This window comes from Mobula hypostoma, chromosome 12 (genome assembly GCF_963921235.1).
Source record: "Mobula hypostoma chromosome 12, sMobHyp1.1, whole genome shotgun sequence".
NCBI classification, from domain to species: Eukaryota; Metazoa; Chordata; class Chondrichthyes; order Myliobatiformes; family Myliobatidae; genus Mobula; species Mobula hypostoma.
Window position 1 is genome coordinate 13,257,423 of NC_086108.1, and position 288,018 is coordinate 13,545,440.

Below are 288,018 nucleotides of genomic sequence, written 5' to 3' on the forward strand. Positions count from 1 at the left end.
AAATCTCTACAAAGAACTGTGAGAACAGATGAGAGGATCATAGGAGTCTCCCTACCATCCATCAGGGACATTTATCAAGCACTGAGTGCACATGGCTCTTAGCATTATCAGGATCCCCCCCCCCCCCACCCATCCAGCATCCTCTTTGACATTCTACCATCATGCAGAAGATTCTGGTGCATAAAGACAAGAATGGTCAGGATGGGAAACAACCCCTTCCCCCAGGCTGTTAGGCTCCTGAACTCGCTGCCGCATCTCATTCGCAGAGTCACCGGATAATTCGTACTGTACCCTACCATATTTAATTTATGCACCTTACTTTGTTGATCTATGCACGATTCATTTGTAAATTTAATTTGTAAATTGTGCTTTACTCCCTGGTCTGGAGAAACGTTGCCTAGTTTAACAGTATACATGTATATAGGTAAGTGACAATACACTTGACCTGATTTGAAATAACATGCATGATAGACAAAAGAGATGTAATTCACTTAGATTTTCATAAGGCCTTTGACAAGATTGCGCACGAGGCTACTAAACAAGATGTTACAGGAAATATACTAACATGGATAGATTGGCTGATGGGCAGGAGGTAAAGAATGGGAATAAAGGGACCTTTGCTGGTTGACCACCAATGCTTGTACTCGCTAAGTTTAGAAGACTGATGGTTGACCCAATCAAAACCTATTAAATGGCGAAAGGACTCGATAGAGTGGATATGGAGAGGATGTTTCCTATGGTGGGATTCTCTAGAACCACAGGGTACAGCCTTAGAATAGAAGGACGTCCATTTAGACCAGATATAAGAGAAGTTTCTTTAGCCAGAAAGTGGTGAATCTGTGGAACTAATTGCCACAGATAGCTGAAGGAAACACTCTGAGTACAGATAAAGAGGAGATTGGTGGGTTATTGATTAATACGGGTGTCAAAGATTACAGATAAAAGGCAGGAGAATGGCTTTTGGAGGGACAAATCAATCAGCCTTGATGGGCCAAATGTCCTAATTCTGCTCTCATGTCTTTGTATTATGGTATAGAGGTGGGAGGGCGTAGAGCTGGGGAGGTAGTGCAAGTGCAGGTGCAGGTAAGAGCAGATGTTCGGGGAGGTGTGGGAGAAGCAGCCAGGCTGCTCTCAGCAGTACAGGTTAGGGTTAGGGTTGCAAGCACCTCCCTCCTTGCTTACAACCCGGAGCTCCGCCCTGGGACCCATGCCTTGCCGCACGGCCATTTGAAGGCACCTCATGCTCTCACTGTATTCTGCCCTGAGCTGGCTACGCACACACAGTGCCACTTCCCACCTGAGGCAGCCGTGCACTTGCCATGCTGCTGTACAATTCAATACAGAGACCAGAAGCTGCTCTGATGGATGAGGGCCTCTTCCTGAATCTTGTGTGGGTTCTCAGAGTTGCAGTGCAGGCCACGGACTGACAAAATGCATCAGATATGGCAATTGCTGGAATCTGCCAGAAGAGCTGAGTGGGTCAGCCAGTGCCAATGCCGCTTCTGCACTGCCAACTCCCTTTACGGACAGCGGCTGTGGAGAAGTTTTCCTTCTCTCTCTCTCTCTCTGGCAGGAGTTTTGTGAGACCCTTCTCGCTGTTCCCTCTGTCATTTCTGATTCAGATTTCTCTATCACATGTAGATTGAAACGTACAGTGAAATGCACTGTTTTGATGTCTGCTCCAATGACAAAAGGAAAGATTAGGAGCTCTACCAAGGACTGAATGCAGGCATTTGGTTACTCCAGTGTAGAAGTGACCATAGTGTGAGGACAAAGCAGTGAACTTGATTGGAAATCGTGTGGCTGAATCACTGCTTCATCTGGAAAGAATGTCCAGGCCCATGGACTGGAGTCAGAAAGAGGCAAGAGCCATAGAATACAGTATCAGGCCCTTTGGCCCATCCAGTCAATGCTGGCCAGTTTCTCTGCCAATACCCATTTACCCGCACCCAGACAATTGCCCTCCATACCCCACTCATGCAGGTACCTACCCAAACTTCTCTTAAATATTGCAATTGAAACCATATTCAACTCCACTGGCAGCTCTTTCCAAAAATCACACCACCCTCTGTGTGAAGATGCCTCTTAAACATTTCACCTTTCACTCTAAAACTATAACCTCCAGTTCTAGCCTTATCCAACCTCAAGGGAAAGAACTTGCATGTATTTATCCTATCTTTAAGATTTTTCCTCATTCTCCCACTGTTCGGGGAATAAAGTGCTAACCTATTCAACATCTTCCTATAATTCAGGTCCTCAAGTCCTGGCAAAATCTTCGTAAATTTTTTCTGCACACTTTCAAGCTTAGTAGTAACTTTCCTGCAGGTGGTTATCAGAAATACACACGATATTCCAAAGTCAGCCTTACTTATACAGTCTTATACAACCTCAATAACATTTCAACCCTAGACAGTAGACACTATCATCGTGGCTATCCCTCAAGGTCGAGGATGATGGTCTTCGTTCTGAAGAAGTGGCCCACAGAGTGAAGACACCTGTGCGTGTATTTGTTTAACATGAACTTGATGTTGCACTCCAAGATGCACACTATACTTCACAAATTAACCAACTAATTCCAATGGCATGGAAACCATGACGATTGGAGATGATGGATTTGTTGCAGCCTTCATCCCCCTTCACAGCCGTTGAGTTTGAAGTAACTTTGCATGCCTGTTCCACCATTGAGGTCTTGGTTGGATTGTTCTTTGTCAGGGACCTCACCCTCGACCTTACCGCCATGGGTGACCCTACCAGGAGCATAGCTCCAGATGGCATCGCTCTCGGGATCACAGGACCACACAAGCTTCTCCACCACGACAAGGTGACAATCCACAGAGAAGAGACACTAGAATACTACAGCACAGTACAGGCCCTTCGGCCCTCGATGTTGTGCCCACCCATATATTCCTTTAAAAAAAGTACTAAACGCACACTACCCCGTAACCCTCTTTCATTCATCCATGTGCCTGTCCAAGAGGCTCTTAAATACCCCTAATGTTTTAGCCTCCACCACCATCCCTGGCAAGTCATTCCAGGCACCCACAACCCTCTGTGTGAAAAACTTACCCCTAATGTCTCCCCTAAACTTCCCTCCCTTAACTTTGTACATATGCCCTCTGGTGTTTGCTATTCGTGCCCTGGGAAACAGGTAATGGTACTGGTTATCCACTAGTTATGCCTCTCATAATCTTGTAGACCTCTATCAGTCCCCTCTCATCCTTCTACACTCCAAAGAGGAAAGTCCCAGCTCTGCTAACCTTGCCTCATAAGACTTGTTTTCCAATCCAGGCAACATCCTGGTAAATCTCCTCTGCACCCTTTCCATAGCTTCCACATTCTTCCTATAACTATAATGAGGTGACCAGAAATGAACACAACACTCTAAGAGTGGTCTCACCAGAGATTTGTAGAGTTGCAACATGACCTCTCAACTCTTGAAACTCAATCCCCCTATTAATGAAGCCTAGCATCCCATAGGCCTTCTTAACTATCCTATCAACCAATGCAGCAACCTTGAGGGATGTATGGATTTGAACCCCAAGGTCCCTTTGTTTATCCACACTCTTAAGTAACCGACCATTAACCCCTGTACTTAGCCTTCTGGTTTGTCCTTCCAAAATGCATCACCTCACACTTATCTGGATTGAACTCCATCTACCACTTTTCTGCCCAACTCTGTATCCTGTCTATATCCTTTTGTAACCTTCAACAACCTACAGCTCCATCCACAACTCCTCCAATCTTCGTGGCATCCGCAAACTTACTCACCCATCTTTCCGCCTCTTCATCCAGGTCATTTATAAAAATCACAAAGAGCAGAGGTCCCAGGACAGATCCTTGCAGCACTCCACTAGTCACCGACCTCCAGGCAGAATACTTTCCTTCCACTACTACCCTCTGCTTTCTTCCTGTAAGCCAATTTTTTTATCCAAACAGCCAAGGTTCCACTGATCCCATGCCTCATGACCTTCTGGATGAGTCTCTTGCGGGGGACCTTGTCAAGTGCCTTGCTAAAATCCATGTAGACCACATCGACCACCCTACCCTCATCAATTTCTTTTGTTACCTCTTCAAAAAACTCAATTAGGCTCCTGTACTCAATGCTCTGATTTATGTAGGCTGTTGAAATTGTTTGTCTTTATGCTTTTAATTAGATTTTAGTTGAATTAGTGTTTTAGTAATTGCAGTTTGCTACCCTTTTTTAAATTCGTACATTTTCACAATGTGTGGTCTGTGTCTCCACCCACTGGCAGATGAAAGGTATAGCAGTTACATAACAATTTATCAATTTTTTCATTTGCTAATTATTAGCACAACACAGGTGCTGTGATTGTGTATCTTTTAATTGGTCCTTTATTTATCTCAGGAATCTGTCCTGAGTATAAAAATACCAGGCTCTGCATAATCGCCATCTTCTGTTTCTTTGTCTCCTCTTAGTTTCATATGCTCTGTATGTTTGGGGAGTGAACGTCGACTCAGACCATGAGAGGCCTGCGTCGGGCATTTTCATGTCTTACAAGGCACAGATTGCAAGTCTGTGTGAGGCGCCACTCCTCACACAAACACTGCAGCAATGTGTGGTTACGTGCCTTGCTCAAGGACACAAACATCCTGCCACAGCTGAGGCTCGAACTAGTGACCTTCAGATCACTAGTCAAACGCCTTAACCTCTTGGCCACGTGCCCAACATAATGTATGTTCGTTTGCTTTTAAATTTTAAAATAAACAATCATGAAGCAAAATATTTCCAGTCATTCTTGGACTACTAAAAGAATCTGGGGATTGGAATAATTACCAGACCCCACAATTTTGGTGTAGTCGGCAGGATGGTTATTAAAAAGACAGAATTCCTTGGACGAAGAAGGAAGTATTAGTGCACATTTAACAGGAGGAAAGAACTTCCTCAATTCCCGAATCGTCAGAGAAATCGTCAGATTCCCTTTCAGACAAACATCTAAAGGAAGTTTAGATTGAGAAGAAAACGATATTCTACTTTCACAAACATGAGAAAATCTGCAGATGCTGATCTGCACCAGAAAAATTCAGCAAGTCAGGCAGTATCTACGGAAAAGTCATTATGGGCCGAGACCCTTCTTCAGGACTGAAAAGGAAGGGGTAAGATGCCAGAATAAAACAGTAGGGGAGGGGCAAGAAGCTGGATGGAAGGTGATAAGTGATGCCAGGTGGGTGGGAAGGTTCAAGGGCTGGAGAAGAAAGAAACTGAGAGTAGACCATAGGAGACAGGGGAGGAGGAGGGGACCCAAGGCAATGTAATGGGCAGCTGAGATTTGAAAGGTCCTAGTGGGGAATAGAGGAGGGAGGGTGAGCTTGTTCACTGGAAGGAGAAATCGATTTTTATGCCATCAAGTTGGAAGATACCCAGATAGAATATACGGTGTTGCTCCTCCACCCTGAGGGTGGCCTCAGCTTGGCACAAGACGCCATGATCAACGTGTCAGCATGGGAATGGAAATCAGAAGTAAAATGTTTGGCCACTGGGAAGACCCATTTGTGACAGATGGTACGGATGTGTTCGACAAAACAGTCCTCTAATATTCAACGGGCCTCGTCAACATAGAAGATGCCACATTAGGAGCAACATACACCACAGACAGCCCCAGCAGATTCGCAGTTGAAGTATTGCCTCACCTGGTAGAACAGTTTGGTACCCTTAATGGAGGGGAGGGAAAAAGTGTATGTGCAGGTGGAGCATTTAGGCCCTTACAGGGAGAAACGCCTAATGGGAAGTTAGTGGGGAGGGCCAAATGGACAATGGAATCTCAGAGGGAGCAATCCCTGTGGAAAGTGGTGGTGGGGGGCACATATGTTTACTGTTAGGATCCCATTGGAGATGCCAGAAGCTGCAGTGTATAATGTATTGGTTACAGAGGCTGATGAAGTGGTAGGAAAAGACAAGAGGGAACCTATACTATTACGGCAGCGGGATGATGGAGTGAGCGTGGATGTATGGGAAATTGAGGAGATGCGGGTGAGAGCAGCATCAATAGCAGAGAGAGAAAAGCCCCATTCTTTAAAGGAGGAGGACATCTCTGATGTCCTGAAATGGAAATCTGCATTCTGGGAACAGACACGGTGGAGGCAAGGAAATTCTACTTCATTATGTGTGGAAGATCCATGGTAAATATTCTGGGTTGCAAGTCTGTGCTGGTCAGTAACCTGTATTTGGATTATAACTCCATAATAATATTGTCCAATAATTGTGAATGACATATAAAGCGAAGAGTACTCATTAAGTTCGAACTTAAAACAACGGCCAAAGTTGTGAAAAGATGGATGGAGTAAGATTCATAAAATGCTGTCAAGAAATAAAAAATTCTGTCTGTAACTTGTAAACATGCTTAGCTACAAGGCCAGGCAAAAGAATTTAGCTCTGAACATGCTGAATTAGAAAACCAGTGAAATAAAGCAAGCATAATTTAACTAATCATAAGGAAGAAATATGTAACATGCTGAAGGAACTGTATGATAGAAAAAGTAAAAACGTTAATGAACTAATCTATTTGTTAACTGAGCGTGTTGCCCTTAATGTATCCCATCGAGTTCCTTGATGACCGTCTCAAGTTAGAAGGCAGTCTGAAACAAACTTGTACTGAGCAGCAACAACCTTCAGTGGGCAGTTCTCTAACCCAGTAGGTGGCATTAACAGTGATGCCATTCATGTTGGAATGAAGCATGGACACTGACTAGTCCCCCACAAACAGCACCACCTAGAGAACTCCCACGGAACTGCAAAATGACTATAACACTGACCCAGGGACTTCTAGTGCTGTAGTGATGAGGTAACTTGTCTGGCAGCAATGACATAACTGGCCCTAATAAAATCTAAAGGAGTGGAACCACACAAGAATGAAAATTGAGATTATGAAAGGAGACAGAAGGTTTACCATCAACCACCACTCCCAAGAAAAATTGACAAACTGGACCATTTGTCCAAAGAAATTCCACATCCTTAAAAAGGAAGCTTAAAGACGTGGGTGGAACTTCAACAAATTGCATCCATATAATGGCATCCAAATCTTAACTACCATGCTGTCATCTCTCAGCAAATAAGACAGTTAACATGTTGAGCTGAAGATATTATAGCAGAGGATAAACAGATTGATGGAGGAAAGTGATTGACTGCAAACAAAAGGCTTCAAAGGATGTTTCTATTGGACAGATTGGATCAGCTACTCACGAGATAACAGAAGGTAACATAGAAGAATCAGCATATGGCCCCCCTCAAGTTGACCTTCATGAATGGCTTGAAACCAGATATTGCCAAAATGGTGAAGCTAATGAAGGAAATTTGAATTAAACTGCAGTTATTAACAGTTAGCTGCTGCAAACTGCCAAATCAGTGGAACGAGATATCAAAGTCCGAATACGATCAGTACATATGAACCAACTGGGGAGGAGGGAGGGAGGGATATATAGATTGAGGTTCAAGTGCTCCATGTTCTTGAGGCACCTCATTGCATCATTCAACGAGCAAATCCAGCTACAACGTTGCCAGTGGACACGGAAAGACTATGATGATCATGACTGTCCAAGAACAGTCATATGCCTAGAAGGTGCAAATCACCATAAAGAAGTGCCATTGTTGAACCCAGATCTGATTCTGTACAATGGGTAGCTCCTCAACCATCGAGGAAGGAATCTGAATGCCTGGTTGGGCTGCTGTCACAGAAAATGAAATGATAGCCTCAGGAAGCAGCTCCTGGTATCTCTGCACCACCAGGCAGAACTGAAAGCTTTGATTGAAGCCTGTAATCTGGCAGAAGGAAGATGAGCTAACATCTACACTGATTCTCCATATGCTTTTGGAGTCGTTCATGACTTTGGAAACTTAAAGGGACAGAGAATTTCTTACAATCAATAATCCCCAAATAGTAGGAGAACAGAAGTCATACAATGACCATCAAAAGGTGCTGTAAAGGTCACTCCAAAATGACCACAATGAAAAGGAATAAAGAAAATAGAATTAGAGAAAAACCTGATAACTGAAACTATGGAAATCAAATTAAACTCTGTATCACAGTGGAACAGACAAGATATTTGAGAAAAACAGAATCAATGCTCAGAACCAAGAAAAGTGGTCCTGGATGGAAAATGGTAGTTTATTAAACGACGATGGAGCATGGAGATACAGCACTGGTCATAGACTAGTGGCCCCAACTGATCTGCTTCCTTATCTGACATAGCAGATACACTTCCTAGGACACATCAGAGTGAAAAAGATTACAGTTTCTCAAAAATGGTGGTGGAATCCAAATTCATGTTGCAAGCATGACAAACAGTTCAGAGACATATGACATGCCAGAAAACAAACTCTGGATCAGTGGACAATCTACCTCAACTTAGTACTCCTGCCCCACCTGGTCCGTTTCAACATCTACAAGTGGACTACATTACTTCACCTAGGTGCCAAAGATATTCAGATGGCTTAGTAACAGTGGACACATTTTCAAGATGGGTGGAAGGCATCCTGGCAGGGAAAGCACAACCAAAACTCTGATTAAGGATTAAATTCCTCGATGGCGTTTGCCATGCCACATTGACTCTGACCAAGGAACACATTTCACTGGAAGTGTTTGTCAAGAATTATGTTCATTGATGCGCACTAAATCATCTTTTTATTACCCACATCATCCAGAGTCAGTAGTAAGATTGAATGGCATCATCAAACAACAGCTAATTAGCTATCACGAGGAAGGTGTACCATGGCCTACAGCTCTCCCTTTGGTTTTATGCAGCATCAGGGCAACCCCAAACAAGAAAACAAAATTGAGTCCATTTGAAATGGTGACGGGGTGACCTGGAGCTCTTGATCTCTGATTGTGCTGATTGAAATGACTCCCAATGTATACTTATGGGTACCACACAAATATGCTGTTAATGGTTCGAGTTGTTGGGTGTGTTAATACATTTCACATACCTTAAAGTGTTCACCATAAAGTTGTCCTGCAGTTCCAGAACAAGTATGTTCGTTTTCCATTAAACATCTCAGCGATGGTGATGTAGGAACTTTACCTGTGTCCATCATTCTGACAAGGGACAGGAGTACATAATGGTCATATCCCCACATATCGTCTTAAACCACGTGATTTATGTGAATACAGTACCACCAACATGTTTAAAGACACGACACATCTGACTCGATCCATATTATAGCCCAAGACATAACCATCTGTTCAAGACATAGCTATCCAATCTTATCATGAAAAGGTACCATTCCAGTAAGACACAGCTCATATAACCGTACCCTACATTACCCTAAATGCAGTAACAAAGCTGCATTTTTTAATTGAGAACCAGAAGAACAACACACTGTGATATAATCAGAAATGGTCCAAGTTCATGGAACAACATGTCTTTCCTGTGCAGTAGTGCTGACACATCACTCCCACGTAATTGGTTGGTACGCTTTCCTTGCCATGAGACAGACAGACACACATCTACCTGACTTGTACCTCCTGAGTCTAGATGTAAACGAGGCATTTCAGAAGAACTCTTTGCAGCTATCCTAATTTCCGTTCTAAGGTGTTGCAAGGAGTGAAGAAAGATTATAAAAATTTCCCAAACGTTAGAAAAAGTGAGCAATAGACAATAGGTGCAGGAGTAGGCCATTCGGCCCTTCTAGCCAGCACCGCCATTCACTGTGATCATGGCTGATCATCCACAATCAGTACCCCGTTCCTGCCTTCTCCCCGTGTCCCTTGACTCCGCAATCTTTAAGAGCTTTACCTAACTCTCTCTTGAAAGCATCCAGAGAATTAGCCTCCACTGCCTTCTGAGGTAGAGCATTCCACAGATCCACAACCCTCTGGGTGAAAAAGTTTTTCCTCAACTCCGTTCTAAATGGCCTACCCCTTATTCTTAAAACTGTGGCCTCTGGTTCTGGACTCATCCATCAGTGGGGACATGCTTCCTGCCTCCAGCGTGTCCAATCCCTTAATAACCTAAACAACAGGAATTCTGCAGATGCTGGAAATTCAAGCAACTTTGATGTGTGTTCCCTTAATAACCTTATATGTTTCAATCAGATCCCCTCTCATCTTCTAAATTCCAGTGTATACAAGCCCAGTCGCTCCAATCTTTTAACATACGACAGTCCCGCCATCCCGGGAATTAACCTTGTGAACCTATGCTGCACTCCCTCAATAGCAAGAACGTCCTTCCTCAAATTTGGAGATCAAAACTACACACAATACTCCAGGTGTGGTCTCACCAGGGCCCTGTACAGCTGCAGAAGGACCTCTTTTGATAAAGTTTCTCAGATTCCTGTAATCAATGACTTAAGTACTATGTCTGTGACTGCAGTGTGCTTGAATAATGTCACACAGCTGCCTTCTTTGGAGCAAGATGATTGAAGTTCGCCCAGATCCACATGGATGTCTCTGGGCTTTTCACACCTTTTAATTTTTAACAAAAAGCAGTACCTCATGGAAATTAGGCAGAACATTCCTTTCTTAATTAAAGCATAAATTTGATGGATGTTCTTATCTTTGTCATTAAGTTGTGGCTCCAGCAAACCAGGTAGGACATTCCCTTTTTGTTAGTCCATTGACTTGACTGGAATGGTTATCAAACTGATCGTTCTTTTGTATCGGTGGCCTTATAACTTCTGACAATTCTGACCTCGGGCAGTGAACTTGTAGAACCACCAGGAAGATGAGGAAGGGTCTCTCCCTGATGTCGGGTCCAAGTTCACTCGCCGGCTGAGCTCAAAGAAATAAACGGGGAAAAAGATAAGTAACGACCTTTTTGTGCTGTCGTTATTTGATCCAGCAAAGTTACGTTTACACATTGCTCCTATACTCAATTCCCCTTGTTATAAAGGCCAGCATGCCATTAGCTTTCTTCACTGCCTGCTTGCTTTCAGTGACTGATGTACAAGGACACCTAGATCTTGTTGTACTTCTCCTTTTCCTAACGTGACTCCATTTAGATAATAATCTGCCTTCTTGTTCTTACCAGATTGGATAACCTCACATTTATCCATATTAAACTGCATCTGCCATGCATCCGCCCACTCACCCAGCCTGTCCAAGTCACTCTGTATTCTCATAACATCCTCCTCACATTTCACACTGCCACCCAGCTTTGTGTCATCTGCAAATTTGCTTATGTTACTTTTAATCCCTTCATCTAAATCATTAATGTATATTGTAAACAGCTGCGGTCCCAGCACTGAACCCAGCAATGACCCAAGTTAACAACAGAAATGAATGCCATCTGCAAAAATGGCTCTTCTGTATCATATGGCATTAGATTGTCTCTTAGCAGTAAAAAAAAAGGTGGGGGGAACATCTACAGTTATAGGTAAGAATGTTACATATACATAGCTGACAACCTCGAATACATAATTACTCAATAAGACGTAATAGTCATATTAATATGCATGATCATAATCTGTATTTTTTGTGTTTGTTTTAAAGCAATTATCACGAGAATAATCCAAAGTCGTACAGGGAATTTTTAAAAGCACTATGTACACCCAAAAGCACGAAGATTAACACCACCCAAGACAGCAGGAGGAAGAGGAATAACTGACATAAAACATTTACACAGCAGTCAGATAAAACTTCACAGGATATACTTTCATCAATGAAAACAGTGTTCAGCACTTCACGTGAGCAAATGCAATTCTGAGAAGAAGCACACACCACTGAGCTTAAATGAAAGCACAACGCAGAAAAATGAAGAAATTATCACTATAGAATAAAAAGTTAATCAACGGAAGAGCATGATACTGCATGGAAAACATCCCCACAATCTGAGCAGATGTTGACAGGAAAGCATTGAATGCCTCTTCCCAGAAAACGTGGGATTCCTTCTGGAAATATAGGACCAGGTGGTTAACATAACAAAATATCAAACTTATATAAAAGACAATAAATGCAGAAAATGCCAAGAGAAACCTGAAACAATTAGACACATTATGGGATCCTGCAGCAGTTAACTCAATCTGATTATGTACACAGGCACAATCAAGTGGCAAAAATCATTCATCAAGATCTTGCTAAAAACACTAAAAACTCACTAAAGAAATCACTCCTTTTGATAACTGTAAAACTGGACTATGGGAAGGAACGGTTTCTTTAGTGAGGCCTCTCTGAGATCCCATGGTTCTGCTCCAACTATTGCTTCTCCATTCTGCTTTCAGACTTTAGAGGACAGTGGTCTATTCCGACAACCTTTTAGAAGCAGTAAAAATTATCCATAATGCTGAAATGAGCAGGGAATAAGGTGAGCTACCAATGTCATTCTTCCTCAGCCCAGAGATTCGAGGTATAAAGAACATAAGACATAAATGCAGTCAGCTCCTCTTCAGTCTGCAGAAGGTCATGCAGGAAACCTCTTCACCCAGAGCGGTGCCTGTTTGGAACAGCTGAGACAGAACTGTTGTGAAACAGGAACACTGGCAGGGACCAGCTAGGCAGAGTTGACTCCTTACTGTACACAAGGTATGTCTGACATTCACTGGGTACCTGGGACAGAGTTTAGAATACAACTGATTTATTTGTCACAGATCGAGAATAAACTCCAGTCCCATTAAAGGCAGAAGAAACTCCTCCCATACCCAGCAACCAGGGTGCACAACTGAGTGTGATGAGTAGCACAGATAATTACACATGTCGTCACCAACAGTCACGTTTGAACTTGCCTCTGCAATCAGCAACTATGATGGTAAAATATCCAGCATGTGGCTCATTTAAATTTTCTCCCCCAGTGTGAACTCACTGATGTACCTTCAGTGGAGATGACTGAGTGAACCCTATCCCACATTAAGAGCAGGTGAATGCCTTTACCCAGTGTGAACTCTCTGGTGTACCTTCAGTAGAGATGACTGAGTAAATCCTTTCCCACAGTCTGAACAGGTGAACGGCCTCTCCCCAGTGTGAACACGCTGGTGTGCCAGTAAGTGAGATGATGAAGTGAATCCCTTCCCACACACAGAACAGGTGAATGGCCTTTCTCCAGTGTGAACACGCTGGTGTTTCTGCAGGTTGGATGACTGATTAAATGCCTTACCACAGTCTGAACAGGTGAATGGCCTCTCCCCAGTGTGAACTCGCTGGTGTTTCTGCAGGTTGGATGACTGATTAAACCCCTTACCACAGTCTGAGCAGGTGAACGGCCTCTCCCCAGTGTGAACTCGTTGGTGTCTCTGTAGGCTGGATGAGTGAGTGAATGCCTTCCTGCAGTGAGAGCAGATGAATGGTCTCTCCCCGGTATGAACTGACTGGTGTGCCAACAGGTCAGATGAACGAGTGAATGCCTTCCTACAGTCTGAGCAGGTGAATGGCCTCTCCCCAGTGTGAACTCGCTGGTGTGCCAACAGGTCAGATGATCGAGTGAATCTCTTCCTACAGTCTGAGCAGGTGAATGGCCTCTCCCCAGTGTGAACTCGCTGGTGTGCCAACAGGTCAGATGATCGAGTGAACCCTTTACTACAGTCTGAACAGATGAATGGCCTCTCCCCAGTGTGAATTCGCTGATGTTCCTTCAGTTGAGATGACCGACTGAATCCCTTCCCACAGTCTGAACAGGTGAAAGGCATCTCCCCAGTGTGAACTCGCTGATGTACCTTCAGTTGAGATGACCGAATGAAATCCTTCCCACAGTCTGAGCAGGTGAAAGGCATCTTTGCAGTGTGAACTGACTGATGTACCTTCAGTTGAAGCGACCAAGTGAATTTGTTTACCCAGTCTGAGCAGATAAAGACCTTTCCCCAGTGTGAATTCGCTGATGTACCTACAGTGGAGATCCAAGTGAATTCTTTCCTACAGTCTGAGAAGGTAAACAGCCAGTGTGAACTAGCTGGTGTGCCAACAGGTCAAATGTTCGAGTGAATCCACAGTCTGTACAGGTGAAAGGCTTCTCCCCAGTGTGAAGTCGGTTGAGATAACCTTCCTAAAGTCTGAGCTCCCAAACGTCCTATAGATGGGCGGGGAAAGCGCTGGAACATTCACCCATGGTTGCCTCTGTACCCAGAAACACCCGCGAACGAGAGAGCTGTCTATTCATCGCGGTCCCAGCGAAGAGCATGCGCCACAAAAATGGCGTCAGCACCTTCGCTCATGAGCAAAAAACTTCCCGGGGCCTTGGTACAGATCATGGGGCTGAAAGAGAGGAAAAGGAGCGGGACTGCCCAGGGTTTGCGGGGCCTCAGTGTGTCCGGATCTCGGAGCAATTGGCCCTCAATCGGAGTGCTGATAAACACCTGCCCAAAACCCCGCTCCTACCTGCTACCGAACCTCCAAAGCCTTTTGTCTACTAGCGCATGCGCGGTATTCGGGACCAGCCAGAGCCCTGACGCCTGCGCACTTGATCGCTGGGTCACCGGCGGCAAATTCCGGAACGCGGAGGTTTCTGGGTAAGTGAATTTTCAATACTGTAAATTTTATTATCCAAGTATCTAAACGTGGCCAGCCTGGATTTATTTTCATGTGGGCACACTCAGCAAATCTATAGAATAATAACTGTAACAGTGAAAGATGAACCAGAGTGCAGAAAACAACAAACTATGCAAATAAAAATCTCAATAAATAATGAGACCACTGGATAATAAGAGAGAGTCAGTGAGATCATTGATTGTGGGAACATCTCAATGATGGGGCAAGTGAGTGCAGCTATTCCCTTTCATTCAAGAGCCTGATGGTTGAGGGGTAGTAACTTCCGGACCTGATGGCGTGAGTCCTGAAGCTCTGTACCTTCTACCTGATTGCAGCAGCGAGAAGAGAGCTTGACCTGGGTGGTGGAAGGGTCCCTGATGATGGATGCTGCTTTCCTATGACAGCATTTCATGTAGATGTGCTCAGTGGTTGGGAGGGTACTGTGAAGTACTGGGCCAAATTCACGACACTTTGTAGGATTTTCCGTTCAAAGGCATTCATGTTTCCATACCAGACCATGATGCAGCCTGACAATACGCTCTATGTTACACATCTGTACAAGTGTGTCAAAGTTTCAGATATCACGCCAAATCTCCGCAGACTCCTGAGGAAGTAGAGGCGCTGACATACCTCTTCACAAGTGCACTTCAATGCTGGGTCCAGGACAGGTCCTCTGAAATAGTAGCACCCAGGAATTTAAAGCTGCTGGGGGTAGCAATGAGGAGAGGGCATGCCCTGGGTGATGGGGGCCCTCAATGATGGATGTCGCCTTTTTGAAGCACCGCTCCTTGAAGATGTCCTGGATACTATGGAGACTAGTACCCATGATGGAGCTGACTAATTTTACCACTCTCTGCAGCTTACATTGATCCTGTGCAGTAGCACCCCTCCCCTCCCCACATACCAGATGGTGATGCAGCAGTCAGAATGCTCTCTACGGTACATCTGTAGAAATTTTCAAGTGTTTCAGGTGACATTCCAAATCTCCTCAAACTCCTAATGAAATATAATTTCTGTCTTGCCTTCTTTATAGCTGCATCGATATGCTAGGACCAGGCTAGATCCTCAGAGATATTGACGCCCAGGAACTTGAAATTGCTCACTCTGTCCACTTCTGCTCCCTCTATAAGGATCGGTGTGTGTCCCTCATCTTACCCTTTCCGAAGCCCACAATCAGTTCTTTGGTCTTACTGATACTGAGTGCAAGGTTGTCACTGCGACACCACTAACTAGCTGATATATCTCACTCTTGTAGGCCCTCTCAGCATTGTCTGAGATTCCACCAAAAAATGGTTGTATCATCAGCAAATTTATGGATGACATTTGGACTGTGTCTCGCCACACAGTCAATGATATAGAGAGAGTAGAGCAGTTGGCTAAGCACACATCCCTGAGGTGTGCCTATGTTGATTGTCAGCGAGGTGCAGATGTTATTTCCAAAATGCACAGAGCTGGACAGTCAAGGATCCAGGTACAGAGAGCGGTACAGAGGCCCAGTTAATGTAGCTTTTTAATCAGGACTGAATAATGCTGTTAACCGCTGAGCTATAGTCAATAAACAGCAATCATGGCATAGGTATTTGTATTGTCCAGGTGATCAAGGCCAAGGAGATTGTGTCTGCTGAGACCTATTGTAATAACAGGCATTTGCAGTGGATCCAGGTCCTTGCTGAGGCAGGCGTTGATTCTAACCATGACAAACCCCTCAAAGCACTTCATCACCGTAGATGTGTCTCACCCCCTCCCTACATCTTACATCTTTCCTGCTCCCTCTGCCCTTCCGCATCATCCCCTCTGCCTCATCCCCTCTTGATCTCCCTCTCTGCCTTGCATCCTCCACCATCTTTGTCTTTCTGTGCTCAACCCCGTTCCCCATTCCCCCTCTGTGCCCCACCCCATCCCCCATTCCCCCATCTGTGCCCCACCCCGTGCCCATTCCCCTCTATCTGCGCCCCAGCCCATCCTCCATTCCCCTCTATCAGTGCCCCACCCCGTCCCCCATTCCCCCTCTATCTGTGCCCCACCCCATCCCCCTCTGTTCCCCACCCCGTACCCCATTCCCCTCTATCTGGGCCCCACCCCGTCCCCCTTTCGTCTCTATCAGTGCCCCCCGTCCCCATTCCCCTCTATCTCTGCCCCACCCTGTCCCCATTCTCCCCTATCTGTGCCCCACCCCATCCCCTATTCCCCCTCTATCTGTGCCCCACCCCATCCCCATTCCCCTCTATCTCTGCCCCACCCCGTGCCCATTCCCCCTCTATCTATGCCTCGCCATCTTAGACCATAAGACCATGAGATATAGGAGCTGAAGTGGGCCATTTGGCTCATTGAGTCTGCTCCCCACATTCAATCATGGGCTGATCCAATTCTTCCAGTCATCCCCACTCTCCTGCTTTCACCCCATACCCTTTGATGTCCTGGCTAATCAAGAACATATGTATCTCTGCCTTAAATTCACCCAATGACTTTGCCTCCACAGCCACTCGTGGCAACAAATTCCACAGTTTTAAAACTCTCTGACTAAAATAATTTCTTTGCATCTCAGTTCTAAAAGGACGTCCTTCAATCCTGAAGTCGAGCCCTCTTGTCCTAGAATCCCTACCGTGGGAAATAACTTTGCCATATCTAATCTGTTCAGGCCTTAACTCCTTCTCCTGAACTCCAGGGAATACAGCCTAAGAGCTGCCAGACGTTCCTCATACAGTAACCCTTTCATTCCTGGAATTATTCTCATGAATCTTCTCTGAACCCTCTCCAATGTCAGTATATTGTTTCTAAAACAAGGAGCCCAAAGCTGCACACAATACTCCAAGTGTGATCTCATGAGTGCCTTATAGAGCCTCAACATCACATCCCTGCTCTTATATTCTATACCTCTAGAAATGAATGCCAACATTGTACTCACCTTCTTCACAACCGACTCTTGGACAGGACAATTTCCATACCAGGTTGTGATGCACCCTAGAAGAATGTTTTCTACGGTGCATCTATAAAAATTAGTGAGGGTTTTAGGGGACAGGCCAAATTTCTTAAGTTTTATCAGGAAGTAAAGGCGCTGGTGGGCCTTCTTGGCAGTGGACTCTGCTTGGTTGGACCAAGTCAGGTCATTTGTGATTTTGACCCCGAGGAACTTAATGCTTTTGACCTGTTCCACTTGCGCATCACTGATGTAAGTTGGGTCGTGCGGTCCGCTACTCCTTCTGAAGTCAACAACCAATTCCTTCGTATTGCTGACGTTGAGGGATAGGTTATTGTCTTCGCACCATGCCACCAGGTTCTTAATTTCCTCTCTGTACTCAAACTCATCATTATCCGAGATATGGCCTACAATTGTGTCATTAGCAAACTTATATATTGAGTTTGATGGAAACTTGGCTACACAATCATGGGTGTACAGTGAGTACAGCAGGGGCCTGAGTACACAGCCTTGTGGGGCACCGGTGCTCAGAGTGATTGTAGAGGAGAGCTTGTCCCCTATTTTTACAGCCTGGGTCCTGTCTGTGAGGAAGTTGAAGATCCAGCTGCAGACCTGAGTGCTAAGGCCCAGGTTCCGGAGCTTAGGAATCAGTTTATTTGGAATGATGGTATTAAAGGCAGAGCTGTAGTCAATGAATAGGAGCCTTACGTATGCGTCTTTATTCTCCAGGTATTCTAAGGAGGAATGTAGGGCCAGAGAGATGGCATCTGCCGTTGACCTGTTGTTCCAGTAGGCGAATTGCAAAGCGTCGAGGTTGACCGGTAGGCTGTGGTTGATGTGTGCCATAATCAATCGCTCGAAGCACTTCATAGCAATTGATGTCAGAGCCACAGGTCGATAGTCATTCAGGCATGCCACCTTGCTCTTCTTCGGCACTGGGATTATCGTTGCCTTCTTAAAACACAAGGGGAACTTAGACTGAAGCAAGAAGCAGTGGAAGATGTCAGCAAACACTCCAGCTAGCTCGCTTGCACAGGCCCGGAGAACCCATCCTGGGACGCCATCTGGGCCCATCGCCTTCCTTGGATTTAACGTCCTCCTCGGTGACGATGAATCTCGATGCCACCAGATCTGGTTCATCCGGAGGGAGCGGGACGCTCCTCTTCTGTTCGAATCTTGCGTAGAATACGTTAAGTTCATCAGGAAGAGAAGCACCACAGTTATTGATATTCCCAGCCTTCTCTTTGCACCCAGTGATCTCATTTAGACCCTGCCATAGTCTACTGGCATCCCTTTGGTTAGCCTGGGCTTCCAACTTGGCTCGATATTGCCTCTTGGCGCCCTTAATTGCTTTCTGGAGTTCACACCTGGATTCCATGTAGCGACTGGTATCCCCAGACCTAAAAGCCGCAGCACTAGCCTTTAAAAGGGACTTAACCTCATAATTCATCCAAGGTTTCTGGTTAGGGAATACCCGGATCGTCTTGCGAGACACACAGTCCTCCGTGCATTTCCAAATAAAGTCCGTGACAGCTGAGGCATACTCTTTGAGGTTAGCTGCTGAGTCCTTGAATACTAACCAGTCCACCGATTCAAAGCAGTCACGGAGGCTCTCATCCATTTCCTCCGTCCAACGCGACATTACTTTTGACACCGTGACCTCCCGCTTCAGTTTCTGTTTGTAAGTCGGGAGGAGGAGTATGGCCTGATGGTCCGATTTTCCGAAGTGAAGTCGTGGGACAGAACGGTAGGCATCCTTGACTGCTGTGTAGCAGTGGTCAAGTATATTCGGGCCTCTAGTGGGGCAGGAGACATGTTGGTATAACTTTGGCAGTGCCTTCCTGAGGTTGGCCTGGTTAAAGTCCCCAGCTGTAATGAGTAAAGCCTCCGGATACCTGGTCTCAAGTTCACTGATGTCGGCATACAGTATGTTCAGAGCACACTCCACGTCCACCTGGGGGGGGGAATGTAGACCGCTGTCAGTATGACCGAGGTGAATTCCCGTGGCAGATAGTAGGGACAACACTTCACCGACAGGTGTTCCAGGTCTGGGCTGCAAGAGCTTGTCAATGCCACTGTGTCCGAGCACCACCCAGTGTTGATCAGTAGGCAGACACCACCTCCCCTCGTCTTGCCCAGAGACACCGTGTGGTCCATCCTATGGATCAAAAATCCCTCCGGTCAGATGGCACAGTCGGGGGTGGCGGGGAGAGCCAGATCTCGGTGGAACAGAATACACAGCAGTTCTGCATCTCCCTGCAGTAGATGAGTCTCCCTCTAAGATCATCCACCTTGTTCTCCATGGCTTGCACATTAGCTAGTAGGATAGTGGGCATAGGGACCCTGAAGCCCCTCTGCTTCAATCTGACCAGCAGCCCAGCTCTTTTCCCACGCTATATCCTTGGACGTTAAGCTCCCAATGGCAACCATCCTTTAGCCAAGTTTCAGAGATGGCCACAACATCATACTTGCCAATCTGTAGATGAATTTCAAGATCGTCCATTTTATTCCACATGCTGTGTGCTTTCAAATACAACACCCTCAGTCCAGTATTTGTTGCTTTCTGTTTTAACTGCACCACGCCTCTATTGCCCTGTAACTCGTCCCACTAGCTGTGATTGTGCCTCATTTCCTACCTGTCATTTCTATCATCTCTGTTGCACACTATCTTTGATTCATTTCTGTTTCCCCCTTCCTCAGCCCTATCACTACAGTTCCTATCCCCCTGCTAAATTAGTTTAAACCCTCCCTAACTGTTCTATTAAATGTGCCCAATGGGATATTGGACCCCTTTGGGTTCAGGTGTAACCTGTCCTTTTTGTACAGGTTGTACCTCCCCCAGAAGAGGTCCCACTGATCCAGGAATCTGAATCCCTGTCCCCTACACCAGTCTCTCAGCCACACATTAATATGCCTGATCATGCTATTCTTGCACTCACTAGCACATGGCACAGGCAGCAATCCTGAAATTACTACCCAGAGGTCTTGCTTTTAAGATTCCTACCTAACTCCCTGAATTCTCTTTTCAGGACTTCCTCCCTTTTTCTACCTATGTCATTGGTACCAACGTGTACCAGGACTTCTGGCTGTTCACCCTCTCCCTTCAGGGTACTCCACACCCGATCCGAGACATCCTGTACCCTGGCACCTGGGAGGCAACACACCATGCGGGTGTCTCTATCAGGCTGACAGAATCTCCTGTCTGTCCCCCTCACTCTGGAATCCCCTATGACTACCGCATTCCTCATCTTCTTCTTTCCCATCTGCACCACTGAACCAGGCTGTGCCAGAGACCCGATCACCGTGGTTGTCCTTTGTCAGGTCACCCCCCCCCCCGCCCCAACCACATCCAAAACAAGATAACGATTACTGAGGGGGATGGCCACGGGGTGCTCTCTACTATCTGAGCTCTTTCCCTCGCTTCCCTGACACCTGTAGCTCCTCTCTATCTCCAGCTCACTCTCCCTAATAAGCTGTAGGTCATCGAGCCGCAGCTCCAGGTCCCTAACATGGTCCCTCAGGAGCTGCACCTGGTGCAGATGTGGCCATCTGGGAGACTGGAAGATTCCCAGGATTCCCACATCCGACACCCAGAACAAAATACTAACCCTACCGACATGCTCTCTATTTCTCAAAAAAAAATGCAAAGGAAAACCAAAAACGAATTCCACTTAGCCACTTATCTCGCCGAAGCCTGAACGAGCAAAAGCCTGGCATTTCTACTCTTGCCACTGGCCTACTCCCGACAATGGCCGCTCCGCTCATCCCTTCTCTACTTTTGTTTAGTTCATCGAGCTCAGTTGCCGCCGCTGATAGGCCCCGCACAATGGACTAACGCCTGCGAAGCTCTTGTTTTACGTCACTGACCCTGACCTGCGAGAAGCACTCCTTCTTCCCTGTCTGTCATGGCCACTTGCCACCCCTTTCTCCTTCTCCCCTGCCACAGCCCCTTGCCACCCCTTTCTCCTTCTCCCCTTCTGCCTCACCCCATCTCCCTCTCCCTCTCACCCATCTCCTCTCCTGTCCCTGCCTCACCCCTCTCCCTCTCTTTTGCTCTCACACTTCCTCTATGCCCCCTTTGCTCCCTCGACCTCTCCCTCTCCTTCCCTCCCCTCTTTAGCTGATTTAGTGCTCTGCAAAGCAGATTTTACTTCAGTTGGTGTTATTGGAAATGTGTGTCATCATATTCCGAGCTATAGGAAGAAGAGATCTCCATGATGTTACCAGGGTTAGAGAGCTTGAGTTATAAAGGAAGGCTTGATATACTGTAACCATTTTTCCTGGACCATAGGAGGCTGTGTAGCTGTATACAGTATAAGATCATTAGAGGTAGATGGCCAGTCTTTTTCACGGGGGTAGGGGATGCCAGTTGATATTTCAGGACGGGACCTTTCACCGTGTGCAGACTGTTTATTCCTCTGCTTAGGTGCAGCCTGACCCGCTGAGTTCTTTCAGCATTTTGTGTTTGTGGGTGGACTGGACTTTGACACACAGAATGCCTGTTGACAGTGTTTGTGGGAGCTGGCGGGCTTTCTACATTAAAACATTGACTGTTTTTTGAGGCCTGTAGTGTGGACCCAGAGCCGGCGGGCACCCTGCTTACCCAGAAACCTCCGCGTCTCAGTCCAAGGGGCACCGGCACTTCCGGAAGATCACGCATGCGCTCAGCGGAGAAAAAGTCTCTGGAGAATCGGCAGTAGGTATGAACGGGTTCCAGGCGCGGGAGTCGCCAATACCGGCGGCTGAGGAACAATTGCTGCGAGCTCCAGTCACATCCCGGTCCTTTCCCTCTCTCTCAGCCCCACGAGTCGTGTCCGTAGCCGGGGAGTTTTCCGCTGATGAGCCCAGGTGCTGGCGCATGCGCATCGTTGCTCGGTGCCCAGTTAAAAGCTGATGTGTTGAACCTGGTTTTGCAGTTTGATATCAGAGCTCACCAGAGAGACTAAAATTATCTCATTTGAAAGGTTGTCCTTCACCTATGTATGTTGTTTGTAAATCTTTTTACAGGTTAGAAACGGCAAAAAATGTGTAACGGGATCTCAAACACAACACACCAGTTTTGCTGTCTCTGTCCAGGTTTTTACGGGGCGACCAGATATTTCCTTTTAACACCAATATATCGTTTGTGGAACCCTGGAAATGAAGAAGTATCTCGTCGTAGTTGGAAATGTACCTTGTGTTTGAGATGAACCTTTCTATTGTAACTGCGTGTTGAGAACACACCAGTGTTTTTCGCTGGAGAACACGTCTTCAACTGCATTGATAGCACGAGGGATTCACTGCATCTAACATCTGCCTGACAATTGACAACAGGGAGGTATCATTCACCTTCTCTCTGTGGGAAGGAATTCTCTCTCTCAGCCAACCCACAGATACACCAGTGAGTTCACAGTGGGGAGAGGCCATTCACCTGCTCTGTATGTGGGATCTACTCAGTCATCCAGCCTGAAGATACATCAGCAATTTCACACCAGAGTAGGAGGGTTCACCTGTTTTGTCTGTGGGAAGTGATTCATTCTGCCATCCAAGCTGACGATAACATCAGAGAGTTCACGCTGATGAGTGGCCATTCACCAATTCTGTGTGTGGGAAGGGGTTCATTCGGTCATCCCACATACAAACACACCAGTCAGTTCACTCTGGGGAGATGTCGTTCACCTGCTTAGAATGTGGGAAGGGCTTCAGTCAGTCATCCCATCTGCTGACGCACCAGTCAGTTCACACTGGGGAGAGACCGTTCACCTGCTCAGATTGTGGGAAGGCGTTCACTCAGTCATCTCACCTACAGACACACCAGCGAGTTCACACTGGGGAGAAACCGTTTACATGCTCTAACTGTGGGAAGGGATTCACTCAGTCATCTCATCTACAGCGACACCAGTCAGTTCACACTGGAGTAATGCCGTTCACTTGCTTAGACTGTGGGAAGGGATTCACTCGATCATCTGACCTGTTGCAACACCAGTCAGTTCACACTGGGGAGAGGCCGTTCACCTGCTCAGATTGTGGGAAGGGATTTACTCAGTCATCTCAACTGAAGGTACATCAGCGAGTTCATACAGGGGAGAGGCCATTCACTTGCACTGAATGTGGGAGGGCATTCACTCAGTCATCCAACCTACAGAGACACCAGCGAGTTCACACTGGGGAGAGGCCATTCACCTGTTCTGTGTGTGGAAAGGGATTCACTCAATTATGCAACCTACAGACACACCAGTCAGTTCACACCGGGGAGAAACCATTCACCTGCTCAGAATGTGGGAAGGGATTCACTCAGTCATCTCACCTGCTGACACACCAGTCAGTTCACACAGGAGAGCGGTTGTTTATCTGCTTAGACTGTGGGAAGGGATTCACTCGGTCATCTCACCTACTGGCCCACCAGTCTGTTCACAGTGGGGAGATAAGGTTCTCCTGCTCAAATTGCGGGAAGGGATTTCCTCGGTCATTTCAACTGAAGCTACATCAGCGTGCTCATGCTGGGGAGAAGTTGTTTACGTGCACCGAATGTAGAAAGGGATTCACTCAGTTATCCAAACTTATGACGCACCAGCAAGCTCACGTTGAAGAAAACATTTAACCAGTATGGCTGCTGAATCCAGAGGAGAATTCAGAAGTTCACTTTTATATCAGAATGTGCACAGTAGCAACCCGAAATCTGTGCTCTGTGCAAACATCCACGAAACAGAGAGAAGAAAACCCCGAAGATAGAAACACACTAGAACCCCAGAGCTCCCTCTTCCCACTCGCACACACAATCAGCAGCAAAAACATCAGGCCCCCCCCCCCCACACCATGCAAGCAATAAATATATCTATCTCTCTGTCCCTCCCTGGTCCCCCCCCCATGCCAGTGCGGGAAGGGGGGCCAACAGCTCGCTGTTTGGATGTTACGATCTGTAGCGTCGCTTATTCGAGAACCCCTGACTCGGAGCCAACAGACTGTCACACACTCGAAAGGGAGAGATGGCTCGAGTGCAGAGGCTTTCGACAGCTGTCTCGATGTTTCGATCTGAGAAGCTTCAGTCGGTGAGGACTGCACCTTGAAGGCATATGTCCTCCTAACTGCTCCTGGAGATACTGGAGCGCAAGCCGCTTGACGAGCTGTGAAGAGCGAGAACCCACGCATGTGAAGAACGTAGTCTGAGTGCAGCTGTAGAGCATGGCCTTCGACAGGACCCCAGCCACCCTGAAAGGGAAAAAAAAAGGACACACGAGAACAGGAGATTTGAACTGTTTCACAGATGAACTGGAAGAAGTCACCCAAGTCCACAAAAACTCTTGTTGTGTTGAACTCTGCAATTATTGCTGCTGCTCATCAAACGCAGTTCTGCACCCAGGTCACAGGGCATGGGAGGAGTTCCTTCTGTTGTGGTTCTCCTGTCATGGCACTGTACTGAAGTGTAATATCTGTGACAAATAAATCAGTTCTATTTTTAAACTCTGTCTCGGGTACTCAGTGAATCTACAACACATCCAGTGCAGAGTAGGGGGTCAGCTGTGCCCTGCTGGTCCTTGCCAGTATTTCTGCTCCATGATGGTTCTGCTGTTCACCTCTCACTCTCCCCGTGATGTTGGGTTCCAAACAGTCACTGCTCTGGGTGAAGGGGTTTCCCTTGAATTTCCTGCACGTGGAAGACACTAACAGTATGCCAGAAGTTAGAGAATGTCAGGGGGCAGAAGCGGGTTCAATTGCTATTATGAAGCAGAAGGTGCTTGGGAAGCTGAAAGGTCTGAAGGTAAATAAGTCACTGGACCAGATAGACTACACCCCAGAGTTCTGAAGTAGGTGAATGAGGAGATTGTGGAGGTTTAGGTAATGATCTTTCAAGAATCACTAAATTCTGGTATGGTTTTGGAGGACTGGAAGATGGCAAATGTCACTCCACTCACAAGAAGGGAGGGAAGCAGAAGAAAGAGAATTATAGGCCAGTTAACCTGACCTCACTGTTTGGAGTCGATTGATAAGGATGTGGTTTCAGTACATGAAGCCACAGGATAAAATAGGCCATAGTCAGCATGGTTTCTTTAAGGGAAAATCTTGCCTTACAAACCTATTATAATCTTTTGAGGAAATAACAAGCAGGAGGGACAAAGGAGAGTCAGTGGATGTTGTGTACTTGGATTTTCAGAAGGCCTTTGACAAGGTATTGCACGTGAGGCTGTGTAGCCCATGAGCCCATGGCATTACAGGAAAAATACTTGCATGCATAGAGCATTGGCTGATTGGCAGGAGGCCAAGAGTGGGAATAAAGGGAGCCTTTTCTGATTGGCTGCCAGTGACGACAGGGGTAGGTGTTGAGACCACTACTTTTATGTTATGCTAATTATTTTGATGATGGAATAAACGGTTGTGTGGCCAGATAGGTAGAGGAGCAGGTAGTTTTGAGAAAGCAGAAAGACTTAGACAGATTAGGAGAATGGGCAAAGAACTGACAGATGGAATAGAGTGTTGGGAAGTATATCGTTATACAGTTTGGTAAAGGAATAAAAGTGTAGATTATTTTCTAAATGGGCAGAAAATTCAAAGGAGGAGGGGGAGACCAGGGAGGAGAGAGTGAGGGACAGAGAGGGGTACAGGCAGATGGATAGGAAGAGAGAGAGGGGGACAGCGAGAGACAGCAGGGAGAGAGGAGGAGTAGGGAGGCAGGGAAGTGGAGAGGAGGACAGGGAGAGACCAGGAGGGAGAGAGAGCAGCAGGGAGAAAGGGATGAAGGGGAGAGCGGTATGAAGTGGGAGACAAGGGAAGGGGATGGGAGACACAGGGTGATAGGGTAGGGGAGGGAGAGAGGGGTCCAGAGAGGAAGAAGGGGTGTGGGGGATAGAGGGATGGGCAGGGGTTTAGGAAACAGGGATGGAGAAAGGCAGATGGAGGGGAGTAGGGAGAGTGGCCCTACAGGGATGGGGAGGGAAGGGAAACTGTGGGGGATGGAAGGGGAGAGATGGGCAGAGGGAAGAGAAGATGGGGATTGTGGTGAGAGAGTGACGGACAGAGGGTCAGAACGGGATAAGGAAGGGGACAGAGAGACATAGTGAGAGAGGGACAGGGAGGGAGAAACATTAGTCACAAATGAGTAGTACCTGGAATGGTCCTTCAGACAAAGGTTGCAAACATATCTTCCTCTTAAATGTCTGGACAATCAAGTAATCTCCATAGCGTGATACTTAGTGTAGGTTGTCGGTTGTTATGCTTTCTTCACCTGTTCATGATACGTGATGATACCTTTTGTCAAGGATACACAATAGGCCAACATGCTTTCATCCAAATTATGTTTGTCCATTTGTTTGACTGCTAGTGGTGCAACAAATGGCAGGTGCAATAGCTGACCCATTACAATTTTTTGGGGGAACAATCCTGTAGACCTATTGGCCGTGGCCCTAATGGTCACAGGAACCAAAGGTAATACTTGTTTCCATCTTAATCTAGTTTCCTCACACATTTTGCCAAGCTTGTTTTAAATTGTTCCACTCAACCTTTCTACTAAGCCTGCCATCTGAGCCACAATAGAAACATTGATCAATCTGTAAACCTTATGTCCTTCTTTTATTATCTTCCCAGTAAAGGGGGAATGGTTATCCAAGGGGTAACAATTTCCAGGGGATCCCAAACCTCGGGATGATTTCCTTCAATAAGCGGGGGGGGGGGGGGCAGGCGCGAGCAATTATTGGAAGTTCAAGAAAGCAATGTTCATGCCATCAGGTGGGAGGCTACCCAGATGGAATATAAGGTGTTATTCCTTCAGGTTGAGTGTTTAATTGCCCCCCTTTCACTATTCCCCATTCCTGTTTCCCTCTCACATCTCTTCTTACATACCCATCACCTCCCTCTAGTGCTTCTCCTTCCCTTTCTTCCACGGTCTTCTGTCCTCTCCTATCAGATTCCCCCTTCTCCAGCCCTTTATTTCCTTCACCAATCAACTTCCCAGCTCTTTACTTCACCCCTCCCTCCCTCCCTCCCTCCCTCCCGGTTTCACCTATCACCAGCCACTTCTTCCTCCCCTTCTCCCACCTTCCTTTCCAGTCCCAATGAAGGGTTTTGGCCCAAGGTGTTGACTGTTTACTCTTTACCATAGATGAGCCTGGATTCCAGCATTTTGTTTGTGTTGCTTCATTTCACGATGTGTTTTAGGCCATGGTGCTTCGGTATAGTCTTTATCTGGGTTTTCATAAAACATCTAGTGTCCTGGGACAAAATACGCCCAAAGTACGAGGGGTGATTGGTAAGTTCGTGGCCTAAGGTAGGAGGAGTCAATTTCAGAAAACCTAGCACATTTATTTGTCAACATAGTCCCCTCCTACATTTACACACTTAGCGCAGTGGTTGTGGAGCATACGGATCTTGGACCTCCAGAAAGTGTCCACAGCAGGGGTGATTGATAAGTTTGTGGCCTAAGGTAGACGGAGGTGAGTTATACAGCTCTCGTTACATGCACATGCAGGTCAACTCTTTCAGTGATTATGCAGAAAGGTTGAAGTTAGTAACTCATCAGGGATGATTGATAAGTTTGTGGCGTACGGTAGAAGGAGATGAGTTATCAACTGCAAACTTTCTGCATAATCACTGAAAGAGTTGACCTGCATGTGCATGTAACGAGAGCTGTATAACTCACCTCCATCTACCTTAGGCCACAAACTTATCAATCATCCCTTCTGTGGACACTTTCTGGAGGTCCAAGATCCGTATGCTCCACGACCACTGCACTAAGTGTGTAAATGTAGGAAAAATAAATGTGCTAGGTTTTCTAAAGTTGACTCCTTCTAACTTAGGCCATGAATGTATCAATCACCCCTCGTATGTAACAAGTGACTGAACCCACAGCCATTCAAATTGCAAAGACAAGATTTTCTTTTAACTGCTTTCTCTGTTCATGTTTCATACACTAGGCTGCCATTTTCTTACCCAACATTCCCCTAACCACCAGAACAGGGAAAGTCCCAACAAAATGCATAGCCCAAATGAATAAAACTCAGCAGTCGGGACCAGAGGTGAGGGCTGGGCCAGTTCGGCTCACTGCTCCGTCATGTTTACTGGGCTCTGCCCTGCGCTGAGGCTGTGACCTGCTCCAGGCTTTGTGTCTGTGGACTCATGTTCGCTACTTGCTTACTGTTATTTTTTTGCACAAGGTGTTTTTTTTTGGGATGTTTGACAGTTCTGATTCTATGTAGTATCTGGTTGCAAACGACCTTATCTGGTATAGTTCCTGGTATGGACGTGTTTGGTAGTATTCATTTGACTGTGCAACTTATGCAGGACACGTTAGAGCCAATTGTATCACACGATTTCTATATTGGCTAAGTCAGTGTTTCAGAGCAAACAGCATATGATTGTGACTTTCTTTAATAATTCCACATAGTAATTAAATGCAAATAACTTTATACTGTATTTCATAGCATTATTTGATTGTACAACTTAAGCTTAAGAAGGTAGATACAAATTTATCACACAATTTCCGACTGACTAAATCAGCAAGCAGCATACAATGCCACTATCTGCAATAAAACCATGTTGTAACCTTATCTTATGTACAGCAGTTCCTGGTGTGGAAGTGTTTGGTGAAATTTATTTGTTCAGACACTTATACTTGAGAAGTTAGAGCCAGTGACTTGGTATATTAGTGTTTCAGTGCACATCATGCAATTGCTGCTTTCTATAATAAACCAAAGAAGTAACTAAACCAACCTTATTTTATGCATTTGGTGATGCCATAGAGTGTGGTAGCATGTATTTGATAGAACAACCTACGCTTGGGAAGGTATGTATCACAAAAGTTCCAGAATGGCAAAATCAGTTTCCCAGAGCAGATTTCATAAGATTGCCAATTGCTTAATAAAACCTCTTGGCACCCCGTTGAAAGCTGCCTTTGGTTGTTCCAGGTGCTGAATTGTCTAGTACTGTTCACTTAGTTATGTATCTTAAGTCTGTGAAGTTATATCCACATATCAGTGTTTCTAGAGCAAAATTTATATATTGCCAGTTTCTTCAAAAACACTGTGGTAATTCTTTTAAGCACCTATCTGTTATTTATCTCATGGTGTCAAGAGTGTCAAATGAGTTGTGCAACTGAAGTCTTGAGAAATTGGATCCACATGTATAGTAAAACATGTATAACATTATGCGGGCATCATGGCAATTGTAGTGGTTAGCATTCGCTATTGTGGGATGTGAGAGAAGTTTCTAGAGAGCTAAGCAGGAAGAGACTTCTAAAGGACAGCAGTCTGGCAGGGCACAACGGAAGATGCTGCTTGAAGGAGAGCCCCGTTGTAAGAAGTGCTTTGTGCAAATGAATGGCTCCAGGGAATACTAATGAAAGAGCCAGTTTGTTTGGCACGGTCTTCGAGGGAACTTCAGGTTATGGTGGCTGCTTTCATGCAGACTGTGGGTCCAGCGTGTGAGTAAGGTGATGCACCCCCGACTACTCCAGAAATGGGCCCTTTTGTTTTCCTTTTTTTCCCCCCTGAAACTACAAATTTGGGAAATATATTTCTTTATAATTTTATGCCAGTGTATGGTCTATTAATTTTCTAGCGAAGATAGCTCTGCATGGAGCAGTGTTCGCAAAGATCAGTGTTTCTCAATTGGAACATTAGGACCTTCCTGTTTGTTTGCATTTCAAATCATACCGCCCCTAGATGGGCATTGCTTATGAAAGGTGGCTATCTCATTGCTGAGTCACCTGGCTGTGATTTGTGGGGTGCTCGTCCTGGATTTCAGATGCTGTGTGAATGCTGTTTAAGGTTTGATTAAGTGGTTTATTTGTGTGTTTAAGCCATTGTTTAAACTGGTGTTTGGGAAAGTGAGGTGTGTTGTAATTAAGGTACTTTATTATGGATGCCGTGGCAATTAAGGCTTGGAGCAATTCGAAGAGGTAACGCTTCTGTTCTGAGCAGGGTAGATATTCGAATTTCCGATGAACTGCTACGTAAGAGTGCTGAGTTCTGTCAAGGTCTTGGAGAAAGTTACGCTGAATGAACAGTACTTTGACCAATCAGCTGGAAAGGATGTTATGATGGTCCAGGCTGCCAATGACAAGACTGAAGTCGCACTGCCCGATAAGAAAGGGGAACTTGGAGAGGCGGCAGAGCTTGGATTGAGAAGAGGAACATTTCCAAAAGCAGATTAGTTTTCGATGGGTTGTCTATTACATAAGTGCCAAAGTATACCTGCAGAGAGCCAAAGTCATTGTAGGTTGAGAATGTTCTCAGGAGTTGAGCTCACACCTGATGGGAAAGAATAATATGAGGTTTGTGCTGAGCAGAGGTCTCAGTTAATGGATGAATGGCAGTGCTCAGATAATATGGGAAAACAGAGACTGGTGGAGAGTTTAAAGGGTCCGGTGGCTGATATACTGAGGTCCCTCAAGGCAGAAACCTTTTTAGCCATGTCAGCTAATTACCTGCAAGTTCTGGAAGATGCTTTCAGCACTACTGAAAGTTCAGCCGATTTTATGATGAATTTTAGGCACACATTCCAGGTGGAAGGAGAGAAGTTGCCTACATTTTCAGGTTAGAGAAACCGCTGCACTGTTTGTGCAACAAAGAGGGCATTCAACTGTCTGAGAGAAATTGTTTGAGGGTGGAGCAAGTGATGAAGGTCACACTGTCGCATGACATGATTGCTCTACGCATTTGAATGACCCACAAGATGCAGCCTCCTCCATCTTTTACTGAGTTGCTCAGAGAAGTTGGAGAGAAGGAAAAGCAGAACATTGAGAATCAGAACATTTCCAAGTGCCTTTGGTGGTAGCCTCTGTTGCTAAAGTAACCCCTGATGCCACAGAGATGGAGCTTTTGAGGAATGAGGTGAAAACCCTTTGAGCTGAGCTGATTTGATGGACGTCTGCTAATGTTTCAGCTAAATGTGACACGTCTGTGTTTACTGTTGAAAGGGACACAGAATCTATAGAAATGAGGCAAAGCAGCAGTGAGATCATGGATCGTATGCACATTACAAAAGAGAAGTTTGCTGTCTTGAGGCCAATTGGGGTAAACAAATCCCCAGGGCCTGACAAGGTGCTCCCTTGGACCCTATGGGAAGCAAGTTCAGAAACTGTAGGGGTCCTACCAGGGAGAATTTAAATCATTCTCAGTGACAGGTGAGGTACCAGATGATGGGAGGATAGCTAATGTTGGTCCACTGCTTAAGAAAGGTTCTAACAATAAACCAGGAAAATATAGGCCGGTGAGCCTGAAATCACGAGTGGGAAAGTTATTGGAAGGTATTATAAAAGATTGGATATATAAGTATTTGGATAGACAAGGACTGATTAAGGATAGTCAGCGTGGCTTCGTATGTGGCAGGTCATGTCTAACCGATCTTGTACAGTTTTTCAAGGAAGTTACCAGGAAAGTTGATGAAGACAAGGCAGTGATGTTTTCTACATGGACCTTAGCAAGGCATTTGATGAGGTTTCACATGGGAATTTGGTCAAGAAGGTTCATTCAGATGAGATAGTAAATTGGATCAGACATGGGTTTAGTGGGAGATGCCAGAGTGTGGTAGTTGTCACTCTGACTGGAGGTCTGTGACCAGTGAGTTCTGTAGGGATTGGTGCTAGGTCTGTTGTTGTTTTTCATCTATGTCAACAATCTAGATGATACTGTGGTTAACTGCATTAGCAAATTTGCAGATGACACCAAAATTGGTGTAGTGGACAGTGAGGAAGCCTATCAGAGCTTGTAGCAGGATCTGGATGAGTTAGGTAAATGGGCTGAGTAGTGGCAGATGGAACTTAATGCTGGCATGTGTGATGTGTTGCACTTTGGTAGGACCAACCAAGATAGGTTTTGCACAGTGGACAGTAGGGCACTGAGGAGTATGATGGAACAAAGGGATCTGGGAATACAGGTCCATAATTCCTTGAAAGTGGTGTCATAGTAGGATAGGGTCATAAAGAAAGCTATTGACATATTGGCTTTCATAGACCAAAGTATTGAGTACAGTCGTTGAGATGTTGAAGTTGTACAAGACATCGGGGACGCCTGATTTGGAGTGTTGTGTGCAGTTTTGGTCGCATACCTACGGGAAAGATGTACATAAGTTTGAAAGAGTGCAGAGAAAACTTGCGAGGATATCGCTGGGACTGGAGGACCCGAGTTATAAGGAAAGATTGAATAGGTTAGAACTTTATTCACTGGAGCATAGAAGATTAGGGTAAAGATTGGGTAAATGCATGCAGGCTTTTTCCACTGAGGTTGGGTGAGATTATAACTAGAGGTCATGGGTTAAATGTGAAAGGTGAAATGTTTAAAGGGAACATGAGGGGAAACTTCTTCACTCAAAGGATAGTGAGAGTGTGGAATGAGCTGCCAGCACGAGGGGTGGATGTGATTTTGATTTTAGCATTAAAGAGGAGTTTGGATAGGTACGTGGTTGATAGGGATATGGAGGGCTATGGTCCCAGTACAGGATGATGGGACTATGCAGTTTAAATGGTTCGGCATTGACTAGATGAGCCAAAGGGCCTGTTTCTGTGATGCAGTTTTCTATTACTCTATGATTCTATGTACAACTTATGCTCGAGAGGTTAGATCCAATGGTATAACTAAACTACCACACAGTTGATTATCAGTGTTCCAGAGCAAAATACATAAATTGCCATTTTTTTTCAAAACCACTACACATTTCAGCAAAAGGAAGTTCATCATAATGTTTGCTTAGAAATACTAATTTATCCAATCTGAAAGCTTTGTGACACAATTTGGTCTAACACCTCAAGCTTAGGTTGCACTATAGAATAAATGTCACTTCAGCACCATGAGATATATAAGCTAAAGTTGGTTGCAATAAGCTTCTGCATTGTTTCATTATAGACAGTCGCAATTTTACCCTGTACATTCAGTAACACTGATTTGACCTTTCTGGAGATTTTTGGTACGTTGTACAACTTAAGATTGAGAAGTTTGATCCAATCAAATAGCTGCTACAAAAATCTTCAGCACCATGATGTACATAAAATAAAATTGTTTGCAACAAGCTACTACTGGTTTCTTTTATAGAAGGTGGGAATTGTGTGCTGCATGCTATATAACATAATTAACTAATTTGGATGTTTTGTGATAACATTTTCTCTAACTTCTCAAGCTTAAGTTCTGCAGTCAAAATTTCAGCAGCATGAAGTACATAAAATAAAATTCCTGCAACAATTTACTGCATGGTTTAATTATAGAAAGTGGTAATTGTATGCTGTTTGCTCAGAAACACTGATTTGGCCAATCTGGAAATGTTGTGATACCATTGCATCTAACTTCTCAAGTTTAAGTTGTACAATTAAATAGATGTAAGAAATCCGCCTGGAAGGACCTAATAAATCTACCCTACGTGACACTTTGCACTAATCAGTTTCCTGTCTATGTTGGGCATGTTGAAGTCACCAAGTGCATCAATTAAACCTTTCCATTATCTGCTTGCATATCTGTTTCTCAATGTTTCCTTGGCTGCTGGGGGTCTGTAGTATTAATCCCGTCAGACTGATTACACCTTTCTCAACCTTGTGTACCACCCATACACATTAAGTGGATGCAGACTTCCTCTGGGTGCAGCCGTGATATTGCCCCTAATTAATCGTGCAACCCCAATTCCTAAGTACATCAGATTCCAGCTCCAGTTCATAACGAGATAAGTCAGGAGTGTAGCTGGACCCACTGGCCTCCCACAGGCTGCAGAAGGAGCATGCCACTGCCTGACGTGCCATCCCAGCTACTCCAATCAGAATAGTAATTTTGACAAGAGCCATACCTGCTCTTAGCTGTTCTACTCAGCCATCTCACTGGATCTCCTTAAAGCAAAGTCTCTGCACTTACTCTCAGCACCTACAGTTTAAATATAGCCACTCTCCAAAACAGCCAGTGCAAAACTGCTACTCTGCTAGAAGCTGCTTCCCTTTAATATCTGGAAAAACAACATTCAAAATGCTGCTTGCTCCTTCTCTCTGCTGCTAAGTCTGCTGGGCCTGGGACATGTCATAATTTTCCATCTCTTAATTCCCACAAAGTCCATATTCTTCCTTATTCAGGAAGAATGAATTTGAAATTTACTTTGCAATTTGCTCCCAAAATGTCCTTTCACTGAAGGGCCAGTCCATGTCTAGATTCAAGTAACCATCTTGAATTAATTCTGTCCCATCTGAATCTTTTGCACTAAGGAAGTCCTAGACTGGGGGAGTTAAAGTCACCCACCACAACAGCTCTGTTACTCTTACATCTTTCCATAATGTGCTCACATAGCTCCCATTGGCTATTGATAGAGGCATCCCATCTTAGTAATTGTACCTATCATTCCTGAACTCTACTCACGTTGTCTCACTGGATGGGTCTTTTAGTATATCCTCTCTAAGTGCAAATGTGTCATTCTCTGTGCAATTTCTCCAACTCATTTATATGCCTCTCTATCATATCAAAATCCTGGGACATTAAGCATGTAGTCCTGTCCCTCCTGCAACAACTAATACCACAACTTTGTATTTCAATCTACTGATCTAGGCTCTAAGTTCACCTGCCTTACACATAACACTCTACATTAAATCAAAGGCACTTCAATCTATCAGTCTCACCATGTTCACTAACCTGGCCCTGCCAGCCCTTGCATTCAGACCTAATAGTCCCAACATGTTTCCAACCACTCCATTTGCAGAGCGTGGTTGAGGGATTAGATAGCTTCTTCTGGTCCCTAAATCCTATGTGCTTAAAATACCTTTTGAATACAGTTGATGGTAATTAAAATAGACTCTGTAAGATGAGAAGATCAAAATCCTCCTTTATCAACAAATGTTCTGCTCTCAGTGTAACAGTATTGCATTGAGTATAGGTGTTGAGGTATTATGTTGCATTTGGACAAGATGTTAGTGAGACCACATCTGAATGGCAACGTATAAAATCATGAGGGGTATCAACAGGGTTAATGAGCACTAACTTTTTTTTTGCAGGAAAAAGGAACCAACAAATGAAAGGCATGGGGTTAAAGTTAGAAGGGAAAGACTTAAAGGCGGCAACTTCTTTACATAGAGAGTGGTCTGTAAATGGAATGAGCAGCTATGGGAAATGGTTGAGGTGGGTACAAAGACAACATTTAAAACAGGGGTTCCCAACCTTTATTATACCATGGACCAATACCATGAAGCAATGGGTTCATGAACTCCAGGCTGGGAAACCTTGATTTAAGATATTTGGACAGGTTTATAGATTGAAGATGTTTAAAAGCAAAACACAGTCAAATTGAACTAATTTAGATGGACACCTTGTTCTGCATGGATGAGTTGGCCTGAAGGCCCTCTTTCTGTGAGGCGTTAAGACTATTACTCTAAAGCTTAAGGGCATCAGTTTGGTTTTAAGAAGGGTGAGGCTGAGTGGGCTCTTAAAGAAGAAATGTAGTTGGAAAGTGCAACGCAATACCTGAGTGGGTAGTGGAGAGGCAGGACTTCTCTACATTTAACAGGTAGTACAGATTCACCAAGGCAATGGACCAAGTACTGGGAAATAGGATTAGTTATGGCATGAACATGGTGTGCCAAAGGGTCTCATTCCTACTGATTGACTCCGTCTCAATGACTTTAGTAAGCATCTGTGACCCCTCAAAACAGCTGCTTTTTGTTCTATGCAATGTCTCAAAAGTCAAGCAATATCGATAAGGAGAATGTTGTTCACTTGTAACGTTATTCCTTGGTCTGGGATGAACCACAAGTATGAGATGTATAGGCAATAGACGTTCTGCAGAAATATTCAGGTGAACTGACAAATCATGGAAGACTTGCCACCACAACTAGTTCAGCACAACAAGAGGTAAGGGCTCAACATTAACAAATCTTTGCTCTCAGACCAGGGTTGCCCAGGTCATTAACAGGGGAGAATTGAACATCTGTTGAAGGAGCCTGAACTACAATGATTGGTTCTTTAATTAAATACCACATCTATGAAGCATTGAGGATTAAATCAAGCTATTAGAAAAGCAGGAACTGCCCACTTATGCACTAGATTCCTCCAAAATTATGAGGTCGGATCTTCATCTCAATAAATGGTATGGAAACTTCGTGACCCTTCCAGTGATACCAATTTATTCCCTGTAAAGTTAAAGTGGAACATTAGTAAGTACATCAAACAATTTCAGACAAGACATTGAAACATATCTACATATATTCACTGATAACTACCATCACCCAGTACCTCAACTCATAACCACTCATTAATCCAACTAAAAACCAAAGCAAGTGTGCCAATCATTTTGAATACCTGGTGAGCTCAAACAATCAGTCCCAACATTAAATAGAAAAATCACAGAGAGTCACAATCAGCCCAAACAACATTTGTCACCACATGACTGTTCCTTACCTGGCTGTGTCGGTTCTCTCCATATTTCCCATTCAGATTGGCACGGTGACAGTTTTTGTACCACCAGGCGCCTTTGTACGACAAGGCACAGTTTGTGATAGCGACATCATTGTCATGATCCTTTGTGGAGAATGGGCGGCCTTGGTGATAGGAGAGGGAATCGCCTGTGCAATCAAAATCAGAAGGTTTTCATTGGATAATTCAAGGAAAATGTGTGTAACTTGCTGTTAGCAGCAGTGACTGCCGGGGTAGTTCTAAAGTTAAACTGTGAACTACACTAAAGTTAAAGAGTAGCTCACAAGAGAAGTGCAGACAGCATCAACTGTCTGCACAGTACAGTACTGTGAATTGTTCCTTCAGGGAAAGCTGGAATTAAGTAAACTGCATTAAATGTAGTTCAGAGAGAAGTTCATGTGAGTAGATATCAAATTACAGTAAAGGGTTAGATCTATGTGAACTACAGTCATATGATTTATATCAATGATCTTCAGTAAATTCATATAATAATTTATGATTATAGTTGTGTGTGTCACATTATTCCCCATAACTTCTGGTTGTTCCAATATTGTGCTGTTCTGTCAACAAAGAACATGAAACAGTACACACAGTAAGAGGCCCCTTGGTCCATCATATTTGTGCTAACCATTATTCAGATTTAAACTAATCCCATCTCCCTGCATATTGACCCTCTATTCCTTGCCGGTTCCTGTTTTAACAAGTTAAGAGCCCATGGTATTAAAGGAAAGATACTAGCATGGATAAAGTATTAGTACTAACATGAGAGTATTCGGGCAGTGCGCAAATCAGCCCTCTTGTGGTTTTTGATCTCGTCACTTAAGATTCAATTTTACGCAACCCTGCCACTTTGACCTGGCCCACGCCTTCATTAACCAGCTCCAACACTTGCCTTTCTTGGATTTTGCCCCTCCTGACAAAGGTCATCGGGTTTGTGGGGGTGTGGCCAGGGTTAATCAGGATGTGCCTAGGGTTTGTGGGGCTGATTGGCAGGAGGCAAAGTGTGAGAATAAAGGGAGCTTTCTCTGCTTGGCTGGCAGCGACTGTTGGTGTTCCATAGGGGCCTATGTTGGAACTGATTCTTCTCACGTTATACGTTAATGATGTGGATGATAGAATTGATGGCTTTGTTGCAGAGTTTGTGGATGATAAAAACACTTGCAAAATGCACCACCTCATCAGACTCACCACTGCCCTTGGCAGCGCATTCCAGGCACCCACCACTGTCTGTGTAAACAAAAAAATACCCATGCATCTCCTTTCTACCCTGGGAAAAAGACTCTGACAATCTACCCTATATTTGCCTCTTATAATTTTATAAACTTCTGTCAGGTCATACCTCAACTTCTGAAGCTTCAGAGAAAACAATCCAAGTTTGTCCAGCTGTCTTTCACAAGGTCCCATATGGAAGTTTGGTCAGAAGGTTCAGTCCCTTAGCATTCAGGATGAGGTAGTACATTGGATTGGACATCGGCTTCACAGAAGAAGCCTGAGAGTGATGTAGATGATTGCCTCTCTGAAGGCCTGTGACTAGTGGTGTGCTGCAGGAATCAGAGTTGCGTCCATCGTTGTTTGTCATAAATATCAACAATCTGGATGATAATGTGCTGAACTGGATCAGCAAATTTGTAGATGACACCAGGATTGGGAGTGTAGTGGACAGCAACGAAGGCTATCAAAGCTTGCGGCGGGATCTGGATCCGCTGGAATAAATGTGCTGAAAAATGGCAGCTGGAACTTAATGCAGACAAATGTGAGGTGTTGCACTTTGAGAGGACAGACCAAGGTAGGACTTCCACAGTGAGCTGTAAGGCACTGAAAACAGAGAGATCCAGGAACGCTGATCCATAATTCCATAAGATGACAAGATGTAGGAGCAGAATTAGGCCATTTAGCCCATTAAGTCTGAAATCATCATGGCTGATCCATTTTCCCTCTCAGCTCCAATTTTCTGCCTTCCCCCTGTATCACTTCATGCCCTGACTAATCAAGAATGTATCAATCTCTGCCTTAAATATACATAAAGACTTTCCTCCACAGCTGCCCATGGCAATGAGTTCCAGATTCACCACTCTATGGTGAAGGAAATTCCTCCTCATCTCCATTCTAAAGACACGCTCCTCTATTCTGAGGCTGTATCTTCTGGTCTTAGACTCCTCACCACAGGAAACCTCATCTCCACATCCACTCTACTGAAGTCCATTCAATATTCTATAGCTTTCAATGAGGTCACCCCTCCACCTACCTTCGTATCATCCACAAACTCTGCAACAAAGTTATCAATTCTGTCATCCAAGTCATCAACATATAATGTAAAAATAAGCAGTCCCAACATAGATCCTTATGGAACACAACTAGTCACCGGCAGCCAAGCAGAAAGGGTTCCTTTAATTCCCACGCTTTGTATCTACTGATCAGCCAATGCTTTATCCATGCTAGTATCTTTTCATGGGCTCTTACTTGTGAAGCAGCCTCATGTGTGGAACCTTGTCAAAGGCCTTCTGAAAATCCACTGATTCCCTTTCGTTTATCCTGATTTTTATTTCTTCAAAGAATTCCAACAGATTTGTTGGGCAGAATTTTCCTATTTGGCCTATTTTATCATGCGCCTCCAACTATCCTAAGACCTCATCCTTAACTATCAACTCCAAATTTTTCCCAGCCACTGAGGTCAGACTAACTAGCCTATAATTTCCTTTCTTCTGCCCCTCTCCCTTCTTGAAGAGTGGAGTGACATTTGCAATTTTCCAGTCTTCCGGAACCATTACAGGACGTGCACCTGGGATAGATCCCACTAGACTTGGGGACATAAACCTGGGATAGATCGCACTAGGCTCCAGGGATGTACACCTGGGAAAGATCCCACTAGGCTTCAGGGATATGTACCTGGAATAGATCCCACTGGCTCCAGGGATGTACACCTGGGATAGATCCCACTAGGCTCTGGAGACATGTACCTGGGTTAGATCCCAACAGGCTCCGGGAACGTGTACCTTGGATAGATCCCACTAGGCTCCAGGGGCGTACACCTGGGATAGATCCCAATAGGTTCCGGGGACATGTACCTGGCATAGATCCCACTAGGCTCCGGAGACATGTAGCTGGGATAGATCCCACTAAGCTTCGGGGTCGTGTACCTGGAATAGATCTGACTAGGTTCCAGGGATGTACACCTGAGATAAATCCCACTAGGCTCTGGGGACATACACCTGGGATAGATCCCACTAGGCTCCGGGGATATGTACCTGGGATAGGTCCCACTAGGTTCCAGGGACGTGTACCTTGGATAGATCTCACTAGGCTCTGGGGATGTGTACCTGGGATAGATCCCACTAGGCTCTGGGGACGTACACCTGAGATAAATCCCACTAGGTTCCGGGGACGTACACCTGGGATAGATCCCACTAGGCTCTGGGGACATGTACCTGGGATAGGTCCCACTAGGCTCCAGGGACATGTACCTGGGATAGATCCCACTAGGCTCCGGGGACATACACCTGGGATAGATCCCACTAGGCTCTGGGGTCGTGTAACTGAGATAGATCCCTCGAGGCTCCAGGGACATACACCTGCCTGGGATAGATCCCACTAGGCTCCAGGAACGTACACCTGGGATAGATCCTACTAGATTCCAAGGATGTACGTCTGGGATAGATCTCACTCGGCTCCGGGAATGTACACCTGGGATAGATCCCACTAGGCTCTGGGGGAGGTATCCGCCTTAATATATTCAATTGATCCTCAACAAGTGAAGTATAAAGTATAACATCAGCATCTTTTCCTGGATATTAATATGCTCCACTCACTATTCCTCCATGTCCTCAATTTCATGATTTCATTAATAAGTGCTTATGGAATCCCCATTGGAGAGGTGTTGGTGTCCACCTGTGAACAGTGTAGCCTGTCCTCATAGCAGTCAGTGCTCTCTCACTTGGTTTCTCACCAGCACCTCTCCTCCTTTTTTGTGATCTCTGTCTTCATCTCAGGAGACATATTAGCCATTGATATCTTTGACTACACCTCCTCCCACCCTGTCACTTGCAAGGGTGCTATTCACTTTTCTGATTTTCTAACTTCTGGAAACCACTCCTACCTATTCCCCAGGCCACCCCTTTGTTACCCTTATCCCTCTGATGCCATTGCTCTTGTCTCCTAGAACTGCCTATAACCCACACCTTCCTCCTTCTCGTTCCCCACCTCCTTCCTTTTAATCTTCTCCTATTCCATTATCTTCAGTCCATTTCCTCTTCCACCTGTCATCTCCTAGCTTCTCAGCATTTCCACCCCCTCCTTTGCACTCTAACCTTGATTCAATGTCACCTGTCAGCAGAGAAGGGAAATGGGGAGAAGAAGAGTGCAGTGATGGTAGGGGATTCAATCCTTGGGGGAACAGACTGGAGATTTTGTGGACTTCAAAGAAGCACTTGGATGCTATGTTCCCTTCCAGGTGCCAGCGTCAGATTGAGTCTACAGCATTCTTCAGGCAGAGGGAGTGCAACCAGAAATCGTGGTACATATTGCTACCAATGAAATACCTATGAAAACGGATATGAGGTCCTGGTGTTCATAGAGTCATCTGAATGATTTGAAATACGTTTACTTTAATACAAGAACTACCAGGAACAATGCTGCTGAACTGAGAGCATGGATCAGTACTTGGAGCAACAATGTTGTGGTAATACAGAGACTTGGCTGTCTCATGGGCAGTAAAGGATGCTGGATGCTCAGGGAGCCATGAACTTGGATTAAGAAGCGACTGTTTGCATGCAGCTCCAATAGGAAACAACAAATATTCCCATTCAGGACTACTACAGTTAAAACCCACAGTCACAGCCATGGGTATTACAGTGAGCAACATCGTTTTAAGATGTTTTATAAAACTATTGATACTCAAGATCGACAGATCTTGGACTGCAGACTCAGGTTGTGAGTGGAATTCCCCTTTAAGAAAACAGAAGCATGGAAGCCGAGTCAGTCTATAGGTATGATCCAAAAGCTCCACTCCCACTATCCTGTCAGCCAACACAGTCCCTAGAAAATAAAATAGAAAATCTCAAAGCAAGATTGCAGTATTGCAGGGACAGTGGTGTACTTTGCTTCATGGAAACATGGCTATCACCCGCCATTTCAGATGCAGCACTACAGCTTGAAGGCTTCATCATTCTCCACAATGACAGGGCAGCTCCGTCTTTTAAAGGCAGTAAAGGTGGAGTATGCTTTACGATGAACTGATTGTGGTGCACCGATGTAGCGGTTCTGTCTCAGTTCTGCTCGCCCAACCTGGAACATCTAGCGGTCAAATGTCATCCATTTTATCTGCCAAGGGAACTTTCCACCATTATCTTTGTAGTGGTGTGTACATTCCAACTCAGGCCAACATCAGGTAGGCTTTGGAGCAGCTGTGCACGAAGCAGTGCACCCAGATGTCTTCCCTGTCACTGAGGGGCATTTCAACCAGTTCAACTTGAAGAACAACTACCACCAACATATCACCTATGGAACCCGAGGAGCCAGCACACTTGACCACTGTTATACCACCATCAAGGACGCTCACGGTGCCATCCCATGCCCACACTTTGAAAAGTCCAATCATGAGACTAAAGTTTGCAGCACCAGTGATAAGGACCAAGACAGTACGCTTAAGGGAGTCAGAGGAGTGCTTACAGGATTGCTTTTAGTCAGTGAACTGGACAATATTCTTTGTATCTGAATGAATTTGCCACAGTTGTCACTGACTTCATCAAGACCTGTGTGGATGAGTGTGTGCTTTCGAGAACATGCCGGACATACACAAACCAAAAGCTATGGATGAACCAGGAGATTCATAGTCTGCTGAGGGCTAGATCTATGACATTTAAGACCGGTGATCCAGAACTATGCAAGTTCAGATATGACCTACTGAAGGCTATTTTAAGAGCAAACAAACAATTCTGATTGAGTTTAGAGATGGAATCAGATGCATGTTCACTCTCAAACAAGAGAAAATCTGCAGATGCTGGAAATCAAAGCAACACACAAATTGCAGGCTAGGCAGCATCTATGGAAAAGAGTAAATAGTCAACATTCTGAGCCAAGGCACTTCATCAGGACACACCAACTTTAGTAGGGTTTGCAGGCCATTACTTCCTACAAAACTCAAAGTTTCAACGTACATTTATTATCAAAGAATGTATAAATTATACTACCTTGAGATTTGTTTGCTTACTGGCAGCTGCAAAGCAAAAAACCTGGAGGAACCCAATTAAAAAAAATAAAGACCAACACACGATGCACACAGAGAAACAATAGAAGGGAACAACAACAACAACAACAGCATCAGAACCAGAATGATTCCTTAGATCCTAATCCCTGGAGCTGCTTGGAGTAGGCCAAGGCTTCAGTATTCAGTTCATCATATTAGCAGCACAAATCGCCACAAAGTTTGCAGTCAGAAAGCATAGCACCCAGGGGCAGTCTCACAGCCTTACCGTCGCAGAGAGAGGAGCCCTCACTCTATCTGGGCTGGCGTTTAAATTGTCCGAACAGCGGACCGTGCCTCGTATTAGGACCCTGGCTCTGTTGGAGTAAATTGCTCCGGGCCTAGATGGTGCTGCCGAAGAAACCATTGTTGACCTCTCCAAATCGGCTTGGCACTGAGAGTGATCAGCCTCGCACTGGGGTTAGTTGGATGGGCATCAGAATGCCTAGGTTCCGTCTCCTCTCCTCCGAATCGTCCACTTCAACCAGCATGGCTCCATCTCCAAGTGCATCGATTTTGCAGCGCACCATCAGGGCACATCTCTCGAGCTTGCTTTGACTTTGCTCACCTCTTCATTGTATGTGGTGATTGTTTACTACAATTTACTTAAGAAAAGTGTTATTAGGAATGTTTTTAATCAACTCTGTTTGCTTTCAAACTACCTAAGCCTTCGGTAACACACATCAAAGTTGCTGGTCCTGACGAAGGGTCTCGGCATGAAACGTCGACTGTACCTCTTCCTAGAGAGGCTGCCTGGCCTGCTGCGTTCAGCAGCAACTTTGATGCGTGTTGCTTGAATTTCCAGCATCTGCAGAATTCCTCGTGTTTAAGCCTTCAGTAGCGCCATTTTAACGTCATGAATGGCAGTGATGTTTCACTTCCAGACGAGCTCAACGCCTTTTATGCACGCTTTGAAAGGGAGAATAAAACTTCACCTGTGCAAATCACTGCAGCATCTCGTGACCCTGTCATCTCTGTCTCAGGAGGGTGAACTCTTGCAAGATGTTAAGCCCTGATGGGGCTCTGAAAAGCTCTGCCAAGCGACTGGCAGGAGTGTTTAAGGTCATTTTTAATCTCTCACTGCTGCAGTCATACCAGTGCCCAAGAAGAGCAGGGTGACCTGCCTCAATAATTATCACCCAGCGGCACACATCTACTGTGATGAAGTGCTTTGAGAGGCTGCTTATGGCTAGAATCAACTCCTGCCTAAGCAGGGACCTGAACCCGCATCAGTTTGCCTATTTCCACAATAGGTCTACAATGGATGCAATCTCTCTGGCTTTCCACTTTGCCTTGGATCATCTAGACCAAGGTTTCCCAACCTTTTTTATGCCATTGACCCCCACCATTAACCAAGGGGTTCGTGGACCCCAGGTTGGGAATCCCGATCTGACAAAAGCGGTATCTAAATCAGGCTGTTGTTTATTGATTACAGCTCAATGTTCAACACAACCATACCCTCAGTTCTAATCAACAAGGTCCAAAACTGGGGCCTCTGTACGTCCCTCTGCAACTGAATCCTTGGCTTCCTCAGTAGGATACAATAGTCTGTGTAGATCAGAGATATCGTCTCTTCCTCAATCAACAATAATACACCTCAAGTATGCATGCTTAACCCATTGCTCTACTCTCTCTACACCCACAACTGTGTGGCTCGGCACAGCTGAAGCACCATCTCTTGCCTGTTCACAGTTAAATATCAATTAAATAAAAGCACACACATGGGAGATGGCTTTAACTGGTGTAACGGTGCCTGTTCTGGTGCATTTTGAACTTCGTGGCATACTGAACAGCTTTTGGCCAAGTCTTCAATCTGCTTATCTGTTTCCAGCCACCAAATGTAGTTTTGGGGGGAGACTGTTCATCTTGACTGTACTCAGGTGTCCTTCATGCAGATTTTCTAACACTCTGGTGCACAGTTTAGAGGGAGCCACAACACAAGATCCACATATCAGTGTTCTTTTATATACCAACAGTTGGACTTGTCTCATTGAGAACTCTGGAAACATAGTGTTACCATGAGCTGGCCATCCTTGAATGGTGACATCATAGACTTTTGACAATGTTGGGTCATTCCCTGTTTCCTTTTGTATTTCAGAATTTGTTACCAGCAACTGGACCACCAGTGTTGTGTGGAACACTTCCACTGGGTCACAGTATGAAGACTTTTCTTCTTCAGCTGCCAACAGTGAAAGATGTGACAAGCCATCAGCGTTGCTGTGTTGTTTGGTACCCTTGAGTTATATGTCATAAGAGTGGGCTCCTAGGAATAGTGCCCAACATCATAACCAGGTAGCAGTTATCACTGAAATTCCCTTCCTGGGATTGAAAACGGACACAGGGCTGGTGATCTGTCTCTAGCATAAACGTTTGTCTGTAGAGGAAGTGATGGAACTTCTTTATTCCCCATACTAGACTAGGGGCCTCTCGGTCAATTTGGGCGTAGTTGCGTTCTGCGCTCGTAAGTGATCTTGAAGCAAATGCAATCAGACATTCAGATGCACCTTTCATAATGGGTGACAAACAGCTCCAATGCCATAAAGGGACACATCACATGCCATTCTGATGGGCAGGGTTGGGTCACAATAGGTGAGCAGTTCATCGGATGTTATTCGTCTCTTTGTTTCCTTAAATGCTTTCTCACTTCTTTCTGACTATTCCCACTTTGCTCCTGACTGTAACAGTGTGTTCAATAGATGCAGCACTGTAGCAATGTTTGGGAGAAACTGGTGGTAGAAGTTTACAAGGCCCAAGTATGGCCTGAGTTATGACACATTTTCTGATTTGGGTGACTGTAGCATTGCTTCAGTCTTCTCTTGTGACTTATGTAAGCCATGCTTGTCACTAACATGTCACAATATGAGATTTCATTCTTCAAAACCTCATATTTCTCTCTCTTTGCACACAGACTATACTCACTCAGCCTGGTAAGCACTTTACCAAGGTTCTGGAGGTGCTCTTCATCATTCTTGTCAGTCACAATGATGTCATCAAGGTAACATTGTGCTCTAGGGATATCTTAGAGCACTTGGTCCCTTTTCGCCAAATTGCTGGAGCTGATGCGACGCCAAAGATGAGACGATTATACTGGAACAGTCCCTTGTGAGCAATGTTCCCTCTAATTTTAGTGATCAGTGTGAGCAAAAATCTTACGTTGTGCATTTTTCCTGTGACAAAAGTATGTGTGCACTGAATGCACACGTGGCACAGTTTATGTAGGTTTACAAAATATTTGACATAAAACTGCACAGAATAACAACAAAATAACATACATATTTAAGTCACTCAGTTATTTTTTCTCTCTCCTGTCTTTGGCATTTACCCATTCTTTGTAAACTCTATCTAGACTAATAGAACTTTCATCCAATTGATGGCTTTTGATTCTCATTAACATATCCAAATGACATTCACCTAAACAGTTTCTCAGCTTGTTTTTGAATTGATTCATTAGGCTAAAACCTCGCTCACAGACTTCACTAGCCACAAGAAAGGTTCCCCCAATGTCCATCAACTGCGCAAGGTCGCAAAACTGTTCATCTTGAAGTACAAATGCCACCATTTGAGGGAAGTTTGAAATCAGTTTGGATTTAATTTTTTCTTGCACGGAGAATTTGAAATCATTAAACTGTCTAACTATTACAGTATTTTCAGCTAGAAAATCATGATATTTTAGACATAAGGCATTAACCTGTGTACTCAACCGTAATATGCTTAGCAATCCTGTAACGGGTAATAACGGGTTCTGTTGCCTGAGCTTTTGTACACCGTCCAAATGCGATTTACTTGCCAAATGACACTTCAAAAAGTCAAGTTTCCAAATATCATCCCACTTCTTTCCACTAGCAAATTCTCCAGCAACTTTCGCATCACGACAATGCAAACAGATAACTCCATTTTCCAAATCATACATAAATATTTCTCGTAGCTGAACGTTCATGACCTCATGAGCTTTTGGTAAAGCAGTTTCTACTATTTTGTTAAGCCATTCAACTTTAAACAAATTTACATTTCTTTTGTGCTTCACATCCTTTGCTTCTTTTGAATTCGACATATCAATATTTTTTTCAATAAAAACTTAACAAGCTATTTACAGGATTTGAAACAGATCTTTGTAAACTTTACAATATGAACAATGTCCGCCAAAGATGGCTACCGTCGTGATGCAGCTGTACAAACCAGAACAGGAAAGGTGAGGTGACGTAAATTAGTGACGTGCATTATGGTATTTGAAAAACCTACTAACTAGTTAACAGAAACATTTAGCTAAAAGATTATTTTCAATAAGTATAGTTATTAATTACTATATTATTTTAGATAACTAACCTTTTGTGCGCACATTAGTTTCCTTTGTGCGCGGGTTGAAAAACGTGTGTGCGTGTGCACACTCACACAGCTTAGAGGGAACATAGCTTGTGAGTGTTGAATATGAGGAACTTCCTGCTTCACTCCTCAATCTCCATTTACAAATCGGCTTGTGACAAGTCAATCCTATAGAACCTCTAACTGCCAATGAAAGATGCAAATATGTCCTCTATGACCACACCTGGAGTATTGTGTGTAGTTTTGGTCCCCTAATCTGAGGAAAGACATCTTTGCCATAGAGGGAGTACAAAGAAGGTTCACCAGATTGATTCCTGGGATGGCAGGACTTTCATATGAAGAAAGACTGGATGAACTGGGCTTGTACTCGTTGGAATTTAGAAGATTGAGGGGGGATCTGATTGAAACGTATAAGATCCTAAAGGGATTGGACAGGCTAGATGCAGGAAGATTGTTCCCAATGTTGGGGAAGTCCAGAACGAGGGGTCACAGTTTGAGGATAGAGGGGAAGCCTTTTAGGACCGAGATTAGGAAAAACTTCTTCACACAGAGAGTGGTGAATCTGTGGAATTCTCTGCCACAGCAAACTGTTGGGGCCAGTTCATTGGCTATGTTTAAGAGGGAGTTAGATATGGCCCTTGTGGCTACAGGGGTCAGGGGGTATGGAGGGAAGGCTGGGGCGGGGTTCTGAGTTGGATGATCAGCCATGATCATAATAAATGGCGGTGCAGGCTCGAAGGGCCGAATGGCCTACTCCTGCACCTATTTTCTATGTTTCTATGTTTCTATTCGTGATGGGATACTGCACAATATGCAGCACTGGTTTGATGCTCACCTTGAAATCCACACATATGCCAATAGCTCCAGCCTTCCCTTTCTTGATCACTGGGACAATGGAGGTGGCCCAATTGCTCCACTCAACCTTGAAGGGAATTCCAAATGCCTCCAAGTTATGCAGGTCAGCATCCACCTTCAGCATCCATGGCACCTTCAGGCACTGGACATGTTTTACGGAATCTTGGTGTTGCTGTTTCATCCAGCAGAATTCTGGCCTTCATGCCTTTGAGCTTACCAATACCCTTCTCAAACACCTTCTCATTAGCATTAAGCAGTTGTGACAGTGTTCTGAGTTGGATGATCAGCCATGATCATAATAAATGGCGGTGCAGGCTCGAAGGGCCGAATGGCCTACTCCTGCACCTATTTTCTATGTTTCTATGTTTCTATGTCTCTGGTTAGTGCTACCATTTGGGCTGGTGCAGCCTGTTGATGTCACACTGAGAGCTTTGACTGAGTGCCCGTCAAGTTGGATTTCTCTCAACTATTCACGTCCGAAAAGTGCTGGCCCTCCACTTTTCAACACATAAAGCTCTAACTGTTGCGTTTGGCCTCCATATATCACATTCACTTTTAGTTTCCTTTGGGAGAGACATTTTTGTCTGTTTAAGTCTTTAGCATCACTGAGGTCTTCTCTAATTGTATTTTAGAAAAGAGTCTGTGTTATCAGCCTCTGACATTATGGACAAAGCTGACCCTGTATCCAGTGCCATTTTCAGTTTTACACCAGATACATCCACTGTGATCAAGATGATTTTGTGATCTGCTTCAGTTATACTATGCAGTTCTAGGCATGACATAGAAAATAGGTGCAGGAGTAGGCCATTCGGCCCTTCGAGCCTGCACCACCATTCAGTATGATCATGGCCGATCATCCAACTCAGAACCCTGTACCTACCTTCTCTCCATACTCCCTGATCCCTTTAGCCTCAGTTCACCTTTGTCAGACTCTGTGTTGTCTGATTCTGTAGTACATTCGGTAACTTTATGCATTTGCTTAGTTTTGTATTTCAGACTTTTCACTTGGTTGTACTTTTTGGATGACTTGAACATTCTCTCTATGTGACCTGTCCCTTAATGCATCAGAAAGTCCATCTCTAAAGTCACAGTACTGGGAATATTTGTGCAGATCTGCAATTATTCAGAAACACCTTCTTCTTTTGAATGATTCCTTTTGTAAAATCTAAATCTCTCAGCAGTTTGGGGCTTAAGTGATTTTGTAAAATTGTAACAATTTCATTGCTTGTTGGCTTTTCAGGGGTTACTAAGTTGCATAAGAGACTGTATGTCCTTACCCCCATTATGCTAAGAAGTGTAGGGGCTTTCTTTTGCTCCTCCACATTGTTCGCATTACAATACAGTTCCACTCTCTGATAAACAACCCCCAGTCTTCATTAGCACTATCAATTTGGTCAACTTTCTCGAATGACGCCATCAACACGTTACTTTCACTTTAAATTCAGCGCGTCTTTCACTGTTACTCATGCCTTCCTTTGTTAGTGTCCATGATGGCTTTCTCGTACTGCTTAACTCTCGCTGTTTTGTCCCATAACTGTCGGTGCAGTTCATAATATTTTCTGACATTCAGGTGCATACTCGTCGCCAATTTGTTGTGTCTGTGCATAACTATATATTGATTAAATAAAAGCATGCACACAGGAGATGGCTTTAACTGGTGTATAGAGAGTGAGAGAGACGGAGTCAGAGAACAATGTGCATGCATAGACAACAGATCATATGTAGTGGTCATTGTTCTAAAAGAAATAGATCCATACATCGCACCATCTATAAATAGTTGGGCCGATGACACTACTACTGGCAGAATTTCCAAATGGTGACGAGGAGACATACAGGGCAGAGATAGATTAGCTGGTTGAGAGATGTTGCAACAATCTTGCACTCAGTATTAGGAATTAATTGGGGACTTCGGGAAGGGGAAGTCAATGGATGCTGCTTTCCTGTGACAGCATTTCATGTAGATGTGGCCAATGGTTGGGAGGGCTTTACCTGTGATGCACGGGTCTGAATCCACTACCTTTGTATGATTTTGGTGTTTCCATATCAGGCCACGATGCAGCCAATCAGTGCACCCTCCACTAAACATTTATAGAAGTTTATCAAAGATTTAGGTGTTATGCCAAATCTCCGCAGACTCCAAAGGAAGTAGAGGCACTGCCATGCATTTTTTTGCAATTGCACTTACATGCTGGGTCCAGAACAGGTTCTCTGAAATAGTAACACTCAAGAATTTAAAATTACTAACCCTCTCCACCTCTCATCAGCACATCTACAGTGAGCATCATTTCAACATTTAGGTTGCTGGGCATCATTATTTCACACTTCTTCATGTGGGAGAACCATATCTCCTTCATTAACAAAAAGGCTCAGGAGAGGATGTACCTCTTGCAGCAGTTAGTAAAATTCCATCTTTCCCAGAACATCCTGGTGCAATCCTACGCTGCCATCATAGCGAGCATCCACACATCAGCCATGACTGTCTGGTTTGATGCAGCATCCTCCCACAATACACAAAAACTACAGTGAACTATCAGATCAGCAGTAAAGGTCATTGGCTACAGTCAACCATCACTACAGGACTTGTATGTGTCCTGGACAAAGAAGCAGATTCTAAAGACTCATTGTGGGCACCACACACACAAAAACATCCATCTTGAAAGCGATATAGAGTTATTAAAACAAAAACTTCACTCCGTCTTAAAATTTCTCCTCTGTGCAGTGAATCCGGTTAGCCATTCTAATTAGCCACCTCCCCACTACAAACCCCATTCTATCTACAACTTCAGTCACTGCACTGCACAGCAAACACTTTTTATAATGCTGTTTATTTTGTAAGTATATGCTGGTATTTATGCATTAAACACATTATTCCGTATCCATACTTTAACCCCTCATTTCTGTATCTTCTGTTACTGTGTCAAGAAAGAGGATGGAAGGAGAGAGATTTAATAAAGAACTGATGGACAATTTTTTTTTAACCAGAAGGTGGCTATGGGCCAAACCTGAGCAAATAAGTCTATCCTGGATAGGGTCATATTGCATGGAATTAAACCCTTTGGCCAAATGGGCCAAACAGCTTACTTCCAGGTGATACCACCCTACCACTTCACGTATACTTGTGGATCACCACTAGTCACAGACCTCCAACCAGAATAAGTCCTATTGACTATTATTCCATCTCCTATGGGCAAGTTAATCCTGAATCCAAACAGTCAAGTCACCATAGATACCATGCACCTTAATTTTCTGGATAAACCTCCCAAGTGGGACCTTGTCAAGCACCTTACTAAGATCCACATAGACAACATTCACAGCTCGGTCCTTTTCAACCATCAACATCACCTCTTTGAAAAAACTCAACGAATTTAGTAAGACACAGTAACATTAGAAAACATCTTCCATTTTCTTGTTAATGTTTGTGAGAGTGCTGAGGTTTCAAATTTTCTATACTACAAGAGGAACTACATTTCACAAGCTACATCATTGGAAGTAAAGTTGTCTGGAATGGTTGTGTTTGCAAATGGCGGACAATATGAATGTTACTCTTTATATTGCTTTGGGGGGGGCGTGGAAAGTGGGTGGGAGTTAGAAACTGTGACCGTTAGATTCTAGAGGTTAGACATTTACAGAGGGGAGAGCAGAGCTCATTCCCATATCAGGGAATAATGGTGTGGGAGTAAAGTGTAATCTGCTGATTGTTGCTTCAATGTCTGAGGTAAAGAAGGTCCTTAAAGCTCGGGTGCCCCATCTGAGTGCCTGTTTGCACTGAAGAAAAGCAGGGTCTCTCTGTAAGTGCGCCACATTCTTTTGATTACTTTATCCAACAATATAAAGGGAACCTCACCAGCAGTGCCGCTGTAATCTCCAATCCTTAGTCTGTAGAGACTCCGGGCATCACTGATGTAAAAGCGATCATAGACAGCATACACCGACTCACGACCATCACGCAAATCAATCCGCAGATCATACCTGGCTTGGGCAGAAATCTTATGGATGTTGTCCAGTCCTAAAATAACAACACAAGATTACCTGCAGGTTAAAGACAGTTGTATATCAGACCTAATCTGTCTAGAGACTCAAAATAAGACAGGGCTTGTAGGCATAGACCCCAACCTCACCCCTGGCCAGACACTGCATGCATTCTCACCAGACCACACACACATCACCTGCTGAACTCTTGCACCCAGATTTCACTGGTACACTTCGGGCCTTCCGCAGTGTCCACCCCAACACTCTCTACAAACTTTGCCAGCTGGCAGTGACTTGCCCTATCATGATTCAGGACACAGCTATTCTGTTTCCCAATCTCTTAGCAGGTCAGGTCATTTCCCTGGGCCACACCAACCTGTTTAGTCCTTACATGCCTATCAAGTTAATCTATGGTTCTTCAACCCCTCATCTACACACTGGGTTCAATTTACAGTGACAAATGGAACTACCAGCCCATGCATCTCAGGGATGTTTGATGAAGTCCACACAGTCATGAGGAGTAGGTGCAAACTCAACATGGACATTGGCTACATGGTGAGGTGAGCCACTTCTGTGCTGTACAATTCATTAAAAGCAGAATGTCAGGCAAACTAAAATGAAGGTGGGTTTCTTTATTTAATGTCAATGTTGTTAGTTTGAATGCTTCTGCTATCTGAGAAAGACACTGGGAAACAGGACAATTTGCCAATAGTATAGATTACCCTACTCTCCTTTTGACCCTCAGTGATGGCAGCATGAACAGCTTTTTTTAAAATTTCTTCTCTTCACTTGTGTTCAGACACCAGTGAAGCTGAAAATGAAGAACAGGCAGCATTTCTTACGAGAGCCTTCCCATCACAGATGTGAAGTAATCACCTATACAGTGAAGAAAAAGTTTCTGTGGCCAAAATATTTTGATGGTGAAGGTCTAAGATAGAGTAAATGGTTAAAGAATGGAAATAGGAAAGTTAACTATTATGATTGAGATGCAAGAACAGTTGATCTGAATACAACATTGAGTCTACACTCACAACAACATCTCACCTCTTTGCTGAACAATATTTAAAGACTGCTTCCACTGACCTTTGAGGAAAAGAGACCCAAAGATTCAAAACAGAGGGGAAAAAGTTACCTACTTATTGTCTTAAATAAGTGATCCATTTTTTTAAACACTGACCCACTAGATTCTCTAACAAGGGGAATATCCTCTTCACATTCACTGTAATGACCCCAATCAGTTTCAAACATCACTTCTCACTCTTTTAAACTCTAGCCACACTTGCTGAGCCTGTTTGATCTTTTCTCCTGCAAGAAGCTGTCCTTGATCCTTCTCTTGGCTAGTTTCATTGCATTAACATCCTTCCAGAATATTATCCACAATGTAGAAATATCAAAATGCTTTTAATGCAGGGGACCTTTTATATGCCATGGACACCTACCATCAACCAAGAGCACTGTGAACCCCAGGTGGGGAACCCCTGTTTTAATGTTAGTTGGGGAAGGAAGATGGATAGAGTTTAAAAATGAGATGATGGGCAAGTTAGATGATGTGAGAGAGTGTTAGGTGCCTGGAATATGATACCAGCAAGCAGTAAAAGTAGGCAGTTTAGTGCCGTTTACGAGGGGCATTTAGGTATACGCATCAATATGAAGGCAATGAGGGATACACTGTAGATGATACGGAGGAGGGGAACACAGTATAAACTGGTATTATGATTGACACAGCATTATGGGCCAGATAGCCTGTCCACTAATGTGCTGTTCCATGGTCCTTAAAATAAACCAGTATTCAATAGAGTTTTGTATGTGTTGTGTCTATGCACAACTACATATCAATTAAATAAAAGCACGCACGTGAGTGTGGCTTTAACTGGTGCATTCACATTGTTCTCTCTCTCTCTCTCTCGGTACAATGCGCATGCGCAGACAACAGATCAATACATAGTGCTGGGGGGGGGGTCATTGCTCTAAAAGAAATAAATCCATACATTATACTTCCTCCCCCTTTAAATTAATGCAACATAAAACTGTATATGTACAAAACATTCAATTTCCCTTTCATAAACACATATTCCAAATAAATCGGCTTTCATAATAACAGTCCCTAACTAACTTCACATTTCTAAAGGTTCAGTCTTTTGGGTGGTGCTCTATTTTTTTCAGGATAGTGCCTCGGGACCTGTGGGGTGGCTTTAGGTTTGGCAGGTGTTTTGTCAACAATAATGTTCTTGTCGCACCTTTGGACCCATAGAGTGGCACCAGGTTTGGCAGGTGTCTTGTCTAAGGCAACGTTCTCAGTTTCTTGTGTCACATTGCTGTCAGTGACTTCATCACTGAGAGGTAAGCCCGGTGACTGTAATATGTCCATCTTTTGGATGTAATCGACTCAGGTGTGTTCTTCGGTTGAGCATCCAGTATCTGGTCCACATGATGTCTCCATGTCTGATCTTTAACATCCACTGAGTACATCAGTGGTCCAGTTCTTGTAACTATCCTACCGGGTATCCACTTGTCTTTTCTGTAATCATGGGCTAGGACTTCCTGTCCAATCTTGAAGCTCCTTGCCACTTCAAATGTTTATTCTGTACTTCCCTCCAGAGGTCTGGTTTGAGAGGTTTATGTGAGATCTCAGACTCCTGTTCATGAACAGCATTTCAGGGGTATCTGATTTGTTGTCGCATGAACAGAGTTCTGATACGCAAAAAGGAGGTTGTCCACCTTGTGCTGTAGAGAAATGTCCTCCTTGTCCATTGCTTTAATGGACTTCTTGAAGGTTTGGATAAACCTTTCAGCTAACCCATTCATTGTAGGGTGGTGAGGAGCTGACTTGAAATGTCTGATGCCATTTTTCTTCATGAACAGTTGGTAGTCTTCTGACATATATTGTGGTCTGTTGTCACTCACAAATTGCTCAGGTAAGCTGTTTCTGGTTAAGGTAGTCCTCAGAGTAGCGACAGTCTTTGCTGAGATGGCTGACTTCATTGGTATAACCTCCGGACACTTCAAATGAGTATCCACAGAAACCTGAAACATGGAGTCCATGAATGGCCCGGCAAAGTCGATACGTACTCTTTGCCATGGTGATGACAGCTACTTCCACAGCTGTAATGGTGTCTGTGGGGGTATATTTTGAACCTTTTTGGAATCCTGAACAGCTTTTTGCCAAGTCTTCGATCTGTTTATCCATTCTCTTCTCATTAGCATGAAGCAGCTGTGCCAGTCTCTGGTTAGTGCTACCATTTGGTCTGCTTGTCGATGTCACACTGAGAGCTTTGATTGAGTGCCAGTCTAGTTGGATTTTTATCAACCATTCATGTCCAAAAATTGTTGGCCCCTCCACTTTTCAACACATAAAGCTCTAACTGTTGCGTTTGGCCTCCATATGTCACATTCACATTCAGTTTCCTTTGGGAGACACTTTTTCACCTTTAGCATCCCTGAGGTCTTCTTTAGTTGTATGTTAGAAAACAGTCTTTTGTAGTCGGCCTCTGAAATTATGGACAAAGCTGACTCTGTATCCAGCTCCATTTTCAGTTTTACACCGGACACATCCATTGTGATCCAGATGATTTTGTGATCTGTTTCAGTAATACTGCAGTTCTAGGCATGACAGCTCACCTTTGTCAGACTCTATGTTGTCTGATTCAGTTTTACATTTGGTAACTTTATGCATTTGCTTAATTTTGTGTTTGAAATTTTTCACTCAGTTGACATTCTCTCTTTGTGACCTTGTCTGTGACACTTTCTACAGATATTTTCTTTGAACCAATAGCTGATTGCTTCATGGGAGGATTTGCCACATTGATAACATCTTTGGCTCAACATTCAAGGACATATTGGGCATTTCACATTATAACCTCCTTTTCTGTAGTTCTGCTGCATCCTTTGCTGCAGTCTTTAACCATATTGCAATAGTCAATGCACATTCTAATTATAGGTCTCTTTCTGCCAGTAGCCTCATTTGAGTGCTTTGACTCTGCATGCCACATACAAGCCTGTCCCTTAATGCATCAGAAAGTCTATCTCTAAAGTCACAGTACCGGGAAAGTTTGCGCAGTTCTGCAATGTGTTCAGGAATGCTTTCATCCTTTGACTGGTTCCTTTTGTAAAATCTAAATCTCTCAGCTATTACCCAGCAGTTTAGGACTCAAGTGATTCTGTAAAATTGGAACACTCTCATCGAACTTCTTGCTTGCTGGCTTTTTAGGGGTTATTAAGTTGCATAAGAGACCGTACGTCCATGCACCCATTAAGCTAAGAAGCGTAGAGGCTTTGTTTTGCTCCTCCACATTGTTTGCGTTGCAATAAGTTCCACCCTCTCAATATATGACTCCCAGTTTTCATTAGCACTATCAAATTCATCAACTTTCCTGACTGAAGCCGTCACCATATTATTTTTACTTTAAATTCAGTGTCTTTCACTGTTTACTATGCACTATACTTGCACCTTGATTAGTGTCCATGATGACTTTCTCATGCTGTTTAACTCTCATTATTGCATTCCGTAACTGTCAGTGCAGTTCATGATATTTTCTGACATTCAGGTTTGTACTCGCCAACAATTTGTTGTGTCTGGGCACGACTACATATCAATTGCAGAGAGAGAGAGAGAGAGAGAGAATGAGAGAATGAGAATGAATTATGCTCTCCCCGTAATTGTGTGCATTTCCCCCGGGTGTTCCAATTTCCTCCCACATTCCAAATGTGTACTATTAGGGTCACTGAGTTGTGGGCATACCATTAGGGTCGCTGAGTTGTGGGTGTACCATTAGGGTTGCTGAGTTGTGGGCGTACTATCGTACCATTAGGGTTGCTGAGTTGTGGGCGTACTATTAGGGTCACTGAGTTGTGGGCATACCATTAGGGTCGCTGAGTTGTGGGTGTACCATTAGGGTTGCTGAGTTGTGGGCGTACTATCGTACCATTAGGGTTGCTGAGTTGGCATACTATTAGGGTCGCTGAGTTGTGGGCATACCATTAGGGTCGCTGAGTTGTGGGCGTACCATTAGGGTCGCGGAATTGTGGGCGTACCATTAGGGTTGCTGAGTTGTGGGCGCACCATTAGGGTCGCGGAATTGTGGGCGTACCATTAGGGTTGCTGAGTTGTGGGCGTACCATTAGGGTTGCGGAGTTGTGGGCGTACCATTAGGGTCGCGGAATTGTGGGCGTACCATTAGGGTTGCTGAGTTGTGGGCGCACCATTAGGGTCGCGGAATTGTGGGCGTACCATTAGGGTTGCTGAGTTGTGGGCGTACCATTAGGGTTGCGGAGTTGTGGGCATACCATTAGGGTCGCTGAGTTGTGGGCGTACCATTAGGGTCGCTGAGTTGTGGGCATACTATTAGGGTCACTGAGTTGTGGGCGTACCATTAGGGTCGCTGAGTTGTGGGCATACTATTAGGGTCACTGAGTTGTGGGCATACCATTAAGGTTGCTGCGTTGTGGGCATACTATTAGGGTCACTGAGTTGTGGGCGTACCATTAGGGTTGCGGAGTTGTGGGCGTACCATTAGGGTTGCTGAGTTGTGGGCGTACTATCGTACCATTAGGGTTGCTGAGTTGTGGGCGTACCATTAGGGTTGCTGAGTTGTGGGCGTACTATCGTACCATTAGGGTTGCTGAGTTGTGGGCGTACCATTAGGGTTGCGGAGTTGTGGGCGTACCATTAGGGTTGCTGAGTTGTGGGCGTACTATTAGGGTCGCTGAGTTGTGGGCGTACCATTAGGGTCGCTGAGTTGTGGGCGTACTATTAAGGTTGCTGAGTTGTGGGCGTACCATTAGGGTTGCTGAGTTGTGGGCGTACCATTAGGGTTGCTGAGTTGTGGGCGTACTATCGTACCATTAGGGTTGCTGAGTTGTGGGCGTACCATTAGGGTTGCGGAGTTGTGGGCGTACCATTAGGGTTGCTGAGTTGTGGGCGTACTATTAGGGTCGCTGAGTTGTGGGCGTACCATTAGGGTCGCTGAGTTGTGGGCGTACTATTAAGGTTGCTGAGTTGTGGGCGTACCATTAGGGTTGCGGAGTTGTGGGCGTACTATTAGGGTTGCTGAGTTGTGGGCGTACTATTAGGGTTGCGGAGTTGTGGGCGTACTATTAGGGTTGCTGAGTTGTGGGCATACCATTAGGGTTGCTGAGTTGTGGGCGTACTATCGTACCATTAGGGTTGCTGAGTTGTGGGCGTACTATTAGGGTCGCTGAGTTGTGGGCGTACCATTAGGGTTGCGGAGTTGTGGGCGTACTATTAGGGTTGCTGAGTTGTGGGCATACTATTAGGGTTGCTGAGTTGTGGGCGTACCATTAGGGTTGCGGAGTTGTGGGCGTACCATTAGGGTCACTGAGTTGTGGGCATACTATTAGGGTTGCTGAGTTGTGGGCGTACTATTAGGGTTGCGGAGTTGTGGGCGTACCATTAGGGTCACTGAGTTGTGGGCATACTATTAGGGTTGCTGAGTTGTGGGCGTACCATTAGGGTCGCTGAGTTGTGGGCGTACTATTAGGGTCGCGGAGTTGTGGGCGTACTATTAGGGTCGCGGAGTTGTGGGTGTACTATTAGGGTCGCTGAGTTGTGGGCGTACTATTAGGGTCGCTGAGTTGTGGGCGTACTATTAGGGTCGCTGAGTTGTGGGCATACCATTAGGGTCACTGAGTTTTGGGCGTACCATTAGGGTTGCTGAGTTGTGGGCGTACCATTAGGGTTGCTGAGTTGTGGGCGTACCATTAGGGTTGCGGAGTTGTGGGCGTACCATTAGGGTTGCTGAGTTGTGGGCGTACTATTAGGGTTGCTGAGTTGTGGGCGTACTATTAGGGTCGCTGAGTTGTGGGCGTACCATTAGGGTCGCTGAGTTGTGGGCGTACTATTAAGGTTGCTGAGTTGTGGGCGTACCATTAGGGTTGCGGAGTTGTGGGCGTACTATTAGGGTTGCTGAGTTGTGGGCGTACTATTAGGGTTGCGGAGTTGTGGGCGTACTATTAGGGTTGCTGAGTTGTGGGCATACCATTAGGGTTGCTGAGTTGTGGGCGTACTATCGTACCATTAGGGTTGCTGAGTTGTGGGCGTACTATTAGGGTCGCTGAGTTGTGGGCGTACCATTAGGGTTGCGGAGTTGTGGGCGTACTATTAGGGTTGCTGAGTTGTGGGCATACTATTAGGGTTGCTGAGTTGTGGGCGTACCATTAGGGTTGCGGAGTTGTGGGCGTACCATTAGGGTCACTGAGTTGTGGGCATACTATTAGGGTTGCTGAGTTGTGGGCGTACTATTAGGGTTTCGGAGTTGTGGGCGTACCATTAGGGTCACTGAGTTGTGGGCATACTATTAGGGTTGCTGAGTTGTGGGCGTACCATTAGGGTTGCTGAGTTGTGGGCGTACTATTAGGGTCGCGGAGTTGTGGGCGTACTATTAGGGTCGCGGAGTTGTGGGTGTACTATTAGGGTCGCGGAGTTGTGGGCGTACTATTAGGGTCGCTGAGTTGTGGGCGTACTATTAGGGTCGCTGAGTTGTGGGCATACCATTAGGGTCGCTGAGTTTTGGGCGTACCATTAGGGTTGCTGAGTTGTGGGCGTACCATTAGGGTTGCTGAGTTGTGGGCGTACCATTAGGGTTGCGGAGTTGTGGGCATACTATTAGGGTCACTGAGTTGTGGGCGTACCATTACGGTTGCTGAGTTGTGGGCGTACCATTAGGGTTGCGGAGTTGTGGGCGTACTATTAGGGTTGCTGAGTTGTGGGCGTACTATTAGGGTTGCGGAGTTGTGGGCGTACTATTAGGGTTGCTGAGTTGTGGGCGTACTATTAGGGTTGCGGAGTTGTGGACATACTATTAGGGTTGCTGAGTTGTGGGCGTACCATTAGGGTTGCTGAGTTGTGGGCGTACCATTACGGTTGCTGAGTTGTGGGCATACTATTTTGCTGGCACAAGTGTGGCGACACTTGAGGACTGCCCAGTAGAATCCTTGCTGATCTGATTTTTCAAAACAATGCCATATTTTCAATGTACATGTAACAAGTAAAGTTCATCTTTTTCATCTTTGGTCTCATCAATGATTCATATACCTCCACACCAGCATTTTGAGAGTGAAGCACTGAGACACCCAAATCTAAACCCTGAAACCTCAGACCACTGAGATTTTACCTTCACAGCCAAAATGGAAAATATCATAGCTTCCCACATTGTACTCCATTGGAGTACATAAGGTTTTTGCCTGCTAATTTAATCCATCAATATCTTTTAGAAACCTACTTCACTAAATCTCCAACTTTACAAAACACATTTTGTCCTCATGCACTCCCCTACATTCTGTGAAATGGATCTTAACTGTTCTGCTCAGTGATTCTCCAATGGATATGTACTTTCCCCACTGATAACAGCACATTTTTTTACAATTGCCCCTGTAAGGATGTAGAGGCCCCTTGATCAGATTTCAGTCAGTCCTGATCAGATTTCTGGTTGGTTAAACATTGACTCTTATTCTAGATTACTGCTACTGCACGTCTGTCAATGACCAAGCTTACTACTTGTTGCTTATTTTTATCAGTGATGTTGGTATCTCAGCCGCCTCAAGAAGTGGAGTTCTGTACAGTACTGTGACAAGAGACCTTGATGAGGATGGTTTGGATCCAAGTACTGGAGTATCGGAGGCTGGAATCGAGACACGGTATAAAGCTGGAACAAGAACAAAATGCTTAACGATATCTCTAGTTAGGCTTACAATTGAGCACCAAACCTCAATTCAGGTGCTCTTTCAATACTCCATTCCTGGCACCCAAAACATGATTGCCAATTAGCGGGGCCATCCTGAACCCTTAAAGGGGCCACACCAGCTATCCATACTCCGGAGAGTTAGAGCATCTAAACCCCGGGGAGTTAGAGCATTAGTGATAATTTTTCAAAACTCGTTAGATTCTGGACTAGTTCCTGAGGATTGGAGGGTGGCTAATGTAACCCCACTTTTTAAAAAAGGAGGGAGAGAGAAACCGGGGAATTGTAGACCGGTTAGCCTAACGTCGGTGGTGGGGAAACTGCTGGAGTCGGTTATCAAGGATGTGATAACAGCACATTTGGAAAGCGGTGAAATGATCGGACAAAGTCAGCATGGATTTGTGAAAGGAAAATCATGTCTGACGAATCTCATAGAATTTTTTGAGGATGTAACTAGTAGAGTGGATAGGGGAGAACCAGTGGATGTGGTATATTTGGATTTTCAAAAGGCTTTTGACAAGGTCCCACACAGGAGATTAGTGTGCAAACTTAAAGCACACGGTATTGGGGGTAAGGTATTGGTGTGGGTGGAGAATTGGTTAGCAGACAGGAAGCAAAGAGTGGGAATAAACGGGACCTTTTCAGAATGGCAGGCGGTGACTAGTGGGGTACCGCAAGGCTCAGTGCTGGGACCCCAGTTGGTTACAATATATATTAATGACTTGGATGAGGGAATTAAATGCAGCATCTCCAAGTTTGCGGATGACACGAAGCTGGGTGGCAGTGTTAGCAGTGAGGAGGATGCTAAGAGGATGCAGGGTGACTTGGATAGGTTGGGTGAGTGGGCAAATTCATGGCAGATGCAATTTAATGTGGATAAATGTGAAGTTATCCACTTTGGTGGCAAAAATAGGAAAACAGATTATTATCTGAATGGTGGCCGATTTGGAAAAGGGGAGGTGCAACGAGACCTGGGTGTCATTATACACCAGTCATTGAAAGTGGGCATGCAGGTACAGCAGGCGGTGAAAAAGGCGAATGGTATGCTGGCATTTATAGCGAGAGGATTCGAGTACAGGAGCAGGGAGGTACTACTGCAGTTGTACAAGGCCTTGGTGAGACCACACCTGGAGTATTGTGTGCAGTTTTGGTCCCCTAATCTGAGGAAAGACATCTTTGCCATAGAGAGAGTACAAAGAGGGTTCACAAAATTGATTCCTGGGATGGCAGGACTTTCATATGAAGAAAGACTGGATGAATTGGGCTTTTACTCGTTGGAATTTAGAAGATTGAGGGGGGATCTGATTGAAACGTATAAGATCCTAAAGGGATTGGACAGGCTAGATGCAGGAAGATTGTTCCCGATGTTGGGGAAGTCCAGAACGAGGGGCCACAGTTTGAGGATAGAGGGGAAGCCTTTTAGGACCGAGATTAGGAAAAACTTCTTCACACAGAGAGTGGTGAATCTGTGGAATTATCTGCCACAGGAAACAGTTGAGGCCAGTTCATTGGCTATATTTAAGAGGGAGTTAGATATGGCCCTTGTGGCTACGGGGGTCAGGGGGTATGGAGGGAAGGCTGGGGCGGGGTTCTGAGTTGGATGATCAGCCATGATCATAATAAATGGCGGTGCAGGCTCGAAGGGCCGAATGGCCTACTCCTGCACCTATTTTCTATGTTTCTATGTTTCTATGAAACTGGTGTGGTTGAGAGCGTGTCATAACAGGACCCTCTCCCCTACAGGTGACTCCTGATGGCCCTGGCTGCTCGGAGATGTGGTGATAATAGTTGTGGGTGAGCGATAGATCCAAGATGCCTCTTTCAGGGCACCCAGCACCTCTCCTCGGGCCTGAATCCTTCCCAGTTCATGAGGTACTGCTGAAGTCCTAAACAGTGCATGAGTCCAAGAGTCCTCATGAAGGCCTGTTCCCCATCGAAAAACCTGGGTGGTGGTGGGGGCTAAGGGGCTGGTGCTTAGTTTGGAGATGTGGAAAGTGGGATTGATCCTTGGGGAGCTGCAAGGTGTAAGCCACCAGGTTTACTTCTCTCAAGACTTTGAAGGATCCAGCGAACTTGGGTACCAAATTTCCAGACTCCACCTGGAGAGGCAAATCCTGAGTGGACAGCCAGCCCTATTGCCCAAGCTGCAAAGTGGGCTCATATTCTCCTATGTTTTGCCTTGGTCTCTGCATTCTGGGTAGAGGCCAGAAAAATCTCTCTTGCCTTGGTCCATTTCTGCTTGCAGCATTGGGTGAGATCTTCATAAGACCATAAGACAGAGGAGCAGAAGTAGGCCATTCAGCCAATCGAGTCTGCTCTGCCATTTTATCATGAGCTGATCCATTTTCTCCTATTTAGTCCCACTCCCCTGCCTTCTCACCATAACCTTTGATGCCCTGGCTACTCAGGTACCTATCAATCTCTGCCTTAAATACACCCAATGACTTGGCCTCCACTGCTGCCCGTGGCAACAAATTCCATAGATTCACCACCCTCTGGCTAAAAAAATTTCTTCGCATTTCTGTTCTGAATGGGCACCCTTCAATCCTTAAGTCATGCCCTCTTGTACTAGACTCCCCCATCATGGGAAACAACTTTGCCGCATCCACTCTGTCCATGCCTTTTAACATTTGAAATGTTTCTATGAGGTCTCCCCTCATTCTTCTAAACTCCAAGGAATACAGTCCAAGAGTGGACAAACGTTCCTCATATGTTAACCCTCTCATTCCTGGAATCATTCTAGTGAATCTTCTCTGTACCCTCTCCAACGTCAGCACATCCTTTCTTAAATAAGGAGACCAAAACTGCCCACAGTGCTCCAAGTGAGGTCTCACCAGTGCCTTATAGAGCCTCAACATCACATCCCTGCTCCTCTACTCTATTCCTCTAGAAATGAATGCCAACATTGCATTTGCCTTCTTCACTACTGACTCAACCTGGAGGTTAACTTTAAGGGTATCCTGTACGAGGACTCCCAAGTCCTGTTGCATCTCAGAACTTTGAATTCTTTCCCCATTTAAATAATAGTCTGCCCGTTTATTTTTTCTGCCAAAGTGCATAACCATACACTTTCCAACATTGTACTTCATCTTCAGCCGCAGGGAACCTAACCTCGGCCTCCTGCTCCAGGAAGAGTGGTGGAGGATAACCAAACTGGCACTCGAACGGTGTCGTCCTGTGCATCGAATGCTGTAAGGTGTTGTGGGCAATCTCTGCACACATCAAATGGTTACACAACTCATCAGGTCTTTCTAAAGCCAGGCATCTTAGGGTTCATTCCAAATCTTGGTTGGTTTGCTCTGATTGGCCATTGGAAAGACTCGCTGTTCCCCCAGTCAGCTTATAGGATACCCTCCAGAAACGTGATGTGAATTGTGGACCACGATCTGAGACAATGTCCATAAGAATCCGTGGATCCTGACGACCTGGTCCAGGACAATTTCGGCTATCTCCGCTGCACATGGTAGCTTCTCCAAGGTAATGAACTTGCGGGCTTTCAGAAACAGATCAACAGTTTCCATGATGACCGTCTTCCCCTTGGTTGGCAGGGCTCCTTGTTCCGGGCGCGCACCTCACATACCTGTACGTACTGACAAACCTCTCTCATCATTCTGGGCCACCAATACCTCTTCTTAATAAACTGGAGGGTCCTGGCAATCCCTGGGAGAGTGGCCATTCTCAATGAATGTCCCCATTGGAGGACCTGAGTCCGGACAGAACTTGGGATGAACAGCTGACCCAGAGGACCGTTTTTAGGGATCTCCACTTTTGCTCGGACCTTGCAAACAAGAGCGTCGATTTCCAAATGAATTGGCAGTATCACCTTGGCCTGGGGCAAAATGGTGGTGGGCTTCTCCTCTCATTCCAGTTCATCAAACTGATGGGACAGGCTTCTGGTTCTTAGACCCGGTTCGATAGGTCAGGATGAAATTAAACCAGTTAAAGAACAAAGACCACTTGGCCTCTCGGCCTCCTGAATATAAGCTAGGTTCTTGTGGTCTGTCCAAATGATGCAAGGGTTCTTGGCCCCCTTAACCACAAGAAGCTTCCCATTCCTGAAGTCATAGTTATTCTCTGCCAGGGATAGCTGCCTGGAGAAGAATGCACACGGGTGGAGTTCATCATCTGAAGGTGATCATTGAGACAACAATGCACCCACTCCGATGTCTGAGTAGTCCACCTGCATGGTGAAGGAAGGTCCGGGTTAGGAGAAACAAAGATGGGAGCTGATGTGAACCGTTGTTAAAGCCCTGTGAAAGCAGCCTCCGCTTCAGTAGTCCAGACAAAAGGGCCTGTGGATTTCTTAGTTAGCACCATCAGTGGAGCTGCTACTGAACTGAAGTTTCTGATGAACTTCCGTTTGAAGTTTGCAAACCCCAGGAATCATTGGACCTGTTTGACACTGGATGGTGGTGGCCAGTCTCTGACTGCCTGGGTCTTGGTAGGGACCATCTTGAGATTGCCATTGGAGATGATGAAACACAAAAATGAAATGGTCATTGCATGAAATTCAAACTTTTCCAGCAGGACATAGTGTATGGTCTAGAAATCTCTTTAAGACATTTCTGACCTGAGCGACGTGCTCCTCCATGGACTTTGAGAAGATTAGGCTATCATCCAAGTAAACAAAGGCAAACTTATGGAGAGTATCCCAGACCACGTCATTTATAAAGGACTGAAAGACTGCTGGAGCGTACACAAGACTGAAGGGTATAACCAAGTACTCATGGTTCCCCGTCAGTTTATTGAATGTAGTTTTCCACTCATCGCCCTCCTTTATACAGAAAGATTGAATGCACTCCATAGGTCTACCTTTTTGAACATCCTTGCTCCTTGGAGCATCTCGAAGGGTGTATTTATGAGTGGAAGGAGGTAATGATTCTTGGTCATTATGCAGCTTAACCCCCTAAAATCAATGCATGCCCACAAGCTCCCATCTTTCTTTTGTACGAAGATGAAGCCTGTGCTGGCAGGTGTGGTGGAGGGCCGAATAAAGCCCGTGGTAAGAGCTTCCTTTATATACTCTTTCCTTCTCTCTGGGCCTGACAGCATGTACAATAGACCCCGCGGGGGACAAGTACCGGACAGAAGAGGTGACTTGTACAAGAGGAATGGATGACTCCTGAAATGGAGCAAGTTTTGCTAATGCTGTTCGTGTGGTTTTAACCTAATCTTGCAGAGGATTCATTCCCCAAGTCTAACAATTAAGAAAATTGACGCAAATATAGACCTTTAAGCAAATTTAATAGGCAGACCAAGCTGGAACAGGACAAAAAGTAAGGATAAGTTAACCTGCATTAATTTTCATGCAAGAGGCCTGACAACTGAGGCAGAGGAACACAGTAAATGGAAATGCAGGGGCAGGATAGGTATATGGAACTGGAATATTAGAGCCATTACAAAAACATGGTTGACAGAGGGACGGGACTGAAGCTCAATGTTCTGGGGTGCAAATGCTACAGGTGAGATAGACTTGGAGGATTTTGCATTTCCAATTAGAAAGAACATCACAGTACTTCAAGAGGATATTACTGGGGTTCATCTAGAGAGGTATATGCATAGATTTTAAAGGTAGAAGGGGAAGATTCCTTTATTGGGATTGTATCATATGCCCCCCAACAATCCACAGGAATTAGAGTAAATACGTAGGGAATTCACTTATCAGTGTTGGTATAATAAGGTTGTAATAGCGGGTGATTTTAACTTTCCTCATACTGACTTGGGGTTATGATAATAATATGTTTGATGAAGTGAAATTTATAAATGGATCCATATATGTTTTCTCAAGAGAAGTTAAAAGGCAGTAAAGAGGACAGAAGGCATCAGGGTGGTAGATTTGTTTACAAGGTTACAAGTGGTTGGCAAGTTTGGAGGGTTAGATCACATGGGACCAAGGGAGAACCAGCAACCAGCCAATTGGATACTAAATAGGCCTGGAGGAAGGTGTCAGAGTGTAGTCGGGGGGGCGGGGGGCAAAGGGATGGTGTTGGGTCCAATATTATGGTCATCTATAACTCTAAAATGACATTGCTGTTAACATGGTTAACAAGGTTTCTGGTGACACTAAAATTAGGATGATAAAGAAGGTTAAGACCACAACAAGATCCAGATGAAATGCTGAATTGAGCCAAGGAATGGCAGACAGAATATAACTCAGACAGTCATCTGTAAATTACATTTTGTGCAGTTGTGCAGGATAAAAATAGGATGATGTGACTGAGGAATTGGTGCAGGGGATAGGGTTTCAGATTTCTAGATCATTGGGATCATTTCTGGGGAAGGAATGACCTGCACAAAAAGGATGGGTTATATTTAAACTTGAGGGGGACCAATATCCTTGTGGGGAGATTTTCTAGAACTGTCGGGGAGGCTTTAAGCTACTTAGGCAGGGGAATAGGAACCAGAGTGATAGGGCACAGGATGGGGCAGTTGGTATACAAGTAGATGCCGTGTGTGGTGAGACTGTGAGGAGGGACAGGTAGATGAAAGGGCAAAGTTACTGTCTGTAGAATGGGTTGAAGTGTGTCTTTAAACTAAATAGTAGGTTGCATAGTTTGGGAAAATGAGGATAAAATAAAAGGGAAGGAGAGCGTAGGGGAGGTTATGAACATAGTCTCCAGAAAGAACAAGATGACAAAAAATTTAGAACAGAATAAAAATTTAACTTCCGGTAACATGGAGGCAACATTGAAAAGGGTGATGAATACAAGACCAGAATTCAGTGTTATATTTTGAATAAACACAGTATAATTAGATGATCTTGTAGCACAATTAGAAATTAGCAGGTATTACACTGTGGGCATCACTGTGTCATGGCTGAAAGAACATGATAGTTGAGCCCTTCAGATCCAGGGATTAATTGTTTTGAAAGGACAGGCCGGTAGGTATAGGGTATGGGGTGACTCTGCTGGTGAAAAATTAAATCAAATCCTTAGAGAAAGGTGGCATGGGATCGGAAGATTTAGAATCATTGTGGGTAATTCATTATTCACTTCTTAATTTGGGCATAAAGTTCCAAAAGGTGTGGGCACCTTTTCTTGAATATTTTCATAATTCCCGTTTAGATTAAGGGTTCATCCCTCCTTTTTCTCTTTTGCATTTAAATCCCTTACTTCCAGCTTCTTTTGGTTAAGATTCACGGTTTTTTTTTTGATGTGTAAACATATTATAGCTCAGGTAGTAGGCAATATACCTTTTTATAAACACAGCTCTGTGGTGATAAAAGTTCTGATTAACTTTTCTATATATCGTAAAGTTGACTTGGAGTTGGGTAGTGGGAGGGTGGGGTGGTAACTAACTTTATACGATTCTACTATGGGTGCTTTTCCTTAACTGTTATGAACTGTACATTTGGTATGTTTGTTTCACACTGTATAAACCAATTTTTTTTTACTTTTTTTTGTTGTTGCATTGTAGAAACTTATGAAAAAATTAGTTAAAAAAAAAATCATTGTGGGTAGAGTTAAGAAACTGAAAGTTTAAAAAGACCCTGATGGGAGTTCTATCCAGGCCTTAAAACAGATGCCACAATGTGGCGTACAAATTACAATGGAAGATAGAAAAGGCACTGTTAGAATAGGGGGATTTCAATATGCAAGGGGATTGGGAAAATCAGGTTGGTGCTTGATCCCCAGGGAAGGAATTTGTAGAATGTCTAGGAGATGGCTTTTTAGTGCAGCTTGAGGTCGAGTCAAATCGGAAAAAGGTAATTCTGGATTGGGTGTTGTGTAATGAACCAGTTTTGATTAAGGATCTTGGGGTAAAGGAACCCTTTGGAAGTAATGATCATAATGACACTTTAAATGTCACTGGCAAATGACACTTAAAGGATTGACGGTGGATATGCAATGGCAAGCATTTAAAGGTTGCATGGATGAACTACAACAATTTTTCATCCCAGTTTGGCAAAAGAATAAATCAAGGAAGGTAGTGCACCCGTGGCTGACAAGAGAAATTAGGGATAGTATCAATTCCAAAGAAGAAGCATACAAATTAGCCAGAGAAAGTGGCTCACCTGAGGACTGGGAGAAATTCAGAGTTTAGCAGAGAAGGACAAAGGGCTTAATTAGGAAGGGGAAAAAAGATTATGAGAGAAAACTGGCAGGGAACATAAAAACGGACTGTAAAAGCTTTTATAGATATGTAAAAAGGAAAAGAATGGTAAAGACAAATGTAGGTCCCCTGCAGACAGAAACAGGTGAATTGATTATGGGGAGCAAGGACATGGCAGATCAATTGGATAATTACTTTGGTTCTGTCTTCACTAAGGAGGACATAAATAATCTCCCAGAAATAGTAAGGGACAGAGGGTCCAGTGAGATGGAGGAACTGAGCGAAATACATGTTAGTAGGGAAGTGGTGTTAGGTAAATTGAAGGGATTGAAGGCAGATAAATCCCCAGGGCCAGATGGTCTGCATCCTAGAGTGCTTAAGGAAGTAGCCCAAGAAATAGTGGATGCATTAGTGATAATTTTTCAAAACTCGTTAGATTCTGGACTAGTTCCTGAGGATCGGAGGGTGGCTAATGTAACCCCACTTTTTAAAAAGGGAGGGAGAGAGAAACCGGGGAATTATAGACCGGTTAGCCTAACGTCGGTGGTGGGGAAACTGCTGGAGTCAGTTATCAAGGATGTGATAACAGCACATTTGGAAAGTGGTGAAATGATCGGACAAAGTCAGCATGGATTTGTGAAAGGAAAATCATGTCTGACGAATCTCATAGAATTTTTTGAGGATGTAACTAGTAGAGTGGATAGGGGAGAACCAGTGGATGTGGTATATTTGGATTTTCAAAAGGCTTTTGACAAGGTCCCACACAGGAGATTAGTGTGCAAACTTAAAGCACACGGTATTGGGGGTAAGGTATTGGTGTGGGTGGAGAGTTGGTTAGCAGACAGGAAGCAAAGAGTGGGAATAAACGGGACCTTTTCAGAATGGCAGGCGGTGACTAGTGGGGTACCGCAAGGCTCAGTGCTGGGACCCCAGTTGTTTACAATATATATTAACGACTTGGATGAGGGAATTAAATGCAGCATCTCCAAGTTTGCGGATGACACGAAGCTGGGTGGCAGTGTTAGCAGTGAGGAGGATGCTAAGAGGATGCAGGGTGACTTGGATAGGTTGGGTGAGTGGGCAAATTCATGGCAGATGCAATTTAATGTGGATAAATGTGAAGTTATCCACTTTGGTGGCAAAAATAGGAGAACAGATTATTATCTGAATGGTGGCCGATTTGGAAAAGGGGAGGTGCAACGAGACCTGGGTGTCATTATACACCAGTCATTGAAAGTGGGCATGCAGGTACAGCAGGCGGTGAAAAAGGCGAATGGTATGCTGGCATTTATAGCGAGAGGATTCGAGTACAAGAGCAGGGAGGTACTACTGCAGTTGTACAAGGCCTTGGTGAGACCGCACCTGGAGTATTGTGTGCAGTTTTGGTCCCCTAATCTGAGGAAAGACATCTTTGCCATAGACGGAGTACAAAGAAGGTTCACCAGATTGATTCCTCGGATGGCAGGACTTTCATATGAAGAAAGACTGGATGAACTGGGCTTGTACTTGTTGGAATTTAGAAGATTGAGGGGGGATCTGATTGAAACGTATAAGATCCTAAAGGGATTGGACAGGCTAGATGCAGGAACATTGTTCCCGATGTTGGGGAAGTCCAGAACGAGGGGTCACAGTTTGAGGATAGAGGGGAAGCCTTTTAGGACCGAGATTAGGAAAAACTTCTTCACACAGAGAGTGGTGAATCTGTGGAATTATCTGCCACAGGAAACAGTTGAGGCCAGTTCATTGGCTATATTTAAGAGGGAGTTAGATATGGCCCTTGTGGCTACGGGGGTCAGGGGGTATGGAGGGAAGGCTGGGGCAGGGTTCTGAGTTGGATGATCAGCCATGATCATAATAAATGGCAGTGCAGGCTCGAAGGGCCGAATGGCCTACTCCTGCACCTATTTTCTATGTTTCTATGTTTCTATGTATGTAGGTAAGTCGCCTGGACCAGATAGACTACACACCAGGGTTCTGAAAGAGGAATCTGAAGAGATTCTGGAGGCATTAGTAATGATCTTTTGAGAATCACTAGATTCTGGAATGGTTCAAGAGGACTGGGAAATTGCAAATGTCTCTCCACTCTTTAAGAAGGGAGGAAGACAAAAGACAGGAAATTGCAGACTTGTTAGCCTGACTTCAGTGGTTGGTAAGATGTTGAAGTCATTATTAAGGATGAGGTTTCAGGTTACTTGGTGGCTGAAGTCAGCATTGCTTCCCTATGGGGATATCTTGCCTAAAGAACCTGTTAGAATTTCTTGGGGAAATAACAGGCAGGCAAAGTAATGCCAGAAATTCAATAGCTGTCAGTAGATGTTGTTTAATTTCAGAAGGCCTTTGACAAGGTGTTGCATATGCTTGGAAGCTGAAAGTTCTGGACCAGATGGACTACATCCCCGGGTTCTGAAAGGGGCTGCTAAACAAGATAAGAACCTATAGTATTACAGGAAAGATACAAGCATGGATAGAAGATTGGTTGACTGGCTGGAAGCAGTGGGAATGGTGGCTTCTGGTGACTAGTATTCTGCTGGGTTCAGTGTTTGGACTGTTTCTTTTCACATTATGTGCCAATGAATGATGGAATTGATAGCTTTGTGGCCAAGTTTGAGGATGATGCAAAGGTAAGAGGAAGTTTAGGTAATTTTGAGGAAACAGGAAGTCTTCAGAAGGACTTGGGCAGATAGGAGAATGGTCAAAGAAGTGGCAGATTCAAGTACAAGTTCAAGTTTATTGTCATCTGACTGTACGTATCTACAACCAAATGAAACAACGTTCTTCCGGACCACAGTGCACCCACAAAACATATCACACACAGCACTTAGACCAAAATATTACTATAAATAAGTTAATAAAATATAATTCAATATGCTTGCAGCACAGGTAAACAGTAAACAGCTCACTGTCCTAGTGACAAGGCCTCCATGACGGCAGGGTATTCATTAGTGTCACAGCCTGAGGGAAGAACCCAGTCTGGCAGTCCTAGTCCTGATGCTCCTGTTCCTCCTTCCTGATGGTAGTGGGTCAAAGGAATTGGGGAATGGGTGTGGAATCTTCTTCAGGGTTGCTTCGGGCCCTTTGTCTGCAACAGTCCCGGTAAATGTCATAGAGAAGGGGCAGGGAGACTCCGCTGATCCTCTTGGCAGTTTGTGTTCTGATCCCTTGCAGCTTCCACACCACACACGATGCAGCCAGACAGGACAGTCCTGATGGTGCTCCTGTAGAAAGTTGGAGGCAGGCAGCCTTGCATATCTTCAGTCTCTTCAGAAAGTGTAGATGCTGCTGGTGCTTCCTTGACTAGTGAGGAAGGTCCAGTTTAGATCCATCTGCTATGTGCACACAAGGAACTTTCTCTCCACAGCAGAGCCATTGATCTAGGATGGATATTGGCCAATCTATGCCTTCCAAAAGTCTACAATCATCCCGTTTGTCCTACCCACATAAAGACTCAGGTTGCTGTGCAGGGAAGTGTATGGTCGTCCATTTTGGCAGAAGAAATAAAAACTTAGACTATTTTCTAAATGCGGAACAAAATCAGAAATCACAGTTGTAAAGGGACTTGGGAATCCTCATACAGGATTCCGTAAAGGTTAATTTGCAGGCTGAGTTGGTGATAAGAAAGTCAAATGCAATGTTAGCATTCATTTTGGAAAGGACTAAAATTTAAAAGAAAGGATGCAATGCTGAGGCTTCTTAAGACATCCATCGAACCACATTTGGAGTATTGCAAGCAGTTCTGAGCTCCTTATCCAAGAAAGAATTTTCTGGCATTGGAGAGGATTTAAAGGAGGTTTAGAATCATAGAGAAATACAGCACAGAAACAGGCCCTTTGGCCCATCTACCCCATGCTGAGACTATTTAAACTGCCTACTCCCAACAACCTGCTCCAGGACCATAGCCCTCCATACCCCTACCATCCATGGACCTATCCAAACTTCTCTTAAACGTTGAAATCGAGCTCACATGGACCACTTTGTGCTGGCAGCTCATTCCATGCTCTCACCACCCTCTGAGTGAAGAAGTTTCCATTCATGCTCCCCTTAAACTTCTCACCTTTCACCCTTCAGCCATAACCTCTGGTCGGAGTCCCATCCAACCTCAGCAGAAAAAGCCTGCTTGCATTTACCCTATCTATACCCCTCATAATTTTGTATACTTCTATCAAATCTCCACTTATTCTTCTACATTCTAAAGAATGATTGAATTTTTTGAGGATGTGACTAAACACATGGATGAAGATAGAGCAGTAGATGTAGTGTATATGGATTTCAGCAAGGCATTTGATAAAGTACCTCATGCAAGGCTTATTGAGAAAGTAAGGAGAGTAGGATCCAAGGGAACATTGCTTTGTGGATCCAGAACTGACTTGCCCACAGAAGGCAAAGAGCGGTTGTAGACGGGTCATATTCTGCATGGAGGTCGGTGACCAGTGCTGTGCCTCAGGGATCGGTTCTGGGACCCCATCACCGTGATTTTTATAAATGACCTGGATGAGGAAGTGGAGGGATGGGTTCGTAAATTTGCTGATGACACAAAGGTTGGGGGTATTGTGGATATTGTGGAGGGCTGTCAGAGGTTACAGTGGGACATTGATAGGATGCAAAACTGGGCTGAGAAGTGGCAGATGGAGTTCAACCCAGATAAGTGTGAGGTGGTTCATTTTGATAGGTCAAATATGATGGCAGAATTTAGTATTAATGGTAAGAGTCTTGGCCGTGTGGAGGATCAGAGGGATCTTGGGGTCCGAGTCCATAGGGCACTCAAAGCTGCTGCGCAGGTTGACTCCGTGGTTAAGAAAGCATACGGTGCATTGGCCTTCATCAACCGTGGGATTGAGTTCAAGAGCCAAGAGGTAATGTTGCATCTTTATATGACCCTGGTCAGACCCCACTTGGAGTATTGTGCTCAATTCTGGTCACCTCACTACAGGAAGGGTGTGGAAACTATAGAAAGGGTGCAGAGGAGATCTACAAGGATGTTGCCTGGATTGGGGAGTATGCCTTATAAGAATAGGTTGAGTGAACTCGGCCTTTTCTCTTTGGAGCGACAGAGGATGAGAGGTGACCTGATAGAAGTGTATAAGATGATGAGAGGCATTGATCATGTGGATAGTCAGAGGCTTTTTCCCAGGGCTGAAATGGCTAACATGAGAGGGCACAGTTTTAAGGTGCTTGGAAGTAGGTACAGACGAGATGTCATTGGTAGGATTTTTATGCAGAGATTGGTGAGTGCATGAATAGGCTGCCGGTGACGGTGGTTGAGGCAGATATGAGAGGGTCCCAGTCCAATTAATAGCCAGGTATATGAATGTCATAGTCCAGTCCGTGAAGTCCGTATTCCGGTTCACGGTCGGGTCCATCACCTTGCTCCAGGTTTTCCTATCTACCCTGTTTCTGTTCTTGTTGAGCTAATTGAGGCAGCTGATGCTCGTTGGGGCTGGCTGCATAAATACCTTCAGAGACCCAGGCATAGCTGCTGGATTGTTCTTGTCCTTACTCCTTGTATCCCTTCCTCTGCCTTCTGTTTCCTCGCCTGAAGCCCTGCCTTGTCTTGCCAGTAATTCTCGCCTCCCCTGAAGTTCTCATCTTGCCTTGCTTTGCCAATAGCCTTGCCTTGTCTTGCTGTCTGGTCCTGGAGCCACCCTGTACCTAGCTCACTTCCTGTCCCTTGCCTCCGCCCAGGTAAGCCAGGCCTCTTGCCGTTACCTGGGGTTGGTTCTGTCTCTCCCTGTACCTTGCCTCTGTCGGGTGGTTACCCGTGCCTTGCCCTGGAGTACCGCGCCCTGCCCAGGAGGAGCCAAGCCTCGCCTCAAGTCTCAAGTCTCCTGCCAAGCCTCGCCTCAAGTCTCAAGCCTCAAGCCTCCAGCCTCCAGCCTCCTGCCAAGCCTCGCCTCGTTTCTTGCCTAGCCTCAAGCCTGAAGACTCCAGCCTCTAGCCTCTTGCCAAGCCAAGCCAAGTCTCTAGCCTCTATCTTCAAGCCTGCAGATTCCAGCCTCGTCCTGCCTGCCTGCCAAACCTTGTCCTTGCCTAGTTCTGGGGTCCGAGCCAGAGGCAAAACCCAGGTACTGGGTCCTTGTCCAGTCTCTGGCTCAGAGTCCAAGCCTGGGCTCTTAGCTCCCTTGTCCAGTCCTGTTCCAGGTTCCTAGTTTTCCTGTCCATGTCCTTGCCATCGCCCTGTATCCTAGTCCTGTCCCTCGTACTTCAGTGTCTGTGTCTTGCACTTGGGTCCGTTCCCAGCCACTGCCTTATGACAATGAGAATGATTTAGTGAATGAAGGGGTTAGCATCTGAGGAACTTTTGATGGCTCTGGGCCTATATTCACTGTAGTTGAGAAGAATGGGTGACACGGTAGTGTAGTAGTGAATGTCGTACCAGCATAGGCTCATTGAACCTGTTACCCTACTCTAACTCTCTACATAAATGTAAAATGAGACGGGATCTCAGTGAAACCTATTGCATATTGGTAGACCTAGATAGAGTGGAGAAGATGTTTCCTGTAGTGGGAGAATCTAGGACCAGAGGGCACAGCCTCAGAATAGAAGGACATCCATTTAGCAAGAGATGAATTCCTTTAACAAGAGAGTGATGAAACTATGGAGTTCATTACCATGTCATTTAAAGTGGAGGTTAATAGGTTCTTGATTAGTAAGTCAGAGGTTATAGAGAGAGGACAGGAGAATGGGGTTGAAAGAGAGAATTAATCAGCCATGATGGAATGGCAGGGCAGACCCAATGGGCTGAATGGCCTAATTCTGCTCCTATGCCTTATGGTTCTAATTGCAGGATGACAGAAATGAAAGATGTATGTGAGTAGTCAGTGAATGAGGGATCCTGAAGAGAGTTGTGGCACAGAGAACTAGATACATACTTCCCAAAAAATTGGAAACAGTTGGTGAAGAAGGCTGTGCTTAATTCTGAGTCATTGATGACAAGTATTGGGACTCAGGATGCATACATACAAGATACTGGACAGACTGCAATTGCAGTTCTGTCCAACTGTCCATTTGAGGAATGTTATTAAGACCAAGTGGAATGGGAAAATTCACAAGTACATTACCAGGACTGCAGGGCTTGAGTTATCAGGGAGAGCTGCAAAGATTGGGACTGGTTCTCTGAAGGTAAAGAGGTGGAAGGGTGACCTTATAAGGGATATAAAAATCACGAGGAACATGGTTAAGCTGAATATCGTCTCTTTCCCCAGAGAAAAATGGGAGGGAATAGGTTTAGGGTGAGAGTGGAAATATTTAAGAGGATCTGAGGGGTAGATTTTTCACACAGTTATGTGGAATGAGCTTCCAGAGGAAATGGTTGAAGTGGGTACAAAACCAATGTGAAAAACACTTGTGGAAAGAGGATATGGGCGCAATGCATTTAAACAGGAATAGTTCATGTCAGCACTTTAGCCAAAGGGCTTGTTTCCGTGTTGCTGTTTGACTCTATAATCATTTATTTAATTAGAGATACAGCATGGGCAGGTCCTTCCCGCACACTGGGCCGTGTCATTCGGAAACCCACCCATTTAGCCCTAGTCTAATCACAGAATAATTTAAATGACTAATTAATGTACTAAACAGCAGGTCTTTGGACTGTGGGAGTTAACCGGAACATCCAGGGGAAACCCAGACACACACAGGAAGAACGTACAAACTTTTTGCAGAGGACGTCGGAATTGAACTCTGAACTCTGACACCACAAGCTGTAATCGTGTTGTGCTAACAAATACACCTCAATGGTGCCCCAGTGATTTAACAATGTCACTGTAAGGAACTCTGTGTATGGAGAGTTACATCCAAATAGATTTGTAGGGACTGAGATCAGGTAAAAGTGTGTGGGGGATGAGACGGTAAGTACGGTTAGTGTAGGGAGTGAGACTGGGGTGTGTGTGGAGTGACAGTTGGGTTAATAATTTGAGGGGAGACCATGATTTTGTTTGCCCCATAGAGAGCTGTGTGGGTTCACAACTTCAGGAAAAGAAGAGGGAGTTAGCCAACATCGTCACATTGAAAAGCTGTTTGTATGCACTGCTTGCAGGCCATCACATCGTTCAAACAAGGGCTGTCTGGGTTGTCATATTACTGCCTTAAATAGCCCAACTCTCTAGTTGATACTTCAGCTGATTCTACTGAACTCTCTAGTATTTACACAAGCAGAACATAGGGTCAGGTCATACCACTTTTTTTGGTAATGGAGGAAATTTGCTTAGGAAATGAGTGAAGCATATGCAATGAAATGCTTGCATGAAAATCAGGACATAGTGATTGGAAGCATGCTTTTGTTTATTTACCTAGCCAGAATTCATCTTCCAGGTTTCCAAAGCCCACACGGTAATCTGCCCACTTGCGTGAGAAGTCCGTTAGCCCATTCTGTCGTCTCTGGAACACCTGCAAGGGCAGTGCACTGTTCACTCTAATGCAGCAAGGCATTCTCTGAAAGACACGTCAGTACTCCAACCCGAGAAGTTGGCAGGCCGTGGGAAATCAGCTTACTCCGCATTTTCTTATCCCAAGCTCCTGTACCTACCATGTTATAATGCAGCGATCCACACCAATCTGTTGTTCAAATGCCACTGCAGCAGCAGAGGAGAGATGCAGAGGCAGAAGATGCCCCTTAGCCAGCCTGTGCTGAACCAACCAGGGAGAGATGGCTGTCCTCCTGGTCAGTCATAGGGTCAGGGAGCTAGAGATAAAAGGATTGGGAGATTGGAGAGAGAAGGAGGGGGAGATAAAGAGGTGGGAGAGAGTGTGAGGGGGAGATACAGGGAGAGTAGGAAGGGAGGAAAAAGATTGAGGAAGGAGGGGAGGAGAGAAGGAGAGGAAAAGGCAAATGTGAGAGGGAGTAAGGGAGAGAGGTGAGGTGAGAATGGGAGGGAAGAGGGCACGGAAGGAGAGTGGGGAGGGGAAGAGGTATGTGGAGGTGTTGCACTTTGGAAAATTAAACATAAAATGTTACTGGCAGGATCTTTTACAGTGTTGATGTACAGGGGGATCTTGTGGTCCAAGTTCATTGCTCCCTGAAAGTTGTTGATAGAGTGATAAGGAAGGCATATGAAATGCTAACCTTTGTTAGTCTCATTGAATTGAAGAGTCAGGGAATTAAGTTGCAAATTCCAGTTAGGCTGCATATGGAGTATTGCATTCATTTCTAGTTGCCCTGTTATAGGAATGAGGTGGAGGCCTTGGAGAGGGTGCAGAAGAGGCTTACCAGGGTTCTGCTTGAATTGGAGACCATTTAGTATAATAAGAGGTTGAAGAAAGAAGGGTAGTGTTATTTGGAGCAAAAAGGCTGAGGGGAGACTGTTTATATGATTATAAGAGGCACAGGGGGAGGAGACAATTAGTATATTTTTCCTCAGAGTCCAAATAAATATTTAATACTAGGGGGCATGCAATTAAGGTGAGAGTGGCAAGTACAAAGGAACTTTGGGGTTAACTTATTTTATACACAGAGAGAGGAAGATGCCTGGCACGTGCTGTCAGGGGTGGTTGTGGAGGCAAAGATCAACAGAGGTGTTTAAGAGGCTCATATACAGGCACATGAATGTACAGAAAATGGGATATATACATTGTGTAAGTAGAAGGGGATGATTTAGTTAGGCATCTAATTAACAGTTTAATTATTTTGCAGCACACCATGGGGCATAGGGCCAATTCCTTCATTGTACAGTGTAGGAGCGAGAGCCAGAGCTTTAATATAATGAGGGGGAGAGTGGGGAGAGAGTCAGAGGGAGAGAATCAGAGGTGGGGGGAGAATTGGAGGGGGAAGAGTCATAAAGGGAAAGGTCAGAGGGAGAAGAATTAGAGAGTGGAGAGGGGGAGAAACGGGAGATGATGGGGAGACAGAGGGAGAGACAGTGCAGGAAAGAGACGGAAAGAGGAGACAAGGAGAGGCAGAGTGGATGATGGGTGAGAAAGAGAGGGGTGAAGAGTGGGGAGAAAGGGTGAGCGTGCAGGAGAGTGGAGGGGGAAGGGGATGAGGTGAAGAAAGGGGGAAGAGAGAAAAAGGGGTGGAGAGAGGTGAGAGGAGGGAGGAAAGTAGTGGAGAGAGAATGGGGTGAGCAAATGCATGAGAAATTGGGAGAGGGGGAGGTAGAGAGGGGATGGAGACATTGTAGTAGGGAGAGAGGTGAGGGAAATAGAGACAAGAGAGAGGATGGGGAGAGAAGATAGGGAGAGAAAGTAAGAGTAGGAAGGATACTGAAAGGACAGGCAAGAAGGCTGAGGGGGCAACATTGCTCTATTGGTAGAAAATGAAATCAAATTATTAGAAAGAGATGACATAGTGTCGGAATGTGTTGTCTTATTGTGGATAGAGCTAAGGAATTGCAAGGGTAAAAAGGCCCTGATGGGAGTTCAGTTGTAAGGAACAGTAAGGACGTGGTCTACAAATTACAATGGAAGATAGAAAATGCATGCCAAAAGGGCAATGTAATAATAGTCATGGGGAATTTCAATATGCAGGTAGATTGGGAAAATCAGGTTGGTGTGAAATTCCAAGAGGCGAAATTTCTAGAATGCCTTAGAGATGGCTTTTAAAGCAGCTCATGGTTGAGCCCACTAGGGGATCAGCTATTCTGGATTTGGTGTCCAATGAACCACAATAGATTAGAGAGCTTAAGGCAAAAGGACCCTTAGGGTAGTGATCATAATATGATCAAATTCATCCCAAAATTTGAGAAAGGATAGCTGAAGTCAGATACATCAATATTACAATAGAGTAAAGGGACTTACAGAAGCCTGAGAGAGGAGTTGACCTGAATTGATTGGAGGGGAACACTGGCAGGGATGACAGCATAACAGCTATGGCTGGAATTTCTGGAAGCAATTTGGAAGACATAGGATATATACATCCCAAAGAGGAAGAAGTATTCTAAAGTCAAGATGACACAACTGTTGCTAACAAGAGAAATCAAAACCAACATAAAAGCAAAAGAGAGGACATATAATAGCGCAAAATTAGTGGGAAGTTGGGTAGCTTTTGAAAACCAACAGAAGGCAACTAAAAAGGTCATTAAGAAGGTAAAGTCGGAACAGAAAAGTAAGCTAGCCAATAATATTAAAGAAATTTTCAAAAGTTTCTGCTGATACATAAAATGTAAAAGAGAGGTGAGAGTGGATATTGGACCACTAGGAAACTGCTGGAGAGAAAGTAATGGGGGACGAGAAAATGACAGATGAACTGAATAGGTATTTTGCATCAGTCTTCACTGTGGAAGACACTAGCAGTATGGTGGAAGGTCCAGGTGTCAGGGGTCATGAAGAGTGTGAAGTTACCATAACTAGAGAGAGGTTTCTTGGGAAACTGAAAGCTCTGGAGGTAGATAAGTCACCTGGGCCAGATGGTGTATACCCCAGGGTTCTGAAAGAGGTGGCTGAAGAAATTGTGGTGGCATTAATAATGATCTTTCAAGAACCATTAGGTTCTGAAATAATGGAAAATTGCAAATGTCACTCCACTATTCAAGAGGGGAGAGATCAGAAGAAAGGCTAATTAGTCATCATTTATTATTATATTGTAATTTGTCCTTTACTGTGCCTATTGTCTTCTTTATTAATTATTGTACTGTCTTGCACTATTTTGTGCACTTTATGTAGTCCCGTGTAGGTCTGAAGTCTAATGTAGCTTTGTGTTGTTTCACGTAGTCCAGTGTAGTTTTGTGTTGTTTCAGGTAGCACTATGGTCCTGGAGGAACGTTGTTTCATTTTTTACTGTGTACTGTACCAGCAGTTATGGTTGAAATGACAATAAAAGCGACTTGACTTGACTTGACTTGACTCAGTGGTTGGGAAAATGTTGAAGTCGATTATTAAAGATGTGGTCTCAGGGTACTTGAAGGCACAAGATAAGTTCGGCTGTCTTCATGGTTTCCTCAAGGAAAATCTTGCCTGACAAATCTTTTGAAATTCTTTGAAGAAGTAACAAGCAGGATAGACTAATGAGAATAGTTGATGTTTTGTACTTGGATTTTCAGAAGGCCTTTGACAAGGTGCCACACATGAGGCTGCTTAACAAGCTACGAGCCCATGGTATTATAGGAAAAATTCCAGCGGTGGCTGATTGGCAAGAGGCAAAGAGTGGAAATAAAGGGAGCCTTTTCTGGTTGGCTGTCAGTGACTAGAGTTGTTATACAGAGTCTGTATTGGGATTGATTGAAATTAATGGCTTTGTTGCAAAGTTTTCAAACAATATGAAGATAGGTGGAGGAACAGGTAGTTTTGAAGAAGCAGAGAGATGACAGAAGGACAGAAAGATTAGGAGAATGGACAAAGAAGTGGCAGATGGGATACAGTGTCAGGGAGTGTATGGTCATGCACTTTGGTAGAAGAAATCAAACGTTGACTGTTTTGTAAATGGAGAGAAAATACAAAATACTGAGGTGCAAAGGGACTTGAGAGCCCTTGTGCAGGATTCCCTAAAGGTTAATTTTCAGGCTGAGTCTGTGGTGAGGAAGGCAAATGCAATGCTGGCATTCATTTGAAGAGGACTAGCATATAAAAACCAGGATGTAATGTTGAGACTTTATAAAGCACTGGTGAAGCCTCACTTGGAATATTGAGAGCAGTTTTGGGTCCTTTATCTTAGAAAGCACATGTTGAAACTGGAGAGGGTTCAAAGGAGGTTTGTGAAAATGATTCCAGAATTGAATGGTTTGTCATTTGAAGAGCGTTTGATGGCTCTGGGCCTGTATTCACTGGAATTCACAAGAATGAGGCGTGACCTCATTGAAACCTATTGAATGGTGAAAGGCCTCGATAGGGTGAATGTTGTGAGTATATTTCTTTTGGTGGGCGAGTCCAAGACCAGAGGACACAGCCTCAAAATAGAAGGGTGTCCTTTTAGAATGGAGATGGGGAGGAACTGCTTTCGCCAGAGAGTGGTGAATCTATGGAATTTGTTGCCACAGGCAGCAACGGAGGCCTAGTCTTCATGTATATTTAAGGCAAAGTTTGATAGAATCTTAATTGGTCAAAGCATGAAGGGATACAGAGAGAAGGCAGGAGATTGGGGTTGAGAGGAAAATCAGATCAGCCATGATGAAATGGTGAAGCAGACTCAATGGACAAATGGCCTAATTCTGCTCCTGTATCTTGTTGTCTTATGGCTACTGAGTGAGAGGATGGTGAGTATGGGGGTGGTGAGTGACAGGACAGGGAGTGAGAAGACAGGGAGAGAGTGGGTGTGGAAGAAAATTCTAAATAAAGGATTAAAATATCTGCGTTGTTAACACCCTGCACCTTGCTTTAATTAGCAGTATGCTGAGTGCTGGCCTTAGTGCACAACACAGCTGCGTAAAGAAGATGAAAACAGTGAAGGCTATGAATTGTAGGAAGGACCTTGTGGGCTGATAATTAAAAAGTGTGTCTGGTTTCCCTTCACCTGTCAGGTACAAACATATGAAACAAATTATACCTTTGTACTTTAATGACTTACTGGATCTAAGGATTTAATGAACCTTCTATATAGCATAAATAAAGATTCACCATTCAGCCTAGGTTCTCAGCATGCTTGCATTAATCTGCCTTAATTTCAAGGGTGTTTAACAACCTATCTCTTTTTTCTTAACATTGACTAATGTAATTGACTTTCTGTGTGCATGTTTAAGAAGGCTATGACTATTTTTTTTTGGAAACTTGACATTCACCCTGTTAGTGAGTCATTCTTCCTTTATTCATGAATAAAGGTATTCTCGAGTCACTTCGAAGTCTGTGTCAAATTTACTTGTGATCAACTTTTATTGAACTTCATTAGCAAATAATTTCCCCTAATAATTTGTCGCTCAACATGAGGCTCCTTTCAAATGGGGCCCAACAAACCATTACACTGTGAGTTTAAGAAGTGAGATCAGTGAACAAGACCAGTAGACGAGGAAATCACGGGGAATGTTTGACTGTGAGCGACTGAGAGTCTCCGGAGGGGTGTGGGACAAGACCAGTAGGGTAAGACCATTGCAGGTGAGGGGCCCACCCGGCCAGTGTCATCCCTGAGCTCCGGGAGAGTAACAAGACAGTAGATGGAAGACAGGTCCAAGACCCACAGCCTACTGAGTAGTCAAATTAAGGACAACAGGTACTTCAAATACTGAGATAAATTCTGGCCATACAAGGGTAAGGGAATTGTAGTGTGATTGAAAACTAACTAAATTTGATTACAGATTGATGTTAAACAAACAAGTAAGAAATGGGTAGTAATGAAAGCAAACGTGCAATAGGCTCCACTACTATACCGAAGAGGAGAGACAAAAGCAAGGCCTGCTGATCCACCGATCAAGGCTCCGATGAATAAACATACTGAGAAAAAGGTAAAGCAGTATAAGAAGACGAAGCAACATCTAAGTATGGCTGGAAACTGGGGATAGCAGGTAGGTAATGAATTTTTCTAGTGATTTATACGCATGGAGCCAGAGAGACTGGCCCTATGGAAGAACTTCCAATTTAAAGAAAATTCCTTACTGGAAAGGTGAGACAAAAGGAGGGGATGTGGACCCAAACTGGGATTTAGAATACATGATGTTGTGTTTTAATACATGGGAAGAAGAGGCAAAAAGTTACCAGCCACCAAAACCTAAACCTAAGATGGAGGAAAAAGTACAAAAATACACCCTTCTCCTCTTTCCTCCCCCTTTGGGACTCTATCCTAAATCTGAGATGATGGGCTGCCAGAAAATCTTATTAGACCATAAGATATCGGAGCAGAATTAGGCCATTTGGCCCATCGAGTCTGCTCCACCATTTCATCATGGCTGAACCAATTTTCCTCTTAGCCCCAATCACCTGCCTTCTTCCCGTTTCCCTTCATGTCCTGACCAATCACGGCTACTTTCTAGTTTCCTGGTGCTGATGAAGGATACAAGAAAAAAAAAGCCAAGGCTCTTGACGGAGAGCATTATAAGATGTGCTTTAAAGGCCAAATATTTTCTTAGCCCTGAAGGGGGTAACTGCCGAAATACAGCCATACCCTCCTCAGATGAGCTACCTCCTGGAAGGAGACCACTCCAAACCCAGTGTATCCCTGGGAATAAAGCCCCCCCCCCGCCCACCTCTAAGCCTAAACATCTAGCTCCGACGGTGAAACGGTTAAAAGAGCAATTTCAAGGCACCCTTCTGACTGGCGTAACCTAATTTGGTCCCTACACTGGAGTGATAATAACAAATCCTCTTAAAATTCTTGCTTTTAGGATCCCTTGTAACCCCACCCACTTCTCCATAGTGTGACCTTCCCCCTGAAAGCAGTGGACCCGTCCTTGTGGGCATTGCACAAGGATCACACAGGTCCAGTTGCCTCTGCGGCGCCCCATCCCACCGAGCCACACTTAAAAACACATTATCAAGACTCTTGTACGGCCAGGAGTGCTACGCATGATGCAAAGCCTTGCAATACACCACATTGCCGATCCTTAAACCGGGCAAGCTGGACTAATGGCCGTTTGTGCAAGATTTATGGGCTAGCAACCAGACAGTATGGCCCATTTTCCAGGTTGTACAGGACACAACTGTTACTTCGGCTTCTGTACCATCGGAGTATCGATGGTATATGGTTACTGACCTCTGCGCTACCTTCTCAGTCCCACCGCATGAACACAGGCAGTACCTGTTCACCTTTACGTATAATAGACAACAATATACCTGGACAAGGTTGTCTCAGGGCTATACTGAAAGCCCAGCCGTATATGGAGAAGCGGTAGGAGACGATCTGAACACATTACTGTTGCCAGGCACTAGCATGATTTTGCACTATGCTGATCTGCAGCTGGCCTCCAAGTCATTGGCGGACTGCCAGGAAGATTCTGCAACGCTGTTAAACTACCTGACAGCCCATGGACAACGAGCCTCATTATCTAAGTTACAATTCTGCCTAACACCTGGCACCTATTTGGGCTATGTTCTGCAGCAAGGCACTAGCCACAAGGCACTGATGACACAACAATTGTCGGCCGTATCTCAGGTAATGATGAGTTTGAGTACAGAAAGGAAATTAAGAACCTGGTGGCATGGTGCGAAGACAATAACCTATCCCTCAACGTCAGCAAGACGAAGGAATTGGTTGTTGACTTCAGAAGGAGTAGCGGACCGCACGACCCAATTTACATCGGTGGTGCGCAAACGGAACAGGTCAAAAGCTTTAAGTTCCTTGGGGTCAATATCACAAATGACCTGACTTGGTCCAACCAAGCAGAGTTCACTGCCACGAAAGTCCAACAGCGCCTTTACTTCCTAAGAAAACTAAAGAAATTTGGCCTGTCCCCCAAAACTCTAATTTTTATAGATGCACCGTAGAAAGCATTCTTCTAGGGTGCATCACAACCTGGTATGGAAGTTGTCCTGTCCAAGACCGGAAGAAGCTGCAGGAGATCGTGAACACGGCACAGCACATCACACAAACCAATCTTCCATCCTTGGACTCACTTTATACCGCACGCTGTCGGAGCAGTGCTGCCAGGATAATCAAGGACACGACCCTCTCAGCCAACACATTTTTCGTCCCTCTTCCCTCCAGGAGAAGGCTCGGGAGCTTGAAGACTCATACGGCCGGATTTGGGAACAGCTTCTTTCCAACTGTGATAAGACTGCTGAACGGATCCCGACCCGGATCTGGGCTGTACCCTCCAAATATCCGGACCCAAATCTCGTTTTTTTTGCACTACCTTAATCTCCATTTTTCTAATTTTTCTATTTATGATTTATAATTTAAATTTTTAATATTTACTATCGATTTGTAATCCAGGGAGCAGGAAGCGCAGAATCAAATATCGCTATAATGATTGTACGTTCTAGTATCAATTGTTTAGCGACAATAAAGTGTAGGAGACTTGGCCCTGAATGCGTGTCTGCCACCTCCGAGACTAGAATTTTTTTTTTAAAAAAGGTACTTGCATTCTTTGTAATGACAGATTACTGTCGACACTGGGTTGCTGAAGACAGAACCCATGATGCTGTGCTATGGACAGCCATACTACAGGACGCACCGTCTCAAGTTAAGTGGAGCCCTGAAATGGAATCGCCATATGAGGCTCTGGAGAAGGAATGCTCCACACACCAGCCTTGGGCATTTCTGACTACTGTAGATCCTTCCAGTTATATACTAACGAAAAGGAGGGATTTGGACTCAGGAACACGGTGGTTTGACAAGGCCGGTGGCATATTACTCCACTCAATGGTGCGCGACCTGTCTGACTGCCGACGAGCTGTAGCGGCGACAGCACTGATGGTCGGAAAGGCAACGCCTATAATATTGCAGCATTCCTGCAGAGTATTGATTCCTCATTCAACGGCTACACAACACTTCACAGCAGCAAGGCAAACAGTACATATCTAATTCCTTCTATCGTGTAGACCTAATGATTTTGAGACACTGCCTGGATATGCTTCGAGCTGTTGTAAGGTTCCTTCCCTTCAGGGGCATCAGCGCAAGCAGCGGAGCCATTTGCACTCAATGGCGCTTGCATCTTGGCCGAGAGTAAAACTGAATACCTACACCGAATCAAGAAATGGGTTTGCGGTAGCACGTGATTTCGGTGACCCACGGCAACATTGGGGATTCATTACTTCCGCTGGTAAATGGCATGCCCAGTTTATTAGGAATTTGCCACAGGCTGTTTTATTGCCACAGCAGATTGCTGTAATTAAATGTGAAGCCCATACGCGTAGCTCTGACCCGTGGCACAAGGTAATCCTGCAGCCGCTATATTTGCCGTCCTTTCCAGCAGATATACTTACAGCATGTCTGACAATGAATTTACAGCGGTCTACACCTGGACTCCTACCATAGAGTCCTTACTGGCTGAGCAGCAGGTGGCCAGTGCAGAGGCACAGCCGCTTTGGAAAAATAAACGCTGGACCCGTGATGCTGGTGAATTATGGTCACACCCTGGTCACCGCAGACTTCTCTATGCTCTTGTTAGGCTAGGAAAAGGATGAGTGACACACCAAATTGGGCAGCAGTGCTTTGCACCAGGGCTAACAGTAGCAGCAGAACAGTTATTCAAACTTGAGAAAATCTGCAGATGCTGGAAATGGTGCAGGACCTCAGCGGGCCAGGCAGCATCTATGGAAGAGAGTAAAGAGTTGGCGTTTCGGGCCAAAAAGTTCTATTTTAACTTCATTAATCCACAGGACTTGCTTCCAAAATGCATCAGGCTTGTTTAGATATTCCTTTGAACCTTTTGAATAGAACTTTTTGGCCACAATGAGCAAAGGTATATTTGGAGAAAACAAGGTGCAGAATTTCATAAAAAGAACTCCTCTCCAACTGTTAAGCACAGGAGTGGATCGATCATGCTTTGGGCTTGTGTTGCAGCCAGTGGCACAGGGAATATTTCACTGGTAGAGGGAAGAATTAATTCAATTAAATGCCAGCAAATTCTGGAAGCAAACATCACACCGTCTGTAAAAAAGCTGAAGATGAAAAGAGGATGACTTCTACAACAAGATAATGAAAACACCTCAAAATCCACAAGCTGAGGTGCAAGCTGAAGATTTCGCCATGGCCCTCACAGTCCCCTGACCTAAACATCATCGAAAATCTGTGGATAGAACTCAGAAGAGCATTGCATGCAAGACAGACCAAGAATCTCACAGAACTAGAAGCCTTTTACAAGGAAAAATGGGGGAAAATCCCCCAAACAAGAATTGAAAGATTCTTAACTGGATACAAAAAGCGTTTACAAGCTGTGATAGTTGTCAAAAGGGGTGTTACTAAGTACTACCATGCAGGGTGCCCAAACTTTTGCTCCGGGCCCTTTTTCCTTTTTGTTATTTTGGAACTGTAAAAGATGGAAATAAAAAGTTTTCTTGCTTAAAATATTAAAGAAATGTGTCATCTTTAACTTTATGCCTTTTAGAAATCAGTTCATCTTTTACTCGCTTAGCTATTCACAGTAACAGAAATTGTGACCGGGGGTGCCCAAACTTTTGCATGCCACTGTATATTGGTCTGACACATCCAAATAATCAGTTCAGTGTAATTGAAATGCCATTAAAACTCATTTTGTAGAATGACTGAAACTCTTGTCAGTTAGCACACTGTAAATCTCAAGGCTACCCAATCCTGTGTCAATCTCATCATTATCCGATTTTTCATAAAGAGCATGTACATTAGTACTCTTTTTGAAACTGCAACTTGAAATTTTACCTTTTTCTGTTCGCTGTGATGTCCAGTTATTTTTATCTGCCGACATGCTCTTCGTATATATCCTAATATATTGCCTTTTCTGAATTGGTGTGGTGTATGTGAGCTACTATCACAATGGTAACACAACTTGTTGGCTAGGCCGGTTTCTACTTCGATATCACAATTTTCTTCACGCTCACTTTCATTCCTGACTGCAACTCAATGTGTCTCTGTCTCCCAGTTCCATTGATACAGCAATTTCAACTGCTCTTTTAAATGAGGGTTGGGCTTCAGTTAGGAGTCATTTTTGAATGCCTTCATGTATGATTCAACAAACCAAACGATCCCTCAGTGTATCATTAAGCCCATAACTGAACTGACGATGCTTAAACAATTTCTTCAGTTCAGCCACATAAGCTGAAATGGACTCACCTTCCTTCTGATTCCACTTATGAAACCTAAAGCATTCTGCAATCCACAATGGTTTCAGTTGCAAATGTTCCTGCAATACTTTCATGATATCAGCAAACTTCATTCTGATAAGTCCATAAGATATAGGAGCGGAATTAGGCCATTTAGCTGATCAAGACCGATCCATTTCCCATCTCAGCCCCAATGTCCTGCCCTGACTAATCAAGAATCTATCCACCTCTCAGCCTTAAATATACATAAAGACTTGGCCTCCACAGCTGCATGTGGCAAAGAATTCCATAGATTCACCACTCTATGGCTAAAGAAATTCCTCCTCATCTCCATTCTAAAAGGACATGCTTCTATTCTGAGGCTGTGTCCACTGATCCTATATTCTCCCACCATAGGAAACATCCTCTCTACATCTGTTCTATTGAGGCGTTTCAACATTCGATAGGTTTAAAATAGGTCCCCCATTATTCTTCTGAATTCCAGTGAATATGGGCCCAGAACCAACAAGCTCACTTCATATGACAAGCCATTCGATCCTGGAATCATTTTTATGAACCTCCTTTGAACCCTCTCCAGTGTCAGCATGTTTTCTAAGATAAGAGGCTTAAAACTGCTTACAATACTCCGTGAGGCCTCACCAGTGCTGTATAAAGCCTCAACAATACATCATTGCTTTTATATTCTAGTCCTCTTGAAATGAATGCTAACACCACATATGCCTTCCTCACCACTGACCAAACCTGCAAATTAACCTTTAGGGATTCCTGCATAAGAGCTCTCAAGTCCCTTTGCACCTCAGAATTTTGAACTTTCTTTCTAATCAGAAAATAATTTACCCTTTCATTTCTTCTACCAAAGTGCATGACCATTCACATCCCAACACTGTATTCCATCTGCCATTTCTTTTCCCATTCGCCTAATCTGTCTAAGTCCCTCTGTAGCCTCTCTACTTCCTCACGACCACCTGCCCCTTCATCTATCTTCATATCATCCCCAAGCGTTACAACAAAGCCATCCATTCCATCATCCAAGTCATTGACATTTACTGACCTGCAGCCAATCAGGAAAGGCTCCCTTTATTCCCACTCTTTGTCTCCACCCAATCAGCCACTGCTTTATCCATACTAGAATCTTTCCTCCAAAACCATGGGCTCTCAACTTGTAAACAGCCTCATGTGTGGCGCCTTGACAAAGGCCTTCTGAAAATCCAAATACAGAACATCAACCAATTCTCCTTTGTCTATCCTTCTTGTTATTTCTTCAAAGAATTTCAACAGATTTGTCAGGCAAGATTTTCCCTTGAGCAAAATATGCTATGAGCTAATTTATCATGTGCCTCCAAATACTTCAAAACCACATCCTTAACAGTCAACTCCAACATCTTCCCAGTCACTGAGGTCAGACTAACTAGCCTATAATTCCCTTTCTTCTGCCTCTCTCCCTTGAAGAGTGGAGTGATATTTGCAATTTTCCGATCTTCAGAACTATTCCAGAATCTAATGATTCTCAAAAGGTCATTACTAATGCCTCCACAATCTCTTCAGGCACCTCTAATCCCTGACACTCTGAAACTTCCGCATACAGCTAATGTTTTCCACAGTGAAGACTGATGCAAAATACATATTCAGTTCGTCCGCCATTTCCTTGTCCCCCATTACTACCACTCTGGCGGTCTGATATCTACTCTTGCCTCTCTTTTAACTTTGTATATCTGGAGAAACTTTGGCTAGCTTACTTTTATATTCCATCTTTTCCTTCTTAATGACTTTTTTATTTGCCTTCTGTTGGTTTTTAAAAGCTTCCCAATCCTCTAACTTTCCACTAATTTTTGCTGTATTGTATACCCTGTCCATTCCAAATTGCTTCCAGAAATTCCAGCCACTTCAGCTCTGCTGTCATCCCTGCCAGTGTTCTTTTCCAATCAATCAATTTTGGCCACCTCCTCTCTCATGCCCCTGTAATTCCCTTTGCTCCATTGTAAAATTCTGATAAATCTGACTTTAGTTTCTTATTCGCAAATTTCAGGGTGATTTATATCATATTGTGATGACTTTCCCCATAGTGTTCTTTTACCTTAAGTTCTCTAATCAATTCTGTTTTATTGCACAACACCCAGTCCAGAATGGCTGATCCCACAGTGGGCTCAACCATGAGCTGCTCTGTAAAGCCAATTCTTAGGCATCCTAGAAATGTTGCGCTCTTGCGCTCCAGCATCAACTTAATTTTTCCAATTTACCTGCATATTGAAATATTCCATGACTATCGTAATATCGCACTTTTGGCATGCATTTTCTACCTCCCATTATAATGTGCAGACCGCATCCTTACTACTGTTTGTGGGTCTGTATATAACTGGCCTGCTGAATTCCTCCAGCATTTTGTGTGTGTTGCTTTGATTTCCAGCATCTGCAGATTTTCTCTTGTTTGTAATGCCCATCAGGGTCTTTTTACCCTTGCAGTTCCTCAGCTCTACCCACAACGATTCTGCACCTTCCAATCCTATAACACCTCTTTCTAATGATTTGATTTCCTTTCTGACCAACAGAGCCACACCACCCCCTCAGCCTACCTATCCTTTTGATGCAATGTGCTCCCTTGGACGTTAAGCTCCCAACCCTGATCTTCCTTCAGCCATGAGTCAGTGATGCCTATAACATACTTGCCAGTCTGTAACTGTGCAACAAGTTCATCTACCTTATTCCATATACTGCCCGCCTTCAGATATAACACCTTCAGTCCTGTATTCAACCTTTTCAATTCTGTCCACCTTTTACATTGCAAGTCACCCTGTTGACTGGAATTTTGCCCTGTTATCAGTCTACACATTGCTTCTGTTTGTAAACCAACTACCTCATCCTAACATTATCACTCTGGTCCCCATTCCCATGCCAAATTAGTTTAAACCCTCCTGAAGAACTCTAGGTTGTTTGCACCCTCAGGACAGGTGTAACCCATCACTTTTGTACAGGTTGTACTGTGGCGGGGTCCTAAATTACTCCTATGAACTGTGCTCGATTACCCCATAAACTGTGCTTTTGAAAAGAGAGAGAGAGAGAGTTATTTAACACCGACATCTTGTTTTTAAGAGAGAGAGAGAGAGAGACGAAGGCTGCTTTGAGATGGTGTTATGAACCCCTAAGGTTCACATTTCCTGTGGACTGTCACTTTAAGGCACGAGGAGGAACTGAGACTAACTTTTGGATTTCTGCTGAGTTCGGAGAGAGAGGGCACCGAGCAGCACGTAAGTCGCTATGGTGACCAAGGGCAGCATTATTTGATGGACAATCGATGTTATGGTTTCTCTGGAGTGTGTTTATACTTCCCAAGGACATGGCCTGCTTGTACATTCCTACACAGACCAAGAAGGGAGGAGTTATTTGAGAGACAGTTGGTACTCTGTACGGTGAGATAAATAGGAGGTCAAATGATAGACCTGCAACACATGTCTTTGGACACTGAATGAGCTTTGTTGTGCCCACAGAAAAAGTGGGTTTTTGGAGGATCGATCAGTGGGTCTTGCAGTGAGAAAAGGGAGTGACCAGTGGGGAGTTGTCCATGCGTCCAACCTTTGCCTGGGTTGATGATTTCATCACAGAACGGTCCCCTTTGTTGAAGTCACAGTCGGTGACTTTTAAAGTATTTTGGAGGACAACAGGAAGATCGATGGCGTCAGCTCATCTGAAGACTCAAATCTCTCCCTCTCTCTCTCTCTCTCTCCATCACTACTCAACTCAATACCACGAACTGAACTGAACTTTACTCATTATCTTAAGACTATCTATTTACCCCTAGACTTGAAGAAGCTTGGTTGTCATATATATTCCACGCCTACTTATATATAATCATTGCTAACCTGTTTGATTCATCTGCATTTATATTACTGTATTGCGCAGTTACTAATAAATACCATTAGTTAACAGCAATACTGGACTCCAGAGTGTTTTCCATTTCTGCTGGTTCTTTAACCCATCAAGGGGTACGTGACAGTACCTTCCCCAGAAGTGGTCCCAATGATCCATAAATCTGAACCCCTGTCCCCTGCACCAGTTCCTCAGCCATATATTCATCTGCCAAATCATCTTATTCTTATTCTCACTGGCATGTGGCACAGGCAGCTATCCAGAGACTTTCTCAGCTTTCTACCTAGATCCCTAAAATATCTCTTCAGGACCTCCTCACTTTTTCTACTTATGTCATTGGCACCAATATGTACCAAGACTTCTGTTTGTTCATCCTCCCACTTTTAGAATGCCTTAGTCCCGATATGAGATATTGCTAACCTTGGCAAACCAGGAGGCAACATACCATCCACGTTTCTCTATTGCACCCACAGAACCTCGACTCTCTTCCTCTGATTAGGGAATCTCCTATCAACACTGCGCTGCTGTTCACCTCTCTGCTTTGCTGTGCCACAGCACCAAACTCGGTGCCAGAGACCCGGTCACTGTGGCTCCCCACTGGTAGGTTGTCCCCCTCAATAGCATCTAAAGTTGTTTGTTTATTATTGAGGGGAACAGCCACAGGTATACCCTGCACTGGCTGTCTATTTTCCCCTTCTTCTCCTGACAGTCACCCAGTTGCCTGTTTCCTGTAACCTAGGGGTGTCTATCTCCCTATAGCTCCTGTCTTTCACCTCCTCATTCTCCCATATGAGCTCGTTCTCTTCGGAGATGCAGCTCAGTGCACCTGGTGCAGATGTGTTTATCCAGGAGAATGGAGGTCTCCCAGACTTCCCACATCTCACACAGAGTACAAAACACTGCTCTGGAACCATCCTCAGCACACTACTGTGTCCTTACGGAAGAGGAATGAACAATTACTAACAAGGAGAGAAACTTATCAGATACTTAACCTCACCCAAGCCTGACCTTACCTAAACCTGATGAGCTAAAGCCACTCTAAACAATGGCACACTCAAAAGAAAGGCTGACCCGCTTGCACTTGCATTATTTTTATTCGTCGTTTCTAATAAGTCCCGCTTGGAGACTGGTTGCAGTCCAACTCCAAGAATCTGCTGCGAAGCTCTGGCCCTTAAATATTGATTGCAGACCTGATTGAAACTGTTGCTCTCCGTGCGTACTCCCGCTCGGTGATTGGTTGCAGTCCAGCTTCTGGTTGGTTTGGTTGGAACAGTCAAACTTCTAAACAAACTGTTTGCTTTCCCACCTATTGCAGTCTGTAATACTAGCATTTGCTTCTCATTGGCTATTTCATTTGTTTCAAAATACTGCTCAATCCATTCTGTATAAATCACCCAGTTATCTTTTGTGCAATTGAACGTGACTATTGTCTGGTTGCCTGGAAATTTGCGAATGTCACCCCATTCTTTAAGAAGGACAGAAGAAAGGAAATTATATATGGCCTCGGTAGTCTGACTTGAGTGGCTGGGAAGATGTTGGAATCTATTATTAATGATGAAGTTTTGGGGTACTTGTAGGCACATAATAAAATAGGCCAAAGTCAGCATGGTTTAGAAAAAGGATCTAGTGCTTTCCTGGTGTAAATGATGAATAAACTCTTTTTGGGCTGTAAGCCAGGTACAGGTATCAATTATAACTGATGTTTTGATGACAAATTCTGCCATTTTCTTCAGAGATGATGCCTGGATATGTCTAGGCCATTGATATTTATACCCCCGTAGTCCGTCCCTCCTGATTGGTTAGTCCTCATCCAATCAGGTTTCTGCTCTCCCGTCTTGTTTACAATCGAATCAGTTCTTATTTAGAGTGAGACCTTCATCTTTGTTAAAATTGTTTTCCTCTAGTTTTATTTCAATAGCTTCCTTTACCAGGCAGTTCCAAAAGTTATTGGTGCGGAACAGTAGTTTTGTGCCGTCAAAGTCAATCCTGTGGCCATTGTGAATGCAGTGTTCTGCTACCGCTGATTTCTCTGAGAAACCCAAGCAGATACACCTCCTGTGCTCCTTGATGCAGATTTCTACTGTGCCTCCTGTCTGTCTGATGTACGCTGCTGCAGGGAATCCTGTAAATGGCTCTTGGACTACCAGATAAAGATGGGAGTGTTTGTCATCGAAATGTCAGTTATAATCGATACCTGTACTCGGCCTGAAGCCTGAGAATAGTTTATTCGTCAGTACGGTTTCCTTCAGGGGAAATCTTGCCTGACAAATCTGTTGGAATTCTTTAAGGAAATAGCAAGCAGGATAGACAAAGAAGAGTTAGAGGATGTTACTTACTTGGGTTTTCATAAGGCCTTTGACAAGTACATGAGGTTGCAAAATAAGATAAGAGCCTATTGTATTGCAGTAAAGATACTAGTATGGATAGAAGATTAGCTGACTGGCATGAGGCAAAGAAATGGAAAAAGAGAGCCCTTTCTGGTGGGCTGCTGGGGGTGTTCTGGAGTTATGGTTGTCATGTGTGACGCCAAGCAGAGCTACAGGACGGATGATGCTAATGAGAGAGATAACGAAAGACAATGGAGAAACATTCAAGATGCTAATAAGAGAGAAGAGAGGGATTAACGGGAAAGAAACACAATTCAGATATTGACAGACCGATTGCTTTGAACCTGAACTGTTTGAAGTTTGGTGGACAGGTGATACCCCAGCAGGGGGATAAAAGGAGCAGGTTTGCTAAGGCACAAAACACACCATGAGACCCTGGAAAGAGCAGTGTGCCCCCCCACAAGTGGTGGGAGTTTGGAGGACTGGTTCACGGGAACCGATCAGAGGCTCACAGGGTGTAAAGGTACGATCGGTGGGAACCCGGGGTGTGTATCCGCCCTTGCCTGGGTGCCGGGTTCACCGCGGAAGAACAATCGTATCCGGAATGGAGGGGTCACAGTCGGTGACCACAGCAGGATTATAAGACATCAAAAGGTCTGCCCGAAACCAACAGCGAAGACATCAAAAGGTCTGCCCGAAACCAACTGCGAAGACGTCAAAAGGTCTGCCTGAAACCAATTGCATCTCCCACTCTCTCTCTCTCCAACGGTACAACAACAGTGACTACTTCGAACTGCACTAAACTGAACTGAACTCTGCTTCACTTAAGTCTGAACATTTTACCCCTAGACTGCGATAGAGCTTGGTTGATTCCTATTATCCTATTTCTGTGTATATGTGTGTATTATCATTGCTAACCTGTTACATTTATATCCTTACAATTAGTGTACTGTACTATTTATTTCTTTAATAAAACTTTATTAGTTCCTAGTAATCACAGACTCCAATGAGCGTTCCATTTCTGCTGGTTTGGCAACCCAGTTACAGGGTACGTAACATGGTATACAGCAAGAATAATCCCAACAGCAACCAGTCTTTAGACTTGAATGTGGATTGTAGATTGAGCTTAAAATGCAGCCCAGAACAATGGTCTTCCTGAAGCTGCAGACTGGTGTTGATTGCAAACCAGGAAACATCCATTCACCTGCACGAATGCAGCTGCAGAGTCAGTGGGGATTAACGTTCATTTTGGGTGTCTGGAGTGTGGGTGCGAAGAAGGTGTTTGAAAACTATATCCAATTCAAAGGAAGCATTGTAGATATATTGTAACTATAGAATTGTCCTGTGGTTACCTTTGATCCTTAGCCTATAAAAAGTGTCGTGTACTATTGGGTCAGGTAGGCCTCTTCATCCAAGAGCACCTCGAGTTGACTGCTCCTCTTGCAGCGTGTCGGAAAACAAGGGGACCTCCAGTGTCCCTGATGGCTACAAGTGCGTTCAGCTGCAGCTTCTAACAATCTGCGTGAAGGAGTTGAAGCTGGAACTGGGTGAGCTTCAGATCCTATGGGAGGCTGAGGGGGTGATAGATAGGACATACAGAGAGGTAGTTACACCCAAGGTGCAGGACACAGGAGACTGAGTGACAGTCAGGAAGGGGAAAGGGGTTAAGGAGCCAGTGCAGAGTACCCCTGTGGCCATCCCCTCAACAACAGGGATATCAGTTTAGATATTGTCTGGTGGGGTGTGGGGGGGAGATGACCCAACAAAGGAAAGTCACCGTGGCCGGATCTCTGGCACAGTCTGCCTCTATGACTCAGAAGGGAAAGGGATAGAAGAGGCACACTGTGGTGATAGAGAATTCATTAGTTAAGAAAACGGTCAGGAAATTCTGTGGGACAGAATGAAATTCCCGGACAGTATGTTGCCTCATGGGTGCCAATTCCCAACATATCCTGGATCAAGTCCTCAGCATTCTTAAGTGGGAGGATGAACAGCCAGAAGTCATGGTACCAATGATATGGGTAAGATGAGAGACAGGGTTTTGCATAGGGAGTTCGAGGAGTTAGGTGCTAAGTTAAAGGGCAGAATCTCCAGGATCATGATCTCAAGATTGCTACCCATGCCACATGCAAGGGAGGCCTGAATTAGGAGGATTATACAGCTTAATATGTGGCTAAGGAGTTGGCGCAGGAGGGAGGGCATAAGATTTTTGGATCATTGGGCTCTCTTCCAGGGAAGGTGGGACTTGTACAGAAGGGACAGTTTGCACCTGAACCGGAGAAGGACTAATATCCCAGCGGGAAGGTTTGTTAATGCTGCACAGTGGGGTTTAAACTAGAGTTGCAGGGGGATGGGAACCAGAGTGCCAGTACAGTTAGTGGAGGTTTTGTGGAGGCAGACTTTGGTAAGACATCTCAACCATAACTATAGAGAAGGGTCATGGGAAGCTGCAAGGTCTGAAGATGGATAAGTCACCTGGACCAGATGGTGAACACCCCAGCAGTCCGAAAGCGGTGGCTGAAGAGACTGTGGAGGCTTTAGTAATGATCTTTCAAGAATCACTAGATTCTGGAATGTTTCTGGAAGACTGGAAAATTGCAAATGCCACTCTATTCTTCAAGAAGGGAGAGAGGCAGAAGAAAGGAAAATATAGGCCAGTTAATCTGACGTCAGAGGTTGGGAAGATGTCGGAGTCAATTATTAAAGATGAGCACTTGGGGTACTTGGAGGTACATGATTAAGTAGGCTGTAGTCTGTCTGTTTTTCTCAAGGGAAAATCTTGCCTGACAAATCTGTTGGAATTCTGTGAAGAAATAACAAGCAGGATAAACAAAGGAGAATTTGTTGATGATGTAAACTTGGATTTTAAGAATGCCTTTGACAAGGTGTCACACATGAGGTTACAAGCCCATGGTATTACAGGAAAGGTTCTAGCATGGATAAAGCAGGAGGCAAAGAGTGGAAATAAAGCGAGCCTTTTGTGGTTGGCTGCCAGTGACTAGTGGTGTTGACAGGGGTCTGTGTTGGGACCAATTCTTTTTATATTATATGTTAATGATTTGCATGATGGAATTGATGACTTTGTTGCAAAGTTTGTAGATGATATGAAGATAGGTGGAGGGGTAGGTAGTTTTAAGGAAGTAGAGAGGCTACAGAAGGACTTAGACAAATTTGGAGAATGGGCGAAGAAATGGCAGATGGAATACAGTGTCGGGAAGTGTATGGTCATGCACTCTGGTAGAAAAAATGAAAGTGCTGACTATTTTCTAAATGCAGAGAAAATACAAAAATCTGAGGAGGAAAGGGACTTGGGAGTCCTTGTGCAGGTTTTCCTAAATGTCAGTTTGCCAGTTGAATCTGTGATGAGGAAGGTAAATGCAATATTAGCGTTCATTTCAAAAGGACTAGGAAAAAAAGCAAGGATGTAATGTTGAGGCTTTATAAAGCACAATACCTGGAGTATTGTGAACAGTTTTGGGCCCCTTATCTTAGAAAGGATATGTTGACACTGGAGAAGTTTCAAAGAAGGTTCACGAAAATGATTCCAGGGTTGAATGGCTTGTCATATGAAGAGCGTTTGATTGCTCTGGGCCTGTATTCACTAGAATTCAGAAGAATGAGGGGTGATCTCATTGAAACTTATCAAATGGTGAAAGGTCTTGATAGAGTGGATGTGGAGAGGATGTTTCCTGTGGTGGGAGAGTCTAAGACCAGAGGACACAGCCTCAGAATAGAGGGGCGTCCTTTTAGAAAAAAATGAGGAGGAATTTCTTTAGCCAGAGAATGGTGGATCTGTGGAATTCTTTGTCACAAGCAGCTGTGGAGGCCAAGACTCTATGTATATTTAAGGCAGAGGTTGATAGGTTCTTGATTGGTGAAGGGATATGGGGGTAAGGCAGGAGATTGGTGCTGAAAGGAAAATGGATCAGCCATGATGAAATAGCATAGCAAACAGAATCGATGGGCCAAATGGCCTAATCCTGCTCCTATATCTTATTGTCTTATGGAGGATGATATCTGCTGCTTGCTTTGCAGAATAAGGACTTCTATATCCACCAGCTATATCCGGAGACCTCGTTCACGGTCACAACAGTTGCCAGTGAATTGTGGTGTTCAGCGGGGCAGCTTCAACCCCTTCTTTCCCCATTACATTCAATGATTTGGATGATGGAATTGATGGATTTGTGGTCAGGTTTGTGGATGATATGAAGATAGATGAAGCAACAGTTGGCGCTGAGGAAGCATGGAGTTTTTAGAAAGATTTAGACAAATTGTGAGAAAGGGCATAGATGTGGGAGATGGAATGCAGCATAGTGGATTGTATGGTCATGCACTTTGGTAGAAGGGAAGTTTCTATGTCTGTAGGCTATTTTCTAATTGGGGAGAAAATTTTAAAATCAGAGATGCAAAGTGAGTACTTGTGTAGTATTCCCTAAAGGCTAACTTGCCTGCTGAGTCGGTGATAAGGCAGGCAAATGCAATGTTAGCATTCGTTTCAAGAGGACTGGAATATAAAAGCAAGGATGTAATGCTGAGGCTTTATATTGTACTGGTCAGACCACAGCCAGAGTACTGTAAGCTGTTTTTGGCCCTTTATCTAAGAAAAGATGTGCTGGCATTGGAACGGATGCAGAGGAGGTTCGCAAAAATGATCTGGAAATGAAAGGGTTAATGTATGAAGATAACCTTTCAGCATTTAGAAGAATGAGGAAGGAATGTCTCATTGAAATCTATCGAATATTGACAAGACTAGATAGAGTGAATATACATAAGTTTTTTTCCTATAGCGGGGGTGTCTTGGACCAGGGGACATAGCTTCAGAATAGAGGGACATCCATTTAGGGCAGAGATGAGGGAGGATTTCTTTACCCATAGGATAGTGAATCTGTGAAATTTGTTGTCACAAATGATTGTGGAGGCCAAGTCATGGAGTATATTTAAAGTAAAGGTTGATCAGTTTTTGATTAGTCAGGGGTCAAAGGTTATGTGGAGAATCCAGGAGAGTGGAGTTGAGATGAGTAATAAATCAGCCATGGTGGAATGGTAGAGTAGACTCAATGTGTCGAATCGCCTGATTCGCAGGATTCAACATTCAAGATGTCACTTCCTATACACAAGTGTAATGGAGAACAATACAACTGTTACTCCAGATCCAATGCAATACAAATAAATCACAAAAGATAAAGAACATAGTTATAATTAAGAAACACGATAACTATAAGTACTGAGGATTCCAGTTATCTGGACTATTGGTTAATTAGGACAGCTGCTAACTTGAGACAAATCTTAAAGAACAAAAATTAATCATGAAAATTGCCGGGAATCCCTTATTTTACTTGGGACACCATGCCACTTAGTCGGGACAGGCAACTGTAGCCAAACAGGTTCTATTCTGCCTACTCCCAACAACCAGGACCATAGCCCTCCAGATTCCTGCTGTCCATGTACCTATTCAAACTGCTATTAAACGTTTAAATCGAGCTCGCATGGATCAGTTGTGCTCACACTCACACTCGACACTCACATGACCCTCTAAGTAAAAGTTTCCCTTCATGTTCCCCTTAAACTTCTCATCTTTCACCCTTAAGCATGACCTCTGGTTGTAGTCCCACCCAACCTCACCCAATCTTCTGTTCTCAATGATATCGTATCTGTTAAACAGGAGCTGTGGACAATTCTGATTTGATGGAGACAGATGTGAAAGCACAGAGGAACATCTGGAAAAATTTCTGAAACACAGGTTCGCTGCTGCTGTTACTGGGAGATCGAGAATCTCCGGAGGGAAGGCCCCAAAACCCCTGGCTTTGCCTGCTGTTGGCAACCGAGATTGAGGTCGAATTGTTCAGATAGAGATGGTGCTCGGTACTCCGTGTTGGAGAGCTGATCGGAGGCTTGAAGTTTTCGGATGACTCAGAGTCGGACTGTGGTCGGGCATGGCAGGGAGAGTTTTTCTTCCTTCTCCCGTCTGCATGAGATGTGGGACATTTGAGAAACTTTGAACTTTTTACTGTGCCATGGACTGTTCTTCATCAAGTTATGGTATTGTTGCACTGTTGTAACTATATGTTATAATTATGTGGTTTTGTTAGTTTTTTCAGTCTTGGTCTGTCCTGTGTTTTGTGATATCACACCGGAGGAAATATTGTATCAGTTCTTAATGCATGCATTACTAAATGACAATAAAAGAGGACTGCGTGTCTTCATAATCTAATCTCAAAATATGTTGATTTATGAATGCCAATGTGTCAATAGCTTTCTTTAGAACCCTATCTACCAGTGATACAACTTTCAATGAATTATGGTCCTGTATTCCCAGATCCCTTTGTTCTCCCACACTCCTCAGTGCCCTGCTGCTCACTGTGCAAGACCTAGTAGGTCCTACTGAAGTGTCCTTTTTCAATCCACAAAAAATTGTTCCACTAACAGCAGCAGCGTAAATGCAGAAGGAAGTTCTGTTTCCGGGAGGGCACAATTACAAAAGTGAATTCAAGAGGACAACTGCTTATGGGAATGCCGATGGATTGTCCCATTTTCCCTTGGAAAGGGAATACCTGAAACATTTACAAAAGGGGACACTCCTCTTGATCTATCCTCTCTAATGTAAATCAAAGGGCTCCCTTTTATGGCAGAGATGATCCAAAGGGAAACCTGAAAAGACCGCACACTGTATCAGGTCTACCTGGTAACCCAGAATGGCTGGAATGTGCAGCAGAATCTCCCGTTCCACCGTTTTTAGCTGTGCCCGAGTGAACTTGCCCTTGACTGGGGTTGCCTTATGTGGGGGTTGAGAGCTGTTGTACCATCCAAGCTGAGAGCTGAAGTGTTGGAGGAGCCTCATAGATCAGCAGATCAAGCAACTTGCCCTGTTCGGGGTGCCAACACATCAAAATAAAGGTATTCAGAGCTGTCAGAACCAAATCCTGCAGTCCAAGAGTCCACTCCTACAAACAACACAGAGCAGACCCCAGAAACTGACAATGTTTCACGTCCACAAGTCTCACCTGCCAAGCAGAGTGGCCTCTCTAGTCAGGAAAGATGTTATCCCACAAGAGTAAGAAATCCTCCACAGCCTTTAGGCCTGAACGGGATAATTTAAAATTTATTATACTGTGGATGTCCTGAAAGTATAGTGTATATAGTTGAGATGCATTCTATATTGAATTGGATTTTATAGCTAAGCAGGGCGGAGTGTTGTATATTTAATATTTCAGCAATATTTGAGTGATATTGTAAATTTATTGTTTAAGCATTCTTTGTTCTTTACATAATTCATTATGGGTTATATGTAAAAGTATGTGAATGGCATACATCATTATACCACCATGTCAAAAGTGTGCACTTTATTAAAGAAAAACTAAACATACAGGAATTAGCCCTATCCCTGGCTTAATGTGTTTTTCAAAGTACATTTATTATCAAAGAATGCATAAATTTCCATTAGTTTCAAAACATAACAGGGATCCTTAACAATTCGGAAAGCGGGGTGAGGACTCCCATTGAAAATTGATGAATTTTAGAAAATAAAACCAGCATATGACATACTCTAAGACCAGTTTTCCTCTCAGCCCCAATCTCCTGCCTCCTTTCCATATGCCTTCATGCCCTGACCAATCAAGAATCTATCAACTTTTGTCTTAGATATACATAAAGACAGCCTCCACAGCTGCCTGTAGCAAAGAGTTCCACAGATTCACCACTTTCTGGCTAAAGAAATTCAACCTCATCTCCATTCTAAAAGGACACCCCTCTATTCTGAGGCTGTGTCCTCTGGTCTTAGACTCTCCCACCATAGGAAACATCCTCTCCACATCCACTCTATCAAGGCCTTTCACCATTCGATAAGGTTCAATGAGGTCACCCCTCGTTCTGCTGAATTCCATCGAATACAGGCTCAGCGCCATGAAATGCTCTTCATAAGCCATTCAATCCTGGAATCATTTTTGTGACCCTCCTTTGAACCCTCTCCAGTTTCAGCACATCCTTTCTAAGATAAGGGGCCCAAAACTGCTCACAATACACCAAGTGAGGCCTCACCAGTGCTTCGTAAAGTCTTAACATTACATCCTTGCTGTGAATGGTATACTATGAATAGAACAGAAGGACCAAGGAGCACAAGTGCATAATTAGTCGAAGGCAGCATCATACATAGACAGGGCAATGAATAAGGCGTTTAGTCGCTGGTCTCCGTCAGTCAGGGCACACAGAGTTTTACAAGTCGTAGGTAAGGCCTATAGCTTTAAAACTTGGATCAGAGTTCAGTTTTGGTCAATGTGTTATTGGAAATACAGTATGTAGTTAACCTGCAAATAGTGTAGAAAATATTTACAAGGATATTGCTAGAATTAATGGCCTGAATTATAGAGGCTAGGCTAGTTGGCCTAGCCAGGGCTTTATTTCTTAGAGCACTGAAGACTGAGTGGTGATCTTGTAGAGGTGTATAAAATGGAAATAACTCAGAAAACGTGTAGCTTCTGGAATTGTCTAAGATCCATGAACATCAAATGTTTGTGGAGCAGCATGACCAACTCTCTCTCGTTTCTACCCATGAAGATCGAGAGGGGCACAAATTTCCTATAAGAGTGGTTTTCTGTGAACAATTCTGCAAACAGACATGTAGTCCTCGATCCTGTTTATGAGCCAATATGGGCAAAATTCCAGATCACAATGCACAGCCAATCAGCGACGAGACCCCCCTTCCTACGTCACAATTGGGTTTCCATAATCAGCTGATTGATGTCTATAAAGGCCAAGCATTCGGAGGACACACTACAAATGAACAGCATGCTCATGATGTCTCCTTGTATGGTGACAAAATGTTTGCAAATAGATTGCCAAGATCGGAGAACGACTCAACCCAACCAGGTGAATAAAATCATGAGGAGTATAAATATGCTGAGTGTACTCTGTCTTTTTACCCAGGTTTGGAAAATCAAGATTTAAGATAAGAAGAGATTTGGGAAGACAGCTTCTTTTCCCAAACACTGTTGAATATATAGAAAGAGCTGACTGAGGCAACTACAAGACCAACACTTAACAGAACTTCATATAGGTACATAGATAGGAAAGGTCGAGGTGAGGTTGGGTTAAACATGGGCAAATAATATTACTTTAGGTGGGTATCTATGAGCATGGAGTTGGGCTGAATTGCCAGTTTCCATGATGTATGGCTCTGAGGGGATTGTCATTGAAAAGATTGTTCAACTAGATTGTTTTACAGAGGGCCAGTTTAGGATCTATGAGTTGAGGGGTCTCTGGTGCAATAATGAATCCATGCCTCCAACTCATGTGTTCGGTCAGGTGGGACTGTCACTGATAGTGACATTGTGGCTTGTTTCTTTTGTTTCCTGGTTGCACAGTGAGATGAAATATCATGAACTTTGTACCTTTGATGACTTGCCATCTGTTCCTTCCCTAGTTTTGCTACAATTGATGCTACTGCTCATGTGACATTGTTTGCTGTTCCAAGTACAGTCAACTTCTGCCTTTGATAACGTGTGTTGGCCACCATTTTGACTTGTTCCTCAATAGGATGACTTGCTTTCTTTGTAAGATGGCTGGTTCAGTTCCACCAGTAGAATGACTTTTGCACTCCAGCAGATGACTTGGTTCCCCCAGTAAGACTTGTTTCCACTTTACTCTTCTTGGGCTGAGAAAGCAGGGAAACTTCTTGTCCACTGGCCCAGTAGGACAGCTTGAATCACAGGGTGATGGAATGATAAGGAAGATGTGTGTCATGCTCGCCTTCATTAGTCAAGTCGTTGATTTCAAGAGTCAGGAAATTATGTTGAAACTTTATTAAACTCAGCTTAGACTGCATCTGGTATATAGCATGCAGTTCTGGTCACCCCATTATAAGAAGGATGTGGAAATTCTGAAGAGGGTGCAAAAGAGGTTTAGCTGGATGTTGCTTGGATTAAAGGACAAATACTATAAAGAAAGATTGGACAAACTTGGGTTGTTTTCTCTGGAGTTGCAGAGACTGAGGGGAGACCTGATGGAAGTACGTATGTCAGATTATGAGAGGATGGAGCAGTGAGCGAGTATCATTTTCCAGGGTTGAAATGATGAATACAAGAGGTCATGCTTTAAAGGTGAAGGACGAAGTTCAAAGGATACAGTATATGCAGGGCAAGTTTTTTTTAAACACGGAGTGGTGGGTCATTGGGATATGCAGTCAGGTGTGGTGGAGGTAGATAAAAATGGTGGCTTTAAAGAGACTTTTCAAAGGGCACAGGAGTGTGCAGAGAATGGAGGGATAAAGAAATTACATTGGCAGAAAAGAATAGTTTCTTATGTTGTACTGTTGTACCATATTCTATGACTTTAGGAAGAGCCAAACACTGGAACCAACAAGAACAAAAACACTTAATTCAACGATTCATTACATGCAGATCAGGATCTCATCACAGAGATAATGTTGTGTTGACATCACCTATCTCAACATCATTGCGCAATTAACAGAGAGAGAGAGTGAAGCATTACTCACTGTCCATCCCCCATTATCAGTCACCATGTCGCAGAAGACCTGAAGGTTTTGCTGTGGCTTTCCATTGATATAGATATCATAAATGCCACTGATTGTGTCTCCATTGAGTAGGTGCTGAGTACAGTCCCAGGGGTAAGGATAGAGACGGCTTGCTGAAATACAAAAGAATGGTTCATAACATCCAGGATGTCAGGCTACAGTAAGCTCAGCTGTTAAATTTTCAGCAACACCAGAGATGATTTACCAAGCAACCTATCCCCCTATTTGTATTTATATTTTTGATTTCATTCCTCTCAAGGGTGAGATTCAGCCCACAATGTATACACCATGATAACAAATTAATCTAATCCCAACTCCTGCAAATGATCCATATCCTTCCATTCCCTCCATCTGTCTATCCAACAGCATGTCAAGGCAGCCCAATAGTGTAGCGATTAGCACAATGCTATTTCAGCACCAGTGACCCAGATTCAATTCTCCTGCTGCCTGAAGGTAAAGACGCTGGTTCTTTCTTCCCGAGACTGCATCAGTTTCCTCCAGGTCCTCCCACTTCCTCCCATGTTCCAAAGGCGTGCAGGTTGGTAGGTTCTTTGGTGAAATTGGGAAGTGCAGACTCATTTGGGTTGGAAAGGCCAATTGCTGTGCTATATCACCAAATAAAACACAATTCTGTTGTATCTTCTCCCACCAGCACCCTGTTCTAAGTACCCACCACTCTGTGAGAAAAATAATTTGCTTTGCACATCTCCTTTAAACTTTTCCCCCTCTCATCTAAACTTATTGAAGCCTTGTGGAAAAACCTTATGTATGCCTCATACAATTTTCACTGAGGGGTCCCACTGAACACCCAAAAAGACCACCTGAACTACTTCAGGGTAAGCATATCTTGAGAAGCTTCACAGTGGAGCAGCCAATAAACACTCGATATTCTGCAGAAGCTGGAAATCTCCAACAACAAACACAAAATGCTGGAAGAACTCAGCAATGTATCAAATTTGATTCGGCTACATTTGAAGCATTATGTTCTGTGTTAGTCACCCCATTACAGGAAGAAAAGAGTGCAGAAGAGATTTACTAGGCTGTTACTTGAATTAGCTATATGCATAGGTTAGGGTTAGGGTTGGGTTGTTTTTTCTGGAGCATTGGAGACTGAGGGGAGATCAAAAGGAAATTTGTGATATTATGGGAGACATAGGGTTAATAGGAGCTTCTTCACAGGATGAAAATATCAAGTCAAGAGGGCATGAGTTTACGAGACAACATGTAGATAGTCCTAGTTGAGAAGGGACTACACACGACCTAATCTTGGGAAATCATGGTGGAATTTCAGTGGGGGGAGCATTTTAGTAATAATGATCATAATTCTCTAAGTTTCAACATAGTTATGGGGAGGGATGAGAATGAACCAAAACTTAAGCTTCTATATTAATAGGAGGCTGATCAATGTACAATGAAGAGGACATGGTGAAAGTCAACTGAGAGCAATGCACATCTGTTGGGAGTCTTATACACAGGAGACAGTCGAGGTCGGGGCCAACATGGTCCAGTAAGTGTGAAAGGTAAGGATAGCAAGGTTAGGGAATGCTGGATATAAAGGGGGCTCCATAATGTTATAATGAATGGGATCAAAAGCACATGAGACTGATAAAGAAAGGACAATTACTAAAAGTAGAGAGAGGGGAAACTATTTCTATTGTTTGCAGGAATGAAATTAGGTATGTTTATCAGACTCTTGAATTTGATGTTGCTATGGGAGTTCTTTAGAATGTAGGGATGTCCATAACCTGGCAACAGCTTGTACCCTGAAGTACTTATTTTCCAACCACAGTCATGCGGTATCAATATTTTTGAAATTACATGATTAAATTTCAGGTTTCAGTAGCCATAGTATTCGGTATCTCAATATTGGGTAGATAACAGTGTTTTCGTATTCTCCTACCTGTGGTAAAAATAATTTCTTCTGGTAAACTCCGTAGAGCATCATATGCAGACTGAAGCCTCAGTGTATACTCAGTGGCTTCCAACAAGCCCTCCAGTTGTATCCAAGTATCCTCTGCTTCCAAAATCAGTTCCTATAAGAGTGCATTGGAAAGTTGGAGTAATTTGCATCTGTAATGCTCAGCTATATTAGCTGGTATTTATCTAGCCCACCTTGTCTCCCAGTTACGTTGGTTGCTGTACAAATGCCACCTGATTCGGCTTCAAACATCAATCATCAGCCAGCACACAATGTATGTTTTACCAATTACACTTTATAGATATTACTAAGTTTATGAGATTAATAGAAGTTCAATACAAAAAAGGAATGGAAAAGGCGCCAGACTTATCAAAGTTCAATTTCTTCGTGCGCACGTTGGAGCTTGGGACCTCTTCAGGACCACCCGGACCCCTTCGACTCGCAGCTCAGGACCACCCGGAGTGATCAAGCTGAGCGTTCCCCGCACGTCCGTTGTCCTCACGGTCTCTCCTCCTACTCCCTCCAAAACCCCCTGGTTCCCAGTCATATGAGACAGCATATCACCCCAAGAAAGAATAACATGGACATGCATTGGTTCATTCACTCTGTTACCTATATTATAACCCAAGCAAACTGCTAGCTAGAGACTTTATCAGCATTTAACATAACAAAGAAGCCATTTTAATTAACCTACACAGTAACATAAAAGATTAACATAACAAAGAAGCCATTTTGATTAACATACGCAGTGACATAAAAGAAGAAACCCCTTACATATACTATCACATCCATCCCCAACCTAACACAGTCCTACTTCTGCATCATTCAACTTCATAAGTGCCTCACTTGAGAGCCATGTACTGAAAGTAATATCATGAAAGCAAAGCCATTCAGAAGTGGTGAGTAGAGACATTTTTTTTCCATAGGGTGGAGGAAGTGGACATGTTCTGTAACATGAGCACTCTCACCAATATATAAAATTACCATGGTTGCACAAGGAGTTTTATATAGACCTTCTTCTGGACTTAATGAAGAGCAAGATGAATTTTTTAACTCAAGCTTTGACTGCCCAGTTCCCTGCACATGTGCTGCCTGGAACCGAAGTTGGTTTAGTAACGGGAGACAATGAGTGTTACCTTTGTGACTGGAAGCCTGTGATGAGTGATATTTTGGTATGACGACCCTGAAAGTTTATTATGTACAATAACCATATGGATGTGAATTGTGAGGAAGGGGAAGCAGTGGGAGGAGTGTGTGGCTAATGGGCCAGAGAGAGTGGGAGAGTTGAGGAAAGGGACAGGGTGATGGGGCTGGTGTGTGTGTGGAAAGAACTTGGTAGATGGGGATGGAGGGGGGACTTGAAGCTGGAGAATTCAATGTTCATGCCATTTGGTTCTACACTACCAGGCAGAACATGAGGTGTTTTCCTTCTAACTTGTGTTTCACCTCACCCTGGCAGTGGAAAAGTCCAAGGAGAGATAGGTCAGGTTAGTGTGGGAATGGAGATGGGAATTAAAATATCTGGCACCCAGGAGTTCTCGGCCGCCACAGCGAATGGACCAAGGGTGCTCAGCAAAAACTTCACCCAGTTGGTGACCGGTCTCATTAATGTAGATTAGACCACATCAAAAGCACTGTATGTGATGAACAGGGCCAGAGGATTCACATGTCAATTGCTGCTTCACCTGGAAGAACTGTTTAGGGTATGAGACGCTGGTGGGGGAGAAGGTGTAGGTAAAGTTCTGATAGATACAGGGGAATATGCCTGGGAAGGGGAAAGATGGGGAAGGATCATAGAGAGGGTGATCCCTGTCGAAGATAGAAAGGAATGGGAAGGGAAGGAAGTGCCTGGTCCAGGTGGAATGTTGCTTTAATTAAATCAAGATTATTTGAGTTGAGGATAGGGTATGGTACAGCTTCAAAACATCGGTCAGGTCACAGTTGGAAAGCAGTGTGCAATTCTGGTCACCACACTGTGGGATATGATTGCACAGGAGAGCGTGCAGAGGGGATTTAGCAAGACAAAGTGTCAGGAATGAGGCAAGACTGGAGAGGTTGGAGCTCCATAAGACCAGTTTGTTCCATGGAACTCAGTCCGAGAGGTCAGTGTGGGGCCTGTCTGTGACTGAATCAGAATCTGAGTTTGTTTTGTTATCACTGACACGCAGGTCTGTCATAATATTTGTTGTTTCATGGCAGCAGTAGAATGCAATACATAAAATTACTATCAGTTACAATAAGAAATATTAAAAATGCATAAGTAAGCAAATTTAAAAAGAAAGCTAAATAGTGAGGGTTTAAATAGTCCATGGGTTTATTGTCCATTCTGAAATCTGATGGTGGAGGTGAAGAAGCTATTCCTGACATAATGAGTGTGTGTCTTCAGCCTCCTGTCCCTCTTCCCTGTTGGTAGCAATGAGCATGTCTTGGGTAGTGGGGATCTTTAAACACAGATGCTACTCTTTTTGGGGCATTACCCGTGAAGTTAGTGTCAGGTCAGTCTGTGGAGGTCAGTGTAGGGTCAGTCAACATCTGAGAGGTCAGCATGGGATTGTGGGGCAATCCACATGTGTCTTGGTGTGAGTATAGGCATTGGATTCTGTTGAACAAGGGAAGTGATTTTTCCTGGATGGTTGGATATTGAGGGAATGTTCCCACTCTTCCCATTACACTTGGTCTCCTGCTCTGTAAAACTTTGGCAGGGTCTCTCTGCCAATGCGATGCTCCTTTTGATTTACCTCACACCGAGATGTAGAAGCTCAGTGGTGGAAGGAGAGAGAGCGCGTGCGCAGCCCTCCGGTGAAAAATGATATTGTATCTGTTAAATAGGGACCGTGGACAATTCTGATTTGATGGAGAATGGACGTGAAAGCACAGAGGAATACCTGGAGAAATTTCTGAAACGCTCGTTCGCGCTGTCATTACTGCGTGGTTGGGAATCTTTCAGAGGGTAGGCCTCAAAATCCCCGGCCTTGCCTGCTGTTGGCGACCAAGGTTGACGTCGAATTGTTCGGACAGAGACGGCGCTCAGTACTCGGTGTCGGAGAGCTGATCAGAGCTCGAAGTTTTCGGATGACTTAGAGTCGGATTGTGGTCGGGCAAGGCAGGGAGAGTTCTTCCTTCTCCCGTCTGCGTGAGTTGTGGGACATTTGAGAGACTATGAACTTTTACTGTGCTCATGGACTTCTTCATTAAGTTATGGTATTGTTGCACTGTTGTAACTATACGTTATAATTATGTGGTTTTGTCAGTTTTTTCAGTCTTGGTCTGTCCTGTGTTTTGTCATATCACACCGGAGGAAATATTGTATCATTTCTTAATGCATGCATTACTAAATGACAATAAAAGAGGACTACGTGTCTTCATAATCTAATATAGATGGAGGTTACAGAACCATTGCCCCATTGTTGATCCGTTTCTAAGTTTGTGTTGTGGAGTACATGCTGCCCAGGCCTACCTTCCGTTGCCCACTGCTGTCCTCATATACCAGGACATACTTCTCAATCTGAGCCTCAGGAGCCTGCCAGGAAATTCTTGCACTCCTCTGGCTCACATCACTGGCCGTCAGGTTCTTTGGGGAATCTAGAGCTACAATAGAGAAAGTCTTAGTCAGCAATTGTCTCCTCAGACCAGCTAACAGGGACGGGAAGCCAAACCTCTCACTAGATAGGTGCTGACTGTTTCACAATGGTTATCAAACGCTGTTGTTGTTGTTACGTGTCCTCCAAGCTCCTCTTCACTGGTGTGCTGCCAACGATTAAGTTCACTCCATGTTAATTCCTCTCTGTATCCAGCTGCACTTCTTCCTATCTGAATAGAATTCCTGAAATACCTGTTAAGTTTTTTAACTCCAAAAACGAATTGAAAGAAAAACGCAGAGCTGGGGATAACTTGTGTATGTTTGGTTTTTACTTAGCGAGGTGCGCACTTATGATGTGGTAGTGAAATGGCGTATGCCATTCACACATTCACATACTTTTACATATAACCCATAAAGAATTATGTAAACAACAAGGAATGCTGAATCAAACAATATATTTACAATATTATTCAAATATTACTAAAATATTACATACACAATACTCCTCTGTGCCTAGCTATAAACTAACTCAATATGGAATGCATCTCAACTCAAATACGCAACATATTGCTCTCTAGTCATCTATGTATCATATTTATTTATTTATTTTTGAAATAAATATATATATGTGTGTGTGTGTGTATATATATATACATACACACACATATTATATGCTATAATACTACCACTATATAGACATCCACAGCATGGTAAATTTTAAATTGTTCTACTCAGGCCTAAAGATTTATTTGCTTTGGAGGATTTCTTACTCTTGTGGATTAATGGCTTTCCTGACCAGGAAGCTGAGGCTTGTGGTTGTGAAAGAATATTAGGTTCTGAGTCCTCATGCTGGTTGTAGGAGTTAACTCTGGGACTACAGGAAGAGTGTCTGACAGCCCTGGACACCTTTCTTCCCGAACAGTGCATGGCAAACTGCTCAAACTGCTGATCTGTCAAGGCTACCAGACAAAGCTGTGAGCCAACGCTTTCATTTTGACCACGCCTAGATGACTGGCACCTACAGTAGCTCCTCCAACACTTCAGTTCTCAGCTTGGATGGTACAACAACTCTCAATCCCCACATAAGGCAACCCCAAAATGGGGAAACTGGAGTTTCTAATGCACATTTCAGCCATTTTGAGTTGTCGTGTAGACCTGATACAGTGTGGAACCTTTTCTGGTTTCCTTTGAATCATCTCGGCCGTAATAGGGAGACTTTCAATTTGCAGTGGAGAGAATACATCAAAGGGAGTGCCTTGTTTGTAATTTTTTCAGGTAGTTCCTTTTCTAAGGGTAAACAGGACAATCTATTAGCATTTCCATGATTAGTTGTCCTCTTGAATTCAATGTTGTAATTGTGTCCTCTAAGAAACAGGCCCCATCTCTGCATTCGTGCTGCTGCTGTTAGTGGAACAGCCTTCTGTGGTTTGAAAATGGATACTGGTGGTTGATGATCAGTAATGAGGGTAAAGTCTCTCCCATACAAGTACTGGTTGAAATGATTTGCACCTCAAACCATACTCAAGGCCTCTCTGTCAATCTTTGCGTAATCTTTCTTTGCAGTGCTAATGCAATTCAAAGGCTGTGGTCCTTTCACTTCCGTCACTCACAACATGTGACATGACTGCACCTATCCCACAAAGATAACTATCAGAGGCAAGCTTCACTAGACAACGCTGATCATAATGATTGAGTACAGTGTCTAATGTCACTATTTCCTTCACCTTTTGGAAAGACTCTTCACACTGCTCCTTACTCACATTGTCCACTGGCATTTATTCCCAATCTGTAACAATGAGTTCAAGGGACGGAGCACAATAGCCAGGTTTGTCAAGAATCTGTTATAGTAATTGAGAAATCCAAAAAAGGACCACAACGCTGACACGTCCTTTGGCCTTGGGCATCCACCACTGATAGTATTTTCTCAGCACACTTGTGTAATCCTTGTGCATCAATGGTGTGACCACAGTAAGAATGCTTTGTTTAAAGAATTCACATTTGTTGCATTGTGCTCTGAGCTCATAATCTTCTAATCTTTTTAACATTGTCTTGAGATTTTGGAGATGTTCCCTGTCTTCCTCATCAGTAACAATAATGTCATCCAGGTAACACTGAGTGTCTGGACAGCCAACTGCATCTGGTCCATAGCTTTCTGCCAGAGTGCAGGTGCAGAAGCTACTCCTAAAATAAGCGAATTATAGTGATAAAGCCCTTTGTGAGTGTTTATGGTGAGAAACACTTTGGACTCTTCTTCCATCTCCATCTGTAGGTAGCCCTCCGCTAAGTCCACTTTGCTGAAGTATTTCCCTCCAGAAAGGTTTGCGAAGATATCTTATATCCTGGGCAGAGAGTCTCGATCTACTTTCAGTACTGGGTTAATGGTGACCTTAAAATCACAACAGATCCTGACAGCCCCATTCTTCTTGGCTACTGGGACATCTGGTGTTGCCCTTGGGCTCTAATCAACCTTGGAAAGAATTCCTTCAGACCTCCATTCGATCTTATTCACTGGCTGCTTTACCATGGATTGTATAAGGAACCAGACAGGGCTTGAAAAACTTGGGTGTGGCATTTTCATTTAAGACAATTTTATCCTCGATTTGTTTGAGTTTTCCAATGACATCATCCAGCACCTTTCTCAACTGGCTCTGAGTTGACCGGGTTGACTGGATGTGATATGCAAATGGTGGATGGATCTCCAATCAAGCTGTAGCTGTTTCAGCCAATCACAGTCCCACAATACTAGCCCTCCTGTTTTTACTACATACACACCCAACATAGGTTGTTGTTTGTTGTATTTCACTGTTACGAATGTCATTCCCACACAAATTACTTTTTCAAATCAAAGGATGTATAAATTACTGACCTTGAGATTTGGCAGCCGCAGGTATTTTTTGGATATCTGCATGCTTCAGTTCAGTATTTAAATACCATTCAGACTCATTTTGTTCAATGACTGAAACAGCTGAGCTAGTGTCCAATTCAATTAATTTGCCATTTGCTTCTGGTGCAAGCTATATTGCTTGTCTCCTGTTAGTTTTCACATTGTAAATCTTGAGACCACTTAGTCCTGTGTCACTCTCATCATTATCAGATTTTTCATCAACAACATGCAGAACAGTGCTCTTTCTGAAACTGCAACTTGACTTCTTATCTTTCTCCATTGTACTATTGTCCATAGATGCTCCTTGGCCTGCTGAATTCCTCTAGCATTTTGTCTGTGTTGCTTGGATTACCAGCATCTTCAGATTTTCTCCTGTTTGTTTCTTTTTTTTTTTACAGAGGTTGGGTGAGACTAGAATTAGAGTTCAAAGGTTAAGTGTGAAAAATGAAACATTTAAGGGGAACCTGATGAGAAACTTCTTGACTTAAAATGTATTGCAAATGTGGATCGAGCCACCAGTGGGAGTGGTGTGTACAGGTTTAACGCAACAGTTAGAAGAAGTTTGGATAAGTACATGGATGGGAGAGGTATGGATGGCCATGTTCCAGGTGTGGGTCAACGGAATTAGGCACAGTACGCATCAGCGTAGACTTAATGGGATGAAAGGCCTGTTTCTGTGCTGTGGTGATCTGTGACTCTATGACACCATGGCTGTAAATTTGTAAAGTCAGGAAATGCAAGTGTTGAAACCTCAACAAGGTTCCACCAAGGCACTGTTTCCTTTCAGCTGTGTGGGTGCACAGTGGCACAGTAACTAAAATGCTCCCGCGCACATAGCCTTTGTTGCCGCACAGCTGGAGTTTTCTTTTATATAATGTTAATATAAAATGCCATGCAGTTTTCAGGTTGTGTAAAATCTTCATGTTCAGAGCAACGCTTGGTCGTCACAGCTTTTAAAAAAAAAGATGGAACATTGCACAGAGGCCATTCTCTGAACATCCACCTTTTGGTTGCTTCGCTGTCCGTAACGTGAGACAGATGGTGTCTGTACAGTCACCATGACAATTACAGGAACAAACTTGCTGTAAAAGTACCAGGACTGCCAGTGAAGTATTAACCAAAAAGTGACAGTCGCAACACGAGCCACCAACACTCAGCAAACTGAGACTAGCAAATCAGTCTCAGGAGTATTTGAAGATCAAGTCCTCAGACCTGGAACAGAACTTGTCATGCTACAGGCAGTAATGCCTGCCTTCCTCTATGTGACAGAGACCCAGATTTCCTACGGCAGGGATCTGAGGGCAGTGGGCAACCACCAACACTGCCTCTGCAAAATGTTGCACCTTCCCAGGAAGGAATATCAGAACTCTCTCCCAGCCCAAAATCTCTATTAATAGTGTCCCAGTTACATTCAGTCCTTGAAGAAATTCAATCTTCCGAGTGACTCCTGGGGACTTCTGGCCTAGCACTGTTTAGAGAGAAGGAACACTCAGGATGGTATTGAAAACCTTGAGGCTATGCATTAGGAGAGTAAGTGGTAGAAAAAATTGCTAGACTCAAAGACCACTCGATTGGGTGATCCTGCTTGAAAGAAAAGGAATAAATATCAAGTGAAAGAGTTTTAAGAGTGTGATATCAAGTTCCAGGAGCAGCATGTTCCTGTTAGGAACCCTGATTAACAAGAGACAGTAGGGAAAAAAATAGCAAGTATGCATTGGATTTAGGAGATTGAAGATGAATGAATGACTATAAAATGATTAAGAATGCACAAGAGGAAAATCAGGAGAGCAAAGAAAGGTATGAAATGGATAAGGTTAAGGGAAATCCCATGAGGTTCTGAAGCTGTATTAAGAGTAGGAGGATGGCTTTGGAGAGAGTAGGTCTCCTTAGAGATCAGCAGGGCCATCTATGTCTCGAGCTTCAGAACATGGGTGGGTTTTTTAATGAATATTTCTCTTCAAATCTTACTAAAAAGAAAACCATAGTTGCTCAAGCGATAAGGGAAACAAGTGGATATCTTTTGGAGAAAGTGCATGTTACCTGGGAAAAGATATCTACACTTTACAGCGCAGTAAATGGATAAGTCCCCAGTGCATGACTGAGTGCATCCTCAGACTCTGTGGGAAGCTAGGCAGGAATTCGTAGAGGCCCTTGCAGATACTTGCTTCATCATTAGACACTGGTGAAGTTCCCAAACACTGGGAGGTGGCTAATATTCTGTTGTTTATGAAAGTTTGGAAGGGCAAGCCAGAGAACTGAAGGCCAATCAGCCTTACGTCGATGATGGGAATTCTGAGGGACAGCACCTACCAGCACTTTGATAAACAATGTCTGATTAGGAAGAGTCATCACAACTTTGTGTGTGGAAAATCATGATTGATGAATCTTTTAGAGATATTTCTGAAAGGTAACCTAAAGGGTACATGAGGGTAAACAATGGATATTGGCTATATAGACTTTAGCAAGGTCTTTGACAAGGTCCCATATGGTAGGTTAGTCCAGAGGATTAGGTCCCAAGGAATCCAAAGGTGGATTCAAAATCGATTCAGTGGTAGGAAGCAGAGGGTTGTAAGTGAAAGTTGTTTCTTAGAATGAAGGCCGGTGATTTGTGCTGTGTAGTGTTAAGATTCCTATTAGCTGTTATTTAATTAAATGATCTGGGAGCAAAAGCACAAGAGTTAATCAATAAAGTTTCAGATTATATGAAATTAAGAGACGTTGATAGTGAAGAAGATTATTATAGATTACAGGGGATTGTGATAATGGATCTCAATACAGATTAGTGTGAAGTAATGCATCCTGGAAAGTCAAATCAGTGTAGGCTTTGTATTATTAATGGCAGGGCCCTAAGGAGTGTAATGGAATGGTGGTACCTAGGAGTTCAAATGCATCGCTCAATGAAAGCAGCATCACAGGTAGATAAGGTTGTAAGAAAGACACTTTGCACCATGGCCTTCATTAGTCAGCACATTGAGGATATGAGTTCAGACATTATGGTGCTTTGAATATTATGCACAAGTCATTGGTGGGACATCTTTGGAGAAATCAAGGTATTGTGTTCAAAAATCAACAGGTTATGTTGCAACTTTATAAAACCCTGGTTAGGCCACGTCTGGAGTATTGCATACAGTTCTGGTCACCCCACTATAAGAAGGATGTTGAGAATTTGGAGGGGGCGCAGAAGAGGTTTGCCAGGATGCTGCCTGGTTTAGAGAGCATGTGCTATCATGAGAGGCTGGATAAACTTAGGTTGTTCTCTGTTTAGCAACGGAAGGTGACGGGAGATCTGACAGAGGTTTATAAGATTATGAGAGGCGTCAGTGGAATAGACAAGGAGTATCTTTCCCCCAGGGTGGAAATGTTTAATACAAGAGGGCATGAGCTGGAGTAGGTTCAAGGAGGATGTGAGGGGTAAGTATTTTACTCAGAGAGTGGTAGATACCTGGAATGAGCTGCCTAATATGGTGGTAGAGGCAAATTCATCAGTAGATTTTAAGAGATATTTAAATAGGCACTTGAATATGAGGAAGATGGAGGGAAATGGACATTGTGTAGGTCGGAGAGATTATTTTTTGTTTTTTTTAATATACTTTTTATCTGGTTTGGCACAACATTGTTGGCTGAAAGGCCTGTTTCTGGGGTGTACTGTTCTATGTTCGATGTAAATATGTAGAGTTTTTGTTTCCCTGTTATAGAAAGGATGTGGTTAAACTTGGAAAGAGCACAGCAGAAAAAAAAATGAGAAAATTGCCAGGACTAAAAGACCTGAGATACAAAGAGAAGTTGGCTCTTTATTTCTTAGACTATAGGAGAATGAGGGGTGACCTTATAGAATCATCTAAAATTATAAGAAACATAGATGTAAGGGGTTTCTTCTTTTATGTTATTGCTAAGGCTAATAAAATGGCTTCTTTGTTATGATAAAAATAAAATGGCTTCCTCTGTGATGTTAACTGCTGAGACAGTGGTTCTCTCTATAGCTGCTTGTTTGGGTTATAATTACTGATAACAAGAATTGTATTCATTTGCTAACCAATTGGGATAGATGTTATTCTTTCTTGTGTGTCTGTAAGCTATTGTTTTCGCGGGCTTTGGGCAGAAGGCGGATGGGGACAGAGCAGACATGATGCTGTCAGCTGGGCGACGGAATGGACCCCGCGCGGGAGTCCGAGGCCCAGGGTCTTTGGCGAGGAGAGGAGACACAGACAGACTCAAGTAGAGCATTTGGTCGATCACCGAGGGTGGTCCCATTTGTGGGTCCGCAGAGTTTGGAGGACATCGACTGGAGGAAGGGGGACCCGGTTCTCTAAGAGCTCCAATAATGTGTGCACGAACTGGTTAATAATAATGGCACCTTTTTCTTTTTTTAAAAACCTTTCTTATTTTGTTCCTTTACTATCTACATAGTCAAAGTATGAGTTATAAGGTGTAATCATTGAATTGTATATGGTGTACTGTCTGTTATTTGGCGGGGTGGGGTACATCACACAGCATCCACACAAACTTGATTACCCAGTTTGGCGGGGCTGAAGGCTGCTCCCCCTAGACAAAAGCGAGCTGAGCAAGCCTGAGGCTTACCGGGGGCTACATAGCTGAGGTGAATGATAACAGTCTTTTTCCAAAGCTAGGAGGCACAGGTTTAGGGTGAGGGAGAACAATGTAAAAGGCTACTTTTTCACAGAGAAGCTGGTAAACGTATGCAACGAGTTACCAGAGGAAATGGTTGAGGCAGTACAGAAGTATTATTTAAGAAGCAATTGCATAGATGTATGAAGTAGTGTGCCTTGGATGCATGCAGACCAAATACAGGAAATTGGAATTAGGTGGGTAGGCACAGTGGTCAGCATGGAGTCTCTGGGCTAAAGTGCCTGTACCAGTGCTGACTCTGTAGCCAATCCAAACAGCAACATCTGAAGCTCCAGTAACACGGCTCGCTCATGGCTGGCCAGCAATGGAGCATGCGTTATCAATAGTTTCACCGCCTGTGCTAATCCATCTTTCTCACCCTATGCTGTACTATACTGGCCAACATAACCAAACCCAACTCAGTCATGAAATTATCCTTCCACATATATCTCTTCCTTATTAACTGTACCACTACAGATGTTAAACCAGCATCTCACACTGAATGTTGAGGAACTCAGCAAATCAGGCAGCACCTATGGAGGGAAGTAAACAGTGACATTTTGTGCCAGGATCCTTCATCAGGACCAGCTTCTGTGCTCTTCCATTCATTAAATCCTCCCCCCAGCACCACACATCTCAAGTGGAGAACTCAGGTGACCAGCACCACAACGACAATATTTTGCTTCTTGTACATTCTTGTATTGGTATTGAGTGTCGAGCCGGTTTTGCACCTTTTGCCCGTGACTGCTTCCAGCATTCCCTCTATTTTTTTTCACAGCTGCATGGACCAACTATTGCTCTGAGCAGAAAGTTTTTACACAGCTCGAAAGCTGCACGGCACTTTATATTAACATTACATAAAAGAAAATTCAAGCTGCATGGCAACAAAGGCTGCGTGCGTGGGGGCATTTCAGTTACTGTGCAGCTGCGCACCCACACAGCTTCAAGAGAACAGTGGCTGTCTATCTCCTGATTTTAACACTGCACTCCCCAACTCTCACTAACCTCTTACTGATTGAGGGAACTTTTGCTAATAAAATTTCCTCGGCCAACATGTTACTGAGCAGGCTTCTGATTGTAATTCAACCCTGTCAAATTGTCAAGCCATTTCCAGTATTATCAAGCCACCCCGATGTTTCATCAGCCCCTGTGATTGTACATAACACAGTATTTCTTACAGCTCCTTAATGCAGTCACTAAGTGAAGAGTGATAATTTGAAGCATATCCCTGATGGTGTTAATCTGTTTCAATCATGTGGTGGTCCCTGCATGTTGTCACTGGGTGGCCAGTCTCTGTGGTACTGTGTGACTGAATGCATCCTGGCAGGTCTTATATCAACTCTCTGCAATTGCTTGGCAGCCTTGTTCCAGAAACCTGTGTTATTATTCTATGTCCTTTCAGCTGTCAAAGATATTCCTGCAGATTTCACTCAGTAAAAAGGGCCCAGGGTCACCTTCTGACTTTATCACCCTTGTCCCAACCTTCCTCTAATGATCCACAGTTAACACTGACACTTACAGTTACACAGAGAGAGCTGTCATTAATAAATAAGTACATACGTGTAAGAAAGTGAAGGGAGACAGGAGAACTGGTCATGGACCCTCTTGTTGCATAGATGGCAATGGAGTAGTTGGTGAACGGTTGGAGATGGGTCAGCTGATGCTGTGTCAGAGCCCCGTCAACAAGAATCCTCTTTACAGCAGCTGCAGAAGAATGAGAGAATCTGTTTGCACTCAGGAATCAGGAACAGAAAACACAATGAGCGTATTGCCTCTGTATGACAGGCGTTTGGTAAAATGCACTGGGAGGTCACAATCCACAGTTAACATGGTCAGTGTGGTAAAAAGTAGTACTCCATTCAGAATCATAGAACTAATTATTGAGGTCATTTGGTCCATCAGCACAGGTACACACTGGGTATAACATCCCTCATGTCCCACTTGTTTGCTCTTTTCCAAGAACCCTGCAAACTCTCTCTCAGGAGGCTATTGGGAATCAACATCCCTCAGCTTCTGTTCTCCCTGCATCTGCTTAAGGATCCCAAGACCCCACATACTTGACAAACTTCTCTTTCAATTTGCCTTGTTACTTTCAAGGATTTACGAACTTCCATGTTCTTCTGATCTTGCTAATCACTCTACACCCTTCCCTTACTCTTTCTGCTGAGGTGAATTACTTCTTACTTGCCTGTATTCACTTCAATCATCCACTTTCCTCTCCACTTTACCACGGTTTCATGCCATTTATCACTATATGTGCTCAAAATATGGTGTCACAGTAATGTGAGGGGTATTGCCCACATACCTAGGAAGCAAACTGTCCAACATTCTTAGAAATAATATCTGACCCCTTCATACATGGTTTCAATTCGTTACAATGGAAAGGAATTCCACAAAGTCACCACTCCCTGAGAGAAGAGCTACCTTCTCCTTTTCCATTCTAAATGGCTTACCCCTTACCCTGAGATGGTGACTGCTGATCCTGGACTCACCCACAATAAGGAACATCAATCTGATCAGTCCTGCAAGTAAATTGAGAACTAACATTTTGAGAACAGTAGCTCGATTGACCCTATCTTCCTCCATCACCAAAAAACAGATAGGATTGGACAAAGTCAACATGGATTTGTTAAAGAGGAGATAATAGCCGAATAATACAGAAACAGAAGCTTTGGCCCACCATGTAATAACGGCGTGCCATTCTACACTAATATATTTGCCTGCACTAGGTCTGTGTCTTTAAATGCCATGCCTAAATGCCAGCAACTTTGATGTGCTTCCTAGAGATGCTGCCTGGCCTGCTGCATTCACCAGCAACTTTGATGTGGAAAGCAGGATTTCCCAGTAGCCAGACATTTTAATTCCACACCCCATTCCCATTCTGACATGTTTATCCACGGCCTCCTCTACTGTAAAGATGAAGCCACACTCAGGTTGGAGGAACAACACCTTATATTCCATCTGGGTAGCCTCCAACCTGATGGCATGAACATTGAATGCTCTAACTTCCGCTAATGCCCCACCTCCCCCTTGTACCCCATCCGTTATTTATTTTTATACACACCTTCTTTCTCTCTCTCCTTTTTCTCCCTCTGTCCCTCTGACTATACCCCTTGCCCATCCTCTGGGCTCCCCCCACCTTCCTTCTCCCTGGGCCTCCTGTCCCATGATCCTCTCATATCCCCTTTGCCGATCACCTGTCCAGCTCTTGGCTCCATCCCTCCCCCTCCTGTCTTTTCCTATCATTTTGGATCTCCCCCTCCCCCTCCCACTTTCAAATCTCTTACTAACTCTTCCTTCAGTTAGTCCTGACGAAGGGTCTCAGTCTGAAACGTCGACTGCACCTCTTACTAGAGATGCTGTCTGGCCTGCTGCGTTCACCAGCAACTTTGATGTGTGTTGCCTTTCAGACATACTGATTGTATCTAATGTCACCACCTCCTCTAACAGTGAAGTTCTTTCTGTGTAAAACAGATCACCTTTAAAGCTGCTTCCTCTCACAAATCTATGATACTTTGTTTTTAATACCCCTTCCACAGTAAAAACATTCTAACTTTCTACCTTATCTGTGCCATTTGTAATTTTGTTTGTCTCTGTCAGGTCATTTATCAACCTCTTTCACTCTGGAGAAAACCAGCCCATCCTGTTAATCTTTCCCAATACCTGCATTCCTCCAATCCAGGCAACATGTTGGTGGACCTCCTCTGCATTTTGTCAACCTCAATCAACTCCTTCTTGTAGTATGGTGACTAGAACTGCACACAACATTCTAAGTGCAGTCTAACTGGTATTTTGTAAAATTGCAACATAATGTTCCAACTTTCATATTTTGTGCCCTGAGCTATGATGGAAAGCATGTCATGTTTTCTTCACCATATCCAACTCTATCGCTACATTCAGAGATCTATGGACTTGGACCTCCAGATCCTTCTGTTCATCAGTGTTCCTTAGTTCCCTACCATTTCCTGTAGATGCCCTAACTTCAAGTGGTTTCTCTAAGATGCATTGCTTTGCACTTTTCAGGATTAAATTCCATCTGCTAATGCTCCAGCTGACTTTCCAACTCATCTACATTCTGCTGTCGATCTGGACAGCCTTATTCACCATTCACAAAACTCTCTGCAGACTTACCAATCATTCCTTGTGCAGTTATCATGCATTCACATGTATCGTAAGTAACAAATGCTTCATCTACTGACCCATGTGTTACACTGCTGGCCATGTTTTTGACACATCTACCGGAATGTTAGGAGGGTGTAACTAGCAGAATAGATGGGAAGAACCAGTGGATGTGATGTACTTGGACTTTGACCATGGTTTCAATAATGTCCCACTTAAGAAATTAGTACATACAATTATAGCACATTGGATTGGTGAATAAGGTGCTGATATATGGTCTGGTAGAGAACTGGTTGGCCAACAAGAAATGAAGAATTGGAATTGGCCCTAAATCCTCACTTTTTCTCCTTTGTAATCTTCCCATTGTGCAAGACCTTCCTGCGAGGTTTTGCTGCCAGTCTCCCTCTTCCAGAACCTCCCTTATGATAATGAAAGTGTCCTCCACCCCATTTAAGACCACTATTCCCGGCCTGATCATAACCACTATCTCCAAAATGCTCCCCGCTTGACACTGCCTCCACCTGACTGACTACGTTCCACAAGATAAGATTCAGTAATGCTCACTTCCTCTTTGGTCTATCTACAAGAGATGGGGGAGATTTTAAATGGATTTTTTTCATCAGTATTTACATGGGAGATGAACACACAATCAACGTCAATGAAGCAAAACAGCAGTGAGGTCATGGACCATATGCAGATTACAGAGGAGGAGGTGATTGTTGTTAGAGCAAATTAGGGTGGATAAATACCCAGGGACTCTCAAATTTTTCCTTTGAACCTGTGGGAGGATAGTGCAGAAACTGCTGGGGCTCTAGCTAAGCTATTTAAAACATCCTTAGTCACAGGTGAGGTGCCAGAGGATAGCTAATGTAGTTTCAGAAAGACTCTAAGAATAAAGTGGGAAATTTTAGGCTGGTGAGCCAGGTTACATTATTGGAAGGTATTCTAAGAGATTTGGATAGACAGGCCTTAATTAGGGATAGTCCACGCATCATTGTGTGTGGTAGGTCATGTCTGATCATTCTTATAGAGTTTTTTTGAGTAGGGCAGTTGATGAAGAAAAGGTGTGGATGTTGTCTACATGCAAGGTTCCCACATGGGACACTGGTCAGGAAGGTTCAGTCACTTGGCATTCAGGATGACACTGGCTTTGTCGGAGAAGGCTGTGGGTGTTAGTAGACGGTTGCCTCTCTGACTGGAGGCCTGTGACTAGTGGTGTGGCGCAGGGATCGGTGCTGGGTCATAGGAACATAGAAACATAGAAAATAGGTGCAGGAGTAGGCCATTCGGCCCTTCGAGCCTGCACCACCATTCAGTACGATCATGGCTGATCATCCAACTCAGAACCCTGTACCTGCCTTCTCTCCATACCCCCGATCCCTTTAGCCACAAGGGCCATATCTAACTCCCTCTTAAATATAGCCAATGAACTGGTCTCAACTGTTTCCCATGGCAGAGAATTCCACAGATTCACCACTCTCTGTGTGAAGAAGTTTTTCCTAATCTCAGTCCTAAAAGGCTTCCCCTTTATCCTCGGTCCTTAGTTGTTTGGCACCTATATTAATAATCTGTATGATAAGGTGGTTAACTGGATCAGCAGATTTGTGCATGATACCAAGATTTTGGCTGTAGTGGACAGTAAGAAGTGCTATTAAAGTTTGCATTGGGTTCTGGACCAGCTGGATAAATGGGCAGTAAAATGGCAGATGAAATTTAACGCAGACAAATGTGACATGTACTTCAGGAGGGCAAAGGAGGATAGAACTTCCACAGTAAAAGATAGGGCGCTGAGGAATGAGGTAGAACAGAATAATAACAACAATGATAATAATTATATAACTAAGGGATAAATATCGAGAACATAAGATGAAGAGTCCCTGAAGGTGAGTCCATAGGTTGTGAGAACAGTTCAGTGATAGGGCAAGTGAAGTTGAGTGAAGTTATTCCCTTTGGTTCAAAAGCATGATGGCTGAGGGATAAAACCTATTTTTGAAACTTGTAATGTGTGTCCAGAGGCTCCTGAACCTTCTTCCTGATGGCAGCAGTGAGAAGAGAGCATGACCTGGGTGGTGGGGTCCCTGATAATGGATGCTCCTTTCGTACGACAACGCTCTGGGTAGATGTACTCAATGGTGGAGAGGGCTTTACCCTTAGTGGACTGTGCCGTTTCCACTACTTTTAGTAGGATTTTCCATTGGTCGTGATGCACCCAGTCAATATACTCTCCACCACACATCCATCGATGTTTGTCAAAGTTTTAGATGTGACAATTAGATAGGATTGTAAAGGGAGCTTTTAGTACTTTGGCCTTTATAAGTCAAAATGCTTAATTTGGATTATTGAGTGCAGTTCTGCTCACCTACCTACAGGAAAGATATCAAAAAGTTTGAAAGAGTACAGGGAAAACTTACAAGGATGTTGCAGGGACTTGAGCACCTGCGTTACAGGGAAAGGTTGAATAGGTTAGGAATTTATTCGATGGAGTATAAGAGAATAGGGGAGAGACCTGATAGAAGTATACAAAATTATGAGGTGTATAGATTGGCTAAATGCAAGCAGGCTTTTTCCAATGAGGTTGGGTGAGATGAGAACGAGTTCATTGGTTAAAGGTGAAAGCTGAAATATTGAAGGGGAACCTGAGGGCATGCCTCTCCACTCAGAGGGTGGGGAGAGGTGGAACAAGCTGCGAAGAGAGGTGGTGGACGCTGACTTCAATATGTAAATAAAATTTGGTTAAGTATGGACTAAGTATGGAGGGCTATGATTCAAGTGCAAGTCGATCAGACTAGACAGAATAATAGTTTGGTACTGTCTAGATGAGCCAAAGTGCCTGTTTTACTGCTGTATTTCTTTGTGATTCTGTGAGTCTAAAAGGATGAAGGGAGAATGGGGAGACTGTGTGAACAGAAATCTGAAGAGGATGATTGGCACAGATGGCATCGAATGGGGGAGAATGTTATTTTATGCTAATTTATGTTTGCCACGTTTGCAATGGACAGTGTTGTTGCTGTACAAAGAACTAATTTTCATGTCATTTACACCCTGGTCATGTACGTGTACCCATGACAACAATATTTTGAACTTGATCTCCTTGGAGTGACAGAGGATGGGAGATGACTTGATAGAGGTATACAAGATGATGAGAGGCATTGATCGTGTGGATAGCCAGAGGCTTTTTCACAGGGCTGAAGTAGCTAACAATGATGGGGCAGAGTTTTAAGGTGATTGGAAGTAGGTACAAAGGGGATGTCAAGGGTAAGTTTTTCACACAAAGAGCGGTGGGTGCATGGAATGCACTGCTGGCGATGGTGGATAGGGTTTTTTAAGAGACTCTTAGATAGATACATGGAGCTTAGAAAAATTGAATTGAATTGACTTTATTTCTTACATCCTTCACATACATGAGGATTAAAAATCTGTATGTTACGTCTCCATCTAAATGTGCAATGTGCAATCATAGTAATTTACAATAAATAGAACAGTCAGTGTAGTATAGAGTATACTCAAGTCAGCGTGAGTTCATCAGTCTGATGGCTTGATGAAAGAAGTTGTTCCGGAACCTGTTGGTCCTGGCTTTTATACTGCGGTACTGTGTCCCGGATGGTAGCAGCTGGAATAGATTGTGGTTGGGATGGCTTGAGTCCCCAGTGATCCTCCGGGCCCTTTTTACACATCGGTCCTTGTAAATGTCCTGAATCGTGGGAAGTTCACAGCCGCAGATGTGCTGGGCTGTCCACACCACTCTCTGCAGAGTCCTGCGATTAAGGGAGGTACAGTTCCCATACCAGGCAGTGATGCAGCCAGTCAGGATGCTCTCAACTGCGCCACTGTAGAAAGTTCTTAGTATTTAGGGGCCCGTACCAAACTTCCTCAGCCATCTGAGGTGAAAGAGGCGCTATGCAGTAGGGAAATTCTAGGTAGTTTCTAGAGTAGGCTTCATGGTTGGCACAACATTGTGGGCCAAAGGGCTTGTAATGTGCTGTAGATTTCTGTGATCTGTGATTAGACGTAAATGGCTTCCTCCAGTTCCAGATTTCTACCTAGGTTCATATGTTATGCAAACAGTCCCTTGGGCCCAACTGGTCCATTCTAATCAAGATTCCTATCCAAGCTAGTCACATTTGCCTGCTTTTGGCCCATTTCCTCTTCATCTTTCTTGTCCGTGTTGCTGTCCAAATGTCTTTTGAATATTGTTAATGTATCTACCTTCAACCACCTCCTCTGTCAGCTCATTCCATATACAGACCATCCTCTTGTGTGAAAAACTTGTTCCTTGGGTTGCTATTAAATCCTTCCCTTCTCTTCTTAAGCCTGTGCCCTCTAGTTTTGATTTCCTAACCCGGGGAAAACGACTGTGCACATTGAGCCCCCTGTGGTTCTACACACCTCTATAAATCACCTCTCATTTTCTTACAACCCAGCCTACTCTACCTCCTTCCAAAACACAGTCCCTCATTTGCCAAAGCATCCTCGTGAATCTCATCTGCATTCTTTCCAGCTTAATTGCTTCTTTCCTAATGCAGAGTGACCAAAGGTGAACACAATATTCCAAAAGTGGCCTCATTAATAACACGTACAAATGAAACATAATATTCCAATTTCTCTAATCAATTCCCTTGGCTGTGATTCTATTTCTAGGGACCATGTATTCATACTCCAAGGTTCCTCTGTTCTACAACACTCCCCAGGACTCTGTCCTTTACTGAGAAAGTCCAAACCTGGCTTGTCTATCTATCCCACACTTACAGAGAGAAGATGGATATTATGCGAATACATTCTGAATGCAAATACAATTGAGGGGGAGAAGACTGGGGCTCAAGGAGAGGAGGAGGAGGATGAGAACAGAATAGGATTGGGGCAATTGAACTGTGCACTACACTGAGCCTATCCTAGAGGCTGGGGCAGTCGAAGAAGAGAGAGCTGGGTTATCACCGGAATCTCATGAAGCAGACAAGGCCCAGGAAACACTTACCTTGGCTATGTGACACGATCACCAAATAGTTGTGCACCACAGCCTGAGGTGGAGCCCACATCAGCCGAGCCTCTGTTGGAGAAACGTTAACAACCTGCACATCTTGCAGGCTGTCCATTGCTGCAATGAGACAGAGAAGAATAGGTCAAGTCATCACTACACTCCTCACCAAAATCAGCATTCCATTCTAAGTTAACAAATTTCCCGACACATGCCGGTGATAATAAACCTGATTCTGATCCTGTTTATCTGCACTTAAAACGTCAGTGTGGTGGCTGCATACAGCACACAATCTCAATCCCTCCACCGAGAGATGTTCGGATCTTTTCCAACCGTAGCTGAAGTGCTACATGACTGGCTGGCATTTAGCATGGATAGCTTTCTATCCTCACCTTAGTCATTAGGTTAGTGGTCGTAAAGTTATTGGAAAAGGCTTCCGAGGGACAGGATTAACCCAGGAAAGTTAGGAGATGATCAAATGCATGGATTTGCATTTGTCTGAACAACTTGATTGAGTTTTGCTTTGACAAAGAAGCATATCTAATGATGAGGTGAGTGCATTTGATGTGGTTCATATAATCTCAGCAAGGCCGTATTCAAGGTCCCAGGTACTGACAGATGGTGCGGGTATCAGTTCTGCTTATTTATATATAAATAGAAGTTTTAATTACTGAGATAGCAGATGACATAAAGATGGTATTATTGATAGGGCTAATCTCAGGGCAATAAAAGAAAGTAATCAACTGGTCTATTCAAGATTCTAGATTCAAGTACATTTATTATCAAAGAATGTATAAATTATACAACCTTGATTTCTTTGCTCACAGGTACCACAAAGCAAGAAACCCAAAAGAACCCAGTTAAAGAAAAAAAAACATAAGAAAGACCAACACTAAATGTGCAAGAGGAAGAAAAAAATACAAATCATGCAAACAATTGAAGCGAACAAAAACATTTCGAACCAAAATTCAGTCCTCAGATCCAAACTCCGAAGCATTCTGTAATAGGCCCAAGGCCTCGCTTATCAGTTCATCATATTAGCAGGCATGAAGCACAGCAGCAGCTGACAGTCTTCATAGTCTCAGCTCATGGAGATAACCATCGCGGGGATGAATGAAATTATAGAGCATTACAGCAGAGGCTCCATGACAGCCTGGTCTTCTACCTGGTCCCTTCTACCTGTACCTAGACCACAGCTCACCATACTCCTCTCATCTGTGTACCTGTTGAAACTTCTATTAAATGTTATGATTGTACCTGAATCTACTACTTTATTCATGCTAGTATCTTTCCTGTAATACCATGGGCTCTTAACTTGTTAAGTAGCCGTATATGTGGCACCTTGTCAAAGACTTTCTGAAAATTCAAGTACACAACATCTACAATTCTTCTTCGTCCATTCTGGTTGTTATTTCTTCAAAGAATTCCAACAGATTTGTCAGGCAAAATTTTCCCTTAAGGAAGCCATGCTGACTATAGCCTATTTTATCATGTGCCTCCAAGTATCCCGAAACCACACCCTTAACAATCGACTCCAACATCTTCCCAACCTCTGAGGTCAGATTAACTGGCCTATAATTTCCTTTCTTCTGTCTCTCTCCCTTCCTAAAGAGTGGAGTGACATTTGCAATTTTTCACTCCTCCAGGATCATTCCAAAATCAATTGATTTTTGAAAGATCATTACTGCTGCTTCCACTATCTCATCAGTCACCTCTTTCAAAACCCTGGTTTGCAGACCATCTGGTCCAGGTTGCTGTGTTTGTTCCTGAGGGATTGTGCAGAGCACACCAGGATGCCAGTATGCAGAATACTCAACTGAACTTTATTGACAACTCTGCTTCTACCGTACGTGAACTACTCCCAGGTGGGAATGGCTGAGAGGGATAGTAAGAACATATTAACTACCACAGCATCTCCCCTTCTTGAAAAAAAGATAGGCATCACCATAGAACTTCATTGAAATTATAGTCACTGAAATCGCACGATTCAGTTCACTTCACCCATAGAGCGTAACTTATGCTCCTTATGTAAACATAACAAGAGATTGCCAACATTATATTAACAACAGTCTCGTTTTGTGAAATGATTTCAACATTAGAACTCTTTTTAAAAAAAACACTAAATCTAATGGGGGTTAGGGTAAACAATCTGACACTCCAACAAAGGTTTATTCTGCCTCTTTAGTCATTTGCCCAAATCTATTATCAGAATCAGATTTATTATCACCAGCATGTGAGGTGAAATTTGTTAACTTAGCAGCAGCAGTTCAATGTAATACATAATATAGAAAAAAAACAAAGGAAATAAAAATGATAATAATTAATAAATAAATAAATAAATCACAGTACACATATATTGAATAGGTTTTAAAAAAAGAAATACTGTATATTAAAAAAGCGAGGTAGTGTCGAGGGTTCAATGTCGTAGGTTGTTCCATATTCTGAACTCCTGCCAGCTGGTCTGAATCTGGTTGCACTCCCTCTAAGGATAGTTGGTGGCCCAAGAATTTCACCTCCAACTCTACAAAGTCCTGTTTCTTTTTGTTCAGGGTGAATCCAGCCTGTTTCAGTTCCTCCAAGGTAGTTTCCTCTCTTTTTTTATGTTCCTCACCTGAGCCTCCGAAGATGAGTATATCATCCATGTGGCAGACTACTCCTTCTATAACCATATAAATTTTGTCCCTCCAAAATTTGGTTCATCCTCATCTGAAAGAGTTCATGGGCTGATAGATGCCAAAAGGGAGACTCTTGAAGGCATAGCATCCATATGGTGTGATAAATGTTGTGAGCTACTGTGACTCAGGAAATAAATTGATCTGCCAGAACTCTGAGTTTGCATCTAGTTTGGTGAAGAACTTTGCTCCACCTAGCATACCCAATGTGTGCTTAACAGAGGGCAGAATAAATTTCTCTTGCCTCACTGCATTATTCAACTTTGTCAGATCTACTCAGATACTCACTGTGCCATCTGGCTGGGGAACGGGAACAATGCCCTCATACCAGTCAGTAGGTTCATTCACTCTAGTTATGATGTCAAGTGCTTCCATTCTCTCAAGTTCAGCTTTGATTTTGTTCATCAATGGTAGATGCCTCACTGTGGTCAGAGAGTAGGGTGTCACTCCTGATCTCAGTTGAGTAAGGTACTCTTCTTTCAGCACCCCCAGGCCTGTGAACAACTCTGGGTACTTCTCGTGCTCCTGAACATTGTTTAGTGAATCCACCTTTGAAATGTGGTCCAGCTTCTTGATGGCAAGTTGCCCCATAGTGGTGAGAAGAGATTCTCAACAACATAGACATCCTCTTTTAAATGTTTCTCATTTTTATGGATGGAAGCAGTAAACATTCTATCACACTGAGCTAATGTTCCCCTGGCCTCATGAGAACTTTCTTTGTTGGGTTCAGCATAACGTCTGCTTCCTTCACCAGTTTTGTGAACAGACGTTCGGGAATGGCTGTGACAACTGCCCCAGTGTCCATTTTGATCATCACTGCCTTGTTTAGCAACTGAACCACAGTACATCAGTCTTGTTGATCTGAATCTAGAGACCCAAGGAGAGCTCACTCTTCGTCTGAATCATGGTCTTCATTGATCTCCTGAAGAACTGTTGTTTGAGTGACACTGGCTTTTACAACGGCCAACTCTATTGCACTGGTGGTATTTCACATCTTTTGCTAGACAGGGCTCTGTCGTGTGGAAAAGAGACTTGCTGCATCTCCTGCAGTTGGACAATTTACCTGCTTTTTGATTCGCTTGCTTGTTTTGTTTGAGATGAGCCCTTTCTGTAGTCTTTGACTGCACCTTGTTTGTCCCCTTCTTTTTGTACAGCTTCTAGTTTCACCTCTGCAACATTTTTGTGCCTGAGTTCTGCCTGTTGCTGATGAACATTCTCACTCTGCCTGACCTTAGTAATAGTTTTTTCTAGTGTGAGATCTGCCTACAACTGAAGTCTCTCTGACAATTTGGTGTCTAGTAGTCTGACAACAATGTTGTCTCTAATGAAATCATCTCTCAGATTTCCATATGCTCAGTTGTCTGACAGGGTATACAATACCAAGGTAACATGTTTGAACGACTGGCGTCCTGTCGCTCTCGCCTCAATAATAAGCAAATGCTTTGATAGGCTGGTCAAGGACTACATCTGCAACACACTACCACCCACACTGAATCCCCTACAATCCATCTACCAACACAACCGATCAACAGATGACACAATAGACACAGCTCTACACACTGTCCTTACAGATCTGGAAAGGAAGGATAATTATGTGAGAATACTGTTCTCTGACTAGAGTTCAGTATTCAACACCATAATTCCCTCCAGGCTCGACAAGAAGCTCAGAGGTCTTGGCCTTCACCCTGCCTTGTGCAGTTGGATCCTGGACTTCCTGTCAGATTGCCGGCAGGTGGTAAGGGTGGGCTCCCTCACCTCTGACCCTCAACACAGGTGCCCCTCATAGCTGTGTCCTAAGACCTCTCCTTTACTCTCTGTATACCCACGACTGTGTCACCATCCACAGCTCCAATCTGCTGATTAAATTTGCTGAGGATACTACATTGATTGGCCTAATCCCAAATAATAATGAGGCAGCCAACAGAGAAGAAGTCATCACCCTGACACAGTGGTGTTAAGAAAACAACCTCTCCCTCAATGTCACAAAAACAAAGGAGCTGGTTGTGGATTACAGGAGGAATGGAGACAGGCTAACCCCTATTGACATCAATGGATCTGGGGTTGAGAGGGTGAACAGCTTTGAGTTCCTCGGCATACACATAACCGAGGGTCTCACATGGTCTGTATATACCGGCTGTAATGGTGTAAAAAGCACAACAGTGCATCTTTCACCTCAGAAGTCTGAAGAAGTTTAGTATGGGCCCCCAAATCCTAAGAACTTTCTACAGGGGCACTATTGAGAGCATCCTGACTGGCTGCATCACTGCCTGGTATGGAAACTGTACCTCCCTTAATTGCAGGGTTCTGCGGACAGCCCAGTGCATCTGTAGATGTGAACTTCCCACTATTCAGGACATTGACAGAGACAGGTGCATAAAAAGGGCCCAAAGGATCATTGGGGACCTGAGTCACCCCAACCACAAACTGTTCCAGCTGCTACCATCCAGGAAACCGCAGCATAAAAGCCAGGACCAACAGGCTCCGGGACAGCTTCTTCCACCAGGCCATCAGACTGATGAACTCATATTGATACAATTGTATTTCTGTGTTATATTGACTGTCCTGTTGTACATACCATTTATTACAAATTACTATAAATTGCACATAGCACATTTAGATGGAGACATAACAAAGATTTTTACTCCTCGTGCATATGAAGGATGTGTAATAAAGTCAATTCAATTCACTTCTTGAAAAGGCCTGCTGGAGTAGTGGAGAAGTGGAGTCAGGGATAAGTCGGAGGAGTATTGACCATAGATCAGCTCTTCCAGTGTTATTACAATCACAGAAATGTGGCTGAGGGAAGGACAGGGCTGGCAGCTCCACGGTATGAAAGTTCAGGAGTGACCGAGGGGAATGGAAAAAGGAAGGAGGTCACGCTGCTGATTAGCAAAAATATAATGTCAGTACCAACAGTCTGGAGGGAATGACCAAAGAAACAATTGTCAGCAGGAATTAGATGAACAGTTATACAATTATTGAGCAAGGAAGAGGCATGAGTGAGAGAAGGCAAAGAAGCTGTAGGTAGATTTTTCCCCCAGTTTATTTGTTCTTTCCTTCTTTATGCTTGCATGATGAGAGAAGGCAGAGTGACCTCCCGTGTCCCTGACAATCTCACCTGCAAGAAGTGAATCCAGCTGCAGCTTCTAACACTCTGCGCTAAGGAGTTGGAGTTGGAACTGGATGGGCTCCGGATCATTCCAGAGGCTGAGAGGATGATAGGTAGGATACGTAGAAAGGCAGTTACAGGTGAAGGATGCAGGAGAATGGGTGACAGTGAAAACAGTGAAACAGCCAGTGCAGAGCCCCCGTGTGGCCATCCCCCTTAACAGCAGGTATACCACCTTGGATACTGTTGGGGTGGTGGGGGGGATGATCGAGTAGAGGGGGGTCATAATGGTCAGGTCTCTGGCACTGAATCTGACTCTGTGACTCTGAAAAGAAGGAGGGAGAAGAAGTGAGCTGTGGTGACAGGGGAATTAGGGGAACAGAAAGGAGATTCTGTGGACAAGAACAAGATTCCTGGATACGAGTCACCGAGCAGGAGTACGTGAAGAGAGCTATCTTATCAATCAGGTCTGAGGATTAAAAAGGCAGAACTTCATGACACCTTTTCGGACTTGGGCTGTGACCAATCACTGAGTGGGATACATTGGAAAGGACAAATGGAAACAATGCCTGTGCAAGCAGGGCAGCCATTGTTGTGAGTGGGTCAGTGTTTACAGTGGTTTTGGCTCATCAGTCCTGGTTGAGGTAATGTATCCGGTAAGTTTCTCTTTTTGTTCTTAGTTCTTCATCCTGTTAGGGCATCGTAGTGCAGTGATAACGACTCCGGGGCAGTGTTATGTACTGTGTGTGAGATGTGGGAATTCTGGAAGACCTCCAGTCTCCATGATAACCACATCTGCACCGAGGAGCAGCTCCTCAGAGAATGTGTTAACAAACTGGAGCTGCAGCTCGATGACCTTCAGCTCCTACAGGAGAATGAGGAAGTGATAGACAGGAGCCACAGGAAGGTAGTCACCTCTAGGTTACAGGAGACAGGTGACTGGGTGACTGTCAGGAGAAGGAGGGGAAATACACAAACTGTGCAGAGTATACCTGTGGCTGCTCCCCTCAATAATAAATATACTGCCTATAGAAAGTATTCACCCACCTTGGAAGTTTTCATGTTTTATTGTTTTACAATATTGAATCACAGTGGGTTTAATCTGGCTTTTATTGACACTGATCAACAGACTCTATCGTATCAAAGTGAAAACAGATCTCTACAAAATTATCTAAATTAATTACAAATATAAAACACAAAATAATGATTACCTAAGTATTCACCCCCTTTAATATGACACACCAAATCATCACTGGTGCAGCCATTTGGTTTTAGAAATCACATAATTAGTTAAATGGAGATCACCATGTGCAGTCAAGGTATTCCAATTGATTGTAGTAAAAATACGCTTGTATCGGGAAGGTCCTGCTGGTGAGTCAGTATCCTGGCAAAAACTACACCAAGAAGACAAAAGAACACTCCAAACAGCTCTGTGAAAAGGTTATTGAAAAGCACAAGTCAGGAGATGGATACAAGAAAATTTCCAAGTCACTGAATATTCCTTGGAGTACAGTTAAGTCAATCATCAAGAAATGGAAATAATATGGCTCAGCTGTAAATCTGCCTAGAACAGGCTGCCCTCAAAAACTGAGTAACCTTGCAAGAAGAGGACTAGTGAGGGAGGCCACCAAGATACCTATGACAACCCTGGAGGGGTTACAAGCTTCAGTGGCTGAGATGGGAGAGACTGTGCATACAACATGTGACGAGAATACACATAAAATTAAGATGTTTGCTGGCCTGGGTTAGCATCAGTGACATCAGCAAGTGGTTTGCCACCTGCCCTCAGGGGAAGGAGAGATAAGGAACAATGGAGCAGCGTCTGGAGATGAGTAATGAAGGGACGGGAGAGAGAGCTGTCTGGAGCGGCTCCCCCCTTTGAACCTTGAACTGTTTGAAGTGATGGACAGGCGATACCCCAGCAGGGGGATAAAAAGGGACCGGTTCGCTAAGGCAACACACACACCACCCGAGGTAACGAGACCCTGGAAGCGGTACGCTTCTCACGAGTCGGTGGGAAGTATCAGACAACGGCCAGGGTGGAAAGGTACGATCAGCGGGAACCCGGTGTGTGTCCGCCCTTGCCTGGGTGCCAGGTTCACTGCAGAGGATCGACCGCATCTGGAGGAGGGGTCACAGTCGGTGACCTCAGGTGACATCACCAAGGACCTGCCCAAAAGCTGCTTGTGAGCCATATCGTCGGTCTGTGAGTGAAGCCGTGTCTGAATGATCAGTTGTTCCTGTTCTCTCTCTCTCTTCCCCCACGTTGTCCATCGCCATGGCAACGATTACTGCAAACTGAACTACTAAACTGGACTGAACTTTGAGTCACTTTGAAATTTGGTCATTTACCCCTAGACAACGATAGAGCTTGATTGATGCTGTTATCTTAATTCTGTGCACATGTGTGTTTGTAATCGTTGAACTGTTGCATTTATTATCCTTTCGATTACTGTGTTGCTTGTTTCTTTAATAAAACTTTCTTAGTTCTTGTACTCCAGACTCCAACTGAGTGATCCATTTCTGCTGGTTTGGCAACCCAGTTACGGGGTACGTAACAAACAACTGTTGCCTGGGTGCTTCACTAATGGCAGCTTTATGAGAGAGTGGCAAAGAGAGTCTCAGTTGAAAAAAAACACTCACATGAAATCTCAGCTAGAGTTTGCCAGAAGGCATAAGGGAGACTCTGAAGTTGGCTGGAAGAAGGTTCAATGGTCTGATGAAACAAAAATTGAGCTTTTTGGCCATCAGACCAAATGCTATGTTAGGCATAAGCCAAACACCACACATCATCAAAAACACACCATCCCTACCGTGAAACATGGTGGTGGCTGCATCATGCTGTGGGGATACTTCACTGCAGCAGGCCCTGGAAGGCCTGTGAAGGTAGAGGGTAAAATGAATACAACAAAATACAGGGAAATCCTGGAGGAAACCCTAATGCAGTCTGCAACATAATGGCGACTTGGGAGAAGATCTGTTTTCCAGCAAGACAATGACCCAAAGCCAAAGCTACACAGGAATGGCTTAAAAACAACAAAGTTAATGTCCTGGAGTGGCTAAGTCAGAGTCCAGACCTCAATCCAATTGAGAATTTGTGGCTGAGTTTGAAAGGGCTGTTCACTCACAATCCTCATGCAATCTGACAGAGCTTAAGCAGTTTTGTAAAGAACAAATTTTCTTGTATCCATCTCCTGACTTGTGCTTTTCAATAACTTTTTCACAGAGTTGTTTGGAGTGTTCTTTTGTCTCTACAAAGATTGTAGAGTCCAGATATGCAAAGCTGATAGAGACCTATCCACACAGATTCAGGGCTATAATTGCTGCCAAAGATGTATTTACTAAATAATGACTTGAAGGAGGTGAGTAATTATGCAGTCAATTATTTTGTATTTAATAATTGTAATAAATTTAGACCAGTTTGTAGAAATTGACTCACCAGCAATTGGACCTGTATTTTTACAACAGTCAAATGAAACACCATGACTGCACACAGGTGATCGCCATTTAACTAATCATGTGACTTGTAAAACAAATTGGCTGCACCAGTGATGATTTGGTACAGGGTTTTTTTTATAGAATATGACGAATAAACAGGAATAGGATACTAGGATGGTCAAAGATGGGAGGGTGAAGAGTAGGTTTGTATATATATATATATATATATAAGTGTGTGTGTGTGAGATTGGGTGAAGGGATTTAGAATGTATGTCCAGTGCACATTCTGGAGCAGAGGGTGGCGGTAATGCACCATTAAGCTGGATGCCAACCGCCGTAAAACAAGATACAGACAGACAGTGATGATTTGGTGTGCCATATTAAAGGGGGTGAATACTTATGCAATCATTACTTTGTGCTTTATATTTGTAATTAATTTAGATCATTTTGTAGAGATCTGTTTTCACTTCAATATGAAAGTCTTTTCTGTTAATCAGTGTCAAAAAAGCCAAATTAAATCCACTGTGATTCAGTGTTGTAAAATGATAAAACACGAAAACTTCCAAGAGGAGTGAATACTCTTTATAGGCACTGTATATCACTTTAGATATTATAGAGTGGGACACCCTACCATGGGGGAGCTGCGGTAACCAGATCTCTAGCACTGAGTCTGGTGCTGTGGCTCAGAAGACAGAAGATGTGAAGAGGACTGCAGTGGTGATAGGAGATTTCACAGAGGAACAGGGATGTGAATCTGTGGGTGTGATAGGGAAACCCAGATGATATGTTGCCTCCCAGGCACCAGGTTCAGGGATATCTCAGATGGGGACCATGGCATTCAAAAGGGGGTAGGTGAGCAACCAAAAGTTTTGATAAATATTGGTACCAATGACATGAGTAGAAAAGGTGAAGGGGTCCTGAAGAGAGATGTTAGAGAACAAGGTAGAAATATGAAAAAGAGGACCTTCGAGGTAGTCATCTCTGGATTGCTGCCTGTGCCACGTGCCAGTGAGGAGAAGAATAAGATGACTTGGCAAGTGAATATATGGCTGAGGAACTGGTGCAGGGTGCAGGGGTTCAGATCTATGGATCATAAAGATCTTCTCTGAGGAAGGTATGATCTGTACGAAAGGGATGGGTCACCTGAACCCGAGCGGGACTGATATCCTTGTGGGCAGGTTGGCTACAGTTATTCGGGAGGGTTTAAACTAATTTGGCAGCGGGGTGGGAACCGGGGTGATAATGCTGAGGATGTGTCAGCTGGTTTACAAACAGAGGCAATGTGTAGTGAGACTCCTGGCAAGAAGAGGCTGATGATAGGGCAAAATTGCAGTTAACAGGGTGAGTTGCAATGTAAAAGATGGACAAAAGGGTTAATACAGGGCTGAAGGTGCTATATTTGAAAGCATGCTAGATATGGAAAAAGGTAAGTGAACCTGTAGCACAGTTACAGATTGGCATGTATGACGTTGTAGGCATCACTGAATCATGGCTGAAAGACGATTATAGCTGGGAGTTTAAATCCAATGATACACATTGTATCAAAAGGACAGGCAGGCAGGCTCTTTTGGTAGAAAATGAAATCAAATCATTAGAAAGAGTTGACATAGGGTCATAAGGTGTTGAATCATTGTGGGTAGATCTTAGGAACTGCAAGGGTGAAAAGACCCTCATGCGAGGTATGGTAAGACCCCAAATATTAATAAAGATATGGTCTACAAATTACAATGGGAGATAGAAAATGCATGCTAAAAGGGCAATGTTACAATAGTCATGGGAGATTTCAGTCTGCAGGTAGATTGGCAAAATCAGATAGGTACTGGATTCCAAGAGAGAAATTTGTAGAATACCTACAAGATGGCTTTTTAGAGTAGCTTGTTGTTGAGCACACGAGGGGATCAGTTATTCTGGTCTGCATGTTGTGCAATGAACTGGAATTGATTAGAAAGCATAAGGTAAAAGAACCCTTAGGGACAAGTGGTCATAATATGATTGAATTCACCCTGCAATTTGAGGAGAAGCTAAAGTCAGATGTATCAGTGTTACAGTGGAGTAGAGGGAATTACAGAGGCACGAGAGAGGAGCTGGCCAAAACTGATTGGAAAACAACACTGGCAGGGATAATGGCAGAGCAGTAATGGCTGGAATTTCTGGAAGCAATTCAGGACTCACAGAATATATACATCCCAAAAAGAAAGAAGTATTCTAAAGGAAAGATGACATAACCATGGCTGATAAGAGAAGTCAAAGCCAACATAAAAGCCGAAGAGAGGGCATATAATGGAGCACAAATTAGTGTGAAGTTAGAGAATTTAAAAGCTTTTTTAAAGACAACAGAGGGCAACTTAAAAAGTCATTAAGAAGAAAAAGATGGAATACAAAAGAAAGCTAGCCAATAGCATTAAAGAGGATACCAAAGCTTTCTTCAGATACATAAAGTGAAGAAGAGGTGAGAGTGGATATCAGACCACTGGAAAATGATGCTGTTGCAGTAGTAATGGGGCAAAAAGGAAATGGATGAATTGAATAAGTATTTTTCTTCAGACTTCACTGTGGAAGACACGAGCAGTATGCTGGAAATTCGAGAGTTTCAGGTGTCAGAAGTGTTTGATGTTGCCATTACTAGAGAGAATGTTCTTGGGGAAACTGAAAGGTCTGAAGGTAAATTCCTCATATGGACCAAATGGTGTACACCCCAGGGTTCTGAAAGAGTTGGTTGAAGAGATTGTGGAGGCATTAGTAATGATCTTTCAAGAATCACTAGATTCTGGCATGGTTCCAGAGACTGGATAATTGCAAATGTCACTCCACTCTTGGAGAGGGGAGAGAGGTAGAAGAAAGGAAACTATAGGCCAGTTAGTCTGACCTCAGTCATTGGGAAGATGTTGGAGTCGATTGTTAAGGATGTGGTTTCAGGGTACTTGGAGGTACAAGATAAACAACAAATTTTGCCTAACAAATTTGTTGGGATTCTTTGAAGAAATGATGAGCAGGATAGACAAAGGAGAATTAATTGATGTTGTGAACCTGGATTCCTGGATTTTCAGGCCTTTGACAAGGAGCCACACATGAGGATGCTTAACAAGTTAAGAGCCTATGGTATGTCAGGAAAATATACTAGCATGGATAAAGCAATAGCTGATTGGCAGGAGGCAAAGAGTGGGGATAAAGGGATCCTTTACTGTTTGGTTGATGCTGACAGTAGTGTTCCACAAAGGCAGATACTTTTTACATTATATGTCAATTACTTGCATGAAGGAATTGATGGCTTTGTGGCAAAGTTTGCAGATGATACAAAGATAGGTGGAGGGGCAGGTAGTTTTAATAAAGTAGTGAGGCTAGAGAAGGATATAGACAGATTAAGAGAATGGGCAAGAAAGTGGCAGATGGAATACAGGGTTGGGAAGAGATTGGTGGAAGAAATGAAAGCATAGACTATTTTCTAAATGGAGAGAAAATTCAAAGATCTGATATGCAAAGGGGCATGGGAGTCCCTGTGCATGATTCTCTAAAGGTTAACTTGCCAGTTGAATCTGTGGTGAGGAAGGCAAATGCAATATTAGCATTCATTTCAAGAGGACTAGAATATACCTTTGCCTGGTCAGGGAGAGCGAGGAGGTGATAGAGAGGAGCTACAGTCAAGTAGTCACACCAGGGCCTCAGGAGACAGATATGTGGGTAACAGTCAGGAGAGGGAAGGGCCAGAGTCAGATACCATATCACTGTGGCTGTCTCCCTTAACAATAACTTCTCTTGTTTGCGTACTGTTGGGGGTGACAACCTACCTGGGGAAGCAACAGTGGCCACGCCTCTGGCGCAGTGTCTGGGCTTATGGCTCAGAAGGGTAGGGAAAGGAAGAGGAAGGCAGTAGTGATAGGGAACTCTACAGTTACGGGTCAGACAGGCGATTCTGTGGATGCAGGAAAGAAACACGGATGGTAGTTTCCCTCCCAGCTGCCAGGGTCTGGGATATTTCTGATCACGTCCATGATATCCTGAAGTGGGAAGGTGAACAGCCAGAGATTGTGATACATATTGGTACCAACAACATAGGTAAGAAAAGGGAGGTCCTGAAAACAGACTATAGGGAGTTAGAAAGAAAGTTGAGAAGCAGGACCTCAAAGGTAGTAATCTGGGGATTATTGCCTGTACCACGCGACAGTGAATATAGGAATAGAGTGAGGTAGAGGATAAAGTAAGTACATGTTTGGCACAGCAGTGTGGGCCAAAGGGCCTGTATTGTGCTGTAGGTTTTCTATGCTTCTATAAAAGCAAGGATGCAATGTTAAGGCTTTATAAGGCATTAGTGAGGCCTGATTTGGAGTATTCTGAGCAGTTTTGGGCCCCTTATCTTACAAAGGATGTGCTGACATTGGAGAGAGTTCAAAGGAGGTTCATGAAAATATTTCCAAGATTGAACATTGTGTCATATGAAGAGCGTTTGATGGTTCTGGGCCAATACTGACTGGAATTCAGAAAAATAACAGGTGATCTCATTGAAACCTATTGAACGTTGAAGGACCTCGATACAGTGGATGTGGAACGGACGTTTCCTATTTTGGGGAGTTTAAGGCTTGAGGACACTGCCCCAGAATAGAGGAGTGTCTTTTTAGAATGTAGATGAGAAATTTCTGTAGCCAAAGACTGGTGAATCTGTGGAATTCATTGCCACAGGTGACTGAGGAGGCCAAGTCATTGAGTATATTTAAGGCAGGGTTTGATAGATTCTTGATTCGTCAGGACATGTAGGGATACTGGGACATAGGGATACAGGAGATTGGGGCTGAGAAGGAAGATGGATCAGCCATGATGAAACAATAGAACAGAGTCAATGGGTCAAATGACCTAATTCTGCTCCCGTATCTTATGGTCCAATGGTATGTTACCTCCCAGGCCAAAAGTTCTCGGATGAAGTCCTCAGCACTCTTTTGGCGGGAGTGTGAGCAGCGAGAGGCCGTGGTCCATGTAGGTACCAATGGCATAGTTAGGAAGAGTGACAATGTTCTGCAAAGTGAGGTCAAGGAGTTAGGTGCTAAGTTAAAGGCCAGGACCTGCAAGGTTGTGATCTCAGGAGTGCTACTTGTCCCACATGCTTGTGAGGCCAGAAATAGTTCAACACATAACTAAAGAATTGGAGCAGGTGGTAGGGCATCAGATTTTGGATCATAGGGCTCTCTTCCATGGAATGCGGGACAGGAGAGAAAGTTTGTACTTGAACAGGAGAGGACAAATATCCTTGCCAAAAGGTTTGCTGGTGCTGCATGGGGTGGGGGGGGGTGTGGTGGGGGTAGGTTTAAACTAGAGTTGCAGGGGTATGGGAACCAGAGTGTTAGAATAGAAAGTAGAGGGGTAGTGGAGACAAAAGTTAAGACCTCCGACAAAGTCAGGAATCAAAAGTTTAAGCATGGTGGGACTAATGTTCTGAGCTGCGTATACTTCAAGGCGGGAAGTATTATAGGGAAGGCAGATCAGCTTAGAGCATGGATCAACACATGGAATTGTAACTATTACTGAAACTTGGTTACAGGAAGGGCAGGACTGGCAGCTCAATATCCCAGGGTTCTGTTGTTTTAAATGACAACAAGACAGAATGGGAGGGATGAAAAGGAGGAGGGGTGATGTTATTAGTCAAGGAAAATATCCCGAGGGTGCTCATCCAGGACAGACTGGTGAACTCGTCCAGTGAGGCGTAAGAAAGGTATGACCATGGAGTTATACTACAGCCCACCTAGGGTCCTAGGGATTTTGAGGAACAAATTTGTAAAGAGGTCGCAGACTTTTGCAAGAAACGAAGGTTGTTATAGTAGGTGGTTTTGAATTTCCATATGTTGTCTGGGACTCCCATACTGTCAATGGACTAGATAGGACAGAATTTGTCAAATGTGCTCAGGAAAGTTTCCTTAATCAGTATATAGAAGTCCCAATGACGGTGTGCAGTACTCGATTTCCTATTAGGGAATGAGACAAGGCAGATGAAGGAAGTTTATGTGGGGAAACACATTGTATCTAGTGATCATAATGACATTAGTTTTAAGGTAAACATGGAAAAGGATAGGTCTGTTTCACTGGTTGAGATTCTAAATTGGAGAAAGGCCAATTTGATGGTATCAGAAATGATCTGGCAAGTGTGGATTGGGAAAGCTATTTTCTGACAAAGGTGCACTTGGTAAGTGGGAGGCCTTCGAAAATGAAATTTTAAGAGTACAAAGCTTGTATGTGCCTGTCAGAATAAAGGGAAGAAGAAATAATCAGGCAGATTATTATTCAGATGGGGAGAAAACTCAAAAATCGGAAGTGCAAAGGGACTTGGGGGTCCTTGTGCAGGATACCCTAAAGGTTAACCACCAGGTTGGATCGCCAGTAAGGAAAGCAAATGCTATGTTGGCATTCATTTCAAGAGAAATAATGTATAAGAGTAAGGAGCTGTTGATGAGGCTCTATAGAGCACTGGTGAGACCTCATTTGGAATACTGTGTGCAGTTTTGGGCCCCCTATCTTAGAAGGGATATTCAGATGTTGGATCGAGTTCGGAGAAGATTTACGAGGATGATTCTTGGAATGTAGGGGCTAACATATGAGGAGCGTTTGTCGGCTCTTGGATTGTATTCATTAGAGTATAGAAGAATAAGAGGGGATCTCATAGAAACATTTCGAATGTTGAAAGGGTTGGACAGAGTAGATGTGGAAAGGCTGTTTCCCTTGGTGGGTGAGTCCAGGACAAGAGGTCACAGTCTTAGAATTAGAGGGTACCCATTTAAAACAGAGATGAGGAGAATTTTTTTAGCCAGAGGATTGTGGATTTATGGAATTCATTGCCATATACAGCTGTGGAGGCACGATCATTGAGAGTGTTTAAGGAGGAGATTGATAGGTATCTAATTAGTCAGGGTATGAAGGGATATGGGGAAAAAGCCAGAAATTGGAACTAGATGGGAGAATAGTTTCGCTCATGGTGGAGTGGCAGAGCAGACTCGATGGGCCGAATGGCCTACTTCTGCTCCTTTGTCTTGTGATTTTGTGAAAAATAACAGGCATAGGAAACAAGCAACACACATAAAAGTTGCTGGTGAATGCAGCAGGCCAGGCAGTATCTCCAGGAAGAGGTACAGTCGATGTTTCAGGCCGACACCCTTCGTCAGGACTAACTGAAAGAAGAGCTAGTAAGAGATTTGAAAGCGGGAGCCTTGCTTTTCAAGAGGTATTGAGGTCCTGGTTAAGAAGAAAAGGAGGTGCATGGCAGGTAGGGACAGATGAGGTGCTTATGGAGTATAAGAAGTGCAAGTTTGGGGGAGGCGAGAGAGAAATACAAGGTGATAGGCTTCACCTATCAAGTACTGCACACTCTTTCACTGGGACTTCTATGTACTGATTAAGGAAAGTTTTCTGAACACAATTGACAAACTCTATCCTATCTAGTCCTTTTACAGTTTGGGAGTCCCAATCCATACACAGAATGTTGGAATTGGCTACTATAACACGCTTATGTTTCCTGCAACAGTCTGCGATCGTTCTGCAAATTTGTTCCTCTGCATCCCTTCATACTGTTGGGTGGTTTGTAGTGTAGCCCCATTAACATGGCTATACATTTCTTATTTCTCAGTTCCACCCATAACGCCTCACTAAATTAGTTCTCCAGTCTGTCCTGGCTGAGTTATCCTGTGACATTTGCTTGGACACGGAGGATGTGAGTGAGGTTCTAAATGAGTACTTCACATCAGTATTTACCTAGGAGAAGGGAGTAGAGGATAGGGAGATCAGTGCCAAGTGTGAAGACCTTAAGTTCATTAAACGTTAAGCGTTAACAGTGAGAGGCAAGACCCTTAACAATGATGATGAGCAGAAGGATCTTTGGGTCCAGGTTCACAGCTTGCTGAAAGTGGCTACGCAGAGTTGATAGGGTGCTTAAGAAGGCAGATGACATGCTTGCCTTTGTTAGTCAAGGCAATGAGTTCAAAAGTCAAGAGGTTATGTTGTAGCTTTATAAAACTCTAGTTAGACTATGTGGAGTATTGCATACAGTTCTGGTCCCCTCATTACAGGAAGGATGTTGAGGCTTTGGAGAGGGTGCAGAAGAGGTTTACCAGGATGCTGCCTGGTTTAGAGGGCGCGTGCTATAACAAGACATTAGACAAACTCGGGCTGTTTTCTCTGGAGCGGCAGAGTCCGAGGTGAAATCCGTTACAGGTTTATAAGATTATGAGAGGTATACATAGAAAAGGCGGGTAGGATCTTTTTTCCCAGCATCGAAATCTCTAGTACCAGAGGGCATGCATTTAAGGTGAGATGGGCTAAGTTCAAAGGAGATGTGAGGGGCAAGTTTGTTTTTACACAGTGGTGTTTGCCTGGAATCCACTGCCTGGGGTGGTGGTAGAGGCGGATTAGGGATTTTTATAAGATGTTTAGATAGGCACATGAATATGAGGGGAATGGAAGGACAGGAACATTTTATAGACAGGAGGGATGAGTTTAGTTGGCCATTTGATTTTTAATTTATTTGGTGAGTACAACATTCTGATCTGAAAGGCCAGTTCCTGTGCTGTTCTGCTTCCATGTTCTATACAAGGATAGGATTAGTCTTTAAGTTCAGGTGTTGAATTAAGAGAAGGCTAAGCTTGGCAGTGTAAGAGAAAACCTGGTGACAGCTGATGCTTGTGGGTAAAACAATGTCTGACAGGTGGGAGTCTTTTTACAAAGTATTAATATAAGCTCATGGACGTCCAGCATCTGCAGATTTTCTCTTGTTTATGGATAGAATGTACAGCTAAGGGGAAAGGCAAAGATAGCAAGATTAAGGAACCTTGGATGACAAAGGTTACTAAAGGTAATCTGTTACTACAGCTAGGGGATGTTGATGGTGATTTAAGTGAATACCTCACCAAAGAGAGGGTCACAACAAAGATTAGTACACCTGAGGAACAAGCCCATTGGCCCACCATCTTGTGCCAAACTAATTCAACTGTAAATTAAATGCTTTCAGCAAACAAATCCTTTTTGCCTACCCTACATCCAAACCTCTCCATTGTCTGCATACTTGTGTGCCTATCCTCTTAAATACGTAGAGTCATAGAGCACTACAGCAGAGAAATGGGCCCCTCAGCCCATCTTGTTGGTGTCCAGTCCTATCAACCCGCACCTGGACTGTAACCCTCCTCACTCCTTCCATCCACGTACGTATCCAAACTGTTCTTAAATGTTGCAATCAAACCCGTGTCTGCCACTTGCGTTGGCAGCTCATTCTGAGTGAAAAAGTTCCTCCTCATGTTCCCCTTAGACATTTTCCCTTTTACCCTTAAACTGTGATTCTAGTTGTAGTCTCACTCAGCTTTAGTGGAAAGAGTCTGCTTGCATGTGCCCTGTCTATATGCCTTATAATTGTGTATCCCTCTATCAAATCTCCCCTCATTCTCCTATGCTGCCGGAATTAAGTCTTAACATATTCAACCTTTCCCTTTAGCTCAGGTCCTCAAGTCTAGGCAACATCCTTGTAAATTTTCTCTGTACTCATTTAATCCTATTGCACAAAATACTCCAAGTTTAGCCTTGCAACGTCGTATAAAGTTTCAAGAGAACATCCTCGTTATCAGGTCTGCCTCCACCTCCACCCCAGCAGTGTGCTCCAGGCACACACACCACTCTGTGTATCCATGCATCTCCTTTGAACTTGCACCCTCTCACCTTACATGCATGACGTCTACTATCAGATATTTCCACCCAGGGAAAAAGATGCCGCTGTCTATTCTATCTCTGCCTCTCAGAATCTTACAAGCTTTTCTCAGGTCTCCCCTCAGCCCTCGCCAGTCCATGGAAAAAAAAGCCAAGTGCTCCGACTTCTCTTTATACCACATGCCCTCCAATCCATGCAGTATCCTGATAAAATTCTTCTACACCCTCTCCAAAGACTTCATCTTTCCAATAATGTGGCAACAAGAACTGAGTTCAATACTCTAGATAAACCCAAACCAGATATTTATGAAGATGCAAGCTAACTTTCTATCCATTGAACTCAAATGTTTCAACAAATAAAGGCAAACATGCCATAAGCCTTCATTAACACCAGTTCATACATATGTAAATACATGTACTGCATGTATATCACAGACAGCAAAGATCCCAAATTCCAGTGCTGATTAACACCAGCTACGGACTTCCATCCAGGGTAACCACTAACACTACCCTCTGTGGACAAGCCAGTTCTGATTTTAAATGGCCAAGCCGCCAGGGATTCCATGCATCCTAATATTCTGGATGGCCCTCCCAATAAGGATCTTGTCAAATGCCAACAGTCATGGAAGTGTGTGTCTCAGAACATGTTTAAGAATAATCTGAAGCTTAACTGTATTAAGAAGGAGGGGCTATTAGGCATCATAGAGCACATGATGGGTGATAAGTCCCCAGGGCCATATGAGATACATGCAAGTCCCTGTGGGATGCAAAGGAGGGGATTACTCAGAGATTTTGCATCTTCCTTGGCCACAGGTGAAATGCCAGAAGACTAGAGAGCAGCTGGTGTTGTTCTTTTGTTTAAAAGGGTCAGCAGGGGTAAGACAATAACCACAGGCTGGTTAAAGTTATATCACACAATTACTGGATTACACCTAGTATTATTTATGTACATTTGGGAAAACGGGATGTTCAGCATAGTTTTGTGCAGGGTGTGACAACAAACCAAATTATCAGAAGATTGATGCTGATGAGAGAGATAAGGGAGACAATGGAGAAACATTCAAAATGCTAATAAGAGAGAAGAGAGAGATTAACGAGAAAGAAACACATTTCAGAATATTGACAGACCGGTTGCTTTGAACCTGAACTGTTTGAAGTTTGATGGACAGGAGATACCCCAGCAGGGGAATAAAAAGAACAGGTTCGCTAAGGCACGACACACACCATGAGATCACGAGATAACGAAACCCTGGAAGAGCGGTGTGCCCCCACAAGTTGGTGGGAGTTTGGAGGTCTGATCGCAGGAACCGACCATAGATGCACAGGGTGAAAGGGTACGATTGGCGGGAACCTGGCATGTGTGTCCGCCCTTGCCTGGGTGCCGGGTTCACCGCGGAAGAACGGTCGTATCCGGAACGGAGGGGTCACAGTCGGTGACCACAGAAGACATAAAAAAGGGTCCGCCCGAAAGCCAACTGCGAAGAACATCAAAGGTCTGCTGAATCAGATTTGCATATCTCTATCTCTCTCTCTAACGGCGCAACAGCGATTACTGCGAACTGTACTTAGCTGAACTGAACTCTGCGTCACTTGAGACTGATCATTTACCCCTAGACTGCGATAGAGCTTGGTTGATTCCTATTACCCTAGTTCTGTGTACATGTGTGTTTTATCATTGCTAACCTGTTGTATTTATATCCTTACGTTTAGAGTACTGTCTTACTTATTTCTTTAATAAAACTTTATTAGCTTCTGTTAAACCAGACTCCAACTAAGTGGTCCATTTCTGCTGGTTTGGCAACCCAGTTACGGGGTACATAACAAGGGGAATCTCCTGACTTACAAGTTTTTTTTTGATGAAGGTAAAACAGTAGACATTCTTGTTTGGAGTTCAGTAATGTATTTGACAAGGTTTCACATGGTAGACTGGTCCTGAAGTTTCTGGCATATGGTGAGCTGGATAATTGAATGGAAAAATTGGCTTGGTGATAGGAGGCAGAGGGCAGTGGAAGATATTCTAATTGGAAGACAGTGATGAGTGGTTTACTGCAGCAATCACTGTTGGGACCTTTGTTGTAATTGAATATATATTAACAACTTGGAAGAGAATGGAGAAGGTACAATTAATAAGTTTGCCATGACACAAATGTTGGTGGTGTAGTGGATAGATCAGATGGAATGTCGGCGATGTACCGGAGGATAAAGTTTAATGCCAACAAGTGTGTGAGGTGATATATTTTGGTAGGTCATTGATGGGAAGGGTATACACAATAAATGGTGGTGTGATAAGATGGAGAGAGAGACTGGGTTGTCCAAGTCCATAGTTGCTGAATAACTATGTTGGATAAGGTGGTATACTGTAGGTGACAATATGATGGCTTGTCTTCATATAAATAAGAGTTAGGATGTTATGTTGCAATGTTACAAAACACTCATATTTGGAGTACTGTCTGCTGTTCACACTATAGGGGGAATGTGGTTGCATCGGAGAGAATGTGGAGAGCTACACCAGGATGTTGCCTGATTGAGGGACATTAGTTATAGGGAGAGAATGAATAGGCTGTACTTGTTTCCCCTGGAATGAGGGAGGCAGAGGGTGACTGACAGAGATAGGTGAAATAAGAGGCATCGATAGGGTCAAAAGTCAAAATCTTTTTCCTCAGGTTGGGGGTATTACAAACAATGACAAAGGTTTTAGGTGAGAAGTAGCATTAAAAGACATCTGAGGAGAAAGTATACTTTTATATACAGAGAATGACTGATATCTAGAATGTGCTATGAGAAGTGGAGGTGTTGGATATATACACTGTTTCAGAGACATTTAGACCGATCATTAAATTGGCAAGGTATAGAAGGAAACAGACATAATGTGATTAGTGTAAACGGGTGAAAAGGTTAGTATGGATTTGTTGTCTGAAGGGCCTGTTTCTGTGCTTTACAACTCTGTAGTCATTTAAAGATTGCAAGTGTCATTACCCAAGTTGGTTACTGACCTGTGTGCACAGTATATGACAGCAGCAGACTCTTGGCCAGCCCTTGAACTGTATTAAATTTCACCACGTACTCTGTTGCAGGCTGCAGATTGCTCAAGGTGTATTCCGTCAGCAACGATGAAATGTTCACACTCTCTACTCCACCTAAAAAGCACAGTTGAAAGAGGAGCAGTCAATCAGCAAAGCCATGAATGAGTGTCAGTGTTGTCAGCACCTTCATCCTCGTGAGATTCACTTCAGTCCCTGCACACATGGCACCCTCTCCCACTCTGGAACAACCAGAAAACAGCGGCAGTGAACCTGCAGTCCCAGCTGCTACACACGGAGGCTTGTGGGTCCAAGGTACTGTACCATCCAGTAACCCAAGGATAAAACAGTGAGACAAATGAAGCTTTGTTTTGCTCTCTCTGATGGAGACAGAGTTTCATGGTACAATCCAGGGCAGTACAAATCCCTCAAACAATATCACTAAACATATTGACATGTATAACAACGAACAATCACGGTTCATTTACATTGAGCATAATTCTTACTACATTTCCTACATTACCATGGCAATACTAATTCAATATCTGCAACCTAGGACATGTGGAAATCATGAAAAGTCTGTACTTGTTGGATACAAAGCCCCATGTCCTATCCATGCAAACAGTGCCAGAGAAAGCCAAAATCCTTTTCTGTTCTATGACTGGAACTTAGGAGCCATTGATTACCCGAGTGGTCGGAGGCTGGATGGTAGAACATCTGATAGTAATCAAAGGGAGCATTGGGCTTGTTCCAGGAGATGGTTACCGAATCATGAGAGATATTGCTGAAAGCAATGCTCCGTGGTGGATCCAAGGCTGCAAAACAAAACCAGGTACAAAATGAGGATCAGAAAATCAGAAAGGTTAGCAAACCTGAGACATGGGAGGGTTATGGAGGGATCTGAATGAAGAAAATGCCATGTATGTGATCATTTATCAAAACTCTCTGGAGGGTCCAGTGGATTACAAGACAGCGGACGTCGTGCCACTGTTTAAAAGTATGTAAGCAAAAAGGTGGGTAACTATAGACCAGTTAGCCTCATATCTGCAGTTGGGAAAATGTTTGAAGCTATCATTATAGAAGAAATCTAGGCCCTTTATAGCATTGAGACCTAGAGGGATCTTGGGGACTGTGTCTAAAGTTCACTAAAAAATAGCTAAGTAAGTGGATAAAGTATTTTAATAAAAGGCATATGGAATGCTTGCCTTCATTGGTTAGGGTGCTGAATATAAGAGTAAGGAAGTCTTGCTGTAGCTGCAGAAAACTTTATTCCAACTGCACTTTTAGAGTAGTGTGTGCAATTTCTGTCACACCATTACAGGATGACATTGTTGTTTAAGATGGTGTTGGTGAACCACAGCGACTTCTGGCTGGTGGCTAACAAAACAAGGATAGCAACTAAATACTTTGTTAACCATATTTTTTTTCTGGCAAACAATCATTGTAAGTAATAGTCTGTAACTTTTTATTGGACTTGGAGGCAATTTGATGAGGCAGAACCAAGGTGAGGCAGCGGTCCAGTCACCAAGAGAATGGAAGAGCATGAAAGATCAGACACAGGCGGAATCAAAGCCACAGGGTCCAGGCCCCAGAATGTATTGACGCAACTGAATACAATGTGCATAGGGAGATTTACAGGCCGAATCAAGGTGCTGAAGTCCGGCATATCCAAACAGCAGAATCCATTGTTTGGATGGAGATTTAAGCACTAGGCCAGATTAAAAAGGTCAGTGTATCGAGGCCCAAGATGAGAAACGGGCCGGTTCAGGTTGCTGCTCGAAGCAGCAGAAGTTCAACTTCGGAAGGAGAGTTAAGCGCAGGATTCTTGGCAGTGTGGAGGAGCAGAGGGATCCTGGGGTCTACATCCATAGATCCCTCCATGTTGCCATGTCAGTCTATAAGGTGATTAAGAGGGCGTATGATGTATTGGCCTTCATTAGTCAGGAGATTGAATTCAAGAGTTACGAGTTAATGTTGCAGCTCTACGAAATCCTGGTTGGACTACACACTTAGAATATTGTGTTCAGTTTGGTCGCTCATGATAGGAAGGATGTAGAAGCTTCAGAGAGTGAGCAGTGGATGTTGCCTGTTATGAGGATGGGTTGAGTGAGCTGGGGCTTCTCTCTTTGGAGCGAAGGAGGATGAGAAATGATTTATTAGAAATATACAAGATGGTAAGTCGCCTAGATCAAGTGGATAACCAGAGACATTTTCCCATGCGAAAATGACTAATACAAGGGGGCATAATTGACTGGAAGAAGGTATAGGGAGGATGTCAAAGACAGAGAGATGTGGGTATGTGGAACACGCTTCCAGTGTGGTAGTAGAGCAGACACTTTCTGGACACTTAAGAAACTCGTAGATAGGCACGTGTTTGATAGACAAGTAGGAGGGAAGGTTTAGATTGACCAGGTTATAAGTTCAGCACAATATCGTGGGCCAAAGTTCCTGTACAATGCTCTAGTAGTCTACGTTCTCAACACGAATACAACTTTCGCACACCTTTGCACCATTCCCCATTGCTTACTGTGAGCTTTAATGTTGAGAGTGACCTACACTAATACAGTGTCGGTACCTGCTATGGATACTGTACCACTTTACCTGTTGCATCTCCCACAGATGCCTCCCCAGATAACACCAGTCCTCTCCTGTCATTAGTTTTGGTCACATTAACATCTTTTCTCAAACTCCCAACTACCTGTACATTCCACCTCTGGAAATTGCCCTAACTGCACCCCCACCCCCCATGTTACACTTGATTGCAAATTAATATTAAATAGTTCAAAGTGGAAGTCAGAAGTTTTCAGTTAAACTAAACAAAATATGCTTGAAGCATTCTGCATGTCAGGGAGAGCCGGTCTCGAACCTCAAATGATAATAGTTTCATCTTACTAAGACACTGCCCGATTTTTGAATGGTTCCTGAAGTCTCTGTTGTTATGGTGTTATATGCCCCTGGTTTGATCACGGGACAGTGGGATGATGTAATTGTCTCATGACCGACCGTGGGGTGATGTTATCTGACATGAAGGCATGCTCCCTACGGTATTTAAGGAAGCCCGCCAAAGTGTGACGCAGTTTTTACTTTCTATTTTAAGGTGCAAACACGTTGTTGTCGGCAGTTTCGCCAATCGCTGCCAGTTTTTGTTTGTTGCACCTTTGTTTTACCTTTACAGTCTAGTATTGGACAGTGAATATCTTACTAAAATATGAGAACCCAAAGGATTGGGTAAAGTTAACGACGTTCGGTGTTTTGGAAGTGATCGACTGTTTAGAATTGGAATCGTCTGGGAAATTGTGCAGGCACGTTTGAGTTAAACCCCTGCAAGATCAGGATGGTTTGTGCAGTGTCCACCCTCCTGAGAGAAAAGGTCAGTTACTTTATTTCTTCGTTGTTGCTTCAACAAGGCATCGCTCGACTGTGATTGGCAGATTCGTCATTTTCTTCGGAGGAATTGTTGCTGCAGTAAAGTCTCGTCTTAAAGACTGTAAAAAGCACTAGGACTTTTCAACTGACTACTTTAAGACTGTGTTCGAATTTACCACTTTAAGACCTATTTCTAAGTTCGACTGTTTGTTTGATATAGCCACATAACGGTTAACTGCCGGTTAAGCTAGTTTGTTTACTTTTCTATGTATTTGAGTAGAGGTTAATAAATATCATTGTTCATTTATAAAACCTGACTCAATTTCATATCCGTTGTTGCTGGACACGTGACAAAAGGGGGGGGCTCGTCCTGATCTGTTCCGATTTTGGGCTTAATTGCTTGTTTAATTATCGATCTGATTGGAAAAGGGGAAATATTCGATTCCTTTTGTTTGATTGGTTTGTGTGTGGTAATCAGCAGCAGTGGATATTGACAGCTTTCTGTTGTCACCAGCCCCAGCGGTATTAGCGAAGGTGAAAAACAGTGATGTATTAGAGATTGTTAAAAGGTTGGACCTTAAAGGAATATTGACAGTTACAACTAAGCCAGTAATTCAGAGGAAAATCGTGGAACTCTATACAAATTTGGGAGTTTTTGACGAAGCAGAGTTAGATAGGTTCCCTGCCAGTAAAGAAGCGATCCAGTTACACATGGAACAGGTAGCGTTAGAGAAGCTTAGAGTAGAAGCTGAGTTAAAACAAAAACAATTAGAAGCTGACTTGGAAAGAAGTTGGTTAGAAGCTGCAAATAAACAAAAGGAATTTGAGCTAGTGATAGAGCAGTTAAGGTCTGAGAATCAGTCCTCCGGTTCCAGGAAACCATTTGTTGCTAGTCAGGCTGTTAAATTGGCTCCTCCATTTAATGAGGCAGAAGTTGATAAATACTTCCAGCATTTTGAGATAGTTGCTCGGAAATTTGAAGAAATCTATGGACCAAACTTGTGTGGAATTTGCTTACGATAAATCTGTATGTTTTGAGCGATGGGTTACCTCTAAAAATGTGAATGGGGAGTATGATACCTTGAAAGAGTTGATTTTAATGGAGGAATTTAAAAGGTGCATCCCAGTTGACGTAAGGACTTACCTGAATGAGAGGGACACTGCTACATTGCAGGAATCTGCTAATTAACAGATGAGTATGTTTTAATCCATAAGTGTTAATTTCCTCCAGGTAGAACTTTTAAGAAAAAAATTAGCATAGATAGTCAGGGTAGACCAGAAATTAAATTAGAAGTTAGTGAAAAAGGTAAGGAGGAAGGGAAACAAGTGAAGGAAAGACCTTTTGGTCCTATTTGTAATTATTGCAGGAAACCTGGTCATGTAACAGCTAACTGTTTCCGACTGAAGAAGAAGGAGAAGGAGGCAGTCCCAGATGCCTGCGTGTAACATATTGAAACACCTGTAAATCCACAGGGTTCGAGAAATTCAAATGAAGCTTTGTCAGGGTCAGACCAAGTTAAGAGAAGAGAGGATATGATCATTTTATAACTGATCATTTTATTGGTCAGGGCATGAAAGAATATGGGGAGGATACAGGAGATTGGGGCTGAGACACAAATGGATCAGCCATGAGGAAATGGTGGGGCAGACTTGATGGGCCAAATGGCCTAATTCCGCTTCTATATCTTAAATCCATTGTGGTTCACTGCATAGTTTTGTATCCTTGAAAGAGGAGTCCACTCCAGTGCCAAGTACTGGAGCTTCTCAGTCACTTATGTTAGACAGTGTTCTAGAATTTAGTAATGAGTCTGACATTGGTGAGGTAAACTATATACGAGGTGTTGGGAGTGCCCTTATGCCTGTACATCCGCATAGAGTAATTTTAAGGTCAGGGTTAGTTTCAGGACTTGTTAAAGTAGGACTACAACCCAGTTTACCCGTGAATGATGTTTCTCTATTGTTAGGGAATGACCTAGCAGATGGACAAGTTTTTCCTGAAGTGCATTTGACAATTAAGCCCATCTCTGATGAACCAAAAATGGATTCTAACATGGATTCCTCCTGTGTTGTAACCTGAGCTACGGCCAAAAAGATTGCTGGTGCGGATGGGTCTGCTACTCATGACCGTTCAATTCAGGACTCAAATTTTGATGATTTGTCAGAAACTTTCTTACCTTCATTGTTTGATCAAGATTCTTGTAGTAAGTCTGACCATGAAGATTTGTCTCTGTCTCAGAATGAAATTATAGCAGAGCAGAGTGGAGACCCCAAGATTGTCAAATTAAAAGAACAAGCTCTTCCAGATAGTGAAGTTGAGGAGGTGCCAGTACGATATTATTTTAAAAGTGGAGTGTTAATGAGGAAGTGGAGATCACATACAATTCCTGCAAGTGAGGAATGGGAGGTTGTTCACCAGGTAGTAGTTCCTAAAGTTTATAGGAATGAGATTTTAACTTTGACTCATAGTATGCCCTTGGCTAGCCACCAAGGTGTGAAGAAAACTGTGAACAAGGTTTTTAAATATTTTTACTGGCCTGGTTTAATAAAAGATGTGGCGACATTTTGTCAAACTTGTCACGCTTGTCAGGTTGTGGGTAAACCTAATCAAGTTACTCCAGTGGCTCCACTGCAACCTATTCCCGCATTTGGTGAACCATTTTCCAAAATTATTGTAGATTGTGTAGGCCCATTGCCAAAAACTAAAGCTAGCCACCAATATTTGCTGACTATTATGTGTACCACATCTAGGTTTCCAGAGACAATACCTCTTAGGAATATAATGGCTAAAACTGTAATAAAGGCTCTTATAAAATTCTTTATTTATTTGGATTGCCTAAGGAGATCCAATCTGATCAAGGTAGTAACTTTATGTCTGGATTGTTCCAGCAGATAGTTTATAAGCTGGGAGCCAAACAGATTACATCGTCTGTGTATCACCCTGAATCACAAGGGGCCTTAGAGAGGTTCCATTTTACCCTCAAAACCATGATTAGGATGTTTTGTGTTGAAAATGAGGATTGCGATGAGGGCATTCATTTACTTTTGTTTGCAGTAAGGGAGTCAGTGCAGGAATCTCTAGGTTTTAGTACTTTTGAACTTGTGTTTGGGCACAGAGTTCAAGGACCTTTGGCATTATTAAAGTAACAGTGGATTAACAAAGAAGCACATTATAATTTGCTGGATTATGTTTTAAAATTTAAGGAAAGATTACAAAAAGCTTGTAGCTTAGCAAGGGAAAATTTAAAATTTGCTCAGGAGAAAATGAAAACTTGGTATGACAAGGAAGGTAGAATGAGGTCATTTAAGCCTGAAGATCAGGTGTTGATTCTTTTCCCGGTGCAAACAAACTCTACAAGCTAAATTTCATGGTCCTTATGAGATTATATCTAAAGTTAATGATGTAAATTATGTGGTAAAAACACCAGATCGAAGAAGGCCAACACAGCTTTGTCATATAAATATGATAAAACCATATTATGAGAAACAGTCTGCTACTATGACTGCTGTGGTCAATAATAATGAGTCCGATCCCTCTGGGAATTTAATGGATGATTCATTTGAAACTCATTATAAACCAAACGTTATTTCTGCCGGATTACCAAACTCGACAATTCTGAAAAATATTGATGTGAAATTGGTTCATTTACAGTCAGAGCAGAGGCAGCAGATGAAGCAGTTAATTTTTAAATATAGTGATTTATTTCCAGACATTCCTAAAAGAACCACAGTAGCTTCACATGATGTAGATGTTGGAGATGCCAAACCCATAAAGCAACATCTATATTGGATGAACATGGAAAAGTGTGCACTTGCTGAATAAGAAATTAAGTATATGTTAGAGAATAATATTATTAGACCTTCTACTTCGAATTGTAGTTCATCTTGTGTCATGGTACCTAAACCAGATGGTAGTTTCTGGTTTTGTACTGATTACAGGAAGGTGAATGCTGTAACAAAAACAAATGCATTTCCAAATCCCTAGGGTAGATGATTGTGTGGACAAAGTGGGAAAAGCAAAGTTCCTTACAAAGATTGACTTGTTAAAAGGGTATTGGTGTGTTCCACTGACGGATAGCGGTAGAGAGATTTCTGCATTTGTAACACCATCTGGGTTATATGAATATAATGTTCTACAGTTTGGAATGAAGAATGCACCAGGAACTTTCCAGAGACTGATTAATTCTGTGATTCAGGGGTTAAAAGATAAGATGCCTTTAGTGATGATTTAGTTACAGGAAATGATACTTGGGTAGTGCATATTACTGCAATGGAGAAACTATTTGAAAGGCTTTGAAAAGCTAACCTAACTATTAACTTAGCTAAAAGTGAATTTGGTTATGCCACTGTGACCTACCTTGGTTATATTCTGGGTCAAGGTAGATTAGCTCCTATTCAGACAAAAGTTCAGGCAATTTTAGAGGTACCCACTCCAACTGGTAAAAAGACTCTCAGAAGATTTTTGGGAATGGTAGGATATTACCGAAAATTTTGTAAGAACTTTGCTGACATTGCCCTCCCATTAACTAACCTCTTGAAGAAAGGTGAAAAGTTTGTGTGGACAGTACTTTGTCAGGAGGGCATTTGATAAATTGAAAACTATGCTGTGTCATCAACCTGTGCTCAGGTCCCCTGACTTTGAAAAACCATTTTTCATTATCTGTGGATGCCAGTGATGAGGCTGCAGGAGCAGTGTTACTCCAAAGGGATGAGATTGATGAGGCTGCAGGAGCAGTGTTACTCCAAAGGGATGAGATTGATGAGGCTGCAGGAGCAGTGTTACTCCAAAGGGATGAGGGTGATGAGGCTGCTGGAGCAGTGTTACTCCAAAGGGATGCCAGTGATGAGGCTGCAGGAGCAGTGTTACTCCAAAGGGATGAGGGTGATGAGGCTGCAGGAGCAGTGTTACTCCAAAGGGATGCCAGTGATGAGGCTGCTGGAGCAGTGTTACTCCAAAGGGATGAGATTGATGAGGCTGCAGGAGCAGTGTTACTCCAAAGGGATGAGATTGATGAGGCTACAGGAGCAGTGTTACTCCAAAGGGATGAGATTGATGAGGCTGCAGGAGCAGTGTTACTCCAAAGGGATGAGATTGATGAGGCTACAGGAGCAGTGTTACTCCAAAGGGATGAGATTGATGAGGCTGCAGGAGCAGTGTTACTCCAAAGGGATGAGGGTGATGAGGCTACAGGAGCAGTGTTACTCCAAAGGGATGAGATTGATGAGGCTGCAGGAGCAGTGTTACTCCAAAGGGATGAGATTGATGAGGCTGCAGGAGCAGTGTTACTCCAAAGGGATGAGGGTGATGAGGTTGATCGTCCGGTAGCTTACTTTTCTAAGGAATTTAATGAGCATCAGAGAAATTATTCAACCATAGAAAAGGAATTATCTCTTGTTTTGGCTTTACAATATTTTGATGGTTATGTTGGTGCAACTCAGAAACCACTCATAGCTAACACCGATCATAATCCATTAGTATTTTTGACTAAGATGAAAAACAAAAATAGAAGGTTACTGAATTGGAGTTTGATGTTACAGAAGTATAATATTTTGATAACTCATATTAAAGGCAAAGATAATGTGACTGCCAAATGTCTGTCCCGATGTTGAATTTACAATATTTTTGAGTGGAATTTTAATATTTGTAACACTCTGACTGTACATTAGTTGCAAGGTGCTGTATGATAATTCTATGTATATTGTGTATGTTGTAGGTTTTATACATTTGTATATTTTTTTGTAAATTGTTGTTAAAATTTTGCTCATGATAGACCAAAATTTTCCCTTTTTTGGGGAAGGTGTTACATGCCCCGGGTTTGATCACGGGACAGTGGGATGATGTAATGGTCTTCTGAGTGGGATGATGTAATTGTCTTATGACCGTGGGGTGATGTTATGTCACGTGATGGCATGTTCCCTATGGTATTTAAAGAAGCATGGTATTTAAGGAAGCCCGCCAAAGTGTGATACAGTTTTTACTTTCTATTTTAAGGTGCAAACACGTTGTTGCTGGCATCGCTTGACTGTGATCGGCAGATTCATCATTTTCTTCAGAGGAATTGTTGCTGCAGTAAAGTCTCTCCTTAAAGACTGTAAAAAGCACTAGGACTTTTCAACTGACTACTTTAAGACTGTGTTCGAATTTACCACTTTAAGACCTATTTCTAAGTTCAACTGTTTGTTCGATATAGCTGCATAACGGTTAACTTCTGGTTAAGCTAGTTTGTTTACTTTTCTATGTATTTCAGTAGAGATTAATAAATATCATTGTTTGTTTCTAAAACGTGACTCAATTTCATATCCATTGTTGCTGGACACGTGACAATGGAAGCACAAGGTGGAATTGGAACAAATAAAGTAGTGCAGGGAATCTACCTGTTCTTGTATTCATGGTGGCTGTAACACTTTGTTTCATCTCCTTAACAGCCGATATTCCGATACCATATTCAGTATTGGGCGATAGATCTGCAGATGAAACAGAGAGCCATGCAAGGTGACAGCATGAGAAGGGTGTAACACAACCACAATTTCAACACAAAATGCCACAGCTTTATAGGTAGAGTAAACCAACTTTCAATTAAGCAGTAGCATTTATAGAGAGAAATATCATCTCTGGTCCTTCAGAGTTGGAAATATTTATTGACAAAACATGATGAATGCACAGGATTCATCATGTCTGGCTGGTATTGAATAAGAGACAAAGGCGGCTGACTTAAAATATTGACAATCTCTCCTCCCATAGATGCTGGTCTACTGAGGTTTTACAATATTTTCCAATTTGTTTTCAATTTTAAGCATCTGCAGTTGATATAATTTTCCAGAAATGAAGGGAGTGGGGAAAAGGAAGTAGGTTAACAGGAATCACAAATAAAAGAAAATACATGGGAGTTCAGCTGCACAAAGTGCAATCTTTCCTTATAACATAACCTGCCTATTTCAGTTGGTAGTGTAATATCCTGTACCTGTTCCCACATGAGTTACATCCTTCTTTAAATGCGATCAATGCAATTCAGTGTCTAGCAATGATCTGCTTTGTTTCCACCAACAGGAGAAACATTAACTCCACTGCAATTGACATCATTAGTACCATTACCACGACCATTTCTACAATTAGTACTGTCACCAATCATGCCACTGTTAATGATACAATTAGCAGCAGATATGGTACCAATATCTTCAAGTGTACCAGTGACACCATCAGCAGGAATGCTATTACATGCCAGTTAACCTCATGTCATAATGAACAGTGATCTACTTGAATCATAAACCCCTTCCCTTGCCTCAGACACTGTCTGACCCAGATCCAGCCTTTCCTGCTTTTTTTCCACCATCGGCAATGCGACTTTTGCCCATGTTGGAATCATCACCACCACTTCATTTATTGACAATGTATCTTGTACCACTAACACTGCAAGCACCACTAAAATCCTTGCATCAACGACTGCACCTTGGTGTATCAGCATCATCATCAAAACATGAGATTTTATCAATTGCACTGAGTACTCTTGTCTAACAGATCGAGACTTCAGTCCCTATGTCCCATGGAGCGCCAAAAGAGTGCGGATGACATGATACATGTCACAAGTTCTGCAACTCACCAGTCAGTGCAATCTTGCTTGTTGGCCCTTTACTTTTGACCACAGACAGTTCATGGTACTGGCCTCCTGCCAGTGTGCTGTAGACCACCCGATACTTGTCAATGTCAGCTTGACTGTTCTCCCATTCCAGTTCCAGCTTACTGAAACCTTGAGCTACAACACGTAGGTTTTTAGGAGCATCAATCTCTGTGGAGTAAAGCACAAAACAAGGTTATTTGCACAAAGGACTGAGACAGACAACAGTGGACGATTGTCTTCATTCACCCTCCATCCTAGTGATGTGGCAAGGTCTGATGTAATGGACTCTCAGCTCCAGTTCCAAATGTGCTACCATTTAGGCAAGACATTGCCACCACACCTCCACTACCGGCCAAAGTGAAGATGCTCTGCTCTTGTCCCCAGTGGGATTTCTGCTCATCTTTTACCGATCTCACTTTTGTTGACTTCAGTTCCTTTCCTTTAATTAAAAAAAATCCATCTCTCCACCCTTCTTGCTGTACATTGCAAACCTTGTCTCAATGATAACCTTTCTCTATTTCAATGAAAAGTCACCTCCATGAATTTCTGACCATTTTTCTTTCCACAGTTATTGCCTAGCCTGCTGAATACTTCCAGCAATTTCCGTTTTATTTCACATTTTCAGCGTCTGCAGTTCGTTACTCATTCTTCATTCAAGCAGGGGATTAGGACAGCCAAAAGACATAATGAAAAGTCCTTGGAAAGTAAGATTAAAGAAAGTCCTTGTTCATTCTATACATGCATCAAGAGAAATGGGATAACTAGGACCTAGGTAGGACCACACAAAGTGGAAGGGCTTGCATCAGTATTTTTTAAGGAGAAGGATGTAGAAGAAAGGGAAATCAGTTTGGAGCATGCTTATATGTAAGGCAGTTTCAGATAAAGGAGGTAGTGCTGGGTCTCTGAATAAACATTAAAATTAATAAACATTTAAGGCATTAAAATAAACAGGGCATGAAGGGATACAGGGAGAGGGCAGGTGTTTGGGACTGAGAAGAAAATTGGATCAGCCATGATGAAATGGTGGAGCAGACTCAAAGGGCCAAATGGCCCAATTCTTCTCCTATATCTTACGGATATCAGATTTCTGGTGCCTTGACCAAGATTTTCACATCCTCTTTAGCACAGGTGAGACCCCAAAGGATTGACAAGTAACTACGTTATTCTATTATTCAAGAAGGGAAAGGGGGCTGATCCTGGAAACTATAGACAGGCAATTCTCACATCAATGGAAAAGGAATAATAAGTGCAAGAGATTCTGCAGATGTTGGAAATCTTGAGCAACACACCCAAAATGCTGAGGAACTCTGCAAGTTGGATGCATGAATAGAGGGGAATAAAGAGCCGATGCTTTGGGCCAAGATCCTTCATCAGGACTGGAAAAGAAATCGAAGCCAGAAGGAGGGGGTCGGGGAGGACAAAGAACACAAACTGACAAGTGATAGGTGAGATCAGGTGAGGGGTAGCTGGGTGGGTGGGTGGGGATGGGTGATGAAGTAAGAAGTTAAGGATGATAGATGGAAGTTAAAGGGCTGAAGAAGAAGGAATCTGATAAGAAAGGACAGTGGACCACAGGGAGAAGGGCACCAGAGAGAGGGACCGGCAGGTTCAGAAAAGGGAAGGGGCAAGAGGGTACCAGAATGGGGAATGTAAAAAGAGAAGGGTGAGAGGTAGAAATTACCAGAAATTAGCAAAATTGATGTTCATGCCATCAGGTTGGATGTTACACAGATGGAATAGGAAGTGTTGCTCCTCCAACCTGAGAGTGGCCTCACTGTTGCTGTTGAGGAAGTCAAGGATTGACATGACAGAATGGGAATAGGAAGTCAAATTAAAATGAGAAATTCCATCTTTTGTGACAGGAAGAGGGAAGGTGCTCGACAAAGCAGCCCCCCTATCTACAATGGGTCTCACCAAGGTAAGAGGACACTTAAGAATAAAATCAGAAGGGCAAAAAGAAAGCATGAGGTTTCCCTAGCAGACAAGGTGAGAGAGAATCCTACGGGGTTCTACAGATACGTTGAGAATAAAACAAGGGTCAAAACTGGTCCTCTGGAAGATCAGACTGGTAATCTCTGCATGGAGCCAAAAGAGATGGGGGAGATATTAAATGGATTATTTTTTTGCATTTGTATTTACTCCGGAGAAGTACATGGAGTCTATAGAAGTGAGGTAAAGCAGCAGTGAGGTCATAGACCCCATACAGATTAGAGGAGGAGGTATTTTCTGTCTTGAAGCATATCAGGGTGGATAAATCCCCAGGGCCTGACAAGATGCTCCCTTGGTCCCTGTGGGAGGCAAGTGCAGAAATTGCAGGTGCCCTGGCAGAGATATTTAAATCATCCCTAGTGACAGGTGAGGTACTGGAAAATTGGAGGATAACCAATGTTGTTTCTCTGTTTAAGAAACACTCTAAAAATAAACCAAAAAATTATAGGCCAATAAGTCTATCATCAGTAGTGGGAAAGTTATTGGAAGGTATTCTAAAGAACTGGATATATGAATATTTGGATAGACATGGACTAATTAGAGATGGTTAGCATGGCTTTGTGCATGATAGGTCAAGTCTAGCCAATCTTATAGAGTTTTTCAAGGAAGTTACTAAAAAAGTGGATGAAGGCAAGGCAGTGGATGTTGTCTACGTGGACTTTATCAAGGCACTTGACAAGGTCCTGCATAGGAAGCTAGTCAAGAAGGTTCAGTCGCTTGGCATTCAAAATGAGGTAGCACAATGGATTAGACATCGGCTTTGTGGGAGAAGCTGGTGAGTGATAGTAGAGGGTCGCCTCTCTGACTGGAAGCCTGTGACTAGTGGTGTGCCGCAGGGATCTGTGCTGGGTTCCTTGTTGCTCGTCATCTACATCAATGATCTGGGTAATGATGTGTTAACTGGATCAGCAAATTTGCTGATCACACCAAGATTGGGGGTGTAGTGGACAGCAAGGAAGATTATCAAAGCTTGCAGTGGGATCTGGACAAGCTGGAAAAAGAAGCCGAAAATTGGCAGATGGAATTCAAAGCAAAGAACTGCGAGAAGGTAGACTTCAGCAGGACCAACCAGGGTAGGTCTTACACAGTGAATGGTAGGGCACTTGCCATTAAGAGTGTGGTAGAACAAAGGGATATGAGAATACAGGCCTATGTTTTCTCGAAAGTGGTGGTACAGGTAGATAGGGTCATAAAGAAAGCTTTTGGCACATTGGCCTTCATAAATCAAAGTAACAAATATAGGAGATGGGATGTTATGTTGAAGTTGAGGACTAATTTGGAGTATTGTGTGTAGTTTTGGTCACCTGCCTACAGGAAAGATGTAAATAAGATTGCTAGGAGCACAGAGAAAATTTACAAGGATGTTGCTGGGACTGGAGGACCCGAGTTATAAGGAAAGATGGAATAGAAGAGGACTTTAATCCTTGGAAGATAGAAGATTGAGGGGAAATTTGATAGCGGTAAACAAAATTATGGGGGAGTATAGCTAGGGTAAATGCAAGAAAGGATTTTCCACTGAGATTAGTGTGGACTAGAACTAGAGGTCATGGATTAAGGGTGAAAGGTGGAAAAGTATAAGAGGGAAAACTTCTTCACTCAGTGGGTTAATCCTGGGAACCAAGTCCATAGTTGCCTGTAAGCAGATATACAGATTGATAGAATGGTAAAGGTGGTGTATGACATGCTGGCCTTTATTAGTTGAGACACTGAGTTCATGAGTCAGGAAGTTATGTTGCAGGTTTATCAAAAGGTAGTCGGGCTTAATGTGGAGTATTGCATTCAAATCTGATTGCCCCATCAATGGAAGGGTTTAGAAAGATTTCAAAGGAGGTTTACTAAAATGAGGGGGGACAACACCTGTGCTGTATTCACTGTAGCAGCACAGGCAGAGGGGAGATTAGGTACAGATTTATAAGATTATGAAAAGCATAGGTAGAGAGCTAATATATTTTTCCTCGGATTGAAATGTCTAATATCAGAAGGCATGCACTTAAGGTGGAAAGGAAAAGGTGAAAGTTCAAAGCAGACATGCCTAGCAATTTCTTTTCACACTGTGTTCAGAGTGTTTGGTGCCAGGGTTAGAGGTGAAGGTAAATACATTAGAGGAATTTAAGAGTTTCTTTGATAGGCACATGAATCTGCAGAAATTGGAAGGATATGGACATTATGTAGGCAGAGGGGATTAGTTTAGTTGTGTATTTGATTCCTACTTTAATCCGTTCAGCACCTCATTGTGTGCCAAAGAGCCTGTTCCTGTGCTGTAGAGTTCTGTGTCCTCGCCACAGATACAGGGGAACCTATGGCATGCAAACCCAAGGTGCCACATGGAAAAATTTTATCCACACATTACAAGCAATGCTGACCGTCAACTATTCAAACCTCATCCATAATGATTATCTTTACTTGGAAGTGAAGTAGCAAGTGACGCTTTACAATCCAAGAGCAGTGAGATGTTTTCACAGGTGCTTACTAGATGGTTACAAGAATTCATGACCCTGGATGATACATTATGAAATCCTCAGAGACCTGGTGTACACATCTGTACTTAGATAGTAAATGCCATGGCCAGTTTGGCATTGGCTTCACTCTGCTTATGTTTTTCTTCTGTCATTTGTGAGTGAACACAACATATTCAGTAATAATAATGGACCTCCTGACACAGTGTTGGAATTATACTCTGAACTCCAACGCCTGAGTTGTAACAGTGGCATGCTAACCCCTACACTACCACGGCACCTCATGCAACTGCCAAGTCTCAGTAATGGTCACAACAGAGTAATTCCATGTACTGATCCATGCTCTAAGTTCATCAACCTTGTTCTTAATATTTCTCACATTAATCTAATCTAAACTGACGGCATTATGCCCTATCTTGCCTGACAGTCTGTCTGCACATTGCTTCTACTGCCCCATTATCTGACCTAACACTCTGGTTCCCATCCCCCTGGTAAATTAGTTTAAACCCTCCCCAACAGTGTACAATCAACTCTGCAAATCGGTGTACAAGGGCACGCTGACTGGTGCCCCTCAAGTTCAGGTGTAACTCAGCCCTTTTGTAAAGCTCATACTTTCCAGAGAAGCAATCCCAATGATCCACAAATCTGAAACCCTGCACCAAATCTTTATCCACATGTTCATCTGCTGTATCCTCCTATTCTTACTCTCACTGTCATGCGGCACAAGAAGCAATCCAAAGACAACTACCCTTGAGGTCCTGCTTTATCGCTTCCTGCCCAGCTCCCTATATTCTCTCATCAGGACCACATCCCTTTTCCTAGCTCTGCTGTACCAATGCGCACCTTGACATCTGGCTGTTCACCCTCCCATTTAGAATGCTGTGAACTTGATTCAAGACACCTCTGATGAAATGTATCATGTGGAAGTCTTGTTCAGGTTCGCAGAATCTCCTGTTTGTTCGCCAACCCAATGAATCCCTTCAGTACTGATCTCCTCTTCTCCTCTCTTCCCTTCCGAGCCACGTTGCCAGACTCAGTGCTAGAGACTCAGCCGCTGTGGCTTCTTTCCACTGGTATGTCATCCTTCTCCACCCCCCCCCCCCCAACCTCTAACAGTATCCAAAGTAGTAACTTTGTTAATGAGGGGAATGGTCACAAAGGTATTCTGCACTGACTGCCTACTCTCTTTCCTTCTCCTGACAGTCATCCAGCTACCTGCCTCCTGCAACCTTGGTGTAATTGCCTCTCTGTCACTCCAGTCTATCAACCCCTCAGTTTCCCGAATGATCAGCAGGTCATCCAAATCTAGATCCCTAACACAGGCAGAAAGGATCTGCTGATGCACTTCTCACTGATATAGTCATCAGATACACTGGAAGTCTCCCTGACTTCCCACATACTGCAAGTGGTGCATGCTACTCCCCTGACGGTCATTCAGCACTTCTCTAACTCTGCAATAATAAAGAATGAAAAAGAACTTGGCAGAAACTCACCTTTGCCCCCACCTCTTCTTGCTGAAGCTTGTTGTGCTAAAGCTTAGCTCCACACTTTACAACTGTCCATCTTCTCCAGTTTAAGAACCCATCCTTGACTCCATAACATATCAAAAGCTTTCACTACTGCAAAGAAAACTGCCACCACTGGTTCTTCATTAACTTAGGCTTCAAGAATATCAGATTTCAAACTTAACACAGAGTTCATGGTCATTCTCCCATTACAAAATCCAAATTGGTATACAGCTAATTTTCCACTACTTTCCACAAAATAAGGAAGCCTTTCATTCTATTATCTTATACACATAAAGGTCTATAACAAGAAGGATCTGATTGATCATTACCAAGCTTCAATACAGAAATAACAACCACTAATTTCCAGGAATCAAGAGGTCACCCTTTAATCCATATTGTGTTAAAGAATTTCAAATGTAACATAAATTATGAACCTGATAACGGTGTAAGTGTATTATAGCAAATGTCATCCTTCCCAGATGCTGTCTGACCAGCACTATTAATAGCCTCTTGAAGTTCAGACAATGTAAATTCAACATCCAAGCAGGAACTGGAACATTCTTTTTTTTCTCTCAACAATCTGAGGATTGCTGGCCAAAACTGTTTCTTTAAAAGATCTCTCTGCTTTACTTAAATTGGCCGAACTATGTACACTGGCTGAACTATGTACACTGACCTATGTTTTTGCTAATAATTCTGATTTTTTTTAAGTGTCAGTAACTGCAACCTTCTTCCCCGTATCATACCCTAAACCTTCCCCAGCTGGATCTCTTCCCCAATGCTATCACAGTACATCCTGCAATGCATTTTCTTTGCCCTTCTCACTATGTTTCTTACTATGGCTCGAGCTCTTTTTATATTGTATGAAGGGTGAATAGGCGTAACACTACTTAACTTTCCTAAAAGCTTTATTCCATTCTTCACAGCTCTTTTACACTGATCCATCTACCAGGGAACACCTCTCCTTTATAATCTCCTAACAATCTGGGAGTTGATTCCCTAGCTATTGATTTGATTGATTTGAGTTGAGTACAGAGCAAAGGTATTATTACTCAACTCGATATCCTGCAAAACAAATGATCAGAAAACCTGCTTTCACGTAAATCAAGTATTAAATCTGACTCTGATTCTGTCTTTATAATTCCGTCTGGGGATATGAGAACATTTTCTCTCATGCTCATTCATTTATTCCCATTAAACAGATAATGATTGCCCCAAACACAAAATAGTCTGCAGATGCTGGGGTCAAAGCAACACGCACAACACGTTGGAGGAACTCAGCAGGTCAGGCAGCATCCGTGGAAAAGATCGTCAACGTTTCGGGCTGGAACCCTTCATCAGGACTGAAGAGGGAAGGGGCAGAGGCCCTATAAAGAAGGTGGGGAGAGGGTGGGAAGGAGAAGGCTGGTAGGTTCCAGGTGAAAACCAGTAAGGGGAAAAATAAAGGGGTGGGGGAGTGGAAGCAGGGAGGTGATAGGCAGGAAAGGTGAAGAAGGAATAGGGGAAAGCACAATGGGTAGTAGAAGGAGGTGGAACCATGAGGGAGGTGATAGGCAGCTGGAGGAGGGGGCAGAGTGAAATAGGGATAGGGGAAGGGAAGGGGAGGGAATTACCGGAAGTTGGAGAACTCAATGTTCATGCCAAGGGTCTGGAGACTACCCAAGTGTTATATGAGGTGTTGCTCCTCCAACCTGAGTTTGGCCTCATCGTGGTAGTAGAGGAGGCCATGTATGGACATATCCGAATGGGAGCGTGAAGCAGAGTTGAAGTAGGTGGCAACCGGGAGATCCTGTCTGTTGTGGCAGACGGAGCGGAGGTGCTCGACGAAGCAGTCCCCCAATCTGTGTCGGGTTTCACCGACGTAGGGGAAGCTGCACCGGGAGCACCGGATGCAATAGATGACCCCAACAGACTCACAAGTGAAGTGTTGCCTCACCTGGAAGGACTGTTTGTGGCCCTGAATGGTGGCAAGAGAGGAGGTGTAGGGACAGGTGTAGCACTTACGCTTACAGGGATAAGTGCCGGGTGGGAGATCTGTGGGGAGGGACTTGTGGACCAGGGAGTTGCGAAGGGAACAATCCCTGCAGAAAGCGGAGAGGGGTAGAGAGGGAAAGATGTGCTTAGTGGTGGGGTCCTGTTGAAGGTGGTGGAAGTTGTGGAGGATAATGTGCTGGATCCGGAGGCTGGTGGAGTGGTAGGTGAGGACAAGGGGAACTCTGTCCCTGTTGTGGTGGCGGGAGGATGGGGTGAGGGCTGAAGTGCGGGAAATGGAGGAGATGCGAGTGAGGGCATCATTGATGACGGTAGAAGGGAAACCACGATCTTTAAAGAAAGAGGACATTTGAGATGTCCTGGAATGGAAAGCCTGATCCTGGGAGCAGATGCTGCGGAGACGGAGGAACTGGGAATAGGGAATAGCAGTTTTGCATGTGGCGGGGTGGGAAGAGGTATATTCGTGGTAGTTATGAGAGTCAGTGGGCTTATAGAAGATGTCAGTGGACGGTCTGTCTCCAGAAATGGAGACCGAGAGATCAAGAAAGGGGAGAGAAGTGTCTGAGATGGACCAAGTGAATTTGAGGGCTGGGTGGAAGTTTGAAGTAAGATCGATGAAATTGACGAGCTCAGCATGGGTGCAGGAAGCAGCACCAATGTAGTCGTCAATGTACCGAAGGAAAAGTTGGGGAGCAGTACCAGAATAGGTTTGGAGCACAGACTGTTCCACATAACCAACGAAGAGGCAGGCACAGCTGGGGCCCATGCAAGTGCCCACAGCTATACCCTTGGTCTGGAGAAAGTGGGAAGAGCCAAAAGAGAAGTTATTAAATGTGAGTACCAGTTCCGCCAACCGGAGGAGGGTAGTGGTGGTGGGGAACTGGTGAGGTCTATTGTCCTGAAAGTAGTGGAGGGCCTTAAGGTCTTCTTGATGGGGAATGGAAGTGTATAAGGATTGGACATACATAGTGAAAATGAAGCGGTCAGGACTGGGGAACTGGATCACCCCCATTGTTGTATCATTATACACTTCCCAGTTACACACACTTGCTATATCCTCAGATAAGGTCTATAGCAGAAACAAAGTTGTTAAATAGGTTTATCCTTGAACTGCTACTGTCATTCAACAACACCTTTGTTCCACCACCATTCCATTCACATTTGTGTCACTTCAACCTCACATTATACTTCAACACCATATGACCTTATCTGTAGTTCAACATTCTTTCCCCAAATATCAACTACAATTGACTCAAACAACTCCAATTTCTATGTGCTAACCCGTTTTTGACAAAGGTGGTCCCTCCTCTTCCATTACCCATTATCAGATCGCATCTTGTATCAATATAATCTTGTATCTTAAAACTTAGAGAAGATTAGCTGCACAGATATAACATCAGGTTTACTTAGTAAATTTTCAACAAATTGCTTAAATTCTTGATCATTACTAGCTACTTTATTAAGCACAAGTTTTCTGGGAAACAATCACTGCAAACGATAGCCTGTAACTTCCATTCAGAGTTGAGCTTCTGAACTGCCTGTACGACCTGACATTTTTGTGGTGTGAACAAAAATTGTGAAGGTGCAGGACAGTTGCTGCGTGATGTGTACAGGCCAAATCTCAGCAGTGGAGGCCTGGGACTGAGCCTGAAAGTGAGAAATGAACGAGCCAAAGTTTTACCATTGCTGCAGCAGACAGAGCCAGTTCAAAGCGGCAGATCTGAGGCGAGGTAGAGTTGAGGCAGTGGATCCTGGGTCTGGGAGCAAGGAATGAGCAACAGTTCGGACAATTTAAACACTGGTCCAGATTGAAAGGGACAGGTGGTTATCGGGGCTGGAGGAGAGGGACAGGTCAGTGTTCAGCTTGTTCCTGCGCTGGCCGTGACCTGTATCTTGGACTGGTTGCAGTGATGAATGGCTTTGTGGCTGTGCAGTCACTTTCATCAACTTCAGTTCTGAATGTTACTTGCTTACTTTTATTATCTGCATGATTTGTTTTATTTCTGCACATTGGGTGTTTGACAGTCTTTTCTGAAGGGTTCTATTGGGTTTCTTTGTTTTGTGGCTGCCTGTAAGATGACAAATCTCAAGATTGTGTAAAGTCTACATACTTTGATAATAAATGTACTTTGAAATTTGAGTATTAGTTAACAAGCTTCTAGTATTCCATTACAGGATTAGAAAAAATTCATTCACAATCCTCCTTTGAAATCTGAACGTTATTTATTCCTTCTTGTAAGGTTAAAGGAGGAGAGAGGAGAAGATGACGACGCGACACAGCGTGTGTGGCCGTTCCGAATGACTATCAATTATGTGTTAACTAGGGGGCTGTGCACAATCCGGATTTGATGGAGACAGCCGTGAGGAGCACAGAGTAACTGGAGTAACTTCTGAAATGCCCGCTTTGCTGCCGCTGCTACTGTGCGATTGAGAATCTCTGGAGACGAAGGCCCCAAATCCTCAGCTTTGTCTATTGCCTGTTGCTGGGGCCGGGGTTGAAGCGCTTGGCAGAGATGGTGCTCGGTGCTCGGTGTCGGAGAGCTGGTCAGAGGCTCAGAGTTTTCGGGCGGACTCGGAGTCGGACAGTGGTCAGATGCTTCCAGGATGCTGCATCGGCAAGTTGGTGGCGCTGGAGGTTCACCGTCTGCGTGAGGTGATGGGACTTTCGAGAGACTTTGAGACTTTTACTGTGCTATGGTCTGTTCTTATCAAATTACAGTATTGCTTTGCACTGTTGTAACTATATGTTATAATTATGGGTTTTTTTGTTAGTTTTTAAGTCAGTTTGTCATGTGTTTCTGTGATATCAGTCTGGAAAAACATTGTATCATTTCTTAATGCATGCATTACTAAATGACAATAAAAGAGGACTGCGTGTCCTCATAATCATAAGGCATCATTAATAACTTCCAGAATTAGGCCTTTTATCTCCAGATGTTTTTCTGCAGTTTTTAAGATAGTTTTAATACTTTTCTGCCCTACTTTTAGATTGATGTACAATTTACCACACCTGCCATGAAAGTGACAAACTTTAAATTATCAATATCAGAGATTCACCATAATGCACTTCACACACTGTTTTAAAACTGTATCCTGGATATTAATAGGTCCCATTGACACTGTCTTCTGTACTTTTTGTGGAGCCTCTGCATATGATATACCCATTTCCAGCTGAACACGCTGCACTTTCACAGCTTTCTTATATACAGTACAGGATCCCTGCATAAACAAAGCTATGTTCTTCTCCACAGTTGCTTTATATGAGCCTAACTCCTTCTCTACAATTGCCATAATTACATTCTCCACCACATCTACCAGACCACGTTTTACCCTTACCCACAGTTGCTATATGGCCAAACGTCTGGCACTGAAAGCATTTCAGAGGGGGTGGCACATAGACTCGAACTATAAAACACATATAACCTAAATTAACCCTATCCAGCAACTTTTTTCGTCAAATTTAATCAACACTGATCAGCTATCTGCTCTTACTCCACTACAAAACCTGTTTAAATGTTCAGCATCCACAACTTATCCCCTAACTGAATTATTTTTAACTTAGTTCACAAATAAATCTAAAGGCACTCCAGAAATTGCTCCTCAAAGCCACTGTCTGTCAATATGATTTCTTGGTGTTACTTTCCTTCCTCCTACAACTTTTAATCCCAAAGCTTTCTCACATTGCTTACTTTCTTTACAAGATACTAAGAGTGCCCCATTTTTTCAAGGCCTTGCATCCACAATATCTCTTAATGCTTTTTTCAAATCCGAAGTTAGTCTAATTGGATTGATATCAGACATACTGTATGCCCATGTTCAAAACTCAACAAAACTTTAAACTCTTCCTTCCTTTTTTATTTAAATCCTGTCTACTGCCTCCATCACTGGACAATAAGCCACTACAATCCTCAATCAGCTGCTTATTTTTCCATGTTCCTGCCCATTCGCCTTCCTCCACACAGCTCCTGTCACCCAGTACCACCAGTTCACTATCTCTTCTTCTCCATCATTTCGTGCCATCTCTACTCCTCTTCCTGCCTGACAGCAATTCCCAACAGCAGGTTCAGTCCTCTTCTCCAACCCCAATCAGGATTCCCGAGTCTCCCAGGCCTGTGGAATGATCTGACCTCATCTCTGGATTCACAGTGGCCTGTCCATGACCCTAACCTTTTCATATTTGTTATTGCCAATTAACTAATTCATCAATCAATGTTCACCTAACACTTTGGAAATGAGCGTCCTTTAGGTTCCCACTAGCTGAAACAGAACAGGAACTACTGCGATTTACCTCTGACCTCTGGTCAAAATGGTGCCAGCGAACAACGATTCCTCAGGCGACATCTTCCGGAAAGTCAGTTATTCCAGTTTTTCTACGTATTCTACTTACTCTTCTTATCTTAATTTTGTTTTTGAGGAGCCTGTGACTTACAGTCTGTAGTTTGATCAAGTGAGCTAGGGCTCTGCTGCTCCCGAGAAAACTCCAAGAGAGAAATGTGAACATGAGCTACCACACAGAGATGAGAAGAAGGGCCACGATAAACTATATTTCTCTCTGAGGAAGATTGAAACATCGAGACAAATGCAGAGGAGAGTGAACGGTTCTCGGCAGCATTGCTGGGTTTGAGTAGCTGCCCTTGGCGAAGCCGCTGGTTCGAGTCATTGCCCTCAGAGGTGTTACCAGAATTCTGGGATTTATGGATTGGACTGTAGTTCATATTGGCCCCTTTCAGTTCTGCTTTTTTCCCCTCATGTTCTTGCCCATTCTTTCTTGTTACTGATTGGTGGGCTGGGGATTTGGGATCTGATGTTTTTGTTGTTTCTCTATGTGGGTGATCTATCAGTTTTTGCGCTAGGGACTGGTTGTGGGGTTTGGGGTTTGCGAGTTTTTGTTCTTTTTCTTTTCATGTGGGTGGGGGAGGACTGATGTCTTTCTTTCAACCACTATGGCTTTCTGTATTTTATGGCTATCTGGAGAAGACAAATCTCAGTTGTATTCTGCAAACGTGCTTTAATAATGAAATGAATCTTTTGAACCTTTGTACACATTTCTACAATAAGTTCTAATTAGCCTGGGAATGTGTTAATGTATTAATTTTATTTTTGACAAATATGAGGTGATGACACACCTCAGCAATTTGTAAATGATGAGAAGCCAGAAGCATCGAAAAAACAAAGATTTAGAAATAGAAATTCAAACTCTACCAGTGCCTTATTATATACAGAGTGTAGCCCAATCCAAAATATAACGTTGCAAAATGAATGATGAATTCTTATGGAATAAATCCTAAGTAATACACACAAAATGATGGAGGAACTCTGCAGCTTAGGCAGCATCTATGGAAATTGCTTCCAAAACAGTCAACATTTCAAGCCAAGATCCTTCACTCTGCCCTCTTAACTCTTCTCACCTGCATATCACTTCCCCCCGGGTCACCTCCTTCGTCCCTTTCTCCTATGGTCTGCTCCCTTCTCCCATCAGATTCCTTCCTCTGCAGCACTTCACCTTTCCTACCCACCTGGCTTCACCTGTCAGCTTCCAGCTATCCTCCTTCCGCTCACCCACCTTTTCATTCTGGCATCTTCCCCTTCCTTTCCAGTCTCAAAGAAGGGTCTTGGCTCAAAATATTGACTGTTTATTCAATTGATGTTGCCTAACCTGATGAGTTCCTCCAGCATTTTGTGTGTTGCTTTAGATCTCTAGCATCTGCAGAATTTCTAGAGTTTGATCCCAAGTGTGTTGGTGATATGCTCCTGTTAATGGGGGAGCCTCACATGAGGGGACATAACTATGTCTCAGTCATACAGCAAAGAAACAGCCCATAACATCCATATCAACCATCACTAACCCCATTTCCAGTACAGGCTACCATGCCCTGGTGATTTAATTGCTTGCCCAAACGCTTCTTTAATGTTGTGAGAGAATCTACCCTCAACATTTCCTCAGGCAGTGCAATGCACATTTCACCCCCTCTCTAAGTAAACATAATATCCCCTTAGATCCTTTCTAAACATTTGATTCCTGGCCATAACCTACATCTTCTGGTTTTAGACACACATATACTAATGGGAAAAGTTTCTTAATCCCTTTTTCCAAATAACAATCTGGATTGACTTCAGACTAACTGGCTGAAAGTTGCCTCTCATAATTTGGAGCACCTCCATCAGGCTGCCACTCGGCTGCTCCTCTTTCAAACAAATCAACCCCAGCCTATGCCGTCTCTCCTCATTACTGTAACACTGCGTCCCTGACAACATCCTGATAAATCTCCTCTCCAGTGAAATGAAGACCTTCCTGGGAGCATGGCACTGAGAACTGTACACAATATTCAAGCAGCAGCTTAACCAATGCTTTATAAAGATGTACCGAAGACTTTTATACTCTTACATTCTATGTCTGAGCTAGTGAAGACCAGCACTCTGAATACATTCCTCACCATTCCATCTACTCATTCTGCCTCCTTCAGGGATTTTTGGAATTGTTCCTCAGTTGCTCAACACTGCCTAGGGCCTGACCAGTCATGGTGGGTATCCTACTCCTACTGGACCTCCAAATACATCGTCTCACACTGGTCAGGATTAAACTCTATCTGCCATTACTCTGCCCAGTTCACCAGCTGATCAAAAACATTCTACTGGTTTCTGGCACAGATTGTAATTTGGTCCCTAATATGGCCTACTCTTTTTCTTTACTCCCTTGCTGTTAATACATTTATAAAATACTGTTACCCTCTCTGTAATCTGGAAGGGCCTCCCCTCTTTAAAATTGCCATACCTATCATAGGCTTCCTTTATCAAACTCTGATACTTCTTGACATCTGAGTTTTCCTGGACATGTCATCCTTAATCTTCATCGTAAGGGAAATATATTGGCACTGAATGTTCATCATTTCATTTTTAAATTACTTCCTCTTCCCAAATGTAGATACACCTACAGTAGTTTCTCCTGGCTGCTAACGACATTGAAAATGGCCTTCTTCCACTTCAGACATTTAATTTCTGGAATATTCTTGACCCTTTCCATAGCTACTGTGAAACCCACCTAGTTATGGTCATTGTCTGTAAACTGTTCACCCACCGACACTTCATCCACTTTCCCAGCTTTATTCCCTAGGATTAGGTCCTATGCTGTTCCATCCCTAGTAGGACAGTCTACTAACACAAAGCTCTCCTGAATGCAGTTCAAAAATTTCATCCTGCCTAATCTTTCCACACCAAGGTAATCCCAGTTGAAATCAAGGAAGTGGAATCCCCTACTAAACAAAACATATACACGAGGCATCCTACTATCCATGAAATGAAGCCGGTTTCCTAATTCAAACACCAAGAACAACAAGTTCATGAACGACATCTGAATCAAGCACCAAGAATTAGAAACAAAAGAGAATCTGCAGATGCTGGAAACCCAGTGTAACGCACACAAAATTTACTGGAGGAACTTAGCAGGTTAGGGAGCACCTATAGAGATGGATAAAGGGTCTCAGCCTAAAACATGGACTGTTTATTCCTCTCTATAGATGCTGCCTGACCTGCTGAGTTCCTCCAGCACATTGTGCTTGTTACTAAAGAACCAGATATAAACATCCTGTACTGACACCTAAAGATGGAGATGACAGTGGTGGCTCACATTCCCTAGACACAGGCATAATCAAGACGTTACCTGTGGTAAAGGAAGCAGTCACCGGCTGGCTTTGTCTGTGTCCCTGGATGCCGGTGACCGACACCTGGTAATGTGAGGCAGGTCTCAGGTCCTGCAAGGTATACTGGGTCAGTGTGGGCTGCAATCTCAGCACTGACTTGTTAAATGTTCTATCAGTCTGTGCGTATGCCAGGAGGATATAGTCGATGTAGGCTTTCGGTGGTGTCCATTCCACAAAGGCAAAGGTGTCAGCCACCTCCCGAATGGTGATGTGAGTTGGTCCATCAATTGCTAAAAGATAAAATGTGACACTGTATTCAGCAATGAATTAATATGCCATTGATCACAAACGTCCCCAAAGGGGAAACTTTGAGTAAACTTAACCGGAGATTAGCTTCAGATAGAAAGCTCGCTCTGCTTGGTGAATCACTCCCAGCGCTGATTGCCCAGTGCTAACTGGGTGGACTTTCTTCTTACAACTGATCATGGTTTGATACAAATGAATGGTTCCTTCAAAAATTCACTGAAGAATCAAACATGCTTCTGCAGGACTGGGGTTAAACTGGATAAAGCTGGTGGATTTTCCACCCTAAACATTCATGTATGTTGGATTTATCCAATCAAACGTTGGTACCCAAATTCTCAAAGTTCCATGACCTATGAGACATGAACTCCCCTGCGCAAATTTGTGCTATCTTCTCCTAATTACTCCCTGCCTTCAGTCCTTCTAATATACTTATGAAAGGTTTTAAGATTTTGCTTAATCTTACTTTCCAAATTCATTTTGTGACCCCCTTTTTGCCCTCTAATTTATTGAATTCTATCTGATATCTCCTGAAAACTTCAAGTGACATGTTCAGTACCAATTTCCTCTACCTGTCATGGTCCGGTCCGTGAAGTCCGTATTCTGGTTCACGGTCTGGTCCATTGACCCTTGCTCCAGGTTTTCCTGTCTACCCTGTTTCTGTTCCTGTTAAGCACTAATTGAGGCAGCTGATGCCTGTTGGGGCTGGCTGCATAAATACCTCCAGAGACCAGGGTGTGGCTGCTGGACTGTTCTTGTCCTTACTCCTTGTCTCCCTTCCTCTGCCTTCTGTTTCCTCGCCTGAAGCCCTGCCTTGTCTTGCCGGTAACTCTCACCTCGTCTGAAGTTATCATCTCGCCTTGCTTTGTCGGAGGCCTTGCCTTGTCTTGCCGGTAACTTTCGCCTCACCTGAAGTTCTCGTCTCGCCTTGCATTGCCTGAAGCCTTGCCTTGTCTTGCTGGTAACTCTCGCCTCGTCTTGCCTGCAGCCTTGTCCTGGAGCCACCCTGTACCTAGCTCCCTTCCCGTCCCTTGCCTTTGCCCAGGTAAGCCAGGCCGTCTTGCCATTACCTGCAGTTGGTTCTGTCCCTTCCTGTCCCATGCCTCCGTCGGGTGGTGATCTGCGCCCTGCCCAGCAGTACCGCGCCCAGCCCAGGAGGAGCCTGCCTAGCCTCAAGCCTGAAGACTCCAGCCTCCTGCCTAGCCTCAAGCCTGAAGACTCCAGCCTCCAGCGTCCAGCCTCCAGCCTCCTGCCCAGCCTCGCCTCCAGCCTCCAGCCTCCTGCCCAGCCTCGCCTCCAGTCTTCAGCCTCCTGCCAAGCAGCGCCTCCAGTCTTCAGCCTCCTGCCAAGCCTCGCCTCCAGTCTTCAGCCTCCTGCCAAGCCTCGCCTCCAGTCTCCAGCCTCCTGCCAAGCCTCGCCTCCAGTCTTCAGCCTCCTGCCAAGCAGCGCCTCCAGTCTTCAGCCTCCTGCCAAGCAGCGCCTCCAGTCTCCAGCCTCCTGCCAAGCCTCACCTCAAGTCTCTAAGACTCCAGCCTCGTCCTGCCTGCCAGCCAGGCCTTGTCCTTGCCTAGTTCTCAGGTCTGAGCCAGAGGCAAGACCCAGGTACTGGGTCCTTGTCCAGTCTCTGGCTCGGAGTCCAAGCCCGAGCTCCTAGCTCTCTTTTTCAGTCCTGTTCTGGGTTCCCGCTTTTCGTGTTCATGTCCTTGCCCTCACCCTGTATCCTAGTCTTGTCCCTAGTACTTCAGTGTCTGTGTCTTAGAACATAGAATAGTACAGCACAGTACAGGCCCTTCGGCCCACAATGTTGTGCTGACCCTCAAACCCTGCCTCACATATAAGCCCCCACCTTAAATTCCTCCATATACCTGTCTAGTAGTCTCTTAAACTTCACTAGTGTATCTACCTCCACTACTGACTCAGGCAGTGCATTCCACGCACCAACCACTCTCTGAGTAAAAAACCTTCCTCAAATATCCCCCTTGAACTTCCCACCCCTTACCTTAAAGTCATGTCCTCTTGTATTGAGCAGTGGTGCCCTGGGGAAGAGGCGCTGGCTATCCACCCTATCTATTCCTCTTATTATCTTGTACACCTCTATCATGTCTCCTCTCATCCTCCTTCTCTCCAAAGAGTAAAGCCCTAGCTCCCTTATTCTCTGATCATAATGCATACTTTCTAAACCAGACAGCATCATGGTAAATCTCCTCTGTACCCTTTCCAATGCTTCCACGTCCTTCCTATAGTGAGGCGACCAGAACTGGACACAATACTCCAAGTGTGGCCTAACCAGAGTTTTATAGAGCTGCATCAATACATCGCGACTCTTGAACTCCAACCCTCGACTTATGAAAGCTAACACCCCATAAGCTTTCTTAACTACCCTATCCACCTGTGAGGCAATTTTCAGGGATCTGTGGACATGTACCCCCAGATCACTCTGCTCCTCCACACTACCAAGTATCCTGCCATTTACTTTGTACTCTGCCTTGGAGTTTGCCCTTCCAAAGTGTACCACCTCACAATTCTCCAGGTTGAACTCCATCTGCCACTTCTCAGCCCACTCCTGCATCCTATCAATGTCTTTCTGCAATCTTTGACAATCCTCTACACTATCTACAACACCACCAACCTTTGTGTCGTCTGCAAACTTGCCAACCCACCCTTCTACCCCCACATCCAGGTCTAATAAAAATCACGAAAAGTAGAGGTCCCAGAACAGATCCTTGTGGGACACCACTAGTCACAATCCTCCAATCTGAATGTACTCCCTCCACCACCACCCTCTGCCTTCTGCAGGCAAGCCAATTCTGAATCCACCTGGCCAAACTTCCCTGGATCCCATGCCTTCTAACTTTCTGAATAAGCGTACCGTGTGGAACCTTGTCAAATGCCTTACTAAAATCCATATAGATCACATCCACCGCACTACCCTCATCTATATGCCTGGTCACCTCCTCAAAGAACTCTATCAGGCTTGTTAGACACGATCTGCCCTTCACAAAGCCATGCTGACTGTCCCTGATCAGACAATGATTCTCTAAATGCCCAGAAATCCTATATCTAAGAATCTTTTCCAACAGCTTTCCCACCACAGGCGTAAGGCTCACTGGTCTATAATTACCTGGACTATCCCTACTACCTTTTTTGAACAAGGGGACAACATTCACCTCCCTCCAATCCTCCGTTACCATTCCCGTAGACAATGAGGACATAAAGATCCCAGCTAGAGGCTCAGCAATCTCTTCTCTCGCCTCGTGGAGCAGCCTGGGGAATATTCTGTCAGGCCCCGGGGACTTATCTGTCTAATGTATTTTAACAACTCCAACACCTCCTCTCCCTTAATATCAACATGCTCCAGAACATCAACCTCACTCATATTGTCCTCAGCATCATCAAGTTCCCTCTCATTGGTGAATACCGAAGAGAAGTATTCATTGAGGACCTCGCTCACTTCCACAGCCTCCAGGCACATCTTCCCACCTTTATCTCTAATCGGTCCTACCTTCACTCCTGTCATCCTTTTTTTCCTTCACATAATTGAAGAATGCCTTGGCATTTTCCTTTACCCTACTCACCAAGGCTTCTCATGCCCCCTTCTTGCTCTTCTCAGCCCCTTCTTAAGCTCCTTTCTTGCTACCCTATATTCCTCAATAGACCCATCTGATCCTTGCTTCCTAAACCTCATGTATGCTGCCTTCTTCCACTTGACTAGATTTTCCACCTCACTTGTCACCCATGGTTCCTTCACCCTACCATTCTTTATCTTCCTCACTGGCACAACTTTATCCCTAACATCCTGCAAGAGATCTCTAAACATCGACCACATGTCCATAGTACATTTCCCTGCAAAAACATCATCCCAATTCACACCTGCAAGTTCTAGCCTTATAGCCTCATAATTTGCCTTTCCCCAATTAAAAATTTTCCTGTCCTGTCTGATTCTATCCTTTTCCATGATAAATGCTAAAGGCCAGGGAGCGGTGGTCACTGTCCCCCAGATGCTCACCCACTGAGAGATCTGTGACCTGACCTGGTTCATTACCTAGTACTAGACCTAGTATGGCATTCCCCCTAGTCGGCCTGCCCACATACTGTGACAGGAATCTGTCCTGGACACACTTAACAAACTCTGCTCCGTCTAAACCCTTGGAACTAATCAGGTGCCAATCAATATTAGGGAAGTTAAAGTCACCCGTGATAACAATCCTGTTATTTTTGCACCTTTCCAAAATCTGCCTCCCAATCTGCTCCTCTGTATCTCTGCTGCTACCAGGGGGCCTATAGAATACCCCCAGTAGAGTAACTGCTCCCTTTCTGATCCTGACTTCCACCCATATTGACTCAAAAGATGATCCTGCTACATTACCCACCCTTTCTGTAGCTGTAATAGTATTCCTGACCAGTAATGCCACCCCTCCTCCCCTTTTTCCGCCCTCTCTATCCCTTTTAAAGCACTGAAATCCAGGAATCTTGCACTTGGGTCCGTTCCCAGCCACCCACCTTTGACACTACCTGACATACACTTTATTCTTTCACTGATGAAACTTCCAAAATTATCTGTTAAACACCTAAATTTATCATCTTCGCCTCTTACCCTTGCAGACACAGGCTGACTCTGAACTCTTACTACCTCACCTTTGCTACAGATTTTTATAAAATATTCTACTTACTTATTCACAATGCTCCATTTATATCCCATCTCTTATTGCCCTTGAGTCATTGCAGTTCTTCTAATGAAACTACTGTTTGTGATTTGAGCGGAGTGTTATAGGATTTAGATTCAAGTGACAATGAAGGAACAATGATACCTTTTCAGGTCAGTTTCAAATCGAACGTACAACCGTGTAGCACAGGAACAGAGCCTTTGGCCCAAGATGTTGTGCTGAACCAAGTGAACTAGTAATCAATTGCATAACTAAACGAATCCCTCTGCCTACACATGATCCATATCCCACCATTCTCTGAGTATTCATGTCTATCTAAGACACATTATCATATGTGCTTCCACTACCAGCCATGGTAGCATATTCCAGATACCTGTTACTCTGTGGAAAAAGATATCCCCACACATCTCCTTTGAACTTTCTGTAAATGCTTGACCTCTAGCATTTGACCTTGGGGAAAAAAAATATATTTATATAAATTTATTTATTTAGTGATCTAATGTGGAACAGGCCTTTCAATGAGCTAGCCACCCAGCCTATTTAATACTATCCTAATCACACCTACATTGGACTGTGGGAAGAAACCAGAACACCCAAGGGAAACCCACATGATCACGAGGAGAGCATATAAGATACTAACTGAACTCCTAACTCTGACACCCCAAGCTTTAATAGAGTTGCACTAACCACGACACTACTGTGGCACTATGGCTGCCTCTCATAATCTCATAACCTTCTACAGGTCTCCCCTCAGTAACAATCTGTCCAACCTTTTCTTACAGCACTTGCTCTCTAATTCAGGTAACGTTCCAGTAAACCTCTTCTGCTCCCCCTCCAAAGCCTCGACAGCCTTCCTAAGACAGGATGACCAGAAATGAATGCAGTATTCCAGAGGCAGCAGAACTGAAATTTTAGAAAGCTGAAAAATAAATGCTTGACCCTTGAGCTCAGTGTCTCAAGTAACACCAAGCTTGGCAGGTGTTTTTTTTACTATTCTACTAAACTCTGCAGCCTTTCAGGGAGCTAGGGACTTGGACTCCTAGATCCTTCTGTAAGTCAACACTGTTAAGGGTCTTGCCTTTAAAACTGTGTAGTCCCTTACATTTGATCTCCTGAAGTGCAATATCTCACACTTGCCTTCATCTGCCATTCCTCTGCCCATATTTGCCATTGATCTATATCCTTTGGTAGTCTTCTACACTATCTACAACACCATTGATCTTTGTATTGTCTGTGAGCTAGTAACAACACACCCATTTTCATTTTCATCTGGGTCATTTATATATATATCGCAAACAGCATAAGTCCCAGTACAGAACCCTGGAGAACAAGACTACTCATGGACCTCCAGCCAGAATAAGTCCCATTGGCCATTACCTCTGCAAGCCAAGTCTGAAAGAAAACTGCCAAGTCACTCCAGAATCTATGCATTTCAATCTTCTGGTGCAGCCTTCCATAAGGGACTTTGTCAATGCCTTCCTAAAATTCACTTAGACAACGTCCACAGTTCACCGTTGTCACCTCCTCAAAAACCTCAGTCAGATTTAGTCAGAGCTGACTACCCTGCAGAAAGCCATAATGACTCCCTAATTAGTCCATGACTTTCCAAATGTACAGCAATCCTATCCCTAAGAATCCTCTCCATTCACATCTCTATCACCGATGTAAAACTCACCAGTCAATAATTTCCAGGATTATTTCTACTCACTTTCTTGAACAAAGGAACATCAGTTACTTGCCAGTCCTCTGGGACTTCACCTGTGGCTGGACAGGACAAAACGATCTTGTTTAAGGCACCACTAATCTCACCTCTTGCCTCTCTCAAAAACCTGAGGTCCATCCCCTCACTACCCCCTCCATTATCTCAAAATGCTTTGGCGCATTTAGGATGCTGCACACAGCATCCACTTCCTTCTCCTTGGTAAATACTGATCAAAGTATTCACTTAGGACCTCACCCACATCCTCAGCCTCCAAGAACATTACCTCCTTTATCCTTGAGTTGTCCATTCCTCTCACTCTTGATGTGTGTTTGGAAATCCTTAAGATTCTCTTTATTCTACTGACCAAGGACTTCTCATGGCCTTTCCTGGCTTTTCTAATTCCCTTCTTGAGTTCCAGCTTCCTTAGAGTTCTCAAGGGCTTTGTTTGATTTTAGGTTCCTAAACCTTACATGTGTTTCCTTTTTCTTTTTGACAAAATTCACCATTTTCTCAAATCCCAGGTTCTCTTACCTAGTCATTTCTGTTCTTCTCGCTGGAAGACAGCTGTCCTATATCCTGTGCAGTTGATCGTTAAACTCCTTTAAACAAACTTGCCCAAGGTCAGCTGTTCCCAATTAAGTCTCCCTAGTTCTTATCTAATTACACTTGTCACTGATTCTGCTCCAGTTTAATATGGGAGTTTGGACTGCTTCAACAGTAGGCAGTGATCACTACCCAGTTTTGTGTTCAGTGGGTGAAAGAGTTGAAGTAAGACCAGGTGGCGGAACCCCAAAGTGGGTGTTTGAAAAAGCTGATCGGGGTAAGTTCCAGAAGTTGAGTGAAGAAGGGTTGACAAAGATTGATATTTCTGGAAATGTAGATGAATTAAACAGTCAGGTGACTTCAGCAATTATCATGGCAGCAGAAGGATCTATACCTAGGAGTAAAAATAGGATGAATAGAAAACTGGTACCATGGTGGACAGAGGAATGTTGTCAGGCTGTAAAAAACAGAAATAGAGCATTCAGGCTTGTTAAAAGGACCCATAATATGCAGCATTTGGTTCAATATAAGAAAGCACAGGCAGTGGTGAGAAGAACTATACGTCAAGCTAAAAGGGCAAGTTGGAGGAGCTTTTGTGACAAGGTAGGAAGAACAACACCTGTGGGAGAGATATGGGGAATGATTAAGAGGATGGGAGGAGACAGAAGGGAATGGGAATATCCAGTAATGATATCTGAGGAGGAAACTGCAGTCTCCAGTAGGGATAAGGCTGAGGTCATGGCCAAGTCATTTGTACTGATACACAGTTCAGAAAATTTGTCTGAAGAAGGGAGAAGAAGAAGGGAAAGAATAATGAGCCAACACCCAGGTGTGTTAAGCAGGAGGGAAGGAACAGATGATATAATTGATGATCCATTTACATTAGCAGAAATGGTGAGAGCAATAAAGAGATCGAGACCAACCTCCCCAGGGAAAGATCTGATATGCTCTGTGATGCTAAAAAATCTAGGAGAAGGAGCGCTCTTGAAGTTGCTGCATTTTTATAACAGAGTGTGGGAGGAGGGAAGATTACCAAGTGCATGGAAAGAAGCAGTAGTAATTCCAATAAGGAAGCCTGGCAAGGATCTGTCAAAACCCACTAGCTACAGACAAATTGCATTAACATCAAGTATATGTAAGATAATGGAAAGGATGATAACAGAAAGGTTATCATATGAGCTTGAGAAAAGGGGAATGCTGGCAAGTTATCAGAGTGGTTTTAGAAAGGGAAGGAATTCCATGGACTCAGTGATTATGTTAGAGACTGAAATAAGGAAGGCCCAGGCAAATAGAGAGTCAGTAGTGGCAGTGTTCTTTGACATTGAAAAAGCCTATGATATGATGTGGAAGGAAGGATTATTAATTAAACTGCACAAGATGGGGGTTGGTGGGAGAGTTTTTAATTGGATTAAAGATTTTTTGTTTGGTAGAAAAATTCAAGTTCGGATTGGATCAGAATTATCAAAACAGTACATAGTGGAAAATGGCACACCTCAAGGTAGTGTGATTAGCCCATTACTTTTCATGATTATGATCAATGATGTCTTCACAAAGGTACCAGTGGATATAAGTAGGTCACTGTTTGCGGATGATGGGGCCTTGTGGAAAAGAGGCAGGAACATGGACTATATAATCAGGAAACTACAAGAAGCAATTGATGAAGTGGTGGAGTGGGGTTATGATTGGGGATGTAGATTTTCAGTAGATAAAACTCAAACTGTATTTTTTACCAGGAAAAGGGTTGAGGTAGGGAAGAAGTTAAGGATGCATGGGGTTGAATTAGAAAGGGTTGCATCATTTAAATTTCTGGGAGTTATATTTGATTCACGATTAACATGGGCAGACCATATCAGGAAAGTTGAGGAGAAATGTAAAAAAGTAATAAATGTGATGAGATGTTTGACTGGTAGGGAATGGGGAGCAAGTTGTTCAGCTTTGAAGAGAATGTATGTGGCTTTAGTAAGATCTATATTGGATTATGGAAATATAGTATATGGATCAGCAGCTAGGTCTCTAATAAGGAAACTGGATGTGATTCAGGCTCAGGCCTTGAGAGTGTGCAGTGGGGCTTTTAAAACGTCACCAGTGTCAGCCCTACAGGTAGAAATGGGAATAATGCGTTTGGAACTAAGAAGGATGCAACTGATGGCAAACTACTGGGCTAACTTGCAGGGGCACAATGATTCTCACCCTACTAAAGGAGTGTTGCAGGAGTGCTGGGAAAATGGGAGGTTTCAGAGGGGATACCTTTAGTCGGGTAGGGAATGATATCGCGAAAGAATGTGGAGTGTTTGATCTGAGGATAAGTCCTTCAGTAGTTTATCCGGTTGTAGCTCCATGGAAACTTGTATGGCCTTGACATAGACTGGCATTTGTTAGAGGTAAAAAGGAAAGAAAGATATAAAACAGATTTGGTAAATGCATTTAACTGTCATGTGATGGAAAAGTATAGTGATTATACTCACATTTATACAGATGGTGCGAATGAACCTGAAACAGGAGTGACAGGGTTTGGGGTGGTAATACCAGCAAAAGAAATTGGAATCAGCAGAAGAACATCTAATAAGTTAGGGGTGTTTACAGTGGAGATGCTGGCAGTGTTGGTTGCGTTGCAATGGGTGCAGAAAGCCAGACCATGCAAAGCATTGATATGTTCAGATTCATCCTCGGTTCTAACAAGTTTAAGGTCTTTTCACACAAACAGTCGGCAAGATGTACTTTATGAAGCCCTTCAGTTAGTTACAAGAATTGCAAATCAGGGAGGTCAGGTAAAATTTCTATGGGTTCCAGCACATGTAGGGGTGAAGGGGAATGAGAAGGTGGATGAGTTGGCAAAGAGGGCATTAAAGAAAGAAAATGTGGAAATGCACATTAGTATCAGTAAAGCAGAGGTTAAGTGTGTAATCTGGGAAAAAGTCAACCGAATGTGGCAAGAAAGATGGGACAGGGAGGGGAAAGGGAGGCATCTATATCAAATACAAAAGAGTGTTGCAGTTACTAGGGTAAGTAATGGAAACAGAAGAGAGGAGACTGTGTGGACTGGGTTAAGGCTGGGACACTGTGCATTAAACAAAACATTGAAAATGATAGGGGAATACCAGACAGGATTGTGTGAGGAATGTCAGGAAGAGGAGTCAGTAGAACATGTAGTTCTGAGTTGCAGGAAGTATGGGATACAGAGAGAGATGATGAGAATTAAACTAAGGGAGTTGGGGATGCAGGAATTCACATTAAAAGGGTTGCTGGGCATGGGTGAGAGAGCACAAGTCCGGGTATTTTTAGCGTTTTTAAGGGGTACAGGGGTTTTTTAATAGAATATGACGAATAAACAGGAATAGGATACTAGGATGGTCAAAGATGGGAGGATGAAGTGTAGGTTTGTGTGTGTGTGTGTGTGATTGGGTGAAGGGATTTAGAATGTATGTCTAGTGCACATTCTGGAGCAGAGGGTGGCGGTAATGCACCATTAAGCTGGATGCCAACCGCCGTAAAACAAGATACAGACAGACAGGATCACTGCACCCTAACTGTTTCCAGTCACCAGGTTATGCTCTTTTCCCAATAGGTCTAGTGTGACTTCCACCCCACCCCCATTATTGGACTATCTACATATTGATTTAAGAAATCTTCCTGAATATTCTGAACAAATTCTACCATGTCTAAACCTTTTGCACAAAAGAGGTTCCAATATATATTGGGGAAGATTAAATCAAGCATGACAACCTTCTTGTTAATCTGCCTGCACATCTGTTCCTCTGTGTTGCAGAGGAGGGAGGGGGAGACTGTAGCAGCATAATCATATCACAGTGGTTGCACTTTTTTTATTTTTGAGTTTCCTATATAGACTCAGTGGATATTCTCTCCATTACATCCCCTCTGAGTGCAGCTTTGGTATTAATTAATAGGGCAATTCCTTCCCATTCTTTTACCTCCCTCTCTATGTTTTTATTTTTTATTTTGAGATACAGCGTGGTAATTGGCCCTTCTGGCCCAATGAGCCTGTGTCGCCTAATTACACCCATGTGACCAATCAACCTACTAACCTGTACAAATTTGGAATGTGGGAGGAAACCAGAGCACCCAGAGGAAATCTACATGGTCACTGGACGAACACACAGTCTCCTTATAGACTGCAGCAGGAATTGAAGCTGGGCCGTTCCCACTGTCAAGTTTTCTTCTAACTACTATGTTACCATGCTTCCCTATCTTTTCTAAAACATCAAAAACCTAAAACATTAAGCATCCATTCCTGTCCCCCTCTCTGTTGTAGCCACAATGTCATTGTTCAATGTAGTGTATCCTGATCAGTAGTCTCTACGTTCATCCCCCTACCAGTTTTATTCTAAGCATTAATATAACAAGTTTCAACTGTTCATTCAATTCTGTCTATTACCTTGGTTACAGACGCCGGTCAGGACATTGACCTCCCCTGCAATCCCGTTACATTCTGACCCGGTGACTGGTCACTTATACTTTGACTGAATGAAGTATTAACTCACGGGTGGAAACCGTTGCTGTTGCTGGTGCACTCCTTGCCTGCTCCTTGAGTGCGACCAGGTTGACTGTGTAGTCTTCACCCGGTCTCAAACCAGTCTGGTTGAAGGAGGTCACTGCCGTGGGAAGCTGAACTATCATACCTCCTTCATTACTCTGAAACACAGACACAATATTACACTGGGCCGGAGAGAACAGTTCCGAAGTGGGGACGGAAAATGAGGTTTGTGGGAGAAATAGAGAAAACTAGAGTAAGGCAGCAGTAGAGAGATGAAGCCCTATCTGTGATGAGAGCCATTGACGAGGATAGATAGGACCCAAATGCTGGTGTATCCGAGGCTAGGATCAAGAACTGAGCACAAAACAAAATGTTACACCATATCTCTGGTTGGGTTTACAATTGAGCACAAAGGCTCTGTTCAAGTGCTCTTTAAATACTCACTTCTTAGTGCTAAAATGTGATTGCCTATTAGCAGGACCACACCAGCTATCCATTCTCCGGGGAGTCAGAGCATCAAAACCCTGGAAGCTGGCGCCGTTGGGTGAGCATTGTAACAGGACCACCTCCACCCCCCACCATGGCCGACTCCTGACGGCCCTGGCCGCTCGGAGAGACAATGATTGTTGTCATGGATGCGTGCCAGATCCAAGATGTCCCTTTCAGGAACCCAGCACCATTCTTCGGTTCCAAATCCTTCCCAGTCCACAAGGAACTGCCAAACACCCCAAACAGTTCGTGTATCTAAAATCCTTCTCACGGTGAAGTCCTGTTCCCCATCCACAAACCTGGGTGGTGGTGGGACTGATAGTGGTGGGGCTGGCTAAAGGACTGGTTTCATTTGGAAATATGGAAGGTGAGATTGATCTTAAGGGTCTTGGGGAGCTGCAAGGTGTAGGCCGCCAGGTTTACTTTCCTGAGAATCCTGAAGAGTCCAGTGAATTTGGGCGCCGATTTCCTGGACACCACTCGGAGAGGCAAATCCTGAGTCAATGGCCAGACCTGTTGCTCCGGCTGCAAAACTGGTCCTCTTGCAGTTAGCCTTCATTTCAGCCTTCTGGGTAGAAGCTAACAAAATCTCCCTTGTCCTAGTCTATTTCTCCTTGCAACATCGGACAAAATCTCTGATTGCAGGAATTCCAACCTTGGCCTCCTGCTCAGGAAGAGTGTTGGAGATTACCCAAACTGGCTTTCAAACGGAGACACCCCATGCACTGAATGCCATGAAGTGTTGTGGGTGGCCTCCGCCCACATCAAATTGTTGCACCACTTATCCGGTCTTTCAGAGGCCAGGCTTCTTAAGGTTTGTTCCAACTCTTAGTTTATCTGCTCCATCTGGCCATTGGACTGTGGGTGAAACCCCAAGGAAAAGCTCGCTGTTGCCCCAATCATCTTACAGAACACCCTCCAAAAACATGACGCAGATTGCGGAACACAATCTGATACAATGTCCGCCAGAAAACTGTGAATCCTGAAGACTTGGTGCAGGGCAATTTCAACCAATTCCACTGCAGATGGGTAGTCTGTCCAAGGTGATGAATTTACAGGCCTTTGAAAAAGATCCACAATTACCATGATAAAGGTCTTCCCCTTGGAAGGAGGAAGACCCATGACAAGGTCCATGGAGATGGGTGCACATGGTCTGTCCAGAACAGGCAAAGCACGGGGGGTGGGGGGGGAGGAGCCCCTGAGGTTGGGTATGGGATTCCTTGTTCCGGGCCACATTTCACATGTCTGCATGTATTGATGAACCTCTCTCACCATTTCAGGCCACCAGTATCTTCTCTCGATGAACTTGAGGGTCCTAGCAATCCGTGTGTGGGTGGTCATTCTCAATGCATGCCCCTACTGAAGAACTTGAGACCAATGGAACTAGGAACAAACAGTCAATCCAAGGGCCATTCTGAGGATTCTCCCCTTGTGCCTGGGCCTTCCAAACAAGAGTGTTGATTCCCCAATAACTTGGCACTATCACTTCGGCTTGGGGCAAAATGGTGGTACGCAGCTCCACTCTTCCAGGTTCGTCAAAATGACGGGACAAGGCATCTGGCTTCTGGTTCTTTGACCCTGGTTAATAGGTCAGGACAAAAATGAAGCGATTAAAGAAAAGAGACCACATGGCCTGCTTGGAATTCAGTCTCTTGACCTCCTGAATGTAAGCTAGGTTCTTGTGGTCTGTCTGCACAATAAAAGCCCCCTCCAGCCAGTGACGCCTCTCCTCCAAAGTTAACTTGACCATGAGCAGCTCCCTATTTCCAATGTCATAGTTCACCTATGCCGGGGATAACCACCTGGAAAAGAATGAACGTGGGTGCAGTTTATTGTCTGAAGGTGTCTTTGAGATGACATTGCACCCACTCAGACATCCACAATGAAGGGAAGATCCGGATTAGGTGGCACCAAAATGGGAGTTGTCATGAACTATTGTTTGAGCTCTGCGAAGGCAGCCTTCACTTCAGAATCCAAACAAAAGGGCCCATGGATCTCATGGTTGGTGCTGTCAGCAGAGCCGCCACTGAGCTGAGGTTTCTGATGAACTTTCGGTAAAAGTTAGCAAATCCCAGGAATTGTTGGACTTGTTGTCTGGAGCCAGCTTATCTGCCCTTGAAGGCAGGACTGGGTTTCCTGGAGGCTCCATATTACTCTGAACAGATGTCTGACCCCTCTTCAGCAGGTGGTCTTGGGAGAGTCGAGTGGTCAGAACACCTAGCTGAAAATATACCGTCTTGCAGTGACTGGACAATGCAACGATCCTCCCTTCCTTCCAATTCATGGAAGGGTTATGCTGGGACAGCCAAGGGTGCCTGAGGATCAGGGATATGTGAGGAGACTCAATGCTATAGACACTAATGTCCTACACATGATCCTCTACCCTCATCCACGAGACCAATGTCTACTGCCTAATCTATCTGGAACCAAGGGGATGGACATTCAAGACAGTTGCGGGCATGGGCTGCTTCAACTCCTGCAGATATGTTCTAAGCCGATGGGCGGTTCCCAAGACCAGGAAATTTCCAGCTGCTCCAGAGTTCAAAAAAGCGTTCACCTCTCATTGGTTCATACCCTAGGAGATCTCCGCCTTCAGCATGACACCAGAAACCATGGGGTTTGAAGCAATGGCTGCTACCGTCACAGTCCTCCCAATACCGGAGTTCCCCCAACGATCAGAACCTCTATGTCCCCCCCTGGCTCTTCCAAGACAAGGGCATTCTCAGTCTGTGGTAGTATAGTGTGGCCAAGGCCTTCCCATTCCAGCCACTCTCTTAGGCCATGGTCCGAAGCTCGATAGCATAGTCAGCCTCTGACCGCCTACTGTCGAATCTTCATCAGACGGTCCGAGACTCGGCTGGCTCTGGCGGGGTGATGGAACATCATCCTCATGGTGGCCATGAATTCCGCCAAATCTGAACAAATCTCTGACCTGCGTTCCCAATATATGGTGGCCCAAGCCAGGGCTTCTCCAGCCAGGAGAGAGAGATAATGAAGACCACCTTTCCATGCTCCAAAGGGAACTGGGCTGGCTGGAGTTCCAGCACTAAAGAGCATTGAATGAGGAAGCCTTGGCAAGACACCAGGTCACTGTCAAATCTCTTTGGGGTTGGACGATATAGTGGTTCTGCACAGCCACGAAATGGCTCTGGATTCTTCCTTGTGAAAGCTGGCAAACAGCTACCGAGAGACCATGTATCTCCAGACTCTGTCTGGAAATCTCTCAGTGGCTGGTCACACTGGATGAAAGACTGATACCCCGTCGGATCCATACTGACTTAGTCATACTGTGACGAGAGTCCTTGGCGAGGATGGTTTGGACCCAAATGCTGGAGTATCCGAGGTTAGGATTGAGACACGGAATAAAACTGGATTGAGAAGTGATCACAGAAGAAAACGCTAGGCGATATCTCTGGTTGGGCTTAGGACTGAGCACTGAGGTGATCTTTAAATACTCAATTTATGACAGGCCAAAACATGATTGCCAATGAGCAGGGTGGTCCTGAATCTTCCCGAGAAGACTCCAGAGAGTTAGAGTGACTAAACACCGGAAGGTGGCATGGTTGGGTGCGTGTTTATCTGTGACTTAGTGTTACTGCAGGAGGACATTTTCTGATCTTTTCAGCCTCTCTGATCTACAGTTAAAAGTCCTCAGCCACCCACCCACCTTGGGCCACTGAGTGCTATTGTGACACAACTACATACAGGTTTCTCTCGCCATCCGAAGGTAGAGCGTTCCTATGAAACGGTTCGTAAGCCGGAATGTCATAAAGCAAAGAAGCAATTACCATTTATTTATATGGGAAAATTTTGTGAGCGATCGCAGACCCAAAAATAACCTACCAAATCATGCCAAATAACACATAAAACCTAAAATAACAGTAACATATAGTAAAAGCAGGAATGATATGATAAATACACAGCCTATATAAAGTAGAAATACTTCTCTACAATGATTACCTGCACAGATCTCCATAGCGAAAATCTCACGCAAGCGCTCTCGGCAGAAAATCTCACGCAAGCGCTGTTGGCATAAACGCGCGCTCCAGTAACCTTTAAACTATGAAGCTGCCAAATCTACCAAATAACACGTAAAAATACACAGCCTATATAAAGTGGAAATAATGTATGTACAGTGTATTATCACTTACCGGAATTGGGAAAACAGCGCAGAGCACACTGATGATGGTGTGTTAGACTGATTCGTCGCAGGCTGGGTGGTGCAGTGGCCCCCACCCTCCAGGCCGCCCACCTAATACATTGCCACGAAGAACGCAGCGGTAGCCGGAAGGCACACAGCACATCTTTAAGAAAAAAGCCGAAATAAACATGCTAATTAATTAGGTACTGCCCGGCACGTAAATGTCGGCGCAGGTCAGATGCCATTGCCGATTGCATCGCCTCTGATCTAGGCCACAATTACGTGCTAGGCGGCACCTAATTAATTAGCATGTTTATTTTGGCTTTTTTCTTAAAGATGTGCTGTGTGCCTCCCGGCTACCACTGCATTCTCCGCGAATCGGTACAGTATCTGTCCGGGGCCCGGGGGTTGGGGTGGTGGGACATGGGGGTGTCATCTCATCATCGATCAGGGCAGGCAGCTCATCTTCTCCTATGACTGCCCGCCTCGATGTCGAAGGTTGAGGTTCGTCGTCTGCTGTGGCTGATGTGGAAGACTTGCTTGACAGCTGAGCCTCGCACATTTTTCTATCACACAGTTCTTTGTAAGCACTCAAACCATCCTGCAAATATCCCCTAAACCTACGTACCCTTTCAAAATTAAAGTCGTACTTTATCATTGCAGCGAAAATCTCACACAGTTGCTGGACGACTTCACTTTCAGTCCATTCGCTACTGAATTCGGTTTCAATTGTTATCCTTTCCTCTTCCAATTGCATCAGCTCTTCATCTGTCAGTTCTTGGTCATCGGATGCCAAAACCTTTTCAGCATCATCTTCGTCAGCTTCCACAAGCCAAACTGACCTTATCCTTGCTTTGTTCACCACGATCAAAACGCTTAATTATGTCTAGTTTTACGCTAAATGTAACACCCTTACGAGCTCTTTCAGGCTTTCCAACACCTTAGAACTCATCTTGCTAACGGCTGCTCAATGCAACGTGTTTAAGCAATGCCGGCGAGAATCCGGGGGAGAGCAGCTGCTCGGGGCACGCACTGCCTTTTATCACGCGCTGATTTTTTATCGTGCGCTGCCTTTCTTCGTAACAGTGAAAACACCTTCTGTTAGCGAAAACAGGGTACTAATGTAGGTCTTTCATAACAGTGAGGTTTCGTAAAGCGAACGTTCGAAAAGCGGGGGACACCTGTACAGTGTTCAGGTACAAAGAGACAAGGAAGTGATGGACAAGTACAAGAGCTGGCCTCGGGTCTCAGGCACTGGTCTGATGGATGCAGGGTCACTAGATGTCTGAGAGAATGAGTGAAGTGGCTGAGTGCGACTTACCTTTGCAATGAAACTGATTTCCCAAGCATCAGATGTGAACTGGAAAGGGTCCCACTGTAACTCCACTGCTGTCTCCGTAACAGACTTGAAGCGAAGTCCTTGAGGAGTAGGCAGATCTTGGGGAGATACCAGAGATTAGTCTGAGCTCACAAGGACTACATCTTTCAGGCTTTCTGGCAACAAGGTCACATTCCAAATAGAGAGTATTTACATGTTTTGTTTTACCTGTAGTCACTACCCACAGGAAAGGCTTGTAATTTCCTTTATGTGCATCAGCCACTTCCTGTGTCAGTGCTGAGGTAATTTATGAAATGGACAGTAAGCTTGTTCATTTGCAGGATGCCAGCATTTATTGTCCATCCCTAATTGCCCCTGATTGAGAAGGCAGTGGTGAGTCAAATACATTGGTGGGTCTGGAGATCAGGTAAGGATGGCAGATTTCTTTCCCTTACTGACAATTTGAGGACCTGATCTAATGTTATCATAACCTAGAGGTTCTGAGCCTTTTGCTGAGACAAACTTTATTTATTTACCAGGTGAACTTAAATTCCATGTTGCCGCAGTGGGATTTGAACACGTGGCTCTGAGACAATGGCCCAGAATGCTGATTGTTAGTCCAGTAACAAGTCTGGTTCATGCAACAGCTGGATCTGATGGAACTTACTTTTCAGAAAGAAAATAAATCACAAGAACAGGTTATAAATAAATAAATAAATCACAAGAGGCGGGTATATAATGAGAGGGTTGCAGAAGCAATTTGTAAGATAGATATGAAATTTCAGCTTTCTGTTGTGAGAAAGGTGAGATGAAACAACATTGTTCCACTTTTCATTTGTACATCCAGGAAGAATTTCAGGCCCTGCAGTCCACCTCATCCATACCATTTACTAGCGGTTAACCCAAAGAGTTCTACGCCTTGCTGATTCAAAGTGTTTGCCATTACACTTCCTAAGTTTTGTGAGCGTCTCCATCATTTCCTTGGCAGGATGTTTCAGATTCCAACCATCCTATCAGTGAAAAGAACTCTTGCTCAGATCCCTTTTAAAAGACTTAGCCCTTACCTAACCTTAAGCCTTCTAGTTGTAGAAAGGGAAGGAGCTCAATTATAGTCACAAACCATATGATCACCAGGCTAGTCCTATTTTTCTGCATGTGGCCACGTCCCTCCAGGTGTTTCTTAAATGATATCATTGTACCTGCCTCAACCACTTCCTTGGACTACACTCCGCCCTCTGAAAAAATTACCCCTCAAGACTCTTTTAAAACCTTTTCCCTCTCACTCTATATCTATGCCCCCTAGTTTTGGGAAGGGGAACTGTTACTATTCACCTTACCTTCCTCTCACATTTCTAAAACATCACATCTCATTCCATGGGATGAGGATACAGTCTGACCAATTAACTCAGGCCCTCTAGCCTGGCAACATCTTTCTGCACTCTTTTCAGTTTAGTCATGTTTTCCCTAATAACTGGGTGACCAAATTTCTATACAGTACTCCATGGGGCCTCATTGATGATTTACACAACTACAACATAATGTCCTATTACTCATTGCCCTGGCTGATGAATGCCAACTTGCTTAAGTACCTTTTTTCAGCACTCTGTCTACCCGCAATGAAACTTTCAATGAGCTATGCACTCCTGGATCCCTCTGTTCCATTACATCTCTATCTTTCTACCCCTCACCTACACTTGTAATAATTTTGTACACCTCTGCCAGGCCCCTCCTTTGCTTCTCTTAAATGAATCAAACCCATCCTCAACAGTCTCTCCTCTGAACTGAAACACTCCATCCCTAGCAACATCTTGGTGAATCTCCTCTGCACGCTCTGCAGTGCGGCACATCCTTCCCTTAGTACAGGGACCAGAACTACACACCGTATTTCAGATGTTTTATAACACATCAAACTCTCCCTGCTCTTATCTTCTATGCTTCACCTCATGAAGGCAAGTACTCCATATGATTTTTTTTTAAATTGCAGATGAAGGAAATCTGAAATAAAAACAGAAAATCTAGTAAAAGCAAACCTCAGCTGGTCAAACACCATTTATGGAGAGATAAGCAAGGACTTGGGTCAGACTAGGTAGGGGAGAGAGAGGGAGATAGGTTCATCTTCCATAGGAGAAAAGGCACGGGATGACTTAAGATGGCATAATGGCAGTAATTACCCACAGATGGAGAAGCAAGAAAATACAGAAGCTGGAAATAGAAGCAACAATCTGCTGGATGGACTCAGCAGCCTGAGCAGGGTCGCAGGGTCTGTGGAGGTGTGTGTGTGTGTGTGTGTGTGTGTGTGTGTGTGTGTGTGTTGGTGGCGGGGCGAGGTTGGGAGAGGAACTCTTTATATGTCAGGACTGCATGCATTACTGGCAGATGAAGTGGGTCATTGATGTCATGACACTGGGACCTGCCCCACAGGCTGCACTTAACAAGCTGAAGAAAAGCTCAGGAAATGGAAGATGTTTTCCCTGCCTTCTCTCCCGGAAAACCAGCTTACTTAGTGGAACCAGGTGACCATCAGATCTTATTCAGTATTGTTAATAGTGTACTTAGGCATCCATCCGGGTAATGCTAGAATAGTTGTCTGTGCCTTTACGGGAGACGGTGATGTAATTATACACACGCGGGATAGTGGGGAGACCATTTTGCTTTCTGCAAAAGACGTAGTAGGGCATTGGAATTGGGTTCCTCCCAGAGTGTGCTGCGCATGGTGAGGAAAGATTTCCACGAGTGAAGAAATCAATGCTGGGTAGCATGGCTTATACCAAGTTCCTCACTATCCAAGTAGGATTGCCACTACCGTATTAGTACCGTATTAGCTCTGGCATTTTTAGTTTCTCAGTTTACTTATTCAGTTCTGACAAAAAAATTACAGACCCCAAAGTATTGACTCTTCTGCTGCCTGGCCTAATGAATTTTTCCAACATTTTCTGATTTTGTTTCATGTATACCATTTTCACCACCTCACCTAGTGTGCTGACACCTTCAGTGATCCTTCAACGTGAACACTAAAATCCCCCAGTTCCTCAAAACTCCTTAACGCCCCACCATTCATTGTGAATGCAATATTGTCAGGATTAGATTCCATCTACCATTGTAACCAGTGAACAACTGATTAGATCCTTCCTATAAGTTTGAGACTGTTCTTCTCATCATCAGACAAACCATCAATTTTTACCTCATCTGCAGATGGATCAAAATGACATAGAAATCTACAGCACATTACAGTCCCTTCGGCCCACAATGTTGTGCAGACCATGCAACCTACATGACGAGCTGAACAATTTTATATCACAAATTACCCAATGATTCATTATTTCCTGGACTACTTTAAATGAATAACCAGTGCCATTTTTGAAAGCATTGGGATTTATTTTAAAACTGTGACAGGTAAAGTTTCAGAACTGATGTGACACCGCAATCAGGAGATTATAGATTTTCACATGTGCAAATATCTGTGCAATCATATTTAACCCAAAAAAGTGTATTGGTGTAAAGATGCACATGTACAAAGGTGTGTAAATTCATTTCAAGCAGTTTGTAAAATGGGCCCTTGATTTCAACTGGTGATTTTCTGATTTAAATGGAGAAAGTACGAGGTGATGCTTGGAGGAAAGAGAAGGCGAGGTAACGTTTTAGGTCAAAAACTTTTCATCAGAATAACTTCTCATCCTCCTTCAGGGCAGACTGTACCCTTCCAGATTCACTTCACATATGTAACTCAGCTTGTCTATCTGCAGGGGAACTGGCTATTTCTATAGTAACAAACCATGATCCATATTGGCTTAGCCCTTCTCTTTCCATTCAGACACCCCGACCAGCTGGCCACAGTTTGCAGCCCTACTATGAGAATCACATTGCCCTGCATTGTTTTTATTGTCACCCTCAAAGTGCCCCATCATTTACAACTTTACCCCCACCCACACCAGTTTCTCTGGCCTTGTCCTACCACAGACTATTCATCCCTCTCCCATCTTCTCTCCAGTTTGTTTTCTCTCTCCTAGCTGCCCAACCTGTTAAGTATTTCCAGCATTTTCTGTTCCTATTTATTTCAGATTTCCATTGTCGGAGTATTTTCAATGATTTCGAGGTTATGTTGGGAGTGTACGTGACTCTAGTTGGACCTCCGCCTGAGCATTGTTCACAGTTCAGCTCAGTGTGTCCCAGGGATGATCTGACCGCACTTGAGAGGGTGCAGAGGAGACTCACGGCACGCTGTCAGGATGGAAAGCTTCAGCTTTGAGGAGAGGTTTGATCAGCTGGGCTTGTTTTCTTTTAACTACAGGAAACTGAGGGTAGACTCAACTACGTGGAGTAAATAGAGGGGATGTAGCAGAGGGGTCAAATTCCAATTTTACAATAATTAGTAGAGATTGGGGGGGGATGAGGGGATGTTAAATGGAAGGGTGAGAGGGGTAGAAATCTCCATCACATTGGAAACGCAATCACTTTTGGATGAGACCTTGAGGATGCTCAGGGCTATGGACCTGATGCTGGAAAGGGTGGCAGTGAACGGTGTAAGCCTTTCACAATTGGCACAGCTATGTCGGAGGCAAAGGCCGTCTGCTGCTGTGTATGTGTGATGACCACAGTAACTGCCGTCACACACCGTCCTCCCCCACAAACGCTGGCAGGGCCTCGGTCTGTACCTGTTGCACAGTCTGCTCCGGGGAAGCGATCCTGACAGGAACAGTTGCCATGTCTACACTGACTGTTGTTGCTGCAATTGTTCAAGCACCTCAGCTGGTTGCAGTCCTCTCCAGTATAGTCCATGAAGCACAGGCATGTGTCATTCTCACAGTGCCCGTGGCCAGAGCACGCATTGAGGCATTTCAGCTGGCCACAATCTTCACCTTTGTAGGGGTCCTCACAGACACATTCTTCCTCTACACATAGGCCATGCCCACTGCAGTCCCGCAGACATTCTGTGTCATTGCAGTCCTGCCCCATGTAGCCCTGGTCACAGACGCAGTCCCCATTGACACACACCCCGTGCCCAGAGCAGTTGGTCAAGCAAAGTGGCACCGAGCATCCCTTGCCAGTCCAGCCAACGTCACAGATGCAATCACAAGTCTTCATGCTGAAGTTCCCATGGCCACTGCACAGGGGAGCATAGTCAACTTCACCTGGAGGGGCAGAGAGAGATTGAGAGTGAGTGAGTGAGTGAGTGAGAGAGAGTGAGAGTGAGAGAGAGATAGAGTGAGAGTGAGAGAGAGAGTATGTGTGTAAGAGAGAGAGAGAGAGAATGAGTGAGAGAGAGAGAGAGCGAGAGTGAGTTAGAGAGATATAGAGTGAGAGAGAGAGTATGTGTGTAAGAGAGAGAGAGAGAGAGCGAGAGAGAGAGAGAGAATGAGTGAGTGAGAGAGAGATAGAGCGAGAGTGAGTTAGAGAGATATAGAGTGAGAGAGAGAGTATGTGTGTGAGAGAGGGAGAGAGAGCAAGTGACAGTGAGAGAGAGAGAGAGAGAGAGAGAGAGAGAGAGAGAGAATGAGAATAATTAAATAAGGGCAGGAGGTTGCTGTAACTAAGAGTGCCTCCTCTCAGAATGGGGGAGGTGATGACTGTCAATGTCACCTGCCTGTCACTCAAAGAACATTTGATGCATTCTTGAAATGTCATGGATTTACACAGCACCCGAACAGGCCCTGTGGCCCAACTCATCCATGCTGACAAGTTGTCTAACAAGTTTGACACATTTGCCCATGTTTGGTCGATATCCCTCCAGACCTTTACTATCAATGTCCACGTCTGTATCCTAAATACTCTAATTATACACACCTCTACCACTTCTAGCAACTTGTCCCATATACCCACCAATGCTTTATGTGAAAAAGTTGCTCCTCAAGTCCATTTTAAGTCCTCCCCTCTCATCTTAAACCTGTGCCCTCTAGTCTTAGACTCCCCTCCCCTGGGAAAAATACTGTGACCATTCACCTTACCTATGCCCTCATGGTATCATAAATCTCTGTTATGACACCCACGCTCCAGAGAAAAAAAGCACCAAGCCTATCCAGTCTCTGCTTAAAATTCAAATCCTCCAATCCCAGCAATATCCTGTGCAGCTTTCCTGCATCTTTTCCACCTTCCAGATTCCACCAGAGCTACACACATTACTCTTATTTTTAACTCTTGCTACTTCCCTTTGGTTCTTCATTCTTGCTAGACCCTTGGTTCTCTCATACTTCTGATTGACCAGATAACAACCATGATCAAGATGGCACCAAGCTCCATTGTTCTTCAAGTTGACTTTTAGTTTATGGGGATGGTTTTGCAGACAGTGTAGTGAGTTAGGGCTTAGGGACAGGGATCAAGGAGAGTTAGAGCTCTGGAACAGTAAATGAGGAATTGGGAGAAGGAGACAGAGGTTGGTGTCCAAGTTGGAGTGATCTGGAGGTATAGGCCAGCAATGCCCATGGTGAAGGGTTGAGATCAGTGGGTTCTGAGGCCGGAGAGCTGTGTTGCTAGGTCTGGAGGCACGAGGTCAGTCAGTGGGTCTGGATGTTAAATGCAAGCGATCGCCAATGACTCATGATCCCCAAGGTCAAAGATCAGTTGGTGGACCCTGAGGATGAGAGCTGGTGATGCTGAAGGTCAGCAGGTGCTGGGGATGGAGGTCCATGCAGGCAGGTCCAGCAGGAGCTAAAGGGATGATGAGGCAAAAGTGGCTTACAAGGGAAGACAAAGACAACGTACAAGCTAAAGAAGGGGCATATAATATAGCAAAAAGCAGTGGGAAGTTAGAGCACTGGGAAGCTTTTAAAAGCCAACAGAAGGCAACTGAAAAAGCAATAAGGAAAAGATGAAATATGAACGTAAACTAGTCAATAATAGAAAAGATTCTTTAATAAGATCTTCTTTCAGATATATCAAGAGGAAAAGAGGGGCAAGAGTAGATATTGGATGGCTGGAAAATTACACTGGAGAGGTTATAATGGGGGAATAGGAAATGGTGGTTGAACTTAATAATTACTTTGTATCAGTCTTCATTGTGGAAGATACCAGCAATATACTAGAAATTTGCAAGTGTCAGGGGGCAGAAGTGAGTGTAGTTGCTCTACTAAGTACAAAGTGCTTAGGAAGTTGAAAGATCTTCAGGTATGTAAGTCACCTGGACCAAATGGACAAATTACTTGGATTTTCAGAAAGCCTTTGACAAGGTGAGTCTACTTAACAAGATAAAGACTGCAATACTACACAAAGTGTACTAGGATGGATAGAAGATTGACTGACTGGCAGGAGGAAAAGAATAGGAATAAAGGAGGCCTTTTCTGGTTGGCTGGTGGTGACTAGACTAGCGGTGTTCCAGAGGGGTCAGTGTTGGGACCACTTCTTTTCATGTTAAATGTCAATGATTTGGATGACATAATTGATGGCTTTGTGGCCAAGTGTGCAGATGATACAAAGATGGGTGGAGGGGCAGGTAGGGTTGAGGAAACAAAGACTCTGCAGAAAGATTTAGATAGATTAGGAGAATGGGCAAAGAAATGTCAGAAGAAATATAGTGTTGTGAAGTGTATAGTTGTGCACTTTGGTGGAAGGAAGAAAGGTATGGACTGTTTTCTAAACAGGGACAAAAATTCAGAAATCAGGGGTGCAGAGAGACTTGCAGGTCCTTATATGGGATTCCCTGATTAGTTAAGGTATCAAATTTTACAAGGGATACCGCAGAAGATGGTCCTGCTGAAGGACCGCAAATCTTACAAACCAAAATAAAGGGGTGTCCTTTTTGAATGTAGATGAGGAGGTATTTCTTTGCCACAGGCAGCTGTGGAGGTCACGTCTTTATGTATAATTAAGACATAAGTTGATAGGTTCTTGATTGGTCAGTGTACAAAGGGATACGAGAAGAAGGTAAGAGATTGGGGCTGAGAGAGAAATTGGATCGGCCATGATAGGAGCAGAGCAGACTTGATGGGAGAAATGGCCACATTCTGCTCCTATACCTTATGATCTTATACCTCTTTTTTACCCTCTCCTATAGTGAGGTGACAAGGATTGTACGTAATAATCCAGAGGTGGCCTATCTTCCAACATAACTTCCTGACTTTTAGTAAATGCCTTACTAAAATCCATTTACACCACATCTACTGCTCTACCTACATGAATGTGCTTTGTTACCTCTTGAAAGAATTCAACCAGGCCCTTGAGACATGACCTGCCCCTCACATAGTTAAGCTAACTATCCCTAATCAGACTGTGCTTGTAAATCCTGTTTCTAAGAATCTTCTCCAATAATTTGCCCATGACTGAAGTAAGACTCACTGTTCCCAGGGTTAATTCCCAGGGTTATCACTATTCCCTTTCCTAAACAAAGGAATAACATTTACCACCATATGGTACCACTCCTGTGGCCAGTGAGGAGGCAAAGGTCATTGCTAAAGGTGCAGCAATCTCTTATTTTGCTTCCTTAGTAACCTGGAGTACATCCTGTCTGGCCCAGGGTACTTATCACTCCTAATATTTTCAAAAAGTTCCAGTACATCCTCCTTCTTAACATGTTCCAGCATATCAGCCTGTTTTACACAGTCCTCATAAACATCAAGATCCTTCTCCTTGTTAAATTCTGAAGCAAAATATTCATATAGGACCTCTCCATCTCCCCTTACTCCAGGCACATGTTTCCTTTTCTCCATCAATCTGTCCACCCTTATTCATGTCATCCTCCTGCTCTTCCTATTGTGACGGGGTCCTGAATTACCCCTATGAACTGTGCTCAATTACCCCTATGAAATGTGCTTTTGAAGAAAGAGAGAGACAGACGAAGACTAACTTTTGGACTGTCACTTTAAGGCACGAGAATAACTTTTGGATTTCTGCTGAGTTAGAGAGACAGAGAGCACTGAGTAGCTCGTAAGTTGCTATGGTGACCAAGGGCGGCGTTATTTGATGGACAATCGATATTATGATTTTTTTCGGTAGCGTGTTTATACTTCCAAGGACATTTGCCCACTTGTACATTTCTTACACAGTCAAAGGAAGGAGGAGTTATTTGAATGACAGTTGGTACTCAGTACGGTGAGATAAATAGGAGATCAGATGATATAGACCTCAGGCACATATTTTGGACGCTGAATGAGCTTTGTTGTGCCCACAGGAAATGTGGGTTTTTGGAGGATAGATCAGGCGGATTGATCAGTGGCTCTTGCAGTGAGAAAAGGGATTGACCGGTGGGGAGTTGTCCAAGTGTCCAACCTTTGCCTGGGTTGATAGCTCCACCACAGAAAAACGGTCCCCTTTGTTATGGTCACAGTCGGTGACTTTTAAAGGATTTCGGCGGACAACGAGAAGATCGACGGCGTCAGCTCACCTGAAGATTCAATTCTCTCCCTCCCTCCCTCTCCATCATTACTCAACTCAAAATCACAAATTAAACTGAACTTTACTCATCATCATAAGATTGTATCTATTTACCCCTAGACTTGAAGCTTGATTTTCATATATTTCCACACTTATTGATTTACTTACTTACATATAATCATTGCTAACCTGTTTGATTTATCTACATTTATAATACTATATTGTGTAGTTACCAATAAATATTATCAGTTAATAGCAATACTGGACTCCAAAGTGATTTCCATCTCTGCTGGTTCTTTAACCCGTCATGGGGTACGTGACACTATATATGTAGAGCACCTTGTGGTTTTCCTTAATTCTACTCGCCAAGGCCTTCTCAAGTTCTCCTAAGACCAGTCTTCAGCTCCTTCCTGGCTACTTTGTGACTCTCAAGAGCCTGGTCTGATCCTTGCTTCCTAAACCTTTGGTGAACTTCCTTCTTCCACTTGACAAGATGTTTCACATCTCTAGTCAACCACAGTTCCTTTATCCTACCATCCTTTCTCTACCTCAATAGGACAAACCTATCCAGAATCCCTTGCAAAGACTCTCTAAACAACTTCCACATTTCCCAGACTACATTTGTTCATAATTTATGCTACCAAGTTCCTTCCTAATAGCATCATAATTCTCCTTCCCCTGATTAAATACTGTTTGGTCATATCCCTATCTAAGACTATGGTAAATGTCAGGGAAGTGTGGTGATTGTCTTCAAAATGCTCACCCACCAAGAGATCTGTTACCCTACCAGGCTCATTGCCTAGACTCGTGACCTCTCCTCTAGTTGGTGTATCTACATATGGTGTCAGGAAGCCTTCTGGACACAGCTAACAAATGCTGCCTCATCTACAACTTTTGCACTAAGGATATTATGGCAAACTGATGTTATATGCTCCATAATGGTTGTTAAGTTCACAGTGCCAGATGTGATCTGGCCCAAGTTCCTCTGGGAAGCAAGGGAGTTTATGACTGAGGCCTTGAAGCGATTTCTGCCAGAAGACTAGGGAGCAGTTAATTTTGCTGCATTATTTAAGAAGGCAGTAGTGATAAGTCAGGTAATGTCAGGCCACTGTACTTTACAATCAGTTGGATGGAAATTATTCAAGGAAATATAAAGGAATAGGATTTACGTACATTTGGAAAGGCAGTGTCTGATCAGGGAAAACACATTTCGCTTTGTGCAGGGAGATATCGCCTCATTAATTTAGAAACATAGAAACATAGAAAACATACAGCACAATACAGGTCCTTCGGCCCACAAAGCTGTGCTGAGCATGTCCCTACCTTAGAACTACCTAGGCTTTACCCATAGCCCTCTATTTTTCTAAGTTCCACGTAGCCATCCAGGAGTCTCTTAAAAGACCCTTTTGTTTCTGCCTCCACCACCACTGCCGGCAGCCCATTCCACCCACTCACCACTCTCTGCATAAAAAACTTACCCCTTACCTCTCCTCTGTACCTACTTCCAAGCACCTTAAAACTATGCCCTCTCATGCTAGCCATTTCAGCCCTGGAGAAAAGCCTCTGACTATCCACACGATCAATGCCTCTCACTATCTTGTACACCTCTATCAGGTCACCTCTCATCCTCCGTTGCTCCAAGGAGAAAAGGCCGAGTTCACTCAAACTATTCTCATAAGGCATGCTCCCCAATCCAGGCAACATTCTTGAAAATCTCCTCTGCACCCTTTCTGTGGTTTCCACGTCCTTCCTATAGTGAGGCAACCAGAATTGAGCACAGTACTCCAAGTGGGGTCTGACCAGAGTCCTATATAGCTGCAACATTACCTCTCGGCTCTTAAACTCAATCCCACGATTGATGAAGGTCAATACACCATATGCCTTCTTAACTACAGAGTCAACCTGCGTAGCAGCTTTGAATGTCCTATGGACTCAGACCCCAAGATCCCTCTGATCTTCTGCACTGCCAAGAGTCTTACCATTAATACTATATTCTGCCATCATATTTGACCTACCCAAATGAACCACCTTACACTTATCTTGGTTGAACTTCATCTGCCACTTCTCAGCCCAGTTTTGCATCCTATCGATGTCCCGTTCTCCATCAATTTACCAACCACAGAAGTAAGACTCAATGGCCTATAATTTCCTGGGCTATCTCTACTCCCTTTCTTGAATATGAGAACAACATCCACAACCCTCCAATCCTACAGAACCTCTCCCGTCCTCATTGATGACGCAAAGATCATCGCCAGAGGCTCAGCAATCTCCTCCCTTATTTCCCACAGTAGTCTGAGGTACATCCCGTCAGGTCCCAGTGACTTATCCAATTTGATGATTTTCAAAAGCTCCAGCACATCCCCTTTCTTAATATCTACATTCTCAAGCTTTTCAGTCCACTGCAAATCAACCCTACAATTGCCAAGAGCCTTTTCCATAGTGAATACTGGAACAAAGTATTCATTAAGTACCTCTACTATTTCCTCCGGTTCCATACACACTTTTCCATTGTCACAATTGATTGGTCCTATTCTCTCACATCTTATCCTCTTGCTCTTCACATAGTTGTAGAATGCCTTGGGGTTTTCCTTAATCCTGTCTGCCAAGGCCTTCTCATGCCCCTTTTGGCTCTCCTAATTTCATTCTTAAGCTCCTTCCTGCTAGACTTATAATTTTCTGGATCTCTATCATTACCTAGTTTTTTGAAGCCTTTGCAAACTCTTCTTTTCTTCTTGACTAGACTTACAAAAGCCTTTGTACACCACGGATCTTATACCCTACCATCCTGTCCATGTCTCATTGGAATGTACCTACTCAGAAACCCATGCAAATATCCCCTGAACATTTGCCACATTTCTTCCGTACATTTCCCTGAGAACATCTGTTTCCAATTTATGCTTCCAAGTTCCTGTCTGATAGCCTCGTATTTCCCCTTACTCCAATTAAGCTTTTCCTTGACTTGTTTGTTCCTATCCCTCTCTAATGCTATGGTAAAGGAGATAGAATTGTAATCACTATCTCCAAAATGCTCTCCTACTGAGAGATCTGACAGCTGACCAGGTTCATTTCCCAATACCAGATCAAGTACAGCCTCTCCTCTTGTAGGCTTATCTACATATTGTGTCAAGAAACCTTCCTGAACACACCTAACAAACTCTACCCCATCTAAACCCCTCACTCTAGGGAGGTGCCAATCAATATTTTGGAAATTAAAGTCTCCCAACATAATAACCCTATTATTATTACTCTTTTCCAGAATCTGTCTCCCTATCTGCTCCTCAATGTCCCTGTTACTATTGGGTGGTCTATAAAAAACACCCAGTAACGTTATTGACCCCTTCCTATTCCTAACTTCCACCCACAGAGACTCCTTAGACAACCCCTCCATGAATTCCTCCTTCTCTGCAGCCGTGACACTATCTCTCATCAACAGTGCCATGCCCCACCTCTTTTGCCTCCATCCTTGTCCTTTCTGAAACATCTAAAGCCTGACACTTGAAGTAGCCATTCCTGCCCCTGAGCCATCCAAGTCTCTGTAATGGCCACAACCTCATAGCTCCAAGTGCTGATCCACGCTCTAAGCTCATCTGCTTTATTCAGGATACTCCTCGCATTAAAATAGACACATCTCAAACCATCAGACTGAGTGCATCCCTTCTCTATCACCTGCCTATCCTCCCTTTGACACTGTCTCCAAGCTCTCTCTATTTGTGAGCCAACCTCCTTTCCCTCCGTCACTTCAGTTCGGTTCCCACACTCCAGCAATTCTAGTTTAAACTCTCCCCTATAGCCTTAGCAAACCTTCCCACCAGGATATTGGTCCCTCTTGGATTCAAGTGTAACCCATCCTTTTTGTACAGGTCACACATGCTCCAGAAGAGGTCCCAATGATCCAGGAATCTGAATCCCTGACCCCTGCTCCAATCCCTCAGCCAAGCATTTATCCTCCACCTCACTCTATTCCTATACTCACTGTCACATGGCACAGGCAGTAATCCTGAGATTACTACCTGTGGGCACGTGGCCAAGTGGTTAAGGCATTGGACTAGCAAACTGAAGGTCGTGAGTTTGAGCCCCAGCCAAGGGAACGTGTTGTGTCCTTGAGCAAGGCACTTAATCACACATTGATCTGCGACGACACTGATGCCAAGCTGTATGGGTCCTAATGCCCTTCCCTTGGATGACATTGGTGTCGTGGAGAGGGGAGACTTGCAGCATGGGCAACTGCTGGTCTTCCATACAACCTTGCCCAGGCCTGTGCCCTGGAGAGTGAAGACTTTCCAGGCGCAGATCCATGGTCTCGCAAGAATAACGGATGCCTTTACTTTTTTTACTACCTTTGAGGTCCTGCTTCTCAACTGCCTTCCTAATTCCCTGTAGTCTTTTTTCAGGACCTCCTCCCTTTTCCTACCTATGTCGTTGGTACCAATATATACCACGACCTCTGGCTTTGAAGGAGCTTTTGGAGGATGTAACTAAGAAGGGTGATGAAGCCAAGGTGGTTGGTGTTGACTGTGTGGATTTTTAAAGTATTTGACTATTGAACGTTAATGAACAGAGGGACCTTTGAGTTCAAGTCTATTGTTCCTGAGGATTGAAACAGGTTTACTGGCAGTGAAGGCATAAGGCACACTTACCTTCATAAGTCAGGGCACACAATACGTACAAACGTAAGTTTGGACATTATATTGCAACTTTACAATAAACTGGTTAGGCCACAATCAGTGTACTGTGTGTATTTCTGGTTGCCAAACTCTGGGAAGAACGTGGTTGAGCTGGGAGAGGGTGCAGAAGAGATTCACAAAGACTTACCTAGTTTAGAGGACTTCAGTTATAGAGAGGGAATTGACAAGCTGGGCTTGTCAAGTCTTGGACAGTTAGGTCATATCCTAAGGCTGAAAGGTAACCTGGCAGAGGAATACAAAATTATTGGAGTATATATTCAGAATGCTTGTAGGCCTATCAAAAAAAAAGGACATATGTTTAAGGTGAGAGGAAGGATTTATAAAGGTGAGCTGAGTGCTGTTTTTATTAACGTTTGCTGCCAGAAGGAGTGGTAAAATTGTATATTACTACGTTTTAGAGACACTTCGACATTAAAACAAGCAAAGTCATGAAAGGCCTCAGTTGAAATGGAGGCAAAGGAATTAGTCAGATGGGCAAAAGAGTAGGCGTGGACATGAGGATGCTGAAGATCCGATTCTTTGCTGTGGAACTATATGACTCTATCACTCATAACATCACCACCATTTCCAACACATCTCTGAAAAAATCACCTATCTGTACAGGAGCCAATGCCTGATTCTTTTGGAAAAATGTAAAGGCTTTAGAGAGGGTGCAGAAGAGATTTACTGATTTGGCTCCCGAGTTATAGCTCACTAAATATATGGATAGACTAGGAACTTGCTTGTCCTTAGAACCATAGAGGAGTTCACTTCATGAAAGGAATCAGAGCAAACAAAGAAAGATGCTTCTTATAGATAATAGTCATTTGTACACAGAATTAAAGTGATTGGCAACAGAGCCAAACATGACAAGAAGATCCATCTTATTTGCAGACATTTGCTGGTTAAAGGGCGCCCTGCACTCGTTTGTTTGTTTGTTTATTTATTAAGATTCAGCATGAGAGAGGTCCTTCTGAGCCCCACCACCCAACAGTCCCCCGACATAGTCCTAGCTTAATCACGGGATCATTTACAATGACCAAATAACCAACCAACTAACACGTCTTGGGACTGTGCGAGGAAACCGGAGCACTGGGAGGAAACCCATGCGGCCACAGGGAGAATGTACAAACTCCTTACAGGCAGCAGTGGGAATTGAACCCAGATCGCTGGTACTGTAAAGCGTTGTGCTAACCAGTAAGCTACTGAGCCGCCCCACATTTCCGAAGGCTAGCGAGGGAAACTTGGCAGATTCACTTTCAAAATGTGAATTAATAAAACATACGTATACAAGTGGAGGTAGGAAGTGAAACAATGAGTAGAGGGAGCAAGGGTAGGGAGAGGGAGGGGGAGGTAGAGCGGTGAAGTCAAGCATAGGGAGAGGTGGGAGGGGAGCAAGAGTTGGGGAGAGAAGGGATGGGAGCGAGGGAGGGGTGAAAGTAGGAGAGAGTAAGTTTGTGGAGGGGAGAGGAGAGAAGTGGAGGGGGAGGAAGAGAAGGATTGTGCAGAGGAGGAATGGGAGGGTAGAGGGGAGGGGTGGTGTGAAGGAAAGAGGGAGTGGCTCTGGAGGGGTGCAGTAAGGGATGAGGGGGTAATTGTGAGGAGACATTCTGGGGATGTGGGTCTGCTGTGCTCATGTGGAGTGGTGTTGTGCAGCTGAGGAATGGACACTCCAGGGGCATAGGGGCAATCTGTGGGATGTCCGCTGGTGGAAGTGTTGATGGGATTTGGTCGGGCTAACGAGGAGTTGTGTAATTCCATTGCTGGGGAGTTGTTGATGGAAGAGATGCTCTGTGCAGGGATCAGGTTCCTGGGGGAGGGAGGGAGGGCTTCATACCTGCTACCGAGCTCTGTGCCGAGTACCCAGTGATGCACTGCTGTCTGAGCAGGGAGACCTCCCTCTCCAGCAGCTCGATACGGTCGATGAGGTTCTTGAGCAGCGAGTTGGTCAGACAATCACAGGCCTGCTGGGGGATGAAGATGTTGTGGGTGAAGCCCACCTGATTCTGCAAACTCTGGTTTTGTCGGAAGTACTCATCGGCGTACCCAGGCTTGGAAGGTTTCGTCAGCCCCAGAGCACAGTCCGCACTGACTGAACAGAGCGACTCTTGCGGCATGTTGATGTTGTAGATGTGATTGAAGATGATTGCCTGCTGCTTCAGCAGCATGGTGTGGTTAATCTGATGAACACTGATTGAAGCTTCGGCATCCTTCTGCCATTGTGCCTTAACCAACACCTGATACTTGCCAGGACCCATCAGTGTACTGAGCCAAAGCATCAGAATACCCAAGAGCGGCAACATCGCAGCATGGGTGACTGGGTGCCACCTGGACTGAAGGATGAACTGGATTAGGAGCTGCAAAGCAAAGTTCAGAGTGTCAAACCAAGACCTGGAAACTCCTGCTAAAACTTCACTTCCAAAATGCTCCCAATGTGCCTTTAACCGCAGTAATTATTAAGAACACTGTCTGAGAAGGTACTGTCCCTTCCAACCATTGGCCTTTGCCACGCCTCAATTTTCAAATTTGCATTGGTTAAACCCTTCATGGCTCTCCTGCAACATCCCTCCACCACACCCCCACCCCAATTCCGTCACTAACCTTCCCAGCCCAGCAGTCTAATGAAAGAGCCACTCTGTTCCACATTGGTGCCCAAAGCCAAGCCACTGGCATCCTGACCCATTTCCACCCACCCCCCCACAACCAAGTACAGAGGTCCTGACCCCTGCATTTCCCACTTTAAAGTTCACTATTTCTCTCACTTCTTTTTTAAAATGCTGCTTTACACCAAACCTTAGGCTTCCTGTCTGAGGTAACTCAGTACCAAGTTACTGTGAAGTCACTCAGAACCGTTTTCTGGTGCCACATAAATACAGGGGGCTTTGTCAAAAAGTGGGGTGGGGGAGGTAGATATCAGAGCTCTGCTTCTCTGCAAGTGGGATGTGAGTCACTGAGACAACTTATTCAGACTGCTCCAGAAGGCTCAGTGATTTCGGAACTTGCTGAATGCTTCCTTTCTGATAGAAAGGTCAGGCCATCTACCACTTTGCTCAATTACGTTATCTCTGTTTCTTTGTTCTGCTCTTGACAGTCCAAGGAGGAAGAATTTATTTAAACACTGATATAATGCTGTAATCCTATTCCTGGATGAAGAAACTGTAAGAGAATTACAAGGATCTTTGAAAGAAGAGGATGTGCACACAGCAGTTGGATGCCTGCCTGTTTCATTCCCCAGCACCTGCTCTGACCCAGTACTGTAATACTGCCCCCATTCTCAGCTTCCTCTAAGGGGACTGGCACCAAAATCGTCAGCAGGCAAATCGGACTGACTGGTGCCTCTCATTCCCAGCTTCAATAGTGTGGGCACACACGGCCTGGACAGTTTCACAATCAAATCAATCACACCTATGACACTGAGAAAATAATCTCCCGCGAACTGGATCATCACAAATAGCCTGATAACAAACAAGCTGAGAAAGATTCGAACAAGGTATGCGAAAAGAAATCAGTGTTGGCCGCAGACATACACAATACTCACAGTTTGAAGGGAATGACTCACTTCTTTCCAGTAATGGGAGGAAGAAAACAGTAGAACCTACAAAGGGATAAAGGTAATTGGGTGAGTACACAGCATGGGAAAGTGTCAAATGATACATTTTGACTGGTGGAGTGTAAAGAGATTAGGTTTAAATGAAGAGGGCATGTTTAGAGTCGTTGAGTCACAGAAAAGTACAGTACAGAAACAGGCCCTTCAGCCCATCTAGTCCATGCTAAAGTTATTTAAACTGCCTACTGCCATCGACCTGCACTGGGACCATCCATGTACCTATCCAAACTTCTCTTAAGCGTTGAAATTGAGCTTGCATGCAACACTGTCATGACCCTCTCACCCCTAACCCATGACCTCTGCTTGTAGTCCCACGCAAACTCAGTGGAAAAAGCCTGCTTGCATTTATCCTGCCTATACCCTCATAATTTTTTTATACCCCTATCAAATCACCTCTCAGTCTTCTAGGTTCTGAGGAATAAAGTCCTAACCTATTCAGTCTTTCCTTCTAACCCAGGTTCTCCAGTCTCGGCAACATCCTTGTAAATTTTCTCTGTACTCTTTCAATCTCATTTACATCTTTCCTGTAGGTAGGTGACCAAAACTGCACACAATACTCCAAATTAGACCTCACCAACGTCTTATACATCTTTAACATAACATTCTATCTCCTGTTCTCAATACTTTGATTTATGAGTCCAATGTGCCAAAAGTTTTCTTAATGATCCTATCCACATGTGACACTGCTTTCAACGAATTATGGATCTATATTCCCAGATCCCTTTGTTCTACCACACTCCTCAGTATCCTGTCGTTCACTCTGTAAGACCTACCCTGGTTGCTCCTATGGAAGTGCAACACCTCACACTTGTCTGCATTAAATTCCACCTGCCGTTTTTCCGCCCATTTTTCCAGCGGATCCCCCTTTGCTCCTAGGAAAACAAACCCAGTGTTAACCACTCCTTATAACAGAAATCTTCCATGCCAAACAATATTCTGGAGAATTCCCTCTTCAGTCACATTCTTCCTACAGTGTGGCAAACAGAACAGCATACAGTACTCCAGTTAGAACGTGAAAGCCATAGTAGCCTTCTCGCTGTCCACTACGTCCCCAATATGGGTGTCATTGCAAATTTGCTGATTCAGTTAAACACATTACCACCCAGATTGCTGATACAGATGACAAACAACAACGGACACAGCAATGATCCCTGTGGCACACCACTAGTCACAGGCCTGCAGTCAAAGAGGCAACCATCTACCACTCACTTGCTTCTCCCACAAAGCCAATATCTAGAGCAACTTACTTCCTTGTCTTGAATGCCAAGTGACTTTGTGTTTTAGATTTTTAGCAATTGCACCATTTGGCTTTCCTATTACAGAAAAAAACATACCTTATTACCCTTCCACAGGTCTAGATTTTAGATCTTTCTGTGAAAGGAAATTCTTACCTAAAAGAAGCCAGTAAAGAGGCGGGAGGAGAAGATGGCAGCTCGACGCAGCGCGCGCAGATCTCCGGTGAAATGATATCGTATCTGTTAAATAGGGGCCGTGGACAATTCTGATTTGATGAAGTCAGATGTGAGAAGCAGAGGAACATCTGGAGAAATTTCTGAAATGCCTGGTTTCGCTGCCGTTGCTACTGTGCGATCGAGAATCTCCGGAGGGAAGGTCCCAAAATCCCCGGCTTTGCCTGCTGCTGGCGACTGAGGCAGGGGTCAAAGCATTCGGCAGAGGTGGTGCTCGGTACTCGGTGTCGGAGGGCTGATTAGAGCTCGAAGTTTTCGGACAACTCAGAGTCAGACTGTGGTCGGGCATGGCAGGGAGAGTTTTCTTCCTTCTCCCGTCTGCATGAGATGTGGCACTTTTGAGAGACTTTGAACTTTTTTTACTGTGCCATAGTCTGTTCTTCATCAAGTTATGGTATTGTTTCACTGTTGTAACTATATGTTATAATTATGTGGCTTTGTTAGTTTTTCAGTCTTGATCTGTCCTGTGTTTCTGTGATATCACACCGGAGGAATATTGTATCATTTCTTAATGCATGCATTACTAAATGACAATAAAAGAGGACTGCGTGTCCTCATAATCTAAATCTAAATCTAATAATTCTTGAGATGGGAGAATTGCTGAGAAACAAAACTGTAAGCACTTAGAGAGTCACACGGTAGAGAAAAAGGCACTCCAGTCTATGCTGACCAATCAAGTATCTATTTATACACACTGTAGTTATGTTATGTATCGTTAATTCAAGTGCTTATTTAGAGACTAGACTATCTTCCAGGTGTCCAGATTCCATCCTCTGTATGAAAATGTTCTTCCTTAGATCTCTTCTAAACTTCTTCATTTTTTCTAAAACCTTTTAGCTTTCCTCACCACCGTTGTGGTGGAAATCTTTCTATGAAAGCCTCATAATTTGCATACTGTACCTCATCTCCCTTGTTCTAAGGAAAACAACCCCAACCCCTCCATTCACTCCAGCCACACCAGACAATATCCTGGAGAATCTGCTCTTCAATCACATCCTTCCTCTAGTGTGGCAAGCAGAACAGCATACAGTGCTCCAGTTAGAACAATACAGCACAGTACAGGCCCTATCAATCTCAACCCTTCCCCCTCACAGAGCCCTTAATTTTTCTCTCACCCATCTGCCTATCTAAGAGTCTCTTAAATATCCCAAATGTATCGACCTCTACCACCACCTCCTATTCTCTGCAGAGAGAAAACCTACCTCGGACATCCCTCCTAAACTTTCCTCCAATCAGTATAAAATTATGTCCCCTTTGTAATAAATATTTCTGCCCTGGGAAAAAATCTCTGCCTATCCACTCTATCTGTGCATTAACATCTTTTATCCTTCTATTGAATCACCTCTCATCCCAATTCACTTCAAAGTGAAAAGACCTAGTTTGCTCAACCTCTCCTCATAAGCCATGCTCTCTAAACCAGCCAGTATCCTGGTAATTCTCCTCTGCATCCTCTCCAAAGCTACCACATCCTTCCTGTAATGATGTAACCAGAATGGAACACAATATTCCAAGTGTGGCCAAACCAGAGTTTTCTGGAGCTGTATCGTTACTGCATGACTTTTAAACTTAATCTCCCAATGAATGAAGGCCAACACATTATACATCTTCTTAACCACCCTATCAACTTGTGCAGTAACTTTGAGGGATCTAAAGCATAGACCCTAAGATCCCTCTGTTCCTCTACACTGCTAAGAATCCTGCCATTCTGCTTTCAAGTTTGGCCTTCAAAAGTGTATCACTTCACAATTCTCTGGATTGAACTCATTCTGCCACTTCTTAGCCCAGCTCAGCATCCCATCAATGCCTCGTTGATACCTACAACAACCTTTTACACTATCCACAACACCACCAACCTTTGCGTCATCTTTAAACTTACTAGCCCATCTTTACACGTCCTCATCCAAATCATTTATAAAAATCACAAAGACCTAGAGTCCAAGAACAGATCCCTGTGGTGACCCTCCTCCAGGCAGAATACGTCCAATCTACTATGACACTCCGCCTTCTGCGGGCAAACCAATTCAGCCAGGTTTCCCTGAATCACTCACCTCCTGATTTTCTGAATGAATCTAATGAATCAAAGTAAATTTATTATCCAAATACTCATATGTCACCATATCCAACCCTGAGATTCATTGTCTTGAGGGCAATCACGGTTAATACAAAAAACACATCCAAATGGACAGACTACCAACCAATGTGCAATAGACAACAATGTGCAAGAACAAAAAGAAAAAAAAGAAAAAAGAAACAATAATAATAATAATAATAATAATAACAATAATAATGAGTAATGAAATGAGAACATTGAAATGGCAGAAACCTTAAGAGCAGAAGTAGCCTGTCTAATGAAGTATAAAATAGAGGGCTATGGGTAACCCTCAATAATTTCTAAAGTAGGTACATGTTTGGCACAGCATTGTGGGCCAAAGGGCCTGTATTGTGCTGTAGGTTTCTAAAATGGATAACCCAAGCAAGAAAGTTAAGAGAAAAGCTAAGGAAATACTAAGGAAAAATAAAGTCCATGCAAGATGCGATCAACCTAACAAAAGAACTGTAGAATTTATAGATGCACTAAAACAAAAGCCTGCTGCATACAAGGCTAGACTGAATAGATAGGTGAAGTGAACCAGACAATGATAACAGAATTATCCGTTCAGAAACAATGAGAAACGTTTATATAGGACATTGAAACTAAATTCAACACAACAAAATGTCACCAACCTAGCACCGAATCACCAACAGGCACAGAGATACTGAACTTTTGGTCTAATATCTGGTCAAGCAGGGTGATGCACAATCAAAAAGAAAACTGGAATCAGGAGAAAAAAAGAATGCACTCACACGATTGAAAAAATGCAAACACCCGAAGTTACAATGGATCTGCTAAGAAATACCCAGAACTAGAAAAGTACTGGCAGTGAAAATATTCATAATTATTGGACTTGCCTTCATCCGTACTTATTAATACATATCATCAACTTCCTTAAAAATCCTGAAAAAGAGCCTGAATTTTTCACAGAAGGTAAAACATATCTCTTACCTGAAGGAGAAATCACAAATGACCCATCAAAATATCGTCCTATCACTTGTTTACAAACTAGTTATAAAACTGTAACATCATGTATCTCACAACTAATCACCCCTCACTTGGATAACCACAATATATGTACAGAAGAACAGAGAGGATTCCAGAAAAGTGTGAAAGGGTGTAAAGAACAACTGATAATAGATTCCATAATTCTAAATCAAGCCTGGTGGAAATACAAAAATCTTTCACGTTGTTATATTGACTACCAAAAAGCAATTGATTCTGTCCCTTAAGTTCTTAATATATATAAACTATAGTCAATACTTGTGAAATTCCTACATCTGATGAAGCATTGGTGTACTATAATCACCCTATCTATTAACAACCAAAAGAAAACAGCCACCGTTATCAAATTAAACCGAGACATTTTTCAGGGCGACTTCCTAAGCTCATTATGGTTTTGTGTAGCTTTAAATCTGCTCCCTAATTTACTGAATCAGATGAAATTTGGGTATCAAATCAGAAACAAACAAATTACACCTCTATACATGGATGATTTGAAATTATACGCTCCTTCACCAGTAAAGCTAAATTAATTAATTCAAATACTAGAACTATTTTCTAAAGATATGAACATGAACTTTGAACATTAAGAAATGTGCAATAGAGCTAGTAGAATATAAAACAGAGCAGCAGGAGACAATACAACCGATGGATGAACATGAAACATCTAAGTATCTGGGACATCAACAAGCAAAGAAAATAGATCTTAGTGTGATAAAGGGAAAACTTTTGACAGAATTTACTTCCAGGCTCAAGAAAATCTGCCAAACAGAGTTCAATAGTAAACATATAACAAAGGCAATAAACACTTTCACTGTACCTATATTAACATATTCTTTAGGCATAATGTCTTGGTCCAAAACAGATGCAGAAAATGTACAAAGAAAAATCAGAACTGAAATGACAAATTTCAGAAAACACTGTGTACACTCAAACGCACTTAGACTAACACGACCTAGGACAGAAGGAGGAAGAGGAATAACTGACATAAAACATTTACACAGCAGTCAGATAAAACTTCACAGGATGTATTTTCATCAATGAAAACAGGATTCAGCACTCATGTGAGCAAATGCAATTCTGATAAGAAGTACACACCACTGAGCTCAAATGAAAGCACAACCCAGAAAAATGAAGAAATTATCACTATAGAAGAAGTTAACCAATGGAAGAGCATAACCCTCCATGGAAGACATCCCCACATTCTGAGTAGACTAGCAGAATCTCAGGTGGAGATGACGGGCATACAGGAGCGAGATATACCAGCTGGTTGAGTGGTGTCACAGCAACAACCTTGAACTCAACGTCAGTGAGACCAAAGAGCTGATTGTGGACTTCAGAAAGGGTAAGACGAAGGAACATGAACCAATCCTCATCGAAGGGTCAAATGTGGAGAGAGTGAGCAATTTCAAGTTCCTGAGTGTCAAGATCTCTGAGGATCTAGCTCGGTCCCAACCTATTTATGCAGCTATAAAGAAGGCAAGACTACGGCTATATTTCATTAGGAGTTTGAGGAGATTTGGTTTGTTATCTAAGACACTCAAAGACTTCTACAGAACTACTGTGAAGAGCATTCTGATAGGCTGCGTCACCATCTGGTATGGGGAGGGGGTGAGGGGCCACTGCACAGGATTGAAAGAAGCTACAGAAAGCTATAAAATTAGTCTGCATAATCTTGAGTACTCGCCTCCTTAGTATCTAAGACACCTTCAAGGAGCGGTGCCTCAGGAAGGCAGCATACATCATTAAGGACCCCCACCACCCAGGACATGCCCCCTTCTCATTGTTACTGTCAGGAAGGAGGTACAGAAGCCTGAAGACAAACTCAGTGATTCAAGGGACATAACTCTGAGGTGATTGGAGGAGAGTATAGTGGGTATGTTCTTTACACAGAGAATGGTAGGCAGTGGAGACAGATACATCCGGGGCACTCAAGTGTATGATGGAAAAATGGAGGGGTATGCAGGAGGAAACAGTTAGGTTGATCTTAGAGGAGGTTAAAAGATCAGCACAACATTCTAGGCTGAAGGGCATGAGACATGCTGCCATGTCCTGTGTTCGCTGTATATTATATTCCTTATTGTAATTTATAACATACTTTTACATATTGCACTACCTTGCTGCTGCAAAACAATAGATTTCACAATGCATGTCGGTGATAATAAATCTGATTCTGTTTGGCAAAGACCAGCAAGGGCTCGGGCTAATGGCACCCCGAAGTCATCAAGTCCCAGATTCAAAGGTCCGTGCAGGTAGGATGCACAAGTACTGGTGACTCCCTGGGTCAGCAAGCCAACGAGCTCAAGGACTGGAGTTCAGAGTCCTCTCAACACTATGTCTTGGAGTTCGAGGTCCCATCATTGATGAGTTCTGGGGTTGATTATGAAGATTGAAGCCCGAAGATCAAAGACTGAGGTCGAGGTCTGATGGCCAAAGCTCTGGGTCTGTGGGGGCCACTGGAGACCCAGAGGAGTCTTGTCCAGGGGTTGGTAGACAGTCTGTGTGTGTGTGAGTGGGTGGCATGGTACGAGGCGGGGGGCAGGAAAGGGGCTTGTTTTGCTATTATTTGTTTGTTTCTGTTCTCTTGTTGTTGTTGCTGCTTGTGTTGAACTGCTGAACATTGTGGGCATACTTTTTTGGCACTATGGAAATGCTTGGCGACTCTTGTGTGCTGGCCCCAGCACAGCCTCATGTTGAATTGGTCGTCTCGGCCTGAAACATCGATCGTTTAGATGTTGCCTGACCTGCTGAGTTCCTCCAGTATTTTGTGAGAGTTGCATTTCAGTGAATATCTCAACTTACACATGGTGAATAAATGAAACTAAATCTCTTATATTCTAGCCCCAGATATTGAAATGAAGTATCTCATATCTGGCACCATATCTAATTGCGCGGTCACCTCCAGGGAAATTTGGACTGCACCCCAATGACGTTTTCTCTGCTCAGTAATGACTACGGCCCAGATTTGTTATGCCCACTTAGACGCTCACCAATTGTCATCAATACACTGTAAAAATCACTCTATCCTGGTATGGCCACTAGTCACAGACCCAGTCAGAAAAGCAACCTTTCACCACCCACTGCCTCTAATCACCAGGAGGTTATGTTTAGAAAGGTATAGCATGCATAAGGTTTTATTGATAGGCTGCCTTCTTGGAGAGACTAGGATCAAACGTTACTGTCTCAGTGAGGGCTAAGATACCTTCTTGGACTGAGAGGATAAATCTTTGCACAAAGTGTTATAAACGTGTGGATTTGTGATGCTCAGGCTGACCATGCATCCTTAAGTCAGACAGCGTTGACGTTTTTGATAAAAGGAGAATTACACAGGTGGAGCCAAAATCTCAATCTCTACACCTAATGGATTAATAGTTTGCTTCTGCTCTTCATGTTTAAATATGGTGCACAGAGGGTTAAAAGGCACAATTTACTCATGTCTGCCACACTGCAGTCATATATGTCTCAGTACACAACAGATATCTGGGATCCGTTAGACCATAAGACATAGGAGCAGAATTAGACCATTTGGCCATCAAGTCTGCCCAGACATTTGGTCATGGCTGATCCATTTCCCTCTCGACCCCATTCTCCTGCCTTCTCTCTGTAACTTTTCACAGGCTGACTAATCAAGAATCTATTAACCACCGCCTTAAATACACCCAATGACTTGGCCTCCACAGACGCCTGTGGCAACAAATTCCACAGATTCACCACCCTCTGGCTATCGAAATTCCTCCTCATCTCTATGCTAAATGGATCCCTCCCCCCCATTCTGTGGCTGTGTCCTCTGGTCACAGACACTCCCACCATGGGAAACATCCTCTCCATATGCACTCTATCAAGACCTTTCAGCATTCAATAGGCTTCAATTAGATCCATTCTCATTTTTCTAAACTCCGAGTACAAGCCCAGAGCCATCAAACATTCCTCAAATGATAAGCCTTTACTTTGGTACCACACAGCTAGTTGGCATCACAGTGTCATCTCACACTCATCTACAATACACAGAAGTATTGAAGTATACACAGAAGTATACAAACAATACTCTCCAGTCTGGTAGTGCACAGCACAAGGGCTTCAGTGTGATAACACAACCCAAGCCAAAGCAGTAAAGCTTTGAACAAAAGATGTGCATCAAAGATCAGCGAGTGCTGTGACACACTGGTGCAGATAGTAGAGCCACGACTCCCTACTCCAGAGATCCAGGTACAGTGCTGATCTCCTCAATCTGTGTGGGGTATGTACATTCTTCGTGTGACAACACGGCTTCCCCCTGCTGCTCCGGCTTCTACCACATCCCAAAGACGTGCAGGTGGGTGGGTTAATCAGCTGTGTAAATTGCACCCTCGTGTGTACGTGAGAGATAGAATCTGGGGGGAGTTGATGAGAATGTGGGGGAGGATAATATGAGATGACTGCAGGATTAAGGGCACAGACTGTTTCTGATCTGTGTTACTTTTTTCGAAAAGTTTACATCGAGTGGTGGTTGCATTGAACTGTAAATTCATTGCCATTAATTAAAGAGATTAAAGGCAGAAAGTTGTTCTAAATGAGATCAACAAATGGAAAATGGAAAATCTGAAGGTAAGTCACCACTTTATAATGATTTTGGCCTGAATGCAGTGTAACCCACCAACCTGCACATCTTTGGGATGTGGGAGGAAGCGATCTCAACCGGCCTTTGTGAAAGACCACAACTCAACGACAGCCAACCAGAAAAGGCTTTCTTTATCCCAGTCTTTGCCTCCAGCCTATTAGCCACTGCTACATCCATGCTAGTATCTGTCCTGTAATACCACGAGGTCGTAGTTCGTTAAGCAGCCTTATTTGCAGCACCTTGTCAAAGGCCTTCTGAAAATCCTAATACACAACATCCACTGATTCTTCCTTCTCTGTCCTGCTTCTTATTTCTTCAAAGAATTCCAATAGGTAAGTTTTCACTTAAGGAAATGATGCTGATTTCGGCCTATTTTATCATGTGCCTTTATGTATCCCAAAATCACATCGTTAACAATCGACTCCAATATCTTTCCAACTATTGAGGTCAGACTAATTGGTATGTAATTTCCTTTCTTCTGCCTCTCTCCCTTCTTGAAGAGTGGAGTGCCATTTGCAATTTTACAGTCCTCTGGAACCATGCCAGAATCTATCGATTCTTGAAAGATTATTACTAATTTCTCCACAATCTCTTCAGCCACATTGTTCAGAGCCCTGGGGTGTACACCATCTGGTCCAGGTAATTTATCTACCTTCAGACCTTTCAGTTTCCCGAGCACCTTCTCACTAGTAATGGCAACTTCACTCACTTCTGTCCCAACACTCTCAATTTTCTGGCATACTGCTAGGGTCTTCCACAGTACAGACTGATACAAAATACTTATTCTGTTCATCCACCATTTCCCCGTCTCCATTATTTCCTCTCCAGCAATCTAATATCTACTCTCACCTCTCTTTTACTCTTTATATATCTGAAGAAACTTTTGGTATCCTCTTTAATATTATTGGCTAGCTTACCTTCCTATTCCATCTTTTCCGTCATTATGATTTTTTTGTTGCCTTATTTTGTTTTTTTAAAACTTTCCAATCCTCTAACTTCCCATTATTTTGGCTCTATTATATTGGCTCTCTTTGGCTTTTATGTTGGCTTTAACTTCACTTGTCAGCCATGGTTGCATCATTGTGTCGTTAGAATACTTCTTTGGGATATATCTACCCTGTGCCTTCCAAATTGCTCCCAGAAATTCCAGCCATTACTGCTCTGTCATCCTCCCTGCTAGAGACCCTTTCCAACCAACTTTGGCCAGATTCTCCCTCACGCCTTTGTAAATTACTCCACTATAATAATGATAGATCTGACTTTAGCTTCACCCTTTCAAACTGCAGGGTGAACTCTACCAAATTATGATCACTGTCTCCTAAGGGTTCCTTTATCTTAAGCTCTCTTTAGTTCACTGCACAACCCCAATCCAGAATAGCTGATACACTAGTGGGCTCAACCACAGACTCCAATCCACACCTTCTCCAATACCAGCACATCCTTTCTTAGATAGGGACCGAAAGCTGCTCACAATACCTTTTATATTTATTTATTTGATTGTTTGCTTATTGAGATAGAGTGTGGAGTAGGCCCATCCAGACAATGAGCCGTGCTATCCAGCAACTTCCAGCCCATTCATGGGACAATTTACAATGACCAATCAACCTACCAACCAGTACATCTTTAGACTGTGGGAGGAAACCAACACGGTCACAAGAGAAGGTACAAATTCCTTACAGGCAGCAGTGGGAATCGAACCCGTGCCACTGGTACTGTAAAGTGCTGAGCTAACCTCTATGCTACCATGCCACCCAATATTCTAATGTTGTCTGACCGATCCCTTATAAGGCTGCACTGTCCATTACATCCTTGCTTTAATATTCTAGGCCGCTGGAAATGAATACTAATGCTGCATTTGCCTCCACTACCACTCCAGAAGGCAATTCCAGGCATCCACCACTCTCTGAGTAAAAGGCTGCACTGCACGTCTCTTCTGAACATGCCCCCTTTCATCTTAAATGCATGCCTTCCAGTATTAGACATTTCAAATCAAAAAAAGATACTATCTCTCTATTTATTTATTTTATTTAGAGATACAGCCTGGAACAGGGATAGATAAGATGGAGGCAGGAAAGTTTCACTAGTAGGTGAGACGAGAACTAGGAGACATAGCTTCAAGATTCAGGGGAGTAGATTTAGGACAGAGATGAGGAGGAACTGCTTTTCCCAAACAGTGGTGAATCTGTGGAATTCTCTGCCCAATGAAGCAGTGGAGGCTACCTCAGTGAATGTATCAAAGAGAAGGCTGGACAGATTTTTGCATTGTAGGGGAATTAAGGGTTATGGGGAAAAGGCAGGTAGGTGGAGATGGGTCCATGTTCAGATCGGCCATGATCTTATTGAATGGTGGAGCAGGCTCGATGGGCCAGATGGCCAACTACTGCTCCTAGTCCTTTATGTTCTGATGTGACAGGCCCTTTGGGTGAAACAAGCCGTGACACCCAGCATCTCACCTATGAGCACTAGCCTAATCACAGGTCAATTTAACAATGACCAATTAACCTACTAACTAGTAATTCTGTACTCTACTATGCCCCTCATAAAGTGTTACATGACTTCATCACTAATACCGGGGAAGCTTCAGATGTTTTAACCCTGCATTATGTAGTTAACCCGGGCCGCTGCAGGTTGCATTAACCCTAACCCCAGTCACTGAACCTGTTCTGGATCCTCGGCCTAGAGCTGTTTCAGTCTCAATGACTGTATAAATACTTAGATATAGTTTCATTCACTACCTTACTTACAGGTCAGGATAGTGACTGACCTGTTCACCTATGTATGTAGTATTTGATGCCAGCACTCTATTTCTTAAAGCCAAGCCTCTCCGGAGCTTGGAATGTATTTGCTGTCTGTTGAAACAGCTGCAGGAGGCAGAGAGTAGGAGAGTAGGAGGACTGCCCTCTGCAGTGGAGGGGACTGGTGGGCTTCTCAGTAGCTGATAGTGCTGCCGCCCCACAGTTCCAGAGATCCAGCATCAATACTGACTTGGGTATTGTCTATGTGAAATTTGCACTTGCTCTCTGTGGGTTTTCTCTGGGTGCTCTGGTGCCTTCACACATTCCGAAGACATGGGTTAATATATCATTGTCAAATTGCCCCAAGGGTGTGGGAGAATCAAAGTAGAGTTAATGGACACGTGAGAGAGAATGGGTTACAAGGATCTTGGTTCGGAAAAGTGAGTTAGGGGACTGCCAGGGGAGCCAGCACAAACTCAATGGACCAAATACCCTCCAGCTGTGTGGTAATAAAAGATTAAAGATAATAAAAGCATCTCTAAAGCACAAAATAGTATCAAAGCATCCAGCCCAGATGGGGTACCTGACCAAGTAGCAAAGACCTGTGCCATTCAACTGGCTGTAGTGTTCACTGAGATCTTTAACCTTTCACTCTGGCAGTCTGAGGTACCCACCTGCTTCAAGCAGGCTTCAATTATACTGGTGCCCATGAAGAACATGATGACCTGTCTCAATGACTGTGTCCAGTAGCACTTACACCCACTGTGATAAAGTGCTTTGAGAGTTTGGTAACGAAGCATCTCCTTCCTGACGAGCAGCTTGGATCCATTCCAGTTTCAAAGTTCAAAGCTCATTTATTATCGAAGTATGTATACATTATACAACCTTGAGATTTGTCCCCTTACAGGCAGCCACAAAACAAAGAAACCCAAAAGAAGCCATTAGAAATAAGACCAACGGACACCCATGAAGTCTGGAGTAGGCGGAGCAGGCCTACAGCCTCAGCCTCAGTGCAGTAAAGAGCAGAGGAAGCGTTGCTGAGCTAGGACAACCCTTGTCTCCAGTCCTGACACCCTGCCTTTTCAATCCATCCTGATCAGCCTCTAAACCATCCAAATATTGGGTCATCCCTTGCTCTGAGACCCCGTCTCTGTCACATCAATACCTTCTGGGTCTGGACCCCGCCGCCACGCTCCAGCCTGTACCCTACTTTCCAAGTCTTCCTGGCGCTTAGATCAATCAGATCTCACTCACAGTTTAGGCAGATGGGCTCCAAGACATTTCCACTCTGCATGCCCCAATTCCGCCTTGACCATGTCTCAACCTCGCTCTGACCACTTCTCCTCAAACATGCCTTGACCCCACTCCGACTTTGCAGCACACCCGTACACCTTGACCTGTGTGTTTGGCCTCATCTCCACATTGTTTGCAGTGATGGCTCACCATATAATCTTTGCAGGAAGAGCGTTATTAATAAAGCATTTAATTGTTTTTCTTGCTTTGGGAACGGCCAACAAGTTGTTGCTTTTCCCCAGCAAATCATCTTAAACAGGACGTTTTTGCCCACAGTCACAACAGGTTAACAGCAGATGCCTTCTCATTGGCTCTCCACTCAAATCTGGAACATCTGGACAGTGAAGATGCATACATCAGGAACCTCTATCAACTACATCTTGGCTTTCAAAAAGAAAATCAATAACTTGGCCTCAATACCTCTTTGGGGAACTAGATCCTCAATTTCCTCACTACCAGTCCGTTCAAATTTTCAACAACATCTTCCCTACAATCACCAGCAGCACAGGTGCTCCACAAGGCTGTGTGCTTAGCTCCCTACACTACTTAAGGAGAGTTCCAATGCTGCATTTAACTTGGCTGAGTTAAAGATAATGAGGGAATCAGCATTTTGGAGAGAGATTGAAATCAGACTGAGTGGTGCCACAATAAAAACTTCACACTCAATGTCAGCAAAACCGAAGAGCTGATTATTGACTATAAGAGGAGGAAACCAAAAGTCCATGAGCCAGTCCTCATTGGGGCGGGGGGGGGGAGGGGGTGTCAGAGGTAGAGCCGGCAACTTTAATTTCCTCAGTGTTATCATTTCAGCGGATCTGTCCTGCCTCCAACTCATGAGCGCCATTACAGAAAAGCACAGTGGGACATCTACTTTCTTAGGAGTTTGTGAAGATTGGGCATGTCATCTCAAACTCTGATAACATCATATAGATGCACAGTGACTGGTTGCATCATGGCCTGATGTAAAAACACCAATGTCCTTAAACCGAGAAGCCTACAAAAATGAGTAGATATAGACCAGTGCATTGCGGGTCAAGCCCTCCCACCACTGACCACAGTTACATGGAGTACTGTAGCAGGAAAACATCTTCCATCATCAAGGTCCCCGTCATCCTGGCCTTGTTCTCTTCACATTGAGAAAATAGTGGAGCTGGTACAGCAGCCTTAAGTCCCACACCACCGGGTTCAGGAACAGCTGGTACTCTTCAACCATCAGGCTTTTGAACCAGAGGAGATAACTTCACTTACCCTACACTGAAATGATTCCACAACCTATGGAGTCACTTTCAAGGACTCTACCACGTGTGTTCTCCATATTTATTGCTTTTTTCCCTCTTTTCTTTTCATATTTGCAGTTTGTTATCTTTTGAACATCCACTGTTTGTCCATCTCGGTCATGTGTGGTCTTTCATTAATTCTATTGTGTTTCTTTGTACTTACCATGAATGCCCACAAGAAAATGAACCTTAGGGTAGCATATGGTGACGTACGTGTAGTTTGACCTTTGAAATTAAGTGACAGAAAGTGGATACCGAAATGATACGAGGGCTGTGAACAGATGGGTGGTGTAGGATTCAGAAGCTGAACAGGTGGAGGATGTGTGATGAAGCACAGTCAGCAACGGTGACAAGGCTAGGGCTACTTTTCAGAGACTGCAGTCTTTTAATTTCCAACAGCAGCGCAAATGCCACACAGACCACCAGAGGTCAGGATCAAAATCTATTTACGACAGCTCCATGTATTTCATGGAACAGCACAGGAACAATCTAGCAATTAAAAGGCGGTGGGCGGTAGAGAGGGACAGCGGGGAAAGGGGAAATGGAGATGAGGGAAAATGGGGTAAGGGGAGGGGGCAGACAGAGGTAGAGGTTTAGGGGAGAGACGAGGAGAAGGGGGAAGAGACAAAGGGAGTGGCAAGAGGCAAAGGGAGGAGGGGACAAGAGTAGATGGGGAGGGGAGTGGGTGAGGGAAAGAGGGAGAGGGTAAATGGGAAGGGGAGGAGAGATGGGAGGGGGAGGTAGGGATGGAGAAGATGGGAAGGGCAGAGGGGGAGAGCGAGGAGGTGGTTTGAGAGGAGTGGGGGAGCGAAGAGGGTGTACTCACTGCTCTTTCTGACAGGAGTATGTGTAAGGGGCAGTATCTTTGGACCTTCTGATGGAATGGGGCAAGTAGAGTAAGACTATGCAGTATGAGGTAAAGAGCAAGGGATTTAAAATGGATATCGGGGGCAGCCTCTTCATGCAAAGGATGGTGTGTACTTGGAATGAGTTTTTAGAAATAGTGGATGAGGTGGACACATTAGCAAAATTTAAAAGCCATCAAAAATGTACATTTTATTAGGCTACAGTATGTCCAAACTTGGGCAGATGGGACAAATATACAGGACAACATGGGTGCCACGGATCATGTAGGCAAAGGGCCTGTTTGCATGTTGTATGACTCTACAACTCTATCTCTGGATCTTCTCAAAGGACCAGGATGAAGGCGAAAGCATCTCTGAACCTCATGGGAAGGGGAATGTAGGGACAGAATCAAACAGGAAATCACAGAAGTTGGCTAAATGACACTGTAGAGGATGAAGAGTTGAAGGTGTATCATATGGGTTTTGATCTGTCAATTGATATTCCAATTGATAGTCCTAAATAGGATCCTGTGCAAGGTAGAGTTAATCAATCATCCTGTTGTGCCGGGACTTCTGGGAATAGAATTGATCAGCCTTACCTTAAATAATAACGAGGCAGCCTACAGAGAAGAAGTCGTCACCCTGATACAGTGGTGTCAAGAAAACAACTTTTCCCTCAATGTCGCAAAAACAAAGGACTACAGGATGGATGGAGACAGGTTCACCCCTATTGACATCAATGAATCTAGGGTTGAGAGGGTGAACAGCTTCAAGTTCCTCGGTATACACATCACTGAGGATCTCACGTGGTCTGTACATACTGGCGCTGTAGCGAGAAAAGCACAACAGCACCTTTTTCACCTCAGAAGGTTGAAGAAGTTCGGCATGAGTCCCCAGGTCCTAAGTACTTTCTATAGGGGCACAATTGAGAGCATCCTGACTGGCCGTGTCACTTCCTGATATGGAAACTGTACTTCCCTCAATCACAGGACTCTGCAGAGAGTGGTGTGGACAGCCCAGTGCATCTGTAGACGTGAACTTCCCACTATTCAGGACATTTACAAAGACAGGTGCATAAAAAGGGCCCCGAAGGATCACTGGGGACCCGAGCCACCCCAACCACAAACTGTTCCAGCTGTTAACATCTGGGAAATGGTAACCCACAGCATTAAAGCCAGGAATAACAGCATCTGGGACAGCTTCTTCCACCAGGCCATCAGGCTGATTAATTCATGCTGACACAATTGTATTTCTAAGCTATATTGACTGTTCTGTTGTATATCTTACTGTACGCACTATTGATTACAACTTGCAAATTGCACATTCCGACAGAGATGTAACGTAAAGATTTTTACTCCTCATGTATGTGAAGGATGTGAGAAATAAAGTCAATTCAATTCAGTAAAGTCAATTCAATTTTCCACTCAAATGGAGTGCTTCAATCTGATGTTCTCTAGACTGAAGTACTCCAGTCCTGAAGAGAGAATGTAGGGAGAATAGGTAGAAAGCTAAAAAGCAGGACTTCTGATTGCTGCCTGTGCCATGCACCACCGTAGGTGAGAATAGATGATTTGGCTGATGTATGCGTGACTGAGGAATTGGTGCATGGGGCAGTGTTTCAGACTTCTGGATCATTGGGATCTCTTCTGGGGTTAGAAGCATTTAAAAACCAACAGAAGGCAACTAAAAAAAACCCATAAGGAGATAAAAGATTAACTATGAAGGTAATCTAGTCAATAATATAAAAGAAAATATCAAAAGTTTTTTCAGATATATAAAGAGAGGCGAGATTGGATACGAGACTGCTGAAGAGGTAGAAATGGGGAGAAAGAAATGATGGACAAACTTAAAAAGTATTTTGTATCAGTCTTCACTATGGAAGATACGAGTAATATGCCAGGAATGCGAGTGTGTCAGGGAGCAGAAGTGAGTGTAGTTGCTATTACTAAGGAAAAGGTGCTTGGGAAGCTGAAAGGTTTGAAGATAGACAAGTCACCTGCACCAGCTGGACTACACCTTAGGTTCCTGAAAAAGGTAGCAGAAGAGATTGTTGGGGCATTAGTAATGATCGTTCAAGAATCACTTGATTCTGGAATGGTTCCGAAGGACTGGAAAATTGCAAGGGAGAGAGGCAGAAGAAAGGAAATTATAGGCCAAGTAGCCTGACTTGAGTGCTTGGGAAGATGTTGGAGTCCATTATTAAGGATAAGGTTTGGGGGTATTTACAGGCACATGATAAAATAGGCCAAAGTCAGCATGGTTTCCTTTGGGGAAAATCTTGCCTGACAAATCTATTAGGATTCTTTGAGGAAATAACAAGCAGGACAGACAAATGGGCGTCAGTGGGTGTTGTTTATTTGGATTTTCAGAAGGTCTTTGACAAAGTGCCAAACATCAGGCTACTTAACAAGAGCCCATACTATTGCAGTATGCATACTAGAATGGATAGAAGATTGTCTGACTGGCAGGAGGCAAAGAATAGAAATAAAGGAGTCCTTTTCTGGTTGGCTCCCAGTGATTAGAGGTGTTCCACAGGGACTGGTGTTGTGACTGCTTCTTTTCATGTTAAATGTCAATGATTTGGATGACGGAGTTGATGGCTTTATGGCCAAGTTGGTGGACGATAGGAAAGTAGGTGGAGGGGCAGGTAGTGTTGAGGAAGCAGAGTCTGCAGAAAGATCTAGACAGATTAGGGGAACGGGCAATGAAGTAGCAGAGAAAATATAGTGTCGGGAAGTGAATGGTCATTTGATTGAGGAATAAAGGTGACTGTTGTCTAAAATAGTCTAAACAGGGAGAAAATTCAAAAATCAGAGGTGCAAAGGGACTTGCGAACCCTTGTGCAGGATTTCATAAAGATCAACTTGCAGATTGAATCGGTAGAAGGGAAGGCAAATGCAATGTCAGTATTCATTCAGGACGACTAGAGTATAAGAACAAGTATGTAATGTTGAAGCTTTTTAAGGCGTTTGTCAGACCACCTATGGTTTGGAGTATTACGAGCAATTTTGAGCCCTTTATCCAAGAAAAGGTGTGCAAATTTTGGAGAGGGTCCAGAGGCATTCACAAGAATGATTCCAGGAATGAAAGGATTCATGTATAAGGGGAATTTCATGGCTCTGGGCCTGTACCTGTTGGCATTTGTAGGAATAAGTGTGTTGGTTGGGGGTGGGGGGAGAGATGTGGGGGTGAAATCTCATTGAAACCTATCAAATTTTGAAAGGCCTAGATAAAGTGGATGTGGGGAGAATGTTTCCTATTGTAGGGAGAGTCCCAGAACCACAGGCCCCAACCTCAGAATACAAGGATGTTCCTTTAGAACAGAGATGAGGAGAAATTTCTTTAGCCAGGGGGTAGTGAATATGTGGAATTCATTTTGTGACGAAAAACCAAGTTATCAGAAGATTGATGCTAATGAGAGAGAGATAAGTGAGCCAATGGAGAAACATTCAAAATGTTAATAAGAGAGAGAAGAGAGAGATTAACGAGAAAGAAACACATTTCAGAATATTGACAGACCGGTTGCTTTGAACCTGAACTGTTTGAAGTTTGATGGACAGGCGATACCCCAGCAGGGGGATAAAAAGAACAGGTTCGCTAAGGCACGAGACACCACGAGATCACGAGATAACGAGACCCTGGAAGAGCGGTGTACCCCCACAAGTTGGTGGGAGTTTGGAGGTTTGATCGCGGGAACCGACCATAGACACATAGGGTGAAAAGGGACGATCGACGGGAACCTGGTGTGAGTGTCCACCCTTGCCTGGGTGCCGGGTTCACCGCGGAAGAACGGTCGTATCCGGAATGGAGGGGTCACAGTCGGTGACCACAGAAGACATAAAAGGGTTCGCCCGAGAGCTAACCACGAAAAACATCAAAGGTCTGTCTGAATCCAATTTGCATATTCTCTCTCCAAAGGCACAACAGCGACTACTGCGAACTGTACTAAGCTGAACTGAACTCTGCGTCACTTGAGACTGATCATTTACCCCTAGACTGCGATAGAGCTTGGTTGATTCCTATTACCCTAGTTCTGTGTACATGTGTGTTTTATCATTGCTAACCTGTTCCATTTATATCCTTACGATTAGAGTACTGTGTTACTTATTTCTTTAATAAAACTTTATTAGTTTCTAGTAAACCAGACTCCAACTAAGTGGTCCATTTCTGCTGGTTTGGCAACCCATTTACGGGGTACGTAACAATTGCCATAGCTGGCTTGGTGTTCAAGTCATTTAATATGTTTAGAGCAAAGGTTCATATGTTCTTGATTAGTCAGGAGGTCAAGGTTTACGGGAGAAGCCAAGAGAATGGAGTTGAGAGGAATAATATATCGACCATGATGAATGGTGCAGCAGACTCAATGGGCTGAATGGCCTAATTCTGCTCCTGTGGTCTTGTAATACCAGTGCCCTGAAATTTAGGGAGGAAAGTATGAAGGTCTGAGGGGGAAGTTGTCTATTATACAATTGGAGTTGTCAGAACTGGTCAACCATTTCATTGGTTCTTCTCTCAACCCCAGAAGATCTGGAGGGAAATTGAAAATCTGGATGAGTGGTGCCACAACAACAATCTCTCACTCAGTGTCAGTAAGATCAAGAGGCTGATTATTGACTTTGGGAGGAGGAAACCAGAGGTCCATAAGTTGAAGGTTCAAAGTAAATTTATTATCAAAGTACAAATATGTCATCATACACAGTCCTGAGATACATTTTCTTGTGGGCACACTCAGTAAAAGCAAGAACCATAATAGAATCAATGAAAGACCGCATCTAACAGAGCTAGACAAACAGCCAATATGCAAAAGACAACAAACTGCGCTAATACAAAAGGAAAATAATAATAATAAATAAATAAGCAATAAGTTCAGAGGTGAGGAGGGTCAGCACCTTTGAATTCCTTGGTGTTATCACTTTGGAGGATCTGTCCTGGGTCCAGCAGGTAAATGCAATTACAAAGAAAGGATGGTAGTGCCTCCACTTCCTTAGGAGTTTGTGAAGATCAGCATGACATCTAAAACTTTGACAATCATCTATACATGTGTAGTGGAGAGTATACTGACTGGTTGCATCACAGCCTGGTATGGAAACAACAATGTCTTTGAATGGAAAAGCCTACAAAATTAGTGGATATGGCCCAGTCGATCATGGGTAAAGCCCTCCCAGCTATTGAGCACATCTACATGAAGAGCTGTTGCATGCAAGCAGCATCCATTAAGGACTCTCGCCATTCAGGACATGGTCTCTTCCCACTGCAGTCATCAGGAGCCATAGGACCCACACCACCAGGTTCAGGACAGTTATTACTCCTCAACCATCAGGCTCTTGAACCGAAGGGAATAACTTCACTCATTCCACTGTTCCCACAACCTATCAACTCACTTTCAAGGACCGTGAATGTCCACAAGAAAATGAATCTTAGGGTTGTATATTAGTTTTTTTAGAATATTAGTATATTATATTATATACATTAGTTATATTAGTATTTTAGTTTCAATATATTTATGGAGAAGGATAGGACTGGACCCAGGGTTGAAATTTTTGATTGGAGAAAGACTAACTTTGAGGAGATGCGAAAGGATTTAGAAGGAGTGGATTGGGACAATTTGCTTTATGGAAAGGATGTAATAGAGAAATGGAAGTCATTTAAAGGTGAAATTTTGAGGGTACAGAATCTTTATGTTCCTGTTAGGTTGAAAGGAAAGGTTAAAAGTTTGAGAGAGCTATGGTTTTCAAGGGATATTGGAAACTTTGTTCAGAAAAAGAGAGAGATCTACAATAATTATAGGCAGCTTGAAGTAAATGAGGTGCTTGAGGAATATAAAGAATGTAAAAAGAACCTTAAGAAAGAAATTAGAAAAGTTAAAAGAAGATATGAGGTTGCTTTGGCAAGTAAGGTGAAAATAAATCCAAAGGGTTTCTACAGTATATTAATAGCAAAAGGATAGTGAGGGATAAAATTGGTCCCTTAGAGAATCAGAGTGGACGGCTATGTGTGGAACCAAAAGAGATGGGGGAGATTTTGAACAATTTCTTTTCTTCGGAATTCACTAGGAGAAGGATATTGAATTGTGTAAGGTAAGGCAAACAAGTAGGGTAGTTATGGAAACTATGATGATTAAAGAAGAGGAAGTACTGGCACTCTTAAGGAATGTAAAAGTGGATAAGTCTCCAGGCCCTTACAATATATTCCCTAGGACCTTGAGGGAAGTTAGTGTGGAAATAGCAGGGGCTCTGACAGAAATATTTCAAATGTCATTAGAAACGGGGATGGAGACGGAGGATTGGCGTATTGCTCATGTGGTTCCATTGTTTAAAAAGGGTTCTAAGAGTAAACCTAGAAATTATCGACCTGTGAGTTTGACATCAGTGGTGGGTAAATTGATGAAAAGTATTCTTAGAGATGGTGTATATAATTATCTGGATAGACAGGGTCTGGTTAGGAACAGTCAACATGGATTTGTGCATGGAAAGTCAAGCTTGACAAATCTTACTGAATTTTTTGAAGATGTTACTAGGAAATTTGACGAGGGTAAAGCGGTGGATATTGTCTATATGGTTTTCAGTAAGGCCTTTGATAAGGTAGTTAGAAGGTTAGTTAGGAAGGTTCAATCATTAGGTGTTAATATTGAAGTAGTAAAATGGACTCAGCAGTGGCTGGATGGGAGACGCCAGAGAGTAGTGGTGGATAACTGTTTGTCAGATTGGAGGCCGGTAACTAGTGGTGTGCCTCAGGGATCTGTATGGGGTCCAATGTTGTTCGTCATATATATTAATGATCTGGATGATGGGGTGGTAAATTGGATTAGTAAGTATGCAGATGATACTAAGATAGGTGGAGTTGTGCATAATGAAGCAGGTTTTCAAAGCTTGCAGAGATTTAGGCCAGTTAGAAGAGTGGGCTGAAAGATGGCAGATGAAATTTAATGCTAATAAATGTGAGGTGCTACATTTTGGTAGGACTAATCAAAATAGGACGTACATGGTAAATGGTAGGGCATTGAAGAATGCAGTAAAACAGAGGGATCTAGGAATAATGGTGCATAGTTCCCTGAAGGTGGAATCTCATGTGGATAGAGTGGTGAAGAAAGCTTTTGGTATGCTGGCCGTTATAAATCAGAGCTTTGAGTATAGGAGTTGGGATGTAATGTTGAAATTGTTCAAGGCATTGGTAAGGCCAAATTTGGAGTACTGTGTACAGTTCTGGTCACTAAATTATAGGAAAGATGTCAACAAAATTGAGAGAGTACAGGGAAGATTTACTAGAATGTTACCTGGGTTTCACAACCTAGATTGAACAAGTTGGGTCTTTATTCTTTGGAGCGTAGAAGGTTGAGGGGGGACTTGACAGAGGTATTTAAAATTATGAGGGGGATAGATAGAGTTGACATGGATAGGCTTTAACCATTGAGAGTGGGGGAGATTCAAACAAGAGGACATGAGTTGAGAGTTAAAGGGAAAAAGTTTAGGGGTAACATGAGGGGGAACTTCTTTACTCAGAGAGTGGTAGCCGTGTGGAACGAGCTTCCAGCAGAAGTGGTTGAGGCAGGTTCGATGTTGTCATTTAAAGTTAAATTGGATAGATATATGGACAGGAAAGGAATGGAGGGTTATGGGGTGAGTGCAGGTCGGTGGGACTAGGTGAGAGTAATAGTTCGGCACGGACTAGAAGGGCCGGGACGGCCTGTTTCCGTGCTGTAATTGTTGTATGGTTATATGGAGACATATATGTACTTTGATAATAAATTTACTTTGAACTTTAGCAATGGATAGACAATGCTTATTATTAAAGGAAATGTTGGGAAGAAGCTGCCATTACTAAAGTCTAAGTTATAAGATGATAAGAGCAGAATTAGGCTATCTGGCCAGTCGAGTCTGCTCCTCCATTTCATCATGGCTGATCTATTTTTCCTCTCAGCCCCAATCTCCTGCCTTCTCTCCATCTCCCTTCGTGCCCTGACTAATCAAGAATCTATCAATCCCTGCCTTAAATATGCATAAAGGCTTAACCTCCACAGCCGCCCGGGGCAAAGAATTCCTCAGATTCATCACTCTCTGGTTAAAGAAATTCCTCATGTCCATTCTAAAAGGACATTCCTCTATCCTAAGGTTGTGTCCTCTGGTCTTAGACTCTCCCACTATAGGAAACATCCTCTCCACATCCACTCTATCAAGGCCTTTCACCATTTAATAATAATATCTAATAATACTGTTATTCGACAATAATAAGTTATGACACTTATTAGCACAAAGAAGAAACAGTCTTTATGAATAATTTTAAAATGTAAATTGGACATTAAAGATCAGCTGTGTGTACAACCTGTACTGGCTACATAGCACGGGTGACTATTCCACAGCAATCTAAAGACTTGATTTGTAAATTGACGTGACTATCATACGTTCTCACATATATTGGACACAGGTACAGACAATGAGAGTAACATTGATTGGCCTGTATTACATCAGACATCTTCAACCAAGATATTTTGCATCATTGTTACAGAGATCAAGAGAAGTTCCAGACTGATTTGTTAGTCATTTTTCAATTCAAACATAGTGGATGACATATTTTCCCATCTGTAAATAATTGGGATTTCTTTATACCCCAAAGTCAGCCCCCACACCACTAATTCTACATCCCTGCAGTTTCTGTCCTCGAACTGTTAGACAATTCATGAGAATTACTCTGTGTCAACAAAGGTGTTTGATGCGCTCATACTGTGCTCCCAAGCTTTCAAGCTGTGCTCCCATATGTGATACAATGGAATGATGAAACCTGAAATGTAAACTGCACAATTGGAACTATTTAACAGGTGTATTTTATCACCTGCTGGTACCTTTGTTTTTAAAAGTATAAAAACTCAATGTACTTTGATTTGGCAGAGACTCTGCCAGTAGAGAGTCTTCCACCAAGAGGGAAAATGAAGTATACCAGTAAACTTATAAGAATATAAGACAAACAGTACCTGATGGGTCAAAGGGCTCTGCTATGACGCTAACATGAAAGTGAACTGCAAAACTTCTACAGGTATGTGAAACATAGAGATCCAAATGCTGTTACAGTCAGAGCTGGACTGGAGTTAAAATGGAGCCAAGAAATGGCAGCACAGTTATGTAAATACAGTACTTTGGACCTGTCTTCACTCTAGATGACAGTCCAGTGAAAAAGGAGGAATTAAAGGGAATTAATGTGATTGAAAGACAATCAACCATGGGGCTTGATGATCTGAATCTCAGGGTGCTAACCGTGGTAGCCATGGAGACAGTGTCTGCATTGGATTCAAGTTTATCGATTCTGGAACAGCTGCTGCAGATCCAAGAGTGATAAAGCTACCAACCCACCGGAAAGAGAAAAACAAGGACTAGCTGACCTAGATTCAGTGGCAAGGAAAATGCGATCAGAATGGAAGTAATAAGGTTTCAGAAACAGCACAGTTGGGCAACTGCCTCACAGTTCCAGATCAGCAGCTTCAATCCTGACCTTCGATGCTGTGTGTAGTTTACATGATTCCAATCTTTCAGAACTGGATTAACGTCTATATTGAACATTCAGTGAAAGGCATCGTTTGAATTGACAACCAACACAATCTGATGATGTGCTGGGGCAGCCTGTGAGGGGCACCACATAACACAGCAGCAACATAGCAAGCCCACAATGTTCAATAGAACAACACAACCAACAACAATAGAACAGCAGTCAAATAGTAGCAAGGGAAGCCCCTTTACTCCCTCCAACCCACCCACTCACACACTAACATGCTCCCCCACGCCCTGCCTCTTACCTCCAGTGAACTCTCAGACACTGATCTCCAGCTTTCCCAGAGATCTCAGACACTGATCTCCAGCTCTCCCAGAGATCACAGACTCTGATCTCCAGCTCTCCCAGAGATCTCAGACACTGATCTCCAGCTCTTCCACTGGACTCACAGACACTGATCTCCAGCTCTCCCAGAGATCTCAGACACTGATCTCCAGCTCTTCCACTGGAAACATAAAGTTGTGGTGGTAGGAGATTTTAATTTTCCATACATTGATTGGGACTCCCATACTGTTAGGGGTCTAGATGGTTTAGAGTTTGTAAAATGTGTTCAGGAAAGTTTTCTAAATCAATATATAGAGGGACCAACTAGAGGGGATGCAATATTGGATCTCCTGTTAGGAAACAAATTAGGGCAAGTGACAGAAGTCTGTGTAGGGGAGCACTTTGGTTCCAGTGATCATAACACCATTAGTTTCAATTTGATCATGGACAAGGATAGATCTGGTCCTAGGGTTGAGGTTCTGAACTGGAAGAAGGCCAAATTTGAAGAAATGAGAAAGGATCTAAAAAGCGTGGATTGGGACAGGTTGTTCTCTGGCAAAGATGTGATTGGTAGGTGGGAAGCCTTCAAAGGGGAAATTTTGAGAGTGCAGAGTTTGTATGTTCCTGTCAGGATTAAAGGCAAATTGAATAGGAATAAGGAACCTTGGTTCTCAAGGGATATTGCAACTCTGATAAAGAAGAAGAGGGAGTTGTATGAAATGTATAGGAAACAGGAGGTAAATCAGGTGCTTGAGGAGTATAAGAAGTGCAAGAAAATACTTAAGAAAGAAATCAGGAGGGCTAAAAGAAGACATGAGGTTGCCTAGGCAGTCAAAGTGAAGGATAAACCAAAGAGCTTTTACAAGTATATTAAGAGCAAAAGGATTGTAAGGGATAAAATTGGTCCTCTTGAAGATCAGAGTGGTCGGCTTTGTGCGGAACCAAAGGAAATAGGGGAGATCTTAAATAGGTTTTTTGCGTCTGTATTTACTAAGGAAGCTGGCATGAAATCTATGGAATTGAGGGAATTAAGTAGTGAGACCATGGAAACTATACAGATTGAAAAGGAGGAGGTGCTTGCTGTCTTGAGGAAAATTAAAGTGGATAAATCCCCGGGACCTGACAGAGTGTTCCCTCGGACCTTGAAGGAGACTAGTGTTGAAATTGCGGGGGCCCCGGCAGAAATATTTAAAACGTCGTTGTCTACGGGTGAAGTGCCGGAGGATTGGAGAGTGGCTCATGTTGTTCCGTTGTTTAAAAAAGGATCGAAAAGTAATCCGGGAAATTATAGGCCGGTGAGTTTAACGTCAGTAGTAGGTAAGTTATTGGAGGGAGTACTAAGAAACAGAATCTACAAGCATTTGGATAGACAGGGACTTATTAGGGAGAGTCAACATGGCTTTGTGCGTGGTAGGTCATGTTTGACCAATCTGTTGGAGTTTTTCGAGGAGGTTACCAGAAAAGTGGATGAAGGGAAGGCAGTGGATATTGTCTACATGGACTTCAGTAAGGCCTTTGACAAGGTCCCGCATGGGAGGTTAGTGAGGAAAATTCAGTCGCTAGGTATACATGGAGAGGTGGTAAATTGGATTAGACATTGGCTCGATGGAAGAAGCCAGAGAGTGGTGGTAGAGAATTGCTTCTCTGAGTGGAGGCCTGTGACTAGTGGTGTGCCACAGGGATCAGTGCTGGGTCCATTGTTATTTGTCATCTATATCAATGATCTGGATGATAATGTGGTAAATTGGATCAGCAAGTTTGCTGATGATACAAAGATTGGAGGTGTAGTAGACAGTGAGGAAGGTTTTCAGAGCCTGCAGAGGGACTTGGACCAGCTGGAAAAATGGGCTGAAAAATGGCAGATGGAGTTTAATACTGACAAGTGTGAGGTATTGCACGTTGGAAGGACAAACCAACGTAGAACATACAGGGTTAATGGTAAGGCACTGAGGAGTGCAGTGGAACAGAGGGATCTGGGAATACAGGTACAAAATTCCCTAAAAGTGTCGTCACAGGTAGATAGGGTCGTAAAGAGAGCTTTTGGTACATTGGCCTTTATTAATCAAAGTATTGAGTATAAGAGCTGGAATGTTATGCTGAGGTTGTATAAGGCATTGGTGAGGCCGAATCTGGAGTATTGTGTTCAGTTTTGGTCACCAAATTACAGGAAGGATATAAATAAGGTTGAAAGAGTGCAGAGAAGGTTTACAAGGATGTTGCCGGGACTTGAGAAACTCAGTTACAGAGAAAGGTTGAATAGGTTAGGACTTTATTCCCTGGAGCGTAGAAGAATGAGGGGAGATTTGATAGAGGTATATAAAATTATGATGGGTATAGATAGAGTGAATGCAAGCAGGCTTTTTCCACTGAGGCAAGGGGAGAAAAAAACCCAGAGGACATGGGTTAAGGGTGAGGGGGGAAAAGTTTAAAGGGAACATTAGAGGGGGGCTTCTTCACACAGAGAGTGGTGAGAGTATGGAATGAGCTGCCAGACGAGGTGGTAAATGTGGGTTCTTTTTTAACATTTAAGAATAAATTGGACAGATACATGGATGGGAGGTGTATGGAGGGATATGGTCCGTGTGCAGGTCAGTGGGACTAGGCAGAAAATGGTTCAGCACAGCCAAGAAGGGCCAAAGGGCCTGTTTCTGTGCTGTAGTTTCTATGGTTCTATGGTTCTATGGACTCACAGACACTGATCTCCAGCCCTTCCACTGGACTCACAGACACTGATCTCCAGCTCTCCCAGAGATCACAGACACGGATCTCCAGCTCTCCCAGAGATCTCAGACACTGATCTCCAGCTCTCCCAGAGATCACAGACACGGATCTCCAGCTCTCCCAGAGATCTCAGACACTGATATCCAGCTCTCCCAGAAATCTCAGACACTGACTGATCTCCAGCTCTTCCACTGGACTCACAGACACTGATCTCCAGCTCTCCCAGAGATCTCAGACACTGATCTCCAGCTCTCCCAGAGATCTCAGACACTGATCTCCAGCTCTCCCAGAGATCTCAGACACTGATCTCCAGCTCTCCCAGAGATCTCAGACGCTGATCTCCAGCTCTTCCACTGGACTCACAGACACTGATCTCCAGCTCTCCCAGAGATCTCAGGCACTGAGCTCCAGCTCTCGCAATGGACTCACAGACTCTGATTTCCAGCTCTTCCAGAGATCTCAGACACTGACTGATCTCCAGCTCTCCCATGGGACTCACAGACACTGATCTCCAGCTCTCCCACGGGAATCAGAGACCCAGGGCCTTGGCCATTGGACTTCCGATTGATCTTCAGGCTTTGATCGTCCATACCGACCCCAGGAATCTCGCTGAACTCCATACTTGGCAACTTACACACCTAGGGGATCAGATCATTGGCCCTCATGCATCCTGACCACAAGGACCTTCGATCCTGAAACCCACTGACCTGGGGTCCTCGATGTTCTTTGTCCACAGCGCTTGCTGGCCTGAAGTCCTTCATCACACATCTACATCACTGGCCTTCAACCCCTGAGCACGGATTGAAAGCCGTGTGACCTAGCCTGATCTCTGCTAACACACCCCTGTACCTAAACACTAACCCGATCCCTATCACCACTCTCTGTCCCCAGAACCTAACAGAACAACTAGGACAATGTCACGACCTTGATGGAGACTGAAGCTTGTTACCACCTCGACCAGTTGAATTTGCTGGTATTTGTTTCTCCTGTTTACAGGAGAGCAGTAGAATGTGAGGAAGTTTATGAAAATATGGGAAGAATCAAATGGGGTTGTACCTGGGATTAAGTGTGCCAGGATTTCACCTTGAGTTCAGAGGATTAAACATGTAGAATTGACATGGAAGGATTGTGGATATGTTGAGCAGTTGAATGGTGGAAGAAGCTTAAAGGGGCCAAATGGCCACACCTACTACTATTGTCTACGTTTCAAGAAGTTTCGCACAATGGCTCGGTCGTGACACTGGGAGATATCTGTGTGGCGTTTGCACGTTCTCCCTGTGACTGCATGGGTTTCCCCTAGTGGCTCCAGTTTCCTCCACATCCCAGACACATGCAGGCTGGTGGGTTAAATAGCTACTGTCGAGTTCAGGTAAATGGCTACAGGAAACTGATGGGCGTGAAGGATTCAGGCAAATAGGGAGAGGAAAGCTGTGAACTGATGGGATGGTCCTGTTGTGGGCTGAGTTTGCTGCAATAAGCGAGGAAGAGGAGTGAAGCTGTCAGAGAATAAAGGAAGAGCAGATAAAGAATGAGGCACAGCAAGAAGGGGAGGAGGAGAGCTGGGAGGGAAGAGATGGAAAGTGAAGCAGGGTGGAAGAATGGAGTTGAAAAGGATAGAATGCAAGATGAGAATGGAAAGAAAGCATGAACAGAGAGAAAATGAGGAAAGATGGACAGAAAGAGGGGTAGACAGATAAAGAATGGTGCACAGAAACAGGGTAGACAGATAGAAAGGAGTAAACAGAAAGAGGGTGCATAGAAAGAGGGGTAGACAGATAGAGAGGCAGAGAGAAAGAGAGGTAGATAGAAAGAGGGGCAGACAGAAAGAAAGATGTGCAGAAAGAGGGGTCGGCAGAAAGAGTTACACTGAAAGAGGGGCAGATAGAAAGAGGGGTGCACAGAAATAGGGGTAGACAGATAGAGAGGGACAGATAGAAAAGAGGGGCAGGCAGAAAGTGGGGTAGGCAGAAAGTGGGATAGACAGAAAGAGGGGCAGACTGAAAAGAGGGGCAGACTGAAAGAGGGGTAGGTAGAAAGAGGGGTAGACAGATGAAGAAGGATAGTCAGATGAAGAGGAAGGCATAGCGTGCATGAGAAGATGGCTGGCTGGGTGGGAAGGAAAGATTAGATGGAGATATGGGGAGAGGATGGTGTGAGAACGAGAGGAAGGAGTAGAGAAACTATGAAAATAGGAAGAGATTTAATGTGATGGTAGATAGGGATTTTAGAGAAAGACGAGGGTCTGAAAGTGGGGGGATAAAATATAAGAGAGGGTACATGGATGTGGATATGTGGATGGAGGAGTGATGAGGGAGATAAAGCATGAAGAGTAGGGGGGAAGATTAAGGATTGAGAGTGGGGGTGGAGTAAAGTGGGAAGAGGAGAGAAGCACATTTGTGGGGCCAGCTGGAAAACAGAGGTGAATGTGTTACTGTAAGGTGCAGTTGACGAGTTTGAACACAAATCTCGTTGCTTTCAGTTATCTAAACAGAACTACATTAACACAATGTCAGCAGCTCATACACACTGCAGTAATACTGAGAAATGGCCTGGTTAGATCTAACAGCCACCACATAAACACACACACACACACACACACACACACACACACACACACACACACACACACATAGACACACACTGACAGACACACACTGACACACAGACACACAGACACACACAGACACACAGACACACACAGACACACAGACACAGACAGACACACACACATAGACACACACTGACAGACACACACACACACACAGACAGACACACACACTGACAGACACACACACAGACAGACACACACACACATATAGACACACACTGACAGACAGACAGACATACACACACACACACAAACATGCACACCGAATGAAGTGAGTTCTGTGTACTTACCCTTATTCAGCAGCTGATACCCTGCTGAGTGAGACTGGTTTTGAGTGAACCACTGGGCAGTGATCACCTCTCCCTCTTCTGTCTCTCAGCTGCCTGTTCAACCCTGCCCCCTAACTAAAAGCAAGCACAGTATTGGTCTGATAGAGCAATTCAAATGCCAGTTGCACCTTCCCCTGCAATAGATGGCTTCACTCCATTCACGTACAGCCTCGCATCTGCAAACCTCACATTTGCTCAGTTCCACAATCTGTGGCTCCTTTCCAGCAACCTCTCCATTTATTTCACTATCTATTTACATACACTAACACTCGCGTTTTATGCTACATCATCAGGCTGAAAATCAGTTACAGGAAACTAGCAATCCCTGGGCCAAGATCCACATGTTTCTCATTTTATTATTAATTTTTTTCTTTCATATTTAATTGTCTAATTCTACCCTTGCAATTGCAACAGGGCATTAATTAGAGTATGAACTGTGATTTCTCAAGTCTATACAGGTTTACAGTAGAAAGATTTTTTCCGAGCAGTAGGTATTTCTATCGCTGTGTCCACAGATGATAAGAAGTCACCGGCCCTGAGCCGTTCTGCTAGTCCGTGGGACCATGGCTGATCCTGGACACTACCTGACAGCATGGGATGTTCAGATTTCCAAAAGGCACTCAGTGAAGTCACACTCAAAATATTACTGCACATATCTTGTTCAGAGCACAAGACACTATCCTAATCCGGATTGAGGAATAATGCAAAAACTACCTCAGAATCTGATGGGCAAATTGTTATCAATGTGGGGCCACAGTCGTCGCTGTGATCCAGCAATTTAAGAAACTCTTAGATAGGCGTATAGATCTTATGTAAATGGTGAGCTATGTAGGAGGGAAGGCGTAGTTTGATTTATAATAGTTAAATGGTCAGTTCAACATCATGGGCTAAAGGGCTTGTACTATGGACGAGCTTGCCTGTGCGCTGGTTGATGAACGGTCTTTGGTTCACCAGCAGGACCCCATCCTTACTCACCGTGGAAGTGTTGGAACAGAGGGACCACGCTGATATCCTGCCTTTGTTACAGAACACAGTGTGACTTTGTGGGGAGGCTATATATCAGCACTGTCACATCCCACACCTAGATCCAGAACCTCGCCCTGGGACTCTACTGTAATATCGAGTGTCCTACTGAGCGGACTGTGACTTTAACATGTGGACTCTTGCCTGCAGATTGTGCTCTGAAACGTGAAGTAGAGGCAGTGGCTTCAGGGTGCAGTAAAAGACCTGAGACTGAAGGAGTGCACAGAGTGAGTGACATGTTGAAGATTTCTACATGTTAAAGATACAGCACTACACCATCATGGACTGCTATTAGTTAGTCATGGGCAATGCTTCTCATCATTCCCTGTGTCCTATTGAGCTTTCATCTTAATGGGGCATCAGAAATTGGATCAAAGATTAAATGTGACCAAAATAGAAAGCTTCACTTTAAATTGATTCCAGTCTAGGCAGAATCATGCAGGCCAATGGCCCAGAGCTTTTAATTTCTGCACTTAATTAATTTAAATTAAATTCTGTGGGAACACCATAGGCCATTCATTGATTATCCCATCACAGCCAGCAGTGCATTACTGATTGCAGTCTGTTTGATTACAAATTCTAGAAGTCATCTTGTCAGAGTGAATCTTCTTTATGCTAATTATTGAATTCTTGTCATTCTAAAAGAAGTCTTTCATCATCAGATATTTCTCAAAAGGGCAAGATGCAAGTCTGGTGCTTGTGAATCATATACTGACAAATCACCAGGTACTTCAGACTCCGGTAGGAGTGTGGGACAGGCCAGAAAGGGAACAGGACACCCAGGTAACAGATCAACAGGGCAAGCAAAGGGGCTAAATGATATCCTCTTACATCTTGTCTTCTTAAATTGGCTTCACCAGTGGAAGGACTGACACTACACCGATTCAGTATTGACAATTCTGCTTCATTACTCCATGTCCCTGTGGTGTCTAAAGTTATAAGTGAAGGTCACGCTCTAGAAATTTAAAATTATAATTCATGCTGGATACTGGCAATTACTGTGTGAGGTTGTTCATTTGTGACGCAGCGCGTGGTTTGAAAAGAACTCGAGTGCTTTGGGCTTTTCTCTTGGCAGGTGACAATCAGCGCGAAAAGGTCATTCATTGGTGACACAGCACGTGTTTTGAAAAGAACTGAGGTGCCTTCAGCTTTTTTTGTCAGCAGCGGCAATCAGCAGAAGGCCAATAAAAAGAAAAGTACAAGCAGAGCGGCCATCGTTAGAGTGGGGCATTGTTAGAGTGGTCTGGCTTTAGCTTAACAGACTTAAGCAAGAACTGGCCCGGGAAAGCACAGGTGGAGGTTTTAAGTGAATAAGAAAGTTACTAGTAAGTTTTTCCCCCTGTTAATACGTAACTAATACACTGAGAATGGATCTGGAGGTAATGGTATGTTCTTTGTGTGAGATGTGGGAAGTTTTGGAGACTTTCCAGTCTCACTGATAACTACATCTGCACAAAGTGCATTGAGTTGTCCCCCCCTAGAGACCATGTGAGGGAACTGGAGCTGCAGCTGGATGATCTTCAGCTCCTGCGGGAGAATGAGGAGCTGATTGATAGGAGCTACAGGGAGGTAGTCATCCCTAAGTTTGCAGGAGGCAGATACCTGGGTAACTGTCAGGTGAGGGAAAGGCAAGGGCAGCCAGTGCAGAATACCCTCAATAATAAGTATACCACTTCGGATACTGTAGGTGGGGGGACCAACCTACCAGGGGGAATAAGAGACCAGGACTCTGGCTCTGTGCCTCAGAAGGGAAGGAGGAGGGAAGCGAAGAGAAGGACAGTAGTGATACGGGTTTCCATTAAGACCATAAGACCATAAGACAAAGGAGCAGAAGCCGGCCATTTGGCCCATCGAGTCTGCTCCGCCATTTTATCATGAGCTGATCCATTCTCCCATTTAGTCCCATTCCCCCGCCTTCTCACCATAACCTTTGATGCCCTGGCTACTCAGATACCTATCAATCTCTGCCTTAAATACACCCAATGACTTGGCCTCCACTGCTGCCCGTGGCAACAAATTCCATAGATTCACCACCCTCTGACTAAAAAAATCTCTTCGCATTTTTTTTCTGAATGGGTGCCCTTCAATCCTGAAGTCATGCCCTCTTGTACTAGACACCCCCATCATGGGAAACAACTTTGCCACATCCACTCTGTCCATGCCTTTCAACATTTGAAATGTTTCTATGAGATCTCCCCTCATTCTTCTAAACTCCAAGGATTACAGTCCAAGAGCAGACAAACGTTCCTCATATGTTAACCCTCTCATTCCTGGAATCATTCTAGTGAATCTTCTTTGTACCCTCTCCAATGTCAGCACATCCTTTCTTAAATAAGGAGAACAAAACTGTCTACAGTACTCCAAGTGAGGTCTCACCAGCGCCTTATAGAGCCTCAACATCACATCCCTGCTCCTATACTCTATTCCTCTAGAAATGAATGCCAACATCGCATTCGCCTTCTTCACTACCGACTCAACCTGGAGGTTAACTTTAAGGGTATCCTGTACGAGGACTCCCAAGTCCCGTTGCATCTCAGAACTTTGAATTATTTCCTTATTTAAATAATAGTCTGCCCGTTTATTTCTTCTGCCAAGTTGCATAACCATACACTTTCCAACATTGTATTTCACTTGCCACTTCTTTGCCCATTCTTCCAATTTATCCAAGTCCCTCTGCAGACTTTCCTCAGCACTACCGGCCCCTCCACCTATCTTCGTATCATCAGCAAACTTAGCCACAAAGCCATCTATTCCATAATCCAAATCATTGATGTACAATGTAAAAAGAAGCGGCCCCAACACGGACCCCTGTGGAACACCACTGGTAACCGGCAGCCAACCAGAAGAGGATCCCTTTATTCCCACTCTCTGTTTCCTGTCAATCAGCCAACGCTCTATCCACGTATGTAACTTTCCCATAATTCCATGGGCTCTTATCTTGTTAAGTAGCCTCATCTGTGGCAGCTTGTCAAAGGCCTTCTGAAAATTCAAATATATAACATCCACTGCATCTCCCTTGTCTAGCCTACTTGTAATTTCCTCAAAAAATTGTAATAGATTTGTCAAGGCAGGATTTTCCTTTAAGGAAACCATGCTGAATTCTGCCTATCTTGTCATATGCTTCCAGGTACTCTCTAAACTCATCCTTGACAACCGACTCCAACTTCCCAACCACCGACGTCAAGCTAACAGGTCTATAATTTCCTTTTTGCTTCCTTGCCCCCTTCTTAAATAGTGGAGTGACATTTGCAATCTTCCAACCCTCCGGAACCATGCCAGAATCTATTGACGTTTGAAAGATCATCGCTATTGCCTCCGCAATCTCCACAGCTACTTCCTTCAGAACACGCGGGTGCATTCCATCTGGTCCGGGAGATTTATCTACCTTTAGACTATTCAGCTTCCTGAGTACTTTCTCTGTCATAATTGTGACTGCACACACTTCTCTTCCCTGCCACCCTTGAGTGTCCCGTATACTGCTGATGTCTTCCTCAGTGAAGACTGATGCAAAATACTCGTTCAGTTCCTCTGCCATCTCCTTATCTCCAATTACAATTTCTCCAGCATCATTTTCTATTGGTCCTATATCTACTCTCACCTGACTTTTACTCTTTATATACTTGAAAAAGCTTTTAGTATCCTCTTTGATATTATTTGCTAGCTTCCTTTCATAGTTAATCTTTTCCCTCTTAATGACCTTCTTAGTTTCCTTTTGTAAGGTTTTAAAAACTTCCCAATCCTCTGTCTTCCCACTAATTTTTGCTTCCTTGTATGCCCTCTCCTTTGCTTTAACTCTGGCTTTGACTTCTTTTGTCAACCACTGTTGCATCCTTTTTCTATTCGAAAATTTCTTCTTTTTTGGAATATACCTGTCTTGCACCTTCCTCACTTCTCACATAAACTCCAGCCACTGCTGCTCTGCCGTCTTTCCCGCCAGTGTCCCTTTCCAGTCAACTTTGGCCAGTTCCTCTCTCATACCACTGTAATTTCCTTTACTCCACTGAAATACCGACACATTAGATTTCGGCTTCTCTTTTTCAAATTTCACAGTGAACTCAATCATGTTATGATCACTGTCTCCTAAGGGTTCCTTCACCTCAATCTCTATAATCACCTCCGGTTCATTACACAATACCCAATCCAGTACAGCCGATCCCCTAGTGGACTCAACAACAAGCTGTTCTAAAAAGCTATCTCGCAGACATTCTACAAATTCTCTCTCTTGAGATCCAGTGCCGACCTGATTTTCCCAATCTACTCGCATGTTAAAATCCCCCACAATTATCATAACACTGCCCTTCTGACAAGCCTTTTCTATTTCCTGTTGTAATTTGTAGTCCACATCACTGCAGCTGTTTGGAGGCCTATAAATAACTCCCATCAGGGTCCTTTTACCCCTGTGATTTCTTAGCTCAACCCATAAAGATTGTGCACCTTCCGATCCTCTATCACCTCTTTCTAATGATTTAATATCATTTCTTACCAATAAAGCCACGCCTCCCCCTCTGCCTACCTTCCTATCCTTCTGATACACTGTGTATCCTTGGACGTTCAGCTCCCAGAGACATGCATCCTTTAGCCATGCCTCAGTGATGGCCACAATATCATACCTGCCAATCTGTAGCTGTACGACAAGATCATCCACCTTATTTCCTTATGCTGTGTGCATTTAAGTATAACACCTTAAGACCAGTATTTGGTACTTTTCGCTTTGATTTCACTGCAACTTTATTGCACTGCAACTCATCCCAATGGCTACAAATTTGCCCCATCACCTGCCTGTCTTTCCTGACATCTTTACTGCTCTCTATCTTAGATTTATTTCTGTTACCCCCTTCCTCCACTCTGTCATTCCGGTTCCCATCCCCCTGCCAAATTAGTTTAAACCCTCCCTAATAGCTCTATTAAACTTTCCCGCCAGGATATTGGTCCCCTTTGGGTTCAGGTGTAACCTGTCCTTTTTGAACAGGTCGTACTTCCCCCAGAAGAGATCCCAAGTATCCAAGAATCTGAAGCCCTGCCCCCGCACCAGTCTCTCAGCCACGCATTCATCTGCCTAATCCTACTATTCTTGCCCTTGCTAGCACATGGCACAGGTAGTAATCCCGAGATTACTACCCGAGATTAATAGAGGAGCAGAAATCAGATTTTGTGGACATAAGAGATACCCGGATGGTATGATGACTTCCAGCTGCCAGGGTCAGGGAAGTCTTGCATCGGGTCCTTGGCATCCTAAAGGGGGAGTGTGAACAGCCAGAAGTCTTGGTACATATTGGTATCAATGACATAAGTAGGTCTTGACAAGAGATCTTGAAGAGAGAATATATGTAGTTAGGCAGAAACTTGAAAAGCAGAATTGCCAGGGTCATAATCTCTGGATTGCTGCCAGTGCCATGCACCAGTGAGGGTAATATGGCAGATGAATGTATGGCTGAAGAATTGGTACAGTGGCCAGGGATTCAAATTTCTGGATCATTGGTATCTCTTCTGGGGAAGGTATGATCTGTACAAAAAGGGCGGGTTACACTTGAATCTAAGGGAGACCAATATCCTTGCAGGCAGGCTCACCAGAGCTGCTGTGGTGGGTTTAAACTAACTTGGCAGAGGGATGGGCACTGGAGTGATGGGGCTGAGGATGGGACAGTTGGTATACAAGTAGTTGCAGTGTGCAGTGAGACTGTGAGCAAGGACAGGCAGCCGACAGGGCAAAATAGCAGTCGGTGGATGAGTTAAAGTGTAACAGGGAGCCAACATGAAAAAGGTGATGAATACTAGACAGGCCATGTTATATTTGAATGCATGGAGCATAAGGAGTAAGGTAAATGATCTTGTAGCACAGTTAGAGTTTGGCAGATATGTTGTGTGCATCTCAGAGTTGTGGCTGAAAGATCATAGTTGGGAGCTTAACATCCAAGGATACCCAGCGTATTAAAAGGGCAGGCAGGTAGGCAAAGGGTGGTGGGGTGGCTCTGTTGTTAAAAAATGAAATCAAATCCTTAGAAAGAGGAGACATAGGATCAGAAGATGTAGAATCCTTATGGGTAGAGTTATGAAACTGCGAGAGTAAAAAGACCCTGATGGAGGTTGTATACAGGCCTCCAAACAGTAGCCAGGATATGGGCAACAAACTAAAATGGAAGGTAGAAAAGGAATGTCAAAAAGGCAATGTCATGATCATCATGGGGCATTTCAATATGCAAGTAGACAGGGAAAATCTGGTTGGTGCAGGATTCCAAGAGAGGAAATTTGTAGAATGCCAACAATGTGGTTTTTTTATAGCAGCTTCTAGTTGAGTCCACTTGGGGAATGGCAAATCTGGATTGGGTGTTATGTAATGACCCAGATTTGATTAGGAAGCTTAATGTAAAGGAACCTCAAAGAGGCAGTAATAACAGTATGAGAAGCTAAAATAGGATATATCAGTATTACAGTGGAATAAAGGGAATTCTAGAGGCATGTGAGAGGAGCTTGACAAAGTTGATTGGAAGCAGACATTAGCAGAAATGACGGCAGAACAGCAATGGCTGGTGTCTCTGGGCGAAATGCAGAAGACATGGGAAAGATAGGTCACAAAGATGAAGAGGTGTTCTAAAGGGAGATGAGGCAATTGTGGCTGACAAGGGAAGTCAAAAACAGCATAAAAGCAAAAGAGACGGCATAAAATATAACAAAAGTTAGCAGGAAGTTAGAGGATTGTGAAGCTTATAAAAACCAAGAAAAGGCAATTAAAGAGCAATAAAGAGAGAAAAAAATAAATATTAATGTAATCCAGCCAATAATATAAAAGAGGATACAAAAAAAAATTTCATATACATATGAGTAAAAGAGAGATGAGAGTGAACATTGGACCGCTGGAACATGACACTGGAGAGGTAGTAATGGGGGTCAGAGAAATGGAGGAGAAACTTAAGAAGTATTTTGTGTCAGTCTTCAGTGTGGTAAACACTAACACAATGCCGGAAATGTGAGAGTGTCGGGTGGCAGAAGTGAGTGTCATTGCTATTACTAAGGACAAGGTGCATGGGAAACTTAAAAGTCTGAATGTAGATAAGTAAACTGAATCAGATGGACTACACCAGCGGGAGCTGAAGATATTAAGCAGACATTAGTAATGATCTTACAAGAATCACTACATTCTTCAATGCTTCCTGGGGACTGGAAAATTACAAATGTCATTCCACTCTCTAAGAAGGCAGCGACGGAGAAAGAAGAAAATTATAAGCCAGTTAGTGGTTGGAAAAATGTTGGAGTCTATTATTAGTGATAAGGTTTTGGGATACTTGGAGGCACGTGATAAAATAGGCCAAAGTCAGCATGGTTTTCCAAAAGAGTAATCTTGCTTGACAAATCTGTTGGAATTATTTGAGGAAATCACAGGCAGGAAAGACAAAGGAGAATTGGTAGATGGTATTTATTTGAATGTGCCGAAAGTGTTTGACAACGTGCCACACATGAGGCTGCTAAATAAGACAAGAGCCAATGGTATTACAGGGATGATACTAAGCTGGATAGAAAATTGGCTGACTTGCAGGAAGCAAAGAGTGGGAGTAAAGGGGGTCTTTTCTGGCTGGCTGCCAGTAACCAGTAGTGTGCCCCGGGACTGGTGTTGGGACCATTTCTTTTCATCCATGTCAACGATGGATTTGCGGCCAAGTTTGCAGACAATATGACAATAGGTGGAATGGCAGGCAGTGTTGAGGAAGGATGGTGGCTGCTGAAGGATCTAGACAAATTGGGGGAATGGGCAAAGAAGTGACAGATGAAATGTAATGTAGTGAAGTGTATGGTCATGCACTTCAGCAGAATGAATAAAGGTGTGGACTATTTTGTAAACTGGAAGAAAATTTAAAAATCAGAGGTGCAGAAGGACTGGGGGAGTCCTCCTGCAAGATTCCCTAAAGGTTAATTTGCAGGTTGAATTGGTAAGGAAGGCAATTGCAATGTTAGCATTCATTTTGAGAAGAATAGAATACAAAAGCAAGGACATAATACTGAGGCATTGGTCAGACCACACTTGGAGTATTGTGATCAGTTTTGGGCCCCTTATCTGCCAAAGTATATGCTGGCATTGGAAAGAGTCCAGAGGAGGATCATAAGAATGATCCCAGGAATGAAAGGGTTAACATATGAGAAGTGTTTGGTGAGTCTGGGCCTGTACTCACTGGAGTTTGGAAGAACGACAGGGAATTTCGTTGAAAACTATGGAATACTGAAAGGTCTGGAGAGAGAGGATGTGTACAGGATGTTAATGGGAGAGTCTAGGACCAGAGGGCAGAACCTCAGGGACATTCATTTAGAACAGAGATGATGAAAAATTTCTTTAGCCAGAGTGGTGAATCTGTGGAATCCTTTCCCACAGATGGCTGTTCAGACCATATCATTGGGTATATTTAAGGTGGAGGTTGATAGGTTCTTGATTAATCAGGGCATTAAAGGTTATGGGAAGAAAGCCAGAGAATGGGATTGAGAAATCAGCCATAATGGAATGGCGGGGCAGACTCAATGGGTTGAATGGCCTAATTTTGCTCCTATGTTTTTGGTCTTATACTCTATACTTCATTGTCACCAAACAATTGATACTGGAACATACAATCATCACAGCGATATTTGATTCTGCGCTTCCCGCTCACTGGATTACAAATATTAAATATTAAAAATAGTAAAAATTAGTAAATATTGAACATTTAAATCAGAAATCATAAATAGAAAATAGAAAAATGGAAAGTAAGGTAGTTCAAAAAAACCGAGAGGCAGGTCCAGATCCGGGTCAGGATCCCTTCAGCAGTCTTATCACAGTTGGAAAGAAGCTGTTCCCAAATCTGGCCGTACGAGTCTTGAAGCTCCTGAGCCTTCTCCTGGAGGGAAGAGCGACAAAAAGTGTGTTGGCTGGGTGGGTCATGTCCTTGGTTATCCTGGCAGCACTGCTCCAACAGCGTGCGGTGTAAGGTGAGTCCAAGGACAGAAGATTGGTTTCTGTGATGTGCTGCGCCGTGTTCACGATCTTCTGCAGCTTTTTTCAGTCTTGGACAGGGCAACTTCCATACCAGGTTGTGATGCATCCTAGAAGAATGCTTTCTATGGTGCATCCATATAGGGGACAGGCCAAATTTCTTTAGTTTTCTCAGGAAGTAAAGGCGCTGGTGGGCCTTCTTGGCAGTGGACTCTGCTTGGCTGGACCAAGTCAGGTCATTTGTGATATTGACCCCAAGGAACTTAAAGCTTTGACCTGTTCCACTTGCGCACCACCAATGTAAATTAGGTCGTGCGGTCCGCTACTCCTTCTGAAGTCAACAACCAATTCCTTTTCTTGCTGATGTTGAGGGATAGGTTATTGTCTTTGTACCATGCCACCAGGTTCTTAATTTCCTCTCTGTACTCAAACTCATCATTACCCAAGATATGGCCTACAATTTTTGTGTCATCAGCAAACTTATATAGTGAGTTTGAAGGAAACTTGGCTACACAATCATGGGTGTACAGTGAGTACAGCAGGGGGCTGAGTACACAGCCTTGTGGGGCACCGGTGCTCAGAGTGATTGTAGAGGAGAGCTTGTCCCCTGTTTTTACAGCCTGGGTCCTGTCTGTGAGGAAGTTGAAGATCCAGCTGCAGATCTGAGTGCAAAGGCCCAGGTTCCGGAGCTTAGGAATCAGTTTATTTGGAATGATGGTATTAAAGGCAGAGCTGTAGCCAATGAAAAGGAGTCTTACATATGTGTCTTTATTCTCCAGGTATTCTAAGGAGGAATGTAGGGCCAGAGAGATGGCATCTGCCGTTGACCTTTTGTTCCAGTAGGCAAATTGCAAAGCATCGAGGTTGACCGGTAGGCTGTGGTTGATGTGTGCCATAACCAATCTCTCGATGCACTTCATAGCAATTGATGTCAGAGCCACAGGTCGATAGTCATTCAGGCATGCCACCTTGCTCTTCTTCGGCACCAGGATTATCGTTGCCTTCTTAAAACACGAGGGGATCTTAGACTGAAGCAAGGAGCAGCTGAAGATGTCAGCAAACACTCCAACTAGCTCGCTTGCACAGGCCGGAGAACCCGTCCTCTGGGCCATCTGGGCCTGTCGCCTTCCTTGGATTTATCTTCTGGAAGGCCCTTCTAACGTCCTCCTCGGTGACGACGAATCTCGATGCCACCAGGTCCGGTTCATCTGGAGGAAGCGGGACGCTCCTCTTCCGTTCGAATCTTGCGTAGAATACGTTAAGTACGTCAGGAAGAGAAGCGCAGCAATACTGTCAGATGGGAAGTTGTGGTCTGTTGTTGGAGAGGCAGAACTGAAGAAAAGTACAAAGAGAAGAGGTTGATGGAGCAGGTTTTACTGGAGGCATACTGCAACATCAGTACTGAGGGAGCAATGAATTGTCAAAGGAGCAAGGCTAAAGGGGTGCTGCACTGTAACCATTCTAAGTTCTACCCGAACATATCACCTGCCCCTCTTCCAGGGTTACATCTGTTGCCTGGGTCCCTGGAGAAGGACCACATGTTACAATAGGAGTTTTCCACCACCATTGGGCATTACAGGAGCTCCAGTGTGTTCGGGATAGAAAGGATTGTTATATTTCAAACTGTAAGTCGTGTGAAACGTGGAATTCTGTAATACTGAAACAATGGAATGCCGTACTCACTGAGCAAACCTTCCTTGGAAAAGTAAAATCACGCGACATAAGCGACAACAAGGTTTCACGTCCAGATGAGCTCAATGCCTTCTCTGCTCAAGATGTCCGTCAAAATGTGGAGGAACCATCACAGCCCCCAGTGACCTTGTAATTTCAGTCTATGAGACCAACGTGCAAGCAGCCTTCAGGGCCGTGAACCATCACCCAGCATCAACATGAAAATCATCCGGCCCAGATGGGGTATCTGGCCAAATACTAAAGACTTGTCCTTACCAACTGGCTGGAATGTTCACTGCATTCTTTAATGTCTCACTTGAGCAGTCTGAAGTGTCCACCTGATTCAAGCAGGCTTCAGTTCTACTGGTGTCTAAGAAGAACGTGGCTGAGAGGTGCCATAACAACCTCTTGCTCAATGTCAGCAAGACCAAGCAGCTGATTATTGACTTCAGGAGGAGGAAACCAGAGGTCCATGAGCCAGTCCTTATCAGAGGATCAGGGGTGAAAGGGTGAGCTAATTTATATTCCTTGGTGTTATTATTTAGGAGGATCTGTCCTGGGCCCAGCACGCAAGTACAGTTATGAAGAAAGCACAACACCACCTCTACTTCCTTAGGAGTTTGCAAAAGTCTATAGATGTGTAGCAGAGATTGTATTGATTGGCTGCATTGCAGCTTGATATGGAAATATCAATGCCTTTGAATGGAAAATCTTAAAAAAATGTAGTGGATATGGCCTAGTCCAAAATGGGCAAAGTACTCCCCACCATTGATCACATCTACACGAAGCGTTGTTGCAGGAAAGCAGCTTCCACCAACAGGGAGACCCCCATCACCCAGGGCATGCTCCCTTCTTGCTGCTGCCATCAGGAAGTTGGTACAGGAGCCTCAAGACTCACACCATCAGGTTCAGGAACAGTTATTACCCCCTTAACCTTCAGGCTCTTGAACCAAAGAGGATAACTTCCCTGCCTCATCATTAAAGTGTTTGCACAACCCTTGAACTTATTTTCAAGGACTCTTCATCTTTTGTTCTCAATATTTACTGCTGATTTATTTATTATTATTATTTTCTTCTTTTTGAATTTGCACAGTTTGTTGTCTTCTGCGCACTGGTTGAATGCCCGAGTTGCTGTGGTGTTTCATTGATTCAATTATGGCTATTATTCCATTATGGATTTATCGAGTATGCCCAAAAGAAAATCTTGATGTTGTATATGATGACATCTATATACTTTGATAACACATTTTTAAGTTCAAAGTTCAAAGCAAATTCTGGCCAGTTATTGACAGAGCACTGCTCTCTCTCAAGTTCAATACTGAATAGCTGAAGCTCTGTCTGAGAAGCAGTAGCTATTGCCAGACAGTAAAATGGAGAGATCTATTTAGTTGGAATGGGAAGAATTAAGAAATAATGGAACATCAAAAGCAGAAAGAAGAAAGATTTATGCAGTGCCTTGCAAGCTGCAAAACATTCCAAGACCTTCATTGGAGCATTGTCAAACATGCTCCAATGATCTAAAGCAGGGGTTCCAAACGTTTTGGATGCCATAGACCCCAACCATGAACTGAGGGGTCCATGGACCCCAGGGTGGGAACCCCTAATCCAAAGAGATGTTGGTTTAGATAAGAAAACCTTGGTCCAAGAGTTATGCGTTATCTTAAAAAGTAGAGAGGGGTAAAGACTGGGACAGAACACAGAGCCACCAATGGGAACAGAGGGGAAGACAGGTAGGTAAGTGTGGGTGATGCTGAACAGTGAGACTCTATGGGAGAAAAGATGTGTGGATGATGTAAATGTGAAATTAAACAAGTGTTTGAAATAGTCACCTGGACTGACAAACAGAGTTAGTTTTTCAGGTTGAAGATCTTTCATCAGAACTGGGAGAGAGGCTCTAAGACGCAGAGAAGGGACAGAGCTCTAAAGCCAAAGAAATTATCTGTGATAGACAGGGACCAAGAGAAAATAGGTCTGTTGAGACAGGGTGGTGAAGGCTCATTAATAGCAGCTAATCTGACTGGAGAAAGTGTAGTCATAGAGCCAAGAAGGTGACCACTCTGTGCCTATCTGCACGTCTCATATATCTAACACTTGGTCCATAGGAGAAGATGGCGGCGTGACACAGCTTTGCTTATTGCCTGTTGCCAGGGCCGGGGTCGAAGCGCTCGGCAGAGATGGTGCTCGGTGCTCGGTGTCGGAGAGCTGGTCGAAGGCTCGAAGTTTTCGGACGGACTCGGAGTTGGACTGTGGTCAGGTGCTTCCAGGGTGCTGCATCGGCAAGTTTGCGGCGCTGGAAGCTCATGGCAGGAAGAGTTTTCTTCCTTCAACCATCTGCGTGAGATGATGGGACTTTCGAGAGACTTTGAGACTTTTTACCGTGCCCATGGTCTGTTCCTCTATCAAATTACGGTATTGCTTGCACTGTTGTAACTATATGTTATGATTATGTGGTTTTTGTCAGTTTTTTTAGTCTTGGTTTGTCTTGTGTTTCTGTGATATCACACCGGAGGAATATTGTATCATTTCTTAATGCATGCATTACTAAATGACAATAAAAGAGGACTGCATGTCCTCATAAACTAATAACATTCTCTGCCTTGGGGATCAAGAAACTTCTAAAATGATGTGACTCCCTGCCTCCGCCATCACCCTGGATAGTGTGTTCCAGATTTCAACCATCCCTTAGATCAGGAGTTCACAATCTTTTTAACGTCATGGCCTCTTACCATTAACAGAGGGGTCTGTGGACCCCAGCTTGGGGACCCCTGCCCTATATGAATGACTTTTTCCACACATCTCCTCGAACCCCCTTACCTTAAGCCTAGACTCTCTTAAACCCATATCCGGAGCAAATAACCCAAGTTTATCCAACCTCACCTTATATCATATGTCCTCCAATCCAAACAAGATCCTGGTAAATTTCGTCTGCAACCTCTCCAAAACCTTCACATCTTTGCTAAAATGAAGTGACCAGAATTGAATGCTATACTCCAGATGCATTTATAGTTTCATAAAGCAATAACGTCTCTTTCTGCCTCTTGAACCCTTTGCCTTGAGCAATAAAGGCAAACATGCCTTGCTCAAAGAGTAATGCCAGGTGTCATTTAATCTGGACAAGTGTGATATATTGCATTTTGAGAGGTCAAATGTAAGAAGAATGTAAACAGTAAATGGCAGAACCCTTAAGAGCATTGGTGTAGAGAGGGATCTTGAGGTGCAAATCCAGAGTTCCTTAAAGTTGCATTACAAGTAGATGGGTGGTAAAGAAGATATACAGAACCCTTCTCTATTGGTCAGTGCCTTCGAGTATACATTTGAAATATCGTGCATTGCAGTGATGATGTGGAGTCTTTGGAGAGAGGCAGTAAACATTAACCATGGTGTTGCCTAGATTGGAGAGTATAAGCCATATACGGAGGTTGAACAAACTTGGAGCGTTGGAAGCTGAAGGGTGACCTAATAGAAGTATATAAAACTATGAGAGGCATAGATAGAGTAGACAGTCATGGTCTTTTTCACAAGAATGGAAATGTCAAATAGTAGAGGGCATCTGTGGGAGGGGAAAAATTTACAGGTGATTTGCAGTATGTGGCAAGTTTGTTTTACGCAGAGAGTTTAAAGGCGATTTGCTCTATGTGGCAAGTTTGCTTTACACAGAGAGTTTACAGGCGATTTGCAGTATGTGGCAAGTTTGCTTTACACAGAAAGTTTACAGGCGATTTACAGTATGTGGCAAGTTTGCTTTCCACAGGGTGTGGTGCCTGGAACCCATTGTCCCACATAGATATGATAGCAACATTTAAGAGGAATTTAGACAGACATATAGACAGGTGGTGAATGGAAGGATTATAGTCTGTGTGCAGGTAGATAGCGTCATGGTCAGCACCGATACGGTGGGCCGAAGCTCCTGTGCTGTTCTATGTTCAATGACCAGTGACAGCACAGAAGCTGAAGTGCTTTCTGAACAGTAAAGATCACATTTCAATCCAATATTATTGTAATCTTTGTAAAATTGTTTTAAAACTGTAGGAGCTCCTGAGTGGAGGATCATAGATTAAGCCCTCCTGCCATTGTGTACAAACAGCAATACTTGTTATAATGTTGATGGGAATGTTCTGTTTAAATATATTTACTTTTTTTTAATCAATAAACTACAATCTGAAATAGAAAACAAAACTACAGCTAACCCACATATAAATGGGATAAAAGTTAATCTCCATACAGATTGGAAAACATATTTTGAATCTCTTCAGTGCAATCACATCCTTTCAGAACTGTTATGGCCAGAACTAAACACAGTACTCAAAGTCAAAGTCTAGTTGATTGTCTTATGTACAAGTACCCATCTGCATAGTTACAATGAAAAAAATACTTGCATCAGAGACACATAGCATTATATAAACAGCATTCTGAGATAAACATAAGTTAAACATATTTTTTGTAAGAAAGAGCATAACATAAATTGAGAAGAAGATGGCGGTGTGACGCAGCGTGCAGCAGCCACTTCAGTGTGAATATCTGTTATCTGTCAAGTAGGGTGCCGTGCACAATCCTGATTTGATGGAGATAGACGTGAGAGAACGGAGGAACATCTGGTGAAACTTCTGAAATGCCTGCTTCACTGACGCTGCTACTGTGTGATCCAGAATCTCCAGAGGGGAAGGCCCAGAGTCCTCGGCGGGCTGGTCGGAGGCTCGAAGTTTTCAGACGGACTCAGAGTCGGCTGCGGTCGGGTGCTTCCAATGGTGCTGCATCAGCAAGTTTGCAGCGCTTGGAGGTTCATGGCAGGGACAGTTTCTCCCTTCTACTGTCTGCGTGAGATGCTGAGGCTATCGGAACTTTGAGACTTTTTTTTTACAGTATTGCTTTGCACTGTTGTAACTATATGTTATAATTATGTGGTTTTAGAAACATAGAAAATAGGTGCAGGAGTAGGCCATTCAGCCCTTTGAGCCTGCACCGCCATTTATTATGATCATGGCTGATCATCCAACTCAGAACCCCGCCCCAGCCTTCCCTCCACACCCCCCGACCCCCATAGCCACAAGGGCCATATCTAACTCCCTCTTAAATATAGCCAATGAACTGGCCTCAACTGTTTCCTGTGGCAGAGAATTCCACAGATTCACCACTCTCTGTGTGAAGAAGTTTTTCCTCATCTCGGTCCTAAAAGGCTTCCGCTCTATCCTCAAACCGTGGCCCCTCGTTCTGGATTTCCCCAACATCGGGAACAATCTTCCTGCATCTAGCCTGTCCAATCCCTTTAGGATCTTATACGTTTCAATCAGATCCCCCCTCAATCTTCTAAATTCCAACAAGTACAAGCCCAGTTCATCCAGTCTTTCTTCATATGAAAGTCCTGCCATCCCAGGAATCAATCTGGTGAACCTTCTTTGTACTCCCTCTAAGGCAAGGATGTCTTTCCTCAGATTAGGGGACCAAAACTGCACACAATACTCCAGGTGTGGTCTCACCAAGGCCTTGTACAACTGCAGTAGTACCTCCCTGCTCCTGTACTCGAATCCTCTCGCTATAAATGCCAGCATACCATTCGCCTTTTTCACCGCCTGCTGTACCTGCATGCCCACTTTTAATGACTGGTGTATAATGACACCCAGGTCTCATTGCACCTCCCCTTTTCCTAATCGGCCACCATTCAGATAATAATCTGTTTTCCCATTTTTGCCACCAAAGTGGATAACTTCACATTATCCACATTAAATTGCATCTGCCATGAATTTGCCCACTCGCCCAACCTATCCAAGTCACCCTGCATCCTCTTAGCATCCTCCTCACAGCTAACACTGCCACCCAGCTTCGTGTCATCCGCAAACTTGGAGATGCTGCATTTAATTCAATGATTTCCTTCCACTAGTCATGAATGTTTCATTAAAAGGCCAGACTCGAGTGAAGTACAGGGGATGACAAACTTGAAGAACCCACAAAATGAGGGACACTAGTCACTTTTGAAATAGCCTGAACATGAACTGACCATCAAGCTGGTGACAAGAAACTAACCGGGTGCTAACTGCAGTGAAAGCACTGATGATGGCTATGAGCTCAACCTCTGAGTGTGGAGAAACACAATTCTGCCTGCATTTTGCAGACACCACTGCCAAACATTGAGCAGCAACCTGTTAGCTTTAAAGAGATACTCCACACTCACAGGACATGAGGTACAACAATGTAACACAATGTCCATATCCCTCCCTTTTCCTCACAGTCACATGTCTATCCAAATGTCCCTTAAAAGTCCCTAATGTTTCCGCATCTACCACCAACACAGGCAGCGCATTCCAGGCACCCAACACACTCTGCATTAGAAAAAACTTGCTCTTCGTGTCTCCTTTGAAATTACCACCTCTCACCTTCAATGCATGCTCTCTGGTATTAGCTATTTCAAGCCTTGGAAAACGTATTGTTTGCCTACTCCATTGATGCCTCTCATAACCTTACGAACCTCAATCAGATCTCCCCTTAGCCTCTGCCGCTCCAGAGAAAATAACCCAAGTTTGTCCAATCGCTCATTATACCACATGCCCTTTAATCCAGGCAACATCCTGGTAAACCTTTTCTGCACACCCTCCAAAGCCTCGACATCCTTCCTATAATGGACCAACACTCCAGAAGTGGCCATACTAGAGTTTTATAAAGCTAACTTCCTGACTAGTAAAGGCAAGCATGCCATCTGCCTTCCTGACCACCCTGTCCACCTTTGCAGCCACTCTCAGGGAGCTAAGAACTTGGACCTCAAGATCCCTCTGCTCATCAACACTATTAGGAGTCTGAACAATGTACTGTCTCTTCACATTTGACCTACCAAGATGCAACACTACAGATTTGGCTGTGTTAAACTACATCTGCCATTTCACTGCCATTAACTGCAACTGTGTCTTTATCACATTGTATCCTTTGCCAGTCTTCTACACAATCTACAACACCAGCAATCTTCATATCATCTGCAAATTTACTAATCCAAGCATCTACATTTTAAACCAGGTTATATATACACAACACAAACAACAGAGGTGCCAGTACAGGTCCCTGCGGACCACTAACGCCATTCTCTCTAAGTTGCATGGGTATGCGGCCGCGCAGTAACTGAAATGCTTCTGTGCACATAGCCTTCGTTGCCACACAGCTGGAATTTTCTTTGATATAACGTTAATGTAATTTTGAAATCTCTGTTAATATAGTTGTGAAATACTCTGTAATTACATATTAATTAATATAATCCATGAGTTTTCTAAATAATAAACATACCACAACCTTTACTTTGAAACATTTTGGAGCTTCAATGTATTTACATTATCAGTGTTTCAAATTACAACACTTACAAGTTGTAACAATAAACACAGAATGGAAGTTGGCAATTTATCTATATGCTACTAAAACTCTCATGCTCTGTCTCTGACCTCCAATTAGCGCACACGGTGCATTACAGCGGCACCTTTTTTGGCTAAATCAAATTAAAATGCGCTAACTTACAGTATGCAGGCAAAGTTCAGGGTTATGTATTCGTATAAAATTGCTCATTCGCCAAAAATCAACAGGCTGGCTTTCACCCGAGACACGATCCGCCATCATGGAAATCGGGACACGACAGCCCAACGCATGCGCACGGCCAGCCTCAGCAGCAACACCTACTGGAGCAAAAGGGCAGGGCAGCTGTATTTCGAGGGCTCACATTCAACTAATCACCATCAGTATGTGTAGGATTGGGACAGCTCTAACTGCCACCCATCAATAAGAGATAATTAAATCTTATTGTAATGATGTACTTCGAGACACCCATAAGACCCTTTACTGCAGTCAAAGGACAGCAGTGACTATATCATGTCCATTTAGGAGAGTGCCAAACACATCATCAAGAATAATCAGCATCCTTTGGTGTTACTGCTTCGTATCTTCTATCCAGCATTAGGGTAAAAAAAAATGATCAGCCTAATTCTGCCACGTGGAAAGGAAAGGGGGACAGTATGGTCAAGAGATAACGCCAAACATCGTTGGGAAGCGGCAAGGAGAGGAAGAGAACAAGAATCGGATGAGGCCGGGGCCGCACAACTCCAGGATCAATGAGTCAGGACAAAAAGTGATGAGAGAAGAGACAGAGGAGGAGAAGCATGCACATCTCCAGGATCAGAGACAAACAACAAACAGCAGAAGAGCTGAAGGGACGGGGGATGAAAGGGCTGCACGTCTCCAGAATGACAAAAACAGGCACAGAAGGAGGAGAGAGGAAACATAGAAACATAGAAAATAGGTGCAGGAGTAGGTCATTCGGCCCTTCGAGCCTGCACTGCCATTTATTATGATCATGGCTGATCATCCAACTCAGAACCCCGCCCCAGCCTTCCCTCCATACCCCCTGATCCCCGTAGCCACAAGGGCCATATCTAACTCCCTCTTAAATATAGCCAATGAACTGGCCTCAACTGTTTCCTGTGGCAGAGAATTCCACAGATTCACCACTCTCTGTGTGAAGAAGTTTTTCCTCATCTCGGTCCTAAAAGGCTTCCCCTTTATCCTCAAACTGTGACCCCTTGTTCCGGACTTCCCCAACATCGGGAACAATCTTCCTGCATCTAGCCTGTCCAATCCCTTTAGGATTTTATACGTTTCAATCAGATCCCCCTCAATCTTCTAAATTCCAATGAGTACAAGCCCAGTTCATCCAGTCTTTCTTCATATGAAAGTCCTGCCATCCCAGGAATCAATCTGGTGAACCTTCTTTGTACTCCCTCTATGGCAAGGATGTCTTTCCTCAGATTAGGGGACCAAAACTGCACACAATACTCCAGGTGTGGTCTCACCAAGGCCTTGTACAACTGCAGTAGTACCTCCCTGCTCCTGTACTCGAATCCTCTCGCTATAAATGCCAGCATACCATTCGCCTTTTTCACCGCCTGCTGTACCCGCATGCCCACTTTTAATGACTGGTGTATAATGACACCCAGGTCTCGTTGCACCTCCCCTTTTCCTAATCGGCCACCATTCAGATAATAATCTGTTTTCCTATTTTTGCCACCAAAGTGGATAACTTCACATTTATCCACATTAAATTGCATCTACCATGAATTTGCCCACTCACCCAACCTATCCAAGTCACTCTGCATCTTCTTAGCATCCTCCTCACAGCTAACACTGCCACCCAGCTTCGTGTCATCCGCAAACTTGGAGATGCTGCATTTAATTCCCTCATCCAAGTCATTAATATATATTGTAAACAACTGGGGTCCCAGCACTGAGCCTTGCAGTACCCCACTAGTCACTGCCTGCCATTCTGAAAAGGTCCCGTTTATTCCCACTCTTTGCTTCCTGTCTGCTAACCAATTCTCCATCCACACCAATACCTTACCCCCAATACTGTGTGCTTTAAGTTTGCACACTAATCTCCTGTGTGGGACCTGAAGAGACAAAGGAGCTGAGAAATGCACGTCTCCAGGATCAGAGAAAAACAACAAACAGCAGAAGAGATGAAGAGACGGGGGATGAAAGGACCGCATGTCTCCAGAATGACAACGAGAGGCACAAGGATGGCAGATAAACCAGAAATGATGCCATCAGAAGTGTCCTTTGTTAAACGAGGAGGAACTATATCTGCTTTGCTATGCATCGTTCTTCTTCAATAAACTGAGGTTTTCTACTTCAGTTTCCAAAGCAAAGCGGTACCAATAGCATTCAGGAAAATTTAATGTTCATTCTGGTCACATCAGACTGCACTACCCTTCTCTCAAAGGGCGCCCCAATGGGTCACCCCATTGTCTAGTAAGATTATAAGAGGCATGGATAAAGTAGATAGCTGGTAGCTTTTTCCCGGGTTTGATGGGTCTAATACTACAGGCCGTGCATTTAAGATGTGAGAAGGTAAACTGAAAGGTGTGTGGAACGAGATTTTATTTTATACACAGAAAGTGTTGTGTGCTTGGGATGCACTGCCTGCAGTGGTGGAGGAGGCAGATACAACAGAGGTGTTAAAGAGGCTGAATGAAGGGTCTTGACCAAAATCATTGACTGTTAGTCCTGACGAAGGGTCTCGGCCTGACACGTCGACTGCGCCTCTTCCTATAGATGCTGCTTGGCCTGCTGTGTTCAACCAGCAACTTTGATGTGTGTTCATTGACTGTCCAGTTAGTCAGATTCGTACAGCATGGAGAAATGCTCTACAGTCCAACTCATTTATGCCTATTATGTTGTCCAGCACGCTAGTTCCATCTACCTCATACATTTGGCGCTATCTCTTACATCATGTGAAATGTATTGTTTTGTGACACCAGTGCAGTACAGGATAAAAAGTTATTATTAATTACAAAATAAATAAGTAGTACAAAACAATAAATGACAATGTAGTGCTCAGGGTTCAATGTCCATTCAGAAATTTGCTGGCAGAGCAGAAGAAGCTGTTTCTAAATTATTGAGTGTGAGTCTTCAGGCTCCTGGACCTCCTCCTCAGTGGTATTAGTGAGAAGGGGGGATCATCTGGATGGCCAGCCTCCCTAGAGATGGATGCCGTCCTCTTGAGGCATTGACTCTTGAAGATGTCTTCAATGGCGGGAAGGGTTTTGTCTATGATAGAGCCAACTGTCCTCTTGTGATACCGCAGTGGAGCCTCGAATCAGGCTTTGATGCCACATGTCAGAATGCTCTCCACGAGACATCTATAGAAGTTTTCAAGACATCTCAAACACTTAACAAAGCAGAGTCACTGGTGTGTTTTCCTTGTCATTGCATTAATGTGTTGGGCCCAGCCCTTTGAGATGTTGACACTCTTTCCACAAGTGATGCAAGTGAGCTCAAGACATACAGTGATTGACTCTACTATTCACTATATGTCTTTCCTTCATTAGATCTCTGAAAAAGCAATACCTCACATTTATCTGGATAGAAAACCATTTGCCACTCCTCAGTCCATGTACCCAATTGATAAAGACTTCCCCCACTCCCTGTAATTTTTCATAATCTTCTACTGCCTACAACACATCTTTTAATACTGTCTGAAAAAAGACCAACCATGCCTCGTACATTCACATGCAAATCAGTTATATAAATTAAGAACACAAAGATCGCAGAACCAATCCATGTAGCACACTACTAGACACTGGCCTCCAATCCAAGAGCAAGCCTCTTCTTCATCTCCCTCTCCTTCCAAACACTAGGTCAATTATGACTCAAATCACTTTCTCCTGCAGGATCCCATGCTAATATTCAAGACCAGCCTGCCATGGGGGACCTTGTCAAAAGCATTGTTAACATCCATATATACAACATCCACTGCTCTATCTTTTTGGTTACATCCTTGAAGAACCTCAAGAGGCTTGTCACAAATGACTTCCCACACCCAAAGCCATTCTGACTATCCCAAATAAGACCCTATCCCTCAGAATCCCCTCCAGAAACCTTCTCCTTAGTAATAGCAACTGCACTCACTCCAGTCCACTGACACGGTGAAAACTGACGCAAAATACTTATTAAGTTCATCCATCATTTCTTTGTCCCCCATTACTACCTCTCCAGATCCTTCCAGCAGGATGACTAGAGTGAGGGTAGGACTGATCAGGGATAGAAGAGGACATCTGTACCTGGAGTCAGGGGAAGTAGGGGAAAACTTAATGAATACTTTGCTTCAGTATTCACCAGAGGAAAGGACCTTGATCCAAGATGGAGCTGGCACTACACAGTGACATTTTGTAGGGAGCTCACAACACCTTCAGAATATTTTTTTCACTGCAATCGGCATCCTGTAATTTTCCTTCAAGAAATGTACTTTTGAACCATGTAAGTGCAGTAGTAATTTTACGATCTCCTAAAGGACTTAGCAAATTTGACAGTCAGGAATGCAGCTACAGCACCTGGAAGTGGCTGTATGTCTGGCATCACAGGCAAAGAGGGAGCCGCAAGGATCTTCAGTTCCTAACGAAGCGATGGGGAACACGGCCACCACTATCTAACAACCTCCTGGGCAATGCACAGTCAGTGGTAGAAGGTAGAGGACTTAAGGGCAATATCGCTGTATCAGAGAGAAATGAGGGATTGCTGTGTTCTCTATTTCACTGAGACATGGCGCACCCACACCTCCTCCCTCCACACTCAGGATACAGCCCTCCAGGCTGAGGAGATCTCAATCCACCAGATGAACCAGATGGCAGCATCAGGAAAGACAGAGGCAACAGTGTCTGCTTTGTGATGCTCAGACATAGCAGTCTTATCTCACTCTTGCTCTCCTGACCTGGAGCATCTAATGATTAAGACTGCTGTATTTACTGAGAGAGTTCTCCGACACGATCCCAATTGCAGTTTACATACTGCCAAAGGCAGATCTCAAGCCAGCATAAGGTATATTGAGTGCTACGGTTAACAAACAAGAAACAGGCTACCCTGATGCCTTTTACATTTTTGCTGGGGACTTCATTCAGGCTAGCTTGAAGAAATCTCTGCCCAACTAACATTAGCACAACACGTGCAGCATGAGAGGACTCAACACAGTCGACCACGCTACAGGATGATCAAGAATGCCTACCATTCCGTCCTTCGACCACATTTCATTTCATCTGACTACCTGGCTATCCTGTATTCATACAGGCAGAGGCTAAAGAGCAAGGCACTAACAAGTAGTTACAGGAGGAAGAGAAGCAGCTACAAGAATGCTTCAGGTCAGTGGACTAGGCCACGTTCATCAGAAGACCTGAATGAATGTGCCACATTGTCATGGACTTCTTAAAGAAACTCATAGATGAGTATGTCCCCACGAAATCATTCAGTCTTCGCCAACTGGAAGCCCTAGACGAACCAAAAGATTCACAACTTGACGATGGCCAGATCAGTGGCAACTGAGGAAAGTACAAGAAGTCCAGAATACCATTGCAAAGTGGCAAATCCAGACCAAACCTGAATCACAGAAGGGTGCTCAACTTTAAAGATTTGATATGATCAAGGTGGAGAGGTTTGGTAACTTTAAACTCCTCAGTGTTGTCAGTTCAGAGGATCTATCCTGGGTCCAGCACATTATTGCCTTTATGAAGAAAGCATTGGAGGACCGTGACTCCCTTAGAAGTTTGTGAAGATTTGGCATGACGGTTAAAACTTATAGATGTATAGTGGTTGTCCATTGTGTTTGACAGTGACAGGAAATCTGTGCAGATGAGTTTTTAAAGTGGAAAAGCTGTTGTACTGGGGCAGTTCCACTCTCTCGACCTCAGAAGTCCGGGTCCAGTGGTGCAAAAAAGTTTCACAAACTGGGTTCTTCCTTGGTTAGAGTGGATGACCATGACTTTTTTCTTGTGCCTTGTCATGCCCTTCACTCTCCACAGAGCGGTGCAGTACTGCTTTCCTGGTCATTCGATCTCACTGTAGATCTTACCCGGCCAGTCTGCTCCCTAACTCACTGGGGGATGAAGCCGCCAGCAACCCTCACCTGGTTTAGCCTGCCTGTTGAAGCGATGTACTGGGGCACAACTGCTGACGCATGCAAACACCTCTTTGTAGCCTCAGGTGAGAGCTGAGTGTCTGGTGGGGGCCAAAGGTGAGTGAGCTGCCCCAGAATGGACAAGATAAGCCCTCCAGAGCCAGAAGTGCTGCCCCTCTGTAGACACCCCATACATCTATAGATATGCGATGGAGAATATATTGACTAGTTGCATCATGGCCTGGTATGAAAACACCAATGCCTTTGAACAGAAGAGCCCACAAAAAGTGGAGGATATAGCCCAGTCCATCACAGTTAAAACCCTTCCCACTTCCCACATGTATTCCCACTATAGATGAAGGGCTGTTGAATGAAAGCTTCATTCATCATCAAGGACCCCCACTATCCAGGCATGTTTTCTTCTCGCTTTTGCCATCAGGAAGAACTTATGGGAGCTTCAGGACTCTTGCCACCAGGTTCAGGCACACATATTACCCCTCAACCATCAGGCTCTTGAACCAGAGAGGATAATTTCTCTCAACTTGATGTGCCCCATCATTGAAATGTTCCCACAACCTATGGACTCATTCTCAAGGACTCTTCATCTCATGTTCTCAATATTTAATGCTTATTTATTATTATTTCTTTTTTTCCTTTTTGTAAATATTTACAGTTTGTTGTCTTTTGCACATTATTTGTTTGTCCTGTTAGGGGCAATCTTTGATTCTACTGTGCTTCTTGTATTTACTGTGAATACCCACAAGAAAACATACAGTATGTCACCAGAGACAACCTTGAGATTTATGTACTTCGATAATAAATTTACTTTTAATTTTGAACTTTGAACTCGAGGTGAACCAATATCGTTTAGGGTAAATTTGCTAGAGGTATTGGGAAGGGTTAAACCTTGTTCGGGGTGAGGATGAATTGTACAAAAGGGACAGGTTGCACCTTAATAAGCAGGGCACCAGCATTCTGGCAGGCAGGTTTGCCTCTGCAACATGAGGTGTGTTTAAACTAAGTAGTGGGGGGAGGGGATGAACTGGTAACATAAGGATGGAGATAAAGGGAAAGTGAGAATAAGAAAAGTTAAGAAAGATAGCAGAATCAACAGAGCAGAAAGCTCAAGAAGGGATCGTACAGTATGGCCAAGTGAAATAGGAATTGATATGGGAGGTGAGGGGAGTAATGAATTAAAAGTATTGTATATGAATACACGGAAATAAAGTGGATGAGCTTGAGGCACAGTTGGAAATTGGTAATTATGATGTTGTGGGAATAACAGAGACATGGCTTCAAGTGGACAGGGCCTGGGAAATGAATATTCAAGGATATACGTCCTATCGAAAGGACAGACTGATGGGCAGAGGGGGTGGGGTGGCTCTGTTAGTGAGGAATGATATTCAGTCCCTTGTAAGGGGGGGGCATAGAATCAGGAGACGTAGAGTCAGTATGGATAGAACTGAGAAATTGTAAGGGTAGAAAGACCCTAATGGGAGTTATCTACAGGCCCCCAAACAGTAGTCTGGATGTAGGGTGTAAATCGAATCAAGAGTTAAAATTAGCATGTCGCAAAGGTAATGCTACCGTTGTTATGGGGGATTTCAACATGCAGGTATACTAGAGGAATCAGGTTGGTGCTGGACCCCAAGAAAGGGAGTTTGTGGAGTGCCTCCGAGATGGATTCTTAGAACAGCTTGTACTGGAGCTGACCAGAGAGAACGCAATTCTAGATTTAGTGTTGCGCAATTAACCGGATTTGATCAGGGACCTCGAGGTAAAGGAGCCATTAGGAGGTAGTGACCATAATACGATAAGTTTTAATCTACAATTTGAGAGGGAGAAGGGAAACTCAGAAGTGTCAGTATTACAGTTGAACAAAGGGAACTATGGTGCTATGAGGGAGGAGCTGGCCAAAGTTCAATGGAAGAATACCCTAGCAGGGATGACAGTGGAACAGCAATGGCAAGTGTTTCTGGGAATAATGTGGAAGGTGCAGGATCAGTTCATTCCAAAGAGGAAGGAAGATCCTAAGGGGAGTAAGGGGAGGCCATGGCTGACAAGGGAAGTAATGGACAGTATAAAAATAAAAGAGAAGAAGTATAACCTAGCAAAGACGAGTGGGAAGCCAGAGGATTGGGAAACTTTTAAAGAGCAACAGAAGGTAACTAAAAAGGCAACATGCGGAGAAAAAATGAGGTACGAAGGTAAACTAGCCAAGAATATAAAAGAGGGTAGTAAAAGCTTCTTTAGGTATGTGAAAAGGAAAAAAATATTTAAGACCAAAATTGGGCCCTTGAAGACAGAAACGGGTGAATTTATTATGGGGAACAAGGAAATGGCAGACGAGTTGAACAGGTACGTTGGATCTGTCTTCACTAGGGAAGACACAAACAATCTCCCAGATATAATACAGGCCAAATGACCTAGGGTAATGGATGAACTGAAGGAAATTTATATTAGGCAGGAAATGGTGTTGGATAGACTGTTGGGTCTGAAGGCTGATAAGTCCCCGGGACCTGATGGTCTGCACCCCAGGGTACTTAGGGAGGTGGCTTTATAAATCATGGATGCATTGGTAATCATTTCCAATGTTCTATAGATTCAGGATCAGTTCCTGTGGATTGGAGGGTGGCTAATGTTGTCCCTCTCTTCAAGAAGGGAGGAAGAGAGAAAATAGGGAATTATAGGCCAGTTAGCCTGACGTCGGTGGTGGGAAAGATGCTGGAGTCAATTATAAAAGATGAAATTACGACACATCTGGATAGCAGTAACAGGATCGGTCCGAGTCAGCATGGATTTATGAAGGGGAAATCGTGCTTGACTAATCTTCTGGAATTTTTTGAGGATGTAACTATGAAAATGGACAAGGGAGAGCCAGTGGATGTAGTGTACCTGGACTTTCAGAAAGCCTTTGATAAAGTCCCACATAGGAGATTAGTGGGCAAAATTAGGGCACATGGTATTGGGGGCAGAGTATTGATATGGATTGAAAATTGGCTGGCTGACAGAAAACAGAGTAGCGATTAATGGGTCCCTTTTGGAATGGCAGGCGGTGACCAGTGGGGTACCGTAGGGTTCAGTGCTGGGATCACAGCTGTTTACAATATATATTAATGATTTAGATGAGGGAATTAAAAGTAACATTAGCAAATGTGCAAATGACACAAAGTTGGGTGGCAGTGTGAAATGTGAGGAGAATGTTATGAGAATGCAGGGTGACTTGGACAGGCTGGGTGAGTGGGCAGGTGCATGGCAGATGCAGTTTAATGTGGATAAGTATGAGGTTATCCACTTTCGTGGTAAGAACAGGAAGGCAGATTATTATCTAAATGGAGTCAAGTTAGGAAAAGGGGAAGCACAACGAGATCTAGGTGTTCTTGTACACCAGTCACTGAAAGCAAGCATGCAAGTACAGCAGACTGTGAAGAAAACTAATGGCATGCTGGCCTTCATAACAAGGGGGATTGAATATAAGAGCAAAGAGGTCCTTCTGCAGCTGTACAGGGCCCTGGTGAGACCACACCTGGAGTACTGTGTGCAGTTTTGGTCTCCAAATTTGAGGAAGGACATTCTTGCTATTGAGGGAGTGCAGTGTAGGTTCACAAGGTTAATTCCCGGGATGGCCGGACTATCACATGTCGAAAGATTGGAGCAACTGGGCTTGTATACTCTGGAATTTAGAAGGATGAGAGGGGATCTTATTGAAACATATAAGATTATTAAGGGATTGGACATGCTGGAGGCAGGAAGCATGTTCCCGCTGATGGTTGAGTCCAGAACCAGAGGCCACAGTTTAAGAATAAGGGGTAGGCCATTTAGAACGGAGTTGAGGAAAAACTTTTTCACCCAGAAAGTGGTGGATATATGGAATTCTCTGCCCCAGAAAGCTGTGGAGGCCAAGTCTTTGGATGCTTTCAAGAGAGAGATGGATAGAGCTCTTAAAGAGCGGAATCAAAGGTTATGGGGACAAGGCAGGAACTGGATATTGATTGTGGATGACCAGCCATGATCACAGTGAATGGCGGTGCTGGCTTGAAGGGCTGAATGACCTACTCCTGCACCTATTGTCTAGAGTCTATAGGAAGCAGAATGAAAGGTGTGTTGATGGGGTAGTTGGTATACATAGATGCAGCATGAAGAGAGAATATAAGGAAGGGTAGACAGTTGACAGGGCAAAATCGTAGTCAGCGAGGTGCATTGAATTGTATCCATTTTAATGCAAGTAGTATCAGCAATAAGTGAGATGAACACATCGTGGAACAGTCTGTGAAACTACGATGCTGTAGCCATTGCAGAGACTTGGGTGTCAAAAGGGCAAGAATAGCTGCTGAATATCCTGGGGTTTAGATGTTTCAAAAGGACCGGCAGGGAGGTAAAAGAGGTGGGGGGGAGGAGTGACATCACTAATAAGGGATAGTGTCACAGTTGCAGAAAGGGAAGACGTTGTGGAGGGATCATTTACTGGATCAGTGTGGGTGGAATTCAGAAACAGCAATGGAGCAATCACTCTATTTGGTTTATTCTATAGACCCCTGATAGCAATAGAGACACCGAGGAACAGATTGGGCGGCAGATTTTCGAAAAGTACAAAATTGACAGCGTTGTTGTCATTGGTGACTTTAACTTCCTTAATATTGATTGGCAAAAGTGTTTAGATGAGGCAGAACTTGTTCGGTGTGTCCACGAAAGACTCCTGACACAATATGTAGTCAGGCTGACTGGAGGAGAGGTCATACTTTATCTGGTGCTAAGTAATGAATCAGGTCAAGACAGTGAGCACAGCTCCCTGAGCTTCAGCATAGCCTTGGAGAGGAAAAGGATCAGATGGCATGGAGAAGTATTTAACTGGAGAGGGGGAATTACAATGCTCTTCGTCAGGAACTTCGGAACATAAATCAGGACAATGTATAACAGAAATGTGGACGTTACTTAGGGAACACATGCATGGGCTTCTGGATAGGTCTGTCCCACTGAGGCAGGGAAAAGAAGGGTTTGTGAAAGAACCACGGCTGACAAAAGATGTCTAGTCAAGAGGAAGAAATAAGCTTACTTAAATTTTAAGAATCAAGGAACAGACAGGGCTCTAGAAAGTTACAAAGTAGCCAAGGAGTTTAAGAAAGGGCGTATGAGGGCTAGAAGGAGACAGGAGAAGGCCATAGTGAGTAGGATTTAGGGAAACCCCAAGACATTCTACGTGTATGTGAAGAAAAGGAGGATGACTAGAGTGAGAGGAGGACTGCTCAGGGATAGAAGGGTAAACGTGCATGCAGTCAGAGGAAGACAGGAGGCCCTTAATGAATACTTTGCTTCAATATTCACTAGTGAGGGGGATCTTGACAATTGTGCTTATATGCTAGAACATGCTAAGAAAGAGTACGTGTTGGAGCTTCTGAAAAACATTAGGGTAGGTAAGTTTCAAGGACCTGACAGGATATATCACAGGTTACTACGGGAAGCATTCTGTATGATTGTTTCTGCATTTTGGTTTCAGAGAAACACTGTTTATTTGACTGTATTGTGACGACAAACCAAGTTATCAGACGATTGATGCTAATGAGAGAGATAAGGGAGACAATGGAGAAACGTTCAAAATGTTTATGAGAGAGGAGAGAGAGATAACGGAAAAGACACACAATTCAGAATATTGACACAAACAACAGGAATTCTGCAGATGCTGGAAATTCAAGCAACATACATCAAAGTTTCTGGTGAACGCAGCAGGCCAAGCAGCATCTATAGGAAGAGGTGCAGTCGACGTTTCAGGCCGAGACCCTTCATCAGGACTACGAAGGGTCTCGGCCTGAAACATCGACTGCACCTCTTCCTATAGATGCTGCTTGGCCTGCTGCGTTCCCCAGCAACTTTGATGTATGTTGTCAGAATATTGACAGACCAGTTGCTTTGAACCTGAACTGTTTGAGGTATGATGGACAGGCGATACCCCAGCAGGAGGATAAAAAGAACAGGTTCGCTAAAGTACGGGACACACCACGAGATCACGAGACCCTGGAAGAGCAGTATGCCCCCACAAGTTTGTGGGAGTTTGGAGATCCGGTTTGCGGGAACCGACCATAGACTCACAGGGTGAAAAGGTACAATCAGTGGGAACCCGGTGTGTGTATCTGCCCTTGCCTGGGTGCCGGGTTCACCACAGAAGAACGGCCGTATCCGGAACGGAGGGGTCACAGTCGGTGACCACAGTGGCATAGAAGACATAAAAGGGTCCACCCGAAAACTGCAAAGAACATCTAAGGTCTGCCTGAATCAAATTTGCATCCTCCCCACCCCCCACCCGCCCTCCAACGGCACAACAGCGATTACTGCAAACTGTACTAAGCTGAACTGAACTCTGCGTCACTTAAGACTGATCATTTTACCCCTAGACTGCGATAGAGCTTGGTTGATTCCTATTACCCTAGTTCTGTGTACATGTGTGTTTTATCATTGCTAACTTGTTGCATTTATATCCTCACGATTAGAGTACTGTGTTACTTATTTCTTTAATAAAACTTTATTAGCTCCTAGTAATCCGGACTCCAACGAGTGGTCCATTTCTGCTGGTTTGGCAACCCAGTTACGGGGTACGTAACATAAGTGGGGATCTTGTCCGGGATTTTGAGGGCCAAATTTGGGACTGGGTAAGTTGATTGGGTTAAAATTCCCAAAAGAAAGAAAGGACAAACAGCAGAAATGGAGATTGAGGAATTTCTAAAGGCGCCAACCTTGGAGGCATTAGAGGATGCCAGGAAATCAGAATTGGCGACTGTTGCCAAACGGTTGAATCTGTTTAAGGGGAAGTCGACAATGAGGAGAGCGGAGATACACAGAACTATCATTGAGCATTAGGTATTTAAAGGTGCGTTTCCCCAAGGGGAGCTGGAGGTGGTATCTATGGGCAAACCTGGTGGAGAGGCAGTACAGCTGCAGATGGAAAAATTGAGACTCCAGCATGAGTTCCGGGTAAAACAGCTGGAACGAGAAGAAAGGGACAGGCAGTTAGAACGGCAAGAGAGAGAGAAACAGTTAGAACGAGAAGAGAGAGCGAAGCAGAATTAAAAAGGGAGCCAGTGGGCTATTATGTGAAAGAAGGAGTACTAATGAGGAAATGGAGACCAAGTACCGTGCCCGCAGATGAGGACTGGGGGGGGGGGGTGGGTGCACCAGGTGGATTCCTATTACCCTAGTTCTGTGTACATGTGTGTATTATCATTGCTAACCTGTTGCATTTATATCCTCACTTATTTCTTTAATAAAACTTTATTAGCTCCTAGTAATCCAGACTCCAACGAGTGGTCCATTTCTGCTGGTTTGGCAACCCAGTTACGGGGTACATAACAGTATTTATATATATTTATGTATGATTGAATGACAATTGAACTTGAACTTTGTTCTCTCCTTGGACACAGGAATTGCGTCAGATGATTGGAGGGTGGCAAATGTAATTCCTTTGCTCAAGAAAAGGCGCAGGGATAACCCAGGGAATTATAGACCATTGAGTCTTACTTCACTGGTAGTCAGGTTTGCCTTAAAAATTGATCAAGTATTTTGAGGAAGTGACAAAGGTGCTTGAAGATAAGTCAGGAATGAGATTTTTAACCTGGCTCACAAGATACCCTTCGATGGACATTTTGGGGTGCGGAAGACAGTCGATAGAATTATGAAAGAGTTTTACTGGCTGAGCATGAGGGAGGATATTATTGCCTATTGTAGACGTGAGCTAACACAGTTGGAGTCTATTGATATGTTAACAGCTTGCCACGATAAGCGAGCAGAGCTAGTCGGTGTTATCACGAAAATTAATGAGGCTAGGGTGCCACCTGATAAGGGGAAAACCCATTTTGAAAAGATAAGTATGGTGCCAACCAGATGGGGGAACTCTATTGTTTTGGCCAGCTTTGCTGATAAGGTCTCTCCCTTAACCCCCGAACAGAGCGAGCTGCTGAGAAAGCTAATTAACCGGCACGCACACTTATGTCCGGATGTCCCGAGGCAATGCAAAGAGCCGATACATGATGGTGTTGTTGTCACATCAGGTCAGCCTAGTAAGCAACACCCCATAGGATGATAAGTCAGTGGACAATAACGACACGGACTTCAGTAAAACATTTTATAATGTCACTCCTGGTAGTTTCTTCTGGAAGATAAATATGCATGAGATGCAGGGTGAATTGCAAGTTTGGGTTCAAAACTGAATTACCCATAGAAGGCAGTAGAAGTGGAAAGATATCTTCAGGTTGAGAATCAGTGCTGGGACCTCTTGTTTGTGATATGCAGTAGATGAGTGACTTGAATGAAAATGTAGTTTGGTGGATTAACAAGTTTGTGGATAACACCAAGATTGCTGGAGTAATGGACAATTCTTAGACAGATGAGGAGAATAGGTTAAGAAATCGCAGATGGAATACAGTGTCAGAAGTGTATGGTCATGTACTTTGGTAGAACAACTGAAAGGGTTGACTAATTTCTAAATGGAGAGAAAATACAAAAAGTGAGGTGCAAAGGGACCTATGAGTCCTCGTTCAAGATTCCCTAAAGGTTAATTTGCAGGTTGAGTCTGTGGTGAGGAAAGCAAATGCAATGTTAACATTTATTTCAAAAGGGCTAGAACATAACAGCAAAGATATAATGTTGAAACTGAGTGAGGCCTCATTTGGAGTACTGTGAGCAGTTTTGGGACCCTACTCTGAGAAAGAATGGCTGCAACTGAAGAGGATTCAAAGGAGGTTCATGAAAATAATTACAGGATTGAATGGCTTGTCATGTGAAGAGCATTTGATGGCTCTGGGCCTGTATGCACTAGTATTCAGAGAATGAGAGGTGACCTCACTGAAACCCATTGAATGGTGAAAGGCCTTGATAGAGTGAATGTGGAGAGGATGTTTCCAATAGTGGGAGAGTCTAAGACCAGAGGACACAGCCACAGTCACAGAAATGCTTCCTTCTCTTCTCATTGTTACCCATAGGGGTACCTGCAGCTCGTTTTGACATTTTCACAGTGAAATTAAACACGGAGTTAACAATGAACACAAAATGACAGCGAACAGCAAATGCATGTGTAACCAGTATGAGGCGCTGAGCCACAACTGACATCTAGCTAGTGCTGCCATGTCACACCTGAGTGACGTCAGCTGTTGGCGAAAAAAACTTAGTAGAATTTCAGATAAGGGATTGTGGACCTGTACCCTTAATGGTTTTGAACACTTCTATCATGTCTCCTCTCATTCTACATCTACTTAGGCTAAAAAGATTTAATTATTTCTATCTTTCTCCAGAGCTCATATCCTGCAGACCTGAAATGAGTCTAGTCACCCTTCTCTGGACTCCCTCCATTGCCTTCAAATCCCTCACACTATAAGGAGACCAAAATTATTCTAGGTGTGGACTCACAAGTGCATTACATAGCTTAAGGAGAACATCTCTAGACTTGAACTCCACTGAGCGCATTATATGGCCCAACATTCTATTGGCCTTCCTAATTGCTACTGTGCATTGCCTAGTTGTTGTTAGTAATGAGTCTACCAGGGAGCCCAAATCCTTCTCAGACAGTGTACCTTCTAAATCAAGACCGCCCCCCCTTGTTTATTTATATCAAATACTCCTGCTTACTATGTGTAATATTTTACATTTACTTACATTAATTTCATCTGGCATTTATCTGCCCACATCTGGACTTTGTTTAGATCTAACTGTATTGATTCTGCTGCCTGAATGTTATCAGCCTGTACCCCTAATTTTGTGTCATTAACACACTTTACTAATTTATTTGTTATGCACTTATCCAAATCATTAATGTAAATTAATAACAGCAGCGGCCCCAAAACTGATCCCTGCGGAACCCCACTTTTAACATCTAGGTGTGAAAATGATCCTCTCACTATAAGTCATTGGTATTTTTTGAGCCAATTCTGCAACCACTTGCACAACTTGCTCCGTATCCCTACCTCCTGTGATTTGACTATTAACCTTTTGTGGGGTAAAAACCTTCTGAAAGTCCAAGTAATTGATATCAACTGTTCTATTGTTATAAATTTTAGTTGCCTCTTCACAGAACTCTCGCATACTAGTAAAACATGATCTCATTCTTTATTATCGTTTCCATTATCTTGCCTGCGATACATGTTGACCTTAGTGGTCTATAGTTACCAGTGTCAGTGTGGTCCCCTTCTTATAAACTGGGACAACGTTAGCCTTCTAATCCTTAGGGATTTCACTCGTCTTCAATGACTTTTGAAAAATTCATATCAAGGGTTTGTGTATATAATCACAGACCTCTTTAGGTACCTTGGGTATATGTTGTCTGGCCCTAGAGATATATTAAATTTCAATCATTTCATCTGAAGCAGGACCTCACTTTCTAAGATCTCTAAGTCACTTAAAACAGCCTTATTTTTCTCTACACTTCCTGGCATATTGTTAACATCTTCGCAGGTGAATACTTTTTCAAAATATGAGTTAAGGATATCCACTATGTCCTTCTCTGCATAATTTAACACACCACTATTATTCCTAATACAATTAACTTCCCCCTTGACTTTTCTTTTACTACTAAAGTATTGAAAAAAAAATCTCTTGGGATCAATCTTAACATTATCAGCAATATCCTTCTCAACCTGCCTTGGCAATCCAAATTTCCCTCTTGATTATAGCTCTCATATTTTCATGTGCCCTAAGGTTAACGTCATTGCTATTTTTTTCTGTATTCTTTATATAGCTGTGTTTTCTTCAAGAATTTAAGTGTATTTATATTCATTCACGTAATTGATCTATTGTTTTTATTGCTTCTCCTGACTTCGGGTTTGAACATTTCCTGAAAAAAACTTCGAAACTAACAATGTTATGATCACTTGTTCCTCAAGGCCTAACAACTACCATACTCAAAATTCTATCCTGATTGTTATAGAATATCACATCTAGACAGTCCCCACCCCGTTGAAGCATTAACATACTGGATCAAAAACAATCATTCAATAACTCAATGAGTTAACTTTCCTGTAATCAATTAGTCACTGGATTCTCCCACTGAATATTTGGGAAATTAAAATCACCCATAATTATAACATCACCCTTAGAACTTGCTTTTTTAATAGTCTGATAGAGTTGTTCATTAAATTCACTATCAGTATTGGCGGGGGGGGGGGTCCTATAACTAACACACAGTGTTATTCCTTTATATTTATAGCTTTCAATTCTCACGCAGATATCTTCACTAAGTTTCGATTCATCATCAGCAGTGTCATGTTTAAATTCTCTCTTATGAATGTGGCTACTCCACCAACTTTATGATCTTGCCCATCTTTCCCAAGTAAAGAATGTCCTTTAATACTATATTCATCACCATCATTTGAGCTCAGCCAGGTTTCAGTTATTGTTATTATAAGACCGTAAGACATAGGAGCAGAATTAGGCCATTCGACCCGACATGTCTGCTCCACCATTCAATCATGGGTGATCCTTTTCTCCCCTCCTCAGCCCCACTCCCCAGCCTTCTCCCTGTAACCTTTGATGCCGTGTCCAATCTGGAACCTATCAAGTACTGCCTTAAATACACCCAACAACCTGGCCTCCACAGCTGCCTGTGGGAATAAATTCCACAAATTCACCACCCTCTGGCTAAAGAAATTTCTCCGCATCTGTTTTAAATGGACACTCCTATATCCTGCGGCCTGCCCTCTTACCCTAGATTCCCCCACCATGGGAAACATCCTTTCCACATCTACTCTGTCTAGGCCTTTCAAATTTTGAAAGGTTTCAATTAGATCCACCTTTATCCTTCTAAATTCCAGCGAGTATAGACCTAGAGCGATCAAACATTCCTTGTATGATAACCATTTAATTCCTTGAATCATCCTTGTGAACCTCCTCTGAACCCTCTCCAATGCCAGCACATTTTTTCTTAGATGAAGAGTCCAAATCTGTTCACAATACTCAAGCTGAGCCCTCATCAGTGCCTTATAAAGCCTCAGCATCAAATCCCTGCTTTTGTATTCTAGACCTCTTGAAATCAATGCCGATATTGCACTTTCCTTCCTCACCACCGACTCTACCTGCAAATTAACCTTTAGGGTGTTCTGGACAAGAACTCCCAAGTCCCTTTGCATCTCAGATTTTTGGATTTTCTCCCTGTTTAGAAAATAGTCTGCACATTTATTTCTACTACGAAAGTGCATAACCATTTTCCAACATTGTATTTCATTTACCACACTCTTGCCCATTCTCCTAATCTGTCCAAGTTGTTCTGCAGCCTCCCTATTTCTTCAACACTACATGCCCCGCCACCAATCTTCATATCATCTGCAAACTTGGCAACAAATCCATCTATTCCATCATCTAAGTCATTGATATACAGCATAAAAGGAAGCAGGCCCAACACCAATCCCTGCAGAACACCACCAGTCACTGGCTGCCTCCTACCAATCAGCCAATGCTCTAACCATGCCAATAACTTTCCTGTAATACCATGGGCTCTTATGTTTAAGCAGCCTCATGTGTGGCACCTTGTCAAAGGCCTTCTGAAAGTCCAAATATACAACATCCCCTGCATCCCCCTTTATCTATCCTACTTGTAATCTCCTCAAAGAATTCCAACAGGTTCATCAGGCAAGAATTTCCCTTAAGGAAATCATGCTGACTTTGTACTACCTTGTCCCGAGTAACCAAGTACTCAATAATCTCATCCTTAACAATTGATTCTTAAATCTTCCCCACCAGAGAGGTCAGGCTAACTGGTCTATAATTTCCTTTCTGCTGCCTTTCTTCTTTCTTAAAGGGTGGAATGATATTTGCAATTTTCCAGCCTTCTGGCACCTTGCCACAGTCCAATGATTTTTGAAAGATCATTACTAATGCCTCCAAAATCTCAACTGCTACCTTAGAACCCTAAGGTGCAGTTCATCTGGTCTTTCAGCTTTTTGAGCACCTTCTTCCTTGTAATAGTAACTGCACTCACTTCTCTTCCCTCACACCTTTCAACATCTGGCACACTGCTAGTGTCTTCTAAAGTGAAGACTGATGCAAAATACTCATTTAGTTCATTTGTTATCTCCTTAAGCCTAGTTATTATTTCTCCGGCCTCATTTTCTAACAGTCCTAGATCCACTCTCATCTTTTTTTTTATATCCTTGAAAAGCTTTTACTATCCACTTTGATATTGTTTGCTAGCTTGCTTTCATATTTCATCTTTTCCTTCCTAATGATTCTGTAGGGTTTTAAAAGCTTTCCAATCCTCTGTCTTCCCACTAATTTTTGCTTTGTTGTATGCCCTCTTTTGCTTTGCTTCCCTTGTCAGCCATGGTTGTACTACTTTGCCATTTGAGTATTTCTTTGTTTTTGGAATACACCTATCCTGCACCTTCTCATTTTTCCTAGAAACTCACACCATTGCTGCTCTGTTATCATCCCTGCCAGCATCTCCTTCCAATTTACTTTGGCCAACTCCTCTCTCATACCACCGTAATTTCCTTTACTAGACATTCTCTGTATCAAATTTCAAGTTGAACTCAATCACATTGTGATCATTGTCTCCCAAGGGTTCTTTTACCTTAAGCTCTCTAATCACCTCCAGTTCATTGCATAACACCCAATCCAGTATAGTTGGCTCAATGACAAACTGCTCTAAAAAACCATTTTGTAGGCATTCAAGAAATCCCTTTTGGGATTCATTTCCAACCCAGTTTTCCCAATCGACCTGCATGTTGACTATCATACTTATGCATGCTTGCATATAATTCCAGCTCATTTATTTTATTCTTAATACTTCATACATTTATACAGGGCATCTTTAGTTTATTACTGATGTTTTTATCCTATTCTGACCCATTTTTATATTTTTGAGGCCTATAATCCATTTATGTCCTAATATGTTATTCTTCACTAAGGTGTTTAAACAGTTGAGCCTGGCCTGTTCCAAGTACCCTGCCTCCCCCTCACCCCCACCCCCCCATGCCTAGTTGATAAACAGTCCTCAACTAACCAAAGCATATACCTGTCCAGTACATTAGTGCCCCCGGTACAGGCTCCATCTACACCAAAAGTGCCCCTATGTCCCATAAACCTATGCCCATCTAATCTATACCATGATGTGACCCATCTAAATCGCCTCCATCTTACCTGAACTGGCGTGTGGCACAGGCAGAACTTCCGACAAGATCACCTTGTTAGGTCTGTCTCTAAGCTTCCCACCGAACCTTTAAAATTTGCCTTACAGAACCGACAGTCTGCCCTTACCTATGTCATTTGTTCCAATATGGACAACTACTGGATTCAACCCAGCTCTGGCTAGAAGCTTATCTACTCGCTCAGGGTGGTCTCCTACTTGTGCTCCTGGTAGGCAACACACTGTACAAGATTTCTTGTCAGCACACACCTGATTCTCAACCCACCTGATAATGGAGTCCCAGACTATCACGACTTCTTTTTTACACGTCTAGGATTAGAGAGGGTACTGTGGAGCTCCTCTGTCCTGCCTACAACCTCAGAGGTTTCATGGTACTGTCTTGGAAAAGCCTGAAAGAGCTCGTAAGGGTGTTACACTTAGCATAAAACCAGACATAATTAAGTGTTTCGATCGTGGTGAACGAAGTAAGGACAACGTGAATTTGGCTTGTGGAAGCTGACGAAGATGATGTTAAAGAGGTTTTGGCATCCCATGACCAAGAACTGATAGATGAAGAGCTGATGCAATTGGAAGAGGAAAGGATAACAATCGAAACCGAATGCAGTAACGAAATGAACGTGAAGCAACTGTGTGAGATTTTCGCTGCAATGATAAAGTACGATTTTAATTTTGAAAGGGTACTTAGGTTTAGGGGATATTTGCAGGATGGTTTGAGTGCTTACAAAGAACTATATGATAGAAAAATGCGCGTGGCTCAGCAGTCAAGCAAGCCTTCCACATCAGCCACAGCAGACGATGAACCTCGACTTTCGACATCGAGGCGGGCAGTCATAGGAGAAGATGAGCCACCTGCTCTAATGGAAATAGACGATGATGAGATGACACCCCAGTGTCCCACCACCCCAACACTCAGGTCGCCGACCGATACATTGCTACGAAGCATGCAGCAGTAGCGGGAAGGCACACAGCACATATTTAAGAAAAAAGCCGAAATAAACAAGCTAATTAATTAGGTGCTGCCAGACATGTAAATGTCGGCTCAGATCAGAGATCAATGTCCTCTCAACTATTTCCAAATTTTACTCTCATTTTCTAAATTTAATATATGTCAAAGTACAATATTTTGAGCTAATCTATGATATACATCATGCCAAATCAAATGAAAAAATCCAAAACCTGTCAATTTACTAAAAATTAAAAGCCAAAATTGAGATGCTGAAAGTATTTATTCCCTTTGTTATTGCTACGTTAACTTTCCACAGGTGCAATACTGTATTGAGTTACTTCAAACTCAACGGCTGTGAAGGCGGATGAAGGCTGCAACAAATCCACCAGCTCCAATTATCGTGGTTTCTATGCCATTGGAATCAGTTGGTTGATTTGTGAAGTATTGTGTGCTTCTTCCAGTGCAACATCAAGTAAAAAGTAAAGGCATCCGTTAGTCTTGCAAGACCATGGATCTACACCTGGAAAGTCTTCACTCTCCAGGGCGCAGGCCTGGGCAAGGTTGTATGGAAGACCAGCAGTTGCCTATGCTGCAAGTCTCCACTCTCTATGACACCAATGTTGTCCAAGGGAAGGGCATTAGGACCCATACAGCTTGGCACCAGCGTCGTCACAGAGCAATGTGTGATTGAGTGCCTTGCTCAAGGACACAACACACGTTGCCTCGGCTGGCGCTCGAACTCACGACCTTCAGGTCGCTAGTCCAATGCCTTAACCACTTGGCCATGTGCCCACACAAGTACACGTTAAACAAATACATGCACAGGCGTCTTTGCTTTGTGGGGTCACTTCTTCAGAACAAAGACCATCATCCTCGACCTCAAGGGATAGCCATGACGACGATTACCTTACCAACTCACCCAATTTGTTGATGTAGAAATTTGGTGTATCACCTGTTTTCAAATAATTTTTTAATAATAAATGCCCCCTCTCTCTGCAAGGTCCAATACTATGGCAATTAGTTAATTCACCATGTTTTATCAGAGTTCCCGTAGAGGTGAGAAACCCAAGTAGTTTCCGTTATTGTCCATTGTCATGCGCTACTTTCTAAGACACAAGAAGAGTTGGTGTCTTTTTTTTTGTGGTATCACTAGCTGCAAGGATACAGGCTTTTGTTAAGGCAAAAAGGTTCAATGGATTGATTGGCACCTGATTTGTTCCAAGGGTTTAGATGGGGCAGAGGTTTGTTAAGTGTGTTCAGGACAGATTCCTGTCACAATCTGTGGACAAGCCGACCAGGGGGAATGCCATACTAGATCTAGTACTAGGTAATGAACCGGGTCAGGTCACAGATCTCTCAGTGGGTGAGCATCTGGGGGACAGTGACCACCGCTCCCTGGCCTTTAGCATTATCATGGAAAAGGATAGAATCAGAGAGGACAGGAAAATTTTTAATTGGGGAAAGGCAAGTTATGAGGCTATAAGGCTAGAACTTGTGGGTGTGAATTGGGATGATGTTTTTGCAGGGAAATGTACTATGGAAATATGGTCGATGTTTAGAGATCTCTTGCGGGATGTTAGGGATAAATTTGTCCGGGCGAGGAAGATAAAGAATGGGAAGGTGAAGGAACCATGGGTGACAAGTGAGGTGGAAAATCTAGTCAGGTGGAAGAAGGCAGCATACATGAGGTTTAGGAAGCAAGGATCAGATGGATCTATTGAGGAATATAGGGAAGCACGAAAGGAGCTTAAGAAGGGGCCGAGAAGAGCAAGAAGGGGGCATGAGAAGGCCCTGGCGAGTAGGGTAAAGGAAAACTCCAAGGCATTCTTCAATTATGTGAAGAAACAAAGGATGACAGGAGTGAAGGTAGGACCGATTAGAGATAAAGGTGGGAAGATGTGCCTGGAGGGTGAGGAAGTGAGCGAGGTCCTCAATGAATAGTTCTCTTCGGTATTCACCAATGAGAGGGAACTTGATGGTGAGGACAATATGAGTGAGGTTGATGTTCTGGAGCATGTTGATATTAAGAGAGAGGAAGTGTTGGAGTTGTTAAAATACATTAGGACAGATAAGGCCCCGGGGCCTGACAGAATATTCCCCAGGCTGCTCCACGAGGCAAGAGAAGAGATTGCTGAGCCTCTGGCTAGGAACCTTTATGTCCTCGTTGTCCACGGGAATGGTACCGGAGGATGGGAGGGAGGCGAATGTTGTCCCCTTGTTCAGAAAAGGTAGTAGGGATAGTTCGGGTAATTATAGACCAGTGAACCTTACGTATGTGGTGGGAAAGCTGTTGGAAAAGATTCTTAGAGATAGGATCTATAGGCATTTAGAGAATCATGGTCTGATCAGGGACAGTCAGCATGGCTTTGTGAAGGGCAGATCATGTCTAACAAGCCTGATAGAGTTCTTTGAGGAGGTGACCAGGCATATAGATGAGGGTAGTGCAGTGGATGTGATCTATATGGATTTTAGTAAGGTATTTGACAAGGTTCCACACGGTACGCTTATTCAGGAAGTTAGAAGGCATGGAATCCAGGGAAGTTTGGCCAGGTGGATTCAGAATTGGCTTGCCTGCTGAAGGCAGAGGGTGGTGGTGCAGGGAGTACATTCAGATTGGGGGATTGTGACCAGTGGTGTCCCACAAGGATCTGTTCTGGGACCTCTACTTATCGTGATTTTTATTATCGACCTGGATGTGGGGGTAGAAGGGTGGGTTGGCAAGTTTGCAGATGACACAAAGGTTGGTGGTGTTGTAGATAGTGTAGAGGATTGTCAAAGATTGCAGAGAGACATTGATAGGATGCAGGAGTGGGCTGAGAAGTGGCAGATGGAGTTCAACCCAGAGAAGTGTGAGGTGGTACACTTTGGAAGGTCAAACTCCAAGGCAGAGTACAAAGTAAATGGCAGGATACTTGGTAGTGTGGAGGAGCAGAGGGATCTCAGGGTACATGTTCACAGATCCCTGAAAGTTGCCTCACAGGTGGATAGGGTAGTTAAGAAAGCTTATGGGGTGTTAGCTTTCATAAGTTGAGGGATAGAGTTTAAGAGTCATGATGTAATGATGCAGCTCTATAAAACTCTGTTTAGGCCACACTTGGAGTACTGTGTCCAGTTCTGGTCGCATCACTATAGGAAGGATGTGGAAGCATTGGAAAGGGTACAGAGGAGATTTACCAGGATGCTGCCTGGTTTAGAGAGTATGCATTATGATCAGAGATTAAGGGAGCTAGGGCTTTACTCTTTGGAGAGAAGGAGGATGAGAGGAGACATGATAGAGGTGTACAAGAGAATAAGAGGAATAGATAGAGTGGATAGCCAGCGCCTCTTCCCCAGGGCACCACTGCTCAATACAAGAGGACATGGCTTTAAGGTAAGTAGTGGGAAGTTCAAGGGGGATATTAGAGGAAGGTTTTTTACTCAGAGAGTGGTTGGTGCATGGAATGCACTGCCCAAGTCAGTGGTAGAGGCAGATACACTAATGAAGTTTAAGAGACTACTAGACAGGTATATGGAGGAATTTAAGGTGGGGGCTTATATGGGAGGCAGGGTTTGAGGGTCGCACAACATTGTGGGCTGAAGGGCCTGTACTGTGCTGTACTATTCTATGTTCTATGGAACAGGAAGGAAGATAGCTGTGTCACCTCAGCTGTTATATGAAACGCACACATATCCACTAACATTTTACATCAAAAATTTTCCCAGTATCAAATTGGGGCCCACTAGCCTGTGCATCCAGCTCACAATTATCTGTAACTTCCAACATCACCAATGGGATCCCACCACATCTTTCCCTCCTCTTCCCCCACCCCCAGCCCACTTCCCCATTTTCTGCAGGGATTGGTCCCTATGCATCTCCCTTCTCCACTTGTCCCTGCCCACTGATCTTCCTCCTGGTACTCATCCTTGCCAACAGAACAAGTACGCCACACTCCTCCTTGCTCATTACTGCTCAGGGCTCCAAACAGTCCTTTCAGGTGAGGCGACACTTCACCTGCGAGTCTGTTGGGGTCATCTACTGGATCCAGTGTGGCCTCCTGCATATCGGAGAGACCCAACATAGATTTGGAGACTGCTTTGCTGAGCATCTTCGCTCCGTTTGCCACTAGAAGCGGGATCTCCTAATGGCTACCCATTCCAATTTTACTTTCCATTTAACATGTCAGTCCTTGGTTGCCTCTACCGCCACGATAAGTCCACCCTTAGGTTGGAGCAACATCTTATGTTCCATCTGGGTAGTCTCCAATTTTATGGCATGAACATCGATTTCTCTAACTTCTGATAATTGCCCCTCCCTCCTTCACCACTCCCCATCCTGTTTTCCCTCTCTCACCTCATCTCCTTACCTGCCCATCACCTCTCTCTGGTGCTCCATCCCCTTCCCTTTCTTCCATGGTCTCTGTCCTCTATCAGATTCCCCCTTCTTTAGCCCTTTATATCTTTCACCAACTTTCCAGCTCTTTACTCCCCCCTCCCAGTTTCACCTATCATCTGCCACCTTGTACTTCTTCCTCCCTCCCCCCACCCCCACCTTCTTAAGGCTGATTTATACTTGTGTGTACCAGCGTACGTAAGTGGGCTACGCCGTTGTGAGAATTTATACTTGTGCGTTGGTGTGTCTGCGTCGCTCTGCAATTCAGGCATGTACACGTATGTGCATGTCACATATTCGCACGTCACGCATACGTGCACACCTGCCTGTGCAAGGCTTCATGGTCATGGTAGTCTCGGGGTAAACAAGTTTAAAGCGAGCGTCATTTTTCGTAAAAGCGAAATGTGTCCTCCATAGTTTCAGAGGTCTGTAATGCTTTATGGAAAGCACTGCAGCCAGAGTTCCTTCCCTGCCCTTCAGTCGCCCAATGGGAAGCTATTGCAGCATAGGAGGAAATGCGATGCTACCAAACGAACCAATCACAGTTGTTACGGTCTGCGTTGCCATGACGCGTAGTTACATTTTGGGAGAGGTGCGCATCAAGCTACAGTGTAGGGTTCGCAGCTACGCCGTACCTACAGCATTGATTTGACGCACAAGTATAAATCAGCCTTTACTCTAAGACTTCTCCCTTTCCTTTCTAGTCCTGATGAAGCATCTTGCCCCCAAACGTCAACTGTTTACTCATTTCTATCGATGCTGCTTGGCCTGCTGAGTTCCTCCAAACATTTTGTCTGTTGCTTTGGATTTCCAGCATCTTCAAATTTTCTCGTGTTTGTGAAGTTTATTCTAGCATTATTTGTTGTTTTATTTTTGCCAATTTTCCATATTCATCATGTGCCAGTTAGGATGGCTCATATTGTATATCTTCAATTAATTTGCTGATGCTATTAATGCCTAGCTGTTGGGTATATCAATATGTACCACATACTTCAAAACGACCAATGCTAGGCATTCTTGTAGATCCAAAACAAACATGCACCCTCTTTATTAAACATTACAGCAATGGCAATGGTGACATTATGCCCATGATTCACTGTTTTCAAGGGAAACAGAAACAGATGATCATGCCCTTCACATACCATCTTAAACTAGATCACTTATGCAAATGTAATCACCATGATTCAGGGAATCTCATCACATTAAGTCTTCATATGTTCACTATAAAAGCTACCTTTCATAAGTACCAGTATAGGAGTTCATAAGGTACCATTCCAGTAGGGTGTAGTTTATATAATTATACTTTACATTGTCCTAAATGGGATAATGACTCTGGAACTTTTATTAACGAAATCCATCAGAAAAATATAACAATTCCTGTCACATAAAAAGAATAGTCTAAATTCATGGAACAATACATATCTGCAAATCTGAATGAAATGTTCCTCATCTTATGGAGTATAAAGAGCTGACCATCTTGTGTCTTTTAAGGCAGTGTCATCTTTTATCTCTTCCTTCTGCTGCTAGTCTCAGCACTGTTGTTCTTTGCTTCAGATTTTCTTTGTTGTATTAATGCTTAATAAAACTATCGCAAAGCAACAAGTTTTGTACCTCTTTCCTGACTTCCAAAAGAACCTTGGATTTAAAAAAAAAACATAATTCAACAAGGATTAGTCATTTTGGTGGATCCTCCAAGTAACTGTCGTCACAATTTAACTGGACTCTGAAAACTCGGCACTTATTTTTGAATCAGACTTTATTTTACTTGTGCACAAGGAGAGCAGCATGGCCCCTGTCACCACACTGCTCTAAATTCTGAACTTGAGCTCTATCTACAATCTACCCTTGCCTGGAAACTATGCTAACACTTGCCTCACTGCAGCTTCTAAATGTGAATATGCCAATACTCACCTTGAGCAGTTACTGGAATACAGCTAAAGCACCAAGCTAGAAAGCAAGTATTGACT

General features: G+C 43.8%; 2 protein-coding genes across 7 annotated transcripts; one reads left to right on the plus strand and one right to left on the minus strand.

Moving 5' to 3' along the window:
* The first annotated feature begins 14,367 nt into the window (after positions 1–14,367).
* LOC134354615 (gastrula zinc finger protein XlCGF8.2DB-like) lies at positions 14,368–24,759 on the plus strand. 5 transcript variants are annotated; one of them, XM_063063624.1, is made up of 3 exons: positions 18,048–18,140; positions 21,882–22,019; positions 22,327–24,759. In XM_063063624.1, exon 3 carries the CDS (start codon positions 22,967–22,969, stop codon positions 23,897–23,899), a length of 933 nt encoding a protein of 310 aa, XP_062919694.1. In that variant the 5' UTR covers positions 18,048–18,140; positions 21,882–22,019; positions 22,327–22,966; the 3' UTR covers positions 23,900–24,759. The 5 variants fall into 5 exon arrangements, with proteins under 5 accessions (XP_062919693.1, XP_062919692.1, XP_062919694.1 ...); XM_063063626.1 differs by having other exon boundaries at positions 22,396–24,759; XM_063063625.1 differs by having other exon boundaries at positions 21,890–22,019; positions 22,119–24,759.
* Positions 24,760–28,130: 3,371 nt separating this feature from the next.
* On the minus strand, positions 28,131–241,600 carry tnr (tenascin R (restrictin, janusin)). 2 transcript variants are annotated; one of them, XM_063063628.1, is made up of 20 exons: positions 241,536–241,600; positions 210,737–210,793; positions 209,036–209,555; positions 197,887–198,363; positions 193,238–193,353; positions 187,294–187,444; positions 175,603–175,872; positions 159,983–160,168; positions 158,760–158,849; positions 149,708–149,836; positions 148,995–149,138; positions 127,120–127,239; positions 119,589–119,732; positions 110,396–110,526; positions 106,921–107,053; positions 104,982–105,133; positions 77,066–77,162; positions 51,911–52,072; positions 36,639–36,802; positions 28,131–36,370 (listed from the first exon to the last, which is right to left on the minus strand). In XM_063063628.1, exons 3-20 carry the CDS (start codon positions 209,499–209,501, stop codon positions 36,281–36,283), a joined length of 3,222 nt encoding a protein of 1,073 aa, XP_062919698.1. In that variant the 5' UTR covers positions 209,502–209,555; positions 210,737–210,793; positions 241,536–241,600; the 3' UTR covers positions 28,131–36,280. The 2 variants fall into 2 exon arrangements, with proteins under 2 accessions (XP_062919698.1, XP_062919699.1); XM_063063629.1 differs by lacking the exons at positions 210,737–210,793; positions 241,536–241,600 and adding an exon at positions 209,961–209,980.
* Positions 241,601–288,018: the final 46,418 nt, after the last annotated feature.

Coding starts and splice junctions, on each gene's coding strand:
- tnr (XM_063063628.1), bottom strand. CDS start 209,501: ATGTTGCCGCTCTTGGGTATTCTGATGCTTTGGCTCAGTACACTGATG. Junction 160,169..175,602: donor GACTGCTTCCTTTACCACAG/GTAACGTCTTGA, acceptor TTTACTCCACAG/AGATTGATGCTCCTAAAAAC. Junction 158,850..159,982: donor AAGCAAGATTGCACTGACTG/GTGAGTTGCAGA, acceptor TTTCATCTGCAG/ATCTATCGCCCAATACTGAA.
- LOC134354615 (XM_063063623.1), top strand. CDS start 22,967: ATGTCGTTCACCTGCTTAGAATGTGGGAAGGGCTTCAGTCAGTCATCC.